General features: G+C 42.5%; 1 protein-coding gene and 1 long non-coding RNA gene across 3 annotated transcripts; both read left to right on the top strand.

The window, feature by feature from the left end:
* Positions 1–1,615: 1,615 nt before the first annotated feature.
* LOC119934982 lies at positions 1,616–49,372 on the top strand. Its single transcript, XR_005453054.1, has 8 exons — positions 1,616–1,701; positions 3,024–3,141; positions 33,940–34,071; positions 38,893–38,941; positions 42,005–42,071; positions 43,303–43,399; positions 47,378–47,441; positions 48,341–49,372. It is a non-coding gene; the product is annotated as an uncharacterized LOC119934982 (long non-coding RNA).
* Positions 49,373–52,570: 3,198 nt separating this feature from the next.
* On the top strand, positions 52,571–162,156 carry TOX3 (TOX high mobility group box family member 3). Of its 2 annotated transcripts, none has more exons than XM_038754018.1 (7): positions 52,571–52,671; positions 128,345–128,410; positions 132,337–132,588; positions 149,656–149,925; positions 155,885–156,112; positions 158,314–158,394; positions 161,131–161,862. In XM_038754018.1, the coding sequence occupies exons 1-7, from the start codon at positions 52,585–52,587 to the stop codon at positions 161,860–161,862; spliced, it is 1,716 nt and encodes a 571-aa protein (XP_038609946.1). In that variant the 5' UTR covers positions 52,571–52,584. The 2 variants fall into 2 exon arrangements, with proteins under 2 accessions (XP_038609946.1, XP_038609945.1); XM_038754017.1 differs by having other exon boundaries at positions 52,585–52,671; positions 132,334–132,588; positions 161,131–162,156.
* Positions 162,157–288,358: the final 126,202 nt, after the last annotated feature.

Here is a 288,358-nt window from a genome sequence, read left to right on the forward strand (position 1 = left end):
CTGAGGCACAAAGAAGCTAAGTGACTTGCCCAAAGTCACACAGCTGACAATTGCCAGAGCTGGGATTTGAACCCATGACCTCTGACTCCAAAGCCCGTGCTCTTATAACTGAACCACGCAAGGGAAGGGATTGCAGCTTTTACTTCAATATGCTCTCCAAGTCCCAGTACAGAGCTTTAAAGCCCTTCCTCTGCTGTCAGTTCAGGGCATAGAACACTCTTTAGTACTGTAGGAAACAGGAAACCTGGATTCTAGCCCCATTTTTGCTGGTAGGTGGCCATTATGGGTGAAGACTGCACAAGGACTTCATAGTGTGCCATGTCCTTGCCTACTTACCGTCTTGTACTTTGTACCCCAGTGGGAACGCTACTGGCAAAGAAAAGAGAGCACAAGTGACACCAGTCAAGGCACTATCACTAAAATCAATTCCTCTCCTCAGAATCCTGATCCTGAAGTCTCAGGATTGAAGTTTATCTGACCACATTTTTGACACTGTTCCTACATAGGGCAGCGTGAAAGAATTCCAGACAATCCTTTGCCACTCCCCCTCTTTTTATTAAATTAAATAACAACTATTAGAATTTCTCAAGTAAAAGTGTTTGTACTTAGGTCCATTCCTAAAAGTTCCTAAACTTTTTTGAGAGTTGAAACTGATGAGAGCTCTGTGGTTTATGGTGCAATCAGGGGGGGTGATGTCATGTACATTAATTTATGTACTTCGGTCATCTAGGGAAAGACATCATAAAGACACACATGAAAAAGGTCTTGGAAGAAGTTTGCAGAATCTCTAGTTGTTCCATTTGTAGCTGAGTGGAACTTTGTACTCCACCCCCTCCCCCAGCTCCAGGGCTGTTACTTTCCCTTTTCAGGTTCCTGTGAACCTGGATGCCAATTCAAAGCAGCAGAATTTACCAGTCATTCACTCCGTGGGTTAATCATGTTTATTGAGCCCTGGCTGTGTGCAGAGCACTGTACTAAGTGCTTGGGAGAACACAACAAAACAATAACAGACACTTTCCCTGCCCACAAGTTTAGGGTCTCCAGCCAATAAGGCAGAGTGAGGCTAGCCCTTACATCAATCCGTCAACTGTATTCATTGAGCTCTTACTATGTGCAGAGCATTTTACTAAGCGCTTGGGAGAGTATGATATAACAATATAACAAACACATTCCTGTCCCCAGTGATCTTACATCTAGCTTAAAACAAATATACCACAGCCATTCTGGCCAGGGGACAGACCAGCTGAGAACCACACTGTCTGTTATTTTACTGGATGCTTGGGCCTCCCAGCCCTGCGCCTGATGTATTCTGCCGCTGCAACTGCTTCTGTTGATGATGTAGTGGAGATGAACTGAGAAACCACCCCTACCAGAAGAACAAAGCTGCCTGACTTCCCTGGTGTTCTTGGAGACCTGTTGCCCAAACCACAATATGGTTCTGATGAAATCTCTTTGCAATAGCCAGCCACTTAGATCCTCTTCCTCCCCCTCCCGCTCTTTCTAGGACTTCCCAGTAAGGATTTCAAAGTCAGCATGGATCCATGTGAACCTCCAGAGGAATGGGAGGAGGCTACAAAACACAGATCGTCACATGGAAGCAGCATTTCACTGCAGCCCCCGCTCCACCGGGGACTAACCTTGTTGCTGGAAGAATTTCTGCTGCGCTTACTTACTTTCCCTGCAAAGAAACTAACTATTCAGGTTAGGAGATGGGTGGTGGGGGTGGGGGGAGAGGGAGGGAGGGAGAGAGAGAGAGAGAGAGAGAGAGAGCGAGAGAGAGAGAGAGAGAGAGAGAGAGAGAGAGAGAGAGAGAGAGAGAGAGAGAGAGTGTGCGCATGCTGAGTGTGACCTATACAGAGATAGGAATGGGGGTGGGGTGGGGAAAGTTGTGGAGCAATGCACTGTGTGTAAATAGAAGGTGTTAGCATCATCCAAACTAAAGGTCAACCTTGTACAAAGATATTTTAAACGATCATCATGGAAAGCACTTTGTGTCTTATTTGTTTGCCTCTCCCATTACATCGATAGCTCCTGAAAGGTAGGAAAAGTACATCTTGTTTAGGTTGTTTTCCAACAGTGCTTCGCACAGTGCTTTGCACTCATTGTCTTGGCAGTGGGCATCAGTTGCCAAGGGAACTTGATCCCTAGAACAGAAAGTTTTGTTTTTCAGATTTTCTCTCCCCACTAGACTGGAAGCTCTAGTGTGCAGTATTCTCCCATGTGCTTGTACAGCATTCTACACACAGTTAGTGCTCAATAAATACCATTGATTGATTGATTGCTTTGTTTGACACTCTGACCTAGATTTCCCCAGAACTTCTTTTCAGCTCAGATTAAGTTCTTTAAGGCCTTAGACCTGTGCTGTGTGTTAATCATATGAGATGGGCTACTGGTGACACTCCTAATCCCTTCGATGGCCCCTTCATCAGAAATCAGAAGGTCTGCTCGGAGAGATAAAACAGTTAGAAACCATTGATTGATTGATTGATCTAATATGAAGGACGGCTCTATATCTGTGTGTGTGTGTACAGTATTGTGCACTCAGTAGGAGCTCAATAAATACAATAGGGTGATTGATTCCTGACTCCCTTTTTTATGGTGTTTGATAAGTGCTTACCAGGTGCCAGGCACTGTACTAAGCACTGGGTAGGTTCAATCATATTTATTGAATGCATACTGTGTACAAAGCACTGTACTAAGCACTTGAGAGAGTACAATATAACAACAAACGGACATACTGCCTGTCACCGTCTAGAGGGTAGATGCAAGATAATCAGGTTGGACATAGTCCATGTCCCACATGGGACTCACAGTCTTAATCCCCATTTTACAGATGAGGGAACTGAGGCACAGAGAAGTAAAATGACTTGCCCAAGGTCACACAGCAGACAAAAATATCGGAGCTGAGATTAGAACTCAGGTCCTTCTGACTTCCATGCCCATGCTCTATCCACTAGGCTCTGATCTTTCTCTCCATCTTCCTTCCTCCCACCCTCTCTTCCTCTTTCTCCTTCCATCCACAGATCCAAGGAGCGGGGAAGATGAACTCTGGCTCTGGGAACTGAGGAATGCCTATCCCAGGGTCTGGGATCCCTGGCCCAAACGAAATTAGAAGAAAGTAGCCTTGCTCAGCATCCCCAGGTGAGGTGCTAATTTCACAGTAATGGACTTAAACACCAGATTAGCTTGTGTAAGGAGGCGTCTTTGTTCCTGGCTAAAACAAAGCCCAGCAGTTGACCTTAAAAAAGGGGGACAGGGGGAGCCAGGGTAGGGGAGAAAGCTGTTTCATTTTATATTGGAAAAATACAATGTGACATCTGGAGAATAAATTGTTCAGTCAGCCAGAAATACGCCTTGTAAAAATTGCTTAGGTTTCTGTAACAAGATTATTTACTGCGAGTGTTCACCTATAATACAGCGCACTTTTGAAATGGACCTTTTATGAAATGCATCAAGAACTGTGGAAATGTATTCAGTGCATCAATCTGTAATGCCATACTCTTTACAACACTTTGAGAACAGATTTTGAAACTCTGACAATCTAATGAGAAAAAAAAAAATTTTCCTGCCTTGGTTTACTCTAATCAGATTTCAGGTGGATACCTTGGGGTAGTCAACTTAGTGCAATAGGGTTTTATCTCCTGCAAAACACAAAGTGTATTACTCTTCAGATCGGCATTCACCTCAATGTGCATCTTGCATATGTATTTCAAGAGCCTTTATGGAATAATAATAATAATAATAGTGTATTTGTTAAGTGCTTACTATGTGTCAGGTCCTGTACTAAGCACTGGGTGGAAAGCAAATCAGGTTGGACACAGTCCCTGTCCCTCATGGGACTCACACTTTAGTCCTCGTTTTACAGATGAGGTATCTGAGGCACAGAGAATTTAAGTGACTTACCCAAGGTCACACAGCTGACAACGGTGGGACTGGATTAGAACCCAGGTCCTTCTGACTCCCAGGCCTGTGCTTTATCCACTAGGCCATGCTGCTTCCCCATGTGATTGTCTGCTTACAGAAGGCAATCACAGTGTCACTTGTGTCTTGGGGCTTTATAAATATCGAAATAACCTCGTCCAAATAAGAGATCATTCTAGGAAGGCCAGGTACCTTGTCAACATTTTACAGATTAGGAAACTGAGGCATATCAGGGGTTGAGCGACTTGTACCATTAGAGGAGGTCAGAGGCAGAGCTGGGTTTAAGTTCTGGTCTTTCCATTAGACCACGCTGCCTTCCTATTGGAGCTAATCTTAAAACTCCCTTGCTGATCCAGGCTACACCAAGGGAAAACTGGATGCTGGAGTCATTCAGTGGACTGATCCAAGTTTTCCTTAGCTAGACTTCTTCCCGGGGATAGTCCAGACTTGAAGGCCCAGAATGCTGGGGTAGAGAAGATCAGGTTTACAGCCAAAAGGAGCCTTCATGATGGAGTCTTATAGAAAATATTCTCAGATATTCAGGGGATTTCATGCCAGAGATCATTTAATTCCTCTGCTGGCGCTCTTGGGATGATCAGCCCTTCAGATGCAAAATTTATATTAAGCTCAAATTAGTCCAGTTGACAATGATGCCTCTTCAGCCACCCAAGTAATGGAAGGGGCAGAGGGCCAAGACTGCTTTTGGCTCACCACAGGAGCTGGAAACAGAGCTTGGAAGATGCCTCACTGCCCCTCAACTGAAAGGTGATCTCTTGCTTCCCAGAGTCACACTTACCCCAGGACACGTCCAGAATCTCATCCTGGCCTCCAGAGAGGTTGGCTGGAATGGTGCCTCTGCTATGCTGTTTCCTTTTTTTCTGGTATTTGTTAAGCACTTACTATGTGCCAGACGCTGAACTAGGTTACAAAATAATCAGGTTAGACAAAATCCATGTCTTCCCCCGGGCTCACAGTCCATATGACAGGGAGAACAGATATCTTCTCCCATTTTACAGATGGGGAAACCAAGGCCCAAAGAAGTTAAGTGATTTGCCCAGTCAGGTGGCAGAGTCAGGATTAGAACCTGGGTCATCTGATTCCCAGGCCTGTGCTCTTTCCTCCAGACCACATGGCAACCCCCATGACTTCTCTTTCTTCTGCTGTCTCTTGCTTACTTCCCCTATATTAATGTTTGTCTCTCTGTTACAGTAGCACACTGTAAACTCACTTTGGGCAAGGAATATGTCTGTTATTAGTTATACTGTATTCTCCCAAGGGCATAGTAGAGTGGTCTGTACACAGTAAGTGCTCAATAAATACCACTGACTGACTGACTGACTCCTCTCTCATAACTCAACCCCTCTCTTCTTCAAGAGCCCTCTGATTTCTGCAAGAGCTCCTCTTGGACACTCTTTGGGGCAGGAGTCTAGTGGGAGATCTTAGGGGAGAGTCCGTGATGAAAGTCAGGACTGGACCCTGCTGGATCTGGACAGGAGGTCTGTAATCTGCAATAAATTTATAATTTATTTATTTAGATTAATGTCTGTCTCCCCCCTGCACCGTAAGCTCATTGTGGGCAGGGAGTGTGTCTGTTTGTTTATCATGTTGTGCTCCCAAGCATTTAGTACAATGCTCTGCACACAATAAGTGCTTAATAAATAGAAATGAATGAATGAATGAATGAGTTTACAGTCCTTGGTCTGCTTGGATTGGCAGGCCACAGGCCCTGCCTCACCTAAGCAGGGAGGCTGAAGTTCATGGTGGCAAAACTGCAGGGGGAACATTTTGAATAATAACTTAAACTGTAGTATTTATTATGCACGTATTCTGTGCCAAGCACTGTAGTAGGTGAAAGATAATCAGGTCAGACATGATCTTTGTCCCCTACAGGGCTCACCATCTAAGAGGGAGAGGAAGAAGGGACTTTATCCCAATCTAAGTGGGAGGGAGAACAGGTATTGAATCCCTACTTTACAGTTGAGCAAAATGAGGCACAGGGAAGTTAAGTGACTTGCCCATGTTCACACAACAGGAAAGTGACACAGCCAGTATTAGAACCCAGGTCTTCTGTCATCCAGCCCTGTGCTCCCATTAGGTCACTTTGCTTTCCTGAAGTGGCACGGATACTGACAGACTCCCAAATTTACCAGATACTGCAAAACTCTACTAGCAAGGATCAGCAATACAGTGGGAGGGGATTGCAAAGCTCAGGCCAGAGAACTTATTCATCTATGTGGACCTGCAATGTGGGGTACAATTTATGGAGCACTCCTTAGCCCTTCATTTATTTTCTTTCTTTACAAACAAATGCGCGCTTGGGTATACATGAGCAGAGACAGATGAAAGAGTTGGAGATTCTGTTGTGTGGGTTTGACATGTGAGGCTGATAAAAGGACTCCTCTGATGTTTGGGTGTTCAGTAATCAGACTGTTTAGATAGAAGAATTCATTCAAGAAATGTCAACACTCACTTTCATTTATCTCCTGTTGGATTTTGCAAGGAGCCTGTAGGTGCTGGGATAGATATCTAATAAGAGAACAAGAAATGCTTTGGAGATAGCTTCACTGAACCTCCCAAATTTCTTCCATAGCAGAGGCAAGAACTGTCATACCTGGGGAAAATGAACCATTTTAAAGGATGCTAAGGAGGAAAATTAGGTGTTTCATGAGATACCATCTATTGAAATTAGCACAGAATCAACCCAATTGCTTCTAATGAATCAATCTTGAAGTTAGTCACAGTAGCAATATAGTTGCCTATTGAGCAATGTGTTTAATACACTGTTCAGAGTGCTTGGGAAAGTACACCAGTACACATTAAAGTACACATTACTTGCTTACATGGAGCTTACTCTCTAATGGACGAGAAAGGCATAAAATATATGTGGTTGATGGAATCAGAGTAAATAATTGAATATACACTTAAATCTGCATTCCTACACAAAGGCTGAGGATGATTATTAGAGGTAGCTGTTGATTTAATGCAATTTTATGAGAATGTATCTGATAATATTTAGACAAGACACACAAATGAATATTTTTCATGTGGACAACTTCTTTCTCTTCTATGGTTCATTCTGGTTTGTTTAGAAATTTTCAAGTGGAACTTTAATGGAACTATTATTTTTCAATCAAATAGCATCAGTGATTTCCATTTGAATGAATCTGTCATCCACAGTTTTAAAAATCAGAAAGTCTCTTTGAAAAATGAAAAATAGAACAGTTTCTAGTCAGGCTCTGGATTTGGGAAATCTTTGAATATCTTGGATCTTTGATCAACATGATTTCCCTTTTATAAAAAATAAAAAGATATGTTTACTACTAATAATTGGTTTGTGAAGTACTGACTATACACAAGGCACTGTAGTAAAAATAATCAGGTCAGACGTCGCCCCTATCCCACACAGGGCTCAGAGCCTAAGTAGCAGGGAGAACATGTATTGAATCCCCAGTTTTCAGAGGAGTAAACCGAGGCCCAGAGAAGTTAAGTAACTTGTTTAAGGTCACACAGCAGACAAGTGGTGGAGCCAGGATTAGAACCCAGGGTGCTTCCCTGTGTTTTAGTCTCTTCTCCACCCATTCTTTCACCATGCAGATTCAGAAAACCTGACATACATTTTTCTTCAAAACTCTTGTAAATATAAGTACATTCAATTACTTACTCTGATTACTCTATTCACAAATGTTCTATGTCTGTCTCCCCCGAGAGAGTGTAAGCTATTGATCGGCAAGGAACATGTCTTTGGCTTTCTGTTGTACTTTCCTAAGCACTTAGTACAGTGCATAGTACTAAGGGGATGCTCAATAGATACCACTACCACCCACACCATCAACTAAATTTGGACAGTTTCCTTCAAGGAAAGCTTAGCATGTCATGCTAATGCTTTGCTTAGATCCCCAAAGCATGCCACTATTGCTACTACTACTACTAATAATGATGGCATTTGTTAAGCACTTACTATCTGCAGAGCACTATTCTAAGTGCTGGGGGGGTGGGGAAGTGAAGTGACTTGCCCAAGGTCACACAGCAGACATGTGGCAGAGTTGGGATTCGAACCCATGACCTCTGACTCCAAAGCCCGTGCTCCTTCCACTGAGCCATGCTGCTTCTCCAACTACTACTACTACTGCCACTACTACTACTACTACTACTACTACTACTACTACTACTACTACTACTACTACTACTACTACTACTACTACTATTTATAAAGTGCTAAGCAGCATGATGCAGTGGAAAGAGCACAGGCCTTGGAGTCAGAGGACCTGGGTTCTAGTTCTGGCTCCATCACTTGTCTGTTGTATGATCCTGAGCAGGTCAGTGTGGCCCAGTGGAAAGAGCCCGGGCTTTGGAGTCAGAGGTAATGGGTTCAAATCCCGGCTCTGCCACTTGTTAGCTGTGTGACTTCGGGCAAGTCACTTAACTCTCTGTGCCTCAGTTACCTCAACTGTAAAATGGGGATTAATACTGTGAGCCCCCTGTGGGACAACCTGATCACCTTGTAACCTCCCCAGTGCTTAGAACAGTGCTTGGCACATAGTAAGCGCTTAATAAATGCCATCATTATCATTATTATTATTCTCTGGGCTTCAGTTTCCTCAACTGTAAAATAGGGATTCAATCTCTGTCCTCCCTCCTACTTAGACTGTGAGCCACATGTGGGACTTGAGTATCTTGTATCTACCCCCCATGTTTAGTATAGTGCTTGGCACATAGAAAGCGTTTAATAAATACCACCATCATTATTAATATGCACCATACTAAGCGATGGGGTTGATCAAAGACAATCAGATCAGACACACCATCAGTGGTGTTTATTGAGCACTTACTGTGTGCAGAGCTTGGTAGAGTACAGTACGAGAGAATTGAGAGATGCATCTATCTCACCACCTGTCTCTCACCCATGTCCTGCCTCAGGCCTGGAATACCCTCCCTCTTCATATCCAATAGACAATACTCTTCCCACCTTCAAAGCCTTATTGAAATCACATCTCCTCCAAGAGGCCTTCCCAGACTAAGCCCTCCTTTCTTCTTCCACTCCCTTCTGTGTTGCCCTGAACTGCTGCCTTTATTCATCCCCCATCCCAACCTCACAGCACTTATGTACATATCTGTCATTTATTTATTTCTTGTCATGTCTGTCTCCCCCTCTAGACAGTAAGCTTGTTGTGGACAGGGAATGTGCCTGTTGCATTGTAATATTGTCCTCTCCCTAGCTTTTAGTACAGTACTCCGCACACAGTAAGTGCTCAATAAATACGACTGACTGACTGACTAACTGACACTTTCCCAATGCACAACGAGCTCGCAACCTAGAGAGAAAGTCCCCGGCCCACATGTGTCTCGGCCTGAGCACCCTGACATTAATTTGAACTGGTCACAATGAAGACCATTCATTCAATTAATCAACTGTATATTTTGAACATTTACTGTAGGCAGAGTACAGTTCTAAACTACCTCATTCTCCTCCTCTCAATCGATTGATAAGACAGGCATTTATGTGGACACTGATACCTACTCATATGTCTTCTTAAATCTCCTGCTACACTGTAAGCTCCTTGAGGGCAGAGATAGTGACTACTAACTCTATTGGACTCCCAAGCTCTGAATACAAGCGATTGATTTTTTTAATGGTATTTGTTAACCGCTTACTTTGTGCCAGGCACTGTACTAAGCACTGGGGTAGATATAGGATAATCAATCAATGTTATTTATTGGCCGCTTACTGTGTGCAGACCACTGTACTGTGTGCTTGGGAGAATACAACAGAGTTAGCAGACGCGCTCCCTGTCCAGGGTGAGCTAACTGCCTAGATGATAATTGGGTTGGACACAGTCCCTGTCCCACATAAGGCTCACAGTCTTAATCCACATTTTGAAGATGAGGAAACAGTGGCACAGAGAAGTTAAGTGATGTACTCAAGGCCACACAGCAGAGTGGCAGAGCTGGGTTTAGAACCCAAGTCCTCTAACTCCTAGGCCCACGTTCTTTCCACTAGGCCATGGCTGATTGATTGATGGATCATTCATTCATTCATTCAATTGCATTTATTGAGCGCTTACTGTGTGCAGAGCACTGTACTAATCACTTGGGAAGTACAAGTCAGCAACATTTAGAGATGGTCCCTACCCAACAACAGGCTCACAGTCTAATGCATTCTAAAATAGGAACTTTAGAGTTTAGGAAAGAGCTATTCTATCTGCTTAGCTAAAACTGCTGGAAACTTATATTTCCCTCTTCTGGCCTTGTTTTCTGCTGATTCTTCTCTTGTGCACCAACTCCCTGATCAACGCGGGGCCTGGGGCCCCCTCAGCCTTTGTCTATCATCCCTGTCTTACCTCCTCTGTTTCTCTCTGCCAGTCTCTCTCAGGCTTTCTCAGTCTGCCATTTCAAGGCCAGATTTGCTCTGTTTGGTAATATTTTGCACCAGTGGGGAAAAGGAGCAACTCATTCCTTGCTTTATGGTGTCAGAAGCCAGGGCTCTCTGTTCGTTGAAAATACTGCTTTCCAAATGCCATGCCTGTCCGCTTACTAACTTTATTAAGACTTTGGCACCAGATTTTTAACTCATAGGTAAGGCAAGGATACATTTCCACAATACATGTCCAGATCTGAAAAATCCTTTGCAATATCCCTTATGTTTCTCTGTCCTATTTCACTGAGGCAGAACTCTCAGCTCTTCATTATAAAATCATTTCCAGTCGGATTCTGCCGTTGAGACAGGGTTCCTCCTGAAAAGCAGCCCTGAAGCCTGTTATTGATTGACTGGTACTGAAATCCCGGGAATCTCTGGCAGGTGGAAATGACTGTTTTAAATCTGCGGCTCCATTTCTAAATATTAGCATTAGGATTAAACACAAATGTCTGCTGCCAAGAAATGCTACATTTAGGGCCAAAATGACCGGATTCTGAAATGCATTCTGCCTTTGTGAAAAAGCTTCTCCATTCCGGGGAGAAGGGGGTTGGGGTGGGGGAAGGGTTTTTTTTGTTTTGTTTTGTTTTTTTCTAAAGCAGTGTGTCAGGGAGAGTTTCCTCAAGGGGACGGTAAGCAAGCTGTGGAGTCAATTTAGTTACTAGACAAAAATCTCTTGACTCACACGGGCAATGTTAAAAGGTTGGGAATGGTTACAAATCTGTTAAAATCAGGCTTCTGCAGCAAAATCAGATTTCGAATTGCTTTATACACCGTCCATTTATAAAACCTTTCACAGGCTCACAATTGTATTCAACAGAGACAGGGTGTTTAGTAATCTGGTGAGCCACTGGATCCGACCTAATTCTTTTTTTTCCCAGCCTGCCTCAGGTTCAGCAATTTCAAAGAGAGAAGGAAAAAGTGAGACCCAAAGTGTTTTCCAAATGCCCCTCTAAATGCTTAGACAAAGCGCTGCCCTGTCTGTGTTTGCTTCATTTTGTTCGTGCAAAGACCCCAGGGGAGTCATTGACAGGGAGGAATGTTGTTTGTTCAGACTGGCAGTGGGCACCCTAGTACCACAAAGTATAAACTGACCCTGCCCTTGATGAGTTTTTAATCTCATGAAGGAGATGAGACGGGGGACCATTCGTCAAACAAATTGATGTAAAGCAAGTTCATTTGAATCCTTGGTCTTGGTATTTTTTTATGGTATTTGTTAAGCGCTTACTATGTTTCAGGAACTGTACTGAGCACCAGGGTAGATACAAGCTCATCGATCAGTCAATCCCTTATTCGTATTTATTGAGTGTTTACTGTGTGCAGAGCACTGTACCAAGTGTTTGGAAGAGTACAGTATAACAATATAATAGACACATTCCCTGCTCACAATGAGCTTACAGTCTAGAGGGGGAGACAGACATTAATATAAATAAAACTACGGACATGTACATAAGTGTTGTGGGGCTGTGAGGGGGGAGGAATAAAGACAGCAAGTCAGGATGACACAGAAGGGAGTGGAAGAAAAAGAAAAGAGTGCTTAGTTAGGGAAGACCTCTTGGAGGAGGTGTGCCTTCAGTAAGGCTTTGAAGAGGGGGGCCAGAGTCAGGACATGGGCGAGAGGTCAGTGGCGAGATAGATGAGATCGAGGTAAAGTGAGTGGGTAGCATTAGAGGAGTGAAGAGTGCAGGCTGAATTGTAGTAATAATAATAATGATGGCATTTATTAAGCATTTACTATGTGCAAAGCACTGTTCTAAGCACTGGGAGAGTACAGGTTGGACACAGTCCATGTCCCACAAGGGGTTCATAGTTTTAATCCCCATTTTACAGATGAGGTAACCGAGGCCCAGAGAAGTGATTTGCCCAAGGACATAAAGCAGACAGGTGGCAGAGCCGGGATTAGAACCCAGGTCCTTCTCACTCCCAGACCCATGCTCTATCCACTAGGCCATGCTGCTTCTCATTAGCTGGTATATTTTTCAATCAATCAATCAGGGGTAATTTTTGAGTGCCTACTGAGAGTCAAACTCTGCACCAATGCTTGGGAGAGCCCAAGAGATGTGAAACGTACAGTCCCTACCTTTAAAGAACTTACAGTCTAAAAGGAGGAGGCAGAGAAACAAAAATTCCATGGAGACGGGAGCTGGAGAAAAAATCAGGATATAAGCGATGTTAATCTCCTCAAGGATGATGTTAATCTCCTCAAGGATGATTTTAGCAAGGAGGCAGGTGGACTGGCACCCCTCCAAAGAGCCGGGTTTTCCCCAGAGGAATCAGAACCAATTCAGCAAATCCTCCCATTTCCTACGCATCCTGGTAGTAGTTACTCAATGCCCCAGTTTTCATCTGGGTCCTCAGAGAAGACGGTTCTGGATCTGAAGTCATCCTCCCATGTCCTACGGTCTCCTGGTAGTAGTTACCCAATGCCCCAGTTTTCGTCTGGGTCCTCAGAGAAGACAGTTCTGGATCCGAAGTCCTGGAGAGCTCTGGCCTGGGATCAGTTTCTCTGAGGCACAGGAAATATACTGGAATCATCAATCGATCAATAGTGATAATAATTACGGGATTTATTAAGTGCTTACTATGTGCCAGGCATTGTTTTAAGCACTGGAGTAGATACAAGCAAATGGAATTGGACACAGTCCCTGTTCCACGCGGGGCTCACGGTCTCAGTCACCACTTTACAGATGAGGTAACTGAGGTCCAGAGAAGTGAAATGACTTGCCCAAGGTCACACAGCAGACAAGCGATGGAGGTGGCATTAGAACTCATGACCTTCTGATTACCAGGTCCATGCTCTATCCCCTACACCATTCGTTGAGCACTTATGGGAAGCAGCAAGAACTAGTTGAAAGAACATAGGCCAAAGAGTCAGTGGACCTGATTTCTAATCCTGGCTCTGTCACTTGCTTGCAGTGTCACCTTGGGCAAGTAACTTAATTTCTCAGTTTTCTCATCTGTAAATGGGGATATAATGCCTGTTCTCCCTCCCACTTAAACTGTGAACCCATAGGGGACAGGGACTGTGTCCAACCTATCTTGTGTCTACCCCAGTGCTTGGTTCATAGTAAGTGCTTAACAATTGCCTTTATTATTATTCTGTGAAGATCACTGTACTAAGTGCTTGGGAGAGAACAACATAATAGACATATTCCCTGCCCACAGAGATCTTACAGCCTCTTGGAGGAGATAGGATTTCAATAAAGCTTTGAAGGTGGGAACAGAAATGGTCTGTCTGATATAAAGGGGAGAGAGTTCCAAGACAGAGGCAGGATATGGGCCAGTCCTCAACTTTCTTCATCTTCAAAGCCCTCCTGAAATCCCACCTCCTCCAAGAGACTTTCCCTGATTAATCTTCTTCGCTTCGGATTATATCCTCCCCAAAGCTGCCCCTTCACTACTCCACCCCCTGTAACCCTTTTGTACCTATCAACTTAATTGTTCTGCTACTTCAGCAACTATTTATTCACCTATTCATCTTTCCATTCTCCTTTCTTCTTGCCATAAATTACTCTGGGTCCCTCTCCCCCATTGGAAGGCAGAGATAGCAGCGTGGCTTAGTGGAAAGAGCACGGGTTTGGGAGTCAGAGGTCGTGGGTTCTAATCCCTGCTCTGCCACTTATCAGCTGTGTGACCTGGGGTAAGTCATTTAACTGCTCTGTGCCTCAGTTACCTCATCTTTAAAATGGGAATGAAGACTGTAAGCCCCACGTGGGACACCTGATTACCTTGTATCTACCCCAGCTCTTAGAACAGTGCTTGGCAAATAGTAGGCACTTAACAAATCCCAACATTATTATTAATGATAATAATTAATAATATTAATGACAGCAATGTTATAATATTAATACTATTTATTAATTATTATTTATTATAATTATAATTGTACTCTCCCACACACTTAGAGGTTCTCTGTACACCTGAGATGCTCAATAAATACTACTGACAGCCTGATGGAAAAAATCTTGCCATCCTTCCTTAATAATAACCAAAGTAGAACTTCCTTATCCCAGGATCTCCGGGGAAACTGGCCTGGAAATTCAGGAACGCCATCAGCACTTTCATCAGCTGGGCCTGAGGGTTGCGGGAATTTTAGGGCAGCGTAGAAGATAGAAGCCCCTGCTGAAAGATGACCAGACAAACAGCTCAGAAACCTCATCTTTTCCAGACTTCATCCCATTAACCTAAAGGTCTTAGGCAAGTGTCACTATTAGAATGAATAAACACCACTCATCAAAGGGCTGGCTCTCTGAATAAGTCATGTTACATGATGTAAAAAGGGATAATAAACACCATAAATTAATGCTGTTAAAATGAATTCCTGATATTAATCCTAAAGAAGGCTATTTGCTATCTGTGCTTGAAGCCGACAGGAGCTGTGTTGAAGCCAAAGCAATTTGTATTGCTTGAGAAAACACTCAGGTTTGCCTCTCATGATGAATTATCAAACAGTTTGTCCATTTTACATGTTTAATGCTGGTGTTGTTACCTAACAAGACTACACAGCATGGAATTGGAAATGAGAAGCAACTTAGCCTAGGGCTTGAGAACATGCCTGGTAGTCAGAAGGGACTTGAGTTTTAAATCCAGTTCCACCACTTTTTACTGTGTGACCTTGCTCAATTCACTTCACTCCTCTGTGACTTGGCTACCTCATCTTTAAAATGGGGATTAATACTGTGAACCCCATGAGGGACATGGACTGTGTCCAACCTAATTAGCTTGTATCTACCACAGAGCTTAGTACTGTGCCTGGAACATAGTAAGTGCTTAACAGACATCATAAAAAATGGAAGACTGAAGAGGTCAGTGCTGACTGGGGGAGTCAGGATGCTTCATTCTATTCTAGAACTTGGGGAGGTGACATGACTCTTTGTGACATCACCGGTTTCTTTTCCCTAATTGGTGGATTCTCAGTTACCAGCTCTTCCTCTTCGGTGACTAAGCACCTGGGTTCTAATCTTGGTTCCACCACTTACCTGCTGTGAGACCTTGGACAAGTCACTTAACTTCTCTGTGCCTCAGTTTTCTCATCTGTGTTATGAGGATTAAATGTCTATTCTTCCTCCTCCTTAAACTATGAGCCCCAGTCAGGACAGGAAACCTGTCCAACCTGATCATCTTATATCTGCCCCAATGTTTGGTTAGTGCTTGCTATGTAGTTAATGTTTAACAAATACAACTTATTATTATTATTATTAGCCACGGACCTCTGCTTTATTCAATCTACTGCTCACTGGCCCTGTGGTCGTTTCCCCTGCCAATCTGTATGGGAATTCCTTGCACAAGTGACTATGTTGCTTGGGGGGCAACTGTCACAGTGACATGTGACAAAGCCTTGATGTTGATGGGTCAAAAATGCTTCTTGATAATCAGAATGATTGTGGTATTTTTAAGCACTTACAAATTTTGAGTAATATTAAGCACTTAGCATTTGCTAAGTATGCTACTAAGCATTATTATGTAATGGGACATTCGTCTATGTGTGAGGTTTGCGATGTGTGTGTTTGTGTTTGTGTGTATTTGTGTGTTCCATATTGCATTCTTTTAGTGACCTCATTTTTCCCCCAGATAAGAAACAGGAACGGAGGGAGAGTGGGAAGGGCTCATTCCCTCCTCTTGGGAACTGATACACACAAATTCATGTGCAAAATGGAAACGTTGTCAAGGTCACTGAGTTGGAAGACAGGGTGTCCCGTTCACAGAGTTTCCTTGAGAGTGTATTAGCTTAAAAAGAGGACTGCTCCCTTCCTCCACGCACTGCTGCTACAAGCAGAGGAAATAGAAACATGAGGTTGAGGCTAACCCAGGGCCTGGAAACTCAAAGTTGGGATTCAATCAGTAGCCCCTTGGCTCCCTGGTGCCTGGGAAGGATCTTCATGGAATCACTGATTCACGGAGCTGGAAAGGTTCTCAAGAGGTCATCTTGGGCCCTCCCCCTGGCTCCAAGCAGGTGACACCTAAACCATCTTGGATCAATTCCCAGGTCCATTCTGGAAACTTCACAGCCACTACTGGCTGTAGTGCTCTGCACACAGTAAGCGCTCATTAAATACAATTGAATGAATGTATGAATGGGATAGAAAGCAGTTCTGGGTTGTAGAAGAATCTATCTGTCCTAAATTTAGGCAGATTGATTTAGAGAAGGAGTAAGCCTAGTGGATAGAGCTCAGGTCTGGGAGTCAGAAGGACCTGGGTTCTAATTCTTGCTCTGCCACTTGTCTGCTGTGTGACCTTGGACAAGTCACTTCATTTCTCTAGGCCTCAGTTCCCTCGTCTGGAAAATGGGGATTCAGATTGTGAGCCTTAGTTGGGACAGGGACTGTGTCCAACCCGATTCGCTTGTATTTACCTCAGCACTTAGTACCGAGTCTGGCACATAGAAGGCACTTAACAAATACCACAGTTATTTAAACACTCAAGGTCATGGTTAGAGCCTAGCTTAGTCATTCTTTCTCCTTGCTTTGTTGTGTGGTCTCTCTGGCTGATGGTCCCAAATAAAGGGATGGGGCCATGTGTCCAATGCATCAGTGGATAATAACAGGGAGCTCTCTGGGCCTGATGACCCCTTCTGGCCTTTGTCCTTATCCCCTACCTTCATCCAAGTCACACCACTCAACAGTTCCCAAATCCATTCAGCCCAGACCAGCCAGCTCAGTTTGGGTGCTCAAGAAGTAGTATCATTGATGAAGAAGGCAGCTTAGTCCTGTTGAAAGAACATTAGACCCTGGAGTCAGGAGACCTGAGATCGAATTCCAGGCTCTGTCACTGGTCTGCTGTGTGACCTTAGGCAAATTGCTTAACCTTTCTGGACCTCAATTTCCTCATCTTTGAAATGGGAGTAAACTACCTGCTCACTCTACCTCTTAGATATTGAGACCCATATGGGAAAGGGACTGTGTCTGACTGTTATCCTATACATCAATGCTCAGGTCATAGTAAATGTTTAATAAATATCACTATTGTTGTTATTGTTATTATTATAGCTGTTATTATTTTTACTGGGCTCCTTTCCTAACTCACGTAAACCCCTGTGAGGAAATCTGAAAAAAATTAGGGCCTTTCTCCCCTCAGGAAAGCTCTTAGGCTTCAGCCCTGCTCCAAGTGCTCCGTCTAAGAAGCAGCAGCTCTCTGCTATTCGGAGGACACTTTCCTATCACATAGGTAATGGAATAATCAGATCAGGGAGGCAGCAAGAGAAATGAACCTACGAGTAATTTGGAGGCTCTCATCGTCCAAAACGCACAGGTGCTTCATTTGTTTTCATTTTCACTGGCTTGGGAGGCGACTCCAGCAGGCTCCAGTGTATCTGCCCCTCGGATCTAATAGAGGGAAACCAGCCAGTCAATTTTAACAAGAGAAGCTCCGTCTAGCTGCTACTGGGTTCTGAAATGGTACTAATACACCTTAATAGGTTTCAGCAAACAATTTGGAATAAATTAGACAGCACGTTACTGCCGAGGTAATAACTCCTGGCACTAAATCACAGAAAATCAGTCTCTGTGATGTGTTTCAAAAGCACCTTCATCAAGCCACCTAGAGTCCAGCCGATATCGGTATTGATCACTGCTTACTCTTCCTCATGGGCGAAGAAAGCAGAGTGGCTGCCATATACATAAACCCAAGCAGCTGTTCTTCACCGTGAATGGCTTGGCTGTAAACAGAAAGCGTCCAGGGGCCTCTGAGTTACAGATGGTCTCTGTCCTTGTCTTGGTAGCCCTAGGAGGTTTTATATCTGCGTCTCCAAAGACAAACTCTATCTGCCGCTGTTTTCTTGAAAGGACGAAAGATGCCCATCTCTGTCCCATCTTCATCCTCAGCCTTTCCAGTCCTCTGTTTACTAGTCAATCTGGCCAGGATCTAGGCCCTAGTCTCCTCAGACTACAGGGGAATCAACAGAGGTCATCTGGTCCATTTCCCTGCCTCTAGATTGTCTTGTCGACTAGCCTTTCCTGAAACAGGTCTTTTTTAGTAACCACGCCACCACTTCCCTCATGAACACATTCATGTGTCCTACAAAACTTACAGTCAAGGATTTCTAAGCTTTGAAACAACCTTGCAGAAATTTAAGACTATTTCTTCTAGCTCTGTCCTCTGGAAGCAGCGGGGCCTCATGGAAAGAGCTTGGGCCTGAGAGTCAGAGGACCTGTGTTCTTATCCCAGGAACGTCTCTTCAACATTGGCATTCATTCATTCATTCAATTGTATTTACTGAGTGATTACTGTGTGGAGAGCACTGTACAAAGTGCTTGGGAGAGTACAATACAACAGAGTTCATAGACACGTTCCCTGCCCACAACGAGCTTACAGTCTAGCAGCCACTTACCTGCTGTGTGACCTTGGGCAAATCACTTAACTTCCCTGTGCCTCGGTTTCCTTAATTGTAAAATGGGGATTCGATTCCTGTTCTCCCTCCTTGGACTGTGAGTCCCATGTGGAATAGGGACTGTGTCTGTCTTGATTTACTTGTATTTACCCCAGGGCTTAGAACAGTGCTTGACACACGGTAAGCACTTAATAAATACCATAATTAAGTAATTAATTGGCAGGTGACACCATTTGGTTGCCATCACTATTGCCTTCAGAACAGAAGCCCATCATCCAATCAATCAAACCATCAATGACATTAAGAGCCTACTGTGGGCAGAACACTGTATTACTTGAATGCAACAGGATTCCTGCCCTCAAGGAACTTACAATCTAACAGGGGAATACTAGAAAACCCTCCCTCAACTTTCAACAGGCCAAACAATCCCAGTGCCTTCAGCTTTCCTCAAAGTCAGGTGGTCAGTTAGTCAATCATATTTACTGAGCACTGTACTAAGCTCCTGGGAGAGTACAATATAGCAATATAAGAGACACTTTCCCTGCCCACAGCGGGCTTATGGTCTAGAGGATTGCAGAGGATTCTCTCCGCACTGTTGGGCTGTGAGCGGTAGCAGCAGCATCAACCTGCCAGCATTTGAGAAGGCCAGGTGCTGGAGCTCAGGACAAACCTCCATTTGAATGTTCCTGCCTGGCAAAACTGCCCTCGACAAACACATTTGATGCTCATACATTATCTTTTGGCCGCTTCCCCACATACCCATCTGCTGAAATGGCAGTGTGCCTGCTCCCTGGCCCGAGCTCCAGCTATATTTAAAGTGGGTGCCAATCACAAGAGGGCTGAGTGGCCGTGGGCACCGTGTTCGTGGATAGAGTGACTTCTGCCCCAGATGGGTGCATCCCTTTGGACAGATGCCTTGGATATCTCAACTGTGATGAAGTGGGGCCCCTGAGAGGGGCAGGCGGGAGAGGGGAGGAGGGAAATCCTGGTGAGCTGGAGAGCCCACGTGGGAGGGAGGACAGGGGCCTTTTGTGCCAGTTCTGACAATAAGAGTTTGAAGGTGGAAGGGCTAAATGTGAAACGGCTAAGTGTATGACCCCATTCACTCGCCATCACCCCAGTTTCTACAGCTGGGATCCTACACCCCTCTTCATCACATCCCAAATGAAAAGCCTAGATGTAACTCTCAGCATACGAGGCCCTGAGAGTGACCATTTGAATTTGTAGAGCACAGGGATTTTATGCCAAGGGTTTTCACATCAGTTATTTCAGATGGCATTTATTAAGTACTTACCAGATGTCAAGCACATTGCGAAGTGTAGACACAAGACAGATCGGACAAAGTCCCTGCCCATTCAGGGTTCACAGTCTAAGAAGGAGGGAAGATGAGTATTTTATTCCCATTTTCAGATGAGGAAACTGGGGCGCAGAGAGATTAAGTGACTTGTCCAAAGTCCCACGGCAGGTCAGGGGCAGAGCCAGGATTAGAACCAAGGACTTCTGACTCTACTGCCTTCTCACAGGAGAAGATGAGATTCATGTTAATGCTACCAGGCTCTCCCAGTCACCAGGTGGTAGAATCTACGACCAGCAAGGCTACATTTGGAAGTAGATAAAATTCTAGACATGTGGATCCAGAGGGTGTGAACTGTCCCCTTAGGTCACAACAGTTGAATGGGAAACAAGACAGTGTCTGTTTATTCCTTTATGCAAATATTTGCTTAACCTATCCATGTGTTGGTTTTTTTAGATGACTCTGGTCTTTACCCTGTATATCACAATGGGCACTGGCCAAGCACCTTATAATCATCTAAGATCACTCCTGGATTTATATTTCGTGGTGAAATCTGAACATGTCAGAAACGTGAGTGCAGATTTGGGACACAGCCCAGTGACAGAACAGATCCAAGTGTGTAGTAGGAGCAGCTCCAGGGCTTCCGAGCCTCTTAAGGAACATCTGGGCAAATCTATAAAGGCACTAACTCCTCCCCTGAATATTGTTTCCAAGCCATGGATCTCAGCAGCAGAAGTGGAGTGGAGAGGGGATGGTTTTTAAAATGAAAAAACAGACATAGAGGCGTCCAGCAGTGAAGGGAGACTAAGTGCAGAGGATTAGAAGCAGCATGGCTTGTGGATAGAGCCCGGGCCTGAGAGTCAGAAGGACTAATTTTGGCTCTACTATTTGTCTGCTGTGTGAGCTTAGGCAAGTCACTTCACTTCTCTGTACCTCAGTTACCTCATCTGTAAAAGGAGGATTAATACTGTGTGCCCCATGTGGCAGATGGACTGTGGCCCACCTGATAAGTTTGTATCTACCCAGTGCTTAGTACAGTGCCTGCTGCTTAACAAATACCAAAAAAAATAAAATAAGGTTTCCAAATCTATCAATCAATGATATTTACTGAGTGCCTACTATGTGCAGAGCACTGTACTAAGCGCTTGAGAGAGTACAATATGAAGAATTAGTGGATATGTTCCCTGCCCATAACAAGCCCAGTTATAAGGTCATCTGGTATTGCATCTGTCCTGGCCAGAGTGCTAAGCATTTAGTATTAACACAGATGACAGGCCACCTTAATCATCCCTAACGCTCTTCGTAATTTTCACTCATCTGAGAATATGTTTCGTTTTTCACATCATCCAAGTAGAACAATGGCTAAAGACAAGATGTTCCCGAGAAATAATTTTTAGTCTTCAGCTCCAAATGGAAACATAGTGGGCTTGCAGTTGAAGTAGTGAGTTTATCAACTGGCAGTGTTCTATTAGATATAATGGCGACCTACATCACCAGCTTTTGGTAGACAATATACCTTGTGCACATATTTGTTTAACGTATGGATTGAGTATCCCAGAGTTTATAATAACCTGCTCTTTACATCCCAGTGAAACTTGCTTTAGGGAAATATCTTTAATGAATATTGTTTCTCTCGTCCATTTTAGAGTAAATCTTCCTCACTGTTTGATTTATCATTGGCTGGTTTAAGTAGACAAGTTTATCAGTCTTAAACTGTCGGATTTCAAGTATATTTTTTGGCATGAGAAGGTTGTTTGGAGGTCATGATGATGATGATGATGGTATTTGTTAAGCGCTATGTGCCCAGCACTGTTCTAACTGGGGTAGATACAAGGTAATCAGGTTGTCCCAGGTGGGGCTCACAGTCTTCATCCCCATTTTACAGATGGGGGAACTGAGGCACAGAGAAGTCAAGTGATTTGTCCAAAGTCACACAGCTGACAAGTGGCGGAGCTGGGTTTAGAACCCAGAACATCTGACTCCCAAGCCCGGGTTCTTTCCACTAAGCTATGCTGCTTCTCATAAGAGCAAACATTTCTTCTCACCTACACAGAATCTCCCTGCTTAATTTCCCCTCTTTGGTCATGTGTTCTGCCCACCCACCTCAGCATGCTGATATACAAATTTGTTTATCTTTCTACTCTGCATTGAATTTAATTGTTAGTCAAATCAGTCAATGGTATTTTAGTGCTTACTGTTCAAGTTAGCATAGTCCTGTGCCAAAGCCATTATCCCTGCTGTGGGCATAGTGAGACCTACTGCCTAATTGGATGAGACAGGCAGATGTCAAGCATGCAGTTATAGCAGGAGCAAGGACAAGGATCTAGTGGTTAGTAATATCAGTATGTTGGGATGAGTGACCAAATGAATAACCGAATATATGTATACATTAATGCTGAGGGGGTGTGGCAAGAGCAGGGGCTTGGGAGTTAGAGGATGTGGATTCTCATCCCGGCTCCACCACTTGTCTGCAGTGTGACCTTGGACAAGTCACTTAACTTCTTTGGGCCTCAGTTACTTCATCTGTAAATGGGGATTAAGGCTGTGAGCCCTGTGTGGGCAGGGACTGTGTCCAACCTAATTCACTTGTAATAATAATAATGATGGAATTTTTAAGCACTTATTATGTGCAAAGCACTGTTCTAAGCACTGGGGAGGTTACAAGGTGATCAGGTTGTCCCACAGGGGGCTCACAGTCTTCATCCCCATTTTACAGATGAGGTAACTGAAGCACAGAGAAGGTAAGTGACTTGCCCAAAGTCACACAGCTGACAATTGGCAGAGCTGGGATGCGAACCCACATCCTCTAAGGGCAAGAGCCCTTGCTCTTTCCACTGAGCCACACTGCTTCTCAACTTGTACCTACCCGCACACTGAGAACAGTGTTAAACACACAGTAAGCACTTAACAAATGCCAAAAAATAAAGTCAATAAAATAAGTATTTATTGAGTGCTTACTGTGTTCAGAGCACTAAGCTCTTAATAGTTCCCTGGACTGAGTCCTGCAGCCTGTCAGGGCAGGTTCGTTTCCCTTTTTTCATCCTCTGCAATTCCTAGATCCTTTTCTCTACACTGTAAACTCCTTGTGGGTAGGAATGAGTCTACCAAATCTGTTGTATTCTCCCAAGCTCTCAGCCTAGTGCTCTACACATATAGCAAGCACTCAATAAATACCATTGATTGATTGATTGATTGATTAGTAATCCTACCAAAAGCATTTGGATTACTGTAGACGCCAAGGTTCTCTTTTTTCTCTCTGGCTTTCTGTCTCCCTCCTTAATCCTTCTGAGTAAGCAGCCCATTTTCATAATAATAATAATAATAATAATGATGATGGCATTTGTTAAGCGCTTACTATGTGTGACGCACTGTTCTAAGTTCTGGGGGGAATACAAGGGGAACAGGTTGTCCCACATGGGGCTCACAGTTTTCATCCCCATTTTACAGATGAGGGAACTGAGGATCAGAGAAGGTAAGTGACTTGCCCAAGGTCACACAGCAGAAATGTGGTGGAGTTGGGATTAGAACCCATGACCTCTGACTCCCAAGCCCAGGCTATTTCCACTGAGACACGCTGCTTCTCTTTCATGCTCACATGCCCATTATTTCTACAATTAATCTCCTCCCCTTTGTCATTCTGGGCAAGGGGAATACTTGTCTGAGAAACCTTTTATTAATTCTTTATCTCAATCTGTTGATATTTTTGTGTCAGAAAGACTTCCCAGCTATTTTCTGAGGTCCATTTTTTTTTTTTTTTTCCTGTCCTGGCCCACATTTCATCCTGTTGATTTGTTTATTGTTATCCCATTGGGTTGGTTTAAGATCCATTGATCTTACCACTCTGGCTTCTGCACAGTAAATTTTCTATAATGCCTGTTCCAAGTCTGATATTTCACCAAGATAATTAAGGTAAAACCCATTTAATGAGAGATCCAATTATAATTGCCATTATCTTTTATAGGTCTGAATCTTTGCGATAGACCTAGTTCTCCTACAACACGAGTGTTATTCTCTTGGAAAATGCCCTTTAAAGCCCCTCTTAATGTACTCATGTTGCATTACTCATTGCCCCAACACCACCACGTATAAACAAACCATTTCATCTGACACCACAAATGAGCTGTATCCAAGCGGGTTTCTTATCTCCTAACGGAATTTTGGTCTAAATGTGTATTGAAAACGTGCATTTTGGGCAGAATTGAATCCATTCTATTTCACTGTGTTGGGTCGGTAAGTCTAAACCAAGTCAGAGTGACATTAAAATGATGTTCTATTATTTGAAACAACTGGTACTTCCATTCACAATTACTGCTGCTTCTTCCCCTGTCTGCCTTCATTACTCAGGGATATATTTCTGCCTTCTAATTAATTATCAATGGGGACCTCTTCGTGTGCTTTTCTTTTGATTCATCTCTGTCCAGAGACCTCACACCTGGTGATTTCAGGGAGCAGGTGTACTCTTCATTATTCTTCATAATGCCCTGCCTCTGAGCTGTCAATCCTGGCTGTCAATTCCAAATACCAGAAAAAAAAATAAATGGGATTACATTTTGTGAACTCAGCTTTAATTATGGCTCCAATGTTACTATGCCTTATGTTTCCATTAATTTCTGCTCTCCATTTAATGGGTGACCACGTGGAAAAAGCTCAAACTGAGAGTCCGGAGACCTGTGTTCTAATTCCAACTAGTGCTTAGAACAGTGCCCTGGTGCTTAGAACAGTGATTGGCACATAATAAGTGCTTAACAAATACCACAATTGTTATTATTATTTCCACAATTTTGCCTGTTCTGAGACTGTGGGTGAATCACTTATCTTCTTTATGCCTCAGTTTCCTTATCTAAAAATACCTGTTCTCCCTTCCATAGATTGGGAGCCCATGTTGGGCAGGGACTGTGACTGCTGTATAGCAGCGTGGCTTAGTGGATAGTGCATAGGCATCAGAGTCAGAAGGACCTGGGTTCTAATCCCAGCTCTACCACTTGTCTGCTGTGTGACCTTGGGCAAGTCACTTCACTTCTCTGTGCCTCAGTTACCTCATCTGTAAAATGGGGATTATGAGTGTGAGCACCATGTGGACAGGGACTGTGTCCAACCTGGTTAACTTATATTTTCCCCATTCATTCATTCATTCAATCGTATTTATTGAGTGCTTACTGTGTGCAGAGCACTGTACTAAGCACTTGGGAAGTACAAGTTGACAACACATAGAGACGGTCCCTACCCAACAGTGGGCTCACAGTCTAGAAAGGGGAGACAGAGAATAAAACAAAATACATTAACAAAAAAACCAGAATAAATATGTACAAATAAAATAAATAGAGTAATAAATTCGTACAAACATACAAACGTACAAACAGAGTTTGGAACAGTCCTTTGCACACAGGGAGCGCTTAACAGTTGCCATAATAATTAGAATTAAGCACATAGTATGTGACACATAGTAAATGTTTGACAAAAACCGCAGTTATTGTCCATCCTTTTGGGTGGTTACTGAGCCGATGTCTATCAGCGAAACCTAAAGAGCAAATACCACTAGGGGCTCTTGGGTAAGATTTCTGCTTCTAAGGATTCTTTGATACCCTTAGCACCAATCCAGTTTCAAAAACAGACCCTGCTCATTGGAGAAAGTAAAATCTATCAAACCTTCCCCCTCACCCTCATTCCTTCTTCTCCTTCGAGTAGCAATTCCAGACCTCATGGTGAGTCGCCATCATATGCATGTGTTGCCAAGCACTGCTAGCCATTGCTGATATTGCCTGTTTAAAGACTGAACGTCCTTTAAGGATTTGGGATTTGGATCCCAGATTTGGATTTGGGATTGGCAGACTATTGTTGCCATGTTTAAACCTGCCTCTTCCATACAAGGTCCATCGACCTGACCTGAGGAAGGGAGATTGTGTTTCTTGTTCCCTGTCATTCATGCTCCTCTGGAATCTTTGAGCTCCACTCAGGAGAAAGTGGAGGGAGATGAAGGAGCCATAGATGAATTGATGGGAGAAATTCCACCATTCCACTCCTGTGGCGGTTGCCTGCTCTCCTGGAAGTAATCCCACATGGTTCTGTGTGCCCTGTGGCATGTTTTGAATAAAGATATTACCTAATGCCCTTGAGGTGGGGATGGGGGAATACAACACTCTCCCAAACTTTAATCCGTGAGGTTGCCTCTCTGAGGCCCTGAAGAGCAAAGTGCTTAGTACAGTGCACTGCACACAGAAAGTGTTCCATAAATACCAGCTCTTAGAACAGTGGCACATAGTAAGAGCTTAGAGTTAGATTCCTTTGATTAGCATCCGTAGCATGGCCTGGATCCGAAGTTCTGAATGAATCAAGTAATTTTATTTATTAAGCTCTTACTGTGTGCAAAGCACTGAACTAAGGGCTTGGGAGAGTACAATATAACCATTTAACATTCCCTGCCCACAACAAGCTTATAGTCTAGAGGGGAGCTTACAGTTTGAAGTCTTTTTTCTTTTGTGAAAATTCCACTGAGTATTCCATGGCTCATCATAGACAGGGTGTACTCAGAATCTCCAGACCTCATGTTCTACTTGTCTCCTCTCACCTTGACAAGCCCCTCCAACTTGACTCTGGAATAACCCTTTAACTTGCCTTGGAGTGCTCTTCCACTGAACTGGCTCATTTTCTTCAAGGATTTCTTCCTCCTCTTTCTCTTTTTTTTAATGATATTTTTAAAGTGCTTACTGTGTGTCAAACACTTTCCTAAGTGTTTTCCCATTTTTCCCATATCTTATGCAGCCTACGTAGGAGGGAGAACAGGTACTTATTCATTCATTCAGTCAGTCATATTTATTGAGCTCTTACTGTGTGCAGAGCACTGTACTAAGCGCTTAATCTCCATTTTGCAGGTGTGGTAACTGGCACAGAGAAGTTAAATGACTTGGCCATGGTCACATAGCAAGCAGCTGGCAGAGCCAGGATTAGAACCCAGGTCCTCTGGCTCCCAGGCCCTTGATCTTTCCACTAGGCCATAAGGATTCTCAATTTTTTTCCTCTTCCTCCTTTTCTTTCTCCTTCCTCTCACTCTTCTTCTCCTCTCTCCTCTCTGAGTAGATTGTTACTTTTCTGCTTTGATTCTTTGTGGGTCACGGATCGATCCTCTACTAAAGTTACCATTCTCAGAGCTCCTGCTGAGGTCCAAGCTGGGAGATAGTTCAGCAAGTTGACAAATCCATCATGACTCCGTTTCTCAACCCCAGCTGCATTCAATTTTATTGACTGCCTCACCATTTTCATCAACCAGGCTCCTGATTATTAAATGGTAAGAAATTGAGAAAATACATCCTTAGGGGCAGTCAACATTGATTAGAAGAGAAACCAATAGTCCCTGAGTATTTTCCAGCACAGTCTCCTGTGTGATTGGGCTGTGTGATTTGAAAGACCCTACACAGTGCTTGCAAACATTTCCTTTGTGAACTCATGACTCTAGGATTCCCATAATACTGAGAGAATATTTGGCTTATTGGAATGTGCTTCTGATGCTGGAAAAATATCACCAGTCTTTCTGGAACACTGGATTCAATCAGATTAAATTTGGGACCATTATTTCAAGATTATTTTACAAGGCCATGGCCAGAGGGAAAAGAAAAAGGTGCCAGCAAAATGAGTAGCTGTCATGGCAACCTTCAGGAAGCTCGATCCCAAGGATGGAAGCAGGAGATGCCTTTGGAAGTTGTTATTGGGTTGGGGGTTCGTTAACCAATTAGTGGTATTCATTGAGTTCCTACTGTAATGAATGCTGTACTGAGCACTTGGGGAACACAATCATGGTTTGAAGACACAGCTCCTGCCCTCAAGGAGATTCCAATCTAATGGGGAAAGCACCCAGATGTGATTCTTTTTTTTATAATCAGTAGGTGAGTGAGGAGGAAGAAGGTTACAGAACCAACCCGAAAAAGTTAGGCTGGAGGCTGGTCTAATGGAAAAACTCACAGTTCTGGGCTTCAGAGTACCCAAATTCTAATCCTACCTCTGCCACCGACAGGCAGCAGCAATGTGGCCTAGTGGAAAGAGCACCAGCCTAGGAGTCAGAGGACATGAGTTCTAACCCTGACACCACCTCCCTGCTGTGTGGTCTTCAACAAGTCACTTAACTCCTCTGTGCCTCGGCTTCCTTATTCATCAAATGGTGATTCAATTTCTCATCTCTCTCCAACCTAGATTGTGAGCCCCGTGTGGGATAGGACCATGTCTTCTCTGATTATCTTGTGTCATTATGACGGCTGGGAGATAGAAACTTTGACTGCTGAGTCTCATCTGCCAGCCCCAGAAGCTAGATCACATACAAGGGGCTCACTCTAGACTTAAATAATGAGGTCGATTTAGCATTGTTCTTCACTCTCCCATTAAGCCTAGGGCCCAAAACACTCAAAGCTACATTATCTGTTATATTATTATATATTTGTTTATCTATATTATATATTATTATATATTGTTATGTATTATATATAAATGGCTGGACTTTGGTGATTCTCTTTTCCCAGAATCACCTCCAGTACAGTTCAGATACATAAAGCTGATGGGGACCATTGACAATCAGGAAAGTTAGCCACTGATTTTCCAGATCAGTCCTGATATTGGGTCTAGCAGGGCCTTGTTCCCTGGATTCCTCAGGAGCCGAAGTTTCCATCTCCAAACCATCATCCCGATCAACTCATCGGGGCCATTCAGATGCCAATATTCAGCAATGGCCCCAGTGAAACCTTCACTGAGTGTGAATTAATAAGTCAGCTGGTGCTGGGCTACAGATGTTCTGCTCTCTGGCAATGGGCCTTACGTGAAGATAAGCAGATTTACATACTTAACTAATGTGTTTATTTAAAGGAAATTTCCAAATCCAAAATAACATCCAGATTTCTTTCTTGGCATCAGATCAAAAGATGTACTATCAATAAGAACAAGATCCAGGATAAAACTTTTCAACATCTGCTGAAAGCTAAACAGAAGATTCAGGGAGGGGTTTTCAGATTTAATGGCAGGAAAAATTCCCTGCCTGCATGCAGTGGGTATTTTTGAATTTCCCAGAATGGTCCTGACCTTTCCTGTTTGCATATTCACCAGACCCCTAGGACAAGCTCCAGACAATTTTTCTCAAGGAAAAAATCAGGTGGAAGAGAGAGATGCTGGGAGTTGGAGCAGGTCAAGGGACCATCTAGAAAAACTACATTTCTCTCCCTGGAGATAGGTACCCAGGTTTTTTTTTTTTCTGTTAATCAATGGTATTTACTGAGGGCTTACTGTGTGCAGAGCACTGTACTAAGCACTTGAGAGAGTACAATACAAAATTCTTTGTGGACAGGGAATGTATCTGTTTATTGTTGCCCTGTACTCTCCCAAGTGCTTAGTGCAGTGCTCCGCACACAGTAAGCACACAATAAATACGATTGAATTAATGAATGACAGAGTTGGTAGACAGGTTCCCTGCCCACAACGAGTTTCTCTAGGGACAAAAGAAGTAGTTGTCACAGTGAAAATCACAGGGTGAGGAAGAAAACTCTTCTTCTTTTTCCTCAAGGAGTGAGAGAATGAATAAGCTTGTGTAATACCAAGGAGAAATTTACTTTGTAGCCTCAGAGTTCCATGTGAGGCAAAGGGCTGTGTCTTATCTGATTGTATTGTATCTACCCCAATTCTGGATAGAGGGCTAATAAATTCCACCAGTATTATTGTCATGATTGTCATGATTATTTTCAGTCAGGGAGAAATCTCTTATCTGTAATATGTGGATTAAGATTGTTGTTACCATGTGGAACAGGGTCAGTGTCCAACCTGACTAGCGTGACTCAGTGGCAAGAGCACGGGTTTGGGAGTCAGAGGTCGTGGGTTCTAATCCCTGCTCTGCCACTTGTCAGCTGTGAGACTTTGGGCAAGTCACACTTAACTTCTTTGTGCCTGAGTTACCTCATCTGGAAAATGGGGATTAAGACTGTGAACCCCACATGGGACAACCTGATAACCTTGTATCTATCCCAGAGCTTAGAACAGTGCTTGGCACATACTAAGCACTTAACAAATGCCAGTATTATTATTCTTATCATTACTCCAGGGCTTAGTACAGTGCCTGGCACATAATAAGCACTTAACAAAGCCATTAAAACAAAAAATCTCATTTCTAATCCCCAGTCAGCTTCTCAGTCACACCTCATGGGGCTCGTCCATCCCTATGTTGGTTCCTTGTCCGGTTCCACAGAGTGATGTGGGTCTTCAGGTCCTGAAGCCATAACCCAGACTTGCCTCTGACTGGCTGGAATTTTTTTCCACCTCACTCCCCTGCCATGCAACCTCCTTCTCTTTGTGGTCCATACCTCCGCTCTTGAGAGAGGGGTGTCTGAACTATGATGGGAGTCCTTTTCTCAGTCCACAGAGCCCAATGGGAGCTGATGTCTAAAGCCATGTGATCAAGCCTAGCCTCTTGGGCTCTCAGAAATAGACTTCTGGCGTTGCCTGGCTTAATATGACAGCCAACAGATATCCTCTGGGTGACAAAGTCCAGGTCCACTTTGGGGGTAGTGAGATGCTGTCTCCCTGGCCCTGAAGGAGTCACTAGTAGCAAACACTGAGGATTGTGCATTACCAGCAGTAAAGGGCAAGAAGATTTTACAGCAATTAAAAGGAAGTTATTATAAGGCTGTCATGAACTTTCAGGCCATCCCAGCATCTAACAGAAATCAGGTAGCAGGCTAAATAGAAATCAGACCATGGGTGAAATCAGAATCAGGCAGCAGACCTATCGGATAAACTCTGCCTCACCTCATATTCTTATGGAATCCAATTTTCAGAAGATTCTAGATTCCATAGGAGATTTTTATCGGGGATTGATTGTGTGGCAGAGGACAGAGGGTGCATGGCTAGGAGAGGGGAAGCATGGGAAACGAGGATGGGGCCCATAAGGTTGTTTGGGGCTGGAGACTTTTTTGGACAATGCTAAATAAGTAGAAAGGTGACATTTTTATAGTAGTTGTTAAGTGCTTACTATGTGCCAGGCACTGTGCTAAGCAAGGGGGGAAGATACAAGATAAAAAGGGCAGACACAGTCCCTACCCCACATGGGACTCACAGTCTAAGTAGGAGGGAGATGAGGTATTGAATCCCCATTTGACAAATGAGGAAGCTGAGGCACAGAGATGTTAAGTGACTTGCTCAAGGTCACACTGGTGGAGCCTGGATAAGAGCTCAGGTCCTCTGACCCCCAGGCCCATGCTCTTTCCACCAGGCCACCTTCTCTCTTTTATATAAATCATTTGACTACTCGTCGAAAGTTTGAATAATAGAACAGTAGGCATGATGGCTCTTTCAGAGAGGGGAATGCCCCATCTTGTTTGGCTAGTCGAGCTTTTAAAATTTTATTACCCAAACGTGTCCGACTTTGGATAAGCAGTCAGATCCTGTAAATGCTGCTGTAAACGATCATTATTATTGAACAAACACGTTGTTAAAGATAATAATATATTCTGCCTGAGTACACTGGCAGCGAGTTGGGTTGTGATGTGCAATATCTTGTTGGCTTAAAAAGTGTTCATTAGGGCATCAATGTCACCAATTCCTAGCTCAGTCCTTCTAGACTTTCTCTCCTTCTGCCTCCCTGAATAAAACTGGAAAACACTGATGGATAATTATAGGTGCCTAGCTCCAGAGCGGAGCTTCCACTTGGGAATGTATTTGTGAGGTGGAGTTCCAAAGCCCGGAGAACAACCAGCTTCATCTTTCTTGTCCTCATCTTCTTCAACTGCCTTTATTTTCCATTCAAAGACTCCCACTGCATGATGTTCATGACTTCTTTAACCTGTGTAAATTGGAGCCTGAGTCCCAGTCAATCAATTAGTCACTTTCATTGAGCTCTTACTGTGTGCAAACACTGTTCTAAGTGCTTGGGAGAGTACAGTAAAGAAGAATTAGAGAAGCAGCCTGGCTTGGTGGAAAGAGCATGAGCTTGGGAGTCAGGGGTTGTGGTTTCTAATCCCAGCTGTGCCACTTATCAGCTGTGTGACTTTGGGCAAGTCACTTAACTTCTCTGTGCCTCAGTTACCTCATCTGTAAAATGGGGATTAAGACTGTGAGCCCCATGTGGGACAACCTGATTACCTTGTATCTACCCCAGCGCTTAGAACAGTGCTTGCCATATATTAAACACTTAACAAATACCATCATTATTATTATTACAATAATAATATAACAGACACATTCCCTACCCATAGTGAGCTTACATTCTAGAGCAGGAGAGGGACATTAATATACATAAATAAATAAATTATAGATATGTACACAAGTGCTACAGGGCTGGGAAGGGGGATGAATAAAGAGAGCAAGTCAGGGCAAGGCAGAACAGAGTTGAAGAAAAGGAAAAGAGGGCTAAGTCGTGGAAGGCCTCTTGGAGGAGATGTGCCTTCAATTAGGCTGTGAATCTGGGGCGAATAATTGACTGTCAGGTATGAGGAAGGAGGGCGTTCCAGGCCAGAGGCAGTCAGTTGGCGAGAGATCAGCAGTGAGATAGATGAGATCAAGGTACAGTGAAAAGGTTAGCACTAGAGGAGAGAAGAGTGCGGGCTGGGTTGTAGAGGAGAGTAGCAAGAGGTAGGAGGAGGTAAGGTGATTGAGTGCTTAGAAGCCAATGGTGTGGAGTTTCTGTTTGGTGAGGCGGTGGATGAACAACCACTGGAGGCTCTTGAGGAGTGGAAAAACATGGCCTGAACATTTTTGTAGAAGAGTGAAATAGTGACTACAGTGGGGAGAGACAGGAGGCTGGGCCGTCAGCAAGGAGCCTGATGTAGGTTGAGGGAGGGGTGAATAAAGGGAGCAAATCCAAGCGCAAGGGACATGCAGAAGGGAGTAGAGAAGCACAAGGAAGTGTATATTAAAATTTAGATTTGGGGAGGAAGGGAGACGGGTCCTAAGAGAATAGAAAACAAGAAGAATCAGAGTTTGGCAGAAAGTTTGGATTCAACTGCATTTCTTTGGGTGTTGAAATTGATGGGGTGAAAGTGGAAAGTACAGCTGGGTTTGGTTCTCTGGTTCCAAAGAAATTAACAAGGGGAGAGCAGATTTTATTTGCCTGATCCTGCTTCCCAAACTCAGAAACCTGGCCAATCCCAGCTCCAGGTAAATGCCACATTGTCATCTGGGATTTTCTGCGGGCTCACCTCAGCCCCAAGAAGTTTTGGATTTTTTAGATTAAAAAATGTTTCCTTTAAGAATCTCATTCCTCTGTACTCTCCAATGAGGAAAGGAGTGAGGAATGGTGATGGTGAAGTCAAAGGTTTTTTACCAGTGGAAAAGAAGGCAAGAATGTAAAGCAACTCTTCCCTCCCTACTTCCCTCATGAAATACCTCTTGTCCCCATTTATTTGTTTTTTGAACCTACCACCTACGAGCTTCAGGGAAAACCCCTCCTCTTGGTCCTGTGAAATTTGGTGAGCCAGATTTTACCCTGCCGACTCTCCTCATGATTTTGGGGTCTTCAATCCTCTCTCAGTCTCTGATTTCATAAATGAGGAGTCCTAAAGCTTTCAAAGACAAATACCTGTTCTCCCTCCTACTCAGACTATGAGCTCCATATTGAGACAGAGACTATGTCCAACTTGATTATCTTCTATCTACTTATATCTAGTACAGTGCTTGGCATATAGCACATACCTAACAAATATCACACTTTTTCATAATTATTATTGCTACAAAGGCTTAGGAAAATCCCACTGGGTGAGCAAAATGGGAATTCCTCCATTCCATCGATCAATTAGTCAATAAACAGTATTCATAGAGTGCTTAGTCTGTGGAGAGCACTGTAACTAGTGTTTGAGAGAATACCATAGGAGTAAACAGACACGATCCCTGACCTTGTGGAGTTTACAGTCTAGCAGGGGATCTTCAGGGTGAAACAGTCAGAATCTGATCGATACATAGGGGATTAATTAAAAAAACCAAAAAATGTTTTACCCCTTTCTCATCACTGAACATTATCTCCTGAAGCAGGTGTTTCAGGATGGCTCTTTTCCATATGCTGTAATGTTAAGAACACAGCGATGCTTCTAGAGAGAGAGAGATTCACCTCACACAATTGAAAGAGTTGGCGAAGAGTCGGAGGGAAGACTAAATCTTGATCAGGTATGCTTAGGTGTGGGGAAGGAGCTTAACTTATATAGCGTGATGTGCTGGAGAGGCAATACCAATCAGAAAGAAGAGGTGCAAATGTAACAGCTATGGTGCCTCCTTACCTTTTACAAAATATGGCCCTTTAAAAAAAAAGAACGGGAATAGTAAGACCACTTTTTCTTAAGGGATGCAGTGATAAAGAAATTACATAGTTATTTGAGAGGAACATAAATAAAGATTAATAGGTTAATGAGTTATTTTCCTTTCATTACAACACTATTGTACTTTATTATAATTGCTTTGCACTCATTTAATTAAATTTGAACCAGGGCCAACACAAGATAATTTGTTTTCCCTGTACTAAACAATGAGTATGCAGATTGGAAGTACTGAAGCAATAATCAGCCCTCTGTTTGCAACACTTCTCTACTCCAAGTAGACATTATAACTGATAATTTGATTGTTGCCGCACTCTGTGCAATATATTTTAAAACAACATTAACATAATGGAAATGATGTTGTGTGCGTAATCTGAGTTTTTCACTGGGCGACTATTTGAATCCTCTTCTGAAATGAACAAGGATCCTATTCAGGAAACACTTGCTTGGCTACATGAAGAGCATTTGAGCAAACCGCTCAATCCATCTTCCCCAGTCAGCCTCCCTACCCCTCTGTCTCTATAGGATTAAGAGAGTTAAGAGGAGGAATAACAATAATAATAATACAGAAATCACAAAGGGCTTATCTTGGTCCAAGCATTATGTCTAAAATGAGGTAGGCACCAGCTAATCAAATTGAACACAATCCCTTTCCCACACGGGGCTCACAATCTAGGAGGTGAAGAGAGAACAGGTATCTTATCCCTGTTTTACAGAGAAGGAAACTGAGGCCCAGAGAGGTTAAGTGGTTTGACTAAGGTCACCCAACACACCTATAACAGATTTGGAAGTATAAACCAGAACTCCTGACTCTAAGGCTGATGGGCAAAATTGCCTCACATCTGCCCCACCTTCTGCCTGAATAAGAAACAAATTCAGAGACCCCACAATCCCCGCCATGAGTGTATATTGGACCCTTAAAGGCCCAGCACCATTTTTTTTAATGGTATTTGTTAAGCACTTACTGTGTGCCATGCACTATGTGCTAGGGTAGATACTAATTAATCAATTAATTAATTAACTAGAAGCAGTGTGGCTCAGTGGAAAGAGCCCGGTCTTTGGAGTCAGAGGTAATGGGTTCAAATCCCAGCTCCGCCACTTGTCAGCTGTGTGACTTTGGGCAAGTCACTTAACTTCTCTGGGACTCAGTTCCCTCATCTGGAAAATGGGGATGAAGACTGTGAGCCCCCCGTGGGACAACTTCATCACCTTGTAACCTCCCCAGCACTTATAACAGTGCTTTGCACATAGTAAGCGCTTAATAAATGCTATCATTATTATTATTATTAAGGTCGACACAGTTCATGCCCACATGGGGCTCACAGTCTTAATCCCCGTTCTATAGATCATCATCATCAATCGTATTTATTGAGCGCTTACTATGTGCAGAGCACTGTACTAAGCGCTTGGGAAGTACAAATTGGCAACATATAGAGACAGTCCCTACCCAACAGTGGGCTCACAGTCTAAAAGATCAGGTAACTCATGCCCAGAGAAGTGAAGTGACTTGCCCCAGGTTGCACAGCAGACAACTGACTGAGTTGGGATTAGAACCCAGATTCTGCTAACCCCTAGGCTCATGCTCTATCCACTAGGCCACACTGCTTCTACTGTTTCTACAAGCTACACCCTCTCTACAAGCTGCAGCAGAAATGAGAAGCGAAGGAGCACTTGCTTTGTTTAAAATTCTTTCTCCTTTGGGTCTGGCAACACTACTCAGCCAAAATGGAGTACTTATCCTCATTACCAAATGTTTACTGAGTGCTGAGGAGGATGTGCTTGCTTGCTTTTTGCTTCCTTTGGCCCAAGAGCTTCTGGCTCAACTTAGCCCACACAGCCGATCCAGGCTCCCAAGTGTGTTTAGACACAGCCCTGATAACTTGAGCCCTGGTGGGAAAATGTGTTCCCATGTGAAGTGTGGGGTGTTTTTGGAGGGAGTAAATATTTATTTTTTGCCGATTTTTTTTTTCTGTCAGAGTGCAGAGTTTCCCTTCTTGGGGAATCTTGAGATATCTTACTTTTCTTGGAAATTTTGGAAGTAAGATTTCTTGGGTTTGAATGAAATTGGGAAGGGTTTTTGGTGTGGTGAAAGCCTATCTCTTTAAAAAGGGGAATGTGGCTTCTTTTTTAAGAAATTACACCTTCCCAAGGCTTCAAGGGAAGAGAGCCCCTCATGACAACTGCGGATATCAGGAAGCCTGACGCATGTAATGTCACAGACATTCACTGGGCACATAACGCTGTCAGATGGGACATTTTGAGGAAGTCTGTCCAAGGCCACTTTTTAAAATAGCATTTGTCAAGTGCTTACTATGTACCAGGCACTGTACTAATCACTGGGGTAGATACAAGACAGTTTGCACACAGTCCCCGCCCCACATTGGCCTCACAGTCTTAGTCCTTATTTTACATATGAGTTAACTGGGGCATGGAGAAATTAAGTGACTTGACCAAAGTCACACAGCATGCAAGTGGTGGAGTCGGGTTAGACCCTGGGTCTTCCTGACTTCCAGGCCTGTGCTCTTTCCAGTAGGCCATGCTGATTCATGTTTCTCTGCACATGGAAAGCGCTCAGTAAATACCATTGACCGTTTAATTAACCCCTGACCCACTTTCTCTTGCTCCATTGGCAACACATTCCCCTCCCAGCTCCCTCTAAGCATGGGCACAGCTCCCAAACCATGGAACTGGGAGAAGGGGACAAGGTGAAGTATAAAAATATTGAGCATAAAGACATATGGTGCTGTACCTACCCTGAACAGGGGGCAGAACAACTGAAAACCAAACTGCCTGATAGAAAACCAGACCAATGGACACCTCTGCTTATTGGTGGGAAAGGGATAGAAGGGAACATTTAGATTCTAACATTTGAGGTGAAAAGTCCTACCTTTTGTGGTGTTGATAAAATTTGGGAGAAAGTGGATTTGGCAAAAAATTTTCGGGCCACAATTCCCATATTATAGGGGAATTAGGTATACTTCAATAATAGTAATAATAATAAGTATTATGGTACTTGTTAAGTGCTTACTATGTATCAAGCTCTGTTCTGAGCGCCGGGGTCTTATCTTGTCTTATGCCATCAAGTCGTCTCCGACCCATAGCGATGCCATGGACGCATGGCTCCCAAATGCCCCACCTCCATCTGCAATCATTCTGGCAGTGTCTCCATGGAGTTTTCTTGGTAAAAATATGGAAGTGGTTTACCACTGTCTCCTTCCGCACAGTAAACTTGAGTCCCCACCGACACCTCTCTCCTGTGCCGCTGCTGCCCAGCAAAGGTGAGTTTTGACTTGGAGCGGATTGCCTTCCACTTGATAGCCACTGCCCAAGCTAGGAATGGAATGGATATGCCTCTGCTTGACTCTCCCTCCCATAGTCGAGACTGGTACTTGTCCTTCCCAAGCACTTAATACAGTGCTCTGCACACAGTAAGTGCTCAATAAATACGATTGATTGATTGATTGATTGGTAGAGGTCTAGAAACTCTCCAGTTGTGACCCTGAGAGGGGGAGCACTGAGGTAGATACAAGTTAACAGTTTGGACACAGTCATTGTCCCACATGGGGCTCACAGTCTAAGTAGGAGGGAGAACAGGTATTGAACCCTATTTTACAGATGGGGTAACTGAGGCACAGAGAAGTTAAGTGACTTCGCCAGGGTCACACACAGCAGACATGTGGTAGAGCTGGATTAGAATACAGGTCTTCTGACTCCGAGGCCTATGCTCTTTCCACTAGGCCATGCTGCTTCCGAATCTACTTCCAAAGAGCCAGACCTTTTGAGTCTAAAATCCCAGGTGTTTTTGATAAATGGTTATTTGGGTATAAAGGGTGTTCAATCTCCCATTGAGAAATGTTGCAATTAATTGAGAAATCTATAGCTGGTAGAAGCGGTATTGCTTAGTGGATAGAGCACAGGTCTGGGAGTCAGAAGGTATTGAGTTCTAATCCCAGTCCCATCACTTGTCTGCTGTATGACCTTGGGCAAGTCACTGCACTTCTTTGGGCCTCAGTTACCTCTTCCGCAAAATGGGGATTAAGAGTGTGAGCCCTGTGTGGGAAAGGGACTGTGTCCATCCTGACTACCTTGTATCAGCATGCTCAGCGGAAAGAACTTCGTAGTCAGAGATCATGGGTTCAAATCCCAGCTCTGTCAATTGTCAGCTGTGTGACTTTGGGCAAGTCACTTAACTTCTCTGGGCCTCAGTTACCTCATCTGGAAAATGGGAAGTAAGACTTTGAGCCTCCCATAGGACAACCTGATCACCTTGTAACCTCCACAGCACTTAGAACAGTGCTTTTCACATAATAAGCGCTTAATAAATGCCATTATTATTATTATTATTATTATTATTATTATTATTATTATATCTACCCCAGGGTTTAGAAGAGTGTTTAGAAGAAGAAGAGTGTTTAGAAGTTTAGAAGCACATAGTAAGTGCTTAACAAGTACCATAATTATTATTATTACTAGTTAAGAAGGAACTGAGTTAATCAATCATTTAATAGTATTTGTTGAACACTTATTGTATTCAGAGCACTGTACTAGGCACATGGGAGTGCACAATAGAAGTGAAAGAGAAATTCCCTACCCCTGAGGAAGAGGAGATAATAAACTATGGGGAAGTTTATTATTTAAACTTTGCACCATCTCTGATTTTTCTTTTCTCTTTCAGCCTCTCTGAACTTATGACGAAGTGGGCTTAAAAATATCCATTGGCCCAGGTGGGTAAGAAATTGTGCAGGGTGAGAAGCAAAGATTAATGAATTCATTCATTGCCTGACCTTTCTGTATGTCCTTGGGGAGGAAGGGATAGTGGGAAAATGTGTGTGTGTGGTCCGCTAATTGTTTGGTATTTGTTTGCAAGGCAGCAATAAAGGTTTAAGTATTGAATTAATTAGAAACTTTGAATAACTGGGTAACTTAATGTTTTCAAAACTCAGTGTTCCTTGGTAAAAGACATCTAAAAATAACACTAACTCCTTATGTAGGTACAAGGCTTTTATTTTCTCAGTCATTTTGGTCACCTCATTTTATGCTCACAATGTCTCTGAGAGAAAGGTATTATTATTGTTATTATTCCCATTTTACAGATCAGGAAACTGAGGCTCAGAGGGACTAAGGGACTTGTCCAAGGTCACATGTAACATAAAATGGCACAAAAGTGAATGTTTCTCCAATGGTACTGAAGACAGAGTGACCACAGTTGACACTAAAGAGTTCTGGACACCAGAACTCACAGTTTAAGTAGGAGGGAGAACAGGTATTGAATACCCATTTTACAGATGAGGAAGCAGAGGCAAAGAGAAGTTAAGTGACTTGCCCAAAGTAACACAGCAGGCAGCCGGCAGAGCTGGGATTAGAATTTAGGTCCTCTGACTCCCAGGTTTATGCTCTTCTTCCTATTAGGCTACACTGCTCCTCTATTAAATACCTGTTTAATCCTGTTCTCTCTTCTCTTCAGACTGTGGGATAGGGCTGCGTCTGATCCGATTGTACTGAATCTACCCCAGGGCTTGGTGCAGTGCTTGGTACTTAGTAAGAGCCTAATATCACAATTACTATTATTATGGAAAAATTTCAGATAGTCAGATACAGAACTAAAGCCAGGAGAGCAACAGAAGAAAGGAACAATGATGGCGTGAGAGGTTGAGAGAACCACTTTTTTTTTTTAATCTCAAAGGGAAGGAGATATTCCTGAAAGAAATGGTGCTATTTTCCTGACAGGAAAAGGAAGCTGTTTGCCTGTACTTCGGCTCAGGGTTCATGAAAGATGTAGGGGCAACTTGTGAACAAAAAGAAACCCTGGAAGGCGCCAGCAATTCGTTAGTGACCAGGCATTGATGGGGCTGTTTGTTGTCTGCAGAGTCATGACAAAGGGACAGATGACAGAGACCAGGGAAGTAATAGTCTCAGAGATACTGCCCATTTTGTGGAGGTGGGCTGGGAGGATTCGACCCATTCGTTGCTATTCTCATATGAAACAAAACCTCCTGGCCGTCGGCTTCAAATCTCTCCCATCTGCTCGTTTCATTCATTCATTCATTCATTCATTCCTCCTGCTACCTGCCCCTACTAGCTGACCAACTTGGCTCCACCAGAGCAAAACTCCACACTGCTACTCTGGACTCTGCTACCTGTAACCCATAGCTCCTGCCTTCCCGTCTCTGCAGAATAATCTCCTGACTCATCATTTCTCATCCCTCCATTGAGTACATTTTAGCGATTATCTCTTTTAGGAGTCATACCGTGAAGCAGCCTCTAGCCTCGGTGCCCCATTGCTCTTTTTAATCTTTCTTTTCTGCATTGATCACTGGCCTGGTCTTTTATGTTGTTTTTGTGTCTCACTGCTCACTGTTTCATCTCTCCTTATGTATCTGTTGTCACTCTCCTCTTTCTCACTTTCCCTCTCCTTATTCTGAGAATGTGAGCCCATTGGTTGGGGCCAGGGAGTTGACTACCACAAGGAAACTGCAACTTTGTGGCTGGAAATGTGTTGAGCTCTGTACATAAAAGGATGCTTTTCTTTGTCCAGAATATCTCACAAGAGCTTAGTACAACCCTCAGTGAATACCACTGATTGATCTTAGAGGCCTCTGATGGTTCCAAGACAACTCCCAGGTGGTCATCTGTTGACTGAGTCAGAGCAGGAGTCAGGGCCAGTAACAGCAATGAACATGAGGAATAGGGAGCCAGAGAGGCAGCATGGGCTGGTGGAAAGAACAAGGGCCTGAGAATCAGAGGAGCTGGGTTCTGATCCTGGCTCTGCCATGCATCTGCTGTGTGACCTTGGACAAGACACTTAATGTCTCTGTGTCTTAGTAACCTTATCTGTAAAGTGGGACTAACTCCTATTCCTTCAGGGACTTTGTTCAACCTGATTAACTTGTATCTACCCTGGTGGTTGGCACATAGTAAGCATTTAATAAATACCATAATCATTATTATTTATTATTTAAAGGCAGGGAGATCTGAGGTTGGAGAACCTAAAGCTAATGGACAGTGGTGGGAGGGGAGAGAGAGAGAGAGAGAGAGAGAGAGAGAGAGAGAGAGAGAGAGAGAGAGAGAGAGAGAGAGAGAGAGAGAGAGAGAGAGAGAGAGAGAGAGATGAGTGGCGAGTGGTAAGGCTCCTCTGGGGAGAAAAACTGGCTAAAACAGAAAGATGTAGTATCAGATGTGGGGCTAGGAATAGCACTCAATCACATTATCCCATCCTACCTCACCTCACTGATTCCTTACTACAGCCCATCCCACATGCTCTACTCCTTACTTACTCATGGTGCCCCATTCTCAACTTTCTCACCGCCGACCCCTTTTCCGCATCATCCCCTTCCATTTATGCCAGAACACTGCTCTCTCCACCTTCAAAGCATTATTAAGGTCATATCTCCCCCGAGAGGCCTTCCCTAACTAAACCCTCCCTTCCCCATCTCACTCTCCCTTCTGCATAATCTATGCACTTGGATCTGTGACCTTTGGACATTTGATATTCGCCTCAACACCATATATCTTCAACTTATATATTATCAATTACTCATTTATTCACATTACTATCTGTCTCCTCCACTAGACTGTAAGCTCGTTATAGGCAGGGAACACGTCTGCTTCTTCTGTAGTATTGTACTTTCCCAAGGGCTTAGATCAGTGTTCTGCACATAGTAAGGGCTCAGTAAATACTGTTGATTGATTGATTGATTGATTGACAGGAATACGTGGACATGGCTGGATCTCTTCATTCGTTTGTAACACTCTCGTTTGGCCTTTGAACTGCTGTACCTTTCTTTCAGCTCTGTGACTTAGACTGTAGGATATGTGGCATGAAAAAAGACTCCCCAGATTCTGGATTTTACCCAGGTAAAGGAACCCAAGCTCCTCCCTCCCTTTCTTCTCCTTTCAGTTGTTCCTCAACACCTGGGAACATTGTTTACACAGGCGGATCTCCCAGCCCAGCTACACCCTCAAAGGTAAATAGTCTCTTCCTGTCTTCCTTTTGCCAAAGCACAGATTGATTCTGAGCAAGGAAGTTTTGTTCTAAGTGAAAGCAAAATATAACTCAACTCCTCATCTCCCTCTCCCAACACTCCCTTCCTACCCTCCTTTAGAAGGGTTTCTTTCCATCAGGAAGTATTACCTCATTTCTCCGGTATCAAATCCCCCAAACTGTCTGCCCTTCCCCTTCAGGCAATAAAACCCTCTGGGCTCCTAGGTCTTTAGTCTCATTCATTCAATCCTGCACTAAGGACATGAAGCCCACTGAAAGTCAAGCAGGAGAGATGGCTTCATGCTTCAGAACTGGAAGGTCAAATAGGTTCAGATGGCATAATTCATCTCTGGAGAGTGGCTTATAGTGATAAAGGCCCCCAAATCATATTTGGAGACTATTAGTAATAAACACCCCCAGAGCTGGCTTCAGACAGTGAATGAAACAAGTCTTGGTCTCAGGGCCTCGGTCAGCCTGAGACTCCTTTCAAAGATGACAGCCACTTTGGAAGCTCCCAAAGATGGATTCTGCTTCCAGACCTCCAAAACATAACTGCTGCTTTGGGGGCAAAGTAAGAGTGGAGTCTCAGAGTCAATCAGCTTCTCAGAGCCAAGATGTTGGGGGGCTAAGTTGAGGGGCAGCCTCTAGGGTAGCAGGGGCAGGGTGCTAGCTCTTCCAGTCAATCAGTTGTACTTACTGAGTGCTTACCGATCAATCAATCGGATTTCTTGAATGCTTATTAAGCTCTTGGGAGAGTACACTGTAACAGTGTAAGAGACACATTACCTGCCCACAATGAGCTTACAGTCTAGAAGGGGAGACAGACAGTCATATAAATAAATAAATTACAAACAACACATGTACATGTCCACATGTACATGTTCACATAGTGTTCTGTGTGATGTGATCATGTTGAACTTCATACATGCAGAGTAACATAAGAACATCATTCAGAACAGGGTGGAAGAGAGCTGAATGTCTTAATGCTCTGAACAGCCCCACAGCTTCCAAGCACCTTGATAGTATATCTCAGCAGAAGCATCCTCTGAGGTAACCAGGCCTGAACCCTGCAGGTCAAAAATAAATCTTTCCAAATCTTTCCAGATCTACCAGAGAAAATAACTGGAGAGAGAAGAAAGGTTAAGTTGACCCAGTTATACTTACGGACAAAGGACAACCAATCACTTCCACCTTAACCACAGTATGTATTTTTTTAAATGGTATTTGTTAAGCACTTACTATGTGCCAGGCACTGTACTAAGGGCTGGGGTAGATACAAGCTAATCAGGTTGGACAGAGTCCATGTCCCAAATGGAGCTCACGGTCTTAATCCCCATTTTACAGATGAGGTAATTGAGGCAGAGAGAAGTTGAATGACTTGCCTAGGGTCACACAGCAGATTCACAGTGATGCAGGGATTACAACACAGATCCTTCTGATTCCCAGTCCTGTGTTCTATCCACTACAGCAGGCTGCTTCTCAATACCATTTTTGAAGAAAGAAATTCAACCCTGGTCTACGTGGAAATTTTCCCTTTCTGGGAAGAACGTTAGATCCCTAAACCCTATTAGAATACGAATATTTTTAACCCCTACTGATTATACACAGCCCTTCCTAGATTTACCATGCAATGGTGAAATAGGCAGCACTGAAATCAGTGACATAGAGAAGTTCTAACAGAGCCCTGGGTCATATTTTCAATCTTCATTACTATTCTTGCTCACCGACTAATTTCTTTATGGTTCAGGCTAATTAAAGTAGCCAGTTTAATGTCATTCCAAACTCTCGCAGGCCCATGTCCAGTTCAAGATCTCCTTGAGAGCTCTCCTTGAAAGGATTTTTCTCCCTTGAGATGTTTTTCCTCTTCCCATACACAAAGTATTGGGTCGGGAATCGCTCTAGAATCATTGCTATAATAATCATTAATATTTGAGGAGAAAAATTAGTACAACTGTAGGCCTCCCAGATTTCTGAAACCAATCAGCATATTTAGCCCATGAATGTTAAAGAAACCTTGGTTTTATACAATATACCCACACTTCATGTGGAAACAAATCTCAGTTGGAAGTAGTCCGTAAGGGCTGACTAGTTGACTAGTTTACTGTTCTATTTTGTTAATGATGTGCATAGAGCTAAAATTCTGTTTGTTCTGACGATTTTGACACCTGTCTTGTTTTGTTTTGTTGTCTGTCTCCCCCTTCGAGACTGTGAGCCCGCTGTTGGGTAGGGACCGTCTCTATATGTTGCCGACTTGTACTTCCCAAGCGCTTAGTACAGTGCTCTGCACACGGTAAGCACTCAATAAATACGATTGAATGAATCAATGAATGAATCATCCACTATACCTTAAGTGATCATTGCTAACTTATAGCTCTGCATCTTGGGATGTGTTTCTGGAGAAAGCTAGGCCAATAGGCTAGCCCAAATTGCGCTTTGCCATAAGTGGCCTATGATTCATTTTATGTTGCAAAATAGTCAACCAATAGTATTTGTTGAGCATCTGCTGAGTGCAAAAGACCGTACTGAGTGCTTGGCTAGAGGAATCCTCAAGAGTTCAGTCTTAAATCATTTTGGAATGATAGTTTCTACAGTAGGCTCTGATAATACCCAAGAGGAGATATTATTCAGTCTTTAGTTATCTCCTCCAGGATCTTCCAGTCTTTCAGCTCTGCAAACTCAACCATGTGGCAATACTTACATACACTCTTCAGATCACACATATGTCGAGAACAAACCCAAGGAAACAAGAAGTGTCTTTTCCACCAAACTGTACACTTAGCTCCTTCCTCCCTGACAATTCTCTGAGCTGGTTTTAATTTTTCAAAGGTTAATGGGCAAAGAGTATATTAAACAGTTGTGCTAAATGATTTTACTTTAGCTTTCTGAAAATAAAAACACCACCCTTTGAATGAATGTAATGCTTTTAGCCTGTTTTTTTATGCAGCTTCCCTAATCTAAGTTGTAAAGCATTTAATAGTTTTGAATATACTTTCCTAATGTCCACCAAAAGGCAAGTCTGCTGAACAATGCCTGCTGCTGGACTATTGTCTGCTGGCAACAAAGTCATGAGGTTGCGCTTTCTTTCGGGTCAAAAGGTCAAGCTCCCTAGCATTAATTTTGCTGAGCCTCTTTGTTATAAATAACAAACAAGGTCATTTATTTTCATTTCCTTGTTTCTAATTGCATGCATCGTCTTTGGAGTATGAACTCAGTAAACAGGTGGCTAGAAGGCTGGAGAGAAAGCTTGAAACTGTTCCAGAAAAGAAGGCTATGTCCTACTCTGGTGAAGCGGTTTGATGAGTTAGAGATTTAGTCACTGCAGGATGAGCACCTGCATTATTACTTGAAAAGCAAATACTCTTTTCTGTTTGGCATGCACAAATCTGTGTAAATTAGGGGAGATTATTTTGCTGTGAATTCTGTGCAGTTATGTGATCAAATGCAATTGTTTCCATTTCTTAAGACATGGTATCTTTATTTAGACCCGTTCTCCTAGCAGTTATTTTTACATTTTTATTGTCCTGTGGGTATTAAAAATAAAATCTGTACAAGTGAGGTCAGTAAAATGGAATAATTTTCAAAGAAAGAATTTATCAGTGACTTCAAGAATGGAAAATAGTTGCGTGGACCAAAACTAGATCTTGAACTGGTATTCTAGCAGATAATTTGATGTTTTATTCAAAAAAAAAACCAAACTGACTGAGCACACTCAAGGTAAGGCGCCCTTTGATAAAGAATAAAGTATCTAGCATGTTCTGATAGGTGCCTGTTTTTGTTTACAAGGAATATTGTGCTTTTAGTTTCCAGAGTTTAATCCACATAACCCCTGTGAATTATCATACAACTTCCACCCTGGGATTCTTGACTCTCACTTATATTAGAAAACCAAACCAAACACCTTTGTCTCTTTGATAAAGCCTCTTTCACTTGAGTAAAATAAAAACTGCCCTGTATTTGTTTCTGTAGTGTAATTATAAACTTCATTGTACATTCCTCTTGGCTTTGATGCTTATCTTCAGGAGTTCAGTGAAAATAAATTGATTTTTATGAAAGCGGAGAAACCACTTGATAAACACTCTGTCTCTATAAATCGCTCCTGCACAGAAGTGATTCTTTCACTTTTAAAAGAAACAGAATATAATTCAGAAAACAGTAAGACAACTAACCAGTTTTGTATTTCTGTGAATATCAGGGTTTTTTTGAAAGCAGAGTGTAAGCATATTGAAAATTGTAAGCCTCTTGATTGAATTAGGTGTGCTGTTTTTTAAACAATATTACTGGAAACTAGATGGTACTTTAGCTACTGTTCAAGCTTCCGGAAATTAATTTTCATCTTTTTATATATGTTTTATTTTGTTTTTTTTTAAATTATTATGGCATAGTCTGTTCTAAAGGTGCCTGCATTTTACATAGATGTAGGGTTAAATTAGAGTTCACTTACGAAAGGGATCCTTATCCTGGCATCTTGGAGCAGGTAATGAGGTTGTGATAAGATCCAAGCGTACTTTTTACCCGCAAATCTGGAACTGAACTTTCTGACTTTTCACTTTCTAGTTTCAAATGTTTCCTGGTCCTCAGAGAGAGTTTTTATAGAACTCTGCTTGAGATTCTCATTCCAGTTCCTAGGCTAGGAACGTTTGGATTTTATGGGAACTCAAACCAGGGACAAAAATTCTGCTGGCCATTCTTCGCTGGTGGAAATCTGCCAATCTGTTATCATGTTTCCTTTCAGGATGGTCCTAGTTGAGCCACCACATGGGACTTCCTCAAATGCCAGTTGTCCCAGGATTTAGTTGTGGGAATTACAACCCAGGACTGTCATGAGGGACTCTGGGTCAGAATTTGGACTCCCATTCTTTTCTGTTACCTTAGTAGCAGGAACTGGGGAATATCTGGGCTCATTTTACCTACATTAGGTTTAGCCTTCAAGTGAGAGGCATTGATTTCCATACATATGAAATCTTTAAACTTCATGAGGATGAACAGTATCAAAAAAGCAAACCACACACTAAGGATTTTGTTTCTCAGAGAAAGTGCTACCCTTTATGACATGATAACAAATTCAGATGTTAAACAAAATAGAATGTGATGACTGTTACTCGAGGGATGGGTGAGAAGAAACCATAACATATGTCTTGTTGATCCCCACTTGATGCTTTTCTATTAATTTTTCTACAAGGCAAGATTATCTTCATGAATCTATTCGGGCAGTGCCTTCCATCAGAGGAAACATTTATCTAAGAGTTGAGTATTATTTTCCTCGTTTTCTAGACATAAATTGGGACTTGTTAATATTCAAGATCTTGCTGAAATGCGGGGCTGAAGCCAAGGAACAAAACCCAAGTATTCTGAGTCACAGCCTCCACTGTTAGGATCACTCACATTAAGGTTGCCTTCTTGGTTCTAGTGAGACATTTTTTGAAGTTCTGCCAAAACCAGATGGTTAATATTATCGCTTACACAATGTGCCCTTTACCACTGATATACGACTTTGAAATAGAGGTATTACACTTTAATTAAAAATGTTAAATTATAGTTTGAGAAAAATCATTTACAAACCTACAACTGTTTTCTTATGCCTAGAATTTATGTACAGTGTTTTAATACTGTCCAAAATGAAATTTTTTTCAGAGGGAAATTTAGCTCAACAGTTGAACCTTGTGAGATCTTCAAATCAGTAACTGCTAGCATTATTCAGCATAAATTCAAACCCTGCTTAAAATATGTTCTTGAAGAAGTCCCTTCAAATTCAAGGCTATCAAGTGCACAGGAAATTCTTGCCTATGGTATTTTGGGAACAAAACTGCTTACCCGTACTGAAAAGAATCAGATGCTTAAAATGACAAATAGCATGACATGCAACTGCATTTAAATAAAAAACATTGTTCCAAAGTCAAATACTGCAACATTTTTCTTAGAGGAGGCAAATTGTATTAGAGGATTTTAATTTCCAGGGTGGCCCATTTAATGCAACAGAATTTTTCATCAGATTGTGGTTACCCTATAATTGGACTCCAAAACTACACATATTTATGTAATTTAGCTCAACTTAACTGGATCTTAAAGCATTATGCAAATTTTTGACATTTATCCAGACTTCAGAAAAAAAGTCTTTTAAAAATGTGGGCTTTTCTTCACTCAGGTTGCGATCAACAGTTGTGCAACTCACTGTGCAACTCACCGCGCAACTCACTGTGCCAGGTCCTGTTGTTGGGGTAACACCATCTTCACAACTACAACTCACCATGAAGCACACGATTCCAGATCTTTCAGCCATTTATGTTCCATGTTCCTGATCTTTGCGGTCTGATTACGACATTTGGTTTAGTCACTCAGTTACTTTGATTGTACTTTTATTACAGCTATAATCAAACCTCAAATTGCTCCAGATGTGCCGTGGCACACATGACGATAAGGAGTGTGCGATGAAAAGCCACGATTGAGAAAAGGCTTCTAAGGCTTTTAGGATTTGGGGTCATGACAATCCCACCCATCCTAATTTCCAGAGACCTAGAACAGCAGACGATCTTCACAGGTGGACAGATCCTGAATTGTTAACTGGTGAGACTGGGATCTTGAAATACCTTCAACTAAATAGGTGGACACTCCACCCTGCAAATCCGATTGGCTGAGAGGGCCCCAGAACCTCTTGGCAAGGAGAAAAGGTCACCATTTAGTGCCTCAAAAGCTAACTTTGTGATGCTCTGGGCAGATAATATCTCTCTCGCAGCCAGTTTGTAGAGCAGGCTGCGCCCTTAGGCACAGCCACTGTGCTGTTCATATTAAATGGAAATGTGGGATTGCATTTTTTTGGGCGAGGGGCACTGGAGTCAGGGTTTAGGGGTAGAATCTGAGCAATTATTCTTCTTAATGGACATGCTTCACTCTGCTTGTTCTTTTTCTGACCCACATGCACAGTGTTGCTGAAAAATGACTTCCGGTTTACAGACAGTGGTGGAAACTTTTATAATTGAGTATTGTACCTCAATTTTGTTGTTGTTGTTGTTGTTTCCCTTCTTGAAAGGCAAAATTCGGTGGGTGCACTCGGTGTGGCACAGGCTCATTGTCCACTTGTAGGGCAGAAGAAATTTGTCATGAAATTGAGAGCTTTAGAGATGAAATGACTATTAACATGATAGGTGTGATCTTAGGGCAACTGTGGGAGAGTGAAAGATTCCTGGAAATGTACTTTCCATGTTAAGTTGGCCTTCAAAGAATTAAAACTTCAGTAAAAATGTTTTTGTTGGCTGGTTTTACAACCTCTGTCTAATGTTCCTCTGCTTCTCTTGGAGGGTAAAAGTCAAATGATTATTAATTCATTCAAGGAAACCAAAGATGGGGTGGGGGGGAAATTGCATCTTAGAAGAGGTCGAGTTGGAGTGTAGAAAAGTTAATCACCCAGAACCTTTTAGGAAAATGGGAACATTTTCTCCAGGGCAAGGGAGCGATCCGGATAGATCCAGTTACTGAAATACCTTTTTGAATGCAAAACAAGAGTGAAGAAACATAGGAAGGAAGAAGCTGAGTCTGAAAAGCACAACTCGGGAGATCCACATCAGGCAAACCAGCTATGGGAAGGCACCCCAGGAGTATAGGGAATCTGGCAGCAGAATCACAGGGCAGACGGGACTGGGCCCTGGGTTCAAGAGAGGGAAGAGGGATGCCGGTAGTCATGGTGATCAAGGCACCTGTTGCACTGAAAAGGGAAGGGCTCGGGGTACCTGTCAGGGGAAAAGAAAGTAAGACAGAGCCAGTCCTTGACAGAGGGGAACAGACCAAGAATGGATGAAGGTGGATGTGTGATGGTGTTCTGCATAAAGTAAGCGCTCAATAAATACACCTGATTGGCAGCGAAAGCCTCTGAAACAACTCGGGCTCTGGGACAGGTGGATTCATTCACTTGGCTCAGTGGAAAGAGCCTGTGCTTGGGAGTCAGAGGTCCGGAGTCTTAATCCCGGCTCGGCCACTTATCGGCTGTGTGACCTTGGGCAAGTCACTTCACTTCTCTGTGCCTCAGTTACCTCATCTGGAAAATGGGGATTAAAACTGTGAGCCCCATGTGGGACAACCTGATTACCCTGTATCTACCCCAGCTCTTAGAACAGTGCTTGGCACACAGTAAGCGCTTAACAAATACCATCATTATTATTCATTCAGTCAGTCAGTCATTCAGTCGTACTTCTTGAGCACTTACTGTGTGCAGAGCACTGTACTAAGTGCTTGTAAAGTACAATTCAGCGACAGAGACAATCCCTACCCAGCGAGCCAACGGGGCAGAGGGGATAGAAAAGGTGAGACGGTAGACTGTGAGCCCGTCGTTGGGTAGGGACCGTCTCGATCTGTTGCCGATTTGTACTTCCCGAGCGCTTAGTACAGTGCTCTGCACACAGTAAGCGCTCAGTCAATACGATTGGATGAATGAATGAATGCAGGAAGGGACGGGCAGCATCCAGTCGGAAAAGGACTCCGAAATTTACTCGATCAATCCATCGATCGAAGGATAATAATAATAATGATGTTGGGATTTGTTCAGCGCTTACTGTGTGCCAAGCCCTGTTCTAAGCGCTGGAGTGTTGAGGCTTGGAGAGAGGGCTAAGGGAGGTGGGGGCAGGGGGATGGCGAGGGGACCCCCCCACCGAGCTGAAGAAGGGGGGAGGGCGAGTCCCAGTAATAATAATAATAATAATAATAATAATAATAATAATAATATTTATTAAGCGCTTACTATGTGCAAAGCACTGTTCTAAGTGCTGGGGAGGTTACAAGGTGATCAGGTTGTCCCACTGGGGGCTCACAGTCTTAATCCCCATTTTACAGATGAGGTAACTGAGGCCCAGAGAAGTGAAGTGAGCCCACTTTTAGACTGTGAGCCCACTGTTGGGTAGGGACTGTCTCTATATGTTGCCGACTTGTACTTCCCAAGCGCTTAGTACAGTGCTCTGCACATAGTAAGCGCTCAATAAATACGATTGATGATGATGAAGCGACTTGCCCAAAGTCAGAGCTGACAATTGACAGAGCCGGGATTTGAACCCATGACCTCTGACTCCAAAGCCCGGGCTCTTCCCACTGAGCCAAGCAGAGGAACGATGGGGGGGGGGGGGGGGAGGGGGGGGAGGGGAAAGGAGCGAAGGGGAGGGGAAAGGGGCGGGGCCCGGCCATGGCCCGCGGAGTGGAGGGGGCCTAGGGGGCGTGGTCAGAGGCTGGTCCGGGACGATAGGGGGCGAGCTCAGGGGGCGTGGTCAGAGTCTGATTCGGGACGATAGGGGGCGCGGTGAAAGGCTGGTCCGGGACGATAGGGGGCGTGGTCAGAGTCTGATTCGGGACGATAGGGGGCGTGGTCAGAGTCTGATTCGGAACGATAGGGGGCGTGGTCAGAGGCTGGTCCGGGACGATAGGGGGCGTGGTCAGGGGCTGGTCCGGGACGATAGGGGGCGTGGTCAGAAGCCGGTCCGGGACGATAGGGGGCGTGGTCAGAAGCCGGTCCGGGACGATAGGGGGCGTGGTCAGAGTCTGATTCGGGACGATAGGGGGCGCGGTCAGAGGCCGGTCCGGGACGCTAGGGGGCGTGGTCAGAGTCTGATTCGGGACGATAGGGGGCGCGGTCGGAGGCCGGTCCGGGGCGGTAGGGGGCGTGGTCAGAGTCTGATTCGGGACGATAGGGGGCGCGGTCAGAGGCCGGTCCGGGACGCTAGGGGGCGTGGTCAGAGGCTGGTCCGGGACTATGGGGGGCGTGGTCAGATCCTGATTCGGGACGATAGGGGGCGCGGTCAGAGGCCGGTCCGGGACGGTAGGGGGCGTGGTCAGAGTCTGATTCGGGACGATAGGGGGCGCGGTCAGAGGCCGGTCCGGGACGCTAGGGGGCGTGGTCGGAGGCCGGTCCGGGCGGTAGGGGGCGTGTCCCCGGGCCGCGCCAGCTGCCCGCGGCGGAGGGCACCGTACGGCAGGGCGGCAGGGGAGCAGGAGGGAGGGCAGGGCAACAGGGGAGCAGGGGAGCAGGAGGGGGAGCAGGGGAGCGGCCCGGCCCGGCCCCCTCGTCTGCTCAGCTGCGCTCCCCATCCCGGCCGGGGCGGAGCCGCCGCCGCCGCCGCCCAGGTTCCGCGCCCTCCCGCTCGTCCGCCCCATCCCGCCCGCTGCCCGCTGCCCGTCCGGCGCCGGTGCCCGTGTCAGCCCGGCGGGCGGGGGGCGAGCCCGGCCCGGGCCCCCGGCCGCTCCCGCCCTCCGTCCCGCGGCCGTCCGGCTGGCCGTCCGTCTGTCTGTGTGGCTGGCGTGGCCGGGCCGGGCCTTTGTGTGCGGCGGCGGCGGCGGCGGCGGCGCCCCCCCTCTCCGGCCCCCGGCCCCCGGCCCTCCGGCCCTCCGGCCCCCCGTCCCTCCGGCCCCCCGGCCATGGATGTGAGGTTTTACCCCGCCGCGGCGGGGGACCCCGCCGGCCTGGACTTCGCGCAGTGCCTCGGCTACTACGGCTACAGCAAGGTGACCGGGGGTGGGGGGGGGGCGTGGGGGTCCGGCGGGCCCGGGGACGGGGGGGGGAGGGTCTCCCCGCGGGGCGTCCAGCCCTCCCGGACCGCTTCTCCTCCTCGCCCCCAGCCCGTTGCTCCAAGCGCTTAGCGCAGCGCCCCGCGCCCAGTAAGCACGATTGAATGAACGAATGAATGAGAGACCTCACCTCCTCCAGGAGGCCTTCCCAGACTGAGCCCCCTTTTCCCTCTCCTCCGCCCTACCACAGCACTTGCATATATTTGTACAGGTTTATTGCTCTATTTTACTTGTACACATTTACTCTAGTTAATGATGTGCATAGAGGTATAATTCTATTTGTTCTGACGATTTTGACACCTGTCCACATGTTTTGATGTCTGTCTCCCTCTTCTAGATTGTGAGCCCGTTGTTGGGCAGGGACCTTCTCTCTATGTTGCCGACTTGGACTTTCCAAGCGCTTCTTACAGTTCCCTGCACACAGTAAGCGCTCAATAAATACGATTGAATGAATGAATGAATGAGTGAATGAATGAGAGAGCTCAACTCCTCCAGGAGACCTTCCCAGGCTGAGCCCCTCTTTTTCCTCTCCTCCTCCCCACCCCCCCGCCCTCCCTCCTTTCCCTCCCCACACCACTTGTATATATTTGTACAGATTTATTACTCTATTTTACTTGTACACATCTACTATTCTATTTTGTTAATGTTGGGCATATAGCTATAATTATTTTTATTCTGATGGTGTTGACACCTGTCCACATGTTTCGTTGTCCGTTCCCCCCCTTCTAGATTGGGAGCCCGCTGTTGGGTAGGGACTGTATATGTTGCCGACTTGTACTTCCCAAGCGCTTGGTACAGTGCTCTGCACTCCGTAAACGCTCAATAAATACGATTGACTGAATGAATGAATGAATTAAGCGCTCAATAAATACGAATGAATGAATGAGTGAGTGCCCCCCGGCCGGTCCTGGGGTGGGGGGCGGAGCGTGCCGGTTGGCGGGCCTTTTTTCCCCGTTTTCCCGTTTCCCGCGGTCCCGAGGAAAACTTTGGGAAGGTCGGGATCTCCCCTCCCTTCCGCAGCCCAGGGCGGCTCTTACAGTGGCTAAGGGGGTGGCAGGACTGTACCCCAATTTTGGACCCCCCCAATCCCCCTCCCCACGACCCCCCACCCTCTTTGGAGCATCCGAAGTTCAGGTAACTCCGAGTCGGACCCCGAAACCCACTCCCTGCCGCCTGGGAAAACCTCCGGGATTGTCTCTATTTGTTGCCGAATTCCCGAGCACTCAGCACAGTGTACCGCACACCGTAAGAGCTCGGTCAAATAATAATAATAATGTTGGTGTTTGTTAAGCGCTTACTATGTGCAAAGCACTGTTCTAAGCGCTGGGGGGAACACAAGGAGATGAGGTTGTCCCATGTCGGGCTCACTGTCTTAATCCCCATTTTACAGATGAGGGAACTGAGGCACAGAGAAGTGAAGTGACTTGCCCAAGGTCACACAGCTGACATGTGGGGGAGGCGGTCAAATTAGAGAAGCAGCGGGGCTCAGTGGAAAGAGCCCGGGCTTGGGAGCCAGGGGTCGTGGGTTCTAATCCCGGCCCCACCACCTGTCAGCTGTGTGACTTTGGGCAAGGCACTTCACTTCTCTGGGCCTCAGTGACCACATCTGTAAAATGGGGATGAAGACTGGGAGCCCACCGTGGGACAACCTGATCACCTGGTATCCCCCCCACCCCCAGCGCTTAGAACAGTACTTCGCACACAGTAATCGCTTAACAAGTGCCATCATTATTATTATTACTATTTTTAAATACGATCGAATGAATGAATCTCACCCCACTTGCCATGCCAGGGGAAGAAAGGGGCTCCAGGTTGGCTTCTGAAAAAACAGTTTTTTCTCTGCCCCCGTTTCCCTCCACCACCCGTCGATTTAAAGATGATAACACTAATGATAATCAGACCATCACAGCAACCAAAACCAGATGCACTTTACGTCTTAGGGCCAAGGTGCTTTATTAATTCGGATTTTAATCGAGAGAAGAAGAATGGTTTCTAGAGGGAAACCCACTCACTGGGCAGTTTCCCCAGATGCTCCCACGTTTCATTCCTGCCTGGTTTCTTGCACTTGAAGTTTGTAAGAGATAATGAGTTGCCTGCCTTACTGGGGAGAGGCTTTTGCTCTGTGCCAGGCTCCTGTGCCCATTGAAAGGAAGAGCGATGCATTAATAATCACGCTGGAAATGGAAGAATGGACCTTATATCACGAGGCAAGGCTTATCCCCGGCTCTTTAACTCTCAGCACTAATCATCCTATTGAATGGTTCAGGAGCTCCAGATTGTGTTTGCCACAACGGACAAATTCATGTCCTGAAGTTCAGATATACACTTGCTAGTTTTCAGGATCAACCTCGTTACTTATCCCCTAAATCTTAAAACCCCGTTATACAGACTTTGTGTGACTCGCCGCGTGCTTATTTTGGGAGCCCGGTATCTTATGTTTTGTGACCGCAACCTCGTTCAGTGATTTTAAGATGGGCAATAGCTGAATGGCATTAAAATAGAAACCTATTGTATTAATCCAGCCACTGCAGTGCGTGCTAAATCTCTATCGGAAAAGAACCTTAAGGTACTTGAGTTCAGAAGGATGCGGAAAGGAAATGGTGGGCATTTTTCCATGTGCTTTTGTTGTTTGAAAAAGGCCATTTAGAAGGTTTTTACCCTTGAACATTTACTTAGTGAAGGCATTTAAAACCTGGAAAACAGACATTAGTTGCTACATCACAAAGAGGAGTAATGATACCATTGGATTGCAGTCATATTTTCTTGTAATGTAGCCTTCCTGTAATAAGTTCACTTTCTGAGTAAGTTGGCAATCTGGCAGTCATATGTGATACTGCCCGCAGGGTTCACCTTCGCTAAAGTTAGGTACAGTGACTGATATCAGTGCCAATCTAAAGGCTGCACTACTCCAGGCTGTTTGCACTTAGAAAGATAAAAAAAAATGCTCTCTCTCCCAACAATAACTTGCTTAGAAGACATAAACTTTAGGGGCTCTCATCGGTACTGGAAGGTTTCTCATCGACTCTTGTGGTTTCTCGTTAGTTTTAGACTGTAGTGAGGGGGAAAAAGTGAAAGTGTATATCTTGGTAAAGCATCTCAGTCTTTAAACCAGTCAATCGTTTCTTTAAATGGAACAAGAACTGGTGCAAATGTGTGTGTGTGTGTGTATATATACTGAAAGAGGCTAAAAGTTGCATCTTATTTTAAAAGCCACTCGACCCTACAGTGATCTCCTAGGCATAAGTTTGGTCTAGCTGTACTGACTTTATGGATGGTAGTTGACGTATCTACTATCTGAATCCCAAGGAATGGCTTTTCTTCTTTTATTTCTGTTGTCAATGACAGCAGCCTTGCTTTTTAGAAGAAACCCTGAATGCCATGTGTTAAAAAGTTTCCTTCGCATTTGTAAACCAGGAAACTAAGTTTCATTCTCTTTTCCCTTTAGCGATTAGTGACTTTTAGTAAAACATGCACGTGCTCTTTTTACGTTCCGTGTACATTACAATTCGTATGAATGGCAGTGTTTTGTGTCCACGGAGAATGGATAAAATACATTCAAGGGGCCCCAAAGTTACTCAGTTAAGTCAGAGAAAAATTTCAAATAAATTGAAGCCAAGATCATTAAAGTTGGTTAATAATTCATGAGACAGTCATTTATTTCTAAGCCTACAAATCATTTGTATCTTCTAAAGCCTAATTTCCATTTTCATTTCCAGTAAAGGCTCTGCTGTTTGTTGTTTTTCTGAGCGGATGCTGTCAGTCGAAAGCTAGCATCCACTGATGTACAAATAAGGTTTTGTTTTGTTTAAGTGAATCCAACTTCTACTGCTCCCCATATCTTCGTCTCTTTTCTTCCCTCTATTTTGGTCACTTGTGCCTTGGCAACAATTGGGGTACAGCATGCAAATCAACCTTGGGATGCATGGTTGTGATGTCATAAACCTACTTAGTATTTAAAGGGACCTTGTAGTAGTAGTGGCTACCAAGGGTGGTTATATGGAGTCCGTGTCAAGAGATGCAAGATGGTGGGGCGGGGCGGAGAGGAAAAGAGACCAGAAAAAAGAAAAAAAAAAGAAAGGAGAAGGGCATTGGAGCAGTGAGCAAACGAAGTGGAGCAGATGAAGTAACCAAACAGAGTTAGAACCAAACACACCTTTTCATTTTTGTCAGAGCCTCAGCAATAGTTTTCAAAGTAAATGGTAGGGATTGATTGGTAAACTAATTTAATAAAGACCTGGTGGCTCAGCTTGGGTTTTAAAATTTGGGTTAAATGAGGTCTAGTCGCAAGTCCCAACTGTTGTGTAGGATGTCGGGATTAGTTTACTAGGTTATCACTTTTTTTTTTTTTTTTTGCCTTGGTCCCTGCATGTTAAGAGGTGGCTGGCAGAAGTCCCATATTTCAAAGTTGGCTTCTCAAAAATTCTTCAAAGTTGAAGTGGAAGAAAAAAAATATCCAAGTTGTTCAGGGAGAGCCTTAATATGGGTCAGAATTTGAGCGATTCTTGTTGCTTTCCCAGATGTTACATTAAAAGATCCTGAGCCACTGGGCTGGAAGGTATCTTAAGTCATTAAAAATAGGTTGGAATGACAAGTCTATTCTTGAGGTCTCCCCTGCTCTTCCTGTACAGTTAGGATGTGTCTCTTGATTTATGCAGTAGTGAAACTATTTGGAGCAGCTTGCAGTGTGACTACTTGTTAGCCTTTTATTATTTGCACAAGTATAAAATTTACTCCAGAAATTCTTCCACTCCCTCTCTACACCCATTCCCATATTTAGGAAGTGGCCAAGATCATCTTTTTAGATCTGGTCTCTGATTGGATCCCATTTATGTTTTTTGTCTTGAAGAGACACTTTGATCAGAGATTGGGCTTGGCATTTTGGCTAGTAAACTTTTTGCCAATTGGGAAGACGTATTCTGAGGATTCATAAACTTTCTGAAATCTTTTCAGTGCAGTGCCTGAAATAGGGTGAATATCAAGACAGTCAAAGTCTTAAAGGTTTCAGGTTAATGATAATGTGCATAAAAAATACATTTCCCTAAATAGGAGTGAATTAAGGCAGAACTGTATGTTCCACATACTTTTTTCCTCCTAATACTCAATGTACGTTTAATCAGTGAGGTAAAGTGGAGCTGTGTAGTAGGACTCGTTCTACCAAGCTGAATAAGAACTGTTGCCACATTGTAAGGATGGGAGCAGGCACTTAAGTGTTTATGTCAATCAGTGGTATTTGTTGAGTGCTTACTGGATGCAGAGCCCTGTACTAAATGCTTGGGGAAGTACAGGATGAGAGGGTTGGTAGATATGATCCCTGCCCACGAGGAGTTTACAGTCTAACAGAGGGAAACACATTAAAAGAAATTCCATATTCGACTGTCAAAATATGTTTCTAATGGACTGGAAAACCACCCAGGTTTTCCACTACAGTCTACTAGTACCATCAGAAACTCTGTACCACTCAACCAGTTGTTGGTTGAATGCTGGTAGCTGTGCTTGGAAGGCCCATACAAAAGAAGACAGGCAGATGATTATGGATTGCTTCACATACTCAGCAGACCATTGTGCAGCCTGAAGAAGACAAGGGATCTGTACCCACTTGTCATGGGGAAAATCTGTATTCGACAAAAGTTATCCAGGGGCAACATGGAAATGTATACTCTCACCAAAGTTCTGCACCTTAGGCTGTCTACTGTGCCTAGGGAAGCATGGACCTAGAAAAACAAATCAGTAAAGCAGATACATCCATTAGGAGAGAAACTGTGCCAAAAAGGGGCTATTGTGTTCTTATACAAGACAAAAAGTCTAGAAAGCTGAAGTCGAGCATCCAGCTGTGACAGTGAGCCCTAAGAGGAGCTGTTTCATGAGCATCCTCTTATGAACTCTACTTAACATCCAGTGGCAAAGGCAGGCTCACCAACAATGAGGTCCTACTACCAGCAGTTTGTCAGGGTTGAAGCAGTGTTCATTACAACACAACTTTGCTGGGTGGGACATGTGAGCAGAATGAATGGCAGCAGGAAATCCAAGCAGCTGCTGAATCATGAGCTGAAATGGGGCAAGCATAGAAGGTAGAACAAAGGTTTTTAAAGACATAATGAAGTACAGTCTCTAGCAATGTGGAAGACATTGTGGGAATCGACTGTTGGGAGACAAACAGCAGCAGTTAACAGTCTGGCTGCGGCAATCAGCAAAGGGGCTATTCTCAAGCAGAGACTTCAGGAAGATTGAGATGCAAGAAGGCAGCTATGAAAACGAAGATGGCCATGTGTTCATATTTTCCGTCTCTTGGCCACTCATTCTTTCCCTCCCCATTCCTTGTCTCCCCTATGCCTCTTCACATTTAAGAAAGTCTAATTTGGAGGTTTGTTTCCCCTAAACAAGGCCAAGTTTGTGTTTAATTGGTTGGATATTTGTTCATGTATATATGTGGGATGAGTCCTAATTGACACAACAGAGAGAATGATCTAGGCTTAATTTTAGGCCTCTGGAATTTCACCTCCTACTGTGGTTATTGATGATTTTATCTATTTTAGGTTCCCATCGGATTTTCATTTTCTATAGTGGCTTTATTTTCACACATCTATTCTTATAGGAATGGTGTTCAGTCTTCTCTGACACAACCTAGAAAGATAGCCTTTACGTGGGGCTTGGGGTGCTGAGGACACTCCATTTTGACTCCTGTTTTGTTGTGTCCCTATGAGCCATAAATCAAACAAAACAGAATGGCAATTCGTAGAAATATTGGAATTTAAACCAAAACATGAAAATGTGTTGCTAACGCAGCCATGTGGATCACGCCTTAAGAGCAACCAGATTTGAAAATGAACTCCTGTATGTCAAAGACTGCAATTTTTTTTAAACTATGTGCTTTGAGTGAGTGCTTGCAATAATAGCGGCAGTAATTGGATTGTGCAGTGCACATTTTTTATTCCATGTTTGCGGTACCTTCTCCATTGCCTAAACCACTTGCACAGATGACATGCTAAAATGGTGAGCGCTAGAGTTTTTTAATAGTTAATGTAGCATAAGTAGATCTATCCTACTGTAGGGTTTTCAGCAATTTTCCTTAAAGCTAATTGCAGTGTAATCAGGGAAGGTTTTGATGATATATGAAGGCTTTACATTGTTCTGGTTGGGGATGTGGAAGTTGAAATGTGGTCCTGAGTAGAAATCTTTGAGAAATGAATAGCATGTTATAAATAAATGTAATGGAAAATTATTATTTAGATTCATTCATTCAATCGTATTTATTAAGCACTTACTGTGTGCAGAGCACTGCACTAAGCGCTTGGGAAGTACAAGTCGGCAACATATAGAGACAGTCCCTACCCAACAACAGGCGCAGAGTCTAGAAGGGGGAGACAGACAACAAAACAAAACATATTAACAAAATAAAATAAATAGAATAGTAAATATGTACAAGAAAAATAGAGTAATCAATCTGTACTATTTAGATCTGATAGTACAAAAGTGATCACATTCTCCTGTGATTGCATGTTCACATTTCTTCTGCTAACTCCCTCTTCACTTTTGATCCTCTGTAACTAAAGATGCCAGGTACCTGTGATATTAGAAGATTAGAGGTGAGACTCAGAGATGGGAAGAGTGCCTATGGGATTATTGTAAAGTTTTTCTGGATTGCTCAATCAACTCTTGTTACTCTGAAGCCGATTTTACTGTTTATGGGTGTAGGGTTTATGCAGAACATTTTTTTTTTTTTGGTATTTATTAAGTGCTTACTATGTGCAAAGCACTGTTCTAAGTGCCGAGGGGGTTACAAGGTAATCAGGATGTCCCACAGGGGGCTCACAGTCTTCATCCCCATTTTACAGATGAGGTAACTGAGGCACAGAGAAGTTAAGTGACTTGCCCAAAGTCACACAGCTGACAATTGGCGGAGCCGGGATTTGAACCCATGACCTCTGACTCCAAAGCCCGCACTCTTTTCCACTGAGCCACGCTGCTTCTCCTTCTCCTTCATTTATTTGCTTCTCTTCCATCCACCTTTGGCTGCCTGGTTTTAGGTCATTTTGTTATTAATTAGAACATCCACTGGAGTGTGGGAGTCAGGAAAAATAAAAAGTCATAACACTAAAATCTGCTAACTCGGCTGGGTCAGTCTGGTCAGACTTTTGGATGAGGTGGTTGAAGTTATTGGTTAATCTTTTTCAATTTCATTTATGTTTGTTCTTCCCTGTCCTAAAATACCATAATCTATGATTAGCTCTAATGGAGTTTTTAATATTGACTTTTAGGCTCTATGCATCTAGGATTTAGGATTCCAGAGTATTCTGTGTTTCAGCATTATTCAAGTTTTTAATCCTCTCTTTCCCATAAATGTTCTCATTTCCTTCCAAATTCCACTTACCATTCTTTAGTTGCAAGTTTCACTGTGGCCATTCTCAAATGACCTCCTTCTTTGGGGTTTGCTATTTTCCAATGAATTCCCAATACTGAATGATTATAGATTTTATTGATTCTGAAGTCAGGCAGAGAGACATCCCAGGCAACGTTTTGAATAGGTTTCGTGAAACTAGAATGATAAACAAAAGAGTGCTAAATATATAATTTTCCCGTCGGAAATAATGTCAAGTACATTGATGAGTTACCAAGATCCAAAATACTGACTGGAACATAAGTAAAATTTGAAGAGTAGAAGAAATAGCAGGAATATTTGAGTGCACTTCATTGAGCACTTGGAAAGTACAAAACAAAGAAGTGACATGTTCCTTGCCCACAAGAAGCTTACATTCTAACAGAGGCTACACTCTGACAGAGCATCAATCAATCAGTGGTATTTATTGAGTGCTTACGGTGTGCAGAGAACTGTACATAGCTCTTGGGTGAGTACAATATAACCATTTAACAGCCATTTAACATTCCTTGCCTACAACAGGCTTGCAGTCTAGAGGAGATTGACATTAGCAGAGTTGTCAAAATGAATAATAGAGTGTAAAATTGAAGAAAAATCTATTTGAAAGTACTGAGGATGGGTAGAAAGTTCATTTATTTATGTTAATGACTGTCCTCCCCCCCCCCCCCCCCCCCAAGCTGTTAGGTCCTTGTGGGCTGGGAACGTCTATACCAACTCTGTAATGTTGCACTCTCCCAAGTGCTTTGTACATGGGAGCGCTCAATAAATACAATCGATTGATTGATGCTAAGTCCTAGAAATAACTGATGAGTTTATAAAGCACTTGGCTCTGGGAACTAATGGGGAAGACTTGTTGGAGGAGTTGGATTCACAGTCTAAGGAAGGAGATCAAGTATGTTATCCCCATTTTACAAATGAAGAAACTCTGGCCCAGAGAGTTTAAATGACTTGTCTTAGGACAAACAGCGTGCCAATAGCTAAGTTGGAATTAGTACTCTAGGTCTTCTGACTTTATCCCAGGCTCTTTCTGCTTTACCACTCTGCCTCTTCCAAAGACATAAAATTAACTGAGTTGGCACTGAATTACTTGGTCAAATAGAAACACAATGTCCAAAGCTGAGCATTAGAAAGTAAAATGCTTGTAGCTTCCTCATCCAGCAGAAAACATTTTCACAAGGCTATATCTAACAGATCACTGTTGACTGATTTAGGAAGTTTGTTTTCTCTCTTGTTTGTTTGCTCAGTTGGTTTCTTAATGAGTACAACTTTGAGTTAGCAGCCATTAGATAAATGAAATCTGGAGTGATAAAACCAAGAGGAACTCCAACAATAGGTATTTTTACAAACAATAGAAGCAAAACAACTAATCACGAATAGAATGCAAACAGGATAGGGAACTTGATCATTACAAGGTGGCCAGAATGGATTCATAAAAATCAAATAAAAGGAATAGGAAGATAAAGAGGAGAGTGAATAAATTGAGAGACCTCACCATGAAGAAAAATTGTGGAAGAAAAGCCACCCTTACAATAACTTCTTTGTGTGTGGGGGGGTGTTTTTGGGGTTTTTTTTCTTTGTTTTTTTTTTTAAAGGCATTTGTAAAGTGCTTACTAAGTGCCAGACACTGTAATGAGTGCTGTAGAGATCCACAGACTGGTTTCCGGTGTTGGCTTTTTAATTTTTTTTTATAATTTTCAATTATTTTATTTTATTTTATTATTTTCAATTCATAACCATCATTGAGCTATGTGTAACTCAGTTTCTGGAGAATTAAGATTTGCCATCCCCCTAGAACGTCACTTCCTTTGCAGTACCTCTGTTAGTTTTCTTAAACAGAAAAATATGTTGATCAGATGCAGAACCCTTTAATAATTCCATTTAGAACTTCCAGTGACAGCCTCTTCAAAAGTTATGGTTTGTCACCACAACCTCAAACTGGAATTTCCTGCAATTATATTGCGCATTGGTTAGGAAAGCCAATTTGCAATAGCTAGGTTACTTATCCTTATTCATTACAAATGGTACATTCTCTGTAGGGAACTATAAACTCTATGCTCCAAAATGGAAATCCTGAGTTCCAGGGGTTTCAAACAGGTGTTGTTACTTAATCAATTAGTGGTATTTTTTGAATATCATGTGCAAAACACTGTACTAATCAATCAATTGTATTGAGTGCTTGCTGTGTGCAGAGCACTGTACTAAGCACTAGGGTGAGTTGCAGCATGGTGTAGTGGATAGAACACGGATAGAACATAGATACAATATGTTGCCAACTTGTACTTTCCAAGCGCTTAGTACAGTGCTCTGCACACAGTAGTCATTGAATATGATTGATTGAATGAATGAATGAACACGGGCCTGAGAGTCAGAAGGTCTGGGTTCTAATTCTGACTCTGCCGCCTGTCTGCTGTGTGACCTTGGGCAAGTCACTTCACTTCTCTGGGCCTCAGTTCTCTCATCTGTAAAATGGGGATGGAGACTGTGAGCACCGTGTGGGACAGGGACTGTGACCAACCCAATTTGCTTGTATCTAACCCAGCACTCTGTACAGTGCCTGACACATAGTAAATGCTTAACAAATGCCACAATCATTATTATTATTATTACAACATAATAGAGTTGGCAGACATGTTCCCTGTCCACATGACTACTTGGGTGAGTACAATAGAGTTGGTAGACATGATCCCTGACTTTAAGGAATTTACAATCTAATGGGAATCTAGTGCTTGCCAGGGAAGATAACTCTGTAGGGGTTAACTTTCCTATGTGACCTCTTCCCTTGGTTATGGGTTTCCATTTCATGAGTTTTTGGAGTAAACTGGGCAGCTGTGAGAAGGAGGAAGAGGCTTGCTTCTTGCTCATTCTTTTTCCCCTCTATCTCTTCTGGGGTATCTGCGGGTACTCCCCTGGAGGCCTCAGTTGAGTAAACTTCTTTTTTTTTGTGGCCTTCACAGCTGTTAGATTGGGATAAAGAACTTTTTACTTTAGTAAGAGCATTTTGGATAAGCCCTCAATTTTGACATATTGCATGAATAGAGTGAGCAAACAACAAAAAAAGTGAGTGGACATGTCAGGCAAAGTGAGCTTACTTTCAAAATAGAAACTTGCTTGGTCACGTCCTTGTTCTAACTTTTATGCTAGCATAATACACCAGGTGATAGGCTTTCCTTCCCTTGTACTCTAGTCTCTTTGTTTATAGAAGGTGTTGCATGCTTTGGAGTAATTGTTGGACTCTCACTTGCTCAAGGAAGCTTTGCCAACCAAAGTAGAAAACATATTGCCTGGTGAATAGTTCCGTATTGCAGTTTGCACACTTCAAAGCCTCTGAATCGCTCTGCGGCGTAACTTTGTATGAGTCAAAAATAGTTGGGGTTTCTCTTCCTATTTAAAAAAAATCATGACAATACCTAAAGTGTGCTGAGCTACTTTTGAAATGCTTATTTTGAAATGTTTATTTTCTTTGTGATGGATATATTGGTTGTAATAGAAAGAGTGCTCTTTAGTATTTAAAGCAGAAAGTTATTAGCTCCCCTGCGCAAATACTGCTAGTTAGGGGTATGCCTTTTTATTTTAGGCTACATCGGGTGGACCTGTTGACTGACACTTTCTGTTTTATCATTTAGATAATGTTACCTTGATTCATTTCTTCCTTAGGGCATTAGTCTAGATTTAGGACTTCTTTTTCCCTTAAGGGCCTGATAAAGTGAAAGCAGGCCACCATGACTCCTTGAGCTCCGGAATAACTTTAGTAAGGAAGCTTTTAGCAAAGAAAGAGTTTCTCTAAGGAATGAGAAGTTCAGAGCAGGTAAAATTTGACATCTGTCCATGACCTAGGAAACTAGCCAGAATGGTTCAAAAGGAAAATTAAGACACTCAGTGAACTAGGAACTCTGAGTTAGGCAATTTAGTTCTCTTTGTGACACTTGCTGTGTTTTGTATTATCTTCATTTCTCTACAACGTTTGTATATTTCCTCCATGGCTAAGGGAGAATGAAAAAACTGACTTACCTTATAGGAATATTAAATATTAGCCGATGAAGGATTATAGCTGTAATTGTTATTGTGCTTTTTCCTGTTTTTTGTTGTTTTTTTTAAAAGTGAAGCATAGGGTTCAATATTCATGTGGAGAAGTCTAATGACTGACTCATACAATTCTCCAGGCAGGGCTTCTGTGAATGAATAAACATTCATTTTGTAACCATTTTGAGAACAGGTGGTTATATGTGGGCCAGGGACTGTGTCCAACCTGATTATCTTGCATCTAACCCAGTGCTTAGTACAGTGCTTGGCACATAGTAAGTGCTTAATAAATACCATCATCATCATTTCACCAAATTTAGAGATATGCAGAAGAGGAGTTGTCCCTTACTGCTCTGTCAAACACTGTTGAAGGGCTCCATAGATGAATTGGGCCTGTAGTATAGGAGAGTGTTTAGTTCAAAAGCCACATCCATATGATATTGGCTTCTCCAGTGGTTGAGGTGAAAGTCTTGCTTAGCATTCCCCACTGGGATTAGATCTTGAGTCTTAAATTGTGGCCTTAAACCCGCTAACGAAACAACTGCTTGTAGCTTGACTATGAACCACTGATGGTCAAGGTATGGTCTGATTGTTCAGTCAATCAATGGTAATTATTGAGCACTTACTATGTGCAGGACACTGTACTAAGCATTTGGGAGAGTATAATACAATAGAATCAGCAGACTCTTTCCCTGCTTCCTGGTGATTTTTCTCATTGCTCGTGGGTGGCTAATGTGTCTGTTTAGTGTTATATCGTACTCTTCCAAGGGCTTAGTACAGTGCTCTGCACACAGTAAGCATTCAAGAAATATGTTTGACTGACTGAAAGGTGCTGAATTACCCCAGTGCCAGGTCCCTGAGTAGGAGAGCTACTTCTCTTGTTCCCTAGAAGCCTCTGATTCCCCAGTTGTCATTTTTATGAAAAATATGAGGAGAGCATATCAGCACTACCTCCCTTCCATGGCTTCAAAAAGTTTTTCGGCCCACCACATCCAGAAGGGAAGAATCCAGCTGTTCTGTGGATGCCAATGAAAATGGGTATTTACAACCCTCTGGCTGGCTGTTTTCAACCGGTGTTTTCTTTGTATTGTGCATGTTTTTCTTTTTAAATCGAAATGCACGAAAGTATCACTGTTCCATCAAATAAAATCAACTGTGCAGCTTCAGATTTATCAATTTACATTAATGGATTGCTCTTACTTTTCAAAAATACCAGATCTAGTGAGAACTGAAAGCACTTTACTGATAGCTGGAACCTTTAGCTACACTCTGTTACTCTGCTGACAGAGAAGTTCAGATTTTTGTTTTCTCTGAACAGACTATTACGATGGCATCCAGAAGACAATTTCCCATTTCACAAAATGAAAGCAACTCAGGTGTTTTTATTTGCGCTCTGCTTATCTAATGCATGACAGAAATACCAGCTAGACCTCTTATAACCAGGAAAATTGTATAATCATCTCCCTCCCCCTTAGGATCTTATGCTTTTTTGCATTTTTGGATCCTTCTGTTGCCAGGACTGTGTTCTAGTGAAAGTCCTAGAACCAGTTCTACCTCCAACAGTGACCTGGGCATAATTCTATAATAATAATAATAATAATAATAATAATAATAATTTAGGTATTTAAGTGGTTACTATTATTATTATTTTGGTATTTTTTAAGCGCTTACTATGTGCCAAGCACTGTTTTAAGCGCTGTGGGAGATGCAAGGTAATCAGGTTGTCCCACATGGGGCTCACATTCTCAATCCCCATTTTCCAGATGAGGTAACTGAGGCACAGAGAAGTTAAGTAACTTGTCCAAAGTCACACAGCTGATAAGTGGTGGAGCCAGTATTAGAACCCATGATCTCTGACTCCCAAGCCCATGCTCTTTCCATTGAGCCACACTGCTTCTCTACTATGTGCAAAGCACTGTTCTAAGTTCTGGGGAGGATACAAAGTGATCAGGTTCCCATGTGGGGCTCACAATCTTAATCCCCATTTTACAGATGAGGTAACTGAGGCCCAGAGAAGTTAAGTGACTTGCCCAAAGCCACACAGCTGACAAGCAGCAGAGCTGGGATTTGAACCCATGACCTCTGACTCCCAAGCCTATGCTCTTTCCACTGAGCCACGCTGCTTCTCAATAAACAATAATAATACTTACGGCACTTGTTAGGCGCTTACTATGTGCCTAGCATTGTTCTAATCTCTGGGGTAAGTACAAGTGAGTCAGGTTGGACACAGTCCCTGTCCCACATAGGGCTCACACTCTTATCCCCATTTTATAGATGAAGTAACTGTGGTACAGAGAAGTGAAGTGACTTGCCTGAGGTCTCACAGCAGACATGTGGCAGAGTCGGGATTAGAACCCAGATCCTCTGATTCCCAGGTGCATGCTCTATCTACTAAGCCACATAAACCCCAGCTCTTAGTTTTTCCTCTGTACAATGGGGAAAAAATGATACCTGCCTCTCTCTACCCTTGCAGGGGGTTGTGAGGATAAAATGAGATAACAGATGCGAAAGTGTTTTGAGTTCTTGGAATGGAAGTCACTATATGAATCCAAGTATTATTGAACCCTAGTCTCCCTTCAGGAACTCCCAGAGGCAGAACAATGCATCTTTGTGGCCTGAGAAGGGGGAGTAAACCCCCCCTGCCCCTGTCTCATTCTGAACTGAAACACACACGCTCACAAACACACACCTACCTCACCACAATGTACAGTACCATCGACTTTATACCTTACCAGTGCACTTCAGTTTGGCCTGTTGAGGAGATTTCAAAATGGAATCTGAGCAGAGACTATCAGAATCGCTTAATTCACTCATTTGTATTTATTGAGCGCTTACTGTTTGCAGAGTACTGTACTAAGTGCATGGGAGAGTACAATGCAACAATAAACAGACACATTTGCTGCCCACAACAAGCTTACAGTCCAGGAGGCTGCAGACCGTACTGTACCTCAGACTGAACTGTGTCCCCCTCCTGGTATTTAGCTTCCCTTCTGTAGAAGTCAAGCTCCCTGTGGGCAAAGATCATGCCTTCCGACTTGTACATTCCCAAGTGCTTACTACAGTGTTCTGCAAACAGTAAGTGCTCGGTAAATACCCCTGATTGATTGATTGGAATGAGACACCATCCAAGATCACTGTGATCTTAGCTCACTCTCCCCTCCCTCCAGTGACCCTGCACAGAGTGAATAAACTTTTTGTCTAGCCCGGGCAGTCAGCAGAAGAAAGGTCATTATCATTTAGTTACGGAGGGGCAGTGGTTGCCGGTTGGAGGAGATACTCTTTGTAGCTCACTGGTTATGAGTGGCGTTGACACTTGTTCCAAATGACCTGTGATGCCATTGTCAGAGAGAGAGAGAGAAAACAATGGGGTGAACCGGCCATTGGTTTGATTCAGTATCCCACTGCTTATGTTCTTAGGCCTTTAAATTCCAGCCACAGTTCCTGGGGGGCTGATGGTAAGGCGCTCTGCCTGTAGAAGAAACTGGCCTTCTTGGATGATAACTGAATAAGCAATTTGGCAGAGGTCTTGTTCCAAACATGAAACATCATTCAGATTTAGAGCTTTTTCCCTTTCAGACAAGATACATCGAATGATCAGGATTTTAGAAGTTGGGGGGAAAATCAGCTTTCATAAAGCAAATCGCATCCTTGGTTCTGAAACTCCACCACAAGACTTGGAAATCCATCATGCGAAGCATCTCATCACCCAGGCCCAAGACCTGAAAGAAATTAGGTCAGGCCTGAAAGTAAGCCAAGTATAAGAAATTTTACACAAATGAATAACACTCCCTTAAAGTTACTGAGGTTCAGTGTTGTCATAAGCCTTACCTCTGAAAGGCCTAAGTGAAAGGGGCCAGTACCAAACTCTGGAGAGCCAGTAATACATTTTTTTGGTGACTAACGACATTGCTGATATATTTTGTTGAACGTTTGATAGAGTGGTTTGAGTTTTGGCACTACAATAGTTCAAAGAAATGAAATCTATTAGATTCTTTTAAGGGCTGGGGGATTAAATTATATTTGGAGCATAAGTCTACTTGAGTTTTCATTCTTCCTCAGTTGGAAGAGAAGTCTTTCAGAAAATTGAGTCCACATCCCAACTAATTAATACATGTTCAATGTAACTCTATCTCTCAGTTTGCTTTATCTTTTAGTTATTCTGTGTTTCTCTTTATTTCTAGCACATTGTCTGCATTAAAACCCCTGCTAAAATCTCACTTCTTCCAACAAGCCTTCCCTGATTTAGTTCCCCAGACCTCAAGTTGTGTAACGAATTAGCTATCTCAAATACTTATGAGCCTATTTATATTCAACCTCAGCACTTTCAAATATGTGGTTATTCAAGTGTATGTTCATTTATTTCTTTTGACTAATCTATTTGTAAATGTCTTTATTTCTGTCTTGTTATTATTTAAGTCCCCTCTGGGCAGGGAACATGTCATTTTGTTTTGTACTTCCCAAGTGTTTAGCATAGTACATTGCTCCCAGTGGGGACTTAATAATATTGCTACTTCTACTATTCCCTTGGTTATTCTTCATATTAATATAATTGTGGCATTTAAGCATGCACTCCATGCGAAGCACTATGGTTCAAAGTCTAAATGGGAGGGAGAACAGGTATTTAATCCTCATTTTACAGATGAAGAAATTCAGGCACAAAAAAGTTAAGTGACTTGCCCAAGGTCATAGAGCAGGCCAGTGGTGGAGTTGGTATTAAAACCCAAGTGTCCTGAGACCCAGGCCCTTGCTCTTTCCACTAGACCATGCTACCTCTCTGATGTCTGGAGAAGTTCCATTTCTTGACAGTGTACTGGTTGACCATTGATTCCCCCTGACCTGCTAAATTAGTTGATCGTAAGTTAGAAACGTTTCAAAAGAGTCTTCTGGGAAATTTAGGAAAAGTAGTTCCTTTGGATAGTTTGGGCAACTGCCTAAATAAATACACCTGTCATTGAGACCCCTGGAGGATTTCTGGGAGGTCACAGTAGCTGCTGAGATCCCAGCTCTACCCTATCACCACCACAATGCCTGTGACCTTAATCACAACTATTGGTCATAAAGCAGCATAGTCTCATTTAAAGTGGTAGTTGCATGAACTTTTACTCCTGATGGGTGAGGAAAGAGGAGTGTGGGAATTGGAAGGATGAGGATGGGAAAGGTAAGAAAAAAATGGAGGAGGTGGGGCTAGCTCTGGGCCGAGGTCTACCTGTTGAAGTGGAGAACTTGAGTTACTGAGTTACAGCTTCAGACATTTCCTTTCCCTTCAAGTGCCTAGTGCAAGTATTCTGTGTACAGTAAGTGCTCAGTAAATAACATTGATTCTCAACCTTTGCCTTACCAAATTGATTTCTAATAATAATAACGATTATTACTGCCGAGCCCTGGGGTGGGTACAAGACAATCAGATGAGACCCAATCCTTCTACACAGAGCTCATAGTCCCCTTCATTCCACGGAAACTGCGCTCTCAAAGGTCACCAATGACCTCCTGCTTGCCAAATCCAACGGCTCATACTCTGTCCTAATCCTCCTCGACCTCTCAGCTGCCTTTGACACTGTGGACCACCCCCTTCTCCTCAACACGTTATCTGACCTTGGCTTCACTGACTCCGTCCTCTCCTGGTTCTCCTCTTATCTCTCCGGTCGTTCTTTCTCAGTCTCTTTTGCAGGCTCCTCCTCCCCCTCCCATCCTCTTACTGTGGGGGTTCCCCAAGGTTCAGTGCTTGGTCCCCTTCTGTTCTCAATCTACACTCACTCCCTTGGTGACCTCATTCGCTCCCACGGCTTCAACTATCATCTCTACGCTGATGACACCCAGATCTACATCTCTGCCCCTGCTCTCTCCCCCTCCCTCCAGGCTCGCATCTCCTCCTGCCTTCAGGACATCTCCATCTGGATGTCCGCCCGCCACCTAAAGCTCAACATGTCGAAGACTGAGCTCCTTGTCTTCCCTCCCAAACCTTGTCCTCTCCCTAACTTTCCCATCTCTGTTGACGGCACTACCATCCTTCCCGTCTCACAAGCCCGCAACCTCGGTGTCATCCTCGACTCCGCTCTCTCATTCACCCCTCACATCCAAGCCGTCACCAAAACCTGCCGGTCTCAGCTCCGCAACATTGCCAAGATCCGCCCTTTCCTCTCCATCCAAACTGCTACCCTGCTCATTCAAGCTCTCATCCTATCCCGTCTGGACTACTGCACTAGCCTTCTCTCTGATCTCCCATCCTCGTGTCTCTCTCCACTTCAATCCATACTTCATGCTGCTGCCCGGATTATCTTTGTCCAGAAACGCTCTGGACATATTACTCCCCTCCTCAAAAACCTCCAATGGCTACCGATCAATCTGCGCATCAAGCAGAAACTCCTCACCCTGGGCTTCAAGGCTCTCCATCACCTCGCCCCCTCCTACCTCACCTTCCTTCTCTCCTTCTACTGCCCAGCCCGCACCCTCCGCTCCTCCACCACTAATCTCCTCACTGTACCTCGCTCTCGCCTGTCCCGCCATCGACCCCCGGCCCACGTCATCCCCCGGGCCTGGAATGCCCTCCCTCTGCCCATCCGCCAAGCTAGCTCTCTTCCTCCCTTCAAGGCCCTGCTGAGAGCTCACCTCCTCCAGGAGGCCTTCCCAGACTGAGCCCCTTCTTTCCTCTCCCCTCGTCCCCCTCTCCATCCCCCCGTCTTACCTCCTTCCCTTCCCCACAGCACCTGTATATATGTATATATGGTTGTACATATTTATTACTCTATTTATTTATTTATTTATTTTACTTGTACATTTCTATCCTACTTATTTTATTTTGTTGGTATGTTTGGTTCTGTTCTCTGTCTCCCCCTTTTAGACTGTGAGCCCACTGTTGGGTAGGGACTGTCTCTATGTGATGCCAATTTGTACTTCCCAAGCGCTTAGTACAGTGCTCTGCACATAGTAAGCGCTCAATAAATACGATTGATTGATTGATTGATTGATTGAAAAGGAGAATAATGGCTGTTTTCATTTCTATTTTACAGATGAGGAAACTGAGGGCCAAAGAGGTTAAATAACTTGCCAAATGTTACACCACAGGCAAGTCGTGGAGACAGTAGTAGAATCTGGGTTACCTCACTCTTAATTCTGTGCCCTTTCCACTAGGCTATCCTGCCTTTCTAGCATTTTCCATCTCTTCACAGGGAAGCAGCTTTATCTCCTTGATTAATTTAGCTGAACATTTGTGTAGCTTTTCTAGCAGTCTTCTGTCCTTCCTAATTGAAGAGCAGTGCACCATTATTCCCTGAGGAGGAGAGGTGGAAGAGAAATATTGAAGTTTTATATAGACCAGGGTTTTTGCTTTGTTTAAAATCCTTAACTGATGATGCTTTTTGGCTGTACATTGAGTTGATGGTTTATCATAACACTGGGTGATGACTGCAAGATCCCATTCTAAGATACTTTTTGGAGTTTGCAGGAGAGGTACAGAAGAAAGTGAAACCATTCTAAAGGGAAATTGTTTACACAGGAAAATATTTCCAGAACCCCAGCTACAGAAGATTGTGATAGAAGGTTTTATGGTAAGCGGAATTTTGTTGCCAATTAAGTGTTTGGACTTGCAGGACATTATTCCTTACTCTCTCTCACCTCTTTTGCCCTCCATTAGCTGTTAAACAGGAAAAGTCACTCCATTAAAGAAACATTTGTTTCCGAAGAGAGACATACCTTGTGATTCACAGAAAGAAAATGGGGAGGAATTTATAGCTGGATGTTAAAAAAGAATTGCTTGACTTGTAACTTTTGTGGGAATTGAAAGATGAAGCATAAAAACATTTGCTTTATATGTAGCTCAGTAAATTCCAAAGTCTGCTTAATTTGTGAAAAGACATGTAAATCATAAACATTTATTAATTGGAAATAATTAGCATTCTTCTTATTTTCAGTAAACAGTATTGGATCTAGACTAAAGGAAAGTGATACATCTGAAAAATACGTTGGAATTAATTTCCTTAGCAAGGCTGTTTCCTAAGTCTTTTCCTAAGTTTCACTACTAGTGTTTGTTTCTCCAGATGCCACAGCTCAAAATAATGACTTTTTAATACTACATGAATCCACAGTTTCATAATAGCATCGGACCACTTAATGCCCTTAGTGATACCTTACTGGCCACATCCAACTGTGATAAGCAAATACACATGCTACAAAAATCATGCCTCTAAGAAAATGCAAAGGGATACACACAGTCCTTTAAACCTATATAGACTGTTTAGGATTTTTGAATGTTAATTTTGAACAAAGTGCATGCTTAAACTCAAAGTTTATGCCTTCAGTTAATAGTTCTCCTGGGTAAAAAAAAAAAATCAAACAGCTATACCTTAAATGAATTTAATGACCTGCAGACTGATATTTTCTCTATGAAAGCCACACTTGGTTTAATGAGTAGTTAAATATTGATGACATATTAAAATACTGGCTGAATAAAAATGGCAGTATGGATTTCAGAATAGGAATTTGTGATTTTTTTTTGTGTTGAAAATTTCATGAACTGAAAAAAGAAAATGCCATCCATCAGAATGCCATTGTGAACACGAGTCCAATGTTTAGAATTGCCCTATAAAAAGCCCAAAAGCCAAAAAAGTGAATTAACCCTCCCATGAAAATCTTTGACATCAGGACACCCCTAGAGAAGGACTGAGTTAATCTGAAGGTATTCAGGACTGCTATATATCATCTACAGTTGTGGATCCTGAAACTGTATTACAAGCAAGTTATGATCTGTCTCTATTTCATCCATACTTTCAAAAATCACCCAAGAACTGCTGTGGTTAATCACCATTCTGAAAGCATCCTTAGAGGCAAGCATGTGTCTTTCATCCCAGAAGATTTATAAATTGTACCTCCAAAGTGTTGTCTTCTGTGGGTTGTGAGAGCCCTTGTACTCTGTATAGCAAGCGGCAGAGACAGTGATCTGACTGGAACATGAGTTCAGCCCAAGGCTGCCGGTGGGGTTATCACTGGAATAAAGAGAAGGTGATGTAAGCAAGGTGGTCAACAGAATTTGGGTGCCCACTGGGTATAGAGCATGATGACAAGAACGGGGGGGTCCCCCAGTAGAACACAAGAAATTGCCCCTCTTTTTGAGGCGTTCCCTCCCTGCCGTCCCACCCTAGTTTTTCTGTGAGGAGAAACAGGATCAACACAGAAGAATACAGTATACTTTGAATCTTGATTTCAATGTGATATAAAATGTAGGTATATGCCTAGTAGGTTTTTGGGACCCCATGACAGTGTCTACAGGAGCCAGACGCCCCCTGCTCCCCGATTACTTGGCTGCGGTTCCAAGTGCTGAAGTATTGCAACAAGTTCCCAGGCTTTGTTCCTGCTCCCCTGCCCCCAGAGTTGACCTGCTTAGCCCTAAACCTCAGGGTGGCATTATCAAACACAGCTCCCAGCTCTCTCTGGGTTGTTTCAGGATGGTTAGAAGGAAATGAGGTGGGCATGGCCATCTCTCTTCCATATCCCTATATCTCCCGCCAACAGCAGGGAAGAAAGAAAGCCTCATTTCATCTTCACTCTTACTCGCTCTGGCTTAGGGAGTCAGCACGCAGACCCGGGAGACAGAGGACCTCGGTTCCAATTCCGGCTCTTCTCGGTTCCAAGTCCAGCTCTTCCACTGACTTGCTGTGTGAACTTGAGCAAGTCACTTAACTGCTCTGTGCCTCAGTTTCCTCAGCAGACAACATAAGGATTCAATTCCTCTCTCCTACTTAGATTGTGAGCCCTGTCTGGGACAGAAACCACACCTGACCTGATTAAAGAAGCATCCAAGAAGCCTTCCCTGACTAAGCCCTAGTCTCCTCTTCTCCCACTCCCTTCTGAGCCGCTCTTGCTCCTTCATTCATCTTCCCTCCCATCCCCACAGCACATATGCATATATCTGTATATATAATCTGTGATTTATTAATTTTTTATTTATATTAAATTCTGTCTCCCCCTCTAGACTGTGAGCTCGTTGCGGGCAGGAATATGTCTGTTGTTATATTGTACTCTCAATACAGTGCTTTGCATACAGTAAGTGCTCAATAAATACTATTGAATGAATGAATTGTATCGACCCCAATGCTTAGAAGAGTGCTTGACACATACTAGGTGCTTACCAAATACCAGAATAACAATAAGAGGTAGAGACCAGGGCTGATGAGCAGTTTGTGGAGCCTATGGAGGCATATAACCTCCATATGACAAGCAGCATGGCTCAGTGGAAAGAGCGTGGGCTTTGGAGTCAGAGGTCATGGGTTCAAATCCCGGCTCTGCCAATTGTCAGCTTTGTGACTTTGGGCAAGTCATTTAACTTCTCTGGGCCTCAGTTCCCTCATCTGTTAGATGGGGATTAAGACTGTGAGCCCCCCGTGGGACAACCGGATCACTTTGTAACCTCCCCAGTGCTTAGAACAGTGCTTTGCACATAGTAAGCGCTTAATAAATGCCATCATTATTATTATTATAACCCTGCCCTTGGGCTGACTCTTCTTTTCCTGTGCCCTCCATCACACACATGGTGTAGTGGTTACAGCATGGGCCTGGGAGTCAGAGGGCCTTGGGTTCTAATCCTGAATCTGCCACTTGCCTGCTGTGACCTTGGGCAAGTCGCTTCACGTCTCTGTGCCTCAGTTATCTCATCTGTAAAATGGGGGTTGAGGTCGTGAGCTCCACGTGGGATGGACCACTTCCAACCCAATTCATTTATATACACCCCAGGACTTAGTACAGTGCCTGGCACATAGCATTTAGTACAGTGTCTGGCATATAATAAGCATTCAAATAACATTATTATTATTAATATTATTACATATAGCTTCATGCGTCCAAACACAGATCTTTTCACCTAAATGTAGACAAGTGCCCTATATTTACCCCCAAATTTGTATCCGGAATTTTACTGCCAAACTCTGCAATCACCCATATGTGTGTATATTCACACATACTGATCTACACTTACCCTTGCATATGTGCACATATATAAATTCATTCATGCACACTTTTTTATGGTACTTGTTGAATGTTCTCTTTGTGTCAAGTACTGTACTAAGGGCTGGGGTAGAACAAGGGTAATCAGGTTGGACAAGTCTAACAAACCCCATTCTCTCATCATCAGCAACATTTACTGAACACTTCTGTGTTGAGAGCACTGTTCTAAGTTACAGACGTAGATGACTGTGTTTCTGCCTTTAAGGAGCTTTCAATCTATTTACCCCCCTATATGTGCATGCAAACTTCCATACACCCATATTTCCCTCCTCTCTCAGCACATAGCATAAATTGATGTGGATATCCTGTTTCATTCATTCGTTCATTCATTCAATCATATTTATTGAGTGCTTACTGTGTGCAGAGCACTGTACTAAGCGCTTGGGAAGACCAAGTTGGCAACATATCCTCATCCTTATACAGAGATTCCCATAGCATACATTCAGACACACACACACACATGAGAGCACACCTCTTTACACTCTGATATCAACCTGGGACCTATACCCAGACACAGTTCCAGACATAAATACAATGTACACATAATAATAATAATAATAATAATAATAATGATGGCATTTATTAAGCACTTACTATGTGCAAAGCACTGTTCTAAGCACAGAATAAGAGACAATGGCAGAGAAGAAGGCAGTAGGGAGAAGGTAGTAAAAGAAACATGGGAAAAGGAAATCAGAAGTGGGAGAATATTAGAAATTTGTGTTAACCTGAGCAAAGACTGGACGTTTCTGCTAGTAAATATGTCATTCAGGGATGGACATGGAAGCATAGCTGAAAAAGACCTTGAGAGATTATCTGAGACAACTCATTGTCTCTCAGTAGGATAATAGCTAAATCAGCCAGGAAAAATGGATGTCTACTCTTTAAGCTCTCTAGGGATAGAGACTTCACAACCCTACTTCATAGCCTGTGCAGTACCTGCATATTAGGAGGGCTCCTAAGTGATCAGAATGACTGGATGTACAATACAAGGAAGTTGGTAGACACATTCTCTGCCCACAAGAAGTTTATAGTCTAGAAGGGGAGATGGACATGAAAATAAATTACAGATCTGTATGTAAGTGGTGAGGGTGGAGTGAATATTGTGTTTAAAAGGTACAGTTCCAAGTGGATAGGTGATGCAGAAGGGAGAGGGAGTAGGGAAAATGAGGATTTAGGGAACATATCTTGGAAGAGAAGAGATTTTAGTAAGCCTTTGAACAAAATACAAGATCTCCGGTAGATTTCCACCAAATGGAAGCAGTGTGGCTTAATGGATAGAGTACAGGCCTGGGAGTCAAGAGGACCTGGGTTCTAATTCCGGCTCTGACACTTGTCTGCTGTGTGACCTTGGGCAAGTCACTTAACTTCTCTGTGCCTCAGTTACCTCATCTGTAAAAATAGAACTGACCCTCTGCACACTTGAAATATGGTAGTTTGGTAGTGGTTGATTCGTGGCTAAGCTGGTTCTGACCACCTGAGTCTATTTTGCTTGCCCAATCTAATGGAAAGAACCCAGGCTTGGAATATAACTTCTGTTTTCCGGGAACATCACCAACAGCATTTGCCCATGACCTATCTCAAAACAATGTGAGAATCAATCAATCAATTGTATTGAGCGCTTACTGTGTGCAGAGCACTGTACTAAGCGCTTGGGAAGTGCAAGTTGGCAAAATATAGAAACGGTCCCTACCCAACAGCAGGCTCACAGTCTAGAAGGGGGAGACAGAGAACAAAACCAAACATATTAACAAAATAAAATAAATTGAATAGATATGTACAAGTAAAATAAATAAATAAATAGAGTAATAAATATGTACAAACATATATACATATATACAGGTGCTGTGGGGAAGGGAAGGAGGTAAGGTGGGGGGATGGAAAGGGGGGGGGAGAGGAAGGAGTGGAAGGAGGAAGGAGAAGAAACAAGGATGTCTGGAGTGTGTGATTAGTACTTGTTAAGCACTTACTATGTGCCAGACACTGTACTAAGCAACTGGCCCAAGCTAATCATGGACTCAATCCATGCCCCACATGGGGCTCATCATCATCAATCGTATTTATTGAGCGCTTACTGTGTGCAGAGCACTGTACTGCTCACAGTCCTAATCCCCATTTTACAGATGAGGTAACTGAGCTTCAGGAAAGTGAAGTGACACCTAAGTTCACCCCTACTTTAGACTGTAACCACATTGTGGGCAAAGAATGTGTCTTTATTGCTCAACGAATATAATTAGAAGAATGAATGAACAAGTGGTGGAACTGGGATTAGAATCAAGGTCCTCTGACTCCTTGGCATATTCATTCATTCAATTGTATTTATTGAGTGCTTACTGTGTGCAGAGCACTGTACTAAGCACTTGGGAAATACAAGTTGGCAACATATTGAGATGGTCCCTACCCAACAGTGGGCTCACAGTCTAGAAGGGGGAGACAGAGACAGAGAACAAAACATATTAACAACACATATTAACTGAATAAAATAAATAGAATATGTACAAGTAAAATAAATAGAGTAATAAATGCATACAAACATATATACATATATACAGGTGCTGTGGGGAAGGAAAGGAGGTAAGGTGAAGGGGGAGAGGGTATGTGATATCCCCAAGGCCACACTGCTTGGACCCCTTTACATCATAAGGTAATAATGTGAATGAACGGCACCTAATGAGTTGAATACAGGTTAGCGTTTTCTGCAGTCATCAGGCAATTGTATTTATTGAGCGCTTACTGTGTGCAGAGCTCTGTACTAAGTGCTGGGGGGATTACAATGCAACATTATACCAGACACATTCCCTGCCCTCAACAAGCTTACAGTCTGCCGGTAAGGCACATGCTAGACTTCTACCCAGCTGGAGGTGAAGGAAGAGGAAATGCCCAAGTTTTTTTCAAGTGCTTTGCATAGTCACCTCAGAGGAATTGTGTGTTTGAGCCAATAACTTATCTTTAATTTATCTTAAGCCTCCAAGGGTGTCTTTATTTTGGATCGGGTGAGAATATGCTCCTATTTGATAGAGGGCTAGACTTTAGCCGTAAAATAGACCCAATAGCCCATCTTGCCCAGCTATGCAAATGATTGTGGTGCCAGGGAAAATAAATTAGGCCAGACCTACTTTTTACTATGGTGCTTAGGGGAATTTGTGCTTTTGGGTCAATATTTAAGTGTATTTGCTCCCTGCCGATGCTGTCTTAAAACGTTCTAGACTGTAAGCTTGCTGTGGCCAGGGAACATCTGATATAGTGTTAGCACTTAGTACAGTGCCCTGCACAAAGTAAACACTCAATAAATATAATTGATTGACTACTTCAGGCCGCAGAGGGAAGGGAATGATGTAGGCAGTTGCTTTGGATAATCTGAATAAGGCCAATATGGTTTTTATGGGACAGTAAAAAATTTTTGCAAGTCCAGGCATTTTAAAAACATCTGCAAATTTATCTAGTCTGAGTAGGCCATCACATAAGCAGTTTGTGCTATCAACGTGAACTGAATGATGGGATTTTCTCTCAGTCTACAGGAAATAATTGCTTAATTAGTATTTCCAGATTTTCCTTTACTGACTTTTTATGATTTTTAACCCAAAACTCATGGTTCACTTTCTTTAGGATTTAAACGCTGGTGTAAAGTTTGGAGAAGAATTCAAGGATTTGTTAGGCTACAGAACATTAACAGATCACTGAAATTTTTCAGAATTGGAAACAAAGATTCCTTCCAGAAACTGCACTGACTCTCACACCAGTTTAGAATTCATTTTGTATGAAGCTTTCTAGGACAGCAAAAAAGCAGAGCACAATGTGATCTCTTTATTATAATTTGGATTCACAATACGAAAGCCAAAATCATTTTAAAAATCCATTCTGCAAATGCAATTTGTGTGTTTGTGATGTCGTTTGCCAAAATAAATATTGTGTTGATGAAATGTAAGTGAAACCAGGTGGAGCAATTAGAATATAATGCTGTTGTTTACTATTGCCTAAGTTATTTTTATCAGATAATTAATATTAAAAGTTCAATAATGTCATATTTAGCACAAATATGGAGAAGAGGTTTTAAAACTAATTTCATTTATTGTTTAAGAAGCTAGCTTTGCACACATTAATCTTCCTTTCTTTTTAATTCAAGGTCGACGGACCAGGTCTTACACATTGTACTTCTGAATGGGGCACTCAATAACTATGCAAAATATCAATTTCTCCCATGGGTATTTATGCTTTGATATATTCTGATCCTTATTAAATTTAAACAGGATCAAATTTATACAGCTCTGGAAGAGATTTATTAAAGTACACTGAGTGGACAGATTGTGAGAATGCAGAATATTATAATAACATATGGCTTTTACCAGGGAATAATAATTATCAAGAATCAAATAAATCTGTAGGAGGTTAAGTATATATGGAAAAGATATCAATTGTGATTCTGGAAAACTAGACAGAAATACCATTCAGAGATATGTTACCGTGAGGAGTAATGGATTTTGTCCTTTTAAACTAAATATTCAGTAATATTTGAAAATTCCATTTTCTAAAGCAACTCAGATTCAGAATAAAAGAAGTTAAGTATTATTTACTTTTAGCATGATCCATCTGTTAGGGGCACCTGTTCTCCACTTTCCCTAGTTTTTATTAAATACAATTGAAAACACATGTATTGTGGTGCTTGATGAAACCTTTTTTGGGAAAGAGAAATCTGTTTCCCCTTAGAAGAGATTAAAATAAAGAAAACAACAAGACTGAGCTGAAACTTTTGATAAGTTAGTTTATCATATTGTTACAAATTCAATTATGTTCACTTAAATTATTTCAGGGTGATTTCATGATGGGGAGTACGATTTAAATTAAGTTCTGGTATTTCTTGTATACAGTCAATAGTTTTGTATATAGTCAATAGTAAATGTAAGACCTGTATATGTAGGTGCTGTTTTTTCTGTATTTCTATTGTGTTTGTCACTGTGGAGCTTCATACTTTATGAGGGTTTCTCTGACCATCCCCACATATTGTACAATAAGAATGATAATGTCATTTATTAAGCTCTTACTATGTGTCAAGCACTGAATTAGTCATTTGTATTTATTGAGCTCTTACTGTGTGCAGAGTACTTCAGTAAGTGCTGGGGAGAGTATAGTATAATGGACATATTCCCTGCCCACAATGAGCTTACAGTCTAGAGGGGGAGTACTAAACACTGGAGTAGATAGAAGATCATTAAGCTGGATACAGTACTACCACACTAACTTGCTTCTGATTTAGGAGATGGACAGATCACCATGGTCCTTTAGTAATTACCATAATGAGATCGGTAACCAATTATGTTGGACCTCACCAATGCAATTACCGACTTATGAAACTAAGCTTCTGGGTTTTGTATAATAATAATGATGATGATGGTGATTGTTGAGTGCTTACTATGTGCCAGGGACAGTACTAAGCTCTGGGGTGGAAACAGGCAAATCTAGCAAGCCCCTTCTGGGTAGGGATTGTCTCTCTTTTATTGCTGAATTGTACTTTCCAAGTGTTCAGTACAGTGCTCTGCACACAGTAAGCGCTCAGTAAATACAATTGAATAAATGAATGAATTGGACACTGTCCCTGTCCCATATGGGGCTCACAGTCTTAATCCCTATTCTACAGATGTGGTCGCTGAGTCCCAGAGAAGTGAAGCGACTTGCCCAAGGTCACACAGCAGACAAGTGGTGGAGTGGGAATTAGAACCCATGACCTTCTGACTCCCAGGCCCGTGTTCTAGCCATTAGGCCATGCTGCTTGTGTTCCCCACCCTTGGATCCAGTGGGTAGATGACTTCATTGTGGGTTTGAGCCTACCCCTACTGTAACCCAATTGATAGTGGGGACCCATTAACTCCTCACTCAGGCATTACCCTGTGCCCAAGCCAGTGCCAGGCTTCCCAATGAGGGAGGGGGGCAGGAATTGTTTTCAGTGAGAGCCTGGTGACACTGGCCTCAGTCCTACCACTCTGCAAGGCAACAGCAGAAGAGTTCTTTTCTTGCTGCCTCTAAGAAGTGGTTTGTAGGAAGGGGGTCAAAGGTAAGGGTCACTGATACTTCTTGCAGAATCACCGGCTAAGGAAGGCTTTTCGGAAATCCCCCTCCATGGGCAACTTTGAACAGTGGTGATAGCTGTGGTCATCTCTGCTGCATTATCTTTGAGGATATGCCATGCCTATTTCATTCACAGCATGACCCCAGGGCATCCCCCCCACCGCCCCAATTTTCACCCCATCTCCCTCCTACCATTCCTTTTCAAATTCCTTGAGTGAATTGTCAAGTCTGCTGCCTCACTTCTCCTCCTGTTCTCTCCTTGAGCCTGTGAGATCTGGCTTTTGCCCCCTCCTGTCCATGAAAACTCTTCTCTCGAAAGTCACCAGGGACCTCCTTCTTGCCAAATCCAGTGGCCTCTGCTCCATCCTGATCATCCTTGACACCTCAGCTGCCTTTGACACTGAAGACCACCTTTGGTTTCACTAACACTGTCTCCTCCTGGTTCGACTGTCTATCTGGCCAGTACTTTTCTATGTCTTCCCCTCTGCCTCCCATCTCCTTACTGTGGGAGTCCATCGTGGCTTAGTTCTAGGTATGCTTTATTCTATTCTTGGTTTTTTAATGGTATTAAGTGCTTACTACATATCAAACCCTGTTCTAAGGGCTGGGGTAAATGCAAGTTTATCAGGTTGGACAAACTCCCTCCCCACATGGGGCTCAAAGTCTAAATTGGAGAGAGGAGGATTTAATCTCCGTTTTACACATTAGGTAACTGAGGCAGAGTGAAGTTAAGTGACTTGCCTGAAGTATCCAGCAGGAAATTGGCAGAGCTGGGATTAGAACCCAGGTCCTCTGACTCCCAAGCTCATGCTTTTTCCACTAGGCCATGCTGCTTTTCTATTCCCCATCCACACCCACTTCCTTGGAGAAGTCATTCATTCATGTGGCTTCAACTACCATCTCTACGTGGGTGATTACTAAGTCTACCACTCCAGCCCTGGCCTTTCTCCTTTTCTATAATCTCACATTTCCTCCTGCCTTCAGAACATCTCTACTGGAATGACCTGTCAACACTTCAAACCTAACAACAAATTTTAAAACAAATCTAGTTTTTTGGTGCTAAAAATAGCAAAATAAGAACTCCCATCTTGATTTCAGAGATACAAGAGCAGTAAGTTATGGGCAGGGAATACGTCTACCAACTCTGTTATACTGTATTCTCCCAAGTGTTTAGGACAGTGTTCTGCACACAGTAAGTGCTCAGTAAATGCGATTGATTAATAATTTACTTTTGGTGTGTAACTTTCCCCAAGCAACCATAATATACCAGATATTTTTTAGGATATACACATTTTGTCTTGCTGATTAAGGTGTCATGATACACATCACACATATGCCCAGAAAATATACTAATCAGTATACATTTACCATTTTGTTTCTGATTTCTGGTTTTTGGCCTTTAAATTTTGATGACTTTTAGTGAATATTAGGAGGAAAGTATGGTAAAATTGGCTATGCTTTATTTTAATGATTTTAGGGAAAGGTTAGCGTGAAAACAGTTGCTTTTCAAAATAAGTAAACAGTTTTGCAAATGGTCAACAGATTCTTAGGCATATTTTATCATGTTTCTGTAGACCTGATGAACTGTTCCTATAATCGAATCTCTCAGAACTTGAAATAAAAATAAAAAGATTGAAATCCAGAAAGTCAAACCTTTTCATCTTTTCTCAGAGCTTATGGTTTTGGTAGAGAAATGACATTTTATTCACAAGAGGGAATGTAATAAATATTGTTTGAAGTTTCTTTTTTCAATAAAGGTCATGGAAGCCCTTGTTTAGACCAAGCTTAATAACATGGTTTTATTATGAGGTTCGCTGAAAGAAGCCTTTTTGTTCCTTTTTATGTGTTGTGGAATTTGGGTGAGCTTGCTCTTTATTAGTAGTTGGAGATAGTCACAGACCTTTGGAGCTATTTTCCTGTTGGAAATTATGGGGCTGTTCAGACTTCAGCTGTTAAGGGTTTTTGGAAACAGTTTCACAATGCTTTGGGTAATAGTTATGTCAGTGCATTTTCCTTCTTAATGATCAATCTAAAAGTGGAATTTCCATAAAAATGAAGGGAATCTTCATTCCTTTCCCAAATTATTCAATTTTGAGATTTGATGCCTTTTCAGGAGAAGTTTATAAAAGCATATTCAGAATTTGTATCCTTTTCTGAACAGATAAACCCACTAATTGGTAACTCTGCCAGACTTCAAGCCAAAGTCATCAAGTAATACAGTGTGGGTAGTATTTTAAAGACAAGGCTGTTAAGTAGTCAAAATACAGAATTACATTCAGTAACAGAGGGCTTTTTCAGTATGGCTAGATCTTTTGTTGTGTGTTGTGTGTTGTGTCACTTCCTGACCTCTGTTGAATAATTGAGTGGTAATGATTAGGTATGACTCCTAATATCTTCTCAAAAATTCACCAACTTTGGGTTTGTTTTTTTTTTCCAAAATGGATGTGGCCTCTGTCAGGGTTCTCTATTTGGAAAGGAAGGCTTGAAACAAGCACTTGTCATCTTCCCTACCTGTGGATTTCCAGATGTCATATCTCTGCTCCCTCTGCCTGCCCGCTGTATTATGTGTTACAATAAACATCTCTGTTAGACTGACAGAGGGAGATTAAGAATGAGAAGCAGCATGGACTAATGGATAGATTATGGGCCTGGGAGTCCGAAGGACCTGGGTTCCAATCCTGACTCCACCACTTGTTTGCTGTGTGACCTTGGGCAAGTCACCTTACTCTATGCCTGTTACCTCATCTGTAAAATGGGGATTAAGACTGTAAGCCCCATGTAAAACAGGGACTATGTCCAACCTGATTATCTTGTATGTACCCGAGGGCTTAATACAGTGCCTGGCAGATAGTAAGCACTTAACAAATACCATTAAAGAAAAAATCTCTGGGGTTGTGTCCTGAACCCAGTTGCCAACTTTCGATGCAGGTGGAGAGAAGGACAGTATGGGAAAGTAGGTTTGAGTTGCCTTTTCCCATTTCTCTCGTATTGAGTTTTTGTTCTCTTCCCCCTTTTTTCTCATACATACTGCCATTAACTGCCTGACTTATTACTAAGGCATGTGGAATAGGCTTAGACATGCTGGGAGAAATGTAAATGCCTTGACTGTCAAAGAATTCTCTGGTAGTAATCAATCAATCAGAGGTATTTATTGAGCACTTACTGTGTGTAGAGCACTGTGCTAAGTGCTGAGGAGAGTACTGTAAAATAGAGTTGGGAGAATCTGCTCACGAGGAGTTTACAATTTAGTGGAAGTAATTATGATGAATGTCATCTCCCCTCTGCTTTGATCAGTAGTTTAGTGTGATGGATCACTGTTCTTTATTGGACAAAAAAGATGGTGATTAAGCTCATATGATAGTTGTTCCTGAAAGGGTTTATTAGCTCAACATAGAGTCACAGTAGAAATGACCTTTCTTAGAGTAATTTTAGATTCATGCTGTTCTAGGTGATAGTAAATGAAAGTTGATGTTTACAAGTACTATTATTATTATGATTATTGGGATCTCTGGGTTGCATGGTATAAGTAAAGTCTTCATTTCTCCTGTTTTCAGCTGTGTTGTCCCATTTTTTTCTTGTGTGTGTGTGTGTGTGTGTGTGTGTGTGTAGGAAAGCAGGAGGACACAAACAAAGGGATTTCTGGTACACTTAATTCTGACATGACTCATGTGTTCTCTATGTGCTTTGGCTATAATGTTAAGGAATTAGGGAACATTCAATCAATGGCATTTTTTCAGCCCTCTTGCTTTATGTTATCCTTAAGTGCTTTGAAAATCTGTGTTTATTCAGAAAATACAAATCTTTTCACATTAGTCTTCTCTCAGTCTTATCAAATTATTTATCATAGACTATTTGATTACAGATTTTTTTTTTTCCATCTGTGATGGCCATCAGGATTACTTATAAAGACCATAATGGAACACAAGATTGTATTCTAGTAGATTGGTATTCAGTAATACCAGTTCCAAGAACCTTAGCTGAGTGTGTTTAAACATACCGCTTCCCAAATAAAGGTCCAACCTCTGGAGGAATTTAATGGGGGGAGGGGAGAGAAGGGGAAAGGGAAAACTGGAGGGATTGCCTGGCATAGGCAGGTATGAAATTAAAATTAATGAAAATCTGTTTTAGGTAAAAAAAAATCTCAGAATCTTAATTACTAAGAACTGTGTAGGAATAAAAATGGCCTATTTGTTCTGAGAGCAAGAGCTGTGAATATTAAAATTTTTTTGAATGTTACTGCATTTTTTGAATTATGTTGAATCATATGACTTAGACTGGTATACTTAATTTGAATATAACATGAGGTACAAGATATTAATTGCAACAAAGATAACATGCTAATTAAAAGGTTCATGCACAGTTGTCGGAGGTTAATTGTGTACATTGACAGACTTGGAATAGGAACCTAATTATATTACAGTCTCTGAAAGGAGCATTTTGCCTGTTAATGTAAGACACCTTATTATATGCCCTGGTTTTACTTTGCTTGGAAATAAATCCTTTGGTACACTCTTCTTTGAAGTGAAACTACAGAGACAAGGGTGTTCAAACCAATTATTATACTATATAAATAACCTCTTTCAGCATTAGCTAGCCGTTTAGTTCCAGAGTTATGACAAAACAAACCAATTTTATTCATATTTTCAGTTTAAAAGGGATATAGCCAAATGAAAACTTTCTAAAATGAATTACTAAAGGTTGAAAGACTATAGCAATGTTCAGAATTTCTGAAAATGCCCATCATGCTTTTAAATTTAAATCCAACTTAATTGTGACATTTTCATAAATCAAAAGATTAGAACCTCATGTTTTTCAATAAATTAGAAATTTGGGCTTTTTGCAGTTGATGAACTCTCTTATCTTGTCCCTTGAAATTCTTTTTCAAGGGTTTTTTCAAAAAATAGTTTAACCTGTTCAATGATCTCTAAAGAGATGTTTTTATTAATTTACTTGGTAAATCAAAGGCAAAAAGTTTGTTATACACTGTCAACAGAGTGGAAATTTTACAGGTCAGGTTATTCCATTAGGTTTAATTATTGAAAATTTTTTCTCTGGACAGTAATCTTCCATAATAATATGGTTTAATAAACTGAATTCAAGAGCCTGGTTTAAGCACCCTAGTGGTTTACTAGAAAACAAGCAAAACATTTACCTTTCTCCTTTCTGCTCCATAGTCTGTTAAAAGCTCAATTATTCAATAATTCGAAAATCATGTCTGTTCAGTTTGGTGAGATTACTTGGGGAAAACGTGTTGTAAAAACAAAAAAAATCAATCAAGCAATGGTATTTATGAGTGCTTACTTTTAGACTGTGAGCCCGTTTTTGGGTAGGGACCGTCTCTAAATGTTGCCAATTTGTACTTCCCAAGCAGTTAGTTCAGTGCTCTGCACACAGTAAGTGCACAATAAATACGATTGAATGAATGAATGTGCAGACCACTGTACTAAGCATTTGGGAAAGTGCAATACAACGGAATTAGCAGACACGTTCCCTGCCCATAAAGAGCTTATAGTCAAGAGGGGGAGACAGACATTATTGTAAATAAGTAGTTTATAATATAATTTAAAGATATGTACAAAACTGCTGTGGGGTTGGGGGTGGGGTGAATGTCAAAAATCACAACTATCTGCTAGTTTGCCTCTCCTTTGCCCCATCTGAAAATGGAATACCCATCACAATATGGTAAAGCTGAAAAAAGAGCCAGCTTAAAATCCGGGAAATTAATGTAAACATTGTCTCTAGGATTTCTCTATTATGCTAATGGTTCTTTTTTTTTTTGACTGGCTTGCTCCCCCACTCCCACCTGTTTTATAATGGAAGGACTCTTTTGGTTCTGGAGTTCCATCTTCCTGTCTTCAGGCATGGCTGCACTAGTATTATGGATACTATAAATCTTTCACATCAAAGCATATGTTACCTGAAAGGTGTACTTCATTTTTCCTAAACAAATTGCTTTGATTGGAATAGTTTTTTTTGCGACAACTCATCCATCAGTCGACAGAAATGAGCCTTTTTGCACATTAAAATTTAGGCTACCATTGGATGTTCCAAGATGCTTGGATTCTTGGAATCCCTATTACTTTGGCAGTGGAGGAGAATCACATTATTAAAAGTTTTTAACTTTGTATTGCAGAATGTAGGTCACGGAAGGCAAACCTTTTCTAATCGTGGTTTCTTTCAACATAAATCCATTAACCTACAGTGATAACCTCCCTTTTGAAAGTTTGACATAAACAGTAGAGCATTATAGTAGAGGTTCATGGCAGAGCTGGGTTTGGAAGGACATTCTAAAGGAAGCTAATGAAGCTGTGAAGAAGGAAATTTTAACAGATTTTATCTTGGCTTTTCATGTGTTTACTGTAAATATCTCAGCAGCATTTAAGGGCTTTAAATAGTTAAGCACTTCTACTTCACACTTTGTAATGAAGGCTGTAAAGAGAAATTTGTAGGATATGCCAGTGTTCAATATGGTTAAATACTTCAAGGTTTTTAACAAATTGGTTTTCTCATCACTGATGGAAAAGAGACAAGTAGAAAGGTGTCCGGAATAGAGCGTAATTCTGGAAGCGGGGAGACCTTGTGTTCCAGTTTGTTCCTTCAGAGACTTAAACGCTCTAAAATGCCTGATGCCACGAGGGACTTTTGAGGATGAAAAAGAACATTTGACTAGTTGTCTTTGGTAGAGCTATGATGCAGGAGGGAAAGGGTACTAGGCCAATAAAATATTTTAATGTAAATTCTGTACAAGTTCCTCTAAGAATGATAATTTTAGTAATCAATTCATAATTTAGAAATAAATAATTTATTAAGTCCTTACTCTGTGTGGAGCACTGTACTAAGCATTTGGGAGGGTACCATGTAACTGAGTTGGTAGACACATTCCCTGCCCACAAGGTGCTTAGTAGTAGTAATAATATTAATAATAATAGTTATATTTGTTAAGATCTATGTGCCAGGTGCTGAACTAAGCGCTGGGGTGGATACAAGCAAATCAGGTTGGACACAGTCACTGTCCCATTTGGGGCTCATAGTCTTAATCCCCATTTTACACATGATGTAACCGAGACCCAATGAAGTGACTTCTTCAAGGTCACACAGCAGACAGATGGAGGAGCTGGGATAAGAGCCCATGATCTTCTGACTCCCAGATCTGTGCTCTATCCACTATACCATGCTGCTTCTCAGCAGAAGTAGTAGTAGTAATGGCCATTAAGCATTTACTATGTGCAGAGCACTGTACTTAGTGTGGGGAAAGAATACACAGGTTGGAATTTGATGTGATCCCTCTCCCTCTGGAGACTCATAATCTACAGAGATTGAAGTTCTTGCTGATATTGCCTTGGGATCTTAGCAGGACCCAAATGAGTTTAGGAAATTAGCAGTGTGATGCCAAAATAAGGCCCTAAAGAAGAAAGTGTGTTATTGCTTCTCATCATGGAAAACTCATTTGGAGGAATGGGAAGCAGAAGATTTTTTTTGTCTCTAATTCTTAATCCTTTTTGTTTTCTTTTTTTTATTATGGTGTCTAAGTGCTTACTATGTGTCAAGCATAGTTATAAGCGCTGGAGTAGATACAAGTTAATCAGGTTGGACACAGTCCCAGCCCACATGGGTTTCAGAATCTAAGTAGGGGAGAGAACAGATATTGGGTTCCCCATTTAGAGATGAGGAAACTGAAGTCCAGAGAAGCTAGATGACTGGCCCTAGGTCAGTGACAGTTCAGGATTAGAACCTAGCTCCTCTGACTCACAGGCTCATGCTCTTTCTACTAGGCCTTGCCAGTACTCACTAGACTGCCCCTCAGTTCATCTCTCATTCTCCTTGGGAAACTCCCATCACCATCATTTTGAGGGAAGTCTTGTACTGTCTCTGTTTCTCAAGTTTCTCAAGTCTCCTCTCAGCACCTGTTGCTACTGGTCCTGGCCTTCAGGTTGTCCATCGATTGGCTGATGGAAAGTTGGGCTGAGGCCAGATAAAGGATGGTTAGCCCAGTGGTTCACCCAGTGAGTGAAGTAAAATCCCACCGGTGCCCCCATATCAGTAAGCTATTGAGCATGGAAAGCATTACCTCCAACCATGTTTGGGTTCCGAGTTCAAGTACCTCCCATTCTAGAAGTGAGTTTGCATCTAGTCTGGCGTAACCAAGGGGAGAATCCAACATTGGCTATGTCCTTGCTGGATTCTTGTTCACACCGAACTCGGTGCTCGAATTTTAGTCTGTGTAAGGCTGACCTCTGGTAAGACACTCAACAGAAGATTCAAGGCCTGTGAAAGAGCCCTAATGGAAGCTGAGGGCTGGAGTATTTTTGGTTTGTTACAGTAGAGAACATTTTAATAATGGAGCTGTGAAAAGATATAAAAACCCAGCTATTTAGAGCATTTAAATGATGGAAGGGACTCAAGAGATCATCTAACCCCACCTCTAGCTCCAGGCAGGTGAATTACTAAACCAAGCAGAACAGATATCTATTCTTTCCTGAAGAACTCCAGGGTTGGAAACTTTAAAATCTCTCTCTTTCTCTCTCCCTCACACGTACCAGGGCTTTATTACCCTGATCATCTAGAAGCCCTTCTTCCTATCCAACCCAAATCTCTCTAGTTTTAATTCAAAATCAATTTACTCTTGTTTTGTTGCTTGGGTGAATGTAAACCACCCACGAGATACAAAGCAGCCTGGCTTAGTGGAAAGAGCACGGGCTTGGGAGTCATAGGTCGTGGTTTCTAATCCCGGCTCTGCCACTTGTCAGCTGTGTGACTGGGCAAGTCACTTCTCTGTGCCCCAGTTACCTCATCTGTAAAATGAGGATTAAGATTGTGAGCCCCATGTGGGACAACTTGATAACCTTATATCTATCCCAGTGCTTAGAACAGTGCTTGGCACATACTAAGGGCTTAACAAATACCATAATTATTATTATGTCACCACAAGAAGTTGAGTAGGCAAGACTTAACAATAAATAAAATAATTGTGCATAAAATCATGCATGGGACACCTGTAATATAACAATTGTAAGAAGAGAAAGGTTTAGGATTTTACAAAGTTCATCCTTAAGTGTGAAACTGAATGTCAATGAAGGTGAGCATTCCTCTCAATATCCTAATGTATTTTTCTGGAAGATGAATACCGGCCTGGTTGAAACTATTGGTCTGGTTCAGTGTGGTAGTACTTATGCTATTTTGTATTTATATGTGTGCTCATTCTGTCCCTTCCCCTTTAGAATGTAAGCTCCTCAAGGGCAGATCCCTTGTATCTTAATTACCATGCGAATCCTTAAGGATCTAATTCTGAAGTATATACCTGGCATGTAATGCCTAATGCCTCATGGTAACTTATCTGTCAAAACATCTTTCAAGTCAGTGAAAATGACAATCCTTCCTTTATGTAGAAACTTATAATAAAGAAAACAGTGCTGTTGCTCTTTGAGACATGGAAGGTAGATCTTTCGTATTCTGTGACCCCATGTGTGCCAGGACCTGTGTCCAAACTGAATATCTTGAATCTACCCCGGTGCTAACATGGCTTAGTGAATAGAACATGGGCCTGGGAGTCAGAAGGATCTGGGTTCTAATCCCAGCTCTGTTACATGTCTGCTGTGTGTCCTTGAGCAAGTCACTTAATTTCTTTGGGCCTCAGTTACCTCGTCAGTAAAACGGGGATTCAGAGTGTGAGCCCCATTTGGGAGAGGGACCGTGTCCAACCTGATTAAGTTGTATCTACCCCAGCACTTAGAACAGTGCTTGGCACATAGTAAGCACTTAACAAGAACCATTTTTTTACAGTGCTTGGCACATAGTAAGTAATTAATGAATCCCATAATTTGAGATCATTCTGATTGCCATTCTGATGTCTGGTGCCCCATTGCCTGAGTAGGGATAGGGAAAAAAGATGAAAACTTCAGAGATGGTCAATGCGGTAACTCTGGATTGGTGACAAAGGATCTGGAAATGATAAAAGAAGTGGTACAGGAAATGCAGGGGATCAGTCAATCAGTGGTATTTATTGAGCTCTTACAATGCGCAGGGCACTGTTCTAAGCACTTCAGCCAGAATCACTTGGCCTGGCTCAGGTTGCTAATGTAAATTATAGATAATTTACAATAGCGGTTGAAGTTAACCATGTTTGGCTACTAAATCCCCACCACTAATAATACCTGGCATAGTGGATAGAGCAGGGGCCTGGGAGTCAGAAGGTCATGGGTTCTAATTTCGGCTCCGCCACTTGTTTGCTGGGTGACAATGGACAAGTCCCTTCACTTCTCTGTGTCTCAGTCATTTCACCTGTAAAATCGGGATTGAGACTGTGGGCCCTAGGTGGGACAAGGGACTGTGTCCAACCCTATTTGCCCGTGTCTGCCCCAGTGCTTAGTACATGCTCTGCACACAGTAAGCGCTCAATAAATACGATTGAATGAATGAATGAATAGTAAGCACTTAACAAATACCATAATTATTATTATTATTCATAGGAAATCCTGTAATGGCCACACCCATCTGCCTGCAGTGATCTTAGTAGCACTTTATCAATCTGTAGCACCCTACACTCTCTTAATTAAGGAAAATATATAGTTTAATCTCCCCCAGAACAATCTATGAGAGAAAAATGACTCCTGTGGAGAAGTATCTACATTTTCTACACAGTAGTCACTAAGTGGAAATTAATTTAGCTGGTTTGGCCCATAAAATCATTTGACACAATTTTTGGATCCTTTTGTGCTCTCCACAAGCCACTAAACCTGTGGTTTGTATTTTAAATCACCACGAGTAAATATTTTATTTTGTGGTGTTGCTTTTGATAGTGTCTCTCTATTTTAGCTTTTAGATTAGTATTAATGTCATGCAAAATCTTCAGGCAGTGTTTTCAGTGAAATTTAACTACTAGTTGTTTCCTACTCTAAAAAGGAAAATGGGAGATCCTAAATGTACATTGATTTTTGCATTTCTATTTCATGAGTAAAATGATTCAGGACCTGGGTAATACCTATGAGATATAACAACAATGGGCATTGAATGACCTTACTGGATAGGGTTCACTGATTAATGAGGAATTCCCCTATTGAGATTTTGGAACTGACAAGCTGCATGGAGAAATTGATTATAGTGCTAGTGGTTTACTCAGTATCTCCCTCAATCTCTCTCTTTCTTTCTCATCTCTGACAGTCACAAACCCCCTGGCCCCATGAGGGCAACTTATTATTTTGGCTTGGCTTTCAAGGACCCAAGTATGATGGGTTGAGGTTGGTGGGGAGAAGGTTTAAAGGGACAGGAGCTGCAGAGTTTTCAGACGTGGTGGCTCCTAACTGGACTCAGCAGGCACCCACTGTTTGATTGATTGATGGATAAGCAACCTCTCCCAGATAAGCGACCTCTCATAGGAGCTATGCCAGATGGGAATTACCGATTGTCACAGGCGGAAGCTGGGCCATTTCTGGGCATCAGTTGATTCATTCTATAGCCCAGGCTTAATCTCTTGGGCAATATTTGATCTGCCCTTACACTATTGAATAGACTCCCAATTTATTACAAGTTTTTACCTGCCCTTTCCATTCTTATTAGAAGTCACATAGATCCAATTAGGCAATTAGGCAGTGTCCTGTAGTGGAGAGCGCACAGGCCTGGGAATCATCAGATCTGGGTTCTAGTTTCAGCTCCACCGCTTGTCTGCTGTGTAGCCTTGGGCAAGTCACTTAACTTCTCTGTGTCTCAGTTATCTCGTTTATCTCACCACTGACCCCATTCCCAAATCCTCCCATTGGTCTGGAACAGCCTCCCCCTCCATATATGCCAGACCATCACTCGCTCCATCTTCCAAACCTTATTAAGGTCTCATCTCTCCTAGAGTCCTTCCCCATCAAAGCTCTCTTTTCCCGAACACACCCTCTTCCTTCTGCATCATCTATGCCCTCAGATCTCTACTCTTTGGGCACTTTGTAGTCATCTCACCCTCAGCACATATATGTAAATTATTTATGTTAATATCTGCCTCCCCTTCTAGACTGTAAGTTCACTGTGAGCGGGAAGGGAACATATCTACCCACTTTGTTGTATAGTACTTGGTACAGTGCTCTGCGCACTGTAAGTGGTTAGTAAATATTGAGTGATTTCCTTATTTGTAAAATGGGGTTTTAATATCTGGTCTTCCTCCTACTTAGACTGGGAACTTCATGTGGGTCAGGGACTGAATTCCACCTGATTATGTTTTATTTACCTCAGCTCTTAAAACAGTGCTTGACACCCATAAGCACTTAACAGTACCAATATCTTGTTTCTTCTTTTCTAAGAGGCAGACAATGAACATTTATCCTGTGCTGTTTACTTGATAAGATTTGGTGAAGTATAGGCTTTGTAGAGCTACTAATCTTGGTATGATATTCATGGAAATCTCACATAGGTCTTCAACAAACATCAGGAGAATTAGCTTTCAGAAACACTTTCTGCATCTTTGGCTAAGAGTTATTTTCAGAGGGGATTTCTGACTTTGTTGTACTGTGTTATAATTCTTTCACTCTGTTGATAGATTTCCTTAGGAACATTGCTTGCTTTTATTAAACAAAGCAACCACCCCCCATTTCTGCTACTTTTATTTCTCCAGTAAGGTAGTGGTTCTTATCTGGAATTTTGTTGATAACAAGACCATCCACTTATTTATAGTTTTAGAATTGTTTCCTTTTCCTGAAATCAGTACTTGTATGTTTAACTTGAATGAAATCTGGTGGTGGTTATATAAACAGGAGTTAGAGCTTTGGCCAGTAAGCAGTGTGGGAGAAAGAGTGTAGCAAAAGAGAATTAAAGTTGGGTTATGCCAATTTACAATTTTGAGATGTAAAAATGTGACTTCCACCCATTCTGAATTGTCCAAGAAAAATCATCATTCCAGGAATAAGGCCTTGGGTTCCCATTTCCTAACTTTCCTGGAATTTTGATCAGTCGATAGTATTTATCATGCATCTACTCTGTGCAGGGAAGGGGAGCATATAGCAGGAAACACAATTCCAGACGTCAAGGAGCTTAATCTCACTTAGATTTCTTTGAATAACCAAGACTTCCTTTGAGTGGGAGAGTGTGCAGGTAAGGCTGGTGGGAGAGGCCTGAAGTGCCAGCATCATATGCAGCAGAAGAACCAACTGCTGTGGAATCATCCACAGCACTGATGCACCTATTTGAAATTTATTTATTTATATTAATATCTGTTCCCCTGCCACCCCAACTGTAAGCTCATTGTAGGCAGGGAATGTGTCTGTTAATATTGTTATATAGTACTCTCCTAAGTGCTAAGTAGTCTCAGTCAGTCAGTTGTATTTCTTTAGAACTTACTGTGTGCAGAGCACTGTACTAAGCACTTGGGACAATACAGTACAACAATAAACAGACAGATTCCCTGCCCACAACGATCTTGCAGTCTAGAAGGGGAAGCAGATTTTAATGTAAATAAATTACAGATATGTACATAAGGGCTGTGGGCTGGGAGTACTTACTGATGGATTGATGGATGGATTACTTCAAGGGTCCCACATATTGTATTTTTGTTTTTGCCATTCAGAATTATTCTTGCTTTAGCAGAGATACGTTGCTGATTCATCTTCAGCTTGTAGTTCGCTGTCATTGTTAGCATCAGCAGTGTATATTGGAGGACCCAAGAGGTAGGAAGGTGCAGTGTCACTTGTTAGATCATAAGCTTTTGAGGGCAGGGACCATGTCTTCTGCTTTTATTCATTCATATTGATTGAGTGCGTACTGTGTGCAGAGCACTGTACTAAGTGATTGGGAGAGTATGGTACAACAATAAACAGAAACATTCCCTGCCCACAATGAGTTTACAGTCTAGAGGTAATTATAGTATTTGTTAAGTGCTTACTATGTGCCAGGCACTGTTAGAGAAGCAGCATGGCTCAGTGGAAAGAGCACGGGCTTTGGAGTCGGAGGTCATGGGTTTGAATCCCGACTCCACCCAATGTCTGCTATGTGACCTTGGGCAAGTCACTGAACTTCTCTGAGCCTCAGTTCCCTCATCTGCAAAATGGGGGTTAAGACTGTGAGCCCCACGTGGGCCAACTTGATCATCTTGTATCACCCCCAGCGCTTAGAATAGTGCTCCGCACATAGTAAGCGCTTAACAAATGCCGTTATTATTATTATTACTAAGTGCCGGGGTGGATACAAGCAAATCAGGTCCCCGTCCCACTTGGGTCTCATAGTCTCAATCCTCATTTTACAGATGAGGTAACTGAGATACAGAGAAGTGAAGTGACTTACCCAGGGTCACACAGCAGACAGATGGCAGAGCAGGGATTAGAACCCATGATCTTCTGAGTCCCAGGCCCATGTTCTGTCCACTAAACCGTGCTGCTTCTCTTCTATTTTGTGTGCCTGAGGTCTTCGTGCCCTGGTAATGATGATAAAGTGAGAAGCATGGGGGATATGGACTGTGTCCGATCTGATTAGCTTGTAGCTACCCCGTGCTTAGTACGGTGGCTGGCACATAGTAAGCACCTAACAAATACCTTTAAATCAATCATTCAGTTATATTTATTCATTCATTCATTCATTCAATCATATTTATTGAGCACTTACTGTGTGCAGAGCACTGTACTAAGCGCTTGGGAAGTACAAGTTGGCAACATATAGAGACGGTCCCTACCCAACAGCGGGCTCACAGTCTAGAAGGGGGAGACAGACAACAAAACAAAACATATTAACAAAATAAAATAAATAGAATAGTAAGTATGTACAAGTAAAATAGAGTAATAAATATGTACAAACATATACAGGTGCTGTGGGGAGGGGAAGGAGGTAAGGCAGAGGGGATGGGGAGGGGGGAGAGGAGGGAGGGGGCTCAGTCTGGGAGGGAGGGGGCTCAGTCTGGGACTCAGTGAACACTTATTATGTGCAGAGGGCTGTACTAAGCACTTGGGAGAGTAAAATGCAACAGAATAAAGAAAGGCTAGTGGGGAATATAAAAAAAGGAACATTCCGTTGAGGTTACTACCATTGCAAGAGCATAAGTAACAGAACTTCACACATAAACCTGAGACCATGCCAAGGGAATTAGAGCGACCTGGAGAATTAGAGGGCTAATAGGGGAGGGCAACAAGCAGGAGTTGGCTTTGTGATGGAGTCTCTACTCGAAAGTAACAGGTGACCTTTGTTTCTGGAACTTTTGACTCGAGGACCAGAGTGAATCAGTCAAGCACTCAGTCAATGATATTTTCTATTGTAGGCAGAGCACTGTATTACGCCCTTGGGAAAGTACAGTACAAGAAAGTGCAATTGGAAGCAACATGGCCTAATGGAATGAGCACAGGCCATGGAGTCAGAGGCACTGGGTTCTAATCCTGGCTCTGCCACTTACTTGTTGTGTGATCTTGGGCAAGGCACTTAACATCACTGTGCCTCAGTTCCCTCATCTACAGAAATTAGATTCAATACCTGTTCTTCCTCCTACTTATTCTGTGAGCCCCATGGGGGACCTAATTATCCCGTATCTACCCCAGCGCTTAGTACAGTTCTAAGCATTTAATGAGGACCACAGATATTAATAAAGTTTGTAGACATGATCTCTGCCCACAGGGAAGTTGCAGTCTACAAGGAGAAGGAATTGTTGTGCTAGTGGTTGACAAGCACCACTTCCACTCTCTGATTCTTACAAGTTGTGTATCTAATGAAACATGGGAGCGACAAGCGAGCAAGCCATTGTGAAGTGCTCACAAAGGATTTTTGTGTGCACAGCCTGTTTGCAGCTGAGATGACCACAGCATTTTGCTGATGCTGTGAAGTGCCTTAATACAGCTGACAGTTGTCTTGTTAGCTTCTGTGGTGTCTGTTGTCCACGGCAGCCAGCTATCTTTCAGGATTTTTCATATGGTTTTGAAAAGTGATTGAAGGAAGATGGGCACATGGTTGTGAGTGGGAGAGAGGGAATGTTCCAGGCGGGGGAAAAATGGCGGATAGTAATAGTTGCGATATTTCTTAATGATAATAACGATGGTATTTGTTAAGTGCTTACTATGTGCCAAGCACTGTACACAAGATAATCAGGTCCCACATAGTATTCACAGTCCAAGTAAGAGGGAGAGCAGCAAGTATCAAAATTCCTGTTTAGCAGATGGGGGGACTGAGGCACAGAGAAGTGAAGTGACTAGCTTAAGGTGACATGGCAAGAGTGGGGTTAGAACCCAGGGCTTCTGACTTCCAGGCTTATGGTCTTTCCATTAAGCCTTGCTGCTTCCCTGGCTGATGGATTGATTTGATGGTGGGGTAGTTTGCCTGGGACAAGGGGGAGAATCTGAGCTGGGAAACTGGGAAAGGAGGGAGGAGAGCTAAGTAGGCAGGAATTGGCTGATGAAGAGACTTGAAACCTGGATGGGGAGGGAGGGCTCCTAATACCTTGTTGTTGTTATTGCCTTGTTATCTGTTCATTAGTGATAACCTTTATCAACATTATTGATAGAAAATAGCACCAGCCCCATTAATGATCCCCTGAGAATTCCACTTATTCTTCTGGTTCATATTTTTCTAGCCTTACTGATTGGGCTCCCCTGCTGGACAGAATCAAAAGCTTATCAAAAACAAAGACCCATTCTCCCTGCTGCTTTTCTGCAATTTACCAGCCGACCACTCTTAAGAAGGAAAGAAGATTAGTCTGATGGACCTTGCTCTTTTTCTAGACACTTGGAAATTTAGTTTTTTATGATTTACTCGGCCATAGCAGTTTGAGTGTTTCAGGGTCATCCTGTTTCCAACTTGGGCCTTATTTGGACCCCTTCCATTTCATCCTAAATTCTCCATGTACTCTTCAGCTTCCCACAGTGTGCATCTTCAGTGCACACATACTCAGATATATCCAGTTTCAGAAACGCCGCCCTGTGTAGATTCGATTTCTGTTTTTCTCTCTCCTTTGGTGTCTTCATGTAAATAAATCACTCTGTGTCTTGCTGCTACTTTTTGATGACTCTGTTCCGTTTGTCCTGTGGCTGGGGAAGTGTTTGAAGGTTTTTTCACAAAGACAGGCCTGACAAAACTCTGCTGAGGGGATAGTTCAGGGGCCAGGAACATCCATTTACTGGCATAATTGAAAATCTGTGTAGAGGTGATGCTGAAAAATCACATAGGTTCTTTAGAACAGTAGGAGCTGGGGAATATTGCTCCCCCCTGACTTTATTCGGAACTCCCCAGTGGTAACAACGGGAGTGGTTTAGAAAAGTCAAATGTGTAGAATGTGTTCCTTGAGATGACCTAGGGATTGACTCCTGGGCAGACACACATCACTGTGCAATTCCAATTTAAATCTCCAGATTGCCTGGGTGGATTAAGGAGCGGGGGGGGGAGAGAGGGTCCATGATTTGTGGTATTTAAATCTTCCATATTTAAGTGTCCCTCAGTATTTTTCCATGTAATTAATGGTAGGGAGAGGCATCAAATTGGCTATTTTGAAGCTAATGACTAAATGAAAAGTAGTTATGCTACTTTTGGGTCTAGTTTTGACTCTGGAGTTGAATTTTTAGTTCTTGGTCTTTCAACAGTGGTCGTTTATTTGAATAACTTGCTAGTTTCGGTAATAGCATTTGAATCTATTGAGCTTTAGTTCACTAAGAACCTTAGTTAAGATCCACAACTCATTTTTCACAGTCACGGTGAAGCCACCAGAGTTCATTATTGATTTTTGACATCAGCTAACTAAGGGTGGACTTGAATTAGTGCTCTAGAGGGGTGAAAGATTATCACTCTCATTCCCAGTGTTCTTTTTTTATTCTGTTAGGCTCGGGACTTGAAGTTGTATTTGGAAGCCTCACTGATTTGTGGCTTAGAATGTCATACTGATAAAGCTGTATTATGAGTCCAGTTTGAGATACATGGGGTGAATAAAACTAAAAATGAATTCCTTAATGAGCTTTACAAGGGTTGGGCTGGGCTGGTCTTTTCTAAGTAAAACCAGCCTGCCTTTGTTGAAGCAGCTGTTGGAATAACTAAGATAGTTTGGTATGGATGCCCCAAATACTCATCCATTGGATTCTGCCTTTCTAATTCTCCTCCTGTGATCATAGTTATAAAACCTAATTTCCGGGGGGTCCTGCGAATCATATTACTAGCTTTGTGTTACAATAGCAATTTCATATTGTGTTGGTATTCATTTTCACTAATCTAGAATAATCAAATCAGCACCTTTATTATTATGCTGTTGAAATGGAAAATAATGGGAGTGTAATGTAAAACTGCTAATGTGATGAAACTCGCTTATTGTGTTAGAGTAAGAATGTTCTCCCTTCTTGTTCCAGCTCACTTGAAACAGTGATTGAGTAAGGAAATGGAAAGTATTTCTACATATGTGATAAGGCTCCATGAACATCCTTCATTTGAATATGTAATTGTCTTTTTATGGCCCAAGGGATGTTTGCTCAGACACATGTAGACCTTCTGTGAGGCTTTGCTTCTGGACTGGAGAGTAGGCTATCACAAGGATCATTTTCCCACCATATATCCCTTTTAATCATAAGGAACAGTTAATGCTTTTGTGCCTCCTGAAGAGATGGTTCATAATTTTTTTTGTTTATATTCAGCTAAGATGCCTTGTTCAGGGTTTTTTCTCATTTTTTTGTTTGTTTTTTTAAGGCAAACAGAACCTTCCAAGTATATTGTTAGAAAGTACAACAAGCCCCCTGAAGGTTCTGATTTGACAGGGATGTTAGGAGGCAGGTCAAGTGACTGCCTAATGAAGATGAATGAAGAAAATTGCCGGGACGAGGATCACGTGGTGGACGCTCGGCCCAGGTTGTTGAAAGTGTGATGGAATCTTACAGCTTCATTTACCAGTGTCATATTTGGGCTAAAAGTGAGCAGTATTGTTCTCATTTCTCCCAGATGGATAGGTCAAGTTTAATATTTATTGCTCTTGTAGAACATTTGTTTGATGTATTTCCATTAGCTGGGCAATAATAGAAAAGCAGTGGAGAGAAACATAAAACAGTTCCCTTCCTATTCAGCTGAAATACAGCATACACTAATATAGAACTACAGCTAGGAGTGTCATTGATTTCCCCCTCCCACCCCTAGCTCCCTATTCCTTTTTGGTTTGATAGCATGATTGTATGCATTAAAGACTCCAATAAAAATAGTGGGAAAACTGCATCAAGAAAATATAATATGCACAGCTGCTAGGGTGTAAAATTTCTCCCCCCCTTTATTTCCATGATTTGGAGACCCAGTTTATGAATCTTCTCACTGGCAGGATATTTAACTCTTTTGTCGTAAGCCAAAGTCCTTGGAGACCAAAGCACCAAATTAAGAGTTTTAGGTGGGCTGGCTCGGGGCCCTCTTAGGACTCCCTAATGAGTTTTGAGAAATCCTCCATCTTTCTCCACATAGTTGGACGACCCCTTTTTGTTTCTGGATGGCGCTCATTAGGGTGCAGTCGTCTTAGAAGAAAGAGGGCCTCGACATGAAAGAGTCAATTGTCGACGAAGCTCCCCACACGGGAAAGAGAAGCCCCCAGACATCCTAAGAGAGCGGGCCTTCACGAGCATCTAAGTGATGATTTATGAACTCATTTTCACATATTTCGCAGTAACCCGAGTGCCAGTGTATTATTTTGGTACGGGGGGGTTAGGCCTCGCTATTTGCAAAGCAGGTGTTGTCTTAAGTGCAAAGCAAACATTCTAGCCATATGTTTCTATAATTTAAATTAATTTGGTACAGTCATACTGTTAATCTTTAGTGACTTGTTGATTGGCACTTTGCAGACACATTTCTGGAAGGTACCCAACACCATTTTCGGCAGCCTTTCTGGTAGTAGCAAAGAGCAACATTTCCACAAATTGGAATCTTGTACAGCACTGGGAAGTGAGCCAAGATTTAAATTAGACAATAACCTCTGCTCTGTATATAGCTTCTATTCTTCAGCTGTAGGCAGAGTGATTTGTTTAATACAGTCAGCCCTGGAGCACATAATAGACTGATATATGAGTCACTCCTTGGCAATGTGTGTTTCTTAAATTTATATAGATTGAACAACTGGTTGGTAATGTACTTAGTTACAGTTGTGCAAACAATAACTATTAGCAGGCCTGGAACAGGCCTGGAAAAACTGCATTTGGTCAGTGGAGTTAAGGTTTCTGCAGAACTGCTGAATTTCAGAACAATCTCTTTTGAGCTGAAGAGAAAAGCTAGTTCACAAACACGAGTATGCCTCTTTAGAAAACAGAACACAGGTTTTATGTCTCTTTTGGTGCTTTTTATTCAGTTTGTATAAATATTGGTATGGGAACATAATTTGCTTGAAAAATTACATTTCATATTAATCTAAATTTGAAGCTATGAAAATTGGTGGGGTATTTAGGTTTGCTGTTAAATTGTGTGTGTGTTTGTGTGTAGATTTTCCATTTTGCAGGTTTGGCTAATGTATCAGTAGCAGTAGTTGCTATCCATGGATTCCAATAACTCCTCTTTTTGAACAACAAAGATTTTTTTTAAGAAAAAGCTTTTTACCCAGATGTCATTCAAGTTGATTTAACAGCTTAACATCATTAGAGCAGATCTCACTTTGTGCCCAAAAGAAAATTGATTTTACTTGGTCCAAAAATAGGATCTGAAAAGGGATATTCAGGACTCGATAAATTGAGGTGAGGTAGAAATCTATTTGAGCAACTGAACAAAGCAATCCCATTTTTGCCACTGAACATTTACTTAGCCATGGTGTGAATTACTGAACAGAATTGTCACCTGTCTTTAGAAAAGTACATCTTTTATAAGCAAAGGGGGGTTATTTTAATCAGAAATATTTTAACGCTTTTCTACTCCTGCCAGTGCTAGCTTTTACCAAATAATGCATGCAGTAAATATTGAATAATACAAAGACATGTTTCATAACAGTTTATAGTACACTGCATACACTGGATGGAAGCCAAGTAGTCGTTAGTAGCAAGTGATATGCCAGTCAAAAATTAATATTGCAAGCGTAACCTGAAATAATGTTGTATTTTATCCGAAAGTGTCAACTTGATAGGCATCTAGTGTTTCTTTTAAAACTTAAGCTTTTATTTGTCTTGGTTAGTTTGTTTTCCAGTGGGTCCTTTAAAATTGCACAAAGCCTAATCTAGTGTACAGATGAGTAAATTTGAACTACCCTGATGATATTTTATTTATAGTATCTTATTATTATAATATTTAAACTTCTGGTTTCTGTTTCATACATGCATACCTTCTGGTCCTCGGGGCGAAAATTCTAAAAGCTCCTGGGCAGAAGGGTTGAGGTGCTTTAGCTTGACATGCTAAGCTGATCAGTGTGTTTCTTGCTGTCCACTATAAATTTCTGATCGAAATATCTTGTTATTGATAGTGACATTAATTCTCTTTTGAAAGGGTTACTCATAACATCTTATTGACTCAGGCAGCAGACGGAAACAGTATTGCAAACACCATTATGCAAGAGAGCAGGTGTGTCCTTGATTAATTTAGACAATCCTTTGCAGAATTCTCGGGCAGTGGTCAGAAGTGGGGGCTTTGAGGGGAGGTAGTGTGGCTTAGTGGAAAGAGCACATGACAGAGGGTCAGGAGCCCCAGATTTGAGTCCCAGCTTTGCCACTGGCTTTCTGTGTGACCTTGGGCAAGGCATGTACCCGCTCTAGGACTCAACTTCCTCATCTGTGAAACAAGAATAAGATAGATTGGTGATTCCTGTGTGGGCAAGGGACTGTGTCTAGGCTCAAAAACATGTATCTGTGCCATGCTCAACATATAGTGCTGAATAAATGCCCTAGTTAGATTTTAAATCTAGCGTTAATCAGGTTCGCCCAACTGTGAAAAGGATGCAGCAATTCATTCCTATTTTTTGTTTTTATTCATTCATTCAATCGTATTTATTAAGCACTTACTGTGTGCAGAGCACTGTACTAAGCGCTTGGGAAGTACAAGTTGGCAACATATAGAGATGGTCCCTACCCAACAATGGGCTCACAGTCTAGAAGGGGGAGATTTTAATGTATTTGTTAAGTGCCAGGCTCTGTACTAAGCACTGGGGTAGATGCAAGTTATTCAGGATGGACACAGTCCCTGTCCCACCTGGGGCTCACAGTCTTAATTTCCTTTTTACAGAAGAGGTAACAGGCACAGAGAAGTGAAGTGACTCACCTGAGGTCACCCAGCAGACAAGTGGCAGAGCTGGGATTCAAATCCAGATCCTTCTGACTCCCAGGCCCGGGCTCTATCCTCTGGGTAACAGTGCTTCTCTTTTCCTATTTATCATGAACCTCAGAGAAACCCTTTTGTTCTTCCAATGGAAAGAGCCCTTGGGACTCAGAAGACTTGAGTTCTAGCCCCAGTCCCACCAATACGTGGCTAAGGTCAGTGGAAATGGCACAAGCACTTTGCATGGAATTAAAATAATAATAATGATAACATTTGTTGAGCTGCATGGAATTAAAATAATAATAATGATAACATTTGTTGAGCGCTTACTATGTGTCAACCACCACTCTAAGCGCTGGGGGAGATACAAGCTAATCAGGTTGCAAAAAGGGGCAGACAGTATTAATCTCCATTTTTCATAGGAGGTAACTGAGTCCCAGCGAAGTTAAGTGACTGGCCCAAAGTCATACAGCAGACAAGTGGCGGAGCCAGGATTAGAACCCAGGTCCTCCTGACCCCTGGGCCCACGCTCTGTCCACTAGGGCATGCTGCGAGTCTTCTTACCTTCTCGCTGGTTGTGCTCCCATCGCCCCGCAGGACCCGGCCTGGCCGTGGGGAAAGAGTGCAAGTGGCACTATGGAAAAGCCCTAGTATTATAAAATATGAGTCAGCTGTGTGACCTTGGGCAAGTCATTTTACTTCTGTGTGCCTCAGTTACCTCATCTGTAAAATAGGAATTAAGACTGTGAGCCCAGTGTGGGACAGGGACTGTGTCCAACCCAATTACCTCGCATCTACCCCAGCACTTAATACATTGTATGTATGGCACATAGTAAGCGCTTAACAGATACCTTAATTTTTTTATAATTATTATCAGCATTGTTATAATCAGTTCAGTTAGGTCCCACAGTACTTATCAGCCAATCATAGTTATTGAGTGCTTTCTATGTGCAGAGCATTGTACTTAGCCCTTGGTAGAATTCAGAGTAACAGAGTTGGTAGACATGTTCTCTGCACACGAGTTCAGTGTCTAGAGGGGGAGACAGACTTTAATATAAATAAATGATGGATAGGTACATAAGGGTTGTGGGACTGGGGACTGAGGGAGGGGTGAATAAAGGGTGCAAATCAAATTGAAGCAACTTGGTATAGTGGATAGGGCACGGGCCTGGGAATCAGAAGGACCTGGGTTCAAATTCCAGCTCTGCCACATGTCTGCTGTGTGACCTTGGGCAACTTAACTTCTCTGGGCTTCAGTTACCTTGTCTGTAAAAACGAGGCTTGAGACTGTGAGCCCCATGTGGGACAGGGACTGTGTCCAACCTGATTAACTTGAATCCACCCCAGTGCTTAGAACAGTGCTTGGCACATGGTAAGCACTTAAGTACCATAATTATTAAAGTGCAAGGGTGACGCTGAAGAGAGTGGAAGAAGAGGAAATGAAGGCTCCATCAAGGATGGCATCTTGGAGGAGATGTGCCTTGAAATAAGGCTTTGAAGGTGGGAAAGTGATCTTCTGTCAGGTGTGACCGCGGAGGGCTTTCGAGGCCAGCGACAGGACATGGGCAAAGGGTCGGTGATGAGATATATGAGATCAAGTTCCATGGTGCATGAGGGGCCCCCATCATTACTATGGGCAGAGCACTGTTCCAAGTGCTGGGATAAGCTTGTAGTGACAGCATTTACTCCCTCAAGTGCTTTGTACAGTGCTCTGCACATGGTAAGCGCTCAATAAATGCCACTGATGGGTTTGGTTTAGGAGTGGGCTTCTTCTCTAGCACAGAGTTTTCATCAGGGGCACGTCCTAGTTAGCATTGTTTTTTTCCGTGGAAAACAGCCTGATCCTAAAATAGCAATTCAGGAGGTGGTCTTCCCCATTTATTGAGTGCTTACTATGTGCAGAGCACTGTTCCAAGTGCTGGGATGAGCTTGTAGTGATAGCATTTACTCCCTCAAGTGCTTTGTACAGTGCTGTGCACACGGTAATCGCTCAATAAATACCACTGATGGGTTCGGTTTAGGAGTGGGCTTCTTCCCTAGCAAGGAGTTTTCATCAGGGTCACGTCTTGGCATTTTTTTTCCCGTGGAAAACAGCCTGATCCTAAAATAGCAATTGAGGAGGTGGACCTCCCCATTTATTGAGCGCTTGCTATGTGCAGAGCACTGTTCTAAGCACTGGGATGAGCTTGTACTCCTTCAAGTGCTTAGTACAGTGCTCTGCATATGATAAGCGCTCAATAAATACCACTGATGGGTTCGGTTTAGGAGTGGGCTTCTTCTCTAGCAAGGAGTTTTCATCAGGGGCTCGTCTTGGAGAGCATTTTTTTCTCCCGTGGATGTATATATGTATATATGTTTGTACATATTTATTACTCTATTTATTTTACTTGTACATATTTATTCTATTTATTTTATTTTGTCAATATGTTTTGTTTTGTTGTCTGTCTCCCCCTTCTAGACTGTGAGCCCGCTGTTGGGTAGGGACCGTCTCTAGATGTTGCCAGCTTGTACTTCCCAAGCGCTTAGTACAGTGCTCTGCACACAGTAAGTGCTCAATAAATACGACTGAATGAATGAATGAGTCAAGTTACTGTGAGTAGTTGGCATTAGAGGAGCCAAGTGTGTGGGCTGCATTGTAGTAGAAAAACAGTGAGATAAGGTAAGAGGGGACAAGGTGATTGACAGCCTTAAATCTGTTGGAAAGGAGATTCCGTTGGATGCACAGGTGGATGGGCAACCACTATTGATAAATACTACTGATTGGTCTCCCAAGAGAAACCCACCCAGATTCCATGGTTTCCAAGTATCACTCTTAGAGTAAGAGCTGGAAAAACTTGATTTTTTCCATTTGTTACTTTCTGAACTTAGGGCTGATTTGAAAGCTGCATTTTTCCAGTCTATGGTCTCATGAATAAAGGAGGAGGTTTCTTCTGACTTGCTCACCAGTTTTTGCCCTGAAGAGTTCAGCATTGAAAAACTTTGAATCTGTAATCATAATGAGCTTTTCTCCAGAGTCATTTGCATCATCATCATCTAAACTATTTTCACTGCACAGGGAATTGAACAAAGCTAGTTATTTAGATACAGTGCTTGCCCTGGGGGAGACTACAATACAAGAGGGATGACTACGATAAGGGTGAACATCTGAAGCCCCTTCCTCCTAACACCTTCCTCCCAGATGGTAGAAAAATCGTGGGACTGTCTCAAAGGGATGTCCAGATGCCCAGAGTCTCCAGGAGAGAAGGATAGGAGTATCATCTGGAAGCAGAACTTTAGCCCTGTGCTGTGGCTAGTACAAGGTAACCCTCTACATACATGCAGCACTTAGAACAGTACTCAGTGCTTAGAACAGTGCTTGGCACATAGTAAGTGCTTAACAAATACCATAATTATTATCCAGAGACTCCAAGGCACAGGACAGCAAACATCGGATGGAGGAAGCGTGGTCTAATGGATTGAGCATGGGCCTGGGAGCCAGGAGGGCCTGGATTCTAATTCCGACACCCGCCACTTGTCTGCTGAGTGACTTTGGGCAATTCACTTCACTTCTCTCTGCCTCCATCTGTAAAATGTGGGGTTAAAGCTCTTAACCTCATGTGGGACATGGACTGTGTCCAACCTGATTAGATTGTGTCTACCCCAGTGTTTAGTACAGTGCCTGGCACATAGTAAATGCTTAATAAATACCTTTACTTTTTTAAAAATGGGCTCTCCAAAAAGTGGATTTTCTCTTTCCTGACGTGGCTTTATGAGTTATTTTTGAGGTTCTGTTGGTCTAGGTCTGTATTGCACTCTAGATATCTGCACGGCTTCTTTTGGCCTGCACGTCTCACATGGCTGAAACTTATGGAATTGGGTAAGGCTGGCATAAAGCAAAATTATGAAGTACTTGTTATTATCATTATTTTATTTTCATGGTATCTATGAAGCCTTTGCTTTGTACAAAATATTGTGTTAAGTCAACAGATTGGATAGAAACCCTTTTCCCACAGGGAGTTCACCATCTAAGAAGTGGAGAGAGATGGTATCTTTTATGTAAAATGGGAATGAGGCAACGGAGGCACAGAGACGTTAAGCGACTTGTCCAAGGTCACACAGCAGACTAGGGACAGCGGTGGAACTTAGAACCCTTGTCTTTTGACCGCAGGCCCTTGCCCTTTCCACTATGCCATACTATCTTGCCCTCTACACCCGCTTTTTTCCGACATTTATTCACTTCAATCCAGCTAAGGATTTAATACTCATCTAAGTTTCTTTGTGCTGACTTTATCTTCTGTTGATCACTCAGGGAGATAGTCCAAAAGAAAAAAAAATAAATGATTTACCTTCCCTACTGCTGCTGCTGCTGCCGCTGTCAGGAACAGCTGCTAGGGCCAGAGCCTGGAGTGGAAAACACATGACTCTACATGCAGCTGGCACCCTAGAGGAGTATTTAAAGGGACCAGGAACCCATTTACAAGCCAAATCTGTCACAAGCAAATCATTTTTAAATTTGGGGGGGTTCACCTGGGTTGGGCTTGAGCCAGATTCGTTCTAGGTGGAGTTAGGTTGAGTTGGGCCCAACTTTGAAAAAATATAATCCACGCAGAACTCCACCTCACCTAAGGGTAAGTGGGGAGATATTTACCTTGTTGATCTCTGTCAAGCTAGGGAAAGCTTCTAAGAACTTCCTTCCATAGGCTAACTCCAATGCATTGAATATTTTTCTCTTTGTCCCTTGGTGGAAGAATCACCCAGACCTACAGAGACATTAATTCATTCCTGTTTCATAGAAACTCCTTGCTCTGAGACTTTTGAAACCAATTCTTTAATCAAACCATCACCCGATTTGTAACTTAATTCCCTTGTCTTAGTAGTTTGGGCTGGAACCCAAAGTCTGGGCTTCCCTTGGTGTTTTTCCAAAGAGCTGATTTTGTCTAGCTGGAAGGGGAAGGGGTTTGAATCTTTGTTGTCTCACTTACTTTTGCAAATGGTCAAATTTTGTGAAGCATTTCAGTGTGCTACCTTTGATTTGTTTCTCAATCAGTGGCTTTGTTGCACTATGCCAACTTTGTTATGGAGGGTTGCCATTCCTTGTGTTGTCCTGCCATAGATATGATGTCTTTTAGGCTGAAAGTACTATTCATGCAAATCTCCCAGGACACGTTAAAAAAAAAAAAACAAGGAAGAAGGGTTTCTGTCACAGGACCCATGCAGGTAGATGTTCTAACAGCAAGGGGGAAGCACACTGTACTATTTGGTTGTTCCAAATTGAATGAAAATACAAGGTGCAAGTTTGTTATACCCCTAAGGGAGAGGGAAAACCACTCATTTTTTAAAAATTGGAACAGTTCTTCCCCTTGATTGGGTATTCCCAGGATTCCACAAACTGGGGCTCCACATTTATTCTATTTTCTTCACATCACATCTCCTAGAACAAATTACATTCTGACAACACCCACTTGAAGTGGAGAAAGGGCAGGTTTTTCTGCATTCTACAATATAGAAAGTATTCATTCCTTAATTGTCGTATTTATTGGGCACTTACTCTGTGCTGAAGACTGTACTAAGTGCTTGGGAGGGTGCAGAGCAACAATAGACTGTGAGCCCATTGTCAAGTAGGGACCGTCTCTATATGTTGACGATTTGTACTTCCCAAGTGCTTAGTACAGTGCTCTGCACACAGTAAGCATTCAATAAATATGAATGAATGAATGAACAATAAATGGACCCATCCCTGCAGAAGATGATTCAATTTTTGGTGAGTTCTTCAAGTCGAGATGCTTATCTTCGTCTCCTCTCAACTTCCGCTGGTGTAGGAACTAAGATCACCTCTTTGATTCTGAGGCCCAGAAATTTAGCATCCTCAATTACTGTTTCCTTTACATGTTGTATCATACTCTCTCAAGTGCTTAGTACAGTGCTCTGCATATAGTAAGTGCTCAGTAAATACCATTGATTGCTTGATTGCAAGTTATTTGCAAATTGATCCTGGTCTCTGTTGGAGTATCTCATTACCATCCTTGCTAAAATCTTCTCCTGTCCTTTCACTGCTTTTTATTCCCATCCAGATTTGTCATTTAAGTTTTTTGTTATGCTTCATGCTTGACATTGGCATCTGCTTTTCTTCCAATCTACCTCATTTAAAATTCTGCAGCTGAAAATCATCTTTTGGAGAATCTTCACTACCTCCTCTTTGCCAAAGAAAGATGAAATAATCTGTCCCAATATTTGAGGTTTTCTGCCCCTGTTTATTGGATTTTCTTAAGCTCCATATCCTATGTGCTATCATGAAGCATAGCTACTTTTTGTTTCTCAAATTTCCAATCCCACTCTATCCAGGGTGTTTCCATCTTGGCTCTCCCTAACATGAAATATTCTTACTAAAACCCCAGACACTAATAAGAAATCCTATCTCAAACTATCACGTTCTCTGAAAATCTCAGGTAGTAATGAGCCTGTCTCCCTACTCTTTCGTATTCTCCCAAGTGTTTAGTGCAGTGATCTGCACGTGGTAAGCACTCAATAAATGCCACTGATTGTTGTATACCTTATTGATTTAGAACCTTGGAGTTGAAAGGTAATGAAGAAATCCTTTAATCCTGTCTCTGCACATGAATGCCTAGATTATCTAGGTCTGATGGTTGTTTACTTTATGTGTGAGAATAATTTTCACTTTCATTCAGCACTTACTCCATCCTTGTTTGTTTTTTTTAATGGTACTTGTTAAACACTTACTGTATGCCAGTCATTGTGCTAAACTTTGGAGTCAATATAAGATAATCAGGTTGGATACAGTCCCTGGCCCACTTGTGGCTAACAGTGTAAATTAGAGAGAGGAGGATTTAATCCCCATTTTACAGATGAGGTAACTGAGGCACAGAGAAGTTGTGACTTGTCCAAGGTCACACAGCAGACAAGTGGCAGAGCTGGGGCTAGAAAGCAGGTCCTATGACCCAAGTAATAATAATGATAAGCCTTTGCTCTTTCCATTAGGGCATGCCATTTGATTTTTGGTCAAGAATGCATAAAGAGTCTTAATTATTGTCACTGTAACCTAGTAAATAGTGTAATTTCATTCTGTATCCTCCAGAGAATAGCTGGTAACTCTCCCTCCACCTCCAAATAAACCAGCCCATGGCATTTCCCATCTTCAAAACACTTCTGAAACCCCACCTAGTCATCGAGGCTTTCTTTGATTTAATTTTTCTGCTTCCCTGGTTGCATCTTCCAACTGCTATCTCAGCACTTTTGTACTCACAAACTCTCATTGCACTTTTGTACATATTGATTTATATTTTCTACTACTTAAGCACTTCTTCTTCCTATTTATAAATTATTTTATGACTGTTTTCCCCACTAGATTCTGAGCTCCTTGTGGGTAGGGATCATTTCTTTTAGTTTTACAGTATTGTCCCAACAGCCTAGTACTAGTTAATAATGATTGTGGTATTTGTTAAGCACTTACTATGTGCCTGACACTATACTAAGCTCTGAAGTGCATACAAGAAAATTAGGTTGGACAAAGTCCCTGTACCAAATGGGACTCAAAGTCTTAATCCCTATTTTACAGATGAGGTAACTGAGGCACAGGGAAATGAAGTGACTTGCCCAGGGTCACACAGGAGACAAGTGGCAGAGCCAGGATTAGAACCTAGGTCCTTCTGATTCCCAGGCTTGTGCTCTATCCACTAGGCAACACTACTTCCTATGTTCTGAATTCAGCAGATGCTCAATAAATATTACTGATTTAAACCATTAAGCTGAACTACAAGCATTACAAAAAATATGTTAGTATGTCTAAGGCATAAATATAGTAATAATTTTCACGCAGAATAATTAAGTAAAGCCATTTCAGTGTACAGGGAAGAAGAAAGGGAAGAATATGAACAAGTCACAAAAAAAGGGTGATGTGAAAGAAAGCTTTTAGTCTTAAATTATGAGCAAGCTTTTAAACAATGAATCCTTTTAGGTAAATTCAGTTTCATGGGCAGCACTTGGGATAGACTGAAGTAAAAAGGGAAGCAGCATGGTTTAGTGGGAAGAGCACGGGTTTGGGAGTCAGAGGTTCTAATCCTGGCTCCGCCACTTGTCAACTGTGTGATTGTGGGCAAGTCACTTAATAAAGAAACTCCTCAGATGATGAGATGTAGCTGTGGGTATCAGAGAGAGAGAGAGAGAGAGAGAGGCAGAGTAGCATGATGAACTGCAATTAAAAATGGGGGAACTCTAAGCAGAGCTCCAGAAGATCCTAAAATCAAGTTAGGGAAATGAAAACAGTGACTGGCACTACAAGTACAAAATGTGAGAGGATCTTAAGAGACTAACACTTTCTATAATTTAGAAGGATTGTAGGTCACTCACTAGTCCTTTCAGCTACCCCTGTAAACACGAATAAATCTCAACTTCCAGTAGGTGCTATGTAGAGACCTTTAAGGGTGGCTATAAGCATGCAGAAATTTGTGGAAAATGGTGGAAAACCCATTTGTTTGGATGTTTTAAAATCAGGCAGCAAAAACATTATTTTGTTGCTATCTTCTTGCGTTGATCATAAGAGTACTAGTTGATCTTTGTGGCCTTATGCTGCTTTTAATTTCTATGTGGTAGGTGGTAGCCTGTAAAATTGCCTTCATTCCAAATATGGATTGCCCATTACCTGGGAGGTCTGTGAATATTTGATGATAATGCACTTTCAGGTCCAGGAAAAAATGGATCCACTCTGCCTGCTTTTGGCACCATTTCTTGCATCAGCTTAGTGATTTCCAATTTTTTTTAAGCCATAATATTTTTTTGCAGAGGGGCGGGAAGGGGGGAGATAAGCATAATGCTGCAATAGTGTCTCTCTTTCATTGCTCTTGTGTGCACTGAGAAGTGGATTTTTCATTTAGTTATAATTGGACATAGATATCTCAAGAAGAAGAAAAGAAACTTTTATTCACAGATGTTGCCTGCTCTTCCGCTAGTAGTGAAGGTCTTCATAAGTAATGTGAATAAGTGTGTGTTTGAGTTTCTGTAATATGTGTGACTGCTATGGACCTTGGCCCCTAGCTGAACTCTTCATAATACTGACTGATCATTACATTACACAATAACAATCCTATTGTCTTTAACGGTTTAAAAAATGTAATTTTTAAAGTGGTTTTCATTGAGGGTGATTGATGAAACTAATTCCATTGTGATCTTTGAGTGGGGGTTTGACAGCTGTGCCTCTGGCATGATTCTAAACTAAGCTCCTTGTGGGCAGGGAACACGTCTACCAACTCTTATCATTGCTAAGCACTTACTACAGTGCTCTACACACATTAAGTGCTCATGAAATACCACTGATGGGTCAACAGCATCGATTGAGCAACTACTGTGTGTAGATCACTGTACCAGACACTTGGGAGAACATTCAGGAGAAGAAAAAGTGATGATCTCTTCCCTTGAGCGTCTTGACCTTAATTAGGAAGACAAGCAGCAGATATAAATGGATAAATATAAACTAGTTAAGAATGAGAAAAGATATGAATTATATGTACTAGGGGACAAATAAATCATAATAGGTAAAAAGAGGACTGAGCTAGTGACATGACTAGGATTTTTTGTTTATTTTTTGAAGCAGTAAGGGCAAACTGGGGATGAGGTGAGGGCAGGAGGTGAGATTACTCAAAGAGTGCTTCTTGCAGGAGATGTCTTTTAAGAAACACAGTCAATCACTGGTATTTATTGAGCACTTATTATGTGCAGAGCACTCAAGCACTTTTCATTGTCATATTTACTGAGTGCTTACTGCGTGCAAAGTACTGAACTAAGCACTCGGGAGAGTACAGTATAACAACAAACAGACACATTCCTGCCCACAATGAGCTCACACTCTAGAGGGGGGAGGCAGACATTAATATAAATAAATAAATAAATACATAGATAAATAAATTACAGATATATATACAGGTATAGACATATGTGATGTGGGGTTGGAAGGGAGGATGAATGAAGGAGCAAGTAAGAGTGGCGCAGAAGGGAGTGGGAGAAGAGGAGAGGAGGGCTTAGTCAGGGAAGGCTTCTTGGAGGAGATGTGCCTTCACTTGGCAGAGAAAAGTACAACAGAGTTGGCAGGCACATTCCCTGCCCACAAAGATCTAGTGCATTGAAGGAAGAGGGGGGCCTAAGTATAGCAAAGGTAATGGGGAAATGCATTCCATTTAGGACTTTTTGAGAAAGCTTGTACTTAGGTTAACTCTACGGGTAATTGAAAGTGGGGTTCCCTGGAAAAAATGAATATGGGACTGATGAAGCAATCATTTTTCTCTCCTCATTGCCTCCAAGGGGAGGGATTTAGAGCTAATCAAGTGAAAGGGTTTTTTTTTCTGCTGTCTCAATTTTCAGTGGCTCATTTACTGCTTGGATAATTTTGATTGTTAACAGCAATAACCTCTCCTCTTGGTCCTTTATTTTTCAATTATGAATAAGGGCACTGGATAGGGCACCAGTGCTTAGAATAGTGCTTTGCACATAGTAAGAGCTTAATAAATGCCATTATTATTATTATTATTATGTTCACTGTACACTTTTAAGCAGACTGTAACTATTTAAACAATAAAAGGCATAAAGTGAATTTTATTTGGGGGGAAAAATTAAGGAAATCAGTGTGTAGACCTTTAAGCTAAACTGGAAGGGCAGTATATAGGGCATCGCTGCCTGAAACTTTAGGGCCAGATGGATATCCTTCATGAAATCTGTTACTCATCAGAAGGTCTCTTTTATACCAAGTTTATTTTCTATATTAATCCTGATACTGAAGCAGCTGTAGCCTGACAAAGCAAATGAATTCATAATTCCTGCACTTAACTCATGTTTACTATGATCAAAACAGATTTAGAGATGGACTTTCAAGATGCATCTTGTTTTCTCTAAGTTGTTTGCCAGCTACCTAGAATTAATAGTATTTTTCTGTTCGTGGTGTGCTGTATGATATTTCCTTAACAATGTGAACCAGGGGTGAGAGATTTTGCTAGTAATCAATGAAATAAAGCATTGAACTCCTTGAAGAGTGTGAGATGGTAATAGACTCATTGCGGAAGGGCATCTGTAAATAATGTAGCATCATTTCAGTCTAAACATAGGAATCATTTAACCACACAATTTGCCTTTCCATTTGGATCTGAAAGGGAATTGTCTTCTAAAATGGAGGCTGCTCAGCTGAGATTCAAGGAAATGTGGAATCAATAGAGTTAATGTGTTTTAGATGGTATTCATATACTGTATTTAGCTCAGAATGTGCCCTGACTAATATCCCATTATGATTATTATAATACGTCTACATCTGCTTTCCTCTTTTTTGCCCATTTTATGTTTTAAACTTGATATAATTTGTACAGTTGAGTCACATTTCCAAGATGGAATTTAGTTTTTGCTGAAGTGAGTAAAATTTGATATAAGGTTCTAAGAAAAGCTACTTGGAGACCAATTGCAGGATAATCACATCATCTTAAATTCATGTAAAGAAAATGTGAAGGCAATCTCGAATGTAGTGGGATACAACCATTACTTGGGATATTTAGAATAAAGTGCCTTCATTGTGTGAGCGACATTGAAACCCATGCTTATCATATATAAAATGCTCAAATAAATCTGAGTTGCGGACCTGATTAGCATTACCCTTTTGATGGAATCACATTAGATGTCTAGGCAAAGACAGTCAAATGGTGCATTTTGAAGAGACCATATATTATGGGCGTGTTTAAGAAAACATCACAATCAAACTAATTAAAAATATATACTTAAAAAAAGTCTTCTATAATGAATGCCTGATGCGTACACCTAAACTGTGATTTTGAGAGTAGTCGGTTGGGAAGAATGTAATTTTACTGCCTTCTGCTCCAGGACCCCATCAGAAATGAGATCTAGAGTCTCATGTGAGCTGTTTCTTGGTAAAAAGATTTTAGATAAATAAACAAACATTACTAGTAAAATACAGAGAACAAATGGAAAGCTATAAGATTACCCATCTGGTAAAAAGTTGTCCCTATGGAGTTTAGGCAATCATAAAGTCACAGAAAAAATGTATGTAATCAAGATATTTTGCAGTGTGTGCAAAACCTCTTTGCTTTTACATTATACAATCCTATCCTTGACATGTTTATTTAGCTAGAACAATTCCATTTGTTCCATGTGTTCTCATCACATCCTCTTGTAGATTTAATTGCTTCTAAATTATTGAAAAATATAAATAGGCCCAAATTAACAAGTATCAAAGTGTACACCAGTAATGTCACCTTCCTAAGTGAAATGGGATTGTCTTCTTTTTTTTTTTGGAAAGCTATTGTTAATGGCAGTCTTGTGATGAGAGGGCTTTAAGTTTTTCATCTTTTTGAAAGACTCTGGAATTCACAAACGTCTCCATTATAATAGCATTGTATAGGTAAAATGCACCCATTTTATTGACTAGTAAATGCGAAAGTGAAGGTGACAGTTTATATAATTTGTAGCCATTTGAATGGTTCCACTTGAGGAAGACGTTAGATCATATTCATAAATGTGGAAAATTTGATCTCTCTATGTTTGATGAGGAAACTGATATGTGTTTGAAAGAACAGTTAGTTTACCTTATGTAAACACACATACATTGATTTCCCAAGTATAATATGCAAACAGTGGGAGAGCCCCTGATGGTAGTTTCATCTGGATCAGGTGGAAGAATTAGGAAGCCAACAATACTTTATGTGCAGTATTTATACTTAAGAAGCCTGTTTCACAGATGGTGAACACACAGTGACATTTATAGCAGTGCCAACATTTTTGGGATGCAAATCTGTGTATGCCTAAAATACGAGACCACGAAGTTGTCCAGAAAGTAGAACACAATTATGGAAACCAATAATTCAAGTTAGCCTTCTTATCTGCTTTGGAGTGGTGATTGTTATAAAGTGTGGCAAAAATAGAGCTAATTTTTGACATGAGAAACCTTATTTCCAGTATAGACTTTTATCCTTCTCTCTACAGGACGTAAGTTTGGGATAAAGAAACTTTCTATGGATACCATTGCTAATATTTTGTTTTCAGTCTTTTTTTTTTACTGTTTCATTCATATAATGCCTATTTTTGCATTGCTATTTTTAACGTCAAAGTAGTTGTGTGCAAAAAAACCAGCAAGGTTCTTTTAAAATCACAGATGCAAATAAATTCCTTAAAAACCTAGAAGTTTGTTTTCAAGCAGGTCTCTGAGGGATTTGATGATTTGATGAGACTGAAACCTTTTGAAAGCCAAGAAGTGCACCTAAAGAATACTTCTTGGCTCTTTGGTACAATTGGAGGGGTGTTTTGATCCTCATTTATCTGAAGTGAAATATTGGGTCAGGAAATTATTGACATACAATACAGATTAGTTTACTCATAGCAGTGTTGTAAGATCTGCAAAGTGAGTTGAAGCAGGACAACTTAAGCATATCATGAATAGAACTGTAGTGAGCCTATAGATGGGGGTCCCTGGGTTTAGAAACTGGGATTTTGGCTTTACTAAGATTGAATTGCTGTTGAGCATGTAGGAGAAACTTGGCTCCTATGAAGTGATTTGCATTTTTTTCCACTAGGTGATTTTCACAACCCCCATCTTGCAAATCAAAACATCTGCAAATTGCTAAGGCAAGGTAATGAAATGGCAGGAAGAATCTGTCTGAAAATTGGACTTTTCATGGACATTATTAGTTGGTTTTGCCAAAGTGAGTTTTGAGCTCTTTGTGCAAGACTCATCCCTGTCAGGGAAAAGATCAGTCATAATCCATCTCTGTGAATCTTAGTTTGGGTGGGGGACATTTATTAGAAGATTGTTGTTTCCAAGAATTACCTGTAGTTTGGGAAAATTGATGGCAAAGAGGTGCTATGGAGACTGAAAATATGGGGACAGTTGCTCTGATTGTATTTTGGGACTGATCTGACTATTATATGAAACCCATTGTTTAACACAATGTACAACACAGAGTAAGGGCTTAACAGATACCACAATTGTCATTATTACGACCAGGAGCGAGTGTGTCCTGGTTGGCCAGAGCCAGCAGAGCTAATGAAACCATCCACTGACTTCCAACAGGTAACGGACAACTCCAAGGCAGCAGAAGAACGTAGATGGGGTTAGTGGAGGTCAGGAAAATGTATTTTAAAAAATCAGAAAAACAACAACTGCATCATTTGATAGCGTGTGAATGGCTGTTCAAAGAAATAATGGTGATTCCATCCTTGGTCAATCAATCAATCAATCAATCGTATTTATTGAGCGCTTACTATGTGCAGAGCACTGTACTAAGCGCTTGGAAAGTACAAATTGGCATCACATAGAGACAGTCCCTACCCGATAGTGGGCTCACAGTCTAAAAGGGGGAGACAGAGAACAGAACCAAACATACCAACAAAATAAAATAAGTAGGATAGAAATGTACAAGTAAAATAAATAAATAAATAAATAAACAGAGTAATAAATATGTACAACCATATATACATATATACAGGTGCTGTGGGGAGGGGAAGGCGGTAAGGCGGGGGGATGGAGAGGGGGACGAGGGGGAGAGGAAAGAAGGGGCTCAATCTGGGAAGGCCTCCTGGAGGAGGTGAGCTCTCAGCAGGGCCTTGAAGGGAGGAAGAGAGCTAGCTTGGCGGATGGGCAGAGGGAGGGCATTCCAGGCCCGGGGGATGACGTGGGCCGGGGGTCGATGGCGGGACAGGCGAGAGCGAGGTACAGTGAGGAGATTAGTGGTGGAGGAGCGGAGGGTGCGGGCTGGGCAGTAGAAGGAGAGAAGGGAGGTGAGGTAGGAGGGGGCGAGGTGATGGAGAGCCTTGAAGCCCAGGGTGAGGAGTTTCTGCCTGATGCGCAGATTGATCGGTAGCCATTGGAGGTTTTTGAGGAGGGGAGTGATATGTCCAGAGCGTTTCTGGACAAAGATAATCCGGGCAGCAGCATGAAGTATGGATTGAAGTGGAGAGAGACACGAGGATGGGAGATCAGAGAGAAGGCTAGTGCAGTAGTCCAGAGGTCACCTAGTACAGTAAGGTGAATCAAAATTAGGCACCCATATTTCAATGTGGTCCTCGCCTTGGCCAGAACGAGGATGGAAAACCGTTTGAAGTTGTACTTCCTTCTCAACCTCGGTGACTGTATTGTACTCAGCAAATAGACATGAATTGTTCGAGGGTATGTGTGTACTGACAATAGGAAATCCATTTCCCCTCCTAACCATTGGTGCCTCTTTGAGTAATGGTCACCTTAATGGCAAGGGACCAGAAAAGGTGCACCGCTCAAATTTCAATCAGTGATCATTCAGCACTTACTGTGTGCAGAGCACTGTACTAAGTGCTGGGGAGGGTTCAGTAACGTTAGTAGGCCCAATCCCTACCCCCAGCGTTTTTAATCGCATGGATGCTGTCTTCCTGTCTGCAGCATTATCTTAGAAAGGAAGGACAACTCTACTAAGCGCACATATGAATCTAGACCCGCCCTGCATAATTTTAGTTAGGGCACTGATGGCGAAAATCCCATTCATTTGTTCAGTTGTATTTTTTGAGTGCTTACTGTGTACAAAGCACTGTACTGAGCACTTGGAAGAGTATAGTATGACAATAAACAGACACATTTCCTGCATACAACAGGCTTACAGTCTAGAGGAGTGCGTTTGGCTGTGACCAAAGAGACTGATGTCATTCTAGATCATAAGCGTATAAAAACTATCTTTTCCCGGGTGATGTTATCGCCCCCGTAGATTCTGTTGCTCTTTTAGAATCTGCATGACTTAAATTTAGACATTTTACCTAAAGACTTTAGATGTGCCACCATTGGATCAGATGCCCGGTAGACATTTTTGAATTTACTTCCAGCACTCTGTAATTATTCTAAAAAGACATGGGTAAACAAGGAGACTAACAGTAATAGTTCACAACACAAGTTACTGAGTCATGTCTTCCAAATAGTAAGTTACCTTTTTATTTCAGTGGTAGGGTGGCTTGGTGGGCATTCAACCCTCTCCTTCAAAATCTCTAAATATTGACTGTGATTGTGACCGTAACACTCCTAAAGTCTGCGCTATTTATATTCTTTCTCTTGAAGGAGAACTTTGAGTGCTCCAAAACACTTTGCCACAATGATATTTATTTTTCTTTTTCTACACTCACGCACACCCATTTTGCTCACATTCACTCAGTAGAAATTCAGTAGCTGCTGCCTCTCCAGTTTCCTCTTGTCCCATCTTCTCCTGTCTTTAGTTTCTCTGGCAGAAGAGAGTGAATGTTTGCAAGAATCATAGTTTTAACATATGTGTCTGGAGCAAGCGGCCACATGCTTGTACATATTTATTACTCTTATTTTATTTGTACATATTTATTTTATTCATTTTATTTTGTTAATATGTTTTGTTTTGTTCTCTGTCTCCCCCTTCTAGACTGTGAGAGCACTGTTGGGTAGGGACCATTTCTATATGTTGCCAACATGTACTTCCCAAGTGCTTAGTACAGTGCTCTGCACACAGTAAGCGCTCAATAAATACGATTGAATGAATGAATGAATGAAATAGAGAAATATGTACAAACATATATACATATATACAGATGCTGTGGGGAGGGGAAGGAGGTAAGGCGGGGAGTGGGGAGGGGGAGTAGGATGAGAGGAAGGAGGGGGCTCAGCCTGGGAAGGCCTCCTGGAGGAGGTGAGCTCTCAGTAGGGCTTTGAAGGGAGGAAGAGAGCTAGCTTGGCAGATGTGCAGAGGGACGGCATTCCAGGCCAGGGTGAGGACGTGGGCTGGGGGTCGACGGCGGGACAGGCGAGAACGAGGCACGGTGAGGAGGTTAGTGGCAGAGGAGCGGAGGGTGCCGGCTGGGCTGTAGAAGGAGAGAAGGGAGGTGAGGTAGGATGGAGAGGAAAGGGTGGATCTTGGCGATGTTGTGGAGATAAGACCGGCAGGATTTGGTGACGGATTGGATGTGAGGGGTGAACGAGAGAGCGAAGTCGAGGATGACTCCAAATGAGAGTGGAAATCATGTGACACTAGTCTGGACTGTTGAATCTTTTTTCAACTATGTTCAGATCCCCATTTGAAAAGCCCATCTCAACTCCTCTACGTCTTATTAGCTTGGCTTTTGATTTCTCTCCCACTCCCTCCCTCCTACAGAAATTACTAAATCGTGTTCCCTGAATCTCACATTTTAAGTCCTGGATATTGCTTTTGTGCCCTGCCTATTGTTGAACACGTCGTTTTTGCTCTACACATCTAACCAAGAAGATTTAGTTAGGTTCCGTAGTCACCCTGAAATACCAACTAACACCTCCGGCTTTATCGTCTATTAAACGGGAATCTTCTAGAGTAGACTAGATGGTATAGAATGGCAGCCTGGAGCCCTTCTTCCAAGAAAGGAGTTCAGCTGCTTTGTTTGCCTTTGGTTTCTTGGATGGTTGATAGCTATGCATTTTTTTAAATGGTATTTAAATGCGTACTATGTGCCAGGCACTTTACTAAGCCCTAGGGTAGATATAAAATCATAGGGTTGTACAGAGTCCCTTTCTCATATAGAGTTCACAATCTGAATCCCCATTTTACAGATGAGGTAACTGAGGCACAGAGAAGTTATGTGACTTGCCCAAAGTCACACAGCAGATAAGTAGATTAAAACCCAGGTCTTCTGACTCCCAGGCTCACGCTCTATCACTAGACCATGTTGCTCCTCACTGTTATTTTACTGTTACTGTTCTCTGTGTCTGTTGTCTCCAATCTAGATTGTGAAGCCCAGAGAGGGGGTTAATCTGTTTACTGTGCAAATATTCCAGTTAGCACAATGCTTTGCACATTATAAGTGTTTATTAATAATAATAATAACAACATCATAAACTGAACTGGACAGTCACCAGTGCCACTGGGGAAGCACCATGGCTTAGTTGATAGAGCACAGGTCTGGGAATCTGAAGGATCTGGGTTCTAATCCCAGCTCCACCACTTGTCTGCTAACTTGGGGTAAGTTGCTTCACTTCTCTGGGCCTCAGTTGCCTCATTTGTAAAATGGGGATTAAGAGTTTGCACCCCAAGTAGGATGGGGACTTTGTCCAACCTGATTAACTCATATCTACCTCAGTGCTTAGAACAGTGCTTGGCACATCGTAACCGTTTAACAAGTACCCAAATTATTTTAACGTTGTATTATTCCTAGTTAAGACTTAATTGTGCGGTACTGATGGGAGGCAAAGATGGTATTAGTAGGATGATATGTACTTCCCAAGCGCTTAGTACAGTGCTCTGCACATAGTAAGTGCTCAATGAATAAATTGAATAATGAATTTGGTGCCACTGTACTAACCACTGTCCTAAACTTTCATTTTTAGTCCCGCTAGACTAATCCTCCTAATCTGCTCATTGTGGGCAGGGAGTCTGTCAGCTAATTCTGTTGTATTCTACTCTCCCAAGCACTTAGGATAGTGTTCTGCACATAGTAAGTGCTCAATAAGTACAATTGGTTGATTTAATCCAGTGTACTATGCTACTGTGGATGTGAACCTCCCTGTATATCAGACTATGTGTTTTGGGGCACAGATTGGCCTCTGAAGTTTTCTCAGGGGTAAGTTTTAAGTGTCAAAGCAGGCCTGTATCTCTGGCCATGTCTCTGACTCAGCCTTGGGCAATGGAGATCCAGTTAAATTGGGAGTAACCAGGATAGGCTGTGCTCCTCACCATTGGTGACTTGGGTTCGTTATCTCCACTATTTATCAAGTTCTCCCCTGCTTAGATCACAACCTGTCTTCTTTTACCAGTAGTAGAAAAAGTAAAAGGCAGTTGAATAGAGTGAATATTAGGTTAGTGGTGTGTGAATAAATGAAGTTTTGCTCAGTAAGAAGAATGGAATTCAACAAATGTTTCTACGATCAGTTCATCCCATCAGCGTCTTTTGTATCATTGGGGATGCTTTTGTCCACTCTGTTAAAATAATTGTAGTAAATATTGTGTGATATGGACTAATCAAATTGAATTAGCATTTGTCCAGTTTCTCATCCTTTAATTACTGCTAGTTTATTGTCTACTCTGTCCCATTTTCTGCCCAACTCCACATTAGGTAGCTAGATTTAGCAATCTCCATTAATTGAATTTGCTATTTCATGCAGGCTGTGAACATGATTATTTTTTTTTATAGCACAATGGTCATTCTTAATTGAAGTCCTTATCAGACATTATATTTGCCAAGCTATGATTATTGGTCAGATGGCAAAATCAAATCCGCCAAAATATGGTGAAGATGTACTTTGGTGGAATGATTGAGATACAGTAGTTACACCTACAGAATAATTTAGATGTGGTTTATAATTACATCTTTGGGGATCAGCCCTGATCCCTTTTGGAAAGGAAAGGGTTATAAATCCTCAAAGAAAACAGGTCATTTTCCATGTGTTCTGCTCACTTTCCATATGTTCTTTGAATATCCCTGCCATAGAAATGAGCTTTTTCAGTGTACACGTATTTTCAGTAACTTCATTGTAGCACAGAGTAAGTGTTCAATAAATATTACTGATTTATTTTTATATGAGATTATTTAGGTAATGACTGAATGTTGTACAACTTGTACTTCCCAAGCACTTAGTACAGTGCTCTGCACACAGCAAGCACTCAATAAATGATTGAATGAAAGAATGAATGTAGATTGCATATCTCATTGTGGGCAGAGAATTTGTCTGTTTATTGTTATATTGTACTCTCCCAAGCACTTAGTACAGTGTTCTGTACACAGTAAGTGTTCAGTAAATACGATTAAATGAATATTTCATTCTGGCACTTGGAATTAGTAAACCTTCTCCTTTGCAGGACATAGGCTTCATATCTCTTGGAATGATCCGTTCTGGGCTCACGAAGTTGCTCACAAGAACATCGCAGGACCTGTCAATCTATTTGTGTTATGCTCTGTGAAGGTTACTATGTATAGGGTTGGAAAATAGTAATAGTAGTAGTAGTTGTGATAGTAGGAGTAGTCAGACTTAGATTTAGCCTACTTAGCTGTTTCTATGTATTTCATGTAGAAACCTCATAAAGCTTATATATCTACAAAGAATGACGGTGCCAGCCAGCTCTTCATAAATCTAATTTAAAGCAACCTCTGGGTTAGAATTTCATAAGAAGGGCTCCAGGAGAGTTGAACAATATTGGCAGGAGGAGACTTGATATGTTAGACCTCCAAAATGAAATAAATTGTTTCTAAATGCTTTGAAATTGACCTGAACAAGGAAGGCCACATTTTTGTGATTAAAGGTATTTACAGTTGAAAAATAAAGTATGTAATGCAATAAGGGGACTTGTCCATAAGGTCCCTTTCATAAGGCCATGATTTAAATATTACGGGGGATGTGTGTGTGTGTGGTGGTGGTGGTGGTGGTGCGTGAGTCGTAGAGACGGTAACATCAGTTCAGTAGACCGAGCTGCTCTTAGTGAGCAGGGAATGCATCTACCAACTCTGTGGTACTCTCCCAAGCACTTAGCACAGTGCTCTGCACACAGTAAGGACTTAAATACCATTAATTGATTGACTGAAACTGTGCTAAGGACTACTGTAACCTAGCATTACTGTTCCCCAGCTCAACATGGAAAAAGTCTTGAGACCTTTTCCAGTAGATCTCAGATCACCTCAATTGGGGTTGGAGCACATGCAATGATTTTGGCATTGCTCTCTAGTCCTTGCTAGAGAGGCACTTCATGTCCCCTTAATACTCGAGAGATAATACTGCTCTTTCCTGCACCTTCTCCAGCTCTTGTATTCCCAGAAGAACCATGGTTGAGGAAGCATACCAATCGAGGGCTGCACGCAAGTCAATTCTTCCCCCTCTTACAGTTTGGCAACTGGAGTAGGATGGATTTCCACCTCATGGTCACTTGTCAAGTGTACAGAATGCATTTAGTGTACAGGGATAAGTTTATTTACATGAAAGCTTCACTGTTTTTTCCCCCAGTACATTCTCTAGGCCATTGACATTCTGTTTTCTGTTTTCTTTCTCTCCTCTAGACTGTAAGGTCCTTGTGGGCAGGAAGCATGTCTACCAATTCTGTTATATTGTAATCTACTAAGTGCTTAGTACAGTGCTTTGCACATATTAAGTGCTCAATAAGGAGGATTGATTCTGTGTTTATGTAGGTACATGTGCCAATTGATTTCAGAATGCATTCAGTTATCCTTTTATGCCGTGTTTTACAACGTGTTCCGACAAAGCACATCTATTAGGATAGAGCATGACCTGACATTGGAAAAAATGGTTGTGTACATGCTTGTGATTCCGGCCAAAGTGTTCCAACACTACTACTGTTTGCTAAGTGCCAAGCACTGTCCTAAACCCTGGGGTAGATACGAGACAATCAGGTCAGTCACGGTCTCTGTCCCAAATGGGGTTCACATTCTACGTAGGAGGAAGGACAGGTAGTTGACCCTGCATTTTACAGGTGAAAAAACTGAGGCTCAGAGAAGTGCAGTGACTTGTACGTGGTCACACAGCAGGCAAGTGGCAAAAGCCAGGATTAGAAGCCAGGTCTTCTGACTCTCAGGCCCATGGTCTATCCACAGGGCCACACTGCTTCTTTGTACATTGAAAGTAATCTCTAGAGTGAGGTGTATCAGGAGTGTATATACCCTGTGCTGTAGTAGAACTGAGTATATAAGGAAACAGCACAGCCTGACCACTTGTTGCCCTAAGTAAATTAAGATCACCCACAAAGACCTGACTATTCAATTGAGTAAACTAATTACCAGTTTAAGGCCTGTAAACTCTAGCGGTGAACCCCACAATTCAGGGGGTTAAGCAAGCAGTTTGGCCAAAGTATGGGGGGAAAGATGTTGCCTGCAACAAGTCTTTTCATGCCAGACATTTGAAACATCCATCCTAAATTCAAATATTTTCCTAAAAATAGAAAAGGAACTCCAGTTCTACTTAATATGATTTATAACAGTTCCCAGCTGATCCCAAAGTGTTTCTAAATGAAAAGCCATTAATTATAGCCTTACGGAGATAGCAAAGATATGCAAGAAGTGCTTTGTAATTCCAGCCCAGCACTTCAGGTGAGAGCTTTTTAAATTACTTGGGCCATTGGACCCACCTGCTGTACTATGTTTCAGTACTCATCAGTGCATTGCGGTGTTAACATTGTTACTGATTTTTCTCATTTCTCCAGGGCAAATACTAATTAATGGATACAATTCACAGCTGATTAGCTGTAGTTTCTTCAGTAATTACATTCGCATACTAACTGTTCAGAAGAGGATTTCTAACCCAGTTCTTATTTCACTCTAAGCTTAATTTGTTTTTTGAATTGTTTAGGTCCTAAAGATAATAGCCATTTTATTTTCCTTTGTTGTAGTAGGTACTATTAGATAATAAGTGAGTTTAATTTTAAAAAATGCTCTTTGATAATGAGCTGTTTGCCTTAAATGGATTTCTAATTTCCAGACAAAAACTACATTTAAATAACGTTAAAGTTGCATCCCAACTGACAAAAGCCAACTTTCTACCAGGGCCTGATATTAGTGCTTTACATATCCAATATTAGATGCAGTTCTCAAGTACAACAACAACAGAGAAAGCCAAATACATCATTCTAGTCTTTGCTTTTTTGTAATTAAGATTATCATTCCATCTCAATTGATAGGTAATCCAGGTTTTCTAAATATTTTGATGAGAAAGTGCATCCGATATCTCATGGCTTTTGAGCACCAATTTTTGAGGTCTAATAACCATCTTCTTGACTCTCTCTTTGAAGATATTCACCTGAGAATCAGAGATGCACCTATTGGAGGCATTCTGGTCTATTATGAAAGTGCACATTTAGGAGCTTTTTTTGAGAGGTGGATTTTTGCTTCTGTGGACCAGAACAGCTCCTTTGGAACCATTAGAATCTTTCATGGAAATCCTACTTAGTTCTTGGATCATTGACACGATAAAGCATATCATGTCAATCCTACTCCTGTGCCTCAGTTCTAAGTTGAAGGCTGAAAGTCCCACTGGAAGGTCGGTTGCTTTTTTGGCAAGAAGATAACAATGAACGTGCCTGAAGTGATTAAACAAAGCAAAAAAAACCCCACACAATTGAAGACCAAAGCAAAGAAAAACCTTTGTTTTTAATGTGTGACGGTCGTAGCTATATTTTATTACAGGACTGGTTAATTCAATTGCTTTAAGACAAAAGCATGTTTTAATTTGGAGCATTTTGTAGGAAAAAAGGCCACCTTTTTAAAAATTCAGATTTGTTTATAAAAACACTCCCCAAATAAAACCCAGATATTGCAAACAAAATATAATACCCGTCTACATGTAGAATTTGAAACACATTTTTTTAAACTTCATCAAAGTTTTACATTTTGATAGAAATGAAGAGCTTAAGATTTCAAATGGGTACACAATTGTGATATAAATGAATTCCTATGATGACAGGGAGTAAAAAATGCATCCGGTATTTGCAGATTTCATTTATTGCTTTTTAAAACTCTTGTCCACAGTGGTAGGCCAAGGATTGGGTATTAAAGTTGACAACATTGATAACCAACATCGATACCGGTTTAAAGAATTGCTCAAGGATGTCATCCAGTCTTTCTCAGTTTTATTCATCTCCATTCATGCCACATGTCATTTGAAAATAGAAGTTTAGTCCCATGGATGTAATTGGAATTTCCTTTGATGGAAATTTTCTCCCTCACATCAGCCATGTCAAATTGCCAGTGAGTATTAGGAATAAGTGAGAAGACGGTTATCTTGGAAACTCTTTTCCTCCTAACATCTGACAAATGCTATTTCAGAGAACAGTGTACGCCAGTGACCAATTAGCCAAATGCTAGTAATAGCCTCCATTCACTATTAGTTTTGGGAGCAAGGCAACTAATTTCTAGTCAGATGCAGTCAGGAGCATCCCCTTGGTTCAGTCATGTGGACAAGCCACGAACAAGATAATGCTTTGAAATCTCTTTGCTCTCCATATTTGTTCCGTGAATAGCGTTTTTTACATTGCAGCATGAAAATATTTTCCAATAATTACTTCTAGATAGTCTAGAAAGAATCCCACCCATTCAATCTGCTGTTTTTTAACATGCAAATACGTATTTTTATTTCAGTTTGGAAACAATAACAACTACATGAACATGGCTGAAGCAAACAATGCATTCCTTACTGCAAATGAGGTAGGTGACTTCCTTTTTTCTGAGTTCATATTCTCCTGTTTATGTGGATAATTTAACAGGATTCCAGTGAGAGTGAAACACTGAATCTGTATGTGTGTTGTGGAGCACAAAATAAAGACTTTAATGAGAAAGAAAATAACCTGACAAATCTCCATTACTTGTCCATAAGGCTGTCACTTATACTGCATGACAATGGAAACAGTCTACCTCACGAGAAAAAAAAAAAGCACCAACAGAAAGGAACATATAAAGGACGTAGGTGCAAATTTTGAAGACAGGGGTAGAAGTGCATTTTAGCAGGCAATATTGCTCATTTCATGGTTAGGGATATTTTCATTTCCGTTGAACTGGTCTCGGAAGTTAACTGGAACTAAAACAGAGTATTAGGCTGGTTTTCATTTCCGTTTGTTGAGGGGAGGGTGGGAAAGTGGAGTGGCGAGGCGAGTGAAGCTGGGGCAATTGGTTTGTTCAGAGACTGGGGTGTAACTAGATGGGGCCCAGTTAGTTTTGCTAGCTTTCCTTTTGGCCTGTGGTTTGGCGGGGTGGGGTGGAGGATGGGTAAAGGCTACAGAGAGACCGTCTTATTCGTAATCGCCATCCTGGTTGAGTCTCCTGCCTTTCAGTTTTTTCATTAGTGTTCCAGAGGATGACATGGCCATCCACCTCAGAGTGAGTCTGGTTTTGTTCATTCTTGTAAAAATAGGTCCCCAAAGAGGGTCTTCAACACAAAAGATAAGGGGTATCCCTTAACCCAGCATGGTGTTAGCATTTAAGCAGGAGTCAGTCAGAAGTGAAATAAGTCTAAATGGGATGCCTCCTCTTGGGGTTCACATAGCGGTCCTATTCAAAGCACATAAAAAGCTTTGGAAATTTAGGAAATTTATGTTTTATGTGTAATATTGGTGTAGTGAAAAGAACGAAGTGGCAGACATTACGTTGGAGAAAATGTAACCGTGAATTAGAAAGCACAAGCTAAGTTTGGCCGTCTATTAATCATTTTAAAATGACCACTCTGTCTCTCTCCCCAAGAAGATTGCTTAGATAAGGGAATATTGTTTGGCATTGGCTCCAGCGCTGTTTGTGATAATGAGCACAAGCCCCATCTGTAAGGACAACATGATGTTTCATTCTGTAGATTTTTTTTTCCTACATTTGAATCAAACATTGATGAAAACTCTACTGCCAGCAGCTGTTCAGAGACAATTTAATTCCAGCTGTGATAATTCACCGTGTCAGACATTGGCTGTTATATGTTGATACAACAGTTCTCCAGATTTGCATTTTTATCAAAAGGAACAAATGTTTTGAACATTTCAGTACAGATGGCATTTAACCATGTATGTGCTTTAAATATATGGAATATTAAGAAGTTGATGGTTTTTCAAAGCGATCATCTTAAGAGATTGTCATCATCATCACCATTTCAAGTGATTTTGGTCATGACAATTATTTTCTTCAAGACCAGGGTACGTGGTATTGATGATTCATTCACCTCCTGATTTTTATTATCTCAGTAATCCAGTGTCTTGGTTTAGTCATTTCCCTAAGAGACTTTTCTCTTTAGATTTAATCAGTTGTAACTCTGTTAATATAGATAGTTTAAGCCTGCAGTATTAGTTGCCTGTCAGGGTTCGGTGTCGGTTTCATGTGTTACAAAATTCTGACTTTGATTTTGATTATACTCATGAAGAAGCAGTACTGTCTTAGCTTCAGGATTTAAAAAAGATAGATAGCTTTAATAGAAACCTTAGGGTGGCTCTGTATTTGTCACACTTATTTACACAGCTGTAGTGGATTTTTAAGTTTTTTTAAAAACTTCAATTAGGAATACCTCACATGAAGTGGTTTAGATAGAATTTAAAGCTGATCTTAGAGATTTCATTCTACATCTTTTGAGGTGAAGAATTAAAGCACCACAAAGTGATCATGTCCCATTTTAGCATGTGCCTGTTTTTACAATTGCTGCATTAAAAGTATATTTAATTATTCAGTTTTAGCATCTTAATGATGCAAGCTAATTCATTAAGACTTTATGCTTGAATGTTATAAAGTCTAAATTGTGGTGCTTGAAAGCAATTTTGTCCTTACAGATAATGCCCTGTAGGTAGCTCTGGAGACAATGGAATACCTTCGGGTTTGAAATTCACACATTTGCTTTATGGTTCTATCTCTGCCATGATTACAGTGACCCATTTTTAAAGCATCTTAAATATTTATTGAAATAATATTTCAAGTGTTAATTACAGTGGTAATGAAAACAGCCAAATGCCACATATCAAGAATGAGTGTTTATCCGTATTGTTAATGTGATATGTTAGATTTCATTAAGCAGTAATGGGGTAGCAAATGAGTCACAAATTACAGTTGCATCTGTTACTAGACCACATTAGTGCCAAAATAACTGCAAATGCAGCCATAGGGTTGTGTTCATTAGCCAACCATTTTTGTGGCCAATCCATCCTTTTGTGTTTGTGAACTCAGGGTCGCCTGGTAAGAATATTTTCCTCCTTTTTTTTTGCTAGAACCGCGATGAAAAGAAAAAAAATTATCTGTGTTATTGCTTCGGTTTTCAAAAGGAGAATTAAGCATGGCAGTGTTTCGCCACCTCTGAGCCGGTTTAGAGTCTTAAGAGTCTCACTGTACTGCAGGCAGAAGCAGTATGAGACCTCATCATTTCTGATGGAAGACCAATAATGACAGCTGACAGGTTCTCTAGGCAAGCAAGGCGCTTCTCCTTGTGTTGTTGCTATCTTCTCTCAAGAGCTTATTAATTTACATCATCATTAGGAGTTTGAAGGATGACAATTTTCAGGAGTTAATGAGTACTTTTATGGAATTTATGAGTTGTAAAATAAATTTCATTGACCCTCTCAAACCACAAAAATGACAAATAAATAAAAACAACTTTGACCCTCCCAGCTAGGAATAAGAACTAGCCTGAACCCAGGAGGATGAAAATCAGGAAAATGAATAAGCCCCTCCCACTTTAGGGTTGGTGACTATGTCCACTGTAGTAAGGAAAGTCCTGATTTGGATTGATTAAAAATGCTCTAGTTTAGGGCAATAGAATCTGCCCAATTATATAGCTTTGGGAAAGAATTCAATCCATAAGATCTGTTTAGTTCATCAGAAATTAATGTAAGCAGAGTGCACTTGGGGTTTCAAAGGAGCCAAAAATATGGAGTGCAACTATAAACCAGATGGGAGTAAGGCAGTCATCAAAAAGACCCAGATAACTGGCAGTAGTTGTCTGATGAACACATCTTAATAGGTGTTTACATCGTGAAGAAAAAGTCCAGTGTTCAAACAAAGCTGCTTTCAAATCTTAAGAGAAAGCAATTTTAATCCTTGTGGTGTAAAATTCCATACTGCAAACAACAGCATCGACCATAAAGCCTCCCATTATGCTTAAGGATAAACCAGTAAAGAATCACAAACAGAATTATGACATTACGTATCTTATTAGTTGTACCCAAATGAAAAAAATGTGTAGGGTTCAGAAATGGATTAATGTTGTATGTGTGCTACCCAATTGTCAGTATTTTATGAAACATGTGGATAATATAAGCTGTTTGAGCCATTTCACTAACATATCAATAAAATGGCAGTTTGTTATATAGCCAAATCTAATGTAGCTCATGGTCTGACTAACAACAAAGACAGATGTTGCTAATTAAGTCTGCATTAAAAAACTGTTAATACCGATACACCATTAGAATCATATGATAATGAGACAGATCTTTAATCGGAATGATCAGCAAAACTTGAACTAAATTTGACTGGGGAAGTTTTCTTTGGCGAACGAAGTATTTAGTGAAGATATGCTTCAGTGTCTTGATAATCAGAATTTCTCCAGTGTCTGAAGCGGAATTGGGATTTCTTGGCAGTGTACACCAATTTAGGGAACCTTTGTTTCCTTTCAGCAGACCTTTCATACTCCAAGCCTCGGCGATGAAGAGTTTGAGATCCCACCCATCACCCCACCTCCGGAGTCGGATCCTACCCTGGGAATGTCGGATGTTCTGTTACCCTTTCAAGGCCTCAGTGATCCACTACCTCCTCAAGGAAACGAGTTCACACCTCAGTTTCCCCCACAAAGCCTGGATCTTCCTTCTATCACGATATCCCGAAATCTTGTCGAACAAGATGCTGTAATCCATAGCAGCGGGTTGCATATGGTAGGCACTTTGTTTACTTTTTCGTTGATTAGATTTATCTGAAATTTCAGTCAAGTGGGTTAACCTTTTGAAAATAGGTTCCATCTACTTTGAGAAATGTGGTTGTTGTTTAACAGAGACCCATGAACAGAAAAATTCAGGATTTCCAAAGACTTACCTATCTTGCTGGGTCAAATGACCAAGCAGGGAAATGGAAGAATTTGCCTTTGTTAAAATTCCTTTTTTTAACTCAGACGTGTTGGTTTTTCACAAGGTCCAGCTCTGACTTTAATTCCATTGTAGAAAAATACACGGATTGCAATTTGTCCCCAAGCCCCGAATATGCTACATTCCTTTTTGCTAGTCAGTTTATGATGTTGGTGAAAAGAGGGAGGTGTATACCTCTTTCACAGTTGGAAGATGAATCTAGGATAAGGTAAGCATTGAATTAAGGGGAAAATAGGTAGTGAAGGAAAACTAATTTCCAGTTGTTGGGAGAGTCTTATAATAATAATGATGATATTTGTTAAGTGCTTACTATGTACCAAGCACTCTTCTAAGCGCTAGGGTAGATACAAGGTAATTGGGTTGTCCCACGTGGGGCTCACAGTCTTATCATTTGAAAAAGACATGTGTTTTATGTTTCTTTTATAACTAGGGGAGGTGATTCTTGGGACTAGAATGTACTAACCGTTTCTAATCTGGCTCCAGTAAGTATGTGTTGCATTCTTTTCGCTGAAAAATGTGTATATTCCGTGTCTTTTCTAAGGACATAATCTGCTTTAGGCCGGTGATAATTTCAGTACAGGGGCTCTACATCTTTTCAGTCCTGTGTTCTACTACTTGCGCGCACAAACTGTATTGTATTCCCTTGAGTAGTTAGTACAGTGCCCTGCACGGAGTAAACTCTCAGTAAGCAAAAGCAGCATTGTATAGTGGATAAAGAATGGGCTTGGGAGTTAGAAGGTCATGGGTTCTAACCCCAGCTCTGCCACTTGTCTGCCGTGTGACCTTGGGCAAGTCACTTCACTTCACTATTTATTGAGTGCTTACTTTTTTCAGAGCACTGTACTAAGCACCTGAGAGAGTACAATGTAACAGTGTTGGTAGACACGTCCCCTGCCCATAACAAGCTTTCAGTCTAGACGGTATACTAAGTTTAACACTTTTCATTTAAAAATCCAAGTGGAGACTGGAATGTTTCATGGGAGCTGCGCATTACTTTCCTCCTCCCCCTCCCCACAGCACCTGTATATATGTTTGTACAGATTTATTACTCTGTTTACTTTACTTGTACATATTTACTATTCTATTTATTTTGCTAATGATGTGCATCTAGCTTTACTTCTGTTAATTCTGATGATTGACACCTGTCCACATGTTTTGTTTTGTTCTCTGTCTCCCCCTTCTATACTGTGAGCCCGTTGTTGGGTAGGGACCATCTCTATATGTTGCCAACTTGTACTTCCCAAGCGCTTAGTACAGTGCTCTGCACACAGTAAGCGCTCAATAAATACGATCTAATAATAATGAAAATGCAGAATTTTTTGTTCTACTTTTTTATGGTACTTGTTAAGCACTTACTCTGTGCCAAACACTATATTAAACACAGGTGTGGATACAAAGTAATCAGGTTGGACCCAGTCCTTGTCCCTTATGGGATTCACTGCCTAATTAAGATTTAATCCCCATTTTCACACCTGGGGAAATTGAGGCACAGATACAGATTAAGTGACTTGCCCAAGATCGCATAGGTGACAAGTGGCAGAGCTGGGATTAGAATTCTGGTCCTCAGACTCCTAGGCCCACTCTCTTTCCACTAGTCCATGCTGCTTCCGTGTGTTTTCACAAATAGGTGCCCAGCAGCAGAGTCAATCTTATTTTAAACACTTTCACTGGGATATGTCTCCCCTAAAGAATAGATTATATGAGTGTATAAAATATACAATTTTATACACTTATATGATAGTGATATTATACATAGTATTATATATGATGCATCTAAATGGCCTTATGTGGACAGAGTTCAAACCTTATATTTTCAAACCAACCTAACCCATATGTAGTCTTTTTTTAATCTGGAGAAAGTGAAATGGATTTATTGGCCTCACAGAAAACAAGTACTACTGCTTATTTACATTTTTCCTCCCAGCATCGGACTGTGGTAGTGTTTATTGGTTGTATTCTTTACTCCCTAGGTAATTACTGATGATTAGAAAATATACGGTGGACAAATATTCAGAGATTCAGCATACTTTCTGAAATCTCTCATTGTTGTTTAAATAGGGTTGCTTTATCATAATTCACTTGATATGGAATCTCTTTGTATTTCAGCTAAATGCCCGTGTTTTTGTTGAGAAAGGGGTGTGATGAGAAATCATAAATGTTTATTAAGTATTCATGAAGCATTCACTTCAAGTACAAATAATTATTTGCTTTGGGCGTAAGGTGTGCCATATTTCTGTGATGCTCGAAAAATAATTTTGTTCCCCTTTCTTCTTTAATCAGGTTTGATGTTTTAGAGAATAATCCAATCAAAAGAGTGTCTAGGTACTAAGGGAGTTTTCCAAGATTTCCCCCATTCTTCATATATGTTTATGTGGTTAATAAATGGTGGAAATGGGGAAAACATTATCATCCTTATGTTAAAAATGTGCACATTAAACTGGTAAATATTTATTAATAATATAAAACCCATCTCTAAATTAAATATCTGATGAATTACCTTGCCTTGGAGCTATAAAAGCTTTATTACAGCTATAAAAAAGTGTAAAGGAGGCATTTTGACTATGAAATTCCATTTCATGGTCAATTGAATTTATTATATTGGAAAGACCGAGAGATGATACCATAAAATAATTATGATATTCATGTACACTTACAGAACAACATATTCATGTACTGGTTTTGGTGTAGTACTTAATTTTCAATGCTTCATTGGTAACATATTGCTGATCTCTGTAGCAGACAAAATATTTTATTGTTTTTAAAAAGTATAGGTGCTTCCACTAAATACAGCTTGTTGTGGCTGTACAGTATTATTTAATGCGAACCCCATCAAATTTATTGGTTACTTTGAAGGTTTGATGAATTTGAATGATATTTATTCTCGATTGAAACCAAACTAATCTTGTTGGAAAGTCTAGAAGAATTTCACCTTGAAGAAATGTCATGGGATTTTACATCACAAATGTTGGAAAAAATAAAATGTACTTGGACAGAATTATGATGAATAGAGTGCATCGCTGGCTTTGTTCTATCTACTACCTGACTTGTTCACCTATAAACTTGAATGCAGAATCGCCAGAGGCATGGTTAAAAATAGGTTATGTCAAGGTTCTTCTGTATCTCCCTGAGGATACAGAGTTGGCTAGCTACATCATAATATGTCCACAGCAGCCTCCTTGGATATTTCCCTTAGGAAAACCACCAGTAAAATAATAAATACCGCTTTACATCGTATCCTTGATTGCTGAATTGGATGTTTGAGCATTCCCTGCCCGAGAAGTTTATTTTCTAGATGAATACGGCTGTCAGAAGATTGTTTTGGTGAATTAGGAATAGTTTCTAAGAAGAAAAGCAGCCTTGTTTTTGTCTTATTGGACCGGATTTCCTCTTCTATCCTGCCTCATTGTTTGTCCCTTTAGAACGACAACTTGTCACATTACTGATTAGCGTCCTTATAATTGGCAACAAGCACAACATGTTTATCTTCCTTAAATTCATGCTATGATATTTAAAAACAGACAGTGGCAACAAAAAGGGGAGATAAAAGGAGCCCAGTGATTAGCATTCACATTTCAAAATATGCAAATAATGTTCTACCCTTCAAGAGTGAATTGCTGAAAAATGGAATCTTGTTGCCTGTTTGAGAGTTCAAAGAACCACCCTGATTTGCATGTTGTAGATGTTTGTATTTTAGAATGAAATATTAAGAAATTGGCAGCACAATTGGGTTTCAAAACTACCCTACGTGGAGGCAGTCTTGCCATTTTAGATGATTATCTGAAAATTATTTTAATCTATTGAAGATTGCCATTCCATAAAACTACAACTTGTTTTCCAAAGGGCTCTTTCTTAACACCTCTCTATAATCTGCCCAGCCTGCTGAGTAGCATTGACATCAGTAGTACATCAATTTCAGAAAGTGGATTATTTTTACTAGACAGCTATTGTGACATATTGGGTCAGTCATAAATGAAAGATATTCATGCAAGCATGCAATACTTGTAATGAAGTCTCACTCTGACCTTCTGTATGATTGATTCTGTAATTTAGTTTTCTCAGGCAGTGCCTGAAATGAAATGAAATCATGTTGAACAAGTTTTGAATACCCACAGTGCACTAGGAGAAGAAAAATCTGCAGCCCCAGAGGTTTGAGAGAGAGCAGCTGAACGATTTATCTCCATGCTATTATAGCCTTTGCCAGCATTCAACATTTCTTTTTTTTTTTCTTATTTGGCTTAAGTACTTAATTCTGCAGGTAGCTGTAAATGGGAAAATAAAATGCTGTTCAGATTTAAAATGACAGGACAGGAGTATGTGCAGGGGACTGATAAAATATCTTGAATAGAACTGACCTTTCATGTAGCTGAAAGTTACTGGGGGATTCATCCTCATAATTACCATATAGATTATTTTTATTTCTTTCCTGCAATGAAACATTTCAGAGAGCAGTAGTGCTGATTGAATGAAAATTGAACTTGTTAACATTCTTTTCAGCTTAGCCTGTTGTACATAACAGAAGGTTAGCTTTGATGAATTTTGAAATTCTCTTTGATATCTAAGAAACACAGTAAAATAATTGTCTCTAGTCTGATATTTTTATCCAAACAAAAGGTTTAAGAACACACTAAGAATTTCTCTACATTTTGCTTCATGTTAGAGAACTGACATTTTCTATCTCATCAAGATTTGACCCTGCTTGAGTTTTAATGGTGACAACATATATATTGAATCAGAGTTAGGCAAGAACTCTACCATACCTCAAAATGTTTCTCACTTATTACAACTTTCCCACACTAGATTATATTTTGGAGGGATGTTAAGGGGGAAATATTTTGAAGGATGATAGTGTTTATATTTGGCATAAGTAATGATGTTAGAAATTGAGTAAATGTTTGCTATAATCTGAGTTGAATGTATTTTTTTTTTGTCTTGTGAGGATCTATCGAGTGATGCTGTGTTTCAAATGTTTGTGTTTTTTCTTAGTTTTTACCTCTTTGGTTTGAGGTAAATTCCAGATGGCTAATTTAACTTTGATTAGATAGACTAGAATTTATGGAAATGACACTTTATTACCTTTTTAAGTTGACAGCAGTCTTTCTTCAAATGTTTTTTATCATACGTACAATCACATAAACCTACTTCTAAAATCAAGATTTTCAAAAACTTTCTGCCTATTCAAACCAAGTATATGATCTTGTGTTTAGAAGAAAAATAGCAGGATTTCAATTAATACAGTCTTATAGCAATGTTGCTTAATGTGTTTCAGATAAAACAGTTATTTCATGGATCATTAATGCGTTTAATGCGTGGAACATTCTATTAAAACAACCTCTTATTATTGTTATGAACATGTTTATTGCCATCGTCAACAGGGAAAATCCTTCTAGACTGTGCAGAGCAGTAAGCATTTATTTGTAAGAGTGCAAGCTGTTCTTCACCCAAATAGGTTTTTGTTTCAGTAGATTTTTCTTTTTGGCCAAGGGATAATTTAGTACTGTTTGCATCACAAAATAAAGACAAATTCAGAAGCAGGATCATTATTTCAAATTTAAGATGTACCAGTCCAATCAGTCAATCAATGGCATTATTGAGCACTTTACACAGAGCACTGTACTAAGTGCTTGGGTGAGCACAGTACAGTAGCGTGTAGGATTTGAGGTTATTCATGCAAATTTTTTTAAAATATCTTACCATGTGCTTCCTTTTGTACTTCTGCAGTGTGCTAGATATACAGCAAAAACTCTCTTTTGATTCCAGTTATCCAGAAAGCTCAATCATGAAGATTTTTTGGGTGATACCAATGCTTCTTTGATCTGGACGGTTACATATTGTATTTAAATCCACAGCAGCATGGCTTACTGGAAAGAGCACAGGCTTGGGGGTCAGAGAACGTGAGTTCCAATCCCAGCTCTACCACTTGTCTGCTGTGTGACTGTGGGCAAGCCACCTAACTTCTCTGTGCCTCAGTTACCTCATCAGTAAAATGGGGATTAAGACTGTGAGCCTCACTGGGACAACCTGATTACCTTGTATCTACCCCTGCACTCAGAACAGTGCTTGGCACATAGTAAATGCTTAACAAATGTGATTGAATGAATGAATGAACAAATACTATAATAATAATAATAATTATCTAGAATGAAAGTGGCACTGTAATATAATTAGAACGTAAGTGAGGGTGGAGGATTGTGCTCTTGCAGAGCTCAATAATGATGTCCTGTAGAAATTATATTATGACAATTAAGGTGAGTAGTTACCACCTGAAGTACTTTCCTGTCCTGTAATTTTGAATATCATCGTCCAGTTAACATGAAGTACTGGATTCGAATTCTAAAGACTGGGGTTCTAATCCCAGCTCCCGTGGGTCCTCAGGCGAGTCACTTAACCTCTTTGGGCCTCAGTTTTCTCACCTGTAAAATGATGATTGTGTACCTTCTACTTCTTAGATTGGGAACCTATTGTCCTAACGTGGGACAGGATAGTGCTGCCGTGATTATCTTATATCTACCCTAGCACAACGTTTGACACATAATGATACAATTAACTTCATTTTCTTAAAATAATGGAAGATCAGTTATCTAACCTATCCATTAATTTGAACATGGCCCCTGTCTCATAGATCTTGCTCGATGGAGAAATGTCCCTAGGCCTATTGGAGCTTTACCATTTTATAATTTAGTAATTACTACAACCTTGCAGATATGTTCAAAAATTTACGAGCCCATATTGTTTTGTTTTTGTGTTTTTTACTTAGCAGCATGATCCCCTGGCAGGCTACACTAACTAAATTATTTAGATACAAAAATAAAATCGACATTCTGTACTAATAGCCTGCCATCATTTGCTTCGGGGCCTAAACATATGAGGAGTTAGCAATCTGAAGATTGGGATACTAGCTAACAAAGATGGAAGAAAAAATGTGCTAAAATTTTCACAATGGAATTAAACTATGCAAAGGATTGTGATCTCTAATTTGTCTACAGGGATTTGGAATTAACCATTTGTGGTGTTATTGAATAATAATAATAAGGATGGTATTTGTTAAGCCCTTACTGTGTGCCAAGCACTGTTCTAAGCGCTGAGGTAGATACGAGGTACAATCAGGTTGTCCCACGTGGGGCTTACAGTTTTAATCCTCATTTTACAGATGAGGGAACTGAGGCACAGAGAAATGAAGTGACTTGCCCAAGATCACACAGTTGACAAGGGGCAGAGGCAGGATTAGAACCCATGATCTCTGACTCCCAAGCCCGGGCTCTTTCCACTGAGCCACACTGCTTCTCTCAAAGGGGGCTTGGTGCTCTATCAGTCGATGATGTTCTAGATTAGAGTAGCAGCATGGCTCAGTGGAAAGAGCATGGGCTTGGGAGTCAGAGATCATGGGTTCTAATCCTGACTCCCCCACATGTTTGCTGTGTGACCTTGGGCAAGTCACTTAACTTCTCTGAGTCTCAGTTACCTCATCTGTAAAATGGGGATTAAGACTGTGAGCCCCACCTGGGACAACGTGATCACCTTGTATCTCCCTCAGCACTTAGAACAGTTCTTTGCACATAGTAAGCACTTAGCAAATGCCATTATTATTATTATTAAGCTTTCAGCCCAGTTAAGCAGGTTGGTACTTCCCAAAGACCGGCAATAACTATGGAGACCATCACATCTCCTATAGAAGAGTAGGGAGATTTGAGGGAAAAACTTGCCACCCTCCCGGCCCCCAAAATCAAATCATGAAATCTGTTACCGGTCTTCAGGATGGTTGGACACTAACACAAATATAACAACACCCGAGTAGAACAAAATGCAGTAGGAGAATGATGTGTAAAGAAAAACGAAATCTGGATGTCTCAAGCGGATCTTTCACTTGCTGACTTAACATAATTCCCGTGCCAGTGGCCACCACCTGAGGGAGTGGATGCAATTGTGGGTGAATAGTATAGCTTCGGCCTACCTGTTGATTCTGTTTGTATTCTCTTATGAGTTGACAATGCAGTGCCACTGAGAATGAGATAGTTGCCTAGGGAGAGTAGGAGAAGGAAACCTCTTTTGAACCTCAGGAAACCTTCAGGTCACAGAGAGTTTTGAAATATTGGAATAGCCTCCATGGTGGCATGAGATAGGAAGCAATCATCTGGACCTTTTAAAACTAGACAGAATAAGTCACTGGAAGTATATGCCCCATTGAAATTGGGCTTTATCCATATCTCCTGGCTATACACTTCTAAATTTCCATGCACTGCTACTCTTTGCTCTTCTCAGATTTATTGTTTAAATGTGGATCGACATAAAGATGGCTTAAAACAGCAGGTAGAATGATATTTTGATGAATAGACTTGTTTAAATTCAGTGAACTTGATTTGGGATTTTTATCTTTAGTCTACATTGGTAAAGGCAATAAATTTGAAGAGATTGTTTTATGAAATTCAGGGTTTTTATGGACATTTGCAGGTAGTGTTTTATATATATATATGTGTGTGTATATATATATATATTTATACATATTTGCAAAACAGTCTGTTCAAAGAGTTTGAAATATATTGTGTGTGACTGTAAATCATTAATTTTCAGTTGTAGAAATACAATTTTAATATTTTTATTGGATTCTAGTTGACTTTCAATTTGTGTGCTAAATTCCTGGCTCATTTCTCATGGATGGTTAGTGATTTGAACACATAATGGCAAATATTTTTTATTACTCGTGATAAATTCATTCAATTGATTTTTCACCATATATTTACCTCAACTTGGCAAGTAATGATGATGGTATTTGTTAAGCATTTACTTATATGTCAAGCACTGTTCTAAGCACTGGAGTAGATGCAGGCTAATCATGTTAGACACAGTCCCTGTCCCACATTGGGTTCACAGTCTTAATCCCCATTTTACAGATGAGGTAACTGAGGCACAAAGAAGTAATTTTCCTGGTGGAGCCAGGAGTAGAACCAGGGTCCTTCTGACTCCCAAGTCCGTGCTCTATCGCCTAGGCCATGCTTATTAAAAGTGGTAATGGTAGAGTAAGCCTTGTCCAATGTTCTCTCTGATATAATTAAGAATACAAAAATATAAAAAATGCCATTATTTTGTCCATCCAACCCAGTAGTCTGTGTTCAGAAAACACTCTAGCTTTGTAATTGATTTTATAACTTTTAAAACAAATTCATTCTTTCATTCATTCAATCCTATATATTGAGCACTTACTGTGTGCAGAGCACTGTACGAAGTGCTTGGAAAGTACAATTCAGCAATAGGGACATTCCCTGCCCACACCAGGCTTACAGTCTAGAAGGGGGGAGACAGACATCAAAACAATTAGGCAGGTGTCAGTATAAGTAAATATAATTATTGGTGTATATACATCAAAGCAAGTAAACAGACCTTAATATAAATAAATAGAAATATAGATATGTACATATATACACAAGTGCTATGAGGGGAGGGGAGTAGAGCAAAGAGAGTGAGTCAGGGTGACATGGATGGGAGAGGGACCTGAAGAAAATGGGGCTTAGTCTTATCTAACTATTGTGATTATGGAATATAAAATATAAAGAGAAAATATATGACCATATGTAGCAGCTTTTAAATTGTGCTCGCTGAAATTCTGGTCAGAAGAATTACAGTGAGTTCAAATTCCCAAAGCAGTAACAACAACCGGTATGAATCAATCAGTAAATTCCAACTTTGACAGCCCACAGATTGGCATTGTGCTGAATGAAGATGCTCATGCAATTCCACCAGCGGGCTCATCCGATGAAAATATCCCATTGCTCTCAGCTCTATAGTGAATTTAGTAACAATCGTGTGAAGAAGATGGAAGGACAGCATATAAATAGCCAGGGTTCAACTTCACAAAGATCAGTCAGTCGATGGTATTTGCTGAGTGCTTGTCATGTGCAGAGCGCTTTACTTGGCATCTGGGAGAGTACAATACAACAGTGTTGATAGATACCTTCCAGTGCTTGGCACATAGTAAGCACTTAACAAATGCCATTATTATTATTATTATTGACATTCCCCTCCTTGAAGGAGCTTCCAGTCTAGAGGGTGACAATAATGATTGCCTACACAGGTATTCAAGGTCAACTCTTCAATTTCACTCATCCCAGGTCTCTGAGTTTCCAGTTGGGGCAGAAAGACCCCCAAAATGTGGCTTTCTGAATTTGAACTCTTTGAGATCCATCCCTTTGATTCCCAGACCCTCTAGACTTCAAGCTTTTTGAGGGCAGGGATCATGCCCACTAACTCTACAATATAACAATAGACAGATTCCCTGCCCACAATGAGCTCACATTCCCTGCCCTTAAGGACTTCTTTCATTCAAGTGCTTAGAACAGTGCTCCTCATAGAATATAAATGCAATAAAGGCTCTTGATTGATTGTAGGGTCTCTGTGAGCAAAAAAAAAAAAATGTTACTGATCGGAATTGTTAGTACTCAGGTGCAGGTTGCAGGAGGGGGGCCCTTACATCCCTTTTCAAGGGCCTGAAGATCTCAGTGTCCTGAGAAAATAGCACTGTTAAAGTTGTTACATTGTTGCCCCCAATCCCATTATTGGAAAGAGCACGGACTTGGGAGTCAGAAGACATGGGTTCTAATCCCGGCTCCGCCACTTGTCTGCTGTGTGACCTTGGGCAAGCTGCTTAACTTCTCTGTGCCTCAATTACCTCATCTGTAAAATGGGGAGTAAGACTGTGAGTCCCATGTAGGACAACCTGATTAGCTTGTATCTACCCCAGTGCTTAGAACAGTGCTTGGCACATAGTAAGAGTTTAACAAATACCATCGTTATTACTGTTATTATTCCTCCAGTGATCATTCTTACCCTCAGAACAATTTGTTCTAATTTGACTACTAGTGCCATAAAAATGCTTGAGGGATTTCTTTTCTTACCATTACTAGGAGGAGGCAGTCGAACTTGTATTAATTGCGTTTGCCTATGTTTTGGCATGGTAAACATATTAGTCCATTCCAAGTTTTGTTATATGGGAGTAACTTTCTTCTAAGCACATGGTGGATTTCCAATTCTTAGCGTCTCTGACCACGTTATATGTCCTTGGTGGATAGGTCAGTTGATATGAGATTGAAGCTCGTTATGGGCAGGGAATGTGTCTTTTATAAGAATACAAATAACAATATAATGGACAAATTTCCTGCTCATAACGAGCTTATGGTTTATAGGGGAATCAATCTATCAGTGGTATTTGTTTATGAAACAATAAAACGTTTAAACAACATTAGAAAAAAACATTTAATCCGCACTTTTATGTTGATTCAAAAATTCCTGGATTTATTTTGGGGTTGCAGTAAATTTTTTCATTAGCACAATGGAACTGCTACCCCAGAACCAAGCCCCTCTCAGCTCTTAGGTTCTAATGCTCCTCTAGTCTGTCCCATCATTGAAGCAGCATGGCATAGCGGATAGAGCACAGGTCTGGCAGTCAGAAGGTCATGGGTTCTAATCCCAGACCCACCACTTGTTGGCTGTGTGGCCTTGGGCAAGTCACTTAACTTCTCTGCGCCTCAGTTACCTCATCTGTAAAGTGGGGAACGAGCCCCACACGGGACAGGGTCTGTGTCCAACCCGACTTGCTTGAATCCGCCTCACTGCTTAGAACAGTGCCTGCCACATAGTAAGCGCTTAACAAATACCCAAAATTGTTATTATTTCACAGTTCCATCCTCCATAAGGCCAAGTTTTATCATCAGAAAGTCCTTTGAGATCTGGACCCTCATTAGGGAAACTTCGATGCCAACCTTTTTTCAGCCATGACCCTTAGTCACCAAAAACAGTGACTGGGTTCTCTTGGGGGCATTATGGACCTTTATTTGCAACAGGAAACTGTGACTGACAATTAATTAATTAATTAATAATGGCATTTATTAAACACTTACTATGTGCAAAGCACTGTTCTAAACGCTAGGGAGGATACAAGGTGATCAGGTTGTCCCACGTGGGGCTCACAGTCTTAATCCCCATTCCACAGATGAGGCAGCTGAGGCCCAGAGAAGCCAAATGACTTGCCCAAGGTCACACAGCAGACATGTGGCAGAGCCGGGACTTGAACCCACGACCTCTGACTCCAAAGCCCGTGCTCCTTCCTCTGAGCCACGCTGCTTCAGGAAGTGGTCATGTTTAGGACCTGACACTTATATTTTATTCCCCCAAGTGCTTAATACAGTGCTCTGCATACAGTAAGCATTCAATAAATAAGATTGGTTGATTAGATTGCCTCCACGTTTTGGCTAGGTGGTAGTTTCCCCCTACTACCCACAATAATGTTCAATTTAGAGGTTTAGGGTAACAAACTCACCATGAATATGTATTCTCAATAGTTTGATTATCACCACTTTTTAATGCTTAGGTGATGCATTGGTGGAGCAAGTGCCCAGGGTGACAACAACACCTAAATGTGAGAGCGCAAGGACAGCTAGCCAGAGAAAGGGAAGCAGTAGGATCAGTGGTGGAGGAGAGAAAAATATTCCAAGCTCTTTGTGGGAAGGGACCACGTCATTTGCTTCTGTTTATTCTCTCAATCATTTGGTACGGAGCTCTGCAATGAGAAGGTGCTCAATAAATAACATTGATTTATTTTTGTTGTGGAGGAGAGGAAGTCAATCAGAGATTTCTCTGGAGGGGGAGTACAGAATTGAATCACAATAATAATAATAATAATGGTATTTGATAAGCACTTATTATGTGCCAAGTACTGTATAAAGCCCTGGGATAGATGCAAAATAATCATGTAGGAATCAGCAGGGTCTAGTGGGAATAACATGGGCTTGGTAGTCAGAGGACGTGGGTTCTAATCTCAGCTCTGCCACATGTCTGCTGTAGGACCTTGAACAAGTCACTTCACATCTCTGTGCCTCAGTTACCTCATCTGTAAAATGGGGATTAAACTGTGAGCCTCGTGTGGGACAGGGACTGTGTCCAACCTGATTACCCTATATCTACCCCAGCACTTAGAACAGTGTTTGACATATAGTAGCATTTAAGAAATAACACTATTATTATTATTATTATCATTAATAAGTAGGACCCAGTTTCTCTCCCACACGGCGCTCAAGTTTAAGTAGGATCTATGTAGAGATGTAATATTGTCATTTAGCATTGCCTGGGCTTCCTTGTACTTCTTTCAAGACATTGGGAAATCCTTTATCAGTACTACTTACTGTCTTCCATGTGCTTTGAGAGATGTAGAGTTGAGAATCAGACCCAGCCCTTGCTTAGTGGGTGGAAGGTCTAAATTAAACTTGATTCCTGTCTCAAAAAGCTTTATAGAAACAATATGGATGTCATGAAGAGAGGTCTTTTGAAAATGCTGGTTTGTTCAGTAACTAAAGGGGTTTAAAATGGGGTTCAAAAGGTGTGGAGGTTAAGAAGCAAGAGGTAGGACAAAAGAAATGATGGGGGAGATTTGGGGAGCAGGGACCAATTAAATTTGAGGAAAAAAGAAGGTTGTACTTGGGAAGATCCCATAAGTAACACCTGTTGCTATAGAGTGAAGCCACAAAGAAAGCTAACAACGGTTAGTATTGAGAAGAGAGCAAACCCTACAAATTTTGGAGAGTGGGAGTGAATATATATACACATTTGTAAATTCAATTATTGAACTAGTTCATCCTTGTAGCCTTGTACTTTCTTCTGCCAATTATTGGTAAAATAATTTTTGTCTGTTTCCCTTGTTAGATTTTAAGCACAGTAAAGGCAGAGAATGACTTGCTTCTGTTGTACTGTCCCAAGTGCTTAGTACAGTGCTTAACACTCAGTAGATGCAGGAAAAATTCCATCGCTTGATTGAGAATTAACTATCAAAGGGTGATGTTTAAGGAACAGTTAAACAGAATGTTGTGAAATGCATTTGAACATAGTACAGATTAATGAGATTTGGTGTCCCTGACCTCAAACCCACTCTTAAAATAAGCAAGATGCCTACAAATAGCTGTAGACTATTTTTCTATCCAGTATTTCATGTACATAGTGAAATTTTAGCCAGTACAAATTAAGAAAACAAACACCTCAATTTAGCTGTTTACAATTCACTGGTGGGGTTTTTTTTCCTTTTTTAAGAGAAGCAAGGATGCTTGTGTACCCTCAGAAGAGGGACAGTTAAGAATTCATAAGCTCTTAAATAAAATTAGATGCTAGGTCAGTGTGAGTCAAGAAAATCTCGTTTCAGTAAAATCAGATGCTCAGCCAAAATGACAAGATTTACAATAAATCATTTGTTACCCATGTTTTCATGTTCTAGTTCTTTGGTATTAAAGAAAAAAATCTGTTTTCTATGACTGTTGGAAGAAATGGCCTAGTCTTTCTGTAGTAAAATACATTTTACTACAGTGTGGCTCAGTGGAAAAGAGCCCGGGCTTTGGAGTCAAAGGTCATGGGTTCAAATTCCGGCTCCGCCACTTGTCAGCTGTGTGACTTCGGGCAAGTCACTTCACTTCTCTGTGCCTCAGTTCCCTCATCTGTAAAATGGGGATGAAGACTGTGAGCCCCATGTGGGACAACCTGATCACCTTGTAACGTCCCCAGCGCTTAGAACAGTGCTTTGCACATAGTAAGCGCTTAATAAATGCCATTATTATTATTATTATTATTTGGAAATGATCCCACCTGAGAAGCAGCATGGCCTACTAGGTAGAACATGGACCTGGGAGCCAGAAGTCACCTGGATCCTAATCTCTGCTCAGCCACTTATCTGCTCTGTGACCTTGGGCAAGTCACTTGACTTCTCTGTGACTCAGTTACCTCATCTGAAACATGAGACTGTGAGCTCCATGTGGGACAGGGACAGTGTCAAACCCACTTTGCTTGTATTGCCCTAGCGCTTAGTACAGTGCCTGGCCCTTAACAAATACCACAATTATTATAACTCTTATGAAACCCCATTCCGATTCTCTCCAGGTCTTCATTTAACATTTAAAGTTCTTCCTTGATAAAAATAAAGCAGCTTATGTTAAGAAAGACTGGATTCATAGGCAGAAAGAGATAGCCTTTAAAAAGATTTTTTGAATGACTCCCAGATGCTATTGACAACATAATCCTGAATCAGAATAACCCCATAATTTGCAATGAATTTCACCCCAAAGTGCACCTGTCCCAGGGAGAATAAAGTCCTAAACATCTGTGCATGGATCTTTGACACTTTCTCACTGTACCTTGATATCATCTACCTTGCCACCGACCTCTCATACATGTCCTGCCTCTGGCCTGGAATGCCCGTCCTCCTCATATCCAACAGATAATTACTCTCCCTGCTTTCAAAGCCTTTTTGAAGACACATTTCTTCCAAGAGGCCTTCCCTGACTAAACCCTCCTTTCCTCTTCTCTCATTCCCTTCTGCATAGCCCTAATCTGCTCCCTTTATCCATCCCCCCGCCTCCCCCAGATCCTCAGCACTTACATACATACCTGTAATTTATTTGTTCATTTATGTTTTTAATGTCTGTCTACCCCTCTAGACTGTAAGCTTGTTACAGAGCCGAGAATTCGCCTTTATTGTTACATTGTACTCTCCCAAGCACTTAGTACAGTGTTCTGCACACAGTAAGTGCTCAATAAATACGATTGACTGACTCTCTTTCCAGTGTGCATAACATACCTTTCTCTTTGGTTAGGCTGGACAGAGGATATCCTCTAAGAGGATAATGCAACCAAAGTGACATGCAGCTGGTTGACAAAAGTTTGTCCAAGACAGGGGCGGCTTTAGGTGATGCCGAGATATGTAGAGGTCAGCCAGTAACAGCACTACTTTGTCAAAAGTTAGAGGAGGCAATCATTGCTGTACTGGATTCTTATCTTTGAGATAGCTAGTCTGGCTTAGTGAAAGTTGGAGGGAGAAGTTGTGGTAGTAGAAACGATATTAAGCAACTGCAGTGCAATGCAAGGCCTTGTACTGAGTGCTAGGAAGGAAATCGCAGGACACTGATTCAGATGTGGTTCCTGGCACACAGGGAACTTACAACCTAAGGGAGGCAGCCTGTGTGCTAACGGAAAGAATCACAGTAAGTTTACCCAAAAGAGCAGTTTGAGAAAATCCAGATCAATGAAGAGTAGCCCTCAACAGGGAGGGCTGTCTTTAGTCCAAACTATCACAACCTTCTCAAAGTTCTAACTGATGAATGAGCTACTCTCACCCTTCACCCACCTGTCCAGTTCTGTACATCGATAGCTATTAACTTGGGAATAGGGTAGGTAATGGTGGGGGTTGCTAACACCATGAAATCCTGCCAAGCAGTTGGATGGGGCTGATTATAGTGTTTCTGGAGTACATACTTTGTGTCAAGCCCCGTTCTAAGCCCTGCTATTTACAGGACTTGGTAGATGCAAGTAAGCCAATTCATCAGGTCGAAGGTGGTCATGGCCCCACGTAGGGCTCACGTTCTAAGTAGGAGGGGGAATAGGTGTTGAATTCCCATTTTACTGATGAGGAAACTGAGGCACAGAGTAGTGAAACAATTTGCCCAAGTCACACAGCAGGCAAGGGGCAGAGTCAGTATTAGAACCCAGGTCCTCTGACTAGCAGGGCCTATGCTTCTTGCAGTAGGTGAGGTAGGGGATGGGGACTGCTCTTCTTCACCCACCTCCTGCTCATGTGGACGTGAGAGATTCTGAGCCGCAGCGGCAATGGTGGGAAAAATGAAGCCCGGAGCCCAGTTATGTCTTGATTCGGGTCCGGCTGACCAGGTCACTTGGCTCTGTGATCTCTGTCTTTCAAGGTCAAAGCTGTGGATCGGTGTCCACCCCCATCCTCGGACATGGAAAGCACCCCTCAAAGTCTGAGCCCAAGAAAATACTCTTTTAGCATTTGATGGAGCTGGCTGTTCATTGCCCAAATCTGCTATTTCCTCTTTTTTCTCCTAGGATCACAGCCACACAACGGTCTCGCAGTATCGTCAGGATCATTCCTTGATCATGAGGTCGATCGTCCAGATGACCGACGCGGCTCGTTCTGGAATCATGCCTGCCACTCAGCTCACCACCATTAACCAATCCCAGCTGAGCGCTCAGTTGGGACTGAATGTCGGAGGTGCCAGTGTGCCCCACACATCCCCTTCACCTCCTGCAAGCAAATCAGCAACCCCATCGCCTTCCAGCTCTATCAATGAAGAGGATGCAGATGAGTCCAACAGAGTGAGTCTGGAGAATGCTTCGGGGACGAAAGCGTCATCGAAGCAATCCATTAAATCCAACCAATGGATTGATTGATCTCAGTGATTAGCATTACACTGAGTCATGGGGATCTCGCCTAATTCCCACCTGTTAATTCTCTCCCATTGCTTACTGCAGTGCTGTGCACAAAGTAAGCGCATTTACTAAATCCCATTGCTACGCATCTACAGGCCCTTTTGAATCCTTGCCTCAACGTTTCCCTCTTCTATTCTCTTGCTTTCGGGTCTTACTGAAGCAGTTACCCAGACTAGCAGAGTGGGTCCCAGGGATCCGTTGTGCATTTGTGTTGCTTGTAATTGTACCCTGGGGGTATTTGGTTTTTTTCACAGTTGAAGGATTTAGAAGTGTGGTCATCTTTACCAAGCTTAAATTCTTTCTGGGGTTCCCCTTTGTGTACCTATAGATTAGTAACTATTGGTTACTAAAGTGTTTTGTGTGCTACTTTAATGGAAAGTGTGGGTTTTCATATATGTGTATATATAATATATATTATATGTGTATATATATATATATATATATATACACATATATATATATATTATATATACACACATATATACATATGTGTATACACACACACATACACATATATAAACCAAATCACAAACCTATGAGGTGAATTTTGAGTGTGGCACAATTAAGGAGACTTTAATTGGCCATCAGAAACATCTGGTTCATTTAGGAGAGGCTGTTTCCATTTAGCTCCTGTTGATGCCTTACTTAAGATATTCCAGCTGAAAGATTTTAGTTTCTTTGAAATGGTAACAATAGCTACCACTTCCCCCTTGGGTGAGGCTCACATTCCGTGTTGTTTGGGGCAAGCAAAGATAGGGACTAAAGATCCAATTCCTTCCCCAAGCCCCTTCACTGACTGAGTCAGATGGCTTTAGGTGTTTATTTAAGAAGTAATTCTTGGAATCATCTGCATTGGCTAAGGATCCTCCCCATCTGGTTCAGAATAAAAACACTTCAGCGAGAATGCTGTGCAGGCTGGAATGCATTGAGTCATATTTACTGAGTGCTTACTGTGCACAGAGCACTGTAGGAGAGTGCAAAATAACGGTAAACAGACACATTCCCTACCAATGCATAGCCAAACTAGATGGTCAGCATTTAAATCCTCCCCCCACTGGGATGAGCCTGTGGATCTCCAGCTTTTAGGGGGGCTGCTCCCCCTTCGTGTGTCCTAGGGTCCTTGGGGAATGACAATCTCTACCAGTATGGGGACCTTTGTTTCTGAGCAATTCAGCAATAAATTTAGCATGCCCGAGTCATTGCTGTCTCCAGTCACAGGCTTGTCACCCTTCTGAAAAAGTCTACATTCGCCAATCAGACTTAAAGGTCTTCATTCATTCATTCATTCATTCAATCGTATTTATTGAGCGCTTACTCTGTGCAGAGCACTGTACTAAGCGCTTGGGAAGTACAAATTGGCAACACATAGAGATGGTCCCTACCCAACAGTGGGCTCACAGTCTAGAAGGGGGAGACGGAGAACAAAACAAAACATATTAACAAAATAAAATAAATAGAATAAACATGTACAAATAAAATAAATAAATAGAGTAATAAATACATACAAACATATATACAGGTGCTGTGGGGAGGGGAAGGAGGTAAGGCAGGGTGGATGGGGAGGAGGAGGAGGGGAAGAGGAAGGAGCGGGCTCAGTCTGGGGCCCCAATTTACCTCAGCCTTTCCCTGTACAAATACATGTTCCAGTAGTAATAAGACCAGATGGCATTACAGTGTACCCTGGAACAAGTATCTCCAGAAAGAATGATTTGGCCTCATGGTTGAGGCTGGCAGGCAGTGCCAGCATATGCAGCAGCAAAGAACAGGCAACTCAGTGGCTATAAGAAAAAATTGGGATTGTCAGGATACTTAGCTGTACCTTAACCCAAATATTTTTTGCTGTTTGGAAGCACTAGATTTTTCCCTGAGAGTCTTTCCATCCTAAAGTAAAAATAAGTAGTATTTTAATTGGATCCAGCATCATTTAATTGCTAGATTCAGGGTCTGCTTGTAAGCTATTAATAGCATAAGCACTTAGTACAGTGCTCTGTACAGAATAAGTACAATAGAATTGCTAGACAATTTGCTTGCTCTCTACCAGTCTCGAATATGGGAGGGAGAGTCAAGCAGAGGCATATACATTCCATTCCTAGCTTGGGCAGTGGCTAGCAAGTGGAAGGCAATCTTCTACAAGTCAAAACTCACCCATTCTGGGCAGTGGTGGCATGGGAGAATGTCAAAGTCAGAGACTCAAGTTTATTGCACAGAAGGAGACAATGGTAAACCACTTCCGTATTTTTACCAAGGAAAATCTACGGATACCCTGCCAGAACGATTGCAGATGGAGGTTGGGCGTTCTGGGAGAGATGTGTCTATGGCGTCACTCTGGGTCGGAGATGACTCAACAGCATAAAATAAGGAGCTTATAATAAGGTTGGGGACATAGTTATTAAAATCAATTACAAATACAAAAAACAACAAAACTTGGAAACATGTAATGTTAAGTGATGTGGAAAGGAAGACATGGTTCAATCAATGGTATTTATTGAGCATGTGCTGTGTGTAGATCTGTACTAAGCAATTGGGAGAGTTCAATGCAATAGATTTGGTAGAAATGATCCCTGACCACAAGGAGCTTACAGACCTGAGGGGGATACGGACTGTAAAATAAAGTTACCAATGGATATGTAAAATATCCAAGTGCTTAGGGATTACAAACAAGTGCACAGTTGATGCAGAAGGGAGAGAGAATAGGGGAAGTGAGGGAAGATCTCTTGGAGCACATATGATTTTAGCCAGGTTTTGAAGATGGGAGAGTGGTAGATATGAAGGGCGAGGGAGACCATACGCAATGGCCTGGTGGTAACAACGATGATACGGAGGTACAGTGAATCGGCTGGGGTTAGAAGAGTGAAGTGTGTGGGTTGGATTGTCAGTGAGGTAAGGTAGAAGAGAGCTGATTGAGTTCCTGAAAGCTGAAGGTAAGGAATCTGAGCAGTGGTACAGACAACAAAGTAAATTTTTCCTCAAATTATTTTCATATTTGAGACTTACTTGTTCCTATGATATCCTCTAGACTAAATTCATGGGCCGGGAACATGTTTACCAATTCTCTTATATTGTACTCTCCCAAGTACTTAATACAGTGCTCTGTAGACAGTAAGCATTCAATAAATACGACTGTGTCCTTTATCTGCACTCTTAAATTTTTCTTGTCAAGAACTCGTGACATGGACAGACAGAGATTGGAGGGGTGGGGAAATGTGGACTGAAAAACGATATGGGTAGCAGAATGAAGTGTGGACTGTAGAGGGAGACATGAAGGTCAACGAGGAAGTTGATGCAGGAGTCAAGGACTTGTAAGTGCTTTGACCAGCATGGTGGCACTTTGGATGGGGAGCAAAACACAGATTCTAGAACTATTGTGAAGGTGGAACTGTCAGAATTTGTTGACAGACTGCTTATGTGGGGTGAATGAAAGATGACTCAAGGATGCCAGGGCTTGCTAGGCAAGAAGCCTAAAATCCTACTCCTCTTGCCCGTGTTCTACTGGTCTTTGTCTTTATCAGTCACCACTGTCCTCTCCCCATTTTGTTTTCAGATTGTGATAGACAGGGGCTTGGATGCATATATTAGCAGTGAATTCTAGAGGTATCAGTATCCAGAGAGTGCCATGCTGCCCTGCCCTCCCTGCCCTTTGGAGAATTCCCATAGAACTTTCCCCTTGAAGGACACCCGAAGAGGACTCTACCTATATCCCTACCCCAACAATGGAGTCTTGCGGGGAGGTTCTGGGGAGTCTACCTTGAGGTATAGTCCAAGGAGGGAATCCTAGGTCCAGAAGGACAGGGAATCCCTCCCGAGAATCTCATTTATTCATTCATTCGACTCATTCAATTATATTTATTGAATGCATATTGTGTACAGAGCACTGTACTAAGCACTTGGGAGACACTAAGCACTATTGGACAATAATAAACATTCACATTCCCTGCCCACAACGAGCTTTCAGTCTAGACTGGGGAGAAAGAAAAACTGGTTGGGTGATGTGTGGGTGGTAAGGGGAGTCCTGGACAAAACAGAGAAACGCCAGAGAGGCTGGAAATTGGAACTCTTTGGGCTGGCTTAGGAGCACAACCCAAATAAGCCTAGCTTAATCACCAGCTTAATCTTGGACTCTGAATTGTTTTTAACTTTTCTTAATTTATTTCTTAATTCCCTTAAACTTGATATTCATACCATCCCTACAGCACCCATGTACATATCCTTACAATCTACAGTCTCCAACCTGGTTAGCTTGTATCTACCCCTCGGCTTAGTACTTAGCGCATAATAAGCACTTAACAGATGCCGTTATTAATGCTATTACTGGGGTAGACAGGATAATCAGGATGGACACAATCCCTGTCCCATACAGGGCTCGCAATCTGAATACCTATTTTACAGATGAGGTAATGAGGCACAGAGAAGTTAATTGAGTTGCTCAGGGTCATACAGCAGACAAGTGGTGGAGCCAGGATTAAAACCCAGGTCTTCTGACTCCCAGACCAGGCCATGCTGTTTTATTTCTCATCTCCTTAGCCCTCCCAACCAATCCTGGGAGATAGTTGGGACCACAATGGTCCCCCATTGTCACGTGAGGGAACTGAAGCCCAGAGAGATACAAGTGAATTGTAGGGTGAGGTAGGGTCAGAACTAGAGTCTGGACTTCGGCATCCTGATTCAGCACTTCTTCCATTATTCTTTCATTCAGTCATATTTATTGAGCTCTTATTATGTGCACAGCACTGCAATAAACGTTTGGGAAGTACAGTTCAGCAACAAATGGAGATAATTCCTGCCCACAATGGGCTCACAGTCAAGAAGACTGGAGACAGACATCAAAACAAGTAAACAGGCATCATCAGCATTATTATAAATAAAAAGAATTATAGGACTACTCTGCTTCAGAGTAAGATCCCCAGTGGACTTTTATCCAGGATAATAATCGGGAAGGGCTTCAGGAATCGAACAGTAGTATTTATGGAGTGCTTACTGTGTGCTGAACATGGTACTAAATTATTTAGAGAGTATAATGAAGTTGACAACATCCTTGCCCTCTTGGAGCTTACAGTCTCGTGGGGAAGAGCAAGACATTTCAGGAGCAACCACTCAATGTAGTTCTTGCTCAATGAAGTCTCAGCAACCATCTCCAAAGATGCACTCTGGGGACTGTGGAAGTGTGGAGAGAATGAACTGCTTTTGAAAGTCTTTGTGACATTTTTTGTGTCCTAGAAATCACGTGTGTATATATAGTTTTATGGAGAGTAGCCATACCTTTTCTTCCCCCATTTAAAACCACTTTTCCACTTTAACATTTCTTGGTATCCTTTTCCTCAAATATCCTTTTTTTTTTAGAAATATAAGCTGACCTTTACTTCTGTGGTGAAAGCTTTAATATGGTTACAGTTCATTTCCTTTAAGATTTAGATCATTCTTTTAGCAAAAGGACTTTCTGATAAAGGCAACCTCAAATCTTCCCTTTAAACTCAAGTCCACACATCCTGGAGAAGGAAGAAATTGTAAAATCCTTGAGACCAATATTCAAAATCAGTTTTTCTGAGCCTTTGCTATCGAAAACTACTTTGGGTTAGAATGTTTTTTAATGTACGTATATATGCCAGAGCAGGGTGTGATGTTTGGGGTTTGTGGGGCAAATGGATTGTATCAACCCGAATCCCCTGAACTCTTCTGAATAGCAATCTAGACAGTTCGACTACGGCTGAAAATATTTCCCGGTTTTGGAGATAGGTAATCTGTTGATATTCGTCTGTTGTTTCTCAGACTTGGAGCGAGATAATTGTAGACTCAAACGGCATTCCAAGTGCATGCTGGGTAGGCGGTGACTTCTCTGTCTGTTTTCTAGGCCATTGGAGAGAAAAGAGCTGCCCCAGATTCTGGCAAGAAGCCCAAGACTCCAAAGAAGAAAAAAAAGAAAGACCCAAACGAGCCCCAGAAGCCCGTGTCTGCATACGCCCTGTTCTTCAGAGACACGCAAGCTGCAATTAAAGGACAGAACCCCAACGCTACATTCGGAGAGGTCTCCAAAATCGTGGCATCAATGTGGGACAGCCTCGGAGAAGAGCAGAAACAGGTAACGAAAGGTTCAGCTGCGGGGAGGAATCTGTACATACCCACAAGTTGTTCCAGCCCTTCCAAGTAAATGGCAGATTGGCTCCTTCTTACGCTAGCCTTTGTGTGTTCTGAAAAACTTGGGGCCTGCTGCTGCTGGGGGAAAACCTATACCTGTCATCTTCCAGGATTAATGTTCACAACCAATTTAGGGGAAGGTTGCAAGAGGTCTTCTCAGTGTCCTATGAGCATCCACTTTTGATGGTTCTTTTTTTTTAAATAATGTGGATTTCTTTTCTTTGTCATGTTAAACTCAAAAAGGATTAGTACATCATGTCTGCCTTTCCATTGATCATCTTTGTCAATCTTTGTAATGCCCTGGTTGGTTTCCAAACTTTGAAGCTAACTCTGCACGTCTCATTATAGCGCCAAGCATTTGAAATGTTATTCCATCACTATGTTTGAGGTTTGGACTGTGGTAGGTTTTGAGAGATTAGTCATCCTGGTAGGAGATGCTTCCTTAGGGGGTTATTCTCCAGTTCTAGTCCTAGCGTTCCATCGCTACCAGTGCAGAGGGGACCGGCCTCTGGTTTGGGGAAAGAACCCATTTTCCCCTTGCCGTCTACATGGAAGGTTATTATTTCGATTGTATTTGTTAAGTGCTTACTACATGTCAAGCACTGTTCTAAGCACTGGGGAAGATAGAAATTTATCAGGTTGGACACAGTCTCTGTCCCATACGGGGCTCACAGTCTAAATAGAAGGGAGAACAGGGATGGAATCCCCATTTTAAAGATGAGGAAATGGAGGCACAGAGAAGTGAAGTGACGTGTTAAAGGTCATTCAGCAAGCAATTGGCAGAGCCAGGATTAGAGTCCAGATCCTGACTTCCAGTCCTGTGCTCTTTTCCTCTTGACCACGCTGCTTCGCTATGCCTCTTTTGCCTCACTCTGCATTTCCCTTTTGCAGCTTCTATAGCTTTTCTCTCCCCAGGGCTCCCACTCTTCCCATGATCCTCTGTTCAAAGAACGCAGCCTCCATAATCTTTTGCTAAGCCTGGAATTTGCGCTGCATAACTCCATGGCCATAATCAAGGGCTGCTGATTTGCATTCTCATGCTCACAGGAGCCAAGGTTTCCCCTTCTTTGGGATGTTTCAACCCCCATTCATTTCACTTTTTAACTGATAGTAGAAGTTGATTGGTCTCCGTCTTCAGAACCTTCCTTGTAACTGGTTCTTTACCGCCACTGAAATGTCAATAGACATTTCTGAGGAGGAGAAGGAGCATCTTTCTTAGAGAGGCACTGCTTTTTACTCACCTACTGAGTGCAAGCTGCCTTCGTTTCACTATTAATAATGATAATAATAATAATTGCAGTATTTGTTAAGTGCTTACTATGTGTCAGGCACTCTACTAAGCGCTGGGGTGATTACAAGCAAATTGGGTTGGAGACGGTCCCTGTCCCTCATGGGGCTCACAGTCTTAATCCCCATTTTTTCAGATGAGGTAACTGAGGCCCAGAGAAGGAAGTGACTTGCTCAAGGCCAGACAGCAGACAAGTAGCAAACTGGGATTAGAACCCATGACCTTCTGACTCCCAGGCCTGGGCTCTATCCACTATGTATTTATTACCCCTCCAGTATTTACTAGTCTCATGTGCCTGTGCCAGGAAAACACTTGCTGACACCCTTTGATTGATGATTGATTGTGGCATTTATTGAGCTCCTACCAAATATGCTAAGTTCAGGGGTAGTTACAAGATAGATTGAACCCAGTCCCTGCCCCACATGGGGCTCACAGTCCCAGAGAATGGGAGATCAGGTATTTTATCCCCATTTTTCAGATGAGAGAATTGAGGTATAGATAGATTTAAGTGACTTGATCAAGGTCACAGAGTAGGCCAGTGGCAATGGTGAGACTAGAACTCATGTCTTCTGACGTTCAGATCCTGCCTCTTCCCCAGGCTGTCTCCCATGAGGCAATGTAGTTAAAGTCTCCACCCCTGAGTTGAGAACCTGAAATATTCCCTTTCGGGGGCTGACAGGCTCCTGCACCAGTAGGGAAACTGGGGAATTCATTTTTTCATTTGCAGAATCAAAGCCAATAAAGCCACCATTATGGTGCATCCATAACTATTATTTTGGGGGCTATATATGGGGCCCTGGTTCTGTGGAGCAGAATTCAAATGTGGAAGGGGCTTTTAATTTGTGGTCTTTTAACAGGTTTATAAACGGAAAACGGAAGCTGCCAAAAAAGAATACCTGAAAGCACTTGCTGCTTATCGAGCCAGCCTTGTGTCGAAGGTAAGCCTGCTGACTTCAATCAGGTCAGGAGCAGCTGCTCAGACCGGATGTAGACACAATATTGAGAGCAGCTCTGTAAGCTGGATTTATTTTTTAAGCCCCCAAGATTTGATAGAGCCAACGGAACAACATCCTAAACTTATATTTCATGTGAAGGATTACTGCATTGTCAACACATCACAACTGGCCTGTTGGCTATTGGTAAGATCAAAGGTGGTTGTGATTTTTATTTAGCTGAGGATACCAAAAGATCGGTCAGTAAAAGGAGCATTGAACTTCCTCCTCACAATCACAAAGTGCAGGCAAAATTCTTCCAAGCACCTGGCTTTTCTGTTGAGGAAGTCTATTTCACTTAAAGGGATTGTATAAGAGAAACCTGAATCGGAACAAATGCTTAAAAAAACGTAATGAGGGAAAATATGTTTAAATACAGAAAATACTGATGGACACCATTTTGTGGAGCCAGGATGATTAGTTGGTTTTTAAGTAAGATCTGTTAGATGACTTGAGAGCTACTATCCAGAAAACATGGCTTTCCTTCTGAAATGAGCCATTTGAGAGTAAAGTAGTAGAAGTAGTAGTAGTGGTTATTTATTGAGCATTTTCTCAGTGCAGTGACGGTGTCTAGGAAGTACAGAATAAAGAGGTGACACTTTTCCGGTCCACAGAACTGACCCTCAACAGTAGTAGATGCTTATTGTGGGCACATCACTGCACTAAGTGCACACAGTCCCTGGACACACATGTGTTTACAACTCGAATAGTCAAAATAAATAATAAAATGTACAGTTGAATAAACGTGAGGCCAGAGTAATGAGGATGTTGATAAATCACTCATAGACGGGAGAGCTATCTAATAGGCTTATGGTTTGGGGTGCAGAGATATTGGTCAGGAAGTGATCTTGTGTTCTGAAATGTATTTTAGGTGAAGGAGTTGTCAATTTTTTTTATGGTATTTGCTAAGCGCTTACTAAGCACTAGAGTGAATACAAGCTGATCAGGTTGGACACAGTCCATGTCCCACATGGGGCTCACAGTCTTAATCACCAGTTTATAGGGGAGATAACTGAGGCACAGAGAAGTGAAATGGCTTGCCCAGGGTCATACAGCAGACAAGTGGAGGAGCTGGAATTAGAACCCAGGTGTTTCTAACTTCCAGGCCCATGCTCAATCCACTAGACAATGCTGCTTCTCTCAAATATGTTCCATAAAGAGTGGATTTTGTAAGGCATGCTCTGTTTGAATTAGTAAGAAGGGTCCAGGGCAGTGAGATTCCAGAGAAAAGAAAACCACTCTGAGTCGTATATAGGCTCTGTACTGAAGAACCTCAGGAATATTTCTGGAGAAAGGATGCAAGATCAGGTCTTGCCATTTATGAAAATCCCACAGCCACGTGAGTGGAACGTGAGCGTTCTGGGTTTACAAAATCAAGCATTAAGAAAAAGTTGCATTTGTTGCACCTCACCGTGTCCGATGCCACCGCGCTATACCCAGTTGGGTTTGTTCTGACAGGAGAATGTTCCCAATCCCAAAGTGGTGGTGTAGTCATAACTATTGTGAAAACACACTTCCTGCCAGGTCGAAGGCATGGATGTTCAAGGTGAGTGTCTTTGCTGGAGAGCGGAAGAGCCAAATAAGATTCCATCATGTTTTTCCCTTCAATCCCCATTATTTAAAGGCGGGTGATGAACATGCCTTTAAGGCCAGGGCTACTTATTTTATTGGCTTTTTTAAAAGTGAATTTGCAAGCTAGTGGTGTAGCGTTGCAATGCTGCTGTTTCAATTTTCAAAATGGGCACTGATGAGGATGAAGGTGGTTATGGGACAACCACGTGACCGCCATATGAAATTGGAAGCCGGGGTGTCTCCATTTGTAACCCTGTCCCACAGAGGGCAGACTTGCTCTCTGTCTTGGGGCAAGAGATCTCATTTCTTCCCCGTCTTCTTACTACTACTACTACTACTACTACTACTACTACTACTACTACTACTACTACTACTACTAATAATAATAATAATAATAATAATTGTGGTATTTCAGTGCTTTTTTATGTGCCAGCCACTGTACTATGCTCTGGGGTAGATACAATTTAATCGGGTTGGACACAGTTCCACATAGGGCTCATAGTCTCCATCTCCATTTTCCAGATGAGGTAATTGAGGCACAGAGAAGTGAAGTGACTTGCACAAGGTCATGCAGCAGAAAGGGCACAGCCCTTCTGAGCCAGGTTTCGTGGACAGTAATGATGTCGGGATTTTGTAAAATACCTCGGCGGCGGCTTCTCGCCCCCCTTCCCCTGCCTCCTATTGCTACTGGTCTCGACAGTCCCCCTCCTCGTGCATGTCTCTCTCCTCCTGAGGCTGGATCTTTCACTATTCTGTTGGCTCCAGGCCTAGAGGCCCCAGAACTTGTCTTCTCCATCCTCCCCGCTCTTTCTCCCCTCCTCTGCCCCAGCCCCCCGCTCTTTCTCTCTCTCTCTCTCTCTCTCTCTCTCTCTCTCTCTCTCTCTCTCTCTCTCTCTCTCTCTCTCTCTCTCTCTTTCTCCCTCTCCCTCTCCCCCCCCCCCCAAACCTCCCTTCCTCTCACCCCCCACCACTTCCCAGGTGGCATGGGCAACCCAAAAAGAATGTAAAAGATTTTCCATCCGATTGAGGTGCATTTGCGTACTGTACCCAAGAGGAGTCGGCTAGCCCTTCAGGACTAATTCCGGACCTCCGTTTCAATTTTAAACCCAGGCGGCTGCAGAATCGGCAGAGGCCCAGACAATTCGTTCCGTTCAACAGACATTGGCATCCACCAATTTGTCATCATCCCTTCTCCTGAACCCTCCCCTGTCTCAGCACGCCTCGGTGGCAGCCTCCCCTCAGACTCTGCAGCAATCCCTCCCGCGGGCCATAGCTCCCAAACCTTTGACCATGCGACTGCCCGTGAATCAGATTGTGGCTTCTGTGACCGTTGCGCCGAACCTACCATCGAACATGGCGGCGCCCCTGCTCGGCTCTATGGGGACAAGTATGGCTGCCAGTCCATCGTCCACTCAAGTGAGCCCGTCGGTGCAAAGCCAGCAGCTGCAGCTGCAGCAGCAGCAGCTGCAGCAGATGCAGCAGCAGCAACTTCATCAGCATCAAATGCATCAGCAGATCCAGCAGCAGATGCAGCAGCAGCATTTTCAGCATCACATGCAGCAGCACTTGCAGCAGCAGCAGCAGCTTCAGCAGCAAATGAATCAACAGCAGCTGCAACAGCAGCTGCAGCAGATACAGCTGCAACAGATGCAGCAGCAGCAGATGCAGCAGCAGATGCAGCACCAGTCCCAGCCTTCTCCGCGGCAGCATTCCCCGGCAGCCCCCCAGATGACGTCCCCCGTCCCGGCCATCGGGAGCCCCCCACCTGCACCCCAGCAGCATCAGTCCCAAATACCGGCTCAGGCACAGACTCAAGCATTGTCCCAGGTCAGCATTTTCTGAAGATACGTCTTGCTGGATGGACTGCGGTGTTTTTGCCCAGGGCGGATGGGGGAGGGAAAGAGGGGGTTGTCATTTGGGATGGGAAGGGGCGAAGAGGAAGGGAGAAGGACGCGAGGGTAAACCACGTTTGAGAACTGTAAATTGTTGGCGGTAGTTATGCAGGGATGCATAACAGATCAAATGATCCTCTAAAGTGTCTATTAGATAGGCAATAAAGAACTACAATGTAGCCGTGTATCATCTTTTAGCTGACGGTAAATCACTGTTTTTAAAAATAAAAGCTGTGCTCTTTCATGTGATGCCTTTTTAATTTATTCAAGCTTTACCTACGATATGTGAATCCAATGGCCTAATAAATCCTGGGACGTGACGATGACTGCAGACTGTCCTTTCAGCGTTCTAGAATGTAGTCCTTATTTCTCAAAGAGGGGAAGAGTGTACCTTCAGGCAGTTTGAACTCATGAAGCCTTTAAAAGCACAGTTTGTTAACTACCTGTAGAATGAAGATATGGTTTCATACAAAAACTTGTATGACGTGACTAGTCGATGACATTTTTTTGTCATGAAAAATAATGTAAATCAGACTTTTTGCCAAAGCTCTTATTTTTCTGTCCTGAATCTCTTCAGAAAAAAACAAACGCAAGGGATTAAATGTGACCCACTCTCACATCTATTCACGACTCCAACCAGTGAGACGACATCATACCCACGGCCTCCACTGCTGCTTCATTCCGATCATTCTAATTAGAAGACAAATGTGAATATTAGATTCTGTGTTTCGAGTGATGAGTTTCAAAATAAACACTGTATTTTTCGAAGGGAAATGCACTTAAATGAAAACTTATTACAAAAGTGAAGATTAAAAAAAAAAAAAACACAAGAGTTTTTATTATGCTGTAAAACCAGTAGAATATTTAAAGGAAGCGCCACAATAATCACTGTAAATATTTTCTTTAAAAGTTGTAAGTTTTCATATCATGTGTTGTAAAGTTTTCATAAATGAGGCTTTAATGTAAACACTGGTAACATAAACCATTCATTGCTATGTTGCTTATTGTGTTTTTATGCTGTTTTATACTTTTTTATGAGTTATGATAGCAGCAATTAAGTTGTTTGTATTTTGCTTAACTAAAAAAATGCTTTTATCTTGCTATAGAATAAACACATTTCAGTAAAAACCGTGGCCTGTGTCTTGCTGCAACAAACTAGAAACTGTTGACTCATCAAATAAAAAGACCCTTTAACTTTCCTTTTGGTTCACCGAATACATTGAGTAAATATGTACCTTACCCAATTCTAGAGAGGCAAAGTATGACCTTCTATGTTATGTGATTAGATCTGTGTTAACATGATCTTGAGGTCTCTTAAAAGCTTTTAGTGCTACTTCTCTCTCTCCATCTCGCTCTCTCCCTCTCTTGCTCTCTCCCCCTCCCTTCCTTACTTCCTCTCTTCCTTCCTCTCTCCCTCTGTCTTTTTTCAGGTTTCTCATATGCAAGGGCAAGACGAGGAGATGTGGAAAAACCTCCCATTTTTAGATAAAGGTTGGAGTGCGGTTGGAGGAGAATGCATATTCTGAGCAAAGATTGTTCTTTCTACAGTCTCATCCTCTTCCTCTCTCCTTCCCACATCCTCTCCCTACATGACTTTTCTTTTTTTCCTCTGTGTAGTTGCACTAGGAGAGAATAGTATGGCCACTATCCCCAGTTGTCTTGCGTGATTAATTACAGCATCTGTCCTGTCAGAAGCTATAATGAAGAGGTCTTGATAAAAATTGCAAATTACCACCGGCAACAGTCTTAAACTGCTTATGATAAAATGAAAATTTAAAACAACAAGTATCAAGCCTGACCAGAATCCTAATCTGGAGAAGAATGAGTGTAAGATGTTGTGTCCATGGTTACTGGGCCTGGGATGTAATGAAAACAATGGAACACTCGTAAAAGTTTCTTTCGGTGTTCCAAAAAATGTCGTATTGGGGGCTATTAATAATAGATTCTATTTTGAATATTTCATAATCCTCCCATACTTAGCATTATATAAATATTGAACTGGAAGATGTTCTAATTATAAATTTATAGATATCTCGCACTGGAAAAATCTATGTATTCGTTGAAGCTTTTGCTTAGCCGTATTAGTTGACAGGTAAGTGTTTAGGTTCAGACAGGCTTGGAAAGTTACTTAAAAGCATCCACAAAGGGTGATTGTAGTCTCTAAAACAGCACTTCCTACAGTAGGAATGTCTCAAACAAAGATGATTGTCGGTGATTTTTCTCTGGATCGAAACCAGCATTACTTCACAGTGAGACCTATTTTATATTCTGTTTCGAAACCTTTAGACAAATGTCTTCAAAACTTAATTGCTAAACTACATATGACAGTAATTGTATATTAGTTCTATAATTGTCATTTTGAAGACCTACAAAGTATCACATGGAAAAAATGTCACTAGCGATAAGAGTTAATTGCAACTGAAGTCGGTTTTCTGCTCTGTGCTGTTAGAAGCAGGTGTTATTACTCCCATTAAATGATTTTATAAATCTTGGGTTTTATCACATTTGATTAAGTGTGCTGAACTACTGATGGTCAATTCCAGGAAAAAGTGTTTAATTACCACAGTTTAAAAAAAAATAATCATCAGGTAGGGCCGTGGGTTTAAAATGTCAGAGACACGAATCAGGAAAAACATGAATTCCCCAACCTTGTTACCAAATCGTATTTCACAAGATCCACTAAAGCATATTGTGAAACAGCTTGTATTTCAGCTTACACATGACTGTTCATATTCCTAGAATTTGAGTCAATAACACGGTGCGCTTTTTGTTACAGGTCACAAATAACCCCAAATTAATCATGCTCATGGAAATGGTTCAAAGGGAGATCCAGTCCTGTGTGGGGCCAACACACTGGACCTATTAGGCGTTCCTCCTCCCCCCGACGTTGCCGGTTCCCCCGTGACTCCCTCATCCTTCTCCCCCAAGAAGGAGGTGCTTATTTTTATTTTTCCGGTTACCTCGGTTCCGTTTTCCCATGAACCGAACCTGCTGAACGATGAAAGAGCATCCGACGTTTTCATCTTTGGATGACCCAGACACATTGGCTGGTGACTCGAGGAACCAAACCTTAAATACTTTGTTGCGGCATCTTTCCCATTGCACGTTCCCACCCGACCGTCGAAGGTTGGTAGATTTTTCTAGGCAGATGGACTAAGTAGTCCAGGTTTAACTCGACTCTTCTGCCTCCATTGAATAGGCTTTCAACATCTGAATGGCTCCTTTTCCATTTCTCACTTCATGGAGCATTTTTCAGCACTGGACTTCATTCTAACCTTTCCCTCCTCCCTTTTGTTTGGCTTTTGTTTTGCAACAGCTGTTATTATCGTTTTTGGTCAGCTGTGATTGCTAGAGGCAAAATAGGACCAGATGGTGTTTTGCTATGCATGAATGGAGAGTTAGAGGAGTTGGGATTGAATAAACCCAGTCTGAATGGTGTCTGTGCACCACCTGCCTGTTTCAACAGCAGTTCACACATCATCATAGCATGATCTGTCTCAGACCTACTAGGATCGGTTGGGAAAGGAGAGGGCCGGCTTGGATTTTTCTCCATATTTATTGATCTTCCAAGCACTAACAGCATAATGCGATATACAGTCAATTTGAGTTAATTGGATATGACACAGCATGTACATGTAATCTATCACTCTCATCTCCTGGTCAACTTAGGGCTTGTGCTGCCCCACAAACATGCACACTCAGTGATAGTGAGCATTAATGGGCTAAGGAGGCAGAGGGGAAACAGGATGATCGTGGAGATGGTCATCACAGAAATGTGTGGCTCCAGCAAAGTTGCTGGAGAGGAGGCGTTGGCTGAGAGGAAATTTGTTCTGCTAACAATGATAATTAGAATGGTATTTGTTGAGCGTTTACTTTGTGCTAGGCACCGTGCTAAGCGCTAGGTCGGATATAAACAAATCGAGTTGGACACTGTCCCTCTTCCACATGGGGCACATAGTCTTAGCCTCCATTTTACAGATGAGGTAACTGAGTCCCAGAGAAGTGACCAATTGGTCACTCGGCCACTGCGGTCCACCCTTCCATTGATCGGTATGGCATAGTGGAGAGAGCACAGGCCTGAGAGTCAGAAGGTCATAGGTTCTAATTCCAACTCCACCATGTGTCTGCTGTGAGACCTTGGTCCAGTCACTTCACTTCTCTAGGCCTCAGTTACCTCATCTGTAAAGTGGGGATTGAGACCATGAGCCCCACATGGGACATAGACTTGGTCCAAACCCTTTTGCTTGTAACCACCCCAGCACTCAGTATGGTGCTTGGCACTTAGCGCTTAACAAATACCATTATTATTATTGTTATGCCACATGCCCGCTGGCTTGGAGTACTTGAAGTACTTAGAGGGAAGTGTAAGTTCCTCCAGGGCAGGGATTGTTTCTACTTTAACCTTATAGTACTCTCCCAAGCGCTTACTGCCATTACTCAGCACACAGTTTAAGCACTTGACAAATACCATCGATTGACTGACTGGAAATGGAGCATTTGGTGAAAGCTGCCTCTCAGTTTGGTAATTGTTTCTGCTGACTTGGGTCTTTATGGTGTGTGTGTGTGTTTGTGTATGTGTGTGTGGAGGGGAGGTGGTCCATTGATGGCATTCTGTGGGCCATCAATGGTCCATTGATGGCATGAGAAGCAGCATGGCTCAGTGGAAAGAGCCCGGGCTTTGGAGTCAGAGGTCGTGAGTTAAAATCCTGGCTCCACCACTTGTCAGCTGTGTGACTTTGGGCAAGTCACTTAACTTCTCTGGGCCCCAGTTACCTCATCTGTAAAGTGGGGATGACGACTGTGAGCCCCCCATGGGACAACCTGGTCACTTTGTAACCTCCCCAGTGCTTAGAACAGTGCTGTGCACATAGTAAGCATGTAATAAATGCCATTATTATTATCATTATTATTCAAGAATACTGAATGCCCCTTTGCCAACCTCCCTCTACCTGGATTCTAGCAAATTCTAGCAAAGTAGGCTTCGGAATTCTGTTTTGTCCGCAGCATCCATCCGTCCATCCTTCTATCCATTCAACCAGTCTTCTCATGGACCCTGCCCAGAGACTCTATATGGAGTTAAGCATTGTTTCAGTGCTGAGCATGAACTGCATTCCAAGACTTAGTTGCTGTTGGTTTTTGTCTCACGACGTGAGATAGTGTGTTTGGAAAAAACACAGATAAAATTGCTTGAAAAGCCAAATAAAGGTGCACTGACCAGTTGGGGTCTAGAAGGTCATGAAATAATTTGTCTGGTACGGCCCTGTTGTCTCTGTACCTACAGATTGGCTTGGTGTTAGATGCCCCTTGGCTCACGTACAGGGTATTATTAGGAACGAGTGTCACAAAGTCTGTTTTTTAACACTGGCTCTGCCACTTGCTTACACTGTGTCTCTAGGCTAGTCAATTTCTCTGTGTCTCAGTTTCCTCATCTGTAAAATGGGGATTCAATAACTGTTCTCCGTCTTCTAGAATGTAAGCCCATTGAGTGCAGGGATTGTCTCTATTTGTTGTTGAATTGTACTTCCCAAGTGCTTAGTACAGTGCTCTGCACACAGTAAGTGCTCAATAAATGTGATTGAATGAATGAATTTAGACTTTGAACCCCATATGGGGCAGAGACTGTATCTGATCTGATTATATTGTAGCTACCTCAATACCTAGTCCATTGCTTTGCACATAGTACATGATTAACAAAAACCATGTATTATTATTGTTGTTGTTATTAGGTCTCAAAGGATGGACCGTACACTCTCTGTGACTGTGCCGTTCTGCACCGTACTTTGATGGGGGAGGTCTAAAATTATTAGGGGATTTAGCAGTAGCCTTAGGTATGCCCATGAAAAGTATATCAGTTTACCCAGATCTGTTCTGGATTAATTTTTATAAACTCCACCTCTCCTCTCTTCACCTCCCTTCCCTGTTCCAGTGGGTGGAAAACAGGCACATTTCGATCAGTAACTCTTACTGAATGCCAGTTGTAGATCACCATACCGAATGCTTGGGAAAGTCCATTTGAATCAGTCACATACCCTGCCCTCAAGGAATTTACAATATCCAATGGCTATTGTTACTGCTTAGATTAAACGGGTCAGTGTTTGCAGATACTTTATTTGACAGAAAGACACGGTGCCAGGGAGAAATGACTATAAAACTTGGAAAAAGCCAGAAATACATGGTTTTCCTTAAGCAGAGGATGGCTATTACAAAAATATAGAGAAGTGGTGTGGCTTAGTGGAAAAAGCTCTGGCTTGGGAGTCAGAGGGCATGGGTTCTAATCCTCGCTCTGCCACTTGTCTGCTGTGTGACCTTGGACAAGCCACTTCACTTCTCCGTACCTCAGTTCTCTCACCTGTGAAATGGGGGTGAAGACCAAGAGCCCCTCGTGGGACAACCTGATTGCCCTGCCTCTACCCCAGCACTTAGAACAGTGCTTGGCACATAGTAAGCACTTAGCAAATACCATTATTATTATTAACAAAATGGCAGCAGACTGGAAAACTCCACACCTGAAACACTGAAGTCTTGATTGGCCAGGGGGCCTTGGTTGCGTTGCAGGGGAGTAATGATGGACGATTCCAGTTTGGTCAGTGTGACAAGGTTTTTTTTCCCTTGTTGTTCTTTGGGGGCCATTAGTGGAGGAGTTTTGCTGAATTGTGACAGTTAACCCACTCTTATTCCGCAGTCAATTAACTCAGAGGGAGACTCTAGGGATTTAAAACCAGGTTTGCTTTCTGGGAAAGATTTTCTGATGTTTGTTCCAGGGATGGGTTTGAAGTTTGTTGCATGCACTATGGAACAACCTATTTGTCCAAAACAGACCAAGAAAACCTCAGTCCATTTTTCCCTTCATTTCTCATTTCTGGTGCCTTATTCTCTCCCTGTTTCTGTCTGACCCACCACTACTCTCCCCATCTTCAAAGGCTTGTAAAATCATATCTCTTCCAGGAAGCCTTCCCTGACTAAGCTCTCATAACCCCACCCTATCCTCACTCCCCTCTGAGACATGTATGCACTTTGGTCCAACCCCCTAAGCACTTTGATACCCCATCCCTGCCCCAGACCACTTGTATCCCGGCTCTGCCACTTGTCAGCTGTGTGACTTTGGGCAAGTTACTTCACTTCTCTGTGCCTCAGTTACCTCATCTGTAAAATTGGGATTAAGACTGTGAGCCCCACGTGGGACAACCTGATTACCTTGTATCCCCCCCAGTGCTTAGAACAGTGCTTGGCACATAGTAAGCTCTTAACAAATGCCATTATTATTATTATTATTGTTATATACATATCCTTATACTCTGTTGCTTCCCTTATGTGTGATTTATTTATTTTATATGTAAGCACATTGTCGGCAGTGACTGGGTCGGCCAACTCTATTACACTGTAATCTCCCAAGTGCTTTGTACAGTACTCTTAGTACAGTACTGCACACAGTAAGCACTCAGTTGCAATTGATAGGCTCTAGACTTTAAGCTCCTTATGGGCAGGGAATGCATCTGCTAACTCTGTTGTATGGAATTCTCCCAAGTGCTTAGTACAGTGCTCTGCTCATAGGAAGTGCTCAGTAAATACCAGCCAATTTGTTGATTGATTGAGAGTGAGTGAGTGAGATACCTCTCCAGGTGTAAAAATCAGGACTTTGGTTCCAGTTGGAGCTTTCTGCTTCCAAATTACCAGCTATTTACCGAAAGAAAGCTGGGAGATGCTGCACTGAAGGTATTGTGTGCATTCTGTGATGATGATGATGATGATAACAATAATAATAATAAATAATAACACTATGGACTCAGACTGTAAGCTCATTTCTACCAACTCTGTGAATGGTGTTCTTCTCCCCCTTCTAGACTGTGAGCCCACTGTTGGGTAGGGACTGTCTCTATATGTTGCCAACTTTTACTTCCCAAGCGCTTAGTACAGTGCTCTGCACATAGTAAACGCTCAAGAAATACGATTGATTGATTGATTGATTCCAAGCATTTATTACAGTGCTCTGCACCCAGTAAATTTCTTTTTTTATGGTATTTGTTAAGGGCTTTCTATGTGCCAGGCACTGTACTAATCAATCAATCAATCAATCATATTTATTGAGCGCTTACTGTGTGCAGAGCACTGTACTAAGCGCTTGGGAAGTACAAGTTGGCAACATATAGAGACAGTCGCTACCCAACAGTGGGCTCACAGTCTAAAAATGGGCTCACAGTCTAAAAGTGCTAAGTGCTGAGGTAGATACAAGCTGATCAGGTTGGACACAGTCGTCATCATCATCATCATCATCATCATCAATCATATTTATTGAGCGCTTACTGTGTGCAGAGCACTGTACTAAGCGCTTGGGAAGTACAAATTGGCAACATATAGAGACACTCCCTACCCAACAGTGGGCTCACAGTCTAAAAGGGGGAGAGATGTTCATGGGGAACAGTCCATGTTCCACATGGGCCTCACAGTCCATTTTACAAATGAGGGAGCTGAGGCACATAGAAATGAAGTGACTAGCCCAAGGTCATACAGCAGATAAGTGGCAGAGCCAGGATGAGAGCCCAAGTTCTTCGGACTCCCAGACCTGGGCTGTAGCCAGCTTCTCAATTGGAATTGAGTACTCAATTATTCTATTAAGTGCTCAATAAATACCATTGATCTATTGATTGATTGGAGGAAAGGTACAAGACAGTGAGATCAGACAGTCCCTTTCCCACACAAGGCTCACACTCTGAGATGGAAGGAGAGCGGGGGTGTTTTCCCCATTTTCAGATGAGGCACGGAGAGGTAACGTGACATGCTCAAGGTCAAAGAGCAGGCCAGAGGAGCAGAACTAGAACTCGGGTTTCCGAACAATCCACCGATAGCCCCACTGTCTCCTGCACCAGCCAGAGTTGGGGCAGAAGCAAATAGGAACAGAGATGGGATGCAGGCTCTGATGGGGAAGGAGACTGAGTGAACACAGGTGAGAAGGATGTGCTCACAGAAAACCGAGGTGTTCTACGTTGGATGGCTGCGTTGGAACACAAACACTGTGTTTTCTGGATGGAGAGAAGAGGGGAGCTCCATGTGAAAGAGCTGTAAAACAGACTGTGGTTTGCTATAGTGATTCACCATGACTATTGGGTAATTGAATGTTGGACGAGGCTGCAAAAGCTATTGGTAAAGGAAAACGCTATCCTCCCACCCCATCCACTAGAAGAGACCTGCAGAGTTCATAGCACATTCAACAGTTTCCAAATCCACCCAAGAGTTGGAAAGATGTGAATGTAAAAATGATAATAATGTAATCAAATAATGAAAACTAGAATTTGTATAGATTTATGTTTTAATATAAAGTAGTGGTTATGGCGATAATGAAAACCATGAATTTGTATCTTGTTTGAAATTTTCCAAAGAGCTTTTCACATCTGTGATCTCATTTTCTCTTCAAGGTAGGGAGAGGCAGATACAATGTGAGCAGGTATTGTCTCTCTTTTATTGCTGAATTGTGCTTTCCAAGTGCTTAGTACAGTGCTTTGCACACAGTAAGACTTCAATCCCCCCCACCCTACCTCCTTCCCCTCGCCACAACACCTGTATATATGTTTGTACAGATTTATTACTCTATTTTACTTGTACATATTTACTATTCTATTTATTTTGTTAATGATGTACATCTAGCTTTAATTCTATTTGTTCGGATGACTTGACACCTGTCCACATGTTTTGTTTTGTTGTCTGTCTCCCCCTTCTAGACTGTGAGCCCGTTGTTGGGTAGGGACCATCTCTATATGTTGCCAACTTGTACTTCCCAAGCGCTTACTACAGTGCTCTGCACACAGTAAGCGCTCAATAAATATGATTGAATTGAATGAATGAATGATTGAATGAATGAATGAATACAATTATCCCCATTTTACAAATGAAGAAATGGAGGCTCAGATTCACACAAGCAGGCTGATGGCAGAGGTGGGACTAGAACCCAGGCCTGCTGTCTCTTGTAGATGCACGCCCTTTCCTTTAGAAATGGCTGTATCAAGTCTTCCTCCACTTGGGCATATCTCCGGGCATCTTGTCAGCCAGTCAATCCATCAATGGTATTTATTGAGTGCTTACTGAATGCAGAGGACTGTACTAGGGAGTTTGGAGAGTACCGTACACAGAGTTGGTAGACACATTCCCCCCCTACAACTAGCTTGCAGCCTAGAGTGACTTCTGCATGAGCCAGATGGCACAGGTCACTGAGCTCCAGGGGGGTTTGGGTAGCAGTTAGTGGTTAGAGCACAGGACTGGGTGTCAGAAGGACCTGGGTTCAAATCCCGCTCTGCCACTTGTCTGCCATGTGTCCATGGGCAAGTCACTTCACTTCTCTGTGCCTCAGTTACCTCATCTGTAAAACGGGGATTAAGACTGCAAGCTCCATGTGGGATATGGACTGTGTCCATCCTGATTACGTTGTATCTACCCCAGCGTTTAGAACAAGGCCTGACACAAAGTAAGCGCTTAACACATAAAAAAAAAAGGTTGGAAAGGAAGAAGCTGTTTGGAGCCATCAGCCCGCTACCAGTGCTTTCTCCTACTGCAGCAGGGTGGGATGGGATTCCGTTCCTCAGTCACCCGATCATTCCATCTCTGAGCTCTCGGCCCAGTGGGCCCTTTGGGGAACAGGGATTGTGTCCTACCTTATCAACCTGTATCCAACCACAGAGTTTAATACAGTTCCTGGCACATGGTAAGAACTCAACAAATACCACACTTATTATTAAGGTAAGAGGAGACAGAAGGCCCATTGCCCATTTTTGTTGGTATATGTTTTTAATGGTATTCATCAGTGCCTATATGACACTGTACCCTCACTGTACCTCGTTCTCGCCTGTCCCGCCGTCGACCCCCGGCCCACGTCATCCCCCGGGCCTGGAATGCCCTCCCTCTGCCCCTCCGCCAAGCTAGCTCTCTTCCTCCCTTCAAGGCCCTGCTGAGAGCTCACCTCCTCCAGGAGGCCTTCCCAGACTGAGCCCCTTCCCTCCTCTCCCCCTCGTCCCCCTCTCCATCCCCCCATCTTACCTCCTTCCCTTCCCCACAGCACCTGTATATATGTATATATGGTTGTACATATTTATTACTCTATTTATTTATTTATTTATTTATTTATTTTACTTGTACATTTCTATCCTATTTATTTTATTTTGTTGGTATGTTTGGTTCTGTTCTCTGTCTCCCCCTTTTAGAGTGTGAGCCCACTGTTGGGTAGGGACTGTCTCTATGTGTTGCCAATTTGTACTTCCCAAGCGCTTAGTACAGTGCTCTGCACATAGTAAGCGCTCAATAAATACGATTGATTGATTGATTGATTGACAGGCACTAAACTCTGGGAAAGATACAAGCTAATCAGGTTGGACCCGATTCCTGTCCCATGAGGGGCTCACAATCTTAATCCCCATTTTGCAGATGAGTGAACCAAGGACTAGAGAAGTGAAATGACTTGCCCAAGGTCACACAAAACAGACAAGTGGTGGACCTGGTATTAGAATCCAGGTCCTTATGACTCCTAGGCCCCTGCTTTATCCACTAGACCATGCTGCTTTTCAGGCTGCAGAATAAACCCCAAATCTATTAATTAATCTGTAGTATTTATTTAGTACCTATTGTGGATAGACTGATTTACTGAGTGCTTGGAAGAGCACAACAGAGTTGGAAGACATGATCCTTTCCCACAAGGAATGTGCAATCAATGAGAAAAAAAGCATAGTTTCTTCCTTTGTTTTTCATTGCCTTTGCGGGGCTTCCAGAAATATCAGCTTTTCTTCTGGTAGGAAAGGGGTTATTTGGGAGCAAAGTTCAACGGAGAGTGCATAGCTTTTAGTAGGCTCCTGAGGTGCCTCACCCATGAATTTGGGGTGGAAAAAAGGCACAGACCACTCTGGTGGCTACAGAACTCCTTATCTTCCCACCCAAACCCTGTCTTTCCCCTGACTTTCCCATCACTGTAGTCAACACCACCATCCTTCCTGTCTCATGGGCCCTTCACCTTGGCATTATCCTTGACTCATCTCTCTCATTCAACCCACATATTCAATTCATCATGAAATCCTGTCAGTTTCACCTTCACAACATCGCTAAAATCCACCCTTTCCTCTCCATCCAAACTGCTACCAAATTAATCCAAGCATTTATTTTATCCTGCCTTGGTTACTGTATCAGCCTCCTCTCTGATTTCCCTGACTCTTGTCTCTCTACACTCCAGTCCATACTTCATTCTGATGCCTGGATCATTTTGCTACATATAATAATAATGATAGCAGTTATTAAGCGCTTACTATGTGCAAAGCACTGTTCTAAGCGCTAGGGAGGCTAAAGGGTGATCAGATTGTCCCACGGAGGCTCAGTCTCTTAATCCCCATTTTTCAGATGAGGTAACTGAGGCCTAGAGAAGTGAAACGACTCACCCAAGGTCACACAGCAGACAAGTGGCGGAGCCTGGATTAGAACCCAGGCCCTTCTGACTCCTAGGTCCGTACTCCACCCACTAGGCCACACTGCTTCTCCAGGCACCTAGCACTTAGAACAGTGCTTTGCACACAGTAAGCACTTAATAAATGCCATTATTATTATTAGTACGGCGGTCCCCGGTGAAGTGGTAGTGTGGGCAAAAATGGACTGAAACTGAGGAAAAGAGGGAAAATTTGGGAGCTTGCTCGCATTGCGTACGTGACCCCTGCCCCGTGTGCACCTCCCCCTCACCCCATACATGCGCCCCCCGCCGTCACGGCACGCGCTGGTTACCCGCCTGTTAACCAGAGTTCTGCGCCACATATACATTCAGGCCATGTTTCTCCACTCTCAAGAACCTCCAGTGGTTGCCCATCCACCTCCGCATAAAACAGAAACTCTTTATCATTGGATTTAAAGAACTCAATCACCTTGCCCCCTCCTACCTCACTTCATTACTCTCCTGCTACAACCCAGCCCACACACTTCACTCTTCAGCCATCCTACTCACTGTACCTTGATCTAGTCCGTCTCACCATCGACCCCTTGCCACATCCTGCCTCTGGCTTGGAACTCTCTCCCCCATCATATTTGACAGAACATCAGTTTCCCCACCTTCAAGCCCTTATTAAAATCGTATTTCCTCCAAGTGGCCTTTTCCAAGTAAGCCTTCATTTCCTCTTCTCCCACTCCTTTTTGCATCACCCTGGCATGTGGATTTGTATGCTTCATTCACCCCATCCTCAGCCCCTCAGCAAATAACTATCCATAATTCATTTATTTTTTATTAATGTCTGTCTCCCTCTCTAGACCGTAAGCCCTTTGTGGGTGGAGAATGTGTCTACCAACTCTGTTACCGTGAACTCTCCCCAGTGCTTAGTATAGTGTTATGCACATAGTAAGCACTCCTTAAATACGATTGATCAGTTGATAAGACGTGTCAGCAGGAGCCCAAGTTGAGGATAGCTGGGAACTTAAAATAAGTATATCAAGCACTAGAGTACCCGGTATCTGTACTAGGCAAGGGACAGTCCAGTATCGAACTAGATGACCGACCAGAAAGTCCAGTATCGAACTGGATGACCGATCACCCTAGATGTCCAAATACCCTACAAGACCCTCCTTCTTCCCCATCATGGCTCTCTGCTGGTGCCTCTCCAAGTTGGGTCTCAGGGCTTTCCCCCACTGAAGCTCAGAAGGAGAAAGTGAGTCCTGAACCAGTCTTGCGACTGTACCTCAGTGGACATCTGGCTTCTCACTAATTTTTTTTAAATTACTATGTTTCAGGCACAATAATAAGCACTGGCTTCCTCCATTCTTCTGAATGAGAGACAGACACTTCAGCCTGAATTTCAAACTGCCTTCAGATGTTCATCCTGTGGTCCATCTGACCCAACATTCTGTCTACAAGAGTTTCATTAGGACAGGGGAACCGTGAGATGGTTGCCTTCGTGGACATATAATCAATCAATCAATCATATTTATTAAATACTTACTATTGGGAGAATGCAATACATCAGATTTGGTAGACATATCCCTGCCCCGTCCAAAGATGGACCTTAAACCTTTTCTCCAGTAACGCATTAGGTACCTCTCACCCATGACTTTCTCTGAGCACTTCTTAAACTTTCCACTAGTTTCCTCTTACCCAGTTTACTGAGGTAACAAAGCGAATCCCTGTTTTACAGTTGAGGAAACCAAGGTTCAGATAAATTAAGGGATTTGGCCAAGGCCACAGAGCACACAATGGGCAGAGCTGGAATTGGAACTCACGTCCTCCAACTTCCAGGCCTCACTGCTTCTCACGTTCTGTAGCGCTGAGTTCGGAGAGAGGACCATCCAACCTCCTTACCCCTCACCATCTAGCTGACAAACCCCTTCATTAACAAAATGGAATCATTAATAATAATAGTACTTGTTAAGTGATTACTTTGTGCCAATACTGTTCTAAGCCCTGTAGTAGTTACAAGTCAGTTGGGTTGGACACAGTCCCTGTCCCACATGGAGTTCACACTCTTAACCCCCATTTTACAGATGAGATAAATGAGGCCCAGAGAAGTGAAGTGACTTTCCCGAAGTCACACAGAAGACAAGTGGTGGAGCCAGGATTAGAACCCAGGTCCTTATGACTTCCAGGTCTGTGTTCTATCCACTAAGCCACACTGCCATTGAGCCCAGCAGCCCCCTGGACTGCTGATCTGTTCTCTCCTGAAAGCTCAGAGCAAAGGCAACCCAAATGTCAAAGCGCTCTGAACCGGCCCCTCCCCGTCCAGAGGCGTCCCTCCATAAATACCTTGGACGCTTGGTCTGGGGTCTTTGGGGTATCCGGGCTCAGGGCAGTCAATTTCTCTTGTTGGAAAGGGGCAGGGGGAGGAGGGAGAGGATGGGCCAGATGAACCGAATCGATACCCCCGTTGAATGGAGGCTCTGCAGGCTGATAAAGGGCCCATTATGAATCACCTTGTCTCCATTCACCCTGGACTGCAGTCGGCCAGGCTGAGGGAGAGCATTTAGCCTCATTTAGCCTAATGAGGGGTCGGCTCGTAGAAGGCTGCTTCAGGCTCGGGTGCCTCATTGTGCGGGAAGTCTGGGCCCCTGCGTTCTGTCATCCCCCAGGTTGGGAATGGGGCCAGGGCCCCCGGCTCTTTCGGTCAATCGCCCTTGTGAGCGAATGAATGGCCGCCCTCAGAGGTAATACGATTAGGGGAGATTGCTCAGACGTGGCATCTGGCTTCCGGGACCGCTGTCCCCTGCCTCCCAGCTGGGCCAGCCACGACACCAGCCGGTCAAGCGCCTCTTGCCCCAACACACAGTGAGAGCGCTGTTTGGCCGAACTCTCCTCAGATCCCAGGAGTCAAAGTGGCGAGACCCTCTGGCATCCCCCAGAGGGCTTCACATGCAGGCCTCTTTTGGCTCTCTCCCACGGGGCCACTGAGGGGCTTGAGGAAATGGCAGTTGTGCCGACGACTTGGGGAATTGTAAATGGAGAACCATGACGGAGGTGGCCAGCTGGCCGGTCACACGGGCCCATAGGCCCTACTCAGTTGGAAGGAACCCAGGCCCACAGAAACAAACCCTCCCTGCCCACATGTGAGGTGAGGATGGACCTGGAGATCCTCCCCTCATGCTGCCATATCTTCTCAACTTGATCCTTGTCCAGATTCAAACTTCATTTTTCACTAGTCAAGATTCCCAAATTCTTTCTCCTTGAGAGCTCCCAGGTGGATTCATTTACCCATCCTGTTCCTCACCACTGAGGTGAAGCTGTCTTTGGATTTATGACCCAAGTTCCTATCTTATCCCCATTTTACAGATGGAGAAACAAAGGCCCAGAGGGGTGAAATGAATCACCCAAGTTCAGTCAGCAGATGAGCGTGAGAACTGAGATTAGAACCCAAGTCTTCTGACTCCTAGTCCTGTCCCCTCTCCACTAGACCATCCTGCCTCTCATTGGCCTGACTTTGGCTTTGCATTGATCCTGGAGACCTGCAGGAGTTAGCAGGACAGCCAGAGAGTCGGCCCATGAAGAGAAGAATTTGGGTCCTGGCTTCTGTGGAGAAGTGGCCTGGCCTAGTGGGAAGGGCACAGGCCTTGGTTTTAATCCTGCCGTGTGACTTTGGGCAAGTCACTTAACTTCTCTGGGTGGGCGGGCCCCAATTTCCTCAGAGGGATTAAATACCTGTTCTCCCCCCTACTTATTCTGTGAGCCCCAAGCAGGACAAAGATAGTGTTTGACTTGATTATCTTGAATCAGCGCTCATTACAGTATGTAAGCACATAATAAGTGCTTAACAAATACCATTCTGACCTGAACCAAAGAAATGTATTCATGTATATTAATGTCTTTCTCCCCTTCTAGACTGTAAACTCATTGTGGGTAGGGATTGTATCCACTTATTGTTATATTGTACTCTTCCAACTGCTTAGCAAGTCCTCTGCAAACAGTAAGCACTCAATAAATACATCAATGAATGAAAGAGCTCAGACCTGGACATCAAAGGATGTGGGTTCTAATCCTGGCTCTGCCACATGCTGTGTGACCTTGGACAAGTCACTTAACTTCTCTGTGCCACAGTTATCTATAAAATGGGGATTAGGACTGTAAACTCCATATGGGATAGGGACTGTATCCAACCTGATTACCTTGTATCTGCCCCAGTGCTTAGAGTAGTGGTTGGCACATAGTAAGTGCTTAACACATACTATCATCATTATTATCATTATTAGTAATTACTAAATTACTAAATAATTAGTAATTAGTAATAATGATAATAATTATGGCATTTTTAAGCCCTTACTATGTGTAAAGCAGTGTTCTAAGCACTGGGGGGTTACAAGGTGATCAAGTTGTCCCACGGTGGGGCTCACAGTCTTAATCCCCATTTTACAGGTGAGGTAACTGAGGCACAGAGAACTGAAGTGACTTGCCCAAAGTCACACAGCTGACAAGTGGCAGAGCAGGGATTAGAACCCATGACCTCTGACTCCCAAGCCCGTGCTCTTTCCACTGAGCCACACTGCTTCTCTACTTCTTCTGCTTCTTTCCTTTGGGTGCCATCAGAAGCAGCATGGCCTAGTGGAAAGAGCATGGGCCCTTGGAGTCGCAGGACCTGGGTTCTAATCTCGGTACTGCCATTTGCCTGCTATATGACCTTGGGCGAGTCACTTAGCTTCTATGCGTCCTGATCTCCTCATCTGTAAAATGGGGACTCATTATTTGTTCTTGCCCCTACTTAGACTTGGAGCTCTATGTGGAACAGGGACTGCGTCCAACCTGATTATCTCATATCTACCACAGTGCTTTAGATGGTGTCTGGTACATAGTAAGCACTTAACAAATACCACAATAATAATTATTAGCAGAGGTTGCTCTAGGCCTGATGATCCTGCTCTTCTAGATGACCCAAAGGAGTAATAATAGTAATAATAATAATGATAGCATTTTTTAAGCGCTTACTATATGCAAAGCACTGTTCTAAGCACTGGGGAGGTTACAAGGTGATCAGGTTGTCCCACGGGGGGCTCACAATCTTCATCCCCATTTTACAGATTAGATAACCGAGGCACAGAGAAGTTAAGGGACTTGCCTAAAGTCACACAGCTGACAATTGTTGGAGCCGGCATTTGAACCCACAACCCCTGATTCCAAAGCCCGGAATCTTTTCCACTGAGCCGCAGCCTTGTCAGTGCTCATCAGCAATAATTCCTCATGGAAAATGCAACAGAAATCTTCCCTTTGAAAACCAACATGTCCACAGGGGTCTTTGAGCTGCTTCTGCTCCCTGATGGCACCAAACCTGTGATCTTACAATCCATTCGCACTATGACCATAAAATGGTGATGAATAATGCCTTGATTGTCTTTCATTTTTCTGTAGGATTTTCATATCAATTGCCCCATTTTATTCTCCAAACCTTCCTGGGAGTTAGGGAGAGGTGGTATTGTTAGGCCCATTGTACCGATGAGGCACAGAGAGGGTAAGTGATTTACACAAGGTCACAGAGCAGGCTGATGACAGAGCCGGGACCGAAACCATCCTCTTTCCTCTATGTCAGAGTAAAGGAAGTCTTGCCCCTGCATGAGTAAGACAAACATGAAATTAACCCAGAAGCATGGTCTAGTGGATAGAAGATAAGTGGAGGATCTGGAATTAGAATCCAGCTCCTCTGATTCTCAACCCTGTGCTCTTTCCACTAGGACACCTTGCTTCTCTAGTACAGAGCTCTTAGAACAACACTCTGCACAAACAAGGCACTTAGTAAATGCCATACTACTCCTATTCCTACTAGAGAATCAACGTGATCTAATGGAAATCAATCAATCAATCAATCGTCAGTTGTATTTATTGAGCGCTTACTGTGTGCAGAGCACTGTACTAAGCACTTGGGAAGTACAAATTGGCAACATATAGAGACGGTCCCTACCCAACAGTGGGCTCACAGTCTAGAAGGGGGAGACAGAGAACAAAACAAAACATATTAACAAAATAAATAGAATAGATATGTACAAGTAAAATAAATAAATAAATAGAGTAATAAATACATACAAACATATATACATATATACAGGTGCTGTGGGGAAGGGAAGGACGTAAGGTAGAGGGGATGGAGAGGGGAAGGAGTGTGGGCCTGTGAGTCAGAGGACCTGGGTTCTAATCCAGCTCTGCCATTTGTCTGCTGTGTGACTTGGACAAGTTACTTCACTTCTCTGTACCTCAGTCTCCTCATCTGTAAAATGGGAATTAAGACTATGAGTCCCACTTGGGACATGGGCTGTGCCCAAACTCATTGGCTTGTATCTACCCCAGTGCTTAGTATAGTGCCTGGCACATAGTCAATGCCTAACAATTACCAATTAAAAAACAAAAAAAAAAACCCCAGCTCTTACTTAACAGTCTCAAAGCTGGTCTTCAAGTCTCTTGAGGCATATGCATGGACAACCCTGTTACTCTGGAAATGATTGGATCTGAAGAATTGAGTGACAAGAGCCTAAGAGAGAGTTGGGAAACCTTTGTGCAATAAAACCAGCAATCTGATGCTAAGAAGTTTAGCCTTCTTTCCTGTTTAGTTCCCAGTGTCTTTTCTGTGTTCATAATTTTTGGGTCCACCATCAATCACTGTCAATTTGAAAAAGTGCTATACTTAGGGTCATTTATCCAGACCTATTGGAGTCTAAAATTATGCAGCTCCAGTCAAATATATGAGAATAAAGACTGTCATTTCTGATTAATGACATGTGAGTGGAGTGTCTTACACAATCATCCTGCCATCTGCCTTTCACAAAAAGATTATTATGTAAGGTTTTCCCATAATATTGCTCCTTTTCCCTCTAAGGGCCCTATAGGAGCGGTGTTACGCAGAGTAAAATCAGTGTAGATGTCATTGGTAGTTGTTCCTCCCTCCTCGCTTCAGATGGTTGGGCTAAAGATATTTCTAGGGTTGAAGATTCTCTTGCTTTGAAGGGTTGACTAGACTGGTGAGATGGCTATTTTATCATTTTCATTGCAAAAAATAGCTCTCCCTATTACTGAGAAAATACTTCTTGAAAGACAATAATCTCTGTCAATTTATGCAAAAACCAAAAGGGCAAGAGCCTCCAGTTCTGCATCCATCACCATTTCTGTGGTTCTTTCACTCTCCTAACTCCTTGAGCCTAAACCCCCATTTCCATGGACTCCAAAAAATGCTCCGAAGAGCAGCATTGAAAGGACTAATGTTGAAAGAAGAATTCCAGATGGGAGGAGGATGGAGGCAGTGGGGCTGAGGGTGGAGTGGTTGGAGGAGAAAGGGGAGGGAAAGAGAGTGGAGGTAGGGAAAAGAGAGAGAGAGAGAGAGAGAGAGAGAGAGAGAGAGAGAGAGAGAGAGAGGAGAGAGAGGGAAAGAGAGAGAAGGAGAGAGAGAGAGGTAATTATTAGCTCCGAACAGCCAGGTTCATTTTTCCTATCAGTCCATATCATTTCTCCCTGAATCAGCATCATCAGTGATCCTGACTGAACAACTGTTGAGTGCTTGGTGCTTTCCCGAGCACTTGGGAAAGGAACCCACAAACAAGACACATATATTCTGGAAGCCATCCTGGTTAGTCCACACTCCATTCCCATTAATGGAATGTGAATTAACCAGGATGGCCATCACTAGCACTTATGTATTGTATTTTTACCCTCTGCACTTTTATATTACAAATAGATATACATATAGGAAACACATCTATATACACACCTTTGTAAATTCATTATAAATATATATAATACATATATACATATATTTACAAATACATGTATACATATATACATGTATTTGTAAATTTAATTACATACGTAGATAGATATGTAATACATATATTTGTAAATTCAATTATTTATTTAGCCATGTCATCATGGTATGTTTGTAATCCTTCCTGTCATCGCCTGTTTTCCCTCCTGCTCCACATTTCTTGCAAATAATCTGCCAGTTCTCAAGCTGACAGACTACTGGATCCATGGTGCTTTTGCTTGTGTGACTTCAGGCTCCTTTCTAGACTACACAGAGAGATAATCATCATCCTCTTCATCATCATAATGATAACTGTAATATTTCTTAAGCCCTTACTATGCGCTAGGCCAATCAGAAGGGAGAGCTGTTGAATGGAGCCTGTGGGGATAGAAGACCAGGCCAGGCTGAGGCAGGGGTTAATGTTAAAGGGAATTTCTGGTAGGAAGTTCTAATTATGTGTCAAATTACATAGGACCTAGCATCATTCATTCCTTCAATTCATTCAATCATATTTATTGAGCGCTTATTGTGTGCAGAGTACTGTACTAAGCGTTTGGAAAGTACAATTCGGCAATAGATAGAGACCATCCCTACCCAACAACGGGCAAGCACTGGGCACAGGACACTGATGTTTTCAGCTTTAGGTCTCTGCTCACCTCAGGACCACCCTGGCTACTGGGCAACACTTTGCAGAGCACATGGATAATCCAGGGAATTAGTCGAACGTCTCTTGAGAGCAAAGCACTGTACTTGGGGCTTGGGAGAGGACAACAGGCTTAGTAGATGTGACCTCAAACTTCAGGACATTGGGAAGGTTGTGGCAGCTACTGAGATGGTGACCTTGCCTGAAACTGCGACTGTTAGATTCTGAGCAGAGAGGAGTAGGAGCTCTGTTCCTCTATCCATCAATCAATCAATGGTATTTATTAAGTGATTATTGTGTATAGAGGACTGTACTAAGTGCTTGGGAAAGTACAGTACAGTAGGGTTGGTAGACACGATCCCTGACCACAGAGAGCTGCATTGTCAGGGACAATTTTTCCATGAGCAAAGCAAGGAAGCGACTGCAGCTACGTGAAAGGGTGAAATCTTCCCACTGTCAGGGCCTTGCATGACTTCTTTTACAAGGCACTCCGTCCTGCCAAATCAACCTAGCACCAAGCATTTTAGATGGAGAGCTTAGTTAGACTATTAGGGAGTCTACTTCTGACAAGTATTTCCACTGGGATTCAGCCTAGGAAAATGTTGGCAGAAACTCTGCACAAGTGCCTTATATGCAGGTTTGTCAGGAACATAATCCCAGGTTATAGCTGGTTTAATGATGTGCATCTAGCTTTATTTCTATTTGTTCTGATGACTTGAAACCTGTTCACATGTTTTGTTTTGTTGTCCGTCTCCCTCTTCTAGACTGTGAGCCCGTTGTTGGGTAGGGACCGTCTCTATATCAACCAATCAATCGTATTTATTGAGCACTTACTATGTGCTAGTGCTCTTCACACAGTAAGCGCTCAATAAATATGATTGAATGAATGAATGAATATAGCAGCACTGGGTATATTTTACCAATCACTCTGTTGGATGAGCTTGTATCTACACGAGCACTTAGAACTGTGCTTGACACATAGTAAGCACTCAACAAATGCCATAGTAATACTACTAATTGGATTTAATTAATGCAGACAGTTTTTGAGGGGAGGGGAGGGAGAGGGAGAGCATAATGGAACTCCTTTTCTGGTGAATTGTAATTTCCCCTTCAGTTTAAAAGCTATTTGGGTCACAATTTCTCTTGTGTCCCTGGGAGATAGGCAGCTCTTGCTGTCCTTGAGGGAACGCTAAGGTGAGTGTGATAATTCAACCCCATTCCTCTCCCTTAAGGAATTAGAACCCCAATCCCCTGAAACTTAGGCCTGGGCTCTTTCCATTAAGCCACACTGTTTCTCATTGTCACTGAGGTGCTGGAGGCTGAGGAACTTAAGAGCAGGGAAAACCCTTTTTGGACCGGTGACTTGTAGTTATTATGAGTGGTTAACAGGTTCAGTGTCTTACTCCTCTTACTTTGAAAAATTCCCAAACAAAGGTTTCTTCCTATGCTACAACTGATCATTTTAATTTTCCTGCTTTGCCTGTAATAAAAATTGACGTTAAAGGATGCCCGAGGCTGTGTAATGAGAAAACGAAATTAGTTTTTCAGTTGACTGATCAAAAACATTTCATATGTGATAATAAATGGTTTATTTTACTCTTTTGCTTATGACATAATTAACGGCAAAAATATTTTCCTGAAATTCATATTGTTCGCTGAATTCCTCAACTCAGCCCTGCAGAGGTGTTTTCCCTGCAGACCCTCTGTGAGAGAAACCAGATGGGGCAGCCAATGAATTTTGGGAAAATTTTCACTTCCATGTTTAATACTTTGCATCATTCTGGGCCGGTCCATTCGGCCAGGCACTCAAATACAGAATTACGTCTCGGGTCTGGAGGTTCCGGGTGAACTCCCACAAATGACTGTTCTTTTCAGCAGCCAGCATTTCTCTCCTCACTGGTCTTGTTCAGATGACCATCTGTGGCTGACTTTAGACCTGGTCCAATCTTCCCACGGTGAAACTGACCTGTGATAATTACGTGGCTCACTCAGTTGATGTGTACAGCCCGTCCAGGTGATATGTGCTCCAGGAAAATAATTATTCATGAATTTATTCTTTAAATCAATCAGTAGCATTGACTGAGTGCTTACTATGTGCAGGGAACCGTACTGAGCACTTGGGAAAGTACACTGCAATAGAGGTGGTGGGTGTGATCCCTGCCCATAAAGAGCTTCAAGGGTCTTTGTTAAGCACTTACTAAGGGGCTAAGCACTGTGCTAAGTGCTGGAGTAGATACAGGATATCAGTCAGTCAATTGAATTTACCGAGTGCTTACTGTGTACTGACCACTGTACTAAGTCCTTGGGAAAGTACAATACAGTAGAGTTGATAGATGCGATCCCTGTCCACTAGGAGCTTCAGGGAGTTTGTTAAGCACTGTACTTGAGCACTGTACTAAGCACTAGGGAGCACTGTACTAAGCCCTTGGGGTAGATACGTGATATCATTCAGTCAATCATATTTATTGATTGCTTATTGAGCACTTGTGCAGAACACTGTACTAAGCGCTTGGGTGAGTACAATATAACAATACAACAGACACATTCCCTGCCCACAGTGAGCTTACAGTCTAGATCTAGTTAAGTAGAACAGACACAGATGACTCTGAATTGTGAGTGGGCAGTGTTGGTGGGACTTGCCTCTCCAGTGCCAGTGCAAAATTCAATTTTGACAGGGTTTGAAGCCTCTAGGACCCCGGGCATTCAGCCCATTGACACCCTTGGCTTAGTGAGATGGGTGCTGAGCGGCATCTGCCTGCTAGGGCTGACATTGGGTCAGGAGGTCTCCCCTGAAAGTGGCTGATAAGGGCTGCTCGTGTTGTATTCCTAGAGCCCTGGGCAATTCCATTTTTCCCTCAATCCAGTCAGACAGTCAGTCAATAGTATTTATTGAACACTTACTTTGTGCAGAGCACTATACTAAGTGCTTGGGAGAGTACAGTGTAACAGATACCTGCCCTGCCCACAGTGAGCTTGCAGCCTAGAGAGGGAGACAGACATTAATATAAATTAATTAGCAGTCCAGTAGTAGATGATTATGTGTACTGCTTGGTTGTCACTGTTGAGTCACAGAAGAAAGCCTATTATTATTAGCAGTAGTAATATGAATTATTATTGTTGGATATCTATGAAGCACCGTACTAAACACTGGGGTAGATCCAGTCCTGGTCACCCACAGAGGGCTCTGCATTTAAGATGTGAGGAGAGAGAATGCTTTTTCTCCATTTTACAAATGAGGGAACTAAGCTTCAGAGTAGTTAAGAGAAGCAGCATGGCTCGGCGGAAAGAGCACGGGCTTTGGATTCAGAGGTCATGGGCTCAAATCCTGGCTCTGTCAATTGTCAGCTGTATGACTTGGGGCAAGTCACAACTTCTCTGTGCCGCAGTTACCCCATCTGTAAAATGGGGATTAAGACTGTGAGCCCCCTGTGGGACAACCTGATCACCTTGTAACCTCCCCAGTGCTTAGAACAGTGTTTTGCATATAGTAAGCACTTAATAAATTATTATTATTATTATTAATAGATTCGCTGAAAGTCACTCAACAGGTCAGTGGTAGAGCTGAGACTAGAACTTGGGTCTTCTGTCCCATGTGCTTATCACTAGACCACACTGCTGCCTTGGCTACACTGAGCAGGTGAGTTTTTCATTAATACAGGGCAGAAATGCTTTGAGGGGCAGCTTTGGAAAGTGCTCACTGAGGCTATTAAGGAGCTGTAATTTACTCATTAGCACATACTGTCATGAGTTTAAGCCCACACCTTCCTTCATCACTTAACTTTCTCTCACTGAGGAATGTAGGCTGGGAAGAGCTGCTCTTTTGCCCCTGCAGGACTCCATCAGATACAATTCCTTCCTTCCACCTCATATTTATTACTGTTTATTTTATTTATGATGTGTATATAGCTATAATTCTATTTATTCTGATGGCATTTACACCTGTCTCCTTGCTTTGTTTTGTTGTCTTTCTCCCCTTCCTAGACTGTGAGCCCGTTGTTGGGTAGGGACTGTCTCTATATGTTGCCTATTTGTACTTCCCAAGCAGTTAGTACAGTGCTCCGCACACAGTAAGCGTTAAATAAATCGACTGAAAGAATGGATGAATGAATTCCACCTCTCAAGTCTCAGGGCCAGGCTATTCACCCACAGTTCAACACGTTCTACTGTTTGCCCAGCCCGATGAGGGTCCGCTGTCTCTGACTTGTAAAGGAGTCAGTGTGAAGCTGGGAACTCTCTGGCAAACCCCAAAGAGGTCAGAGCCAGGAATTCTGCTTGGTGGGAAAGATAAACTGATACGACTGATGATGATGATGATTTAAAATGATTCTAAGAAACTAGCAAAGGGGGGAAAAATTGGAATTTAAAATCCTCATGAAATGTCATCTGACACATCACTGCCTCTTAGATAGTTGCTCCAAGCAGTTAACCTGGAGGGAGAGGATAAATTCGGGAAATGTCAAAGGTCAAAGGTCACCAGGCACCAAATGGGAATAAATATAGCATAACAAGATGCTTTTAACTAGATTGGGTTAAGAGACTAGCTATGCAGATTTATAGACAGAAAATGCCCAATTAGAATGGGGCCATTTTTCCCTCTGTAGACACAGCTCATGAGCTTTATGTCACACAGATTAAGAAACAAAAGACAGAAACCAACAACCCACAGAAATAAAAAGGCATTCCTGTTAATTTGAGTTTTGCTTGCAATGGGCGTTAATATTTGTCTTTTTTACCAAGTGCTTCAATCATTGAGTTTTCAATCATATAACACTGATTACAGAGGATATAAACCATTGGTAATTAAGTGATAACTAAGGTATGGCAGCTGACTTGAATAAGCCAGTGCCCCATTAAGATTAAATATACAACAGGAAAGCATCTCTGAATAAAGCTGAGCATTGGTGTGATGGGAGACTCCATAGAGGAATTTGTCTCTGAAATTTCAAGCTGAAACCCTGTGAAGTACTGGATTGGGGCAATGTCTCTGGGCTTGCTGGGAACCCAATGCTAAAAGAAAAAAATATTCTGTCCCTACACCTTAATTAAATAATTATGGCATTTGTTAAGCACTTACTATGTGCCAGGCACTGTACTATGCACTGGAGTGGAAACTCTTCTCCATTTATCAAATCTTGTCTCCCATAGTGTCCAGCTCCCCGCAATCTCACCTTCTCACTGTGCCTCAATCTCAACTTTCCCATCTGACTCCCTTCTCCCTCTCTTCCTCCTGTCTAAGACTCCCTTCTCCATCAAATTTTCCAGTTCTGAGTTATTCCTACCTGCAAAGCCCTCCTGAAATTCCACTTCTTCCATCAGCCCTTCCCCAGTGAAAGTTATTCTCTCCAGGTCCTATCTTTCCCATGACACAATCTCCAGTTGCTACCAGTCAACCTATGCACCAGGCAAAAACTCCTCAATCTCGGCTTCAAGGCTGTCCATCACCTCAGCCCCTCCTACCTCACCTCTCTTCTTTCCTTCTATGGCCCAGCCCGCACCCTCCACTCCTCTGCCGCTAACCTCCTCACTGGGCCTTGTTCTCGCCTGTCCCACCATCGACCCCCGGCCCACATCCTCCCCCTGGCCTGGAATGCCCTCCCTCCGCGCATCCGCCAAGCTAGCTCTCTTCCTCCCTTCAAAGCCCTACTGAGAGCTCACCTCCTCCAGGATGCCTTCCCAGACTGAGCCCCCTCCTTCCTCTCCCTCTCCTCCCCCTCCTCATCCCCCCCCCCCCGCCTTACCTCCTTCCCTTCCCCACGGCACCTGTATATATGTTTGTACAGATTTATTACTCTATTTATTTTACTTGTACATATTTACTATTCTATTTATTTTATTCTGTTAATATGTTTTGTTCTGTTATCTGTCTCCCCCGTCTAGACTGTGAGGCCACTGTTGGGTAGGGACCGTCTCTATCTGCTGCCAACTTGTACTTCCCAAGCACTTAGTACAGTGCTCTGCACACAGTAAGTGCTCAATAAATATGATTGAATGAATGAATAAATGAACTTCTGAATTTCTCCATTAACAGCTGACCGTAGCACATCACATCAGTTTACGTATACTACTACTTCTACTACTGTTACTACTAATTGAGGAATTTGGCAAGCCCTTACTCTATGCTAAGCACTACATTAAGCACTGGGGTAGATACAAGATAAGTCTGACTTTCTATCCCACATGAGGCTCACAGTCTAAGTAGGTGGGAGAACAGGAATATCACCCCCATTTTACAGATGAGCAAACTGAGGCCCAGAGAAATGAGTGGACATGTCCAACTCACACAGAAGCAGGCAGATAACAGAGCAAGGATTATAACCCAGCTCTTCTGACTTCCAAGACCCACACTCATTCCACTATACCAGGCTGCTTCTCTACTAGCTAAGCCTTTCTCTTTTCACTTATCCGTTTTCCCCTCTCTAAAGCGTTGCCTGAATTGAGCAGGCTCCAGCCCGAATGAGAACAGCCAAGTGTTTAAAAAGCAGCTGAGGTTCCATTTCCAGGTCAACTAAACAGCTTAGCCATTCCAGAGCACTTGCTGATGGGCTAAAATTTCTCAGGGCCCTGTTCAAAAATCCCACACTGTCCCAGCCAAAATGGGGCATGTGACCAGCCTGTCTAAAAACCAACTGGACATGTAGCCTCAGCTTCATTTCCCCTATTGGCAATCCTGATTCCCCACGCCTTCTCCTAATGACCTAATGACTAATAACCTAATGAATGCAATAAAGAACAGCAGGTAAGGAGCCACAGGCTTAAATGGTCCTGAGCCTCTCCTGTTGAGTTGGAATCTCCGTCAACGGTCATAATGGGTAAAAATGTCGTCTAACGGACAGTCCATATCGTGATAGGTTCAATTACCTGATTATTCAACTAGCTCCACATGCCCACTAGCCACAAACAATTACAAAGTCGCATAAATACAACAAAGTTAATTAAAATGTTTGCAGATATAAATAACCTAAGGTTATTGAACGTTGTTCCATTCTAAATTAATAAATACGCAAAGGTAATGTTTATAATTAAAGCTATAATTTATCTTCATGCTCTGGTTGTTTAATAGCAGTAGTAATATCATGCTACATGCAGAAATGTAGTAATAGATTTGTTTAGCACTGACATTATAAACAAATGTCTCAGTCTATTTATTCTAAGTTATGATACAGATTCTTTTCACATGCATCTGATGGCCTTTAAACCATTTAAAATGAACTGCATTAATGTAATCTAATCTTGATACTGAACATAACATTTCAGTTTGAATTATCCTGAATCCATGATCCATTTTATTACTCACAAAGCACTTTATACATTTATGATAATGGCAAGCCTTGCTCTGTTATTTAAATCCCATTTCAAAGGGGTTGTTATTTTAAAAAGAACCATACACATTTTGGGCCGTAAAACACGGGTAGAGAAAAGTCAATGCTCGGAGAGCCCTTTAACAAAGCAAACAATTCAGATTTTTATGACATTAGCAAATAATAAGAGAAAGAACTGACATTTACAGTTGATGAAATTTTATGTTATAACAGAGATGATGAAATTGGACTGAAAAATCTCAAGGAAAAGTCTGCCCTGAAAGTTGAGATAGCTTAAGAAAAAATAACAACTGAAAAACCAAACCATTCACTGTTTGAGTGGATGCTGTAATGACTGAGGTCTTTACTCGATACTGAGAAAATAGGTTTCGTTCATGTTTTTGACTTTCCAGGCCCCAGGGCTGGGTAATGGGGTGGAAAACCAAACTTCTTTATGAATACCTGCAGGCTGGGGGAAAGACAGTAGCTGCAGGTCACCTCTGGGGCATTGCAGAATGTTCTAGAACTGACAGAGACATTCACTGAGGATCCAGATAAATTCAGTTCCTCCTTTTCCCACAGGAAAGTTTGCACGGCATAAAGGGCGATGTGGACCGTTGCCCTTTAATATCAGTGTTCATATGGGAACCAAGAGCATTTTCGGGGGAGTATCTTTGTAATGGGGTTTTTAGGAGAGGGGCTTATATGTGGATTTCCTCCCCATGTATTAATTTCTTCTCCTTTAGCAGGCCTCTCTTTTGAAAATTAAAGTATTTTAAATCCCCCTTTCAATAATCCCTTTGTTTTGATTCTGCAGTAATCATAGAAAAGAATTTTTTATAGATAGATGTTAAGTAAGTATTTTTCACCGTTATTTTTGGAGATGTGGATGCTTCTTGGGTTAAATAAAGGATAGAGAGAGAGATTAATTTTTTCCCCTCAAAATGTAAGTTTAAAAATGGAGAAGATCATTTTTGGGAAAAGGATGGTCCAGAGAGTTGAAAAAAGAATCCCTAAACAGATTAGACACTTTTAAAAGACCTAAAAGGATATTAGTACTGGAACCTCTGAAATTCAGGAAGGATTTAAATTTGGGATTAGAAGCTCTCCAACCACAAAATCCTCCTATGATCCAATATCACGTTTCAGGAGACGGGTGTCTTGGAAGTTGAGATTCATCCCGGCTTCCCTCTTTCTGTTCAGTATTTTTGATTTAATGTCAGTCAATCAGTCATATTTATTGAGTGTTTACTGTGTGCAGAGCACTGTACTAAGCAGTTGGGAGAGTACAATAAAACAATAAACGTACATATTCCCTGCCCACAACAAGCTTCTCCCTCTTTCTTAGGGAAGGACAGAGACTCTTCCAACCTGAAGAAATTGGGTCTATCTCAGTATTTTGGGTCTATCTTGGCACACAGAATAATAATAATAATAATAATAATAATAATAATAATAATAATAATAATAGCATTTGTTAAGTACTTACTATGTGCTGAGCACTGTTGGACACAGTCTCTGTCCCACATGGGGCTCACAGTCTTAATCCCTATTTTACAGATGAGGTAACTGAGGCACAGAGAAGTGATGTGACATGCCCGTGGTCACACAGCAGACAAGCACTGGAGCAGGGATTAGAACTCTTGACCTTCTGAGTCCCAAGCCCATGCTATATCAACTACACCACACTGCTTCCCGTGGCAAAACATATGCAATAATTATAATAATAATGATAATATTATTAATAATAATACATTGGTTTTCAGTGCCCGATCTCCTGCAAATCAGGAGGTCCATCCAAACACACAGTCACATGATCAAATATCCATATTCACGGGAGCTGAAGCAAGAGAGCTTGCTGCCAATTCAGATGAAACAAATGAAAGTTCCAGGACTGAAAATAGGACTGCCCCAGGTGAACTCCTATGGTCTTCTAGACTGTAAGCTTCTTGTGGACAGGAAATGTGTTTATTGTTCTCTCCCAAGTGCTTAGTACAGGGCTCTGCACATGGTAAGCACTCAATAAACACAATTGAATGAACTTTTAAGGGATGTGTATGCTCAGGTTTTTCCTTTAAAGGTTTTTCCTTAGAGCATGGGACTGGAAGTCAGAAGGATTTGGGTTCTAATCCCAGCTCCGCCACTTGTCTGCTGTATGACCTCGGGCAAATCATTTAACTTCTGTGTACCTCGGTTACTTCATCTGTAAAATGAGGATTAAGACGGTGAGCTCTCTGTGGGACAAGAACTGTGTCTAACCTGATTAACTTGTATCTACCCCATTACTTAATACAGTGCCTGGCACATAGTAAGTGCTTAACAAATACCATTTTAAAAAAAGAACATTTGGCTGGTCCTGAGCTCCTTCACGCAGGGGAGTGCCTAACTAAATACTGTTCTTTGACTCGATAAATATATTCTATGGAGAACTGCCAGTCTCACTCAGCTCCTTCTCTCTTTGCCAGAGACCTCTCTGTCCCCCACCACCAATTCTCCATGATCCCAACTCCAACCTTTGAGTGTTTTAAAGATCCCACTTCCTCCTTCGTGTCTCACATGCTGGGCCGAAGTGACACCCTTTCTCTTCACACCTGCCTGGTATAATCCATCAGTGGTATTTATGCAGCGCACCAGACTAAGTGCTTCAGGAGTACAACAGTGCTTAATAAATACGATTAGTTGATTGATTGATCAAGGAACTTATCTATGTGCATAGCACTGTACTAAGCGCTTGGGTGAGTGCAATATAACAGAGTTGGCTGACATATTCCCTGCCCTCAAGGACCTTTTGATCAAGTGGAAAAAAAGAGTCATTTCCTATGTAATAATAATAATAATTTTGGTATTTGTTAAGCTCTTCATATGTGGCAAGCACTGTTCTAAGCTCTGGGGTAGATACAAGGTAATTGGGTTGTCCCATTTGGAGCTCAGTCTTTATCCCCATTTTACAGGTGAGACAACTGAGGCACAGTGACTTGCCCAAAGTCATACAGCAGACGTGGCGGAGGTGGGATTGGAACCCACGCCCTCTGACTCCCAAGCCTGTGCTCTTGCCACTGAGCCATGCTGCTTCTCAGGTGCTTCTGTGTAGACTGAGAGATGGGTCAGAGCAAAGGGAAGTCAGGTTAGGGGCTGTTTGTGGGTGGCTATGAATGGAAGCAGAGATGGATTAGATTCTGGACAGGATCGGTTGCCCCACCGCCATTCTATTACGTCTTCTTACAGAAAGATTTCCCTCCCTTTTCCAGGAAAGCGCCACACTTCATAAAACCAGTAAAACAAAGTGCTCTGGCAGGGCTGAATCCCTATAAACAATTACTTGTGTTATTCTACTACACCACATGGATGTCTGTATAAGATGTGGAGCAGTATCTTTCCTGTGGGTGGTAATAACACCATTGACGGTGTGTACGTTCTGGGTAAAATCAATGTCTTTTTGTTGGAGGGGGAGGTGAAAAGAGGCCTGGAGAGCTTATCTTGTAAGTCAGCTTGACAGATCATTTTGAGTCCCAGACTAGCAACACAAGAACAGTTGATCTCTTGAGATCCTTTCAAAAATCTCTGCCAGGATCAATCAATGAATGAATCAATCAATCATATTTATTGAGCATATACTGTGTTCAGAGCACTGCACTAGGACTTTGGGACAGTACTAGAGAGTTAGAAGACGCCATCCTTCCCCTCTTTAACTGTTTCTAACTTCCCCCTGGGCATTTTTTCCCAGCGTGTAGTACAATGCTCTACATTCAGTAAGTGCTTAATAAACACTGTTACCATTACCACTCAAGGAACACACGGGGTAATAAGTGAGACGGACAAAAATGATTTTCAGGTAGAAGAGAAAGGAAAATTGAATATGTAGAAGAGTAAGGGCTTAAACTGTAGAATGTGATGATACGCTACAGGGTGAGATGGGAGTGCGTAAGCCCTTGATATTCACCCCTTCCTCAGTTCAAGTACTAAATACATATAGTTCTATAATTTGCTATTATGTTTTTGCGGAATTCCACGTGAAGAAAAACTCACTCTGTAGCACTCACTCCATGCCCGATGCCGTGTACAGTGGCCTAGCCATTTGTTCTGACCTTGTCAACAGACAGACAAGTCTTTTCAGAAGAACATCTACATTAATCATAATAATAATAATGGCATTTGTTAAGCGCTTACTATGTGCAAAGCACTGTTCTAAGCACTGGGGGGGGGGGATACAAGGTGATCAGATTGTTCCACGTGGGGCTCACAGTCTTAATCCCCATTTTACAGATGAGGTAACTGAGGCTCAGAGAAGTTAAGTGACTTGCCCAAGGTCACACAGCAGACATGTGGCAGAGCCAGCATTAGAACCCATGACTTCTGACTCCGAAGCCCATGCTCTTTCTGCTGAGCCACACTGCTTCTCAGTACATCTTGTTGGCAATATTCAGCTGGTGATCATCATTACCGTCAATGCTATTTATTGAGTGCTTCCTGTGTGCAGAGCACTGTATCTAAGCACTTGGGAGAATATGGTACAACAGAGTTGGTAGGCACATTCCCTGCCGACAACGAGCTCATGGCCTAGAAGGAGCTTGTGGTTTGAGGGATTTGTGTGTTGCTGGAATCCAGTGATGGCCAATGTGATCAGATGCTTTTCTCAGCTGCACGATGAAGACCAGTGGAAGTTTCTTTGGAGGTGTAGAGGCTCCCCTGAAGCAGATTAAAGCCAGCCAAAACTCCATCCCTTTTTTTACCTTTGGTCTTTCTAATGCAGCTTTAAGAAAAACCACAACATACTAAGAAGCCATTTTATTTTAAAATGAGATCATTCAACCTCTGAGACCAGTCTGACAGTCTCACTCTTCTTTCTCTGTATTTATACAAAAAAAACCACCACAGAATCTGTTCTGCCTCAAAGAGAAATTCTTTAAAAATTAGGCTCTGAGATTACTGTCATAACAAATTCTGTGGCTCTGTGCCAGGGGCATAATAGACAATTCAGAGCCTTGAACCAGATGAAGTCACTAGTTTGGTTCAGAAGATCTTCAAACGAGTTCTGTTTGGAGTCTGTTTGAAGAGGAAGGAGAAAGCTTCGGTGCTGACAAGATGGATTCACTTTTAAGGCTTTCCACCAGATTGAAATAATTTGCAGTTACATTTATTGAATGAGGTGGAAATGGATAATAAAATGAAAATGAGAAGATTAAAAATAACCAAACACATGTGCCTCTCCCCATGATCAATAGTAATTTCTGCTCCTAGTAGCTGTTCCCTATCAGCTCTCCCTAGTGGCTGGAGGCTGTTTCAGGAAAAGGAGGACGGGAGATGGAGAAGACATAATCATTGAGATAGTAATGATAATAGTGATGATGGTATTTGTTAAGTGTTTACTATGTGCCAAGTACTGTTCTAAGCATTGAGGTAGCTACAAGGTAATCAGGTTGTCCCACATGGGGCTCACAGTCTTAATCCCCATTTTACAGATGAGGTAACTGAGGCATAGAGAAGTCAAGCCAAGCTAAGACTCATTCATTCACTCAATTATAGTTATTGAGCTCTCACTGTGTGCAGGGCACTGTACTAAGTACTTGGAAAGTACGATTCGGCAACAATTCGGCAGAGAAGCTGGGCCCAGGGGAATGTAACACCAAATTCTATTCACTTTTGTTTTCATTCCTCTCAGTCAGATTTATAGATTGCTTCCTTATTGACATACCCCCGGCTAAGGCCGTGGAGCCTTGTACTGGTAATTATGATCTGGAATGACTGTGAATTATGTCTCTTGATGATGCTTCCTCATGATTTGTTGCATTATAAATAATGGTGATTTAGTGTGGTTTCGCCCACTGCTCTGCCAGTGAGGGATCGTAAGAGTAGATCAGGATAATTATGAAATCAGAACAGAGCTGTTTTCCCCTTATAATTCATTTGTGATTCTGCCTCTGAGAAGATTGAATACCACCATCCGTCTGCTTTACACTCCATTTCATTCAAAAGAAGATATTTTGGAACTTTCTGTGTACAGTTGTGATTGCATTTCCAATAATTGCTGAGATGATTAAAATTGTCCATCGGGAAAACATTTCACTTATTTTTGTTTATTGCTACAATGGTCTGGTGCCCCTCCTCAGCTCCTGTGGCACGCGTGGATGGGACAGCACACCTCAGAGGATGGGAAGGCAAGAGTGAAACACAGAGGCTTTCACTTCATGGGGACTACAGTATTAGACAAAGACAGTATCCTTGCTCTCCAGAAGCTTGTAATCTAACAAGGGAGATAGACACAACTATCAAACGCTCCTAATACCAAGGTTAACAAATGTCTCTGCTCAAAAACCGATTGGTGGATGAAGAGGTATGTGTCATATCCTATTGTTCTAGGTTGCTCATGTTGTACAGTGCCTTTTGTGATGATAATAATGACGATGATATTTGTTAGCCCTTACTATGTGCCAAGCACTGTTCTAAGTGATAGGGTAGAGACAAGCTAATCAGGTTGTCCCACGTGGGGCTCACAGTCTTAATCCCCATTTTACAGATGAGGTAACTGAAGCCCAGAGAAGTGAAGTGACTTCCCCAAAGTCACACAGCTGACAAGGCAGAGTTGGGATTAGAATCCACGACCTCTGACTCCCAAACACGTGCTCCTTCCACCAATCCACACTGCTCCTCCTGGTTTATACCTGGGCACCATATTTTTCTTCTTCTGATTAATAATAATAATAATAATAATGATTGCATTCATTAAGTGCTTACTATGTGCCAGGACCCGTTCTAAGTGCTGGGGTAGATACAATCAAATCAGGTTGGACATAGTCCCCGTGCCACATGGGACTTACAGTCTTTATCCGCATTTTACAGAGGAGGGAATTGAGGTACAGAGAAGTGCAATGACTTGCCCAAGGTCACAAGGGATTAGGCTCTTCTGACTCCAGGCTCGTGCTCTATCCACTAGGCCAAGAAGGACTCTGTGAAAAGCGGGGGAAAAGTGAGATTGGATAACACCAGCCCTCTGTCCCCGAGCCAGGCATTCCCAGCACCTCCCCATTGCCTCCTTGAATGGATACCAAATTGGCAGGTGGGTGGCTCTGACACCTGCAAAGTGTTGCAGGTGCAATTAGTAGTGGTCTCCTGGGTAACTGGCCAGGATGCCGGGACTTGGCTTTGATTCCCGTTGGCTCTAGGCCTTAGCAACAGGGACCCCCTACCCTAGGACACTGAGGCTGCCCAGTCTGGGCCATCTATGGCAGCTTTATGGCCTTGGTTTTCAGGGCTTGTAATGGCCACGTGCCAAACTTGAAGGGGAATGCAGGTGTTACATTAGTTTCTGTTTGGTGCTGTGACACCATCGCTTCTGGATCGGTGGTTAGCGCCTAGGCCATGGAAACAGAATCTTCCAAGGATCTCTCTGGGAATTCAAGAGACAACCAGTGGGCCCTAACAAGAAGCAGCTGGGCCTAGTGGAAAGAGCAGCAGCCTGGGAGTTAGGAGCCCTGAGTTCTAATCCTGACTCCCCCACTTATGTGCTGTGTAACCTTGGGAGAGCCACTTCACTTCTCTGGGCCTCAGTTTCCACATCTGTCCAAGGTACAGTGCTCTGCACACTGTAAGCGCTCAATAAATACAATTGATTGATTGATACCCATTCTCCCTCCCTCCATAGACTGAGCACCCCATGGGGGACAGGGACTGCATCTGACCTGATTATCTTGTATCAGTTCCAGTGCTTAGCACGCAGTAAGTGCTTAACAAATACCACCATTATTATTATTAGCAGGAGCTCTGATAGAGGGAGACTCAGTTCCAAAAAAAATCAAAAAACCCAAAACAAATAAAACCCCAAAAAACGAAAAACAACTGGCAAGGGACAGGCCAACGAAACACTGGACTTTCTAGTATAAAGGGGGAAAACGGGCAACTACCCTCTAACCCCTGGTGCTTTATTTCAGGACACAGTGGCTTGGTTTCTCTCTCTCTTCGATTAGGAGAGGAGCCCTCTGTGGAGCCACTGAATTGAAAAAGGCCTCAATAATAATAGTGGTATTTGTTAAATGCTTATGTGTGTCAAGCCCTGTGTCAAGTGCTGGTACAGATATAATATAAGCAAATTAGATTCGGTCTCCATTCCTCAAAGGACTCCCATTCAAAGAGGGAGGGTAAATAGGTATTTCATCCCCATTAATACAGATGAGCAAATTGAGGCATAGAGAAGTTAAGCGATTGGGCTAAGGTTACTCAGCAATAAAGTGGTGGAGCTGGGATTAATAACTGCGGCATTTGTTAAGCACTTATTATGTGCCAGGCACTGTAAATACATGATAATTGGGTTGGAAACAGCCCCTGTCCCACACAAGGGTCACAGTCTTAATCCTCATTTTACAGATAAGGAAACTGAGGCACAGAGATGTTTTTATTTATTTACGGTATTTGTTAAGCACTTACTATGTCCCAGGCACTGCACTAAGTGCCGGGGTAGATACAATCTGATTAGGTTGGACACAGTACCTTTACCACAGGAGGTTCACAGTCTTAATCACCATTTTACAGATGAGGAAACTGAGGCCCAGAGAAGTGAAGAGACTTGTCCAAGTCACAGAGCAGATAAGGGGCAGAGCTAGGATTAGAACCCAGGTCCTCTGACTCCTGGGCCCCCGCTCATTTCTCTGCTTCCCAATAACAAGAGATGTCACCGTCACTGCTCAGCCAACTTATTGAAATGTGGGTGGGTCAACCACAGCGAATAATAATTATAAAAATTATGGTAATTGTTAAGCATTTACTATGTGCCAGACACTGTATGTACAAGTGGCAGCTTTTGCCACTACTGTTTTCACGAGCATTTGTCCCTGCACGAAAACCAGGACAGCCAGAAGGGAGAAGGAAATTAAGACGAGTCAAAGCACCCGAGTGATTCCAGGCAGGACTGAGTCCCATCCCTGGTTATTGGAACACTGACTAATTGTTGTCAGCTGGAAATTTACGCTGGAGCAGACCTTTAATGAACCTTAGAACAGAGCGACTGAAGGAACAAAAAGGGAAAAATAAAAGAGCTGTCAGAATAAATCTATATACAGCCCTAAAGCTGTGCTTCATAACTGAATAAATAACTCCTTGAGCAATAATTTGTTTGCAAGCTGTTAATTAGCAGCATAATTAATTTCTGCAAATTATAAATAACGGAACGCAAAATGCCATTCCCAGTAGAGGCAATGAAAAATGATCTAAACCTCCTCTAGTCCAGGAATAGCTACATACAGAGGAACTGATTTCAAAGGACTATGGAACTGGGATGAGGTTTTTTCACTTTTCTTTTCAAGGAAAACTACAAATTTGAATCTGAAGTTGAAAATTTATTGGCAGAAAGCAGGGGTTCATTAATCACCCTGTTCTTTCTTCAGCTTGGCTTGTAGAAGAAGAAAATCTCTCTTTTTATCACTGCTTCAAACAAATAGCAGCATAAGTAGATTATTCCCAACAGAAAGATTTTCCCCACACTCTAATCTCAGAGCAATCATTCACTGATCTAAATGAGCAGTTACTTAAAATGCTAAGAAGGGATGCTAATTAGCCAAGGAAAACCCAGCCAAGTATTTCCTTTTTTTTTTTTCAAAAAATGTCCGTCTCTCCCACCCACGCCCCCCACGCCCCTGCAATCCAGCTACCCATAAACCTCAACCCAAGGAATATCTGCAGATTCACTTGGCTTGGGTCTTTTTTGAGTCGAACATGGTTTTGCTGGCATTGAGACTGCATCTGTGAGTGGGATTGTCTTTGAGAGACAATCTCTCTCACACACTTGATGATGATGGCATTTGTTAAGCACTTACTTTGTGCCAGACACTGTACTAAACACTGGGGTGGATATGAGCAAATCGAGTTGGACACAATCCCTGTCCCATGTGGGGTTCACAGTCTGAATCCCCATTCTATGGGTGAGGTAACTGAGGCACTGAGAAGTGAAGTGACTTGTCCAAGGTCACACAGCAGACAAGTGGTGGAGCTGGGATTAGGTGACCTTGGGGAAATCACCGTGGGCGGTGGATAGAGAGAGAGCCTCGGTCAGAGGGAGGAGTCCTAGTGCTATGCCTTCTACCACTGACTCTGAGCTAGTAGAAGGATTTTTTTGCTGTTCCAGGTTATATGCATGGTGGCAACAGACAGACTCCATTCCCTGGTGATCTTCCTCTGGCCCTGAAGGCTGAATCTCTTTAACCAGAAGCCAAGTAGCCTAGTGGATAGAACTCGGGCCTAGGAGTCAGAAGGACTTGGGTTCTAATTCCGTTTCAGTCACTTGTCTGCTGTGTGACTTTGCGCAAGTCACTTAGCCTCTCTGAGTGTCAGTTACCTTATCTGTAAAAATGGGGAATAAGACTATGAGTCCCATGTGGGACTGCGCATTTGATCAAATGAAGATCAAATGTGTGGCCATTCCAACTTCCCTGGGCTTGCCAGAACCTCTTTCTAGCCCTGATCACATGTTTACTGTGCAGAAATTTTTTCTAAATCAATGCAGTGCTAATGAATTTTCAACTCTTACGGCTCCTTTCACCTAGTGATCTTAGAGCGTTTGGCAAACATTACTTAAATAAGCTCTATGTGGTAGTTAAGAAGCCTGTTCTATGGAGGGTCACGTTGATAAACCACTTGGCGTCGTAATCCAATAGTATGCTAAGTAGATGAAACAGTTGACTTTAGGTGGTAGGCTGTGAACACAGAGGGGACCAAAAAGATGTAGATCTAAAAGTCTGTTTATGAAACATGCTTATAAGTAGGGCAAGCAGATCCTTTTTGTTGAAAGTCGGGATGTCAAGATTGACAAACTTGAGTGTCTTCTGCTGCCTCTGGATGATTGTGAGCGCCAGGTGTGGGAGGTGAAATGTGGGCTTAAAGTCCCAGAGCATTCTGGGAGATGGGAACTACGAGCCCCAGGATGCTGCATACTCTAAATTAAGCTCGGACTGAGCAAGCTTCAGCCTGGAAATGGGAGTTCAGACAATGAAGATGAACAAGAGTAAGGGGCAGTTTGGAGCAAGGTGAACAGTCTTGTCCAACAGGGATGCCTCCTTTGGGGAGGTTTATCCAATGTTCTAAAACTGACCAAACCAGATTTCCAACCTGTCCAGGCTCATTTGGGATAATTAGGAGTGAGTAGACTGGGGCTGATAATCAATTAATCATCAATGGAATTTTTTGAGTACTTACTGTGTGCAGAGCACTGTACTAAGCTTTTGGGAGAGTACAATATGGCAGAGATAGTGTCTACTGACTCTATCGTATTGTGCTCTCCCAAGCGCTTGGTAAAGTGGGCTCTGCACCCACTAAGTGCTCAATAAATACCATTGATTGATTGATTGATTGATTCAAGTTGGTGGACATAATCCCTGCCCTGAGGGAGTTTACAATCCAGCCCTGGGGGTTCTGACTGAGTCTTTCTGTGGTGACAGCCCATGGATTTAGGAGAACTCGGTGGTATCCCACACTTGGAATGTTGTGGAAATGTGACCAGAGGCTGGGAGAGCCAGTGCCAGGGAGCAAATGGGCTGGGAGCCGGGAACCGGCCCCTGCACTCTGCTTGTGCCTAGAGGTGGGAAGTGTTGTGGGCTTCAAAGAAGGGAAGACTGATTCACTGACCTCTTCTCCTAGCCCACCCTGACTCCTTCAATCAATCAGTCATATTGATTGAGTGCTTACTGTGTGCAGAGCACTGTACTAAGCCCTTGAGAGAATACAACAGAAGCAGCATGGCCTAATGGATAGAGCACAGCCCTGGGAGTCAGAAGGACCTGGGTTCTAATCTCAGCTCTGCCACTTGTCTGCTGTGTGACCTGGGGCAAGTCACCTTACTTCTCTGGGGCTGTAGCATGGTCTAGTGGATAGAGCATGGGCCTGGGATTCAGAAGGTCATGAGTTCTAATTCCGGCTCTGCCACATGTCTGCTGTGTGACCTTGGGTGAATTGGTTATCTTCTCTGTGCCTCAATTCTCTCATCTGTAAAATGGGGATTAAATCTGTGAGCCCTGTCCAACCCAATTTGCTTGTATCTACTCCAGCATTTAGAACTGCACCAGGCATGTAGTAAGCGCCTAACAAATACCATGATTATTTATTTATTATTATCATTCTTTGTGCCTCAGTTACCTCAATTGCAAAATGGGCATTAATACTGTGAGCCCCATATGGGATACGGACTGTGTCCAAATTGATTAGCTTGCATCTACCCCATTGTTTAGTTCCTTGCCTGACACAGAGTAAGAGCTCAACAAATACCATATAAAACAAACAAACCAAAAGGGTTGGTAGAAATGTTCCCTGCCCACAATGAGCTTACGATCTAGAGGGGAAGACGGACATTAATGTAAATAAATAAATCATGGATGTAATAGCATTATATAATATAATACATAATTATATAATTCCATTAATATCATTTATGGCATTAATGGAACAAGTAACGATTCTGTAATTTTTTTAACAGATGGATAGTTCTTTGCTATTAGAGTGGTTGTTTGAGTTAGGAACCAAATGAATCCTTTCGTCCTCAGATTCATTCATTCATTCATTCATTCAATCATATCTATCACGCTCTATACAAAGCACGTGGGAAGTACAAGTTGGCAACATAATCTCAGATCTCAACTGACTCCCCCCAGAAGCAGATACCTTGGTTCTGGTCAATGCCACAGATCCCACCTGATAACGTCCAGGGAAATCTGGAAGCAAGGTGTCCAAAATAGGTCAACAACAGTCAACCTTCACACAGCACACACTGAAAATACGAAGTCTACTTATGGGTGCATGTGCATATGTGTTTGGGTGGGTTTGTATGCACCCTTTATGTGAGCGTGAGTCTTTGTGTGTGTGTGTTTGTGTATACATTCATACAAAAGACAGGATCACAAACAATGAAGTTCTGGAATGTAGTCAGTCTTCTACTACCCAAACTAGCCTCACCTTAACACAGCAACATTAGGTAGGGCCTGGGAAATGAATGAGCCACAAGAAATTACCCAAACAACTGCTGAAGGGAGAGCTGAAATTGAGAAACAGAATGCAAGGAGGGCAGAGGAAACATTTCAAGGATATGGTATAACAAAGCCTTAGACATTGAAGCCTGCCTGCTAATTGCTGAGGGGAGACCTGCATGGCTCAATGCTATAGAGAAAGAAGCGGTTCTCTTCCAGGAAAAGCTCTGGAAGGTATGAGAGACAAGGAGGTAAAAGAGAAAACAGCACCAGGTGTCACCATCATTAAACGTGACAACACAACAAGGGACTGCCTTTTTGTGCTCACAATGGAGTTGGGATTGTGGGTCCCACAATGTGCTTTTCAGCTCTGCACGCATTCGTAGGTGAACCTCCCTGGGTTATTCTTTGACTATGAAGGACAACTATACGTATGTATACATAATGTGGGGGTGGTGTACATGCTGAATCCCTCTAAGGAAAACTCATATTGTAGTTTTCATCCTGTAGCTGACAGCGCACACAAACCCACAACTGTTTCTTCCAACACGGTGTCTCTCTCAATCCAGACAGACACTTGTATTTACCATAATAGTGCCATAATAATGAAAGGAGGTTTCTTAATTCTGCCATCACATTCTCACCAAAAGTGCATGTTTTTTAATGGTATTTGTTAAGTGCTTACTATGGGCCAAGTACTGTACTGAACACTGGAATAGATACTAGCTAATGAGGTTGGACACAGCCCCTATTCCACATGGGGCTCACAGTTTCAATCCTCCCCATTTTACAGATGAGGTAACTGAGGCACAGAGAAGTGAAGTGACTTGCCCAAGGTCAAACATCAGACAAGGTGTGGTGCCAGTATTAAAATCCAGGTCTTCCGACTCCCAGGCCCGTGTTCTCTCCATCAGGTCATGCTGCTTCTCTTGTTCTGGAAGAACTGAGTATATGTACAAAGTTATTTTTTACCTTTGAAGATGGTGTTCTTAGTGTAATAAAAGCAATAATAATAATAATTATAGCATTTACTAAGTGCTTACTATGTGCAAAGCACTGTTCTAAGTGCTGGGGAGGTTACAAGGAGATCAGGTTGTCCCACGGGGGGGCTCACAGTCTTCATCCCCATTTTACAGATGAGGGAACTGTGGCACAGAGAAATTAAGTGACTTGCCCAAAGTCACACAGCTGACAGTTGGTGGAGCAGGAATTTGAACCCATGACCTCTGACTCCAAAGCCTGTGCTCTTTCCACTGAGCCACACTGCTTCTCATGTAGAGAGTGTAGAGAGTCTACCCCGGCATGTGTGCGAGCATAGCAGCAATGACCTATGGGTAAACCATGCAGTGATCAGTGTTCTTAACCACCCCCACCATCTATATTAGTCTCTTCCAAATAACAAAATCCCTTATCTCTGGCCCCTTCAACTGTATAGTAAAAAGGGTTTTCTAACTTTTCAATTCCCCAAGGGAGGACTATGATGATTTCTATATAGGATTGGGGAATCCCCACCTCCCACCCCTCAAAAAAGGCTCCATAATACCTGGAGTTTTTCCAAATAATAACGATGGCATTTGTTAAGCACTTACTGTGTGCAAAGCACTGTTCTAAGTGCTGATACCTTGATTCTGTTATTTCTGAACCCTCTTAGATCATTGCCAAAAACAAGCCCGGAGAATTTCCAGCTATTTCCTCTCCTCTGGGCCTAAGGTCTCGTGACTGACTTCAGCTTTGTGTTTCAGTACCCGATGTGCCGAGATTTTAATCGCTGCTTCTCAGAACGCAGGTGTGTTTGCCTTAATGTTCCCGCTGTTGCAGGGTCAGCTGGCCAGAGATAGAGGCAGGTCGTGACTGGGTTTCTTCCATTTTTCAGCCAGGGAAGTTTTCTCGGGCATCAGTGATCATGGAGAAGTCAGTATGGATGTGGTCGAGCTAGGGTTTAGACTTGCTAGTGACAAGCTGAAGGGCTTGTGTTGTGGTGTCCCATACCCACATGGCATTCGAACAATAGTTGTGATCCTAAATCTGAAAGTATTCCCAGGACTTTGCTTCCTTCTGCTGACTGACTAATTGACTGGTTCAGCAGAAGAAGAAACACAGAGCAAACAGGGAGTGAAAAGGCAGGTCGTAAGGAGTTTATAAGACCTTACCCCTTCCATCTTCCAAGACAAAAATGTGTGCTTTCCCTCTGGGACTCCAAGCACCTGAATGCCAAGTGTAGGATGCTTTTAAAATGATTATTAGGAATTTTAAGCCAATTCACTAAAGAGATTCAGGTCAGCATCTCCAGGGAAATGGAAAACTGGTGTATGGGGAAGAGCTTTCTTTAGTTCCCTTTATGCGTCTGTCATTTTCTTTCTTTTTGAAGCTCTGTAAGCTGGAGTCCCACTGAAAGAAACCACATGTCAGCCTTGAGGGCTCCCTCAGGGTCTGTGGCATTCTGGCAAATGAAAAAGTAAATTTTGTGGTCCACTAGAAATGAATTATTTCCCGAAGGGTGGCTTCTATTGTGCCAAATCCACTTGCCTTGGAACTCATCACTTCTGACCTGTAGAATCATGGCCCGGGGGAATTTTCCTGATTATTCTGATCCATTGCTCTAGGTTACCATATATCTGGAAGTGGCAGTTGGGGTACAGAATGATTCGAGGGCATGTGCACGAGTTTTCTTTTTCTCTGTGGAAGGAATTGGAGGTCACGTGGTGGTGCAGTGGAGAGGATGAGGGTAGGAGGAGGTCAGGTCCTGGGTTTGGGGATCCCTCACTCTGAAGAAGCACCACACAGACCATTTCTGGGTTCTGGCTTTCATTTAATCAGAACCTAAACTTTTTCTAGCTGAAAACTCCCTGTTCCCATCCTGATGAAATTCCCTTATTCAAAGGAAATCATCTGAAAATGAGCCATCTTAGTGACAGTCAGGTGGAAAGTGGCATAAGAGGCTACATATTCATGGTCAGAATTATACATGGGAGTGTCTGCCTGCATTGCTTAGTCTTTACCCACTTGAGAAGTAGCATGGCCTCGTGCATAGAGCATGGGCCTAGAAGTCAGAAGGAACTGGGTTCTAATCCCGGCTCTGCCATTTGTCTGCTGTGTGATCTCAGGGAAGTCATTGCACTTTGTGCCTCAGTTACCTCCTCTGTAAAACAATAATTAACATGGTGACCCCCATGCGGGACAGGAACTGTATCCAACCCAATTATGTGGTAACTACCCCAGAGTTTAGTACAGTGCCTTTCACATAGAACTTAACAAAATACCACAATTATTTTTATTATTACCTCAATTCAGGATATTTCATTTACATTCACATCCAAAGTCCCATTGTACAGTTATACGCACCTGAAATATTCAGATGTTTTCAGGTCCAGTGGTGATGAAGACCTTCATCTGTGGGGAGTGGTAACTGGCTAAAAAATGTGGTATTTATTAACCTTAGGTATGTGTCAAGCACTGCCCTAAGTACAGAGGTAGATACGAGATAATCAGGCTGGACACAATCTCTGTGCATTCCAAGTAGAAGGGAGAATAGTTATTTAATCCTCAATTTACAGGTGGCGAAGCTGAGGCCTGGTTAAGTGAAATGACTTGCCCAAAGTCACACAGCTGGCAAGTGGCAGAACCAGGATTAGAACCCAAGTCCTCTGACTCTCAGACCTGTAATCTTTCCATGAGGCCTGGAACTCCCTCTCCTCCAAATACGCCAGAGCACCTTTAAAGCTTTAGTTCACATCTCCTCTGTGAGGTCTTCTCTGATTAAGCCCTCTTTTCCCTGAATCCTTCTCCCTCTGCTTTGTCTATCCACTTGAACCTGTAGCCTCTGATTGCATGATTTTCACCCCACCCTCAGTCCCAGGGCACTTACCAACAAAACTGTGATTTATTTATTTATATTAATGCCTGTCTCCCCATCTAGACTGTACGTTCATTGTGGGCAGGGAACATTTCTACCAATTCTGTTGTACTGTACTCCTCCAAGGGGTCAGTACAGTGCTCTGCACACAGTAAGTGCTCAATAAATACGACTGATTGATTGACTGATAGACCATGTTACTGTGACTTCTGGAGGCATGAACTGAAAAATCACAAAGGTAAAAAATCTGTGGAATAAAGCCATCCCAGCAGCTTCTCCTTTGCTGCTTCCATCATGTAGCAGGGGGCCCAAACCCCATAGACACAGGGCCTTCTCTGCTGGTCCTAATACCCTTCCTCCTGCCCCAAATATAGAACCATTCAACCCCACTCCAAAAAGGAACAGCACCCGAAGAGTTTGGTGAAAATAAAAGAAAGTTTAGAAAAATACTTCTCTAGTTACATGTCAAAAAGGCACCACACGGAGGGAACTTTGATGGGGTGTTTTCTTATTGTGTTCATTTGGCAGGATTTGAACTTGGGGCAGCTCAAAGAGGGAGTTCAAATCCAGAATGTGTCTATGATGGCTCCTATGATGGACACAGGTTTTATTGTGAGCTATTAGCTAGGTTGGGTCACTGTCTCCAGGGAAGGGAAGTCTCCATTCCCAGTGCATTAGTAGAAACTTTATATACTTTTCACAGTATGTTTGTTTTTCTTTTCTCTCCTGCTTCAAAACCTCTTGATAGCACTTTTAAAAACGTATATTTTTCTCGGGAATTAAATATTTTATCTTGACCATGACTGGGATATCAGTAAATGTTTAGCAGCGTGTTAACTGCTATCTTTGTATACCAAAGCACAAGATAATTCCAAATAATTAAATAACAGAGTGGCTGTTGTACCCATCGGAAGGCTGATACTCGATTTTCTCCCAGGGAGATAAAAGCTGAGCACACATTATTCCAAATGAAATTGTCTAATGAGAACTTGAAAACCTGCACAGCATTTAATGAGACTGGAATGGAAGTTGGAATCTTCCTTTTTCCTCCTTAACTGAGAATTATTCATCATAATAGGTGCTTGATAAAATCAAAATTTTAACGAGGAAGCTGCTGCTGATGGTGATAGTGGCAGAGGTAATGGTGAAGTGCTTAGTACAGTGCCTGGAACAGAGTAAGCACTCAACAAATACCATCATTATTATGATGGTATTGGAGGTACCACTCTGGACTGTAAGTTTGTTGTGGGCAGGGATTGTGTCTGTTGTATTGTACTTTTGTACAGTGCTCTGCTGGTGATTTTGAAAGTAGTGGTGGTGATGGGTAATAAGACTGATGTTGATATTGAATATGAAAACAGTCAGAGGAAGCAGTGGTCAGTGACATTTTCCTCCCTCATTAGGGATGATTGATCAAATGCATGTTTATTATTTCAAAGATATATTCTTTAGGCAGGTTCCAAAAAAAAATAATCCTGCTGAAATCTTCACTGCAAGGCAAATCAAAAGCCAAATGAACGTCTCTTTAGGTTCAGAGATTCTTTATCTGTTCATGTTGTCAGTTAATGATGCTAGATTAAACAGAACAGACAGGCACTCTTCACTACATTCCCTGGCTGGAAATCCTTGTAATGAAAATATTTCTTCCTTAACCTTTGGTGAGAAGGTAGAATTTGAAGATGGAAGAAACAAATGATTTGAATGTGATCTTCAATTCTTTTGGGTAAAATGTAAGCCTGTGGACATTTAAATTTCCCCATATAAATATATTGACCTTAAAAATAACTGTCTTGAGGAAAAATGGATTTAATATATAGATAGATGAAAGGGAGGACTTTTGATCCCACCTAATTTTTATTCACACAGATATGAATAAGAGCAAACAGAAAACATTGCTGTGTTTTTCAAGAATGCATTTAAAATGGCATCTTTCAACGGCTTGGACACAGCCCCAAGACTATCTGAGGAAAAATTTGTTTGCTGTGTCCTCCAAGGAGTAAGGGTGTGGATACATTTGTAGCTCCGTTTGGAGTTACACTGTGTATCCTATATACAGTACACTGCACATCCCTCTAGGCTGTAAGTTCATGGTAAGCAGGGAACATGTCTAAAACAACCACAGTAAGCAGCTCAGTAAATATGACTGATTGATTGATTCCATAGCACATAGATGCGATAAGCACCAGTGGTGAGAAATTACACAGTTACTGTGGATGGTGATGGAAAAACATTTTGTTTCAAAACTAAAGGTCGTCTTTTTCATCTGTTTGTTTAAACTTTGATACTGAAATGCACAATTATTTATGCACACTTTTCAACTGTCTTGGAAAGTAGTTTTCTACTGTCAAATAGAGTATTAGTAATTCAAGATAATTTAGTTCATAATACTTTTCAGGACCCCCAAGACTTTTTTGTCCATGCTTGCTTCCCTTAGATCCAATCAGGCAATCAATCAATGGTATTTATTGAGAGCTTACTGTGCACAAAGCTCTGTACTAAGGATTTGGGAGAGTTCAATGCAACAAAGTTGGTAGACACATTCCTTTCCCATAAGGAGTTTACGGTCTAGTCTACATCCTTGCTCAGTCCTCAGAAGAGCTCAGGATAAAATAAGTACTAAACAAGTACCTTAAAAAAATAGGTAATATGCCAAATGACTCAAACAATGGAAAGAAATGGATGACTTTTTGAATATCCTAGTTCTTAAACTCCTTTGACTTCAAACCAATCTTTCTCACAAGAATGACTGGCACCCGTAGTTCTGAATTGATTATGATAAAATGAAGCTTTTATCGAGAAGCTATAAGGCTCTCTTCTCTTCCTCTAGTTTGTTCATTTTTCATAATGTTCGCTGTTGAAAAATAACACTCGCTTCTTGGCCACGAATATCAACAATAGACACTTGTATGACCACTGTCTGAGGCAAACATCCAAACAAGAGAACCGGCGCATATTGTTCGGTGGAATTTCATTCATTCATTTGTATCGATTGAATGCACGCTATGTGCAGTACAAGCAGGACCGTAACAAAGCAAAGTTGATGAAACATTAGTTCGGTAGAGGAGCAAGGCTTTAGCGATTGACCTTGAAGTTTTTCAAATGCGAATTGATCCACTGGAACAAGTACAAAGCTAGATCTAGTGTGAAATGTAAATTGTTCAAAATGGTGGTGGGAAACATCTGTCTTGTAGAATGCCTTAATCAGCCTGGTGAAAAATGAAAGTTTAACGATCTACCATAGTGGCTCCTAAGTGAAAGATAAACAAAGAATGAAAGAGTTGCTTTGCAGGGTTTGTAACTGATGCCATGAAAAATGTCAAGAACCATCTGCTTCAAACTTATCCAAACTGTCATCAAGTATTCTAATCCAGGCAGATGAGATACAACTAGAACAACCTATGTAACGCTGAAGGCTTATGAAAAGAGCTGTAAATAAAAGACTGGGGGTGAGGGAGTGGGCAGGGGGTGGGGGGAGAGAGATGGTGGGGAGAAAGTTCTATCAACTGCATAACCTTAGATTGTTGCCAGCTTTCCTGGAGCTTTGAAGTGCAACCCCACTGCACCATTCTGACCAACTGTATAAAATGGCAAAATGGATTTTGTAGCTTTCCACCATTTTCATCCTAGCTGTGATCAATCAGTCAACCAGTCAAGCTGTGATGAGAAGTGAATGCCCAGGTGAGAATTAGGGTTTCTGTAAACTTTATTTGGGATTGTTTCATGTCAAATCACCGGTGTTACAATCAAAGTCCGGACTGCAGGGGGATGTGGGAAATGGTGCTTAGAGCTATCAGTTTCTACCGTGTTTCTCCTGGCTAAAGCCCCACAGATAAGATGTTTTTTTCAGAGGCAAGGGAAATTATGTTGGGGTGAGTTGCTAAATGCACTCCTTCCTTTCACACGTCGCTTCTTCAGGTGAAGACAAAGAAAAGGAAAAACTTGATGGGATAAGGTGTATTAATATGTTTTCCTTATAGTACATAATAATGATAATAATAATAATGATGGTACTTGTTAAGCATTTACCATGTGCCAAGGACTGTTCTAAGCCCTGGGGTAGATACAAATTAATCAGGTTGGACACAGTCCCTGACTCACATTGGGCTCACACCCTTAATCCCCATTTTTTACAGAAGAGACAACTGAGGCACAGAGAAGTGAAGTCACTTGCCCAAGGTCACAGAGCAGACAAGCGGTGGAACCAGGATTAGAACCCATGATCTTCTGACTCTCAGGTCCATGCTTCAGTACCCTAGAGACCACTTAGACCATGGAGAATCAGTCAATCCATCAACGACAAATACTATTTAAAAAAGGCATTTTTTGAGAGCTTACTCTGTGCATAGCACTGTCCTTAGCACTTTGGAGTGTTTGAATAACTAGACTTGATCCCTATCCTCTAAGATGCTGAGATTCCAGGTAGTCCGTGAATCTCTATTGACTTAGGCAAAAGTGATGCAAGTTGTCTACTGCAGGTTGGTTTCATGGTTTTGTTTTGTTTTGGGTTTTTGTTTTTTCCAAAATCATTTCAGTTTGGTTTAGTGTTTCTTGTGCACGGTAGAGGCAGAGAGTTGGGGAAGCTGCCACATTTTTCTCTTTCTCATTATTTTCTCTAGGGGCTTTGGATACAATCATTCTGACCTCTCCTATATTTTTTTAATATTCATCTGGAAACTAGTTATCCATCTTTGAAATATCAAGGCTATAACCTAATCCAATCAACTTGTGAAGTGGTTGTTTTTGCCATCCAGTAACACACAGGAGTTTAGCACTTGGATATGCCCCCAGTCTACATTTTTGTCTCTTTGGAAAATAATAGAGAAATCTTGACTCTCACGACTAGACATATCTCAGATTACCACCCTAAAATGAAAACTTTGCTGGAGTCGTACCAGTAGTAGCTTTTACTGAGCTCCCACTTGGGAAGTCCAGAATAACAAAGGGACACTTTCTCTATCCATAAGGAGCTTTCAGTCTAATGTAGGAAATATAACCAATAGTGCTTAATTCTTACCCCAGGTTACAACCACCCCAGAGATAATCATTTATCTGATAATTGAGAAGCAGTTTGGTTTAGTGGATAGAGCACGGGCCTGGGAATCAGAAGGTCATGGGTTCTAATCCTGAATCTGCCACTTGTCTGCTTGTATGGCCTTAGGAAAGTCACTTCGCTTCTCTGTGCCTCAGTGACCTCATCTGTAAAATGGGGATTGAAACTGTGAGCCCCACATGGGACAGTGACTGTGTCCAGCTGGATTTGCTTGTATCTACCCCGGTGCTTAGTACAGTGCCTGGCACATATAAGTGCTTAACAAATGCTTATTATTATTATTATTATTAACCTCATGCATAAAGCCTAACTAGCCCTGACATTTCAAGTATGCAAATCCCTCTTTGAGCCTTCCTCCTCTTCCTCCTCCCTCTCTCTCTCTCTCTCACTTTTTTTAATGGTATTTGTTAAGTGCTTACTATGTGCCCAGCACTGTACTAAGCACTGGGGTGGATACAAGATAATCAGGTTGGACGTAGTCCAAGTACCACATGGGGCTCACAGTCATAACTCCTATTTGCAGATGACATAATTGAGTCACAGAGAAGTTAAGTGGCTTGCCCGAGGTCACACAGCAGACAGTGGTGGAGCTGGGATTAGAACCCAGGTCCTTTGACTTTCAGCTCCGAGCTCTTTTCGCTAGGCCTCACTGCTTCTCTTCTTTTTCTTTCTCATTAATGACATTTATTAAGTGCCTGCTGAGTGTGAAAGACTGTATTAAGTGCTTGGGAGAGTGTAAAAGGAACATGTCCAGCAAACTGGACTCTCAAGTAGTTTACAATCAAAACGGGGAGACAGACAATTATGATTTCCACATACAATAATTATTATATCCGTTAAGCGCTTACTATGTGCTGAGCACTGTTCTAAGCCATGGAGCAGTGTTCTAAGTGATATCAGGAAGATATCAAACTGAATCCATCTTGGAGGAGACTGTGCCACACTTTTGAGACCCTGAAGGAGATAACCAAAGTAGGTGTTGAATTGAGCTGGTAATTTAATTTAGAAATGGATGATGCAGACTTTTGTTGGGTTAATTGCATCTCATTCAGAAGGATTGTTGACCAAAGAGGACCTCATTGAACTTGGGGAATCCAGAACAACATTTATTGAAAGATGTTGAAGCAGACGAGGAAGAAACGTTCTGGTTTCTCTACTACTTTCTAAAGTTTGGGAATTACAAAATGTTGCATCAATTTTCAAGAAAGCAGATGCATTTGTAAATATAGCCTAAGAAGCCCCTAGTGGAGAGAGGAGTTGGAAGGTAAGCAGAGATATTCAGAAAGATTTAACCTACTATGAGGGACTTTAAAAGAAAAAGTCTTTTCATCCAAATTGGACAGATTCTTTAGTATGGTTGAAAAACTACTTCCACAGTCAGGAGAACAAACTTCTACTTTGGCAGCCTCTTGCAAAGACTCATAATCGCTCTGCAAAAAGTTGTGATGCTATACTTGGAGAATGGATCCCAACTTATAAACTTGTAAATAGAGGGAAAATATACTTCACTAAGCAACTATTCATCTTCAAGGAATATAAATTCTTTTTACTGTGAGGTACACCAGAAACATGTTGAAAATGAAGAGAAGCTCCTTTTTTTCATTGCAATCATCATCACTCAACACAGAAAAAAAACTAGTAGGTTCATCCTGTTCTAGTCCTTGTGCTTTGGAAAATTATTTGGGAGGACACACTAAATCTTTAAGACTTTGAATTGTGCCACCGTCATATTAAGCAACTGAATAAGCCAAATGGTTGGTGCTTTATTCATTGATGGTAAATAGATTTCTAACTGGGAGCATTTTACCTCATTATAGGCAACTTGTGAAATGAACCACATTCTCAGGTGAAAGCTTCAGGGTGAGGAAGCCCAGTGAAAAGCAAAATGCAAGCTGGAGAATGAACCTGGACAGTTAAGTTGACCTAATTATGCATAAATTATATGAGATACTGGATAAGGAATTCCTGAGTTAAATTTTGATCCTATACATAAAGCAATGCTGCTTCAGAATGCAGACTGGAAAATCCATTTATGAAGTTCTGTGGTATAAGGATTTGTTCCTTGACGACAGAGATTGTATCTGTGATCTCCCAAGTGTTTAGAACAGTGCTCTGCACACAGTTGGTTAAATACTTTATTTTCAGCTACCTTCCCTTCAGCTAAGATAGGAATGGCTAACAAAATGTTGGATGTGTGGGATTTTGGCATTTGTTTTTTCAACTTGAGATATCCAAAATATTTTTGAACAATCATCACGACTCCCAGTAACTAGCTACAAAATCATGTCAAGACCACATCTACACCTTTTTGTGAACTTTTTAAGATCCTGATTCTAATCAAGATCTGCCACTGTCTGCTGTGTGACCTTGGGCAAGTCTATTAATCTTCCAATGACTCAGTTTCTCCTCCAGAAAAATAGGGAAACCAATTCCTGTTCTCTCTACCTCTTAGACTGAGAATGCTTTTTTGGGACAGGGACTTTGTTGGTTACCTTTATCATTTTTCTTAGTACAGTACTTGGTACTTAGAAAGAGCTTAACAAATGCTATTATTAGTATTAATTTTTTTGAACTTGGCTGAAATGATCTACTCAAGCAGGAACAGGAAGTGCCATTCTAACTGGAAGAAGGAGCATTTCTGCCTTAGAGAAATAATCAAAGTGAGCAATTGACCATGGCTGTCTCACTTGGAATAGAAAATTGGAAAGACAAACTAGACTAGAGGAAAAATTGTTAAAGGATTCAAATCTGCCAATGCTCAGTTCTCCCCAACTTCAAACCGGGGCCTAGTGAATAGAGCATTGGCCTGGGAGTCAGAAGGACCTCGGTTATAATTCAAGCTCTGCTGCTTGGCTGCTGTGTGACCTTGGGCAAGTCACTTAACTTCTCTGTGCCTCAGTTCCCTCAACTGTAAAATGAGGATTAGGACAGTGAGCCTTGTGCGTTTAACAGGGAAGCAGTGTGGCTCAGTGGAAAGAGCCTGGGCTTTGGAGTCAGAGGTCATGGATTCTAATCCTGACTCCTCCACTTGTCAGCTGTGTGACTCTGGGCAAGTCACTTCACTTCTCTGAGCTTCAGTTACCTCATCTGTAAAATGGGGATTAAGACTGTGAGCCCACCGTGGGACAACCTGATCACCTTGTAACCTCCCCAGTGCTTAGAACAGTGCTTTGCACATAGCAAGGGCTTAATAAATGCCATCATTATTATTATTAGTATATACCATTATTATTATTATTATTATTATCTTAATCCCCATTTTATAGAGGAGGGAACTGAGGCACAGAGGAGAAAAATGACTTGCTCAAGGCCACAGCACAGACAAGTGGAAGAGCCAGGATTAGAACCCATGACCATCTAACTCCCAGGCCCGTGCTCTATCCACTAGGCCATATGATGGATTAAGGATGCCGGGCTGTTTGGCTAGCAGAATTCTGCTGGGTATCTCTTTAAAGTTCAATGCCTCATAATCATTAAAGAAAGATTAAATTAGCTTGTGTTAGCTGCTCCTAGCATTCATGCTATTCCATTATACATGGTGCCTGGCTGAATGGACCACAGGCAGACTGATGGTTTCCATTAGCGGAGTCCCAGAGCTATGCTAAACTTTGAGATGGATTGATTTTCGTTTAGGTTAATGTATAGCAGTGGCATGTCCTATCTTTCAAAAGATCCTGTTATGTTGCTATCAATAGGGAGGGATTATGGAGAATCACACCAGATGACGAACAAAAGCTCAGTTTTGCTGACTAGAAGCAGGAAACCCTGCAGAGCCCCTACCCTGACTCACAGCGTCACCACTTTCTGAGGAGTTGAAACAACCTGCTCAAAACCCTTGCACTGGCCAAAGTGGAGCTGGGAGTTCAACCCAAATCCCTTCTTCCAGAGGCTGGGTCTCATCCCGCGGCTCTGAGTGGTTCAACTGGCAGGAAGCCAAAGCAGCTCTGACACCTTCTCTCCAGATTGGGGTGACCAAATGTTCAACAGCCAGATCCACAGCTTCTGAGAGAGCAAAGCTTTCTGTCGAGCCAGTTCTGTAATACTACTACTACTAGCACTTACTCTGTACCAAGCATTGTACTAAGCAGTGGGGTAGGTACAACATAATCAGGTGGGGCACAATTCCTGTCCCACATGGGGATCCCAGTCTAAGTAGGAGGGAGGAATAGTATTTAATTCCCATTTTACAGATGAGAAAACTGAGGCACGAGGAAGTTAAATGATTTGGCTAAGGTCACACAACACATAAACATCCCAGAGGAGTTTAGAACCCAGCTCCTCTGATCTCAGGCCCATGCTCTTTCCAATAGGCAACACCGTTTCCTTAGAATCTGGACATGCTTCGTCTTGTGAAAGAAAGCTTTGAGGTCAGCATCAACAGCTGTACTGATTGAGTGCCTTTTGGGTATTAATTCATTCAATCTTATTTACTGAGCATTACTGGGGGCAAAGCACTGTACCAAGTGCTTGGGAGAGTACAATATAACAATAAGCAGTCACATTCCCTGCTGACAGTCTATAGACTTGGTATCATTCTCGACTTCACTCTCTCATTCACCCCACACATTCAATCTGTCACCAAAACCTGCTGGTCTCACTTCCACAACATTACCAAGATCTGCCCATTCCTCTCCATCCAAACCACTACCTTGCTGGTTCAGTCTCTCATCCTATGCCGATTAGATTACTGTATCAGCCTCCTCTCTGGCCTCCCATCCTCCTGTCTCTCCCCACTTCAGTCTATACTTCACTCTGCTGCCTGGATCATCTCTGTGCAGAAATGCTCTGGGCATGTTACTCCCCTCCTCAAAAATCTCCAGTGGCTGCCTGTCAACCTACGAATCCAGCAAAAACTCCTTACTCTCAGCTTCAAGGCTCTCCATCACCGCCCCCTCCTACCTCACCTCCCTTCTCTCCTGCCCAGCCCGCACCCTCCACTCCTCAGCCACTCACCTCCTCACTGTACCTCGTTCTTGCCCATCCCGCTGTCGACTCCTGGCCCACATCCTTCCTCTGGCCTGGAATGCCCTCCCTCCACACATCCTCCAAGATAGCTCTCTTCCTCCCTTCAAAGCCCTACTGGAAGCTCACCTCCTCCAGGAGACCTTTCCAGACTGAGCCCCCTTTTTCCTCTCTTCCTCCCCATCTCCCCCACCCTACCTTCTTCCCCTCCCCACAGCACTTGTATATATTTGTACAGATTTATTACTCTATTTGTTTTACTTGTACATATTTACTATTCTATTCATTTTGTTAATGATGTGCATATACCTTAAATTCTATTTGTTCTGACAATTTTGACACCTGTCTACATGTTTTGTTTTGTTGTCTGTCTCCCCCTTCTAGACTGTGACCCCGATGTTGGGTAGGGACCGTCTCTATATGTTCCCGACTTGTGCTTCCCAAGTGCTTAGTACAGTGCTCTGCACACAGTAAGTGCTCACTAAATACGATTGAATGAATGAATGAATATAGAACATTGTTCTAGATCCTGGTGAAGACATAGCAAAAATTGCATGACTATCATCAATATGGCTGTAGAAAGAGTAGAGGGGTGAGAGTCAGAGGACCTGCTGTGGATTTTGGGCAAGTCACTTAACTTCTCTGTGTCTGTTACCTCAGCTGTACAATGGAGATTTTTACCTGTTCTTTCTCCCCATTAGACTATGGGCCCCATGTGGGACTGGGACTGATTTTTTTGGGTCTATCCTAGCTCTTACTGTAGTGGTTTGGCACAAAGTAAGCTCTTCTACAGATGCCACAATTATTATTTACTGAGCACCTACTGTATGCAAAGCCCTCTCTTCAGTGCTTGGAAACATACAATAGTAGTTAAAATCAATCATTCAATTCATCATTAGTATTTATTTTTTATGGTAATTGTTAAGCACATATTATGTGCCAGGCACTGCATAAACTCTAAGGTAGAGTTACTGAGGTTGGAAACAGCCTGTGTCCCAAATGGGGCACACAATCTTAATCCCCATTTTACAGATGAGGTAACTGAGGCTTTTTTGAATGCTTACTCAGTGTAAAGCACTATACCTAGCACTTGGAGAGAAAAATAGAGTTAGTGGACATGATCTCAGCCCTCAAAAAAGTTGCAACCTTTGCTTTTGGAGAGCTTTCAATCTAATGAGGAATAACAGACTATATTCATGCATAGAAATGAGCAAGAAAACTAATAGAAGTAATAAATTCTGGTGAATGACTAAATTTATAATGAATAAATAACAAATAAATTAGCAGGTAATTGGCTGAGCTTCCCATTCCAAGCAATTCTTGGGGTAGTGGAAAGAGACAGGTCCTCAGAGACCAGGGCTTGAGCAGACCTAAAAAATTTGGATGGAGATCAAAACTCAATTGGACAAGGCTGTGTCCCTTGGCACTATCTCAGGAATGCAAAAATCCACTGAGGTGGTTTTATAGAAATAATCCTAATGGACAACCTGGAAAGACTCCAGAGGGAAGAAGTACTTGACAAAGCTTCCAGATTAAATGGCTTGAGGTACGGAGAGATGACGCCTCGCTATATTGTAAACTCATTAAGGGCAGGGAACATTTCTTCTAGTTCTGCAGCATGGCCTAGTGGATAGCGCATGGACCTGGGAGTCAGAAGGACCTGGGTTCTAATCCCCATCACTTATCTGTTGTGTGGCCTTGGGCAAGTGACCACTTATCTGTGCCTCAGTTTCCTCATCTGTAAAATGGGGATTAAGGTTATAAGCCCCATGAGGGACATGGACTGTGTCCAACCTGATTAGTTTGTATCTACCCCAGGGTTTAGTACAGTGCCTGGTGCATAGTAAATGTTGAACAAATACCAAAAAAAATAAAAATGCACTCTCCCAAGCACTTAGTTCAGTGCTCTTGCACATAGTGAGTGTTCAAAAAATTACATTGAGTGATTGATGAAGTAAAATTTTCTCCAATTTGACTCTGCCAGTGGCTGGATAAGTTGGATCCCTCAGGCAAAGGATTCTTTCTCCTCCCCTTTCTACCCCTTCTTCCTCCTTCTGCTCTCATCCCTCTTCTCTGCTGTTTCCTTCTCTCCTTCTCTCCTGCTCTTCTTCCCTCTTCTCTTCCTCCTCATCTTCATTCTCCTCCTCTTCCTCTTTTCTTTCTCTCTGCCTATTTCTTTCTCCTCCTCCTCTTTCCTCTCTTTCCACATCTGTATCTGAGGAGGTTCAGCACCCCCAGGCCTTCCACATTCCCGTTGCCTCCAACTATTCCCTATAGACTATAAGCTCCTCTCAATAGACCATAAACTCTTTGTGGGAAGGGATTTTTTCTACCAACATTATTGTATTGTACTTTCCCAAGCCCTGTGCAGAGTACTGGACTAAACGTTTGGGAGAGTACAATACAACTGACTTGGCAGACAAATTCCTTGCCCAAAGTGAGCTTACAGTCTAGAGGGGGCAGTAGGAGAGGTAAGAAAAGCAAAGATATACTATGTAATATGTACTTGTCAGAATCAATCAATCAATCCAATGGTATTCATTCATACATGTACATTCTCAGATGTACATATTCAAATATATGGATGTATATATATGGAGAAGCAGTGTGGCTCAGTGGAAAGAGCCTGGGCTTGGGAGTCAGAGGTCATGGGTTCTAATCCTGGCTCTGCCACTTGTCAGCTGTGTGACTTTGGGCAAGTCACTTAACTTCTCTGGGTCTCAGTTACCTCATCTGGAAAATGGGGATGAAAAATGTGAGCCCCCCGTGGGACAACCTGATCAACTTGTATCTCCCTCAGTGCTTAGAACAGTGCTTGGCAGATAGTAAGCGCTTAACAAATACCAAAATTATTATTATTGTTTTCCTCTACATGTAATTTATTTTAATGTCAGTCTCCCCCTCTAGACTATATGCAGAGTTCGTGTCTACCATCTCTACTGTACTGTACTCTCCTAAACACTAAGTACAATACTGTACATTCAGTAAGCGCTCAATAAATACCACCAATTGATTGACTGACTGAGCTGAGGAAAGGCCTGGCCAATATTGGCAAACCTGTGGGAGCCTCTGAAAAATGAATGAGAGAGCATTGATTGAAAATTATGTGTAGTAAGTAGAATTTTTAACATGCTGTGAATGTAACACTCCAAAATGCAGAAAGAATCCTGGAAGCCAGAGCTGAAAATGATGTAGAGGTCTTTTCTTCCATTTAATACAGTGCTGGGCACTCAGTTAAGTGCTCAATAAATATCATTGATTGATTGTTTGATTGATAGAAATCTGAGAAGAACTCCTCTCTCATTCTGTCTTTGTATGCATAAAACACCCAGCCTAATGGATGCCGGCTTCCTGTTTCAAATTTGCTTTTTTTCCCTCTCCCTCTCTCCCCTTTGGAATGCAATTTGGTTCTAGCAGTTGTCAGATTTGACCCTCATCACACAGTTTAAGCATAATGATTTCCAGTGTCGAATGAATCATTACTTGAGTTTGGAGAACTGCATTATGTGGCTTGTAAAAGGATTCCTCATATCTTCCCATTATCCTTTCCCCTCCCCTCCCCCAGCTCCCTGCTCCTGTTGGAGTGTATTGATTCTTTTTTTCCTTTTTATTTCTTCTGTGTGTGCCTTGCTCTTTGTCCTTATTTTTCAAACTGCAGCTGGAGCTCAGCTCATTCCACTGTCTAGGACTGAGACCTTAATGAAGCAATTGGTGCTAAAGACTGGGCTCTTGGCTTATTGTCAGTCTCCACCTTTGAAGTTTAAATGGTAGCCTAGTGGAAAGAGTATGGGATTGAGAATCAGAAGACTCAAATTCTCATCCTAGGTCTGCATCCAACTTGCTGTGTGACCTTGGACAAGTCACTTAACCTCTCTGGGTCCTAGTTTCTTCTTCTGTGTAACAGGGGAACGTTGCTTGCACTCCCCACTTCTTATAATCCAAACCCTGGATTGGATTTTCTTGTCTCTACCCCAGTGCATAGCACGATATTTTGGCACCTACTAAGTGTGCAATAAAACCGATAATTATGAACCTCATAAATCCAGGTGAACTAGTCAAGTTTGATTCAGAATTTCCATAGTTCCTGCAGTGAAGTAGAAGTAGTATTATAAGAAGAAGACTGAAAAAGTAGTAATGATATATATGAGCACCTGATTGTTGCCTAACACTGTACCAAAGATTAGGGAGAATACAAAATTACTGAATTCAGACATGGTTCCTGTCCCACAAGGTTCTTACAATCTCGATGACAAAGGACAGACACTTAGAAAAGGCAAATACTTAGAAAACATTATGTGCATATGTATAAATTTATGTAAGTACATAAAATTGTATATTACAAATTGTGTTTATACACATATATATAAAATTTGTAATGGATAGATAGATGATAGATAGATAGATAGACGAATGTCTGGCTGCCTAGATTGTAAGCTCGTTGTGGGCAGGGACTGTATCTACCAACTCTGCTATATTGTACTCTCCCAAGAGCTTAGTACAGTGCTTTGCACATAGAAAAGTGCAAGTAGCATTGATTGATTGAAAACAGAAAGAAATTATAGGCAGAGCCCAGGTGATAAAAACCCTTAGACAAGAACAATCAATAGCAAGAGAAAGAGAAAGGTTTATGAACAAACAAGCAGTTCTTGAAGGGGGCCGTCAAGATGGTCTTCCCTGCTCCAGACTCAGTCCTAGGTTTGGAATTCTCTCTCCTTTCAGACAAGTAAGAAGTAGTTTGGCCTGGTGCATGGAGCACGGCCTGGGAGTCAGAAAGAGATGGATCTAATCCTGCTGTGTGACCTTGGACAAGTCACTTCACTTCTCTGTGCCTCAGTGACCTCATATGTAAAATGGGTATTAAGATTGTGAGCCCAATGTGGGACAGGGACTGTGTCCAACCTGATTGATTTGTATCTACTTCAGCGCTTAGTACAGTGCCTGGTACATAGTAAGTGCTTAGCAAATACCATAAAAAGTCCCATGACCACCACTAAGTTGTCTGTATTGCATTATTCTCCTTACATAACACGTGTCTCTAGCATGCAGTCTTCAGGGGTAGGGAAGGATAGGGATCAGAATATCTGCCTCTTAATCTGTTGGAGTCCAGGTGGGACAGGGACTGGGCTTGATATGATTATCTCATCTATGATTGCTGAGCCTAGTAGGGCTTGACAAACAGTAAGTGCTTTAAAAACACCATCATTGTTTATCATTCTGAGATAGAGAAGAAAAAGATTGTAAAATAGATTACAAAACCTTTGAAGACAGGGATCATGTCTGCGAATTGTACTGTACTCTCCTAAGTGCTTACTACAGAGCTGTGTACGCTGTAAACACTCAAATTCTATTGACTGATGTATGATCACAATGCATCTCTAGCTTTCCGCCTGCTGCCTTTATGGCCCTATCATTAGGCAATTACCCAGCACGGTAAACAGACAAGCAATAACTTCTGTTCCTCTGAATGGCACCAAATCTTCCCAGATGAGGCACGATATGCACCCTCCAAACAATCAATCAATCAATCATATTTATTTTGTATTTACTACTTGCAGAGCACTGTACTAAGGGCTTGGGAGAGCAAATACTACAGAATTAGCAGACATATTCCTTCCTGTTTTCTGCTGTAGCTGGGTCCCCGCTATCAAGATTCAACAGGAGAAATTCCATCCTTGTCCAGTCTTGGAAATGGCCACTTTACTGCAGCATTGCAATGAACTAGATGTCTCCCATTGTGGACGATTCTCCGGGGGCATCCACAATGCTGACAGAAGAACTTTGGGGAGGAATGTAGCATATTCAGAATCTGCCTTTTCCTCCCATCCAACTGGTCACAATTCTTCTCTGCTTCAGGAAGAAATACCTGGCCAATCGTTTTAAGAAACGCAATCCTCATTCTTTCTCCTACTTTTCCAAGCTTCTCCTACTGCACTGCAGGTTGCTCTCTCTATTCCTCTCAAGCTAACCTATTTCCTCACTGTGGCTCATTCTCATCTCTCAGGCTAAGGACTTCTCCTTCACTCCCTCCCCACTACATGTATCTCTCTCTTTTTATGGTATTTGGTAAGGGATTACTATGTTCTAGGTGCCGAACTAAAGTCTGCAGTAGATACCAGATAATTGGGTTGGACACAGTCCCTGTCCCACATAGGGCTCACGGTACTAATCCCCATTTTGCAAATGAGGTAGGTGAGATTAATGATTTGCCCAAGGTCATACAGCAGGTAAGTGGAAGAGCCAGGATTAGAACCCAGGTCCTCTGACTCCCAGGCTTGTGCACATTCCACTCTGCCATTCTGCTTCCCTTACTATCCTAGATCCTGACTTTCCTCACTTTCAAAGTCTTCCCGAAATCCTATCTCCTTTAGGGGCCTTCAGTTAATTTCAAATCTTTCTTCCTTTTATCTCCCAACTCCTACATTAGCTTCTGTACTATCTAAACACTTAAGCACTTTGTCGCAGCAATTATGTACGCATTTTATATTCTCCATTACTTCCTCCCTTTCTTTTCTCCATCTACATCCACTCCCTTGGAGAGCTCATTCACTCCCATGGCTTCAACTACCATCTCTATGCAGATGATTCCCAAATCTACATCTCTAGCCCTGATCACTCTGCTTCTCTGCAATTTCACATTTCCTCCTGCTTTCAGGATATCTCTACTTAGATATCCCCCTGACACCCCAAAGCTAACATGCCCGAAAGAGAACTCCTCATCTCCCCACGCAAATCCTGTCCTCCTTCTGACTTTCCCATTTACTGTAGACAGCACACTATCTTCCCTATCTCACAAGCCTCTAACCTTGGCGTTATCCTTGACTCCTCTCACTCCTTCAACCCACATATACAATCTATAGCAAAATCTTGTGGGCTCAACCTTCACAATATCGCTACCATCCATCCCATCCTCTCCACCCAAACTGCTACCTTGTTAATCCAAACACTTACCCAATCCCACCTTGATTACTAATTCATTACATATCAGCCTCCTGTCTCTCCCGACTCTGGTCCATACTTCACTCTGCTGTCTGGATGATTTTTCTGCCGAAATTTTCAGACCATGTTTCTTCACTCCTCAAGAACCTCCAGTAGCTGCCCATCCACCTGCACATTAAACAGAAACTCCTTATGATTGGCTTTGAATCACACAATCGCCTTGTCCCCTCCTACTTCAGTAGGAGTTACTCTCCTACTAAAACCCAGCCCTCCTCCAATGTCAACCTACTCATGGTACTTCAGTCTCATCTATCTCACCGCTGACCTCTTGCCCACAATCTGTCTTACTGAATGCACATCTCCTTCAAGAAGCCTTCCCCAATTAAGCCCTCAGGTCCTTTTCTCCCTCTCCTGTCCACGTCACCCTTGCACTTGGTTTTGCAACTTTTATTCACTCCTCCCTTAGCCCTACAATACTTATGTACATATCCATAATTTGTTCATATTTATGTCTGTATCCCCCTCTACACTGTAAGCTCGTTGTAGGTTTCCCATGTTCACATGGGAACATGTCTTTCAACTCTGTTATATTGTTCTTTCCCAAGAACTTAGCATAGTGCTCTGTACAAGTAAGCACTAGTGCTCAGTACATACGATTGACTGTTCGATAGATTGATCCTAACTCTAATATGCGTTAGTGTCTCTCCTGCAAGATTGTTAACTCTTTGAGGGCAGGAATTGAGTCTGCTAATTCTATCATACTCTCCCAAATGCCTGGAATAGATCTAGCACACCTTTGGCATTCAGTAAATACTACTGACTGATCGACTGCATTGGATGTTGGGACTTCCATTCTTTGTATGGATATACCCTCTTCATTTCCTAACACTTTTACAGAAAAATTTACTTTTTGAAAAATATTTTTTAATCACAATGACAAATGATATGGCATGTTTGCCTGTATTTTTCTCAGTTGTTTTAAGAAAATGATCTCTTCCCCTTTTCACTTCCTGTCATTCCCAACAAGTTGCTCTTGAGAAAGAATCTTGTCTACTTACTGTTTCATTGTACTCACCCAAGCACTTAGTACAGTGTTCTGCACACAATGAGTGCTTACTAAATACCATCGATCCATCCAAATCCTTCATGGAGACATGAGACTGGGAGTCGAAGCCTTGTACCAACAGCCTAAGCAGATTGGCTTTCCCCAACTCCTTCAGTTCCCATAGTTTCCAAGTATTTTTTTTCACACCTACACTATGTGGTGATATAAAATGACTCAGTCTTCAATGACACATTTAGATCTGAGATATGTTATACTTGCCAATATGTTCAGAGTTAAACTATCTTCTAAAATGGACTTCTTTATTTCTGGTTAAAGATGTTTCAGTCATATGATGAGAAGTCAAGGTGAACACTAATTAGATTTATCAGAGGCATCTCTTCTGCAGACAACGAAAGAGGCATGATATCCCAAAACTTTCTATTCTGTTTCTGAAGAGATTCATTCATTCATTCATTCATTCAATCATATTTATTGAGAGCTTACTGTGTGCAGAGCACTGTACTAAGAGCTTGGGAAGCACAAGTTGGCAACATATAGACATGGTCCCTACCCAACAGCGGGTTTACAGCCTGTAGGAAAGACAACTCATATCTGAGGAATTCATTTCATTCATGGCAACTGAGGATGCTGTCAGAGTGGGTAAAGGACTAGTTTTTTGTTTGGCTGATTTTTCAAATGCCTTGCAGTAAAGCAGAGGGAAAAGAGGCTAAGAGTTCACTCTGGTGCTGGACTGAGATAGATACGTTGCCACACATAGAACTGGAGATCAAAGGAACTTGGTTCTAATTCTGGCTCTGCAAATCAGTCAGTCAGCCAGGCAACCATATTTTTTGTGTACCTACTGTGTGCAGAGAGCTATACTAAGTGGACAAGCAGTGTTGCTCAGTGGAAAGAGCACAGGCTTTGGAGTCAGAACTCATGGGTTCAAATCTAGCTCTGTCACTTGTCAGCTGTGTGACTTTGGGCAAATCACTTAACTTCTCTGTGCCTCAGTTGCCTCATCTGTAAAATGGGGATTAAGACTGTGAGGCCCCCGTGGGACAACCTGATCACCTTGTAACCTCCCCAGCACTTAGAACGGTGCTTTGCACATAGTAAGCGCTTAATAAATGCCATCATTATTTATTATTATTATTAATTCCTTACTTAAGTCACTTTATTTCCCTGGGCTTCCATTTCCTCATCTGTAAAATGAGGTTAAAATATACATTCTCCCTCCCTCTGAGACTGTGAGCCCCAAGTGGGACAGGGATTATGTCCAATCTGATTTTATTGTATCTACTCAGTGCTTAGCATGGTGCTTGGCACAGAATAAGCACTTTACAATTTTTATTATTATTGTTATTACTATTATTGCCACACAAGCTTCAAGCTAAATTAACCTCCCTGTGCCTCCCTGTGCCTCACTTAACTTATCTGTGCCTCAGTTTCCTCACCTGTAAAATGAGGATTAAGACTGTGAGCCTTATGTGGGACAGGGACTGGGTCTAACCTGATTAGCTTGTATCTACTCCAGCGCTTAGTACAGTGCCTTGCACACAGTAAGCACTTAACAAATACCATAAAAAAAGTAATGTAGTTCCAGGTAATGGAAAAGCAAACCTGTAAATCAAAAATACATCTGGTTGAGAGGGAATGTAGAAAGAGCTGAATATACCAGGAAATCTGTTAGAAGCCCACCATATGCAATCACTCCCCAATTCTGGAGACGTTTTGGGGGACACATGGAAAGAACACAGCCTTGGGAATCGGGTAACCTGGGTTTTAACCCCAATTCTGCCATCTGCCTGCTGTGTGTGACAACTGGGTTGCAGCTTCCTCACCTGTAAAATGAGTATTTAAATGCCTGTCTCTTTTTACCCTTTAAATTATGTCCCCCCATAAGGGGCATAAATGCTGGGACTATGTCCCACATTTGACACAGCAGTTGGCACGTAGTAAGCGCTTAACAAGTATCTCAATTACTAATTCTAAGGGCAGGTGGAAGGTAGAAGGAAGAGCTCTCTCTGTGAAGGGTGTGCCCAAGGAAAACAGGGAAAAAGCTTCTCAGAAAATTGTGCTTCACCTGGATAATAATAATAATGATGGCACTTGTTAAGTGATTACTTTGTGCAAAGCACTGTTCTAAGCGCTGGGGAGGACACAAGGTGAAGAGGTTGTCCACAGCCTTAATCCCCATTTTACAGATGAGGTAACTGAGACACAAAGAAGTTAAGTGCTTTGCCCAAAGTCACACAGCTGATGAGTGGCGGAGCCAGGATTAGAACCTGTGACCTCTGACTCCCAAGCCCAGGCTCTTTCCACTGAGCCACGCTCTCCCCCATTGTGTGTGGTCAAGAACTGAAAACACTGTGTTGACCAACAATGTGAAACACTGAAAGGGGAGATGGGAATGCCTTCTTTTTTAGTTTTTTTGGGGGTATTTAAGTGCTTACTTTGTGCCAGACACAGTACTAAGCTCTGGGTTGATGCAAACTATTGTGGGTGCACACAGTCCTTGTCCCACATGGGGCTCACAGTCTTAATCCCCATTTTCCAGATGAGGTAACTGAGGCACAGAGAAGTGAAGTGACTTGCCCAAGGTCACACAGCCGCTGAGTGGCAGAGGAGGGATTAGAGCCCTGGTCCTTCTGACTCCCATCTATCCCATCCATCTATCTAGCAAGAATCTTGATGGGCACCCAGAGCAACCGGGCCTGGTGTGGTTATGCTCTGTCTGCAGGAGTATGGCTAGGCAAATGCCCATCTTCATCTTCATTATTATTATTATTATCTTCGAGTGCCAACCCCTCTGGTCTCCCAGCACGTGGCCTCTTGGACTCTTGGAAATCCACCCCGTTTGCCTGTTGTTGATTGAATTCGGCATCCCCAAAACGCATCCCTTTGAAGAACCACCAGAAGTGGGTCCACTGGCTCAGAGCAATACTCCCCCTAAACTGACTGTGTCTTTAGTCTTCGGCAGGCCTCGATATTCCCTCTAAGGCCTAGTCTCGGCAATGTGCTCTCTCCTGCCACTGTGCCTCAGCTGCCGGCCGGTCGCCATGGAGACAGGACTCCTGAGAGGAAGCTGCTCTTGAGTCCTCCCTTCTAGCAAAGGGGAGGATTTACTGGTGGGAATTGGGCATTGTTGGGGACAAAGCTGACCATCTTAAAGGCCAAGGAGGGATTGGCCTCTAGCAAAAGGGGGTGGGAGAGACAGGAGGTTTATCTTTCTTTCCTCTCCCCAATTCCCAGGGAGAGGAAAGGCAGGGCAACAGAGCTAAGAACCAGAAAAAAAGCCCTTTTGATATACACCCAGTTTTCTTTAAGCATAATATGGGGCTGCATTCTTGCAGAACTCTGTGTTAAAGGAAACTTGCATGGTAGTACTGATTCTCTGGGTGCGCGAGCACACACACGCACACATACACACGCGCACACACACACAAACACAAGATCTTTTTGTGACACCACATGGTGCTGTATCCAGACAGACATGTGTTGTCAAAAGAACATTCCCTAATTCTACCAAGGTGTCCTAAACATATAGTGAAAGCATGTAAGATGGCAGAACCAAGTATATTTGAAATTTAAATTGGAAACATAAAAGTGGCTCCCATTTCTTCATTTCGGTTTGGCTGGAGGATGGGAGTAGTAGATGATGGTGGAAAACCTGATTAAGACTCAAAGAAACAAATGAGGTACTGTCTTCTACCCTACCAGCTCCTATTTTACCCTTTAGGGTAGGTATCTGGGGCTCTTGGGAATTAAATTCTCTCTGTGTAAACCTCATGGAACAATTTGGTGGACTCGTTGCTGTGGCAGTGAATATGTTGAAGTATTTTAAAGCTGTAATAATCTGAAGAAAAATTTCACAGACTCATTGGAAAATGGGGGGAAGGCATAGTGGGGTCTGATGTTGTTGAGGTCTCAGAGGTGCTCTGTTCTAAGATCATCTTGTGTCTCCCACAGGGCCGAGAACAGTGCTTGGCATATTGTAAGTGCTCAATCAATACTGCAATCATAATTATCACCAGCTTTTTCACAACATGTGTTGCCGGACACAGGGGGAATGGGTGAGAGAGTGTGGATGGCTCAGTGCAAGCCATCACCAGTACTTCCAAAACAACTTCATGAATACAATCTGGCTGTTAGCAGCATCGTTTTTGAACCAAATAACTACTCTACCAGCCCTCAAACTCATTCTTTTCTGTAGACTAAAAAACCAGAATAATCAGGAAGCTCACATTTTACTCTGCAGATCTGGACTTCCTGTTCAGTTTTTGACTATCCCGATATGGATTGTCCACTTCAGGGATTTCTTCTCACGGGTTTTTAAATTCTCACCAACCTTCCTTCCAAGCTTTTCCCAATATGTGATATTTTTAGAACTTCATTTAACATTATCCACTGTTTTATACTCTCTGTGCCCAGATTCTCACCTTTAGGATGAATCACTGAGAGAGATAATTCCCCAACAGAAACGTGACTTTGGAAGCTGAGAGTTTCCCAAACTTCCTTGATTTGCCAAAGTAACTCTTTTCCTTCTTTAGGGCAATCCAGAGAAGCTGGACCCTAGGAGATTTGTTCAATAGCAGTCGTAGAAACATTAAAAAGACAGCTTCAGATTTCAACTTTAAAGTAAGCCAGTGACTGTATTAATTCAATTGCCACATAGTTAATTGAGATAGCACAGTTCCTGGTGCACAGTAAGCGCTTAACAAATACCATTAAATTAAAAAAAAAGATGGGACTGGGTTTTCTAAGTTGGTGTAAGAATGAGTAGAGTTTCATCATGTGTTTCTTTGTCATTTAGGCATTGTAAGCATGAATAATTCTTTCGAGCACTACCGATAAATGATTTGGCTGCTATTTCTCTTCCCAGCCCTTTAAATAATTTTTATTTCCTGCGATTTCAATTGTTTCTGCATCTTTCCTTGTAAATAGTTGAAGCGTAAGCACATTTTCGAGAGCTGTAGGGAGACCAAGATGCCAGTTGCATTTTAACGATATGGGGCATTATCATTCTTACTGTAGCTAATTCTCTTTTAAATCATTGCAGTTTCTGCTTTAGCCTCCAGCTATAGAATTCTTTTCAAGCTGGCAGTCAACTTGGCAAGCAGCCAGAAGAAAAATAAAGGTGTTTTGGTCTACCAAAGTATTTTGAGTGGTTCTTAGTGATACAGTTTTCTTCACTGCATCTGCAAAACATTTTTCTGAAGTGAATTTTCATGCGATAAAGCCTCCTTAATCATCACCAGCATTGTTGGTCTCAATGCAGTTATTTAACTGGCCCCCTGGGTGCCCAGAAAATAAACAAGGGAATCTTCTAAAGAGTTTTAAAAGTGGCAGGTGCTTAGTCTATGCCCTATTCACTTGGTTTGCAATGACATTTTTGTGCTAATCTATAGACAAACAAGAGACAGGTGACACACTACATCAAGTACAGTGTGCTAGAGAGCTGATTCAAGCCAGAGGATTTAGTCTAGATAAGATGTTTTTGTGCTCTGTGCATGGAGCAGAATTATATTTTTAAGCGTGTTTACAGTCTGGCTTCACAAACCTGACATTTAAGTTAGAAACGGTACCCAAATTCACATGCTAATGCCAAGATTGAAGGCAAAGGACATTTTTCGATGCAGAATTTTCAAAATATAGATATCATTTTGCCCTAAACAATTTCAACGGATTCTCAAGGTGTGTGTATTTTTGATGTTGTGGATCTTTTTATTTTGTCCAACGATGACAAACTCAGCACAAATATAGGTACAGTGTTTACTCACTAAAGAGGAAATGGAAATAGACACAGCTATCAGCATACACCCCACTGAACTATAAGGAAACCAACTACAAGCAGCATGGACTAATGGGAATTTTTGTTCCTGCATGTGAAATTTGTGAGTCCCTTTCTTTAGGGCAAATTTTGCTGTCTCAAGAAGGGTGCTGTCATGATAGTCAATTCTTCAGCTCCACAAGAACTCCATTGAGTTAGGAATAAACAGACATCAAATTTCGTGGTTCATCTGATTTTTCTGACTGGAGTGTCAGTGTCCGAGCATGATGTCAGCTGAGCCGGCCTGCAAAATTTGGAAGAGGAGAAGAAGGAGGGAATGGTGGGGCCCTCTTGAGAGGCTAACTAATCTTCATTCAATTGTTCATTCAGTTGCATTGATTGAGTACTTACTGTGTGCAGACCATTGTACTAAGCGCTTGGGAGTGTACAATATACCAATAAATTGGCACATTCCCTGCCCACAATGAGCTTACTGTTCCCCAGGACTGGATGGAAAAGAGGAGAGAGGGGATACCCTGAGGGAATGGAGAGTTTTACTCCAGACAATCTGATTTTTCAGCTGGTCTGTCTGCTAGGGGTACGGCACTGATCCACTTTTTGTCTGTAAATTTTATTTTTAACCCCCCAGCCTCCCCTTGCTTCTGCTCCTGTCACTAAGGCTGGAGGCACTGAAGTGGTGCCCAAGCTCAAATGGCCAGGGAGGGAAACACTAGAGCTCTGGAAAATGTTTTGGAGGTAAGGGAAGGTCTTCAAGAGAAACTTTCAGGTTCAAATAGACTTCCACAAAAAATTCTGAGGATGATGTCGTTAAGTTATGCTGCAGGTCATGTACAACGGACACAGACAACATTACAATGCATCTGGGTGTCTGGAACCTTCAAGTGATGACAACTGAGGCTCCTATATCCACATATCATTGTCTCAGGAAGCACTGGAGCCCAAGCAGAATCATTTTCCCCGGTTCCTGGGAGGCAAGGCAACTCACTCGCAGTTTTGTTTTACCTGGGGCAGAGTTGGCCCGCATTCTTAATTTGGAGTGGATGATGGGGGAAAGAGGTTTTATTTTACCAAATGTAAACACCTTTGCAATGAGAATAAGGAACTGAGAGGAGATAATAATGATAATAATAACTGTAGTGTGTGTTAAGTGCTTACTTTGTGTCAAGCACTGTTCTAAGTGCTGGGGTAGATATAAGGTGATCATGTTGGCCCTACTTGGAACTCACAATCTAAGAAGCAGCCTTAGTGGCAAGAGCATTGGCTTGGGAGTTGGAGGATGTGGGTTCTTATCCCACCTCTGCCATTTGTCTGCTGTGTGACCTTGGGCAAGTCATTTAACTTCTCTGTGCCTCTGTTACCCCATCTGTAAAATGGGGATTAAAAGTGTGAGCCCCATGTGGGACAACCTGATTACCTTGTATCTACCCCAGTGCTTAGAACAGTGCTTGGCACATAGTAAGCACTTAACGAATACTATTATCATCATTATCATTAAGTAGGAGGGAGAACAGAGAGCGAATCCCCATTTTACAGATGAGGAAACTGAGGCACAGAGAAGTGAAGTGACTTGCCCAGGTCACACAGCAGACAAGTGGCAGAGCTCAGATTAGAGCCCTGGTCATCTCACTCCCAACCCCATGCTCTTTAACCTCACAAAGAAAACTGCTGAAGCTCCCAGAGTGCTCAGCGATGGGAATAAATGCCCCAGAAGCCAACAGTGTTCTTGAGGAATAAGAGCTCTCATATATTTGTGTATATTTAATTATTTATTTATATCCTTATCTGTTTGTTCAGATATTTATTCAGCTGTTCGACTGCTTCCTGCTTTATACTTGGTTTTCTTCTTGCTTTCACTATCTGAAAATATTTTTTGTCTGTTTCCCCCCCAATTCGATCGTAAGCTACTTGTGGGCAAGGAAAGAGTATCTGGCGATTGGTGTACTCTCCTGAGTGTTTAAGTAGAATGTTGAGCAGGGGCCCCTGATTGACTTACCACAAGTATTGGAGTGGTTCTGAGGAGAGAAAAAAATGGAGAAAATTCAGGTCCCAAGAGAAATCCTCCCAAGAAAATCATTTCCACAACTCCTCTTGCCCTGTGCAGACTGGCCAAAAAATCAGTGGTTGAGTTGACATGGACATATCAGCCCTGCAGTTGTCGGCTTTTTCATTCGTTCAGTCATATTTATTGGACACTTACTGTGTGCAGAGCACTGTACTAAGTGCTTGGGAAAGTACAAAGCAGGAATAGAGACAATCCTTGCCCACGAGCTCCTCTGCCCATTCAATTAACACTGAAATCAATCAATATGTTGAATGCATTAGTATTGTGAAAGTATAGTATGGAATGAGATACCATCCTTGGCCTCAAGAAGCTTTCCTTCTAACAGTGGGGACTCGTAGACATAGTCATTCACTTTTGCTGTTGATACGAAAAGTGTGGAAGAAGAAATAGATAAGTGAGTGAAAGTGAATCAATGCTGAGAATATAAATCAGTATTAAGGTAGCTAAACGAAGGTGCTAAGAGTGGTTGTTAGATGTGAAGGGCTTGAGACTCTCCAACATGGAGTCATTAGTTAAAATACGAGAAAAAAACCCTCCAGAGAGTTCATTCCACGCCAAAGGGTGCAGCACATGGAAACCATGCTTGAATATTTGATGTGGGCCCATTTTGTCATTCTGGGGAGAGTGGATGACATGAAGAGAAAGAATGCTTAACAGTCCTTTTTCTGAAACTACCCTTCCTGTTTTGCCATTCTTATTGGCGTTTCAGCATTGAGGTTAACAAAAGGCAAACGCCTTTTATTTTTAACCATATCAAATCCAATTCAGTCTAACTCCACTTCCTTTTCTCAATTTCTCTCTGACAGAAAGGTAAGAATGAGATTTTGATGAAAATCACCTGTTTTCTTTCACGTGATGTTCAAGTGGGTGATTATATTGCAGCATTTATACAACAGAGAGGTGATTAAATATTGTCAGCTGAGGCACACCTTTTTCCTCTGGATGTTTCCCTCACATCGTGGCTCAGTGGAAAAAGCATGGGCTTTGGAGTCAGAGGTCATGGGTTCAAATCCCAGCTCTGCCAATTGTCAGCTGTGTGACTTTGGGCAAGTCACTTAACTTCTCTGGGCCTCAGTTACTTCATCTGTAAAATGGGGATTAAGACTGTGAGCCCCCTGTGGGACAATCCTATCACATGTAACTCCCCAGCGGTTAGAACAGTGCTTTGCACATAGTAAGCGCTTAATAAATGCCATTATTATTATTATTATTATTATTATTATTATTATTATTATTATTATCTAGCAAAGTTCCTTACGACTAGCTTCCAGACTCTCTGCCGGTTTTCCCCCTTCCTACAAACATTGCTCTAAAGCTCTCACTTTTTTCTATTCGCAAGTAGTCTCTTCATTCTTAATACACTACTTAATACAGTGCTCTGCATAGAGTCAGCGCTCAGCAGATACTACTGATTGATTGATTGTGGGGGCTGATGTGAAAACCCTGGGCAGTTTTTAGAGGAGAGAAAGTATCTCCATCGGATATCACACCAGAGAGGGGAAAGACTTTATTTACAAGTTTGCAGTGCCTTGATGCCTTCTCTGCTCCAGTCAAAGTCAACGTGGTATTGGTCAGCAACTCTGAAGCTCCATAATGGGAAATGGTACTTTCAGTTTTCTCTGTTGAACAGCTTTCTGATTTGTGTGGATATTTCTGGGTCACCACAGTGAGTTCCTCAGAAATGCTCAGGAGTTTCAAGTCCCCATGAATCCGGCCCCCACACTTGGCTGCATAATAATAATAACTGTTCTAAGTGCTGGGGTAGATATAAGGTAATCAGGTTGTCCCACATGGGTCTCACAGTCTTAATCCCCATTTTATAGATGAGGTAACTGAGGCACAGAGAAGTTAAGTGACTTGCCCGAAGTCACACAGCTCATAAGTGGTGGAGCTGGGATTAGATCCCATGACCTCTGAGTCCCAAGCCCTTGCTCTTTCCACTAAGCAGCTTCATCTCATAGTCAGTGAAACTCCTCCCTCTTAGCTTGCTATATCCAAGTCATCAGGCTCCAAGAGTGCAATACCCAAATGAGGAGTTTTGTTCCTCAGTGCTGGATCTTTCCACAGAGACATTAATTTGATTTTCTGAGTATACAGAAATGGAATTGAAGGGCTCAGCCTGTGCTTTGTCATCCAAATTGTGAAGTTTGGATGATACCCAAATTGTCATCCAAATGAGAAGCAGCATGGCCTAGTGGATTTAGCATGGGCCTGGGAGACAGAACGACCTGGGTGCTAGACCCGGCTACACCACTTGTCTGCTGAGTGATCTTGGGCAAGTCACTTCATTTCTCTGTGCCTCAGTTATCTCATCTGTAAAATGTGGATTAAGACTGTGAGCCCCATGCAGGACAGGACTGTGTCCAACCTGACAAGTTTGTATCTACCCCAGCACCTGGCATATAGTAAGTACTTAAATACCTTGCCAAAATATAAAAAAGTTCCTGAGCAGACAGTTCTCAGTGAAGGAAAATGTCTTTCTGCATTTGTTAACGTCTAAGAGTATTGTTCAAAGTTTCTGCCTGGTGTGGGTCATTTTGGTGCAGTTTTCTCCTAAGCCAGCTATTGCGTAGTACATGCCACATTTTATCAGTCATGCTGTATTAGGCCATGTAACGTGTCTATTTGAATTCTCCAGGTTTCAGACTTTACTGAGAGATGAGACAAAATCCATTTTTGAACTCAGACTGTTAGGGAAAGACTCGGGCCAAAGGGAGAGAATGATCTTTAGTCTTAGCAGCATGGCACAGTGGATAGAGCACAGACCTGGAAGTCTGAAGCTCATGGGTTCTAATGTCGGCTTTGCCACTTGTTTGCTGTATGACCTTGGGCAAGTCACTTCACTTCTCTGTGCTTCAGTTACCTCATCTGCAAAATGGGGATTGAGACTATGAGCCCCACATGGGACAGGAACAGTGTCCAACCCGGTTTGCTTGTGTCTACCCCAGCGCACGGTGCCTGACATATCATAACAAATACCACAATTCACACAATACCTGGTACATAATAAGCAGTTAACAAATGCCACAATTATTATTTATGAGGGTATAAAACATCAAGCAAAAGTATAGTATTGGCAGATGAAGAATAACTGCTTGTAGCAGGGCTAAGTCTGACTGGTGACCCATTCCACCTTGGTAACAGGGCAGCAGTTGGAAAGAGTTCGGTGTCCACAATCATGAAATGAAGGGAATATTCTGCCCTACATTTGCTCTTTGAATAAGCCTCGTTTGGGATTTCCAGGGTCAACAGTGTATTCCCCATATGTGATCCAGGCCCGCTGACAACCGTTTCCAGCCTAATTCTGGCTGCATTGCTAATTAGCCTCCGATATATTTGGATGAAGCTGCAATGGGGGAGAAATTTCTCCCAAAGTAGTTATGGAGGTTGGCTGAAATTAGCTCCAGAAAGAAGAAAGAATGTGGAAAGGCTTTTGTTTGAACACATGTCTCTCCCCTGTAATTACTGAATGAAGGGCTAAATTTTCCCAGATCTTAGAGCACAATGCCTGTATTCTTTGGGGTGTTTTGGAAGCATGCTGGATCTAATCGGAATGGCTCTTTATTAAAATAATTATGGTATCTGTTAAGTGCTTACTATGTGTCAAGTACTGTTCTAGGCGCTGAGATAGATTCGAGTTAATCAGATTGGACACAGTCCCTGTTCTTTATGGGTCTCACAGTCTGAGACTGCATCTACCCCAGGCCCTCACATTTTTCTCCAAGCTGAATTTTTGCAAAGATCCTCCCTGGCCTTAAATGTCTATGATGTTTGTGATGATATGTCTGCGGGCAGGGAACATGCCTATCAACTCTAGTCGATTGAAGCAGCATGGCTCATTGGAAAGAGCATGGGCTTTGGAGTCAGAGGTAATGGGTTCAAATTCTGGATCTGCCAATTGTCAGCTGTGTGACTTTGGGAAAGTCACTTAACTTCTCTGTGCCTCAGTTACCTCATCTGTAAAAGGGGGATGAAGACTATGAGCCCCATGTGGGACAATCTGATCACCCTGTAACCTCCCCAGTGCTTAGAACAGTGCTTTACACATAGTAAGTGCTTAATAAATGTCATTATTATTATTATTATTTATTCATTCATTCAATCGTATTTATTGAGTGTTTACTGTGTGCAGAGCACTGTACTAAGTGCTTGGGAAGTACAAGTTGGCAACATATAGAGATGGTCCCTACCCAACAGTGGGCTCACAGTCTTATTATTATTATTATTATTATTATTATTATTATCATTACTCTCCCACACACGTAGCACAGTGCTCTGCACAGAGCTATGATTGATTAGTTGATGATTGGGGCAAGTAGGTGTAGGGGACATCGGCAGAACTCTGTCACCATACTGCAGGACCTTGAGCCATCATAGTGGCCCTCTCTCTTCCTGAGAGTCTTCAGTTGTTGCGATGGGTTTTTAGAAATGTCTACTGTTCTTGAGGATAATAGTAATAATCATGGTATTTGTTAAGTGCTTACTAAGTGCTAGCACTGTACTAAATGCCAAGGTAGCTATGCCAGGGTAGATACAATATATATATATAGATTGGGCACAGTCGCTATCCCTCATGGGGTCACAGTATAAGAATGCCCTGTGGTAAAAAAAATAAATTGAGTAGGGCAGGCAGGGAACTAATTGATCACAGTACGTGGGCTTAGAAAAGGCCACAGATGCTCTGGAGAGAGAAACATTCATTCAATTGTATTTATTATTATTAATAATGATAATAATAGCATTCATTAAGTGATTACTATGTGCAAAGCACTGTTCTAAGTGCTGGGGAGGTTACAAGGTGATCTGGTTGTTCCACGGGGGGCTCACAGTCTTAATCCCCATTTTACAGATGAGGTAACTGAGGCACAGAGAAGTTAAGTGACTTGCCCAAAGTCACACAGCTGACAATTGGCAGAGCCAGAATTTGAACCCATGACCTTGGACTACAAAGCCCGTGCTCTTTTCCACTGAGCCACACTGCTTCTTCTTCTTTATTGAGAGCTTACTGTGTGCAGAGCAACAGAGGTACTTGTTAGGACCCAACAGGTAGATGTAAACCCATCCTCTAGACCGTATACTTGCTGATGGCAGGGAATGTGTCTGTTATATTGTTTTATTGTACTCTTCCAAGCAGTTAGTACAGTGCTCTGCACACAGTAACCACTCAATAAATGCTATTGACTGACTTACTCCTAAAGCAAGGTGGGCTAGGCTGAAATGAAGACAAACTTGGGCAAGTCAGATAGCTGCTCTCTACCCCAGTTTCCTCATCAGTAAACTGGAGATTCAATCCTTGATCTCCCTCCTATAAAGACTGTGAACTCTAAGTGTCTGACTTGGTTATCTTGTATCTATCTCAGAGGTTAATGCAGTACTTGACACGTAGTAAGTGCTCTATAAATTCTACAATTATTATTATTATCAGTGGTAGTATTAGCATTGCTATTACAAACAAGGGACCAGCAGTCAGAGATCAAGAAGCAGGTTGCTGAGCCGCTGATGTGGGAAACAGGTTTGTAAGAGGTGAAATGGGAATGGAAAAGTGAAAACAAAGGTCAGAGAAGAAGGGGTTGCATGGAGGGAAATTGCTTTCTGTCTTTAGGTCTCTCTATAGCTATCAGCTCCACCAATTGTCTGCTGAGTGGCCTTGGGCAAGTCACTTAACTTCTCTGTGCCTCATTTCCCTCATTTATAAAATGGAGAATCTGACTGTGAGCCCTATGTGGGACAGGAACTATGTCCAACCTGATTATCTAGTACCTTTCATTCATTCATTCATTCAACCAATCAATCATATTTATTCATTCATTCATTCATTAATGCAATCATATTTATTCAGTCGTATTTATTGAGTGCTTACTGTGTGCAGAGCACTGTACTAAGTGTTTGGGAAGTACAGTTCAGCAATAAAGGGAGACAATCTCTGCATACATTGGGCTTACAGGCTAGAAAAGGGGAGACACATCAAAACAAGTAAACAGGCATCAATATAAATAAGTAGAATTATAGATATGCATACACATCAAAACAACTAAACAGGTAATAATATAAATAAATAGAATTATAGAAATGTACATACATACACAAATGCCGTGGGGTGGAGAGAGGGGGGTAGAAAAATGGGAGTGAGTCGGGGCGACGTGGAGGGGAGGGGGAGCTGAGGAAAAGGGGGGCTTAATCTGGGAAAGCCTCTTGGAGGAGGCGAGCCTTCAGTAGGGCTTTGAAGGGGGGAAGTGTGGTTGTTTGGCGGATTTGAGGAGAGAGGGTGTTCCAGGAGAGGTAGGACATGGGCCAGGGGTTGATGGTGGGACAGACGAGAATGAGACAATGAGAAGTTAGTGCCAGACGAGCAGAGTGTGCAGTCTGGGATGTAGAAGGAGAAAAGGGAGGTGAGGTAAGAGGGGGCAAGGTGATGGGGAGCTTTGAAGCCAATAGCTAGGGGTTTTTGCTTGATTCGGAGGTTGATAAGCAACCACTGGATATTTTTTAGGAGGGGGGTGACATGCCCAAAACCTCTGTGTAGAAATATAGTCTGGGCAGCAGAGTGAAGTATGATCTGAAGTGGGAAGAGACAGGAGGTTGGGAGGTCAGAAAGGAGGCTGATGCAGTAATCCAGTCGGTTTAGGATGAGTGATTGTACTAATATGGTAAAGGTTTGGATAGAGAGGAAAGAGCCGATCTCGGAAATGTTGTGAAGGTGAGACTGGCAGGCAATGATGATGGATTGGATATGTGGGGTGAATGAGAGAGTAGAGTCAAGGATGACACCAAGGCTGAGGGGTTGTGGGATGGGAAGGATGGTTGTGCCATCCACAGTGACGGGAAAGTCAGGGAGAGAGCAGAGTTTGGGAGGGACGATAAGGAGCTCTGTTTGGACACGTTGAGTTTTAGGTGGTGGAAGGACATCCAATTAGAGATGTAGAGATGTCCTGAAGGCAGGAGGGGTGCGAGCCTGGAGGGAGGGAGAGAGAACAGGGGAGGAGATATAGACTTGTTTATCATCCACATAGAGATCAATCAATCAATCAATCAATCGTATGTATTGAGCACTTACTGTGTGCAGAGCACTGTACAAAGCGCTTGGGAAGTACAAGTTGGCAACATATAGAGAAAGTCCCTACCCAACAGTGGGCTCACAGTCTAGAAGATATATATAGAGATGATAGTTGAAGCTGTGGGAGCGAATGAGTTCATCAAGGAAGTGAGTGTAAATGGAGAATAGGAGACCAAGAACTGACCTATCTACCCCAGTGCTTAGACCAGTACCTGGAACATAATAAGCACTTAACAAATACTATTATTATTATTACTACTATTATCACCTCTCTGTATGCCACTCTGAATCTCCCTCTCTCTGTCCTTGCCTTGCTCTACTTCTAATTTTTCTGACCTCCCCTCTTCCCCCCTCCACATACTTCTTAGATGGTACTATCCCCTAGAAACTCTGCCTCCTTTCCCATCCGGCATTTCTTTCACCACGTGCCTGTTCGCTGAGAAAATGTCAATGTGCCTATGGCAGATGTGGGGAAAAGGGTCAGGACTGGACTTTCAAGGCAATTTGAGTTCAGTCGTGAAAATTCAAACAAAGTCTTTATTGCTATGAATATCAGCGTCTCCTGGCTGGTACATGCCAGAACTGTCCTGAAGTGGGGGCAACGGGAGCTACTGAAACTCATCTGACTGGCCTACCAAGTCCGTCTCCTGGTCCTTAAATGAAGCAGTGACTTTTGTAACTACTTTCCAACTATGTGCAGAAAGCAAATTAGCATTTTTCCAATTGATTAGGTTCTTTACTGATTAACTCAGCAAGGTCAACATTGGGTTCATTATGTCAGCAATGTTTGAGACTGGTATTTTCCAATGACCGAGCAGAAGGCCCCAGTATAGGCTTTTAGTCACACACTCTGGAGGAGACTCTTGCACTTTCCGAAAAGATAGTAAAGGCCAAGTTCCACTCAGCACCATATGTTCATGAGCGTGTTTGTGCTTCCCCTATGGCAGTGGATGTAATTGACTTAATTCTCCAGATTTTGACCAAGTTGTTTTCATTCTAGTAAACAGTGTGGCCTAGTGGAAAAACCAAAGACCTGGGAGTCAGAGGAACTGGGTTCTAATTCCTCCTCTGCCACCTGCCTGCGGTGTGACCTTGGGCAAGTTAATCAATCCATCAATCAATCAATTGTATTTATTGAGTACTTACTGTAGGCAGAACTCTGGGAGAGTACAATATAATGCAGTTGGTAGACACATTCCACGCTCACAACAAACTTACAGTCTAGCGGGGGAGATAGACGTTAGTATGAAGAAATAAATTGCAGGCTACTCCTCCCCCTCCCATCCTCTTACTGTGGGGGTTCCCCAAGGTTCAGTGCTTGGTCCCCTTCTGTTCTCAATCTACATGCACTCCCTTGGTGACCTCATTCGCTCCCACGGCTTCAACTATCATCTCTATGCTGATGACACCCAGATCTACATCTCTGCCCCTGCTCTCTCCCCCTCTCTCCAGGCTCGCATCTCCTCCTGCCTTCAGGACATCTCCATCTGGATGTCTGCCCGCCACCTAAAGCTCACCATGTCGAAGACTGAACTCCTTGTCTTCCCTCCCAAACCTTGTCCTCTCCCTGACTTTCCCATCTCTGTTGACGGCACTACCATCCTTCCCGTCTCACAAGCCCGCAAACTTGGTGTCATCCTCGACTCCGCTCTCTCGTTCACCCCTCACATCCAAGCCGTCACCAAAACCTGCCGGTCTCAGCTCCGCAACATTGCCAAGATCCGCCCTTTCCTCTCCATCCAAACTGCTACCCTGCTCATTCAAGCTCTCATCCTGTCCTGTCTGGACTACTGCACCAGCCTTCTCTCTGATCTCCCATCCTCGTGTCTCTCTCCACTTCAATTCATACTTCATGCTGCTGCCCGGATTATCTTTGTCCAGAAACGCTCTGGGCATATTACTCCCCTCCTCAAAAATCTCCAGTGGCTACCAATCAATCTGCGTATCAGGCAGAAACTCCTCACCCTGGGCTTCAAGGCTCTACATCACCTCGCCCCCTCCTACCTCACCTCCCTTCTCTCCTTCTACAGCCCAGCCCCCACCCTCCGCTCCTCCACCGCTAATCTCCTCACCGTACCTCGTTCTCGCCTGTCCCGCCATCGACCCAAGCCCACGTCATCCCCCGGGCCTGGAATGCCCTCCCTCTGCCCATCTGCCAAGCTAGCTCTCTTCCTCCCTTCAAGGCCCTGCTGAGAGCTCACCTCCTCCAGGAGGCCTTCCCAGACTGAGCCCCTTCCTTCCTCTCCCCCTCGTCCCCCTCTCCATCCCCCAATCTTACCTCCTTCCCTTCCCCACAGCACCTGTATATATGTATATATGTTTGTACATATTTATTACTCTATTTATTTATTTATTTATTTTACTTGTACATATCTATTCTATTTATTTTATTTTGTTAGTATGTTTGGTCTTGCTCTCTGTCTCCCCCTTTTAGACTGTGAGCCCACTGTTGGGTAGGGACTGTCTCTATATGTTGCCAATTTGTACTTCCCAAGCGCTTAGTACAGTGCTCTGCACATAGTAAGCGCTCAATAAATACGATTGATGATGATGATGATATGAACGTTAATTGCTATGGGATTGAGGGAGGGGTGAATAAAGTGTGAGTGGGACAAGAGGAAATGAGGGCCTAGCCAGGAAGGAGATGTATCTTCTATAAGATGTGCCATCAATATCATCATCATCATCATCATCATAATAACCGTGATATTTGTTAAGTGCTTACTATGTGCCAAGCACTGTTCTAAGCACTGATGAGTAAAGTGCTTAGTGCACAGTAAGCACTTAACAAATATCATTATTTTTAGAGTAAACTTCATCCAATCTTATAGTAGACAATTTATAATCTCTGTTCTAGACAATCTGTATTTCATTTTATACTAACCCAATAGGATACTAAAAGCTGTCATTTTAAGCACTTGGCTCCTGGCTGTTGAGTTTTCTGTTACTGGGTATCTGTGTTCCGTACTAGCTTGTGTTAGCAAGAAGTTGGAAAGGGAACATGGTAACTGGAGGAAAGGAGGGTGATGAAAGAATTGTATTCAGATTGAAAACCTGACCCACAAGGTTTATTCCTCACTTCCTTAGTTTTCTTTTATTATCTGCAACATCCCTGGTAAATGTAGTTATAGTAGTAGTAGTAATGGCATTTATCAATCATTTATTGAACGCAGTTCAGTGCACTACCAGCTTGAGAAAGTACAAAGTGTAAGACGTGTTCCTCATCCACAAGGAGTTGATATTCAGAGAAATCTTTGGCTGATAACTTTTTCTGAATTTTTCTGATAGGATGTTAAGTTGGAAGTAAGCTGGACTCGCAATAGGAAGAGGCTGGAAGCTAAGGAGAGGAGAATTTGGAGGCCATAGATCTGAAGAATGGAACCTGTCTCCTACGTAGATCTCTCCCCATCTTCAAAGCACTGCTAAAAATCATACCTCCTCCAGGAAGCCTTCCCTGTCTGAGCTCTCTTCCCCTCCCCTTATCTCCTCTCCTTACTGCTTTTTAGTGCACTTACTCCCACTCCTTAACCACTTATAAGCACCCAATTCTGATCCTCACCCCCCCCCCCAGCACTTATGCTTATACCCTTAAACTCAGTTCCTTTCCTTTCCTTACCTATAATTTATTTTAATTTTCATTTCCCTCTCTAGACTGAAAGCTTCTTGAGGATCGGGATCATGTCGACTAATGTAATGTACTTTCCCAAACACTTATCACAGTACTCTGCACAAATTAAGTGCTCAATAAATTCCACCGAATGATCGATGGATCGATCTTTGGGGAAGTTTCCAAGTAGATTTCCAGTGCTTGACTGTCTACCCACATACACCAGAGCTGGTTTCTGGATCCACTATAGCTTGCAATCTTATATTGTGAAAATTAAGTCCCCGAATGTCAGGAAGAATTACCATTCATCATTTATTCTCTGAGAGTTCCTTATCTTTTGTGATCAGTTCACTGCATTGGCAATATGGAAACAACACATTCTCCATTAATGCAGTCAGTCACATCCATCTCGGTGAGATTCCCAAAGTGCACCACTCTAAATTTAGAAGTACTTGCCTTTTTCCCTTCAATTTCTTTTTAAAATGATGTAGTTAGACGGCTGAGATTGATTCTATAATCAAACCTGGGCTGTACTATGTTATTCGCTTTATGAAGAGATAGCTTATCAACCTGTCGTTTTCTAATGTTCAAATGCACAGCAAAGAGCAGTCACTCTGCTACTGCCATATGCCTTTAGGTACAAGGGTTCTTTCTCTTTTTCTTTTTTTTTTAAAACAGTTAACCTCCATGCCTCATATGGAGTAGTAATTATTCACAGGAAACCTCTGCCGTTAGGTTCATGGGTCTGTCTGGAATCAGTTATTTTTGTGGAGGACCCAGAGGATGAGTGTCTGACTGAATTGCCTGGGCCCTGCCTGCCCCGTTTAGTGGGGAAAATGAAATTGCAGGATTAGATCTTGGAATTTTCTTCTTCTTCTTCTACTTGGTGAGGTGTAAGTGGGAAGAGCACAGGACCTGAAAATCAGAGGACCTGCTTCTCAACTTGTCATATGAGTGATCTTGTACCACTCAAATTATCTGGGTCTCAGTTTACTCCTCCATAAAATAGGGACTCATTGTTTGTTCTCCCTCCTACTTGGACTGTGAATCCCAAATGGGATGGTCACTTTGTCTGATCTGATTATGAACCTCAGCACTCTGTATGGTCCAAGGCACACAGTAAGTGCATAACAAATGCCAGTTAGGACCATTACAATCACCAATAGTGTCATCAGCAGGGTCTACTGAGCAATCTCTGTGGAGCCAATTGGAAAACAGTCAGGGGAGTCACCCTGGAGACAGACTCTTGATTTGAGTGACCTAGATGTGCTCCACATAATGAGGCTTATGACATCATTGGATTATGCTACTGCCCAAGATAGCAAGGGTGATGCTAAAAGTATCTTCATGTCTGGTTCTTTTGAGTGCCACTAGTGGCCATTCTCTGGCCTTGTGAGTAGTCCTAAGTTCTTACTTCCTCTCAGTTTGTACTCCCTTTTCTCACATCCACAAGAACCACATCAGGGGTGAGTCAGAGTGAGGAGGGAGTTAGGGAGGGGGGAATACAATCTGATCGAAACACAGTCTCCCCAGTTCGGCTACTGTTAAGGAGGGAAGAAAGTATTGTTCCGACTGGAAATGAATGGCACCCCTCCTGCTGGAATTAAAACCAAACTCACTTGAGTGGATTTTCATTGTTTTATCCAGCTGATGTCTCTTTGTCGGATTGTTCTCTCTTCATTTCCAGGGAACTTCAACTGGAAAATGATGCTTCGTGTTACTCCCTCCCATGACTTTGTGAGAAACCACCCTTCCTTTCCCAGGTCTCCCAGCAACAGTATCTTAAAGATGAAATATTCATTTTCTGAAACCTAATTTAATTTCATAGATGTCTGGGCTGCAGAGCTTATCAGTCCGAGAAATCCGAAAATTCAATGAATTAACAATTCTTTCCTAGAGATGGAGAGATGTAGGCTCTTTTTTTTTTTAACATTTTTGCAGAATGTATACACTCAGCTTTCACCTCGGTGCATGCGACAGTGATTTACTCATTTGTGATCCGGGGGTAATGAAAAACACTAGAGGCAATCATCTCTCTGTCAATAAATGAAATACATTGTTATTTTTCTAAAATACGGGTTTGTCAGCCTCCTGAATATGAGTCCGTTCCTGAATGAGAAAGGAACTATTTTCAAGCTTTATTTTTAGGGTAGCATGTTAAGCATCACGCTAAAAGAATGTGTCCTTCATAAACTCTAGGGCTGATGAGTCATTACTGACATGTAATATCCAATTAAACTGGTGACAAATGTAATTGGGTGTCATCCATCATGGGAGTGATGAATCGTACCGGAATTCCGAAAGGCATGTTTTTGTAAATGCCATGTAACTAAAAGACTGCAATTAAAGCCTATTTTGAATAGTGAGTCTCTGCCTTAAACACAGGGTAGTGATTTTAAATAGAGGTGTTGGTTTGACAAAAGAAATTTGGAGGAGAGCTGGAAGACCAGGATACCCGGACTGGTGGTTTCTTTGCTTGTAGTGTTCTCCCCACCCTCTTGGAATTTTGGATTCCTTTCTGGCTTCTCCGCTGGCCCCTTAGTGGCTTGGATATTCTTTGGGAAAATCGACTTCAGGAAAGAAAGTATCTGGAAGCTATGGAGCAGTAGTCATCAGATGATGTTGATGTAGCTTGAGAATTGGCCAAGAATTGAGCCATTATCTAACCGGCTCACACTGTTCTCAGGGAAAATTTTAGCCTGCCCATGAGACTTGCTATTTCCTCAGTGATCTGGATAATATGAATGAATGTACATTCAATTAACGGTATGCATAATCCACCCACTCACTGGGGCCGAGAGGGCCTGATTTTACTATGGGATTCAGGACAGCTCCTGGCTTAGAAGATGAAGAGCTCAACAGCAGCTCTATGGTGAACCCAAGATAGGCCCACACAACTGAGAAGCCAGAACAAACATTTTCGAGCTACAGAGAATCCCTGCTTCAAATAATGTGGTTTAGCGGCAGACCACGGGAAACCTCAGCAGCAACCGCAGAAAATAAATGCCATTGATTGATTGATTGATTGATGGACTGACCAGCTTGGTGGTGTGTTGTGATCAGGTGAAGGAGAACTCTCTGGCAGCAGAGACATGGAGACAGATTTCAGTACAAAGCCAGGGACTCTGTTTACCAAATCTGTTATAGTATACTCTCCCAAATGCTTAGTAGAGTTTCCTGCACACAGTTAGTGCTCCATAAATACAGTTGTAAGACTTCAAGTTTCAAGGGCAGCAAGTGTGTCTGTTATAATGTTATATTGTACTCTCCCAAGTGCTTGGTACAGTGCTCTTCACACAGTAAGCATTCAATAAATATCTGTTTGATTAATCAGCTTAGTTAAAGGACAATCTTTGGGGGAATGCAGTGCTTTTTCCCTCCTTTCCCTATTCTACCCTCCCACTGTACCCTTAAATTACCCATTCCCCAAAGACAATCTGACACCTCACCGCTGTTGTTTTATCCCCACCCTTCCTTTTCATCCTGCATCTCCTTCCCTTCATAAAATTCCATTTACTGTAGACATTGAGACCCCTATTTTGGCTTTCCACCCTCAACCTTTTCCCAGCTTGCTCACTCTTCCTGTTTGCTTTCACTGAGTTAGAAAACAGGGTGGCCTAATTAAAAGAGCATGGGCCTAGAAGTCAGAGGACTTGGATTTGAATCCTGACCACCACTTGCTTGTTGTGTGACTTTGTGCAAGTCACTTAACTTCTTGGTGCCTCAGTTCCCTCATTTGTTAAATGAGGATTCCATACATGTTTTTCTTCCTAAACTGTGAACCCCATGTGGGACAGGGACTGAATCTGACCTAATTATCAGGTATTTTTCCTAGACCTTAGTACAGTGCTTGACACATAGTAAGCATTTAATAAATAGCACATGATTCTTGTCAGGTAATATTGTCCCCCTCACTGTACTCCTCTGAGGGGACCTTATCTTCTCTCCTTAGCTTCTTTCATTTCACAGGGAAAGGGGGAGGAATCAGCCTGCTAATCAATCCTCCTTCTCTCTGTTTCTCTTCCTTCAAATCTCTCATTGTCTAGCTCTACCATCCTCTTGCAACTACCTGCCTCTTCATTCTTTATGGATTTTGATTTCATTCTCACCTTCCTTCTTTCACTCCCTTCTACTCTTCTACTTGGGGACATCAATCTTCATGTTGACGATCACTCTGACCCACCCCCAACAACCAGGAAATCATTTCCTTTCATTTCTCTGCTCTTCTGACCTCATACTCCATGCTACCTCAGCCACACATCAGCAAGGGCACAGACTAGATCTAATCATCCCAAAACACCACCCCAACTCAAACCTCACAAGTGCCAACCCACCACTCTGCCCACCACTTTTTAATCTGTCTCTACAGCCACCTTCTCTCCTACAAACTTAGTCTTCACCACCCCCTGCATGATATCTGAACATCTGCCCATCTGCCTAACCCAGGCTATCACATTCGCCCTGGACTCCCTCCAAGCCTTTCCCTTATCCATAATTATATTTTAATGTTTGTCCCCCAACCCTCTCTTCAGGCATTCTCTGATTAACCTACCCACTTCCCTGCCACCTTGGCCACTTCCTCGGTCTCCTCAACATTCATTCATTTACCTAGTTATTTGTTAATGATTTACTTAACTAATCATTTTTTTGAGCTTTTATTGAGCTTCTATCAAGGACAGTGTACTAAGCGCCTGGGAGAGAACAATAAAATTAGAAGACTGTCATGCTTACTCTCTGTCCTTTCAGTTGTAGGTCTTATTATTCCATTTCTGTCTGCTTGCCTTTCTCATTAGACCAAAAGTCAGGGCAGGAATTGGGGTTTGGTCGTGGGTAGGTTCCCCAAGCATCTAGTGCAGCTCCCTGCCTACTAGAAACTCAACCAATACCACTGAAACTGTCGAGACAAGGTCAGTGAACAATCTGGGTTCCCAAGCCAACGTGCAGAAAGAGGCCCTCAAGTAGAGAGGGTAGGTGCCAGTGATCGTGGCAGGGCCTGCTTCTGACCTCCTGTCTCTGAGCTACCCACTGTGCAGCTGCCCCAGAGGGGTTCTAAAAATAGCTCTAAGCCAGGAGCCTGGATTTATGGAGTGACCATGCCAGGGGGCTGAGGGAGGGGAGAAAAAGTACTTGTGGGAGCCCTTTGAGTCTCCATTTTTCATTTCCCTCTGCTCAGAGTGAGGGCTGCTGGGACAGCTCTATGGCCCCGTGGGAATTAATCATGGGCCTCCTTCCAGGCTAGGGAAGAATAATACAAATAATAGCAATCATGATATTTCTTCAATGCTTACTTTGTGCCAAGAGTTGTACTAAGCGCTGCGGTAGAGAATTAGGTTGGACACAGTCCCTGTCCCATGTGGTGTTCACATCCTAGGACTGTTTAAAGCTAAAATCTCAGGATTATCCCCATGGGCTGTGCTTTTTCCTGGGGATTTTTCTCCATAGGGCAGCAAGGTCATGGGGAGCATCCCTGTATGATAAAGTTTGTGTGTTCTGCGCACAGTAAGCACTCAATAAATACAATTGAATGAATTTAGAAACAGCAGAAAGCCTGGACCTCCTCCCAGACTGGCCTTGCCTTCCCTGAAAACAATTGCCTCTTTTGTACACTCCCACACATTTAGCGCAGTGCATTGCATACAGTTGACTTTCATAAACTGTCAATCGAAATCTACCCCCACCCCAAATGCTTTCCCTATCCCAAGCCTGCAAATGGCTTCCTTTTTGATATTAGTAATAATGACCATAATGATAATAATAATGATGATGTTAGTTAAGTGCTTACTATGTGCTAAGCCCTGGGGGAGGTAGAAGATCATCAAATCGGACACAGTTCTATCTCACATGGGGCTCCCAGTCTAAGGGGGAGGGAGAACAGGTATATAATTCCCATTTTACAGATGAGGAAGCTGAGGCACAGAGAAGTGAAGGGACATGCTCAAGGTCACACAGCAGGACAGTGGTAGAGCCTGGGGTAGACTCCCAGGCCAATGCTTTTTCCACCAGAACATGCTGTTTCCTAAGAAAGGAGGAAGCTCTTACATTTTTGTAGACTGTACATTCTTTTCCTCCAATGTTTCTTCAGCTATTTCTAATGTTTCCAAGGCCGGCACCCAGGGTCTGCCAGCAGTCAGATCGCTAATGGACCAGAAACAGATTCAGAGTCATTGTGTTCCCTCTCCAGGGACACAACCTGTTCAGAAAGATCATCAAGAATACATCGCTAGGAGAAGGAAACATTAAGCAACATTTTCCTAAGCATTTTCATAATGAAAAGTAACATTTCATTCCCTTGGTATCAGTGTGTATTTTTTTACACAGTTCTAGATCTGAAATTGAGCCTAATTACCAGCAATGCATTATTGCTTAGGAAACAGATGAAGCAGTAATAAGTGCTTTTAATATATATTTTCTCTCTGTGGCTGCCCTTTAGCTTTAACTGGCTCTAAATGCCCTTCTCTGTCTCAAAATAGAACCTCAGAGTCCATGAGTTGCCCCTGGGGCCTGTGCTTAGAGTAGATTTCCCTCTTCTTTTCTTCTTCTTTCCTTCCCTCCCTCTAAATCTGTCTTACTGTTGTGGCGTTCACTCTCAGACTGAGATTTCCAAGAAACGTCCTTTGTTCAAGATTTGGAAAAAACAACCCTGGTCCGGCAAACATTGATATGACTTTTAATGGCAATTTAGCTGATTAATATCCTTTCATGCTCTTAGGCAACAGGAGATGCAGCGTTTTAATGAAAGTCAACAACAAAGAGTGGACCAGGTGTGTTACTAAGAAACAATCTCTTGTGTGATTTAATTAGTCAAAGCTTTGCATGGAGCAATTATCAGCAACCTTGCACAAGTGGCCGAGGTATCCAGGCCTCTATTTTAAATGGATTTTCAAGAAAGACATCATGATTTAATAACTCTGCCTCACTAGTGAAAGAAGAAACCTTTCTTTAATTGGGAGTGATGGCCAAGGGGGAAAAAAAACCCAGTAAAGAATAAAACACTAACCGGGATTTGATTTTCTAATTGGACCACGAAAGTTTCAAGAAGCTCCAGAGGGGAACGTTCTTCCTTGTTTTTCATTCGCTCTTTTGTTCAACCCTGCAGTGTGGATGAAGAATTCTCATCTTCGAGGTCAGGGCTGTGTATTTCACTGGGGCAATCTGACAGAATCCTTATGGCCAGACATGCTCCTTCTGAACCAAGCCTCCTGTCATTTTCAAAAGAGAGTGTATTGTACTGTTGCATAAAGAGATTTGGAAGCTGAGATGTTTTGATGGGGCTGTTTTTTAATCCCCAAGCCTTGGGTTTACAATGTGTCAACCTGGCAGGGAAAGATTGACTGGCATAATGCTTATTACTTAAGATAAAGATAGATTTCTTGTGTGATGTGGGTAGCTTGACAATAGACATGAGCTTATCAAGGAAGAGATGGCTAACCCAGGTGGGATTATTGCCGAGTTCAACGCTGCAGCGTTCCGGAGTCCTCATCAGCTGAAATGAACCCGGCAAGCAGCCAGCATGAGACGAGAACGTGGGGCAGATGTAGGCCCTGAAGTCTAACTTCAGTCCCATGCTCAAAGTTTGTTCAGGGTTCCTCTGTCTCCGGGGTGAAGGGGATCCTGCCACCTCTCGAGGTGCTGGGTGGGGATGGTGCGGGAGCCAGAAGGGACATTTGACACCCTGAGACGTGAAACCCAATTCAGTTTATCCCCATAGGTCCTTCGGTTCTTTATTTATTATGAGGGGAGGCAGCATTATTCAGTTTCAACTGTTGTGCCCCCAAAATAGGCTGTCTTGTTTTCACTGAAAAACCATTTGCTGAGTCCCCATTCCAAGCTTATGAACCTTTTCTTTCCCTCTTGGCAAAGAGGTTAGAGCCGGAGGAAAGGTGGCAAGGTAGATGGTGGACTTCAAGTCCCCCAGCATTCTGGAATGCCTTTCCTACAAGTCCCAGAATGCTTTGGGACTTAAACTGAGTGTGCGGTGACACTGCTCTAGCCCAGACACTCCGGTTCAAGCATTTAAAGTGCATTTAAGCACTTAGTAGAGTGTTCTGCATATAGAAAGTGCTCGATATATGACATCGATGATGATATCAACTGCAGAAGAAATGTGGGTCGATGCGGATAGACCGACCAATTTAGTTGGGGCAGTTGTGTGTTTTTCTAAAGTTCCTCAGGATGGCCTGCAAGATTCCAGGGCTGTCCCAGCTCAACCTAAATATAGGTCTTTTGGATTATATTTCACGCTATCAAAGGGAGAGGGGACAGCAGGACCAGAGCAATACGCAGTCTTTTCTTTCTGCATGGCTTCTAGGTTCACTGTTCTGTTGATACTGACAATAATAATAACTGTGGTATTTGTTAAGTGCTTACTAGAGAAGCAGCGTGGCTCAGTGGAAAGAGCCAGGGCTTTGGAGTCAGAAGTCATGGATTCAAATCCCGGCTCTGCCAACTGTCAGCTGTGTGACTTTGGGCAAGTCACTTAACTTCTCTGTGCCTCAGTTACCTCATCTGTAAATTGGGGATTAAAACTGTGAGTCCCCCCCCGGGACAACCTGATCACCCTGTAACCTCCCCAGTGCTTAGAACAGTGCTTTGCACATAGTAAGCACTTAACAAATACCATCATTATTATTTATTATTACTATAAACCAGGCACTGTATTAGATACTGGGGCCAATGCAAGATAAAGATAAGGTCTTCTGGAGGAGACAGGCATTTCAGAATCAATCAGTCAATGAATCAACCGTATTTATTGAGTGCTTACTGCATGGAAAGCACTGTAGTTAGCGTTGGGAAGGTACTGTACAACACAACTAGTACATGAGATTCTTGCAGTCTATGGCTTTGAAGATGGGGAGAACAGTGGTCTACTGGATACGAAGTGAGAGTTCATTCATTCATTTCATTTTATTTATTGAACAATTACTGTGTGCAGAGCACTGTACTAAATGCTTGAAAGAGTACAATACAACAATAAACTGACACATTCCCTGACCACACCGAGCTCACAGTTCAGAGGGAGTTCCAGGGATGGGCAAGAAGTCGACAGCAAGAGAGATAGGAACAAGGTAACAGTGAGCAGATTGGTTTGGGAGGAAGCGTATGAGTTGGGGTGTAGTGGGAGAGTAGTGAAGATAAGTAGGGGGGAGATAGATGATTGAATGAGTGCCTTAAGGCCAATGGTTTGAAAGATTTAAGACCCAGTGCTTGTGCTGGGATGTCTAGCCAATGGGGCTGAGTGAAGGTCAGTGAGATCTACACTATCCCTCAGAGACAGTGAGAGGAAGCAACCCATGGTCAATGGGGCCCTTCTAGTTCCAGCTCCATCCCTCCGATGGCCAGGTGCTCAGTCCTCCTGAGGACAGTGGGATGCTGGGATTCTGGACCCTGGAGGATTCTGGGAGTTATCTGAAAATGGCAGGTGTTCTTTTTGTGATCTGTTTTCATCAACTTCAGCATTACCTGATGATCCAGGCAATTGGGTGGAACATGATAGCTCACAGGACACTCTTCAACCCAAACGTCAGGGGAAAAACAGAAGAGCAGGATTAAATTACCCATTATGAACATCGCCTGCACCGAACACAAAATATTTTTAAGTCAGAGGGGAGCGGCAATCCAAACTGTCAATAAGGATCTGAATTTGTTCCCGTGTTCCGTGTTCCACACTGCTTAGTAAACAACGATAGATACTTCCTGCAATTGCTTGTTTGGTTTCAGAGAACACTGTGGAGACAGGTTTTCTTCTCTAATGCAGATAAGAGTTCACAGAAAGATTCACCTGTGGATGAGAAAACTCAGTGTGATTGTAGACACCTTCTTCAAATAGGAAATCCCAGGACAGAAAGATCCAGTGGATAGTTTCCTGTTCGCTTCCAGACTACAGACTCAAGACTTCAGGGATGCCGGGGACAGATACTCCCTAGCTTCTGGTTGCTCTCTCTAAGGGTTCAGACAAAGCCCACATTGAGCAGTGATCTGTCCAAAGCTTGGAAATAATTGAGGCATTCCAAGAATGCACAAGTTTATTGCTTACTCCGGCTGCATAGCTCTCATCCTGCCTAGAAGGATTTGGGGCCTGGTAACTGGTAAATCTGGGGACTTAGGCTCTGTGTGACTTATTGGAACTGACAAGGAGAGAAACATGAGAAACCAATTTCCTTGTTTAAGAAGCGATTCCTTGTAAATTACCACGAAGTCCTAGTAGCTTCTGCCAACCGGAACTGGCATTGGTACAGATTCCTGGGCTGGGGGAGGACAGAACAGGGTGTTGGGCTGGAGGAGGAGGAGATAGGGGAGATAGAGAGAGACAAGATAAAAATGATAGGGAAATATCACACAGTCAGTTCTCCCAGAGATTGTGTTTGGCTAGAAGGGACAGCAAACTCAACCAGATACAGTGCGATGTGGTGTGGGATGCAGTGGTTGTAATAGTTACAATAATTATGGTTTTTGTTAAGCACTTACTCTGTGGCAAGTATCGCTCTAAGCACTGGGATAGATACAAGATAATCAGGTTGGACACAGTCCCTGTCCCACATGGGGCTCACACTCTTAATCCGCATTTTTACAGATGAGATAACTGAGGCCCAGAGATGTGAAGTGATTTGCCCAAAGTCATATCAACTCCAGGAAGACTTCCCTTAGTAAGTTCTCATTCCCCTCCCTATTTTCTCAAATAATAATGTTGTTAGTACTTGTTAAGTACCAACAGAGCAATAGAGCAGCAGTGTGGCTCAGTGGAAAGAGCACAGGCTTTGGAGCCAGAGGACATAGGTTCAAATCCCGGCTCTGCCAACTGCCAGCTGTGTGACTTTGGGCAAGTCACTTAACTTCTCTGTGTCTCAGTTACATCACCTGTAAAATGGGGATTAAAACTAAGAGCCCCCGGTGGGACAACCCGATCACCTTGTAACCTCCTCAGTGCTTAGAACAGTGCTTTGCACTTTGTAAGCACTTAACAAATACCATTATTATTATTATTATTACTATATGTCAAACACTGTTCTAAGAACTGGGAAAAATACGAGATCATCAGGTTGGACACAGACACCGCCCCATCTAGGGCTCACAGTCTTAATCCCCATTTTACAGATGAGATAACTGAGGCATAGAATAATTAAGTGACTCGCCCAAGGTCACACAGCAGACAAGTGGTGGAGCCAGGACTAGAACTCAGGTCCTTCTGACCCCCAGGCCTGTTCTTTTTCCACCACGCTGCTTCCAATACCAACCTGTTGGCTGTCTCCCAATGCTCTGCACACGGTAAGCACTAAATAAATGCCATTGATTGATTATCTCCCAAGCACTTAGTATACTGCTCTGCACACAGCGAGTGCTTAATTAATATGATTGATTGATTGATTGATTTTGGGGCCATCTCCCGGATTTCTGGGGGATCTCACTTCCAACTGATTGATCAGTCCATCCACCGATAGTATTTGAGTACTTACTGTGTGCAGACCGCTGTATTGAGTGCTTGGGAGAGCAAAACACAATAAAACTGGTAGACATGATCTCTGTCCTTAAGGAGCGGGCTATCTAGTGGGGAAGACAGGCATTCATATTCTGGGTAATGCTTCTCTTCAAGCTGATGGAAGCTCCAGATTTTAGAGTGCTTTTCCTCTTGTTCTTTTTAAATTTCAGAAACTCAGGAGAAAGCACATTTTCCCTCTGATTCTCTGCGTTGTTAGGCAAGATGACTAGAAAAATAGAAGTAATTTTGGTTATAAATGAGGAAATTGCAGATGTGATAGGCTCCTGTAAGAAAGACTAACAATAATGTGCTCCAGCAGATATTTAAGTCTGCAGAAGACTAAATTATGTACTGCAATAAAAAAGGACAAAAATGTTATAAAATATGAATAGGTAACACTGAGAGAGATCTCACTGCTTATGCATTTATAATTGAAGTGCACCTACTAGTCTCATTCGCATACATTACATACATTGTATATGTGGATAAATTATACTGTGGCACACTTCTTCTAATGACCAAAGTAAAAGCCTTTGATATAGGGGATTAAAGGAGCAGTGTCTCAGTTTTCCCCACCAAGGTAGCTTTCAGTGTCAGAGTATGTTTCCTGGGTTTTAGTTTCTATCTCTCCATTCCCAGGTGAGCACTGAGAAGTTCAAGGACTGTGAGGCCATGGATCTTGGGAAGACCTGAGGAGTTAGGAACTTAGGACAAGCAGGGAGACCTGATACTACTACTACTACTACTACTACTACTACTACTACTACTACTACTACTACTATTTGTTAAGAGCTTACTGTGTGCCAGGAACTGTACTAAGCCCTGAGGTAAATACAAGGTAATTGGGTTGGACACAGTCCCTGTCAAAATGGGGCTCACAGACTTCATGCCCATTTTATAGATGAGGTAACTGAGGCACAGAGAAGTGAAGTGACTTGCCCAAAGTCACACAACAGACAAGTGGTGGAGTTGGCTTCTAATCCAGATCCTTCTGACTCCCAGGGCCAGGCTCTTTCCACTAGGACACGCTGCTTCTCTTAGCTGTTGCCGACTATATACCCATGGACCAGGTTTACGGATGGCCTTTTCCTTATCCGGAATGGATACAATAACAGATGCCTTTAGGGATGGCATTTTAATTTTCAGCCTCCTGTTGCTTCAGCTCCTGCTGCTGAATTCCATGGATTGGGTGTTATATTTGAGGTCACACTGACCTAGGAAACATTAGAGGAAGTGGGAATGTTGCGAGGGAAGAGGAAGAGGTTCACCCAGAAAAATGCTCTAGTATTTTTTTAATCAATATTTGTTAAGCAGTTACTATGTGCTTAACAGACACTAGAATACAAAGAGTAAATGCTCCAGGTGTTACGTGCACTTGATGTGGAATATATTGTCGGTTGGGCATCATTTCTGTCAGCCACAACTCGACAACCATCAGTAGTATCATCTTTAAAAATGAAGAACAGCTCTGGCCTTAGTGTCGTCCTTCAGTTTCAAGATATTGCCAGCAATGGGGAGACCGAATTCAGGAAAATGAGTGTCTTGGAGAGAGAAACTTTTGCACATTTGCACATTTTGTCCAAGAGGTATGTTTTTTCTGCTCCTCCCCAGCCTCCATCATTCAGGACAGGATTGTTCACACCCACAGTTAAAAAATAGAGGTATTTCCTATTGCCAGCTGGACCAGCAGTTGAGTTGCCTTTCCAGTAATGGGGAAGATTTGCACGGAGCCATCCCACACACTCTAGTCCTGTCTTCTTTTTAATAATGTTATTTGCTAAGCACTTTTTTAATGGTGTTTGTTAAGTACTTACTATGTACCAGGCACTGTTCTAAGCACTGGGATCGACGCAAGCTAATCAGGTTAGACCCAGCTAATCAGGTTAGCAGGTCCCATGTGGAGCTCACGATCTTAATCTCCATTTTACAGATGAGATAACTGAGGCCCAGAGAAGTGAAATGACTTGCCCAAGGTCACACAGCAGACAAGTGGCGGAATCAGGATTAGAACCCAGGTCCTCTGACCCCCAGTCATGGGCTCTGTCCTACTGTCCCCAGCTACATGCATTGCAAGATGGCTGGAAGGGAGATTGGTGCCGTCTGTGGTCTTGGAACAGAGTATCTCTGATCTCTCAACAGCAGCAAACATCAATGTGTTCACATCTGTTTCACGAGCCACAGCTGAGTCCAGCACACAGGGTGACACAGATTTGGGATTCCGTTTGTATCACTCTCTTGTAAAAACCAGGAGAAAATCAAGAAACATAAACGAACCTACACACATATTCAAGGCTACTGGATGATAATGATGATGAGATTCGTTAAGTGCTTACTATGTGCCAAGCAATGTACTAAGTGCTGGGATAGACACAAGAAAATCGATCAATCAGTGATATTCATTGAACAGTTACTGTGTGCAGAGGACTGTACTAAGCACTTGAGAAAGTTCATCAGTACATTAAAGAGAACGTAAATGGTATCCCTGCCCACAAGGAGCTCATAGTCTACCAGGAGCTTATAGTATGCAGGAGGAACCAGACATTAAAATAAATTACAGATAGGAGAGGTAGTAGAATATAAAGATATTTACTTAAGTGCTTAAGCGATAGAGAAAAACAGGTCATCTGTCTCTGGCTTTGACAGTGACTCCAAAATATGGGTCAGAGACCATTTCAGTCAGTCAGTCAATCATATTTATTGAGCACTTCCTGTCTGCAGAGCACTGTATTAAGCAATAAAACAATATCACGGATACATTCTCTGCCCACAACAAGCTTATAAGAATAGACTGATTCCATCCTTATTATCTTAAACCTAGACCAGTGCTTAGAACACTGTTTGACACACAGCAAGTGCAAATGCAATAATGATAATCATAGTAATAATAATGATAACAATAATAATCTGAAAGTCAGTTTCACAGAATCAGCCCCCAAGGTTAAAATTCATCACATAATAGGGACAGAAGTTCAGATCCCCTGCAAGTTTCCTTTCCACTCTTGTAGAGGCCTGGATTGCTCAACCTTCAACCTGATTAAGTCCTAACACATTGTGATTAAGCATTCTGCTGTAGTTGGATATACGGTCTGAGGTTTTTGTCTTGAGTTCCAAAAGTGTTGCCGTTCCAGGCTAACTTCGTCCATAAGGCAGCGGGATTCTCTAGAGGCGATCGATTGTCCGTTCCAAATCATCAAAGCTCTGTGTCAGTTCATCCACAGAATTTATGGAGTGCTAACCAACAAGGCCCAGGACAATGTATAGGGCCTTTGGAGTTCTCAATGGTTACATTATATAGTAGGTTTCAGAGCAAACCGGGATTCATATATTGACTTAATTATGCTGACACCTGTACTTTCACTCCATCACAGGTAATTTCTGTCTGCTGTGTTTGCCATTCTTAGTCCCAGTGCCTTCAAATTGTCTTCCCATAGACATCAGGACAAATATTGACTTTCAAAATTGTAAAAACTGGGACTGCTAAAGAGATTTTGGTAAGTGAACATCTTTGTTTAAAAGCCACAGATGCTGCCTTTCTAGATGAGCAAGGCACTCTACAATGGCACTTCAGATGAGATAAGTTCCCTGTAATGTGTATTTTGGTTCAGAAAACCCAAGCCGTGTTTTATTGATGCCAAAAGTGATGGTGATCAGATAACTCAGCATGTCCTTGTCTTCGAACCTATGATCCGCAGGATATTAACAATCCAGTTCCCTCTTCCCCTCTCCCTCTTTGTCTTAAAGGGAAACGGGTTGTTGCAAGAATTCTGTCCCCATTCTCACCATCATTGCAGAGCTCAGATAATAATAATAATAATAATAATAATAATGATAATAATAATAATAATAATGATGGCTTTGCTTCCCAGTTGCTTCAGTGGGATGGCTTTAGCACATGCATCTCTCCATTGGACTGTCACTTGTCACAGTTCAACAAGGCTTTGACTTCCATACTCTAAAATCACCTTGTTTCAGGATATTTCACTTTCTCTTATGTATTTCATAAATCCCGCAAGATGTAAATGTCACTGCAAAACAACAAAGCCACACTTCTATTTGACTGCCGCACAAATGTCAGATTAGAGACTTTCAGACAAATCCCAACCATTGGAATCTTGAAGAGTTTTCTTAGCCTGGGAAATTCAGAAAATCTATCATTTTCCAAAATGCAGAATCAAAAAAGAACCACATTCAGTGAAGTGGTTAGTAGAGTGATGTAGCATTTGATTTTTAATCATCCTATTATTGGTATCTATTGGCCCTGTATTAAGGTCCTGTATTAGGATCTGGAGTAGATGAAAGAGAATTGGGTTGGACTCCTTCCTTGTTCCACATGGGGCTCACAGTCTTTATCCAAATTTTACAGATGAGGCTACTGAGTCCCAGAGAGGTTGAGTGACTTGCCCAAGGTCTCACAGTAGACAAGTGGAAGAGCCGGGATTAGAACTCAGGTCCTCTGAATCCCAGACCCATACTCTTTCCACTAGGTCATGCTCCTTCTCTAAATTAGTTTGAAACAACGAGTGTCTCTCTACTTGTTTCATTTTGTTTTCTCTCTCCACTTCTAGACTGTGAGCTTGTCGTTGGGTAGGGATTGTCTCTATCTGTTGCCAAACTGCACTTTCCAAGCACTTAGTACAGCGCTCTGCGTACAGTAAGCGCTCAATAAATATGATTGAATGAATGAATGAATGAAAATGCTGTATTGTTTTAGCAAATGCTTTATTGTGATCGGGCAAATACGTGCATAGAGGGATTTGGGGGTCGCTGAGAAGATGGTATAATTTGTTCCAAGGTTGTCAGGGGCTAAGATCATAGGCATGCCTTAATATCTCTGGATTGTTGCTTCCCTTTCTGTCTGATGTAATAATAATGATTATAATTAGGGTATCCATTAAGTGCTTACTATGTGCCAGGCACAGTATTAAGTGCTAAGGTAGATACAAGCAAATTGGGCTGGCCACAGTTCCTGTCCCACTTGGGGCTCACAGTCTTAATATTCATTTTACAGATGTGGTAACTGAAGCGCAGAGGAAGTGAAGTGACTTGCCCAAGGTCACACAGCAGACAAGTGGCAGAGCTGGGATTAGAACCCAGGCCCTTCTGACTCCCAGGCTTGTGCTCTATCCACTAGGTCACACTGCTACGACTTACTAGTTGCAGTAGTGGTAATAGAAGTAGTATTTATTAAGCACATACTCTGTGCACAGCAATGTATTATGTGCTGAAAGAAAATACCAAGGTGGGCATTAAACACAATCCATGTTGCTCATGGGGCTCACAGACTAAAGACTATTAAAAGTAGTTCCTTATTAATAGCAATTTACTACTCCTTACTACCTCTTCTGGGCACCAAGTAATACAGGCATAAAGGTAAGAATCAGCGGTGTGCAATGCTGCATAAATTCCTCTATTATTCCATATGGTCTGGCCAGAAGACTTGATAAGTACATGAAACTTAATAAAGTATAATTAACATTATGTCATCTAAAACGTACTCTAAGTCTGTGTGAGTTCTTCCTGCTGATAAACAAGAAATTTTATGTCATGGTGTCTTAACAGTCAGCTTCATGAGTGCTAAATGTTGCTTTTAATTAAACAATAAAGAATGTAACAGCCTTTATTGTATTGTTATAAATTTTGATGTGGTGCAACACTTTGATTCCTTAAAAATTAATTGCCTAAGAGTGCATTTAAGTAATATTGATTATGCTGGTGCCCCATGTAGATCTGTGATACTTAACCCAGCATTTAAAATATCTTTTTTCCATTATACGTTGTGATGCAAGAATAAAAGCAAAGTACAAAACAAATAGGCACTTGAATTCTAATAGCAATAAGCAATAAATGTCAGGCATCTGGAAATTATGGTTGCAATTTCATCAGAGTACACTTTGTTCTTCTATTATGCCTGCATGAATTTTGCTACAGGCAAAATCTATTACAGATAACAGTTAAGGACCTTTCTAATCTACCCAGATCGTCGTGGCAAAATGCTAGAAAACTAAATGTTAGAAAATGTAATAGTGCAGCCTAAAATTGACACTTGTAGAAAATAATGTGGCCGTACTTGGAACTGCAAATGATAATAATTTTTTTGCGATCATGGTGCAGTGGATGTTTCTGAGTACCTGACCCAGGAGAAAGACATGCTGCCGATCACATATACCATTCTGAGGGGTGTGGTTGGAATAGGGAGATGTTTATCTGTACACTGGGGTGTGTGTATATGTGTGTGTGTGTGTGTGTGTGTGTGTGTGAGAGAGAGAGAGTTGGTTTAATCATTGCTACCTGAAATTGTAATTACAAAGTCAGATTGCATATGAGATGCCTGTAGTATTCCATTGCCCTTGGGTATATTGAAGTGTGGTGGGGATTGCTATTCTGAGCCGGAGGCTGCCCTGATGAGAAAACTGAATTAGTATACGGCACTTTCCATGGTCATGGTGACCCCAGAGAATTACTTTGAAGATTTACTCCCATAGCTTTGGGGAAATTGGCTCCTGGCTATTAACTTGGAGAAACAGCATCTCGGCACTTAACTCCAGTTCAACCTGAATCTTCCATGTTGAAGAGCGTTTGGGCTGGGGTTGGGTCTCTTCTGTTCAGGGCGATTGTATTTTCCTCCTTTTAGGATGATGCCATTTCCCATTTCCTGTTGCAGTCGGGAGGGACCTGCCTCCATCTCTTTTGTCTTTTCCTGGTGCATCTCTGTTAGCTTCTCATTTCTTGCATGTGTCCTTGACAACTGGGTGCACATAAAAAAGTGTCTGGGGGTTTGCAGATGTGGGAGGGTAAACCGTGTGAAGGTAGGGATCATGCACTTTACTTCAGTATGCACTGTGCGCACTCAGCACAATGTTCTGGACACAGTAGTTCAATCAGTCCTGATAACAACAACAACAATGATAATAATAATAATTATTATTATCAAGTGCCTTCGAGCCATTTCCAATTCATAGCGACTCCATGGATATGTTTTCTCCAGGATGTTTTTGTCTTCTGCCACAATCTGTAACCTTGCTAATGGTTCTTCCATTATCATTGTTATGATCTCTATCCATCTAGCTGCTGGTCTGCCTCTTCCACATTTTCCCTGGACTTTACCGAGCATTAGTGTCTTCTCCAGAGAATTAGTCTCCTGATTATGTGTTTTCTCTCCTGCGATTGATTATCAATAATGAAAGGACTAGTAGTCAAGAAGTACGCCAAAGATTAACTTTAGGAAGACTTGTTATGAAGAGCCTGGAAAAAGTCTTGAAATGTGCTGATGTAACAATTGCCACAAAAATAAATATTGTCAATTCTATGGTGTTTCCAAGTGACAATAATAGTAATAATAATGATAATAGCAATATCTGTTGAGTGCTTACTATGTGCCAAGCACTGTACTAAGCAGTGGGATAGATACAAGACAATCGGATCAGATCCAGTCTAAGTAACAGGGAGAACAGGTATTCTGGTGATATGTATCCCTGGATTACATAATGAATATAATGACTAATGATAATAGTGATCTTTATTAAGCCTCTACTATATGCCAAGTAATGTGGTTAGAACAAGACAATCAGGTTGGATATATCCTGTCCTCCCCACAAGTGAAGAAGAAAGGAGAGGACATGTGTTATCCTTGCTTTACAGATGAGGCAACTGAGTCACAGAGAAGTTAAGTGACTTACCAAGGTCACACAGAGCAGGCAGGTGGTAGAGCCAAGATTTGAATCCAGATCCTCTGACTCTCAGGCCTGGAATTTCAGGGCCTCTGGGATTCAGTTTCCTGATCTGTAATATGGGAATACTGCTGCCTGCCTCTCCCTCACAGGGCTTTGGGAGGACAAACAAGATAAGCCATGGAAAAGCACTTGGAAAAATTGAAATAATAATAATAGTAATGATGGCATTTATTAAGTGTTTACTATGTGCAAAGCACTGTTTTAAGCACTGGGGAGGTTACAAGGTGATCAGGTTGTCCCATGGGGGACTCATAGTCTTAATCCCCATTTTACAGATGATGTAACTGAGGCCCAGAGAAGTTAAGTAACTGGCCCAAAGTCACACAGCTGACAATTGGCAGAGTCGGGATTCGAACCCATGACCTCTGACTCCAAAGCCCGTGCTATTTTCCACTGAGCCACGCTGCTTCTTTGTGCTGTGTGAATTCAAAGCCCATTATTAAGACAAAATTCCAAGTCTCTTGACTGGCCCATGGAAAACAAACCAAGCCTGTCACTTCACGCTGACTGTATTGAGCAGCGACAGCAGCTCAATGCAGCTCCTCCCTCCTCCGCAGAGCATGCTTTCTCAATTGTGTAATTGCTTCTCCTGAAGAAATTTCAAAATTCCTTTCTAAGAACCAACTGCTTCTGTTTGACGCCACCAAGTTTCCGAGCCCCCAGACTAGAATCCGCAGGGCCGGGGGTGCCCCTGAGGCTTCTCTCAAGAGCCAGCCTCTGATCGGTCCACTTGAAGCAGGTGTCTCAGCCTGGAGTTACCAGGACAAATCATGGCTTTTCTCTTGAAGGGTTCTGTTTTCAATGGCATGCAGTTAATATTCAGTCTGTAGTTAGTTTGGGCTGTGGCTTCAATATTCATGCAAAACCCTTATTTGAATAGTCTCTATCCACAGTATTATTCACAGACTCACTCCTATGTAAATGCTTATTGGAATATTGTCCTGAATAAAAATGAATTATCTGGATCATTCTGGTCAGCGGGACTAATTATAGACACACATATTTCAGGTAAGTCGTGTGTGTGTGTGTGTGTGTGTGTGTGTGTGTGTACGTGCTTGATGCTATATAGCTGGATAATTTTGCAATCCTGGAATTTGTATTTTAAGTGCTCAAAACAGAGCCAGGGGTGGGAGATACCAATCAAACAAAAGTATAGATTGAGACCTTCTGAGTGTGTGGCATTGTATGAAGAACTTGATAGAGTACCACAGAAGGAGGACACACATTTCCTGCCCTCAAGGATCTTAGAAAAATAATAATTAGTTACATTTATGATTTTTAATAAGCACTTACCATATTCCAGTGCTTACCTGATTAACCTGTAACTACCTCTGCACTTAGAACAGTGCTTGATGCATAGGAAGCACTTTAGCGAATATAGAAGTAGCATGGCCTAGTGGATAAAGCATAGGTCTGGGAATCAGAAGGACCTGGGTTCTAATCCCATCTCCACCACTTGTCTGCTGTGTGCCCTTGGACAAGTCACCTCGCTTCTCTGTGCTTCAATTACCTCAACTGTAAATTAGGGATCAAGACTGTGAGCCCCATGTGGGACATGGACTGTGTCCAAACTGATTACCTTGTATTTACCTCAGTGCTTAGAACAGTGCCTGGCACATAGTAAGCGCTAAACAGTTACCATAAGATACAATAATATAATAATGATAGCAAATAGTGGAAGCAGAAGAAAGAACAAACATATAGTAAGTAGTAGCACTAGTAGGTCACCATGAAATAGTGGAAGGAATAATTGAATATGCAAATATACACATGTGCATAAGCTCTGAAGATAGGAACAAAATATATAAATACAAAACGGCAGCTGTTGGCTTGAAGCAACTTGGATGTTATGAATTAATCTAAGATTCAGTCAGGTCCCCAGCATGGGTTTTCCTTTCTTCCTAGTCCAAAATGACGTTGATTAATTAAGTCTTATTAACTTCCTTTGATATTTGTTTTACATCATTCTGTAATTTATCTACTGTTCGTGGCCTCAGCCTACTTCTCTCTTCCGTCTTCCTTCCCTGTTAACTCCATAAAGGCATGGTTGACCCTTGAAATTGCTTTTATTCCCTGGTTTGGGTGACGTTCGATGAACTGGCTTTGCATTTGTAGCAGAGTTTCAGTATCTGGAGAAGGTAGTGGGTCTTGCACCTCAACTATAAGAAGGGTTTCTATTTTCATTTTTGGCCCTGTGAATCCTCCTTGGGATATACTGTTGGCCAGGAGGTCATTTGCGTGAGCTCATTTTACTGGTCAGCATGAGTCAGTACATGCCAGGCTGGTCATTTCACCTATCTGGATCTGCAGAGCTGCTGGCGTATCAGGATTCGTTGTTCTGCACCCAGGAATGGCTCAATAAATACCATCGATTGATTGCCTGGAAAATCTAGGCTCCCTATTCCCTCAGAATGCAGTGTGGCTTAGTAGAAACAGCATGCACCTGGGAGACGGAGGACATAGGTTCGAATCCCAGCTCCGCTACTCGTCTGGTGTGTGACATTGGGCAGATCACTTAATTTCTCCTCAGTTACTTCATCTGTAAAACGGGGATAAAGACTGTGAGCCCTGTGTGGGACGGGACTGTGTCTGACCCAATTATCTTGTATCTACCCCAGCACTTACTCTAGTGTCTGGCACATGGTAAGTACTTAACAGATTCCAGTCAATCAATCAATCAATTAATCAATCACTGCTGTCTAGCTTCTGATTCTTGTGGGCCTGGACCCTTCATCCTATCCTGCTCTCCCTCATTAGAGTGTAAATCCCTGTGTGCACAGAGCCTGTCTTTTCTTTGCATTGTACTTTCCTAAATGCTAAGGACAGTGTCTTGCACCCAATAAGGGCTCAATCAACCAGTCATTCGAAGTTACAGAGCATTTACTCTGTGCAGGGCACTATGCTACACAATTGGAAGAGTCCAATAGCATTGGTAGATATGATTCCTGCCCTCAAGAAGCTTACAGACTGGAGGGGGAGACAGCCACTAAAATAAAAAAGGTAAAGGGAAGCAACAGAGTGTGAATATGAATACATAAATGCGGTTAACGGAAATCTGTGATGTCCAAAGTGACCTGTCATGATTTCACCCTGCTGTTTGATCTTCATTTGACCTTCCCTGTCTGCCGTACGTGGGCAGAAACTCTGTCTTGGAGACATCACACATGAGTACCTGTGGTAATAAAATGCAACTTTCCACCTACTCAAACCATCCAATTGTATGCTTATGGGCCTCCGGCCAGTGAAGAAAGACAGTACATTCAGTGCTCTTGGGTAATCTTTAACTGAAACTTGGCTCACAGAGGACCTTACCTGGTAAACCTTTATCTTGCCTCGAGAAGCCGGGTGGCCTCGTGGATAGAGGTTGGACTTGGGAGTCAGAAGGACCTTGGTTCTAATCCCATCGCCACCACTTGTCTGCTCTGTGACCTTGGGCAACTCACTTCACTTCTCTGGTCCTCAGTTACCCCAGTCATTCAATCCTATTTATTGAGTGCTTACTGTGTGCAGAGCACTGTACTAAGCACTTGGAAAGTACAATTTAAAAATGGAGATGAAGACTGTGACTCCCATGTGGGAAAATGATTGTGTCCAACCTGATTTGCTTTTATCTACCTCAGAGCTTTGTACAGTGCCTGGCACGTAGTTTGCCATGAATAAATACCATTTAAAAAAATGATGGCTTATGATCTTCTTAAGCAGCGTGGCTCAGTGGAAAGAGCATGGGCTTTGGAGTCAGAGGTCATGGGTTCAAATCCCAGCTCTGCCAGCTCTCAGCTGTGTGACTTTGGGCAAGTCATTTAACTTCTCTGTGTCTCAGTCACCTCATCTGTAAAGTGGGGATTAAGACTGTGAGTTCCCCATAGGATAACCTGATCACCTTATAACCTCCCCAGTGCTTAGAACAGTGCTTTGCACATAGTAAGTGCTTAATAAATGCCATCATTATCATTATCATTATGGAAAGCAGCATGGTGTTGTGGATAAAGCACAAGCCTGGGAGGCAGAAAGTCATGGGTTCTAATCCTGGCTTTGTCACTTGTCTGCTGTGTGGCCTTGGTCAAGTCATTTTTCTTCTCTGTACCTCAGTTAGCTCATCTGTACAATGGGGATTAAGACTATGGGCCCCTTGTGGGACAGGGACTGTGTCTAACCGAATTTGCTTGTATCCACTCCAGCGTTTATTATGGCACCTGACCCACAGTAAGTGCTTAACGAATACCACAATCATCGTTATATGTGAAAACAAAAGTTGGCCACATACAAAATGTCAATTATAATATATAATATTATATTGAATTATAATATTTAGGATGATATTAAATTATAGTGCAGAATTATGGACGTTTGGGTGTGTTCTCCACTCCCAATTTTAGACTGTGACCTCTTTGAGAGCAGAGACTTTGTCCATTAATATTCCTTGTGTTTACCCTTGTAAACACATTGCACTGCTTCTGATAGGCTGCTGTGACAGTGACAGTGATGATGGTGATCACTGTGATGACAAAGGACTTGGGAGCTGCTCTGCAGAAGATTTAAACTTCAGAAAAATGAACATTTCAATAAAATGAAGATGTACAAACCTAGTTTAAAACTAGGTGAGAAGTAGGTGAAGGAGGAGTTTGAAGTACACCCAGTTTCCCTTTAATGTACAGGTTGCATTATTATGCAGCACAGTATTTAAGAAAACATGTACCGCAAAATTCACCCTATGTCCAATGTTGCCAATATCTGTTCTCCCTCCCTTTAAGACTGCAAACCTCGTATTGAAAGGGGGCTAGCATGGCTTAGTGGCAAGCGCACGGGCTTCGGAGTCAGAGGTCGTGGGTTCTAATCCAGGCTCTGCCACTTAGCTGTGTGACTTTGGGCAAGTCACTTAACTTCTCTGTGCCACGGTAACCTCGTCTGTAAAATGGGGATTAAGATCATGAGCCCCACGTGGGACACCTTGTTTACCTTGTATCCACCCGAGGGCTTAGGATAGTGCTTGATACATAGTAAGCGCTTAACAAATACCATTATTATTAGAGCACGTAGTAAGCACTCAATAAATATGATTGATGATCTAGTTATCTCATATCTATTTAAGGATTTAGCACAGCATTTGGCACAATGTAAGCACTTCATATATTCTATTAATAATAAATACTCTCATTTAGATATGTGAAGATTGTTCTCCCCTGATGTCACATCCATTTCCATTCTTACCCATCAGTGCCACATGTGTTTCTCTGACTCAAGTGAATCCATTTTAGACCTGAATGGCCAAATGGTTACCTCTTGTATGGATACAGTTGAATATCTAGCTGCTGGAAAGAAAAAAAAAATTGTTCCTTTAAGAATCATAGGCTTATTTGGTCAGATGTGCTGCAGCTGGTCACAGCCTAAGCAGTTGATTGCAGGTGCATATACAAATGTTCTTACCCAGGATACTTTGCTGCCACCTAATAACCCCAGAGAAACCCTGAATTTGCCTTCCACCCTCTCTCTAGGGTTCCTGGGTAACCAAATGGAGACTATTGGGGTGGGATTAACAAGATCAAGAAGGGCCCCTTGATCCCAGATAGTGGCCCCAGGAAAAGAGGGAGCAGGAGGATCCTATAGTGGATGGAAGAGGAGGCTTCCCAGGTTAACTGGGCCTGGATTGAAGAGCCAGATTGGAAGGAGGGAGGGCTCAACGATGGAATTTCCTGTCAGGAATGATGGATGAAGGTTGTCACTGAGACTTCAGAACAAAGAACCTGCACAGTGGAATTGATTATAGAGCCAGTGGCTTGAGCATCACCATTTAGGCTCTCTTTTCCCCCTACCAGTCATGTCCCCGCTGGGGCATAGAGTGAAATGAACAAATAAGTGGGCGGGATGCAGCACTTTGTGAAGTGCATTATCTGGCTTCACGCACATTAGCCAGCTAAAGGCAGAATTGGGCCTGGAACTGAAAGCCTCCTAATTCCCCAAGACCTCACTCTTCAGAATCCCTGATATCTTCCTCATAACCAAGGCCAAGGGACCCTACACTTGTCCGAATCTTGAACTTGAATCTGCACTCTTTATTCACCCCTCCCTCAGCCCCATAGTGCTTATGTCCATATCCCTAATTTATCTATTTGTATTAATGTCTGTCTCCCCCTCCCGACTATAAGTTTGTCGTGGGCAGGGAACTGGTCTACCAACTCTTTTATACTGTGTTCTCTCAGGTGCTTAGTACAGTGCTCTGCACACAGTAAGCACTCAGTAAATATGATTGATGGGTCAACTGATTCCCATTGCTGCTCTCCTGAGGCTGGACCAGCAAGTGGGATTTAGTAAGGAACAAAGAGTGTCTGGGATTCGTTGTGATTACTGCTGTTGGTGATTCCTGGGTTGATTGATTGATTGAAGAGAGGGAGGAAGGGCCACCTTTAGCTCAGTTTAGAGGGTCACCTGGGCCCTGGTGAAGATGCCTTGTGGTGAAGATGTTCTCTAAACCAGCTTCACCCAGTGGAGGGGCTTGAGGAGCTTGACTTTGAAGCCACAATCCCCTCGTGAGGACTGCCACTAAACCTGTCATTGTCTGGCACTCTGGGACCACCTGAAGTAGCCCCTGTTTCCTGCAAAGAGATGAGGTTGGTAATTGGGATTGTGTGCTTTTTTCCTGGGATGCCAGTTGATAACCTGGGGTTCGTGTCTTTGTGGTCTGGCTAAAGATCCAGTACACTATCCTGAGGCTCATGCTTGCAAGTAGGTGGGTCCTCAGAGGACGTCCAGAACTGATTGGCATCCTCCTTTTCTGAACCAAGCATTGGGAGAGACCACAGATGATTGCAAGAGCAGTGCACAGCAACAGGGAAGAAAACGTGGATGTGTACAAGAAAGATGGCAGAGAGGCTTCTGGTGAAGTATGTTTGTGGCAAAGCATCACAATGGGTTTGAGCAGAGTCTTAGTCTCAGAACTCAGGAGTTTATATGGGAAGGAATTTCATGGGAGAGGGTTATAGCCCTGAGAAGATTCTTGCCTTCTCTCCACCTTCTAATGGCTTGCTTATTGTGATGCACTGTGAATAATAAACACAATTTTCTGTTCTAGGCTTGCTGAATGCTCTTTTTAGATCAAATTATTCTTTACCCCACCAGTGGGCAAACTCCTTTAGGGACTGGGGTTGAGGCTTCTCCTTCTGATTACTTGCTAGACACGTAGTATAACAACCTATTTATGGGAGATGCTCGAACCTACTGACCATATTGAATGTGGTGAGAATAATCCACCAACCCCTTGCCCTCATAATAATAATAATAACAATAATAATAATGGCATTTGTTAAGCGCTTACTATATGCCAAGCACTGTTCTAGGCGCTGGGGTAGATACAAGGTAATCAGGTTGTCCCAGGTGGGGTTCACAGTTTTAATCCCCATTTTCCAGATGAGGTAACTGAGGCACAGAGAAGTTAAATGACCTGCCCAAGGTCACCCAGCAGGTAAGTAGCCGAGTCTGGATTAGAACCCATGTCCTCTGACTCCTAAGCCCATGCTCTTTCCAGTATGTCACACTACTTCTCATTCTCCTCATCTTCCCTCTGACCTGGAACTCCTTCCTCCTTCACATCGTACAGTTCACCACATTTCCCACCTTCAAGGCCCTCTTAAAATCCCATCTCCTCCAAGAGGCCTTCCCAGACTAAGCCCCACTTTCCTTATCTCCCATTCTTTTCCGCGTCACCATGACTTGCTCCCTTTGCTCTTCCCCTCCACTCTCAGCCCCACAGCAATTAGGTACATATCTGTAATTTTATTTGTGTGTATTGATCTCCCCCACCTAGACTGTAAGCTCACTGTGAGCAGGGAATGTCACTGTTCATTGATATATTGTACTTTCCCAAGTTCTTAGTTCAGTGCTTTGCCCACAGTAAGAACTCAATAAATATGATTGAATGAATGAATGAATGAATTGTGCCTGCCAGCTCATTATATTGTAGAGCATATATTGTGAGAAGCAGTGTGGCTCAGTGGAAAGAGCATGGGCTTTGGAGTCAGAGGTCATGGGTTCAAATCCAGGCTCTGCCATTTGTCAGCTGTGTGACTTTGGGCAAGTTACTTAACTTCTCTGTGCTTCATCCTCTATAAAATGAGGATTAAGACTATAAGCCCCATGTGGGACAACCTGATCACCTTGTAACCTCCCCAGTGCTTAGAACAGTGCTTTGCACATAGTAAACACTTAATAAATGCCATTATTATTATTATTATTATTGTACTTTCCCAAGTTCTTAGAACAGTGCTCTGCACTCATTAAGTGCTCAGTTGATTGTTTACCAACTCTTATATTGAACTCTCCCAAGCACTTAGTAGGTGCTCAATAAATACCATTGATCGATTGTGTCTACCAACTCCCCAAGTGCTTCGTGCAGTGCTCTGTGTGCAATAAGTGCTTAGTAAATATGATCGATTGATTGACTGATTCATGATCCTGTTTTCCTGAGAAGGTCAGGGAGGAAGAGAAGCACGGTTGGCCCACGTCAGAGTGACTCAAGCCACCTCTCTTTTCTGGAGTTTCAAAAGATAGGCTGCCCTGCGTGTCCCGTAGATGCTAAACTTGAAATCCCCATGATGGACTCAGGTCTGCAGAAGCGAGAGTCCAGCTCCAGTTGGTGGGGCGGCCCTGGGAGCTCATGGCAGTATCAAGGGATGGGTGTGTTTGTAAGAAGGGAAGAGTTAACGATGTAGTAGGAGCAAATGGGTTTCTTTAGAGCTGACGGAGAGAACATGTGATCGGTCAGCAAGCCCAGAGGGCAAAGAGGGAATATTGGGGAAGTTTCTGGCCAGAAAACACAAAGGCACTGAATGGCCAACACCCCTCCTGGCGTGTGCTACAGTGACCTCTAGTGGCCCTAGGAGGGAGTTATGCATTCACAGGACCAGTTGGGCGAGTCCCAGGATACCAGTTTCAGTGGTACTGGATTGAAAAATCAGTCCACCGATCAATCAGTCCATCACATTTATTGATCGCCTACTGTGCATCGACTGTACTAAACATTTAGGAAAGAACAATATAACAGAGGTGGTAGATAAGTTCCCTACCCACAAAGACCTCCCCGGCACTGAGGCTATTTCTAATGCATCCCAAAGTGAAGGGTGGGAAGGGAAAGGAGAGGGCGTGAGTTAATCAATCAATCAATCGTATTTATTGAGCGCTTACTGTGTGCAGAGCACTGTACTAAGCGCTTGGGAAGTACAAGTTGGAACATATAGAGACAGTCCCTACCCAACAGTGGGCTCACAGTCTAGAAGGGGGAGAAGGGGGAGTTAAGAAGGGGTTATTGAGAACTTCAATCTCCTTGCGTGGCTGGGGCTGTAGTGTCTGGACGGGAGGCAGTTTAGAGGGGAAGGATGATGGGAGTGCCTTTTTAGCAAAATTTGCTGCTTTGGGTCAGCATGGCAGATACATAACCCATCCACAAGTCATCTTTAAACTTCAGTGGATGTTTCATGGGATCAGGATATCTAAGCAATGAATTGGGACTTATTATGGTATTTCCTAAGTACTTTTATTCATTCATTCATTCAATCGTATTTATTGAGCACTTACTGTGTGCAGAGCACTGTACTAAATGCTTGGGAAGTACAAGTTGGCAACATATAGAGACGGTCCCTACCCAACAGTGGGCTCACAGTCTAGAAGGGGGAGACAGAGAACAAAACAAAACATATTACCAAAATAAAATAAATAGAAATAAATAGAGTAATAGCTATGTCATATGTGTCGAGCACAGCTCTAAATGCTGGGGAAGATACAAGTTAATCAGGATGGCCACAGTCCCTGTCCCACATGGGGCTCACAGTCTAAATAAGAGGTAGAAGTGGTACTGAATCCCTATTTTACAGTCAAGGAAACTAAGGCACAAAGAAATTAAGTGACTTTCCCAAGGTCACACAACAGGCAAGTGAAACTTGCCAGGTCCTCAGACTCCAGGCCCATGCTCTTTCCACTAAGCCACCCTGGCAGCCTTGTGGAAAAAGCATGGGGCTAGGAGGCAGGAGACCCAGGTTCTATATCCAATTGCCACTGACCGGCTGTGAGACCTTGGGCTAGTCACTTTAGATAGAGTGGCAGCCACAAGTGCAGCTGGAGCTGTCCAGTCTGATAACCTTATGTCTACTCCAGTGTTAGAAATCTATTAAGTACTTAATAAATGCCATAATGAAAGAAGGAATGAGGGTCTGATCGTCCAGATAGTTGGGGTTCAGTTTATACCATTAATTTTGGCATTTTATTTGCTGTTCAGAGTTATTCTGGCAAGGAAAGTGTCTGCTACATTGTTATATTGTACACTCCCAAGTGTTTAGTACAGTGCTCTGCACACAGTGAGTGCTCAACAAATATGATTGATTGATTCCATAGAGAGGTTCCCTGCCTTCCCTTGCTTTTGGAAGAGAAAGCTATGTCCAGTCCAAAGAGGATGGGGAATATCCCCCCAGTCAAAGCCCCTATAAGACCCCAAACCATCACTAACTCCAAGTTATCATCATCATCATCAATTGTATTTATTGAGCACTTACTGTGTGCAGAGCACTGTACTAAGCACTTGGGAAGTACAAGTTGGTAACATAAGTTTGAAACTAAGTTTGAAGAGGAAAGCAAACATTTCATTTCAGGCATTGCCTCCCTCAGGGAAAAGTAGTTTGTGATTTAAATGGGAAAAAAGATAGTTTTAAGTAAGATTTTTTAATGTTTTATAATAGCCCAAACCAAAGATGACTATCTTCAGTTTTCCACTGGGTTTTTCAAACCCCCAAAAGTGTCACTACCACACAATGATGTCTCAAGTCTTTTGCTGTCTTTCTTACTGTATGATCCTCTAATGGATCAATCGTATTTATTCATTTGATCATATCAATCAACTGTATTTATTGAGTGCTTACTGTGTGCAGAGCACTGTACTAAGCGCTTGGGAAGTACAAGTTGGCAACATATAGAGATGGTCCCTACCCAATAGTGGGCTCACAGTCTAGAAATATTGAGTGCTTGCTGCTTGCAGAGCACTGTACTAGATGCCTGGGAGAGCACGATACAACAGAGTTATGTTCCCTGCGCACAAGGAGGTTGCTGTCTAGAGGGGGAAGCAGGCATTAATATGAATAAATAAATTATGGATATGAACATAGGTGCTGTGGAGTTGGTGGTGGGGTAAATAAAATGTACAAATCCAAGTGCCAGGGTGATGAATGAAGGAGTGGGAGAAGAGGAAATAAGGGCTTAGTTGGGAAGGCCTCTTGGAGGAGATGTGCTTTTAATAATGCTTGCTCGAGGGTCTTTTAATCAAGATTGTTATTTTATTGATTAAGTTATTCCTTAGTGCCAAACACTGTGCTAAGCACTGAAGTAGAAGATTTCTTTTCTTTGGGAAGGCTCTTGGTGACCATCTTTCTTTTCTTATGCCTTGAGGTCCCATCAATGGGCTGGTCTCTGACCAGTTCCCTAACCCTGGGTCTTCTTTCTTTGGGATCTGCGATCCCCACATGGGAAGGGGACTGTGTTCGACCTGATTCACTTTTATCTACCCCAGTATTTAGAACAGTGCTTAACACATAGTGAGCTCTTAGCAAATAGCAAAACAGTGTGGCCTAGTGGATAGATCATGGACCTTGCGGTCAGAAGGACCTGACTTCTAATCCCTGCTCTGCCACTTGTCTGCTGTGCAACCTTGGGCAAGTCAATTAACTTCTCTGTGCCTAAGACTGTGAGCCCCATGAGGGACGCGAACTATGTTTAACCTGGTTATCTTGTATCTATACCAGAGTTAGAACAGTGCCTGGTACATAGTAAGTGCTTAACAAATACCATAAAAAATTATTATTTTAATCCTGGGTTATGATCCTCCATCTTGAGTGCAGACTCACAAATTTCCAGGGAGATTTATTTGCATCGAGATCCTATGATGCCAAACACTTGTTTGGAATTTGGGGAAGGATTTTCCAGATGGATTTTTGTGGTGAAGCCTAGATCTGGAAAAAAAAAAAAACTAGGCATTTTTCTCAGCCCTGTCCCCAAAGAAGAAGGAAAAGTGTGACTGAGTACTGGAGAGGAAGAAAGGGCTTATTGGTCTTTCAAGCCCAGATGCTGAGGCTCAGCTGCCAGTTAATGAGCATTAAATGAATGACACTGTCACACGTAACGTTCAGAGGAGACCAATTGCTAAGCTCGATCATTTCTTCAGCTGTCTCTCTCCCGCCCTCCCACCCCCAGCTGCTCCAAAGCAAACTTTCAGTGGGCGGCTCACAGGCAAGTGATTGGCCATTGGCAAAAACCAGCAGAATCTTCAGCCTCCCAGCCAAAAGACCAAGGGGTGGATTGAATTTTGCCAAAGAGCTAAAGACCGTGTGTTGAGAATGCATTTTTTCACTCTGAGCCATTCTGTCAACAGAATACTCTTCATCGGGCACATCAAAGCCATTCCTTCAGCAGATTTTATTTTTGCGAATCCCTTAATCTATTCTGTTGACAAAAATTTCTGTCAACTGCCTCAAACCATTGTATTAACAAATTTCATTTTGTCAATCACGATTTAGCTTCTTGGCAAATGCATTTTGTAACACTCGGCTCCATTGTGCAGGAAGAATGCCAAGTAGGCAAAGCCTCAATCTTAATTTTGGGAGATAGAGAAAAGAAAAAGAAAAAGTTGAGTCATGACTGATCATTTTACATGCCTCTCAGCAGCCCTTACTTGCCAAAACAAATCCTGTGAAATAGATTTCTCCTACGAAAAGCACAAAACTCAGTGAATTAAGGAACTTAGCCTGGTGGCAAAATCACATGGTGAAGACAGTATTAACCCTGCAGGCACTGTCTGTTAGCCACAGACCTTCAGGGTTAGAGGCCGAGGGGATGAGCATTCGGTCAGCCTTTGTGACCAACAAAGCTGGTTTGGTTTTGTAATGGCCTCACGTCCAACAGATCCACCTTAGAAGTTCAGTAGAGCGAAGAGATCCCTTGGTTTGGAAACCCGCCATTATTTAGAATGAATCCTTGGGTCTCTGGTGAAAAGGATTGAAGATCACTTTTCTCCAGAGATACTTGTGAATGAATGACTGCATCAGCCTCCTTTCTGACCTCCCAACCTTCTGTCTCTCTCCACTTCAGTCCGTATTTCACTCTGCTGCCCGGATTATCTTTCTACAGAAATGTTCTGGGCATGTCTCCCCCCTCCTCAAAAATCTCCAGTGGTTGTCTATCAATCTTTGTATCAGACAAAAACTCCTCACTTCAAAGCTCTCCATCACCTTGCCCCTTCTTACCTCACCTCCCTTCTCTCCTTCTACATCCCAGCCCCCACACTCCACTCCTCTGATACTAACTTTCTCACTGTGCCTCATTCTCGCCTGTCCCGCCATCAACCCCTGGCCCACGTCCTACCTCTGGCCTGGAACGCCCTCCCTCCTCAAATCCTCCAAACAATCACACTTTCCCCCTTCAAAGCCCTACTGAAGGCTCACCTCCTCCAAGAGGCCTTTCAAGACTAAGCCCCCTTTTCCTCAGCTCCCCCTTCCCTCCGCATCCCCCCAACTCTCTCCATTTTCTGTAGCCCCCTCTCCCCACCCCACAGAAATAGAAATAAATTCTATTTATGTTGATGCCTGTTCACTTATTTTGATGTCTGTCTCCCCTCTTCTAGACTGTAAGCCCAGTGTGGGCAGGCATTGTCTCTATTGCTGAATTGTAGTTTCCAAGCTCTTAGTACAGTACTCTGCACACAGCAAGCACTCAGTAAACTCAATTGAATGAAAGAACGAATGAGAGTCAGCTTGATTCTGGATGCCCAGCAAGGTTCTGAGGTTACAGTGTGCATATTTTGAGTGCAACCCCCTTGTGAGTGGGGAACAGGTCTTGTGTTTCCGTGGTACTTTCCGAGGTGTTTTGTACAGTGCACCGTGCTCAGTAGGTGCCCAATAAATACCATTACCACTTACTAATGCTCAAAATACATAACCCCTGTGGGATCAGGGCTTCAAAATTGTTAATTCCGGCTTCTAGCTAGCTCCATCTTTTTTTCAACAGCCAGTCAATCAGTGATATTTGTAGAAAACCAACTGTGTCCAAATCCTGAACAAGGTACTTGAGAAGGCACAACCATTACAAGCAGGAGTTAATTTGTATTGAAAAATAATAGTAATAATTCTGGTATTTGTTAAGCACTAACTATGTGCCAGGCACTGTTCTAAGCACTGGGGCAGACATAGGCAAATCAGGTTGGACACAGTCCCTGTCCCACATGGGACTCACCGTCTCAATCCCCGTTTTAAAGATGAGGGAACTGAGGCCCAGAGAAGTGAAGTGAGTTTTCCAAGGTCACACAGCAGACAAGTGGTGGAGCTGGGATTAGAACCCAGGTCCTTCTGACCCCCAGTCACATGCTTTATCCACTAGGCCACCCTGCAAATGGTTTTTCTCCACTGACTCATGTCCCCTGGTGCAATAGTGGTTAAGAGGTTTATCTAGGAGGAACGAAGAACACAAATTGAGGAAACCAGAATAAGAGCGCAGGTAGACTATACTGATTGTAAATTTTGTTCCAGAATGGCTCACTTGTTGAAATCCCCTTTGAAAGATGGCTGTGCATTTGCGATCTCCCTGAAAATCATCCACTTCTTTCAAACACTGATGGAAATTTTTGAAATAATGCTCATTCTAAAAGCAGGGAAGTGTGCTAGAAGCAACCCAGCCCAACTTCACCTCCTCAAATCAAATGCATATTTCTTGTCCTTTTTCTTTCCCCACATCTTGAAGCAGGCTCTTGGCTTGCCTTTCATTTCTGCTCAGATGCAGCCATGTTTTGAAATGATGAACTTTCTTGGGAGCAGCGACTCCCATTAAAAGTTAAATGATTTGGCGACGTGCCTCATGCTGAAAAAAAATTATTTTAGACTTTAAATTAAACAGTTTAAGGTTGATTTCATTCACAGTACCTCCACTTGTCTTGGATGCTCTTACTGTTCAGCCTCCGTGGGGTAAGTCAGCACATGCCATGGAATGGTAGTTCTGTCTCTCATGTTTGGTGACTGGGTTATGTTCTCTGGCAAAAGAGCTGGCTTGCAGATTCAGGGACACAATAACAGATGGATTGATTGATGCCTATCAAGTTTGTCTCCCATCCAGAGCCACACTGCTTGACAGAGGAATCTACCGAGCCTGGGACAACTCATTATGAGGAAACTAGGGAATCCTCCCTTGTTCTGGATGCAGGGCCTGTGAGCTAACAGCAGAAACTGAGTGAGTGGTGGTGTGTGTGTATTTTGGCATGGAATGTTTCCAGCCTCCAGAGCTCTTTTCTATATTCTTGGGGGTGTTTTGAGGGTTGGGAGTTGGGGTGACGGAGCAATGAGGGCTGTTTGGAGAGAAGTTTCTGCAGAGAGAGAAAACAGCCACAATCAATCAATGGTTTTTCTTGAGCACTTACTGTGTGCACAAAAACTTGAAAGAACAATACAGTAGAGCTTGTAGACATGATCCCAAGTCAAAGGATACAGAGAAATGACCTTCAGCAAGGGAGCAGGATGTCTGTGGTAGGGGCAAGGCATTGTTTTTTGTTTCCATGTCCATGGGTGGCCACCACAGGTGGCTGAGGCCATAGGTGATTTTCTCTATCCTAAAGAATATCTAGGGCCAATAACCCTGTGGAAACCTGGCATCAGGCTGGTCGCTGGCTCCGGACCCCTAATCCAGCCATTTTGTCTGAAATGTCATAACAAAGACTCCCTCCTGGGAAGATCTGGGATCCCTCATGTAAAATCAGTCTGTCAAACTTTCTGACTGAGCATCTATTGTGGACTTCACATCAACCCAGGCATTTTGGGGTGGGAGGGCACACAAAAGAAATAAAGGACATGACACCGTAATGGGGAAGGCAAGCTGGACAGAAATCGGCAGATTTAAAATGGTTCAAAGAAAGTGAGAGGATGTGAGAAGCAGCATGGCTTACAGGAAAGAGCACGGGCTTCACAGTCACTTCTTTGGACCTCCATTTTCTCATCTCTAAAATGGGTTTTCAATATCTGTTCTCTCTCCTATTTAGACTGGGAGACCCATAACCACATGGGGACTATGCGCGAACTGATAATCTTGTATCTACCAGAGTGTTTGGCACATAGTAATTCCTTAACAAATACCACTATTATGATGATGATGACGATGATTGCTATTATTACTATTATCAACACTCCCAATTGGATAAATAAATCCTTAGCCAATAGATACTTGAGGGCCTTGAGAGAGCATAAGGGAAGGCATAAACAGCCGCATGAGTGGGGATGATTCAGGAGAGATGAGTGACATAATCAAGTGCTTAGTACAGTGCTTTGCACACAGTAAGCACTCAATAAATACCATTCAATGAATAATTATTAATCACTTTTGGCAAATCTTGGATTTATGCAAATAGGAAGCAAAAATCTGAAGCTGGGTACAATTTTTTAGTGGAAATAATTTGTTTCCTATCTCTTCCACCCTTTGATATATCACATTTGATTCCTGCGGAGTTGACCCAGAGAGCTATCGACTGAATTTTCTTTCCCCAGTGGTGTTAGAATAGAATCAGGTTAGTGAGCTATGGCTTATTTACCAAAAAGTACCAGAGAATGTGTATATGAATTAGTTAATCTTCCATAATGGGTGCCAGCCTCTTTTATTTTCATTCTTTGCAGTTCCTTTTGCTCTGGCATTTAAATCCTCCTCGGCCAGCAGCATTCTGAAAAAAATCACAGGGAAATCCCTGCCTGTGGAGAGTGTCTTCTGGGGGACACTCTTCTGAATGTCCCCTCTCTCCATTTGCCCTGACAATCCTCACAATCCTGGGGTGCCTTGTTATTAGGGCTACTTCTGCTGCCATGTCTGCTGCTCCCAGGCTTTCAGATTAAAGCAGTGTAACCCAGTGGAAAGACCACAAATCTCGGGGTCAGAGGACCTGGGTTCTAATCCCCGCTCTGCCATTCACCTGCTGCGTGACCTTAGGTAAGTCGTTTAACGCCTCTGTTCCTAAATTACCTCATCTGTAAAATGGAGGGTAAGACTGTGAGCCTCATGTGGGACATGGATTGTGTCCAACGTGATAAGCTCATATCCACCCTTGCAGTGCCTGGCACAAACTAAAAGGCTTAACAAACACCATTAAGAAAGGAATTGGGGATTGGACAGTGGAGACTCACATGTGTAGCTCAGTGAAAAAAGCATGGGCTTGGGAGTCAGAGGTCATGGGTTCTAATCCTGGCTCTGCCATTTGTCAGTTGTGTGACTTTGGTCAAGTCACTTAACTTCTCTGTGCCTCAGTTTCCTCATCTGTAAAATGGGGATTAAGACTGTGAGCCTCACGTGGGACAACCTTGACTACCTTGTATCCCCCCCCCCAGTGCCTAGAACAGTGCTTGACACATAGTAAGGGCTTAACAAATACCAACAGTATTATTATTATTACCTCAGGGGTGCTGTGCATGTTGGGTGTAGGCTGTCCACTGGGAATGCAGTTCCTTGGGAGCAGATTGGGGATGCTCTGTATCCAGGAGGGGATGTTGGCCTGGGGAGGACACCATACACCAGGAGCAGGCGTGCACCGTTTCCTCCGAGGAGTGGGTGCAAACCAAAGAGGCTCCATCCTGTCTCCTTGGGAGAGATTGTGCCCACTGGGAATATTTCCCTCTAAATCCCCCAACTACTCAAGAAATCCAATGAGTTACCCAGCAAACTGCCTTCCAGGTCACGGGACTGTGGCACAGCATTGGCCCTATATCCTTCATGGGCAATTTGCGATGTGTTGCACCCCTGCCTATCTACTCACATGTGGCACTCTGCCATCTCAGAGGGAAAACAACTGACAGGATGAGAGTGAGAGTTCATTCATTCGATCTTATTTATTGAGTGCTTACTATGTGCAAAGAACTGTACTAAGTGCTTGGGAGAGTACAATATAGTAATAAACAGTCACCCTCTTTGCCCACAATCAGCCTGCTGTCTAGAGAGTGGCACTGCAAAATCCACTAGCAAAGAATTGATTTCTTAACTCATCCATTGTTCCTTTTGGGGAATTCCAGGACCAGAGATATGGTCCCCAGCCACTTTTTTTTTTAATGGCATTGGTAAGGTGCTAACTATGTGTCAGGGACATAGTGCTTGGGGAGATACAAGCTAATCAGGTTGGGCATGGTCCCCGTCTCACATGGGACTCACAGTCTTAATCCCAATTTTATAGACGAGGTAACTGAGATACGGAGAAGTGAAGTGACTTGCCCAAGGTAACACAGCAGGTAAGTGGCAGATGGGGATTAGCACTCATGTCTTTCCAACTCCTAGGCCCATGTTTTATCCATTAGGTCATGCTGCTTCTCCTGTTTTGCTACCTTTGTTACTTTTTCTTTTTCTACTCTTCTGCCACTCTTTTTCTTGCAACCAGAAATTCTGGTGGGGAAGACAGCACTTGGTCCCTGTGTGTCCCAGCTGGCTTCCTGCTCACTGGGGTGTATCAGGGGAGTCACCCCTTCGGTGAGAAATGTTTCTGGAAGCCTGGGGTTTTTTCAGAAACCCTAGCTAGAGAAACTGGCCGTGAGGGTAATCTTCCCTTTAATGAAAAAGCTTCATAGTAAGACTGTCTTCCCCCAGACTGCCTCCAATCTAAATCCATTGTCTCATCCTTCGAGTGGCTTCAGAGCTGATTCATAGCAGTCATTTTTAGAAAAGTAGTCTTAAGGCGGAGGCTACCTGAAGCCAGTCATAGATGAGCCATGTTTTCCCTATAATAAATTTTCAAACCCATCACCCACTCTGATTCCACACACCAAGCCCTCCCACACCATCCTCCTCTTCCCGCATGAAACACAAACATTCCGCAGTGACTCACGGTCATGAAGTGTTTTTTGAACTTTAAATCGCCTCTTCATATTTTAAAATCATTTCATTTAAGTCTAATCTCATCCAGCACTGTATTTCCATTCCCTCTAAATGGAGGGGCTCTGCTCTCTTACCTGTTGCTAAGACAACCTGTACTGCATGCACACACTAGTGTGGGGGGAGGGATGGAAGCTCTCTTGATTCAATCTCTGAAATAATGCTTCAGATGATCAATACCAAGGGTATTGAATAGCTTGGATTTGAAAAAAAAATACATTTAGAGTTATTTTATTTCCTGGGGACTCTGTGATCTACATGGAGGAGTATTGATTTTTCTTTCAGATCCAGTGGTCTGTTCTCTGGATGAGACTCTGTTGGAACTCTGTCTGGTAAGTGCCTTTTTCTCTCAGGGGAGCCAGTGTTAAAGAGGAATGACTAATTTCTGATGAGTTTTGTTGCTTTACAAAAGAAAGAAAGAAACTTAAGACACCAAACGAGTGCAGCCAAGAGTGTTCGGCTAGAGTCACTAAAATCTCCAGCTGATTGTTGTGCTTCAAATGAAATGAAATCTAGAAGATGGGAAGATTTTTTTTTTTCTCTCTCAGCAGGGCTAGCTGGAGGAACAATTAGCTGATAAGAGGCAGTGAACACAGACACATACACACAGACATACCCCTAATGCTCTGCAAACTCTTCCCAAGTGCTTAGTATAGTGCTCTGGACAGTAAGTGCTTAATAAAGACCATTGATTTAATTCCTCTTTGGGATTTCTGCAGGCTAAATTGGGAATCCCTCCCCGAAACCTCCAATGGCTACCCATTTCTCTCCACATGAAACGATGACTCCTAACCTTGAAGTGGCATGGCCTAGTTGAAAGAGCATGGGCCTGGGAGTCAAAAGTCCTGAGTTTTAATCCTGCTCTGTCCTGAGGCAAGTTGCTCACCTTTGCTGTACCTCAGTTTCCTCATTTGCAAATTGAGGGATTAAATGCCTGTTCCCCTCCTACTTATACTTTGAGCCCCATGTGGAACAGGGATTGTACCCATTCTGCATATACTGTATCTACCCAGTTCTTAGTGAAAGGCACAGAATAACTCTTAACCAATACCACTGTTACTATTTTTGACTTTAAGGCTCACCACCTGTAACCCTTTTCCCCATCCATTTTCTTTTACTATACTCCAGTTTAACTCTTTTCTCTCTTGATAAATTAACTTTCAACTGTTCCTTACTTCTTCCACCTCTGGAAGAAGTTTCTTATAACTTTTCTTTCCTTTACGGAATTCTCTCCACACACAAATCCTTCAAACATCCTTCTCCACCTTCAAAGCTCTTGTAAGTACCTTCAAAGCTCTTGTAAGTATTCACCTCCTCCAAAAGACATTTTAAAAAAATCTTAAGCACTTATTCAACAATTTATGTCAAATAAATAATCCAAATCCCTCAGCTCCTGTTTCCTTCTGGAAACAGTATCTATCCTTAGTTTTTCTGATATAGTTAGTTCCCTCGTGGTTCTCCCCATCTCACATGGCCAAGGCTTCTGTGTGACTTTACTGGATCTTTCTCTGCCTCCCACCCATTAACTATGGAGCAAAAGGATGGCAATAAGGTCTCTGAAAGTGTCATTATACTGGAGGGCATCTAGGCAGATAGGCACCTTTGGCCTGCGAAATATGTCCCAGGAAGCAATAGTATAGCCCAAATCCTGACATTGCCCTTGGGGCCTTAAGGAGTTTTGGAGGACTAGTGGTAAGATTGTACAGGTCTTTATTGCCCAATTGAAAAAGTTGGCCTTGTGGATAAAGCATGGGCCTGGGAGTTAGAAGGACCTGGGTTCTAATCCTGGGGACACCATTTGAACAAGTCACTTTATTTCTTCATGTCTTAGTTTCCTCACCTGTAAAATAAGAATTAATACTGTGACACTCATTGTGGGGCATGGACTGTGTCCAACCTGATTAGCTTGTATCCACCCCAGCACTTAGTAAGTGCTTAACAAATACCACAAAAAAAGTGCAACACTGCAAACTGAACTTTTTCTTTATTAGCTAGCTGGAGGAGTGATTAAGTGCTTAATAAGTGCAAAACCAGTGCACGATTGTCAGAGCTGACAAAATCCCTGTACCCCATCAGACTATGAGTTAGGGTAAGGAAGTATCTTTTCTTCTTCAAATGCCATCGAGTCGTTTCTGCCCCATAGTGACGCTATGGTATTGCCCTCTTCAGAAAGCTCCATCTTCTATCATAGAGTCATTCTGGTATATGTGTCCATGGAGTTTTCTTGGTAAAGATATGGAAGTGGTTTACCATTGCCGCCTTCTAACAGTAAACATTTGAATCTCTGCCGTTGTCTTTGATCAAGGTTTTGATCATTGAACCATCCACCTTTGTCTCTTTCCCATGATGCTGCTGCCCAGCACAGGTGATTCAATTTTTGCCTAATGCTTCGGCTTAGACCTTTCCATCATGGGAACCCTATATAGCATAGCTCTAAGCTTCATCAGCATACACTAACTCTCTTGCTACGATAAGGCATCAATTCATAGGAGATTTGAATCTCATATCTTACATCCCCATTTTACAAATGAGGAAAAGAATCCCCAAGAGGTTAAATGACTGGGAAAAGGTCACACATCAGGCCAGTGTCAGAGCTGGAATTAGAACTGGGTTCTCCTCATGCTGAGTCTCATAGTTTTTCCTCTAGGCCAAGCTGCCTTGGAGCATGTTGTAGGATTTCCCTGCCCCCTTCCCATATTCTCTCTTCCATCCTCTGCCCTTACCTTAACAAACCCCAATGGAGAATGGAGTGTTGGGATCCCATCATTATCAGATAACTTTATATACTACAGGAGTATTTTCCTGGATGATAAAATGACTTCTTCTCCCCACTGGACTGATTTTCCCAGAACACAAAGAGAGAAGTGAGCTGATCAGCAGGAATCTGATTATGGTATCGATTCCACTCTTGGGAGTAAGAGGATACAAGGGATCGGTCAAGTTTCCACGAGAGCAGAAATCAGCCTCTTTCCATGACCACATTCATCTCTGTCTTAACACTGGGCACACATACACACACACATGCACGCACATGCGCATACACACACACACACGCACACACGCATGCACGCTAAAATTGGAACAGATGAGAGGAGGGCTTTGCCCTAAGTAGTAGAGGCTAGGAGGCTTACAGGATTCTCCCGTGAGACATTGAAGGGAGAAGCAGCATGGCTTAGTGGAGTTAGAAGGACCTGGATTCCAATCCTGGCTCTGCCACGTGTCTGACATGTGACCCTGGGCAAGTCATTTAACTTCTCTTTGCCTCAGTTACCTAATTTGTTAAACAGAGACTATGACTGTGAACCCCATGTGGGACAGGGACTGTGCTCAACCTATCTTATATCTACCTCAATGCTTAGTACAGTGCCTGACACATAGTAAGCAGTTAACAAATACCATAAAAATTTTTTAAAAAAGAAGAAATGGTTTTCTGAGCCAGGACTGATGGGATGATGGGAATTAGCCACCTCTTGATATGATCTTTTCAGGGAAGTTTTTATGGTGTTTTTTAAGTGCTTACTATGTGTCAAGCACTGTTCTAAATTCTAGGGTGGATACAAGCTTATCAGGCCGGATGCAGTCCCTGTCCCAAGTGGGGCCCACAGACTAAATTAAATAGAGAAGGATTTCATTCCCATTCTCATTCCCATTTCATTCCCATGTCTGCCTTCCCCTCTAGACTTGCTGTGGGCAGGGAATGTGTCTGTTATATTGTACTCTCCCAAGTGCTTAGTACAGTGCTCTGCATGCAGTAAGTGCTCCATAAATAGGATTGATTAACTGATTGACTCTTACTTAAATGGCTTTCTCGCCACAGCCTAGCCCTAGGTGTTGACAATCTCACAATTTGATTCTATACCAAATCCTCTGATTCCCAGCCCTACCTCGTAAAGGTAGTCCCCGAGCTGGAATTTTGAGCCCGAAGGCTACTCTTCCACTATCTTCTTTATTAATTCGAGAACACCAATGCTTTTAGTAGCAGAGGGGAGCACATCATTCCAACTAAATTTACTGTGTCAAACTCAGGTCCTTGAGCCCTCTGGGCAGTCATAGGTGAGCTGTGGCTATTGATCTTGCCTCCAGCATGTTGAATAATGCAGACAAAGTAGTCTCCAGGTGCCTCCACCGAATATCGCCCAGATTCAGCGGACGGAGGCGACCGAGGTTGGAAGCAGACTGCATTATAAACACTCTCTGCTTCTGCTGACAGCAGTGAAACCACTCCAGGATAAATGCTGGCATTAGCTCAAAATGTCTCTAAAGAATTGCAAGCATTTTCTCAAAAGATTTATCTTTGAATTTCTGGAGATGTTTAAAACTGCGCAGTGACCCATAGGCAACATCTCTCTGAAAGATCGACCCGCAGTATTTGACGTGGTCCTGCTGTCACCCCCTGAAAAGGAAACCAGAATTGAAAAGGTTAATGTTAGCCAAGGCTGAAATGCTTTTAGGTCCCTGATCCTGTCACCGGTGTGGCCTAGTGGGTGGAGTGTGGGCCTGAGAGTCAGAAGGACTGGGTTCTAAATCCAGCTCTGCCACTTGCCTGCTGTGTGATCTCAGGTGAGTCACTTCACTTTCCTGTGCCTCAGTTCCCTCATCTGTAAAATAGGGATTAAGATTGTGAGCCTCATATGGGGCAGGGACTGTGTCTAACCTGATTTTCTAGTATCATTCATTCATTCACTCAATCATATTTATTAAGCGCTTACTGTGTGCAGAGCACTGTGCTAAGTACTTGGGAAGTACAAATTTGCAACATATAGAGACGGTCTCAACTCAACAGTGGGCTCACAGTCTAGAAGGGGGAGATGGACAACAAAACAAAACATGTGGATGGGTGTCAAGTCATCAGAATAATTAGAAATAAAGCTAGCTGCATATGGTTAACAAAATAAATAGAATAGTAAATATGTAGAAGTAAAATAGAGTAATAAATCTGTACAAACATATATACAGGTGCTGTGGGGAGGGGAAGGAGGTAGGGTTGGGGGGATGGGGAGGAGGAGAGGAAAAAGGGGGCTCAGTCTGGGAAGGCCTCCTGGAGGAGGTCCACCCCAGTGCTTAGTCCAGTGCTTGCTATGAGCCAGACACCATTCCAAGTGCTGGAGCAGATACAGGCTAATCAGGCCTGTGCTCTTTCCGCTAGACCATGCTGCTTCTTATCTCTAGCATCTTTCCATTGTAAAACCACAGCAGGACCTGCTTCTTCTCCCCTGCTTCCAGGATTTGGAAAAATTAAACAGAGTCCTGCCCATAACCTTCTCTCACAGGAATTTCTCATTTTCTGGCGTGTTTTTTAGACCTGTGGGACGATCGGTCCCACCTCTCTGCCCCTGACGGCGTGGGGAGAGGTGTTTTTAGAGAGTTGGCTGAGTGGGCCACTGATAGCAGTACATTCTGCACAATCATCCCCTTTATTCATTGGTTAAATGTTTCCACTAAACTTCAGATAGCCCTCACATGAAAAATGTGAGACCAGGACAGTGATGTGGTGTGATTAATGGCTGATCCAGCCTAGTCCTCTTTCCCTCTCTATGTCTCCATGGGATTTTTGGAAAAACACATGATCCTCCAGGAGACCTTCCCCTACTTAGCCCTCACTTCCCCAAATCCCTCTCCCTTCTTCATCCCCTATGCACTTGGAACTGTTCCCATTAAGCACTTGCTATTCACCCCACTCTCAGCCCCACAGCACCGATGTATGTATTTGTAATTTATTTTAATGTCAATGTTCCCTTTTAGATGGTAAGCTCCTTGTGGGCATAGAACATGTCTACCAACCATGTTATATTGTATGCTCCCAAATGCTTAGTGCATCAATAAGTGCTCAAAAATGTGATTGATTGAATGATGGAACAGTGCTCTGATTCTCTTCCTGGTACCTAACCCTGAAAATTAGTCGCCAGAGGAGTCACAAGTTTTATTTCATCATACCAAGAGGGAGTGGTGGTGGAAAGCTCTGTTTTCTGTATTTGAGCCAATTTTGGAATGTATTTATAATTTTGTCAAATCTTTGGATCCAGAGATCTCATTAACACTTTACAAGGTTTCCTAATGATAGCATTTATTAAGCGCTTACTATGTGCAAAACACTGTTCTAAGCACTGGGGAGGCTAACAGGGTGATCAGGTTGTCACGGGGGGCTCACAGTCTTCATCTCCATTTTACAGATGAGGTAACTGAGGCACAGACTTCCCTGAAGTCACACAGCTGATAAGTAGTGGAGCCAGGATTTGAACCCATGACCTCCGACTCCAAAGCCCGGGCTCTTTCCACTGAGCCGCGCTGCTTCTCCTATGGGAAACAATGCTTTTCAGCACTCTTTTTCTCTATATTTCTGGAATGAATTAAATGGGCTAAACAGTGAAGTCATGTGGGGAACACACAGCAGTAAGAAGTGAGAACCCTGTCTTCACGGAGTTTACAATCTGAGGGAGGCAGTACATAAACCATTGTGGGCAGGAAATGTGCCAGTTTATTCTTGTATAGTACTGTCCCAAGCACTTAGTACAGTTTTCTGCACACAGTAAGTGCTCAATAAATACGATTGAATTAATAAATATATATGCATTGACAGGCAAGACCCTGATGAACAAACAACCATGTAATCTAGAGTGAGATGAATATAAATGGAAGGGAAAGTGAAAAGATAATACAGAATAAAACATATTTCTTTCTCTATAGGTACTTTCCCTAACCACGTCCAACAGCTCTGCTTTCCGAAACTTGGAGCAGGAAACTGGATCCATGAAAAACGGCACAGATTTCCATAGAAACCAAAATGAGAGGTGGGGAATTGTCTGAGAAATGATTGGGTCCACTGCATGAGAAATCCATGCAAGCAGCTAATCTTCAATTATAGTATTATTATTATAATTGAATTTGGTAAGTGCTTACTAT

Source organism: Tachyglossus aculeatus, chromosome 11 (genome assembly GCF_015852505.1).
Source record: "Tachyglossus aculeatus isolate mTacAcu1 chromosome 11, mTacAcu1.pri, whole genome shotgun sequence".
Classification (NCBI taxonomy): domain Eukaryota; kingdom Metazoa; phylum Chordata; class Mammalia; order Monotremata; family Tachyglossidae; genus Tachyglossus; species Tachyglossus aculeatus.

Coding starts and splice junctions, on each gene's coding strand:
- TOX3 (XM_038754017.1), top strand. CDS start 52,585: ATGGATGTGAGGTTTTACCCCGCCGCGGCGGGGGACCCCGCCGGCCTG. Junction 132,589..149,655: donor ATAGCAGCGGGTTGCATATG/GTAGGCACTTTG, acceptor TTTTTCTCCTAG/GATCACAGCCACACAACGGT. Junction 156,113..158,313: donor TCGGAGAAGAGCAGAAACAG/GTAACGAAAGGT, acceptor GTCTTTTAACAG/GTTTATAAACGGAAAACGGA.